General features: G+C 38.1%; 3 protein-coding genes and 1 long non-coding RNA gene across 15 annotated transcripts; 3 read left to right on the forward strand and 1 right to left on the reverse strand.

Annotated features, from left to right (window-relative positions):
- Positions 1-7,003: 7,003 nt before the first annotated feature.
- Positions 7,004-156,632, reverse strand: CCDC102B (coiled-coil domain containing 102B). 2 transcript variants are annotated; one of them, XR_004970028.1, is made up of 9 exons: positions 156,429-156,632; positions 122,677-123,298; positions 118,901-119,118; positions 112,835-112,943; positions 91,541-91,750; positions 49,187-49,357; positions 24,492-24,595; positions 9,442-9,575; positions 7,004-7,443 (listed from the first exon to the last, which is right to left on the reverse strand). XR_004970028.1 is itself a non-coding variant. In XM_036322914.1 (8 exons), exons 1-8 carry the CDS (start codon positions 156,497-156,499, stop codon positions 7,440-7,442), a joined length of 1,509 nt encoding a protein of 502 aa, XP_036178807.1. In that variant the 5' UTR covers positions 156,500-156,631; the 3' UTR covers positions 7,004-7,439. The 2 variants fall into 2 exon arrangements, 1 of the variants encoding a protein (XP_036178807.1); XM_036322914.1 differs by lacking the exon at positions 9,442-9,575 and having other exon boundaries at positions 156,429-156,631.
- Positions 156,633-194,477: 37,845 nt separating this feature from the next.
- On the forward strand, positions 194,478-232,142 carry TMX3 (thioredoxin related transmembrane protein 3). Of its 11 annotated transcripts, XM_036321716.1 has the most exons (18): positions 194,497-194,634; positions 195,048-195,199; positions 195,301-195,566; positions 195,673-195,727; positions 199,287-199,326; positions 200,746-200,869; positions 208,802-208,847; positions 210,193-210,273; positions 214,271-214,370; positions 215,349-215,426; positions 217,852-217,918; positions 219,098-219,196; positions 220,368-220,425; positions 220,616-220,669; positions 221,453-221,509; positions 225,511-225,640; positions 227,163-227,231; positions 228,708-228,968. In XM_036321716.1, exons 3-18 carry the CDS (start codon positions 195,398-195,400, stop codon positions 228,966-228,968), a joined length of 1,488 nt encoding a protein of 495 aa, XP_036177609.1. In that variant the 5' UTR covers positions 194,497-194,634; positions 195,048-195,199; positions 195,301-195,397. The 11 variants fall into 11 exon arrangements, with proteins under 11 accessions (XP_036177615.1, XP_036177616.1, XP_036177609.1 ...); XM_036321719.1 differs by lacking the exon at positions 221,453-221,509 and having other exon boundaries at positions 228,708-232,142; XM_036321718.1 differs by lacking the exon at positions 195,048-195,199 and having other exon boundaries at positions 194,514-194,634.
- A 94-nt stretch (positions 232,143-232,236) lies between these two features.
- On the forward strand, positions 232,237-245,380 carry LOC118662812. The gene is made up of 3 exons (XR_004969891.1): positions 232,237-232,254; positions 239,328-239,399; positions 244,574-245,380. It is a non-coding gene; the product is annotated as an uncharacterized LOC118662812 (long non-coding RNA).
- A 2,345-nt stretch (positions 245,381-247,725) lies between these two features.
- LOC118663404 lies at positions 247,726-250,089 on the forward strand. The gene is made up of 2 exons (XM_036322962.1): positions 247,726-249,350; positions 249,409-250,089. Exons 1-2 carry the CDS (start codon positions 249,082-249,084, stop codon positions 249,842-249,844), a joined length of 705 nt encoding a protein of 234 aa, XP_036178855.1. The 5' UTR covers positions 247,726-249,081; the 3' UTR covers positions 249,845-250,089.
- Positions 250,090-288,358: the final 38,269 nt, after the last annotated feature.

Below are 288,358 nucleotides of genomic sequence, written 5' to 3' on the forward strand. Positions count from 1 at the left end.
TTTATTTTAATCTCTAAGTTAGAATAAATGATTGACCCTAATAAAATTTGAAAGTTCACAAATATTTTTTAAAGAAGAAGATTTTAGGTGTTGACAGAATTTATATATATAAAATTTAGCACCCAGCTTGTGTGGTCCAGTGGTTGAGTATGGGCCCATGAACCAGGAGGTCATGTTTTGATTCCCAGTAGGGGGTGTGTAGGAGGCAGGTGATCGAAGTTTTTCTCTCATTGATGTTTCTAACTATCTATCCTCTCCCTTCCTCTCTCTAAAATCAATAAAAATATATATTTCTAAAATTTAGCTTTATCAATTTGTTTTTTAAAAATCATTTATTCCAGTTGGGAAAATAGACAGTATGTATTTGCAACATTATGAAAAGATAGAAAAAGCACTGGCAGCATTCAAATATTAGGTGATAAACATAAGAAATAGGAATTATACAAGTTTTATTGCATAGGTTCAAAACTTGGATTTCCTATTCATTTTCACCTCCAACATGTCTGCAGCCAAATTATGATTCTGAGCCAAGCAAATACAACAGCAGAAAGGTCATTTTGTAGAAATAATAGTGTTTTAACTTCTTCTCCAGGTGAATTAATGCCATGTTGCTGATGTCTTCCCCATTTAGATAAGAGAAAATAAGGTAAATTGTATTGCAATTTTAATGTTCCCTTTGTCACTCTGAATAAAAGCCATTAATGCAGAGGCTTTTACAAAGTTGCCCTATGTGCACAGGAAATACAGCCAGGTTATTAACCAAATGTAATTGCCTGGTGATAACAGGCCCTTTGAGTCTCTATTTGACACATATTTAACTTCAAAAAAGACTGTCAATTAGGACACCATGTTTAAAGCAAATGGGAAAATTATGTGTGTACAGTTTTAACAAATAAGGTGACACTATTATATACTAGTACATATTCTTTTAGAATACCAAACTCCTATTTTAGTATTGTTTAAAAATGAAAGGACTTAAATACATTTTCATTTGTCCCCTGATGACAAAAGACCAGAGGTACGTTAATGAGCCCAAGCCTCAAATGCTGATACAGGTCCACAGAGTGAGGTTGCCCCAGTCCTCATAAATCTCTCCAATGACTGCAAAACAGTGTGTGTGTGTGTGTGTGTGTGTGTGTGTGTGTGTGCGCGCGCACGCGCGCGTGCACATGTGCTCTCACACACACTAGTGTTCCTAGCAATGAAACATGCTAGTTGCAACATTGAAAGGGGAAGCTATCATTTATTGGCTTCAGAAATTCGATACTTAATTTTGAAGTGCTAAATCCAGAGCATTTTGTGCAGTGAAGTCATCGTATTTGGATTCTAGGTGGGGCTAAGGGTTCAGTCGGAGAGGCAGCATGATTAATTTTGCCCTACCTGGTTTGGTTCAGTGGATAGAGCATCAGCCTGCGGACTGAAGAGTTCGATTCCGGTCGAGGGTACATGCCTGGGTTGCGGGCTTGATCCTCAGTAGGGGGCATGCAGGAGGCAGCCAACTGGTGATTCTATCTCATCATTGATGTTTCTATCTCTCTTTCCCTCTCCCTTCCTCTCTAAAATCAATAAAGATATTAAAAAAAAAAAGAAGAAGAAGAAGAACACGACTTTGACAGAAACCTGAGCCCAGTCTCCTAGCTCTACAGAATGATGTTTTTTAAGATAATAGTTTTGAGGGCTTCCTCTGTGACAGACACCCTTCTGAACACATAATAGAAATTATCTCATGAATTTAGGCAATCATTTCATCTTTCTAAGTATGTGTTCTCTCTTTTATAAATGCATACAAAACAGTACAGTCAGGGGAGAACTTCCGAGTCCTACTCAACATGGTTCTTCCTCTCTGTGGCTCTCTCTCTCGCTCTCTCTCCCTCCCTCCCTCCCTCTCTCTCTCTCTCCATGAAAAAGGAAATGTAACCTGGTCATTATGATGGGCATCTCCATACTCACTAGAGAGGCTATACCTTCAGAGATTAATAGATTATGACTTCTCTCCCATCTGTGCTACGTGTTCCATGTATTATTATTGCTTCTTGTGAGCTGGGCATCATGCTTATCATTGAAAATGTGATAAACAAGATGATGTGGCCTTTGTTCTCATGTGTCTTGGAGTTTCTGTCTCTTTCTTCCTTTTAACAAGGTTAAGTGACTTCTGAATTGTAACTTTGGGACAGATCTGGCACTAATCTTTCTTCTCTCCATCTCATTCAATAACAAAAGCTGAAGGACACTACTTCAAAATTTTTTCTTCTTCATGGGCAGATCATGAAAAACAAATCTGATGATGCTTTTCTTTGGCAGGGTTTAACAAAAATGAAGGAACTTCTTAATAGATGCCGTACACTTGACATTGGTACAGTTTTCTCAAGTCATGAAAATTAAATGGACAACTGTTTCCAAGCACTAATTTGAGATACATTTTATTTCAAAATTATTTTAATTTATGCTTTGGAAATCTAATTTCATATTGGTACAGTCTTTTCATTTCATTCTAAGACAGATAATAGGAGCTGCATTTTTGCAGCTGAACAGCTTTCATTTGAACCAGCAGAAAGGTATCTTCTGGTGATACTTAGAACACCTCGGAAATGTGCAGAATAGCCCCAGATCTGAAAGGAGTTAGTTGCAACTTTTTAATATTTTAGGACTAGGGCAGACCAGACTGGAAACCATTCCAGCTTGCCTTTTTTTTTTTTTTTTTTTTTTTTTTTTTTTTTTTTTTAGGAGGCGACATTCCTTTCCTCTTCATAGAAGCTTCTGAGGGATGCCCAGCCCAAGCTTAAAAGCAGAATGACCTATGACTTCCACTACCTGCCTTCAATTTCTGTCCATCTGAAAGCATGCCCTACTGTTGCCCCAACACCACACTGAAACTGTCTTTTGTCCCTTGTCATGCCTTATGCATTCTCTCCTCATGTCTTTGCTAATGGTCCCATCATTTTCTTTATCCAAAACTTTTTGACATTGAAGTACAAGGCCCAAGCTCACCTCCATGCTATTTTGAACTTCTGGTAACAATAGTCATTCCATGTATTTGACACACAATCATCTATTGCTCTGTGGTGTGTCATTCTCTCTCATGTCAGAGCTGCTGCTCTGTGATTGAAACTTACACATCTGTGTATCTTCTCTCTTATCAAGGAAACTCAAATAAGTGTCTAGAACACAGTGATTCCAGCCAACATATTTCTAGGTCTTTTTGATAGGCTGACTTCATTATTTATGCCATACACAAGAGAGTCGGGCACAAGCTCTCACAGTAAACAGGGACAGGGTCTATGCATATCTGTTAATTATACACTTAGATAATACATTTCTTTCAATATTAACAACTAGAGACCCAGTGCATGAATTTGTGCACAGGTGGGTGCACTGGCTGGCAATTGGGGCTGATTATGGCCGATGGGAGCCAGCCAGGAAGGCACTGTGGGAGGTTGGCTGTCTGGGGAGGGACCACGGGAGGTTGGCCAGCCAGGGATGGACCACAGGAGGGCTCCAGGGCATGTCCTGCCTGTCTCGCCCAGTCCTGATCGGCTGGATCCCAGAAGCAAGATAACCTACCAGTCGGAGCATCTGCCCCATGGTGGTCATTGCACATCATAGCGACTGGTTGAACGGTTGACTGAACAGTGGACTGGTCAGACACTTAGCATAATATATATATATATATATATATATATATATATATATATATATATATATATATATGTAGAGCTAATATTTATTGAAAAGAAATAATGGGCCAAACTAGTCTACATGTTTAGGGTGAGAAATCAGAAGCTTAATAAAGTTTTAGGTTATTTCTCCAAGTCCCATAAGTAAAGGAAGAGTCAGGATTCAAATCCAGGTCAGACTTACTCCAACATATTTGCTTCTTCTTAAAAATTGTTATCTAGGGAATAAATGTGTTGATTGTTAGAGCATAGGGCACCAAGTTTCCTACTGTTACTTCAACCCACTAAATCTGTTTACTGAAAATTATGATATTGTATGAGATTAAAAAGAAAGCACCTGATACAGCATCTAAAATTCAAGATACGTTTTACAGTCTTTGCTTTTATTGACTTGGTGGTAACATTAAAACTGTTATTAACCTAATTCTGTAGATGAAGGAATGTAGGATCAAATAGTTAAAGAATGTCCCTACTGTGATTTCTCAGTGTGAGAGCCTCCTACGAATCTGTACACTCTTCCCAACAAATCGATGTACTTCCTCTCTCTCCAATGCCTTGTACCAACCTTGCTTACCTAGCAACTGTCTCCCCATCTCCAAATCCCCCAACGACTAACAAGACATCATTTTCATTTGTGGTTTTTCCTGACTACTTCCTCTGAAACACACACATTTTATTTATTTTGTGTTGTCAGCATATAATAATTCCATAACATAATAATCTCTTTGGGTTAAAAATTATCCTGTAATGTCAAAAGTGTTTGTTTATTAAAGTTCACATTTCTCTCTTCTTATTTATATTCATTTTTGTGGCAAAATATCTCAGCTTTAAAATTTTGATTAAGACTATCCCTTTAAACATTACTAACATTTTATTCAGGGATATATTCCCTTCTTGAGAAATAGTAAAAATTGGCATAATACCAAGTTGGCTGATTCAGCAAGAATGCACCTGGCAAACAAATGATTTTGTTTTCTACATACTTTTAGGTAGTCTGCTGTGGGAAGCTATAACAGGTCACACAGTGACTGGAGACAAACCTCATGCAAATTTGATTTTAATTTCTTACTGTTTTATATCACCAATATTGATTCTTTCATAGATATAGAAGCCTTACATGTATTTTGGTAATATATGCCATGTAATACTTCTATTTTACTTTACTTACCTCCCTGTGAAAGTTCCTCCATTTGAAGAATTAAAAATTAAACCTGTGCCAGTTTGTTTAGTGATTAGAGCATCAGCCCTAGCACCAAAGGGTTAAGGGTTTGATTCCAGTCAAGGGCATGTACCTGGGTTGCAGTCTCAATCCCTGGCCTGATGGGGGTAAGTGTGGGAGGCAACCAATCTATGTGTCTTTCTCACATGGATGTTTCTCTTTTCCCCTCTCTACCCCTCCCCCAGCTCCCTTCCACTCTATCTAAAAGCAATGGAAAATATCATGGGGTCTGAATTAAAAAAAAATTAAACCTGCTTATATATAAGTCAATATGTTGGCCAGATCATTATAGTTAGTTGTTTTTTTAAAAAAATAGAAACACTGTTTTATAAATATAGACTTGAACTCAGTAAGAGACCATGAATGCTTTAAAGTATAGTTATATAGGTATATTCTAAAAGCCAAGACCTTAAAAACTACCATAACTCCATAAAATGTTTCAAATATTTTTCCCAGCTTTTGGCTGAGATATGAGCGGTATTTGTCCTCAAAATAATTAATACGGAGTAGTAAACTAAATATATTGGATTTCTTCAGTGTCCTAGCAATTATACCAAATTTTGTATATTTTCAACATATTTTACTGTCAAAATAATTTGATGTAGTGGATATGATATCCATGTTATAGAAGCAGAAGTTAAGGTTAACTGTTCAAAATCACACATCTTGTAAGAAATAAACCATGACATTGGGCTCCCAAATCTATACCGCCTTTATGTCCTGTTTACTAGAGAAAATGTGGTACAGTTATGAGACTATTAGAATAACCTTTATTTTTAATTTTTAAAAAATTTATACTTAGTTTTTATTCAATGTGTGTGAGGGTATTGATAACATTAACAGGGGTTTCATGTTGGTATTGAAAATAGCAAGTCACTGATTACCATAGAAAAGAGAGGATTTATATTAGCTAAATGTAAATAGAATATAATTTTGAATTTTTTGCTAAGTTCTATTAAAACCCCATTTACTTAATGTAACTTCCTTTGTTAAAACCCTAAGCTTTTAAACAGATGTCCTATAAAATGGTAAGGAATATAAAATTTTTAAAATACAAACCACCAAAGATAAACAGGGTATATAGGATGATAAAATACACTTGTTAAAATTACTAGTTGTAAAAATGAAGTCTATGTTGTTTATATTGTAATAGTAAAAAATCAGAAGCTAGAAAAATCATTATGAAATATCAGTGTTGACAGACTATGTGAATTTTGTAGATTTAAATATAAAATGTAAATTTTGTAGGTTTAATAGTGAAACATAAACCAAGTCCTAGGTAAGAACCCAAGTCTACTTCTAATTGAGAATAAGTTCTATGACAAGATGTTTGCAATAATTATAAAATATTCTAATTCAAAAGTAGATTTATTTAATTCAGTGTTTACAATGTCATAGGGGCACCTCTCGTGAAAATAAAATTGAGTATCAGACTTCCCCTATTCTCCTTCAAATATGGCAACATCTTTGTATGCGGGCCCAGAGCTGTAGTGTAACTGAGTGGATGTAAATGAGCTATAGGATACAGAAGACATGGGCTTGAGTCAGACCACAATGGTGTACCCATCTGTAACTGGATAAGTTTCAAAATAGGTGTGGACCTTTGTCTATCTTCATGATATCAATGGCAGCCTCATCCATGACTCCCACCAAGTATGGTACACGGCACACAGAAAGAAATAAGGGTGGATTTTTTTTTTTTAATTTATTGGAAAGTGGTATTGTTATGTGATCAGGCCACCTGACTATACAGGTTTATCATACCTATGGCCAGTGTGAAAAGTATATAGAGGGCTAAACATGGTCTCCAGGCAAACTCTTAATAAGAAGCTGTGTTCCTAAGCCTTGCCATATAAACAAAATTTTGTGTGTCTTTCTAGTAGAATATTAAAAGCCTACAGTGAGTTTTATGTTTATATTTGACGTACATAACTGAAGACAATTTCCAGAAACATCTCTGGGCCAACTCAACTCAGCATCACATGATCCAGTGGGAACACAGTGACCTGGAAACTGAATCTCCATTGTATAATTATATATGTCTACACACACACACACACAGAGAGACAAACACATTCTGCTTTCAAAGCAATATAAGAATATGCTTAAAATCATTTAAATAGTTTATAAATGTGACATGCCATATGAAATAGGACACTGAGCAGAAAAAGATGATTGAAATAATTGAATGTGATAGAATCATGGTACTTTACAAAAAATAGGATAGAAAATGCGATCCAATAGTAACAATAAAGTTAATTTTTGAGACACGAATATAAATCATGAGACATACAGATAGGAAAAACTCAATATGTAATTAACCATAACTTCACCAAAATGCTTAGGCTATCTGGAAAGAGGAAAATCTTTGCATAGAAGAATGACATTATTTGACAATCAGGATCTACAAATGGTAAGGCTGGGAAGGTTGCTATTCCATAGGGCAGACAACAACAGCCAGGGTGGCAATCACAAAATGAACAGTATGTAAGCCTTTGTATTTCATTTCTAAACTTCACAGGATGACAGTCTCATTGCCTTAGTCATCATCTAAAATAAGAGAAAGAAAAATGATCATTAGTGCACTTACATAGCCAAGATATTAGTAGTAACGTAGGCGGAGGTATCATTTCTTCCCTTTATGGCCTTTTGAGTCGAGGTAAAACTGAATTTTGCTGTAGCTTTAGCATATATGTGCTCATGGGAACAACTATTATCCCCATCTAGACAATATTTCCTGACTGGTAATCTTGCACAGATAACCTAAGGGATATTGCTGAATATATTAATTCATAATCATATAGTTTGTAGATAAATCTCACTTTGGATTTTTTCTCTCTCTAAAATCACCTGTCAGAACAAAATATGATCTTCCCAGTACATACAAGCAGGCTAATGGAACTGATTTTTCTATCCTAAATACACGGAGTACAACTAGGAGGCCTTGGGCGGGGGCCCTGGCCGGCTGCAGTGGGCTCAGCCGGAATGGTGGAAGAATGCTATGTGTGTGGTCATTGGTGTCAGAACCTACAAAGCTTGGCTCCCACTTTGGACATCTCTGTGTGGGCATCTCAATGATAGTTATATTTAACTTAGATTACATTGCGCAGACTTTCAGATATCTCTCTGTTTAAAACTTGTGCTGCAAGGTAAGAGAGCAGAACAAGGAAGGCCCAGATTTAGGGAGGACCCTGCTGTGACCTCCGTGTGTTCCTAAAAACTCACATGAGAATCCTGGGCCCAATGTGATAGTGTTAGAAGGTGTGACCTTTGGGAGGTGATTAGGTCCTACGGGTGGAACCCCCATGATTAAGATTAGTGCCCTTATAAGAGACCCTACAGAGTTCCCTAGTCCCTTCCACCATGAAAGGACACAAAGAGAAGTCTGCCTTTGAAAGAGGGCCTCACCTGGTCATGCTGGCACCCTGACCTCAGACATCCAGCAACCAGAACTGTGACAAATAAATGGTTTTTGTTGTTGTTTATAAGCTACCCAGTCTGTGGTAATAGAAGTGGGCCTGACTGTATTTTCAAGAATGAAAGACGAAGGAAAATGAAAAGGGGTATAATTCCTGCCTGCTGCTACCCTTCCTGCTGCAGAATAAAAACAAGCAAAATCAAGGAAAAGGAAAAATGATGCATTTTTAATGATACTGTTTTATCATTTTCACCTTTTTCTTTACTAATCTTTAAAGACAAATCTATTCATATTGCCACTAGATTTTTTAACACTCCAAGTAAACAGCACGTTTTGATATAAGAAATGGTAAAATGTTTTAAGTTTTTCTGATGTTAAGGTTATATATTTTAGACCAAGAAAATAAAACTGGAAAAGGGCTCAGTAGTAACACAAGTGATTCTGGAAGGCTGAGTTCATAAACATTAACAATGAGATCCTATGTTCTAATAGGACATCCACGAGCTTGTTTCCTCTGGTTTGAACTGGAAGATTTCTCTAGTGTTCTTTCTCTCTCTCTCTCTCTCTCTCTCTCTCTCTCTCTCTCTCTCTCTCTCTCTCTCCCTCCCTCCCTCCCTCCCTCCCTCCCTGCCTCCCTCCTTCTCTTTCTCCCTCTCCCTCCCTGAAAACAGCTTCTGTAGGCTCAGTTATGACAAAGTAATTTCCTTACAGATAGGGAGCTTGTCTTCTGAAGAAATGAAAAGACCTGAGCAGATTCCCACCCATAATAAAAAGCTGTCAGAATGTCTAACTGCAATAATGTAGTTAAGGACAGAAATAAAACATCTTTATCTTGTCCAGCATAGTATATAAGTGTCTGGAATATTTTCTTGCTTCATTATTCTGAACATAAACACTATATTTTTCTTTACAGAAGAAGAAGCATGTTAAGTAAAAAAAATCACTTTTCAAAAAAAAATTTTGTGATGAACATTTTACTAGTCCTGGAATGAATGTTTTGCTTCTCTTGAATTATGTAACTGCTTTCAGGGGATTTGAAAAATAATTATTTCAGTAAAAGGGCATAGAGCTCCTGCACTTGCATAATTTCCCATAAGCAAAATTAAATCAGAATTATAGAAGTATATCACCACAAGTCCAGGTGGCTCTGAGGCGATGCCTGGAAGAAATCAGGAAGCAGTGAGTCAACAAGAATCAGGTGAGCCTCCAGCTCTATGTGTCCTCAGCAATCTCCCTTCAATGATCACTTGGAGTAGGACATAAACTGCAAATGGCATGGACAAGATTTAACAATGAAAAGCAGTGAAATGTTTTGGCAATAACAGAAGCGCAAAGTAAGGAAACAGAGGGGAAGAAATACACTATATTAAATTTAAGAGAGGTTGAAAACTATGGATGTAATTGGGGCGTGGCCTTCCATTAAGCTAAGGGATTCATGGAGGAAAACAAGATTGGCAGTGAGACAAGGGTGATCTGAGTGAGTGGTCTGCATTTATCAAATTATTTGCATATGAAAACTTCCCCATTTCCAAACCAAGATCCTGGGAAGGGATTTTTTGAAGCTTTTTGGAGCTCTTGAGATGTCTTGGTTAAACTATAGTTTTTAGCCATGATAGTCTATGTATTATTACCAAAAATGTAAACCATAAAGTAGCCCCAAATAGCCCACTATTGTTTATGCAGCATCCTGACATTTCCTGTGGGTTTTTTTCTTTGTTGAGCATTCAAAATGCAATTTTAATAACATTTCCATCTATTTTTACTCCTCTGCCCACCCCCCGACACACACGGAATCACACCCAAGCATCATGAACATGTTTGTCTGTCTAATCTGTTTCCAGCAGAATACAGCATCTGCAACAGAATAGGTGCCAATTACAAATTTGTTTATTTCATGAATGCCATATGATAGAAGTAGGTTAATGCCTTAATAGCAGTGGAAATAAAGGTATCTTTTTATGAGACTACTAGAGGCCTGATGCACGAAATTCATGCACGAGTAGGTTTTTGCAGCTGCAGCAGCTGCCTCGATCCCTTCCTCACAGCTGGGGGAGCTGCCTCGATCCCATGGCTGCAGCCCCGGCTTTGTCCAGAAGGTTATCTGGAAGGACGTCCAGAGGGCCGTTCAGTCTATTTGCATAGTATGCTTTTATTATAATAGATTGATAAAATAGGACACAAATTATTAGCTTCCTCACCTTTCAACTCAGAGTTTCTATTTTATTAGGCGTGTCTCTTAAATTATCAATATTTTCATTTTCTTCAGATAGATACCCAGAAGTAGAATTGTTGGGTCATTTGGTGGTTTCATTTTTAATTTTTTGAGGAATCTCCATACTGTTTACCACAATGACTGTACCAATTAGCAATCCCACAGATAGTGCACAAGGGTTCCCGTTTTCTCCAAATCCTTGCCAACACTTGTTATCATTTTGATAACTTTTTTTTCTTATTAGATGTCAGTGTAATGTCTAAAACACCATTATATCACATTTGGTTTATATTTTTTATTTAGCCAGAATATTGAAAGGATCAGATATGTAATTACAGCACCAAACATTCCATTTTTCTAGATTAATGATGCTCTATATAGGCAGCAGTTTGGAAAATGTAATTTATTGTGCTGAAACAATAATTCATTTAATGGTATGAGTGACCCATAAAATCTAATGCAATTTTAGAAGTGTCTAATATAGTCCCAAAGAATAGCTAAGAGAAAGTGGGTCACTGTGTAAGCAAACATCTACATCCCTAAGAAGAGTGGTGATAATGTTTCAGAAATAGAGACCAAAGAACCACAACAGAATAATGCAACTTTGCAGATTGTTTCATGCATATAAAAGAAAGCACCTGTCTATAAGTGGTGATGCATTTTATTTGAAAAACTGTATACTAGCTCTTTAAAAGTGTTCATGATTACAGTGGGGAGTAGGAGAACATTTCACTTACACATTTCTTAAATGGTTTCAAACATATTTTCTCTTTTGATTACATTATAGTTCTGTGATATAAAATATAGATATGACTCTAAGCCACACACACATACAGCTAACCTGGGTAACTGGATTTTCCATGTTACATATGAATCTTCTCATTCAAAACAGTTACTGCATTTACTCTAATGCATATATACTATATATATATATATATATATATATATATATATATATATACCCAAAGATTTAATTTTTGCTAAGATTAGCTAAAATAGGAGACTTCATATAAATTTGTTTTTTTAATGTGTATTATTTTCACTTGGCTGAAATAAAAATTTCTTATTTGCAGTATATTCAAATATGGGTCATTACCTGTGCACAGGAATAATGAAATCAATCCAATATACAGGGTGGGGCAAAAGTAGGTTTACAGTTGTCTGTATGGAAAATAATATAATAATTAGTAAATAATACAAGAATAAACTCTGTTTTGTGTACTCACAGCTATAAACCTACTTTTGCCCCACCCTGTATAGCTTAAAGAATTCCAGTGATGATACAGCATTTCCAAATGAAATGCCATTCTTTAACATTCAATGAAATGAAGAATAGTTTTCATTTTCAATTGTGACTTTGAGTGGTTTCATTTCAGAAGATATCACAAAAGGAAAGAAGATGTATGTGTAATTGTTTTAGAATTATTTTGGACTAATGAGAGAACTGTTGCTATAAGATTATAAGTAAAACAATTCAATGTAAGAAATAGATTTTTCCATAATAGGAAGTGTCTGAAAATAATAGAATTCCATATGGTATAGTGAACTCCCTAACAGGAATGATTTAAGTGCAGGTAAGGCTATCAGAGGGATTTTACAAGGACGTGATGAGGAGATTGTTAATCTTTATGGCTTCTTCCAGTACTAGTTCTCTAAGATTCTGAAAATTTTGATTCTCTATGAAGCCTTCAAATGCTGATTTTTAAAAATTCCTTTATTCATAAATTTAATAAATATTTGTTTAGGCCCTATTACATTACCACAGACCATGTAGAAGGCATAGAAAAATAAATAAAACAAATATACAAAGACATGATTGCTGTCCTCAAGAGGCTTACATGTGGTAGAAATTTGGATGTTAGACAAAAGCATGTGCCTATATGCATGCAGAAGGTCATATTTCAGTATATGACATGAATAAAAAGATCAGGTACTGTGAGATTTAGGGTGAAGTTCTATGGTATCTGGGAATGCCCACTAAGGAAGTAACATGCAAGCTGTCACCTAAAATAAGAGAAGTCAGGGGGGAAGGATGAGCATGATGTCATGGCCATAAAGATGAATGGTGCCAAAGTAGCGCTATGGGTAGAGCTTTGCAGTTTCAGGAAATTAAAAGCAAATATCAATGCTGCTGAAGCATAAAGAAGGAACAGAGAAGAGCATAGAAACTCATTTAGTAGGCTTACATCATCCCAAATTTTATAGGTCATTGTAAGTAGTCAAATATTTATTATAAAGTTAATGAGAAGCTATTAAAAAGTTTTCACCTGGAGAGTGACATAATATAAATTGTGTTTCTACAACACCTCTTTCACGTAGGCCATGCCCTGGAAGTAACTGGAGATAGGAGTTAAGTAAGAATCCCAGGGGAGAGATAATGGTAATCTAGACCAGAATAGTAGCAGGAAAGAAGGTATAAAGTTAAGAGGATATTAAATTTTCTGATTCATTAGGGAATGGCTGAAATAGAATGTCAAAAATGTAATAGTTTCTCAAATAGACAAGATAGCTAGGTAGAGGACTTATCCAACTGCTTTAAAAATTATCAAAATGGAGTGGAATGTATAAAAACACAGTTGAAAGCACTGGACTATGCTATGAATTTTAAGAGAAGAAAAAGCACATGAACTGAGACCACACTAACCCTGGAGGAATTGTTCAAAATGCTGCAGAGAGAAATAGAGCCAGACAGGCAGCACTGGTCTTTCTGCATGAGAAACAGGGCAATGAAAAGGCAAGATCAGAAATGCAAGTTGTATCGGAAAGAAAACCAGTCATAGCTGAGTACATGACTCAAGTCTGCCTTACTATATAGTCATAGTAATCTAAACCCTCGATATTGAAATAAACAAATTTTTAGTGAAACTGTATTGAGAGGAGGGTGTGATATTCAGGGAAGAAAATGTACATGCCTGGTGAAGAAGAAAAAGTGAATTACCAGCAAATTATCTTCTATAGCAGGAAATCAATAAATAATGTAAACAGTGGAGGTGAAAACCATATCAGTTAGAGCTTGGATGAAAAGAAGCAAGTAATATGCCAATAGTAGGCAATGCTGTTTATGTCAACAAACCTTCTAGGAATAGTTGATTCTATAAAATATGTGCTTATATAGCTTTGATTAAAAATTGGGAAATAAATTTGATAATATTCTTTGTACAGAGAAGAATTTTCAGGAGATACTATTTCACAAATGCCTCTAATGATTGAAAATCCACGGAATGATGGAGGTTTTTAAGAGGGATGCACCAATAATATTAATCCACAAAAGATGGCATATTTCCTTGCAAATCAGAAATTTTAAGGTATTTCTAAACTGGATGATTCATAGTATAACTTACTGAATTTGCTTAAATTTGAATCACTCAAATTTAAATGCAAATTTGGCATTTAAAATTTGTAAACAATGTAAAGTGCTATTAACATGCATAAATTGCTTTTCCACACAATATGTTTCTCTTATTCAGAAAATAGACATTCCAGAAAGTCACTAGTAATGACAAAACAGAACACTGTTATGAGTGATATTTTCCCATATGAGTAATCTGAGAATTGATTTACATACTCAAATTTTAGAGGGTGGGCACTAAAGACAAAGCATAGGAGAACAATGGTGGATATTTTTAACTTGTGACTTGATGTAGAAAATGACCATTTTAAGTGGTCCAAACAAAGCCAAAATTATATATATACTAGAGGCCCGGTGCACAAAAATTTGTGCACTCGTGGGGGTGGGGGGTCCCTCAGCCAGGCCAGGGCCCTCTCACAGTCTGGGACCCCTCAGGGGATGACCACCTGCTGGCTTAGGCCCGCTCCCCAGGGGATTGGGCCTAAGATGGCAATCAGACATCCCTCTGGCAGCCTGGCAGCCCTAAGGGGATGTTCACTTGCCAGCGGGGAGCAGGCCTAAACTGCAGTTGGACATCCTTAGCGCTGCTGAGGAGGCAGGAGAGGCTCCTACCACCACCACTGTACTGGCAGCCATCTGCCTGGCTTGTAGCTGAACAGAGCTCCTCCCACGTGAGAGCGCCCTGAGCATCAGAGGGCAGCTCCTGCATTGAGCGTCTGCCCCCTGGTGGTCAGTGTGTGTCATAGTGACCAGTCATTCCCAGTCCTTCTGCTGTTAGGGTCAGTTTTCATATTACCCTTTTACTATATAGGATAGAGGCCTGGTGCACGGGTGGGGGCCAGCTGGTTTGTCTTGAAGGGTGTCCCGGATCAGGGTGGGGGTCCCGCTTGGGTGCCTGGCCAGCCTGGATGAGGGGATGATGGCTGTTTGCAGCTGGTCACACCCTCTTCAGGGTGAGGGTCCCCACTGGGGTGCCTGGCCAGTCTGGGTGAAGGGCTGAGGGCTGTTTTCAGGCTGGTGGGTGACTAAAGCTCCCAGCCTCTCCTTTTTTTCATTTTTTTTTATTCTGGGATTTATTTACTTTCTATGGCTGTCACTGGAGATGAGAGCCGGCTTTAGCTCTGAGGCCGGCTCCAGCTTGAGTCCTCGGCTGCTGAAAGCAGGTATCTGGAGCTTGTTTAGCTTCTATAATTGCAACATTGTTTCTTAGACTGCAGCTCAGAGGCTGGCAGCGGCTGGCGGGGAACCTTGGCTTCCTCCATCACTGGAGCAAGCAAGCTTCCTGTTTGCTTCAGCTGCCTGGCTGCTGGCCACCATCTTGGTTGGCAGTTAATTTGCATATCGCCCTGATTAGCCAATGGGAAGGGTGTCAGGGTTATGGTCAATTTGCATCTTCCTCTTTTATTAGTGTAGATATATGCCTATGTGACCATGTGACCAGTAGCTATGATGCACAATGACCACCAGGAAGCAGACACTCAACACAGGAGCTGCTGAGCTGTGGTGACTTGGCAGCTGCGGTTCTCAGCTGACACACCCACAACCAGAGAGGAGGGAGCCTGATTCCAGGTGCATCACCCGCGATCCGCCCTCTTGCAATCTGGGATTGCTCCGAGGATGTCAGAAAGCTGGTTTCAGCCCGATCCCCAGAGGCCAGGCCAAGTGACCCCACTGGTGCATGAATCCATGCACTGGGCCTCTAGTAATAATAATAAAGGAACATATATGATGACAGAAGGAGACTAGACTTTGGGTAGTGAGTATACAGTGCAGTATACAGATGGTTCAATATTTGTATATATTGCATAGTGATAACCACAATCTAGTTCACATCTGTCATCATACACAGTTATAAAAATTTATTTTTTTCTTGTGATGAGAACTTTTAAGATTTTTCTCTGTTAGCAACTTTCAGGTATACAACATAGCATTATTAACTATAGTACCATGCTGTACATCACATCCCCAGGACTTATTCCCTTTATAAGTGGAAGTTGGTAATTTTTGATCCCCTTCACCCATTTCATCCACCCTCAACTAACCATCCCCCTCCTCTGGCAACCATGAGCTTGTCTTTTTTTTTTAAAGTCCACATGTAAGTGACATCATATGATATTGGTCTTCTCTGACTTATTCCACATAGCAAAATTCCCTTAAAGTTCATCCATGTCATTACAGAAGGCAAGATTTTATTTTTTTGTGGCTAAATATTTATATTTATCCCATCATCCATCAATATGCATTTAGGTTTTCCCTGTCTTGGCCATCATCAATAATGCTGCCGTGAACATGGGGTGGCAGATATCTTTTCAAATTAGTGTTTTGTTCCTTTGGATAAATACCCAGAAATAAAATTGCTGGATCATATGGTAGTTCTACTGTACTTTAAATTTTTGAGGATTTTTGGTACTCTTTTTCCATAGTGGCTGCACCAATTTACATTCTCACCAATAGTGTGTAAGGGTTCCCCTTTTTTCCACATTCTCACCGAAATTTATTTATTGTCCTCTTGATAATTACCATTCTAAGTAGTGTGAGGTGATAGCTCATTCTGGTTTTGATTTGCATTTTTCCTGAAGATTAGTTATGTTCAGCATCTTTTCATGTGTCTGTTGGCCATCTGTATGTCTTCTTTGGAAAATTGTCTATTCAGATCTTCTGCCCATTTTTAAGTTGGATTATTTAGAATATTTTTGCTATTGAGTTATAGATTCACTTTACATATTTTGGATATTAAAGCCTTATTATATATAAGACTTTCAAATATTTTTCTATTTAGTAGTAGGTTGGCTTTTCTTTTGTTGATGATACTTTTCGCTGTGCAGAAAATTTTTAGTTTGATGTATCCACGCTTCTTTATTTTTGCTATTGTTGCCTTTGCTTTAGAAATCAGATCCTAAATATCATCAAGACCAATGTTTAGGAGTTACTACCTATATTTTCTCCTAGTTTTATGGTTTTAGGAATTATATTCCAACCTTTCAGTCATTTTGAGTTCATTTTAGTGGTCTCTTTTCATTCTTTTGCAGGTCCAGTTTTCCCAACACTATTTATTGAAGAGACATTTTTTCTCATTGCACATTTTTAGTTCCTTTGTTTTAAATTAATTGAACATATATGTGTGGGTTTATTTCTGTTCCATTGATCTGTGTGTCTTTTTTTTTTTTTTTGCCAATACCATACTGTTTTAATTACAATAGCTTTGTAATATAGTTTAAAATCGGGGAGTATGTAATTGCAGATTTGTTGGCTATTCAGAGCCGTCTATGATTACTTAAAATTTTAGGGTTTGTTTTTTCTATTTATGTGAAAAATGCTACTAGAATTTTGACATAAGTTGCATTGAATCTGTAGCTTGCTTCGGGTTATGTGGATATTTTAACAATTATTTTGTCTAATTCATTCACATAGAATATCTTTCCATTTATTTGCTTATCTCATTTTTTATATTTATTGCATATTGATAATATGTTGGACTAAATATACTTTATTATTACAGTTATTTTCATCAATTTATTTTTTTACATGGCTAATATCTGGCTCACATTATATTTCTGTTACCTAGTCATGTTTGAGAATTTAATTTTCAATACTGGAGACTGAGTAGAAGAGAGAGTGGGTCAGCTCATTTTTAGAGAACACTTAATATTCTTAGTGATGCAAATCTGATTATGTAATTGTCTGTAGAAGCCACAAGGAAAGTTATAGGAACAAGCAATTATTTTGCCCACTAAACATATTTTCTGTATTTTTAATAGAATTTATTACAGTGTTTTATTAATCATTCTATATTGGCAATGACTGTCTTATATTCCAAGTGACATTTAAATGACCTAAAACTACTGCAGCACAATTTTAGACCATAAAGAAACATGTTAGCAGTGACCTATCTTTGCATAACTTTATAAATTTGTGGCTAGGTGAGACAAAGTACTGAACTTGGATTACAAAATAGTATAGAAATTGTGGTATAAAGCATACCACTATCGGGCCAAGCAGAAAGCCTTTTTAACACCTAGGTCTAAAGTCGATTATCTTTGCTATATATCCTGAAGTAGTTCATATTCTTTTTCTTCCTTGCCAAGAGTTCCTGTTGGAACAAGAAGGGAGAATTTGGCAGGAAATGATAGAGAGCAAAGGTGGAAAGAGGAAACCATTCATTTAGTGATTTAAGCTGCCAACCAAATGCACACTCCTCTGAAATAAAGGATGAAGAGAAATTAAAGTAGGACAAAATAGGGACATACTAATATGTGGACCAGAACTAGAGAGAAGGAAAACCAAAGACCAGATCATGCTTGAGGTGGGCAGACAGTTCCTGACGCCTCCTGACATAAATGCTATGCTCTCTCCCAACCAAAAAATTACAGCGTATGATTTTCCACTGCTGCTGAAACGTTTTAAGATTTTTCAATGTATAATAGGTATTTTAATAGGAAGGTGTCAGAGCATTTCAAATGTGACTAACTGCCAAATTGCTATGGTTCTCATTGCTTGAAATCAACAGCTGGAACAAATTTTATTCTTATTCCTAGTCCCTATGACTCACCATCTAAATTGTCAAGGTAACTCATTTCTGTTGTAAGTTTGAGCTAGTCGTGTTTGCTCTATTCCATTAGGACCACAAGTTATGAATTCTACAACAGTTTTAGAAAATTAATTTATTAAATGAAGGTAATTTAACCTGAATATATGTCTCTTCATATAAGAAAATTTAAATAAATAAAACAGTTAATGGAAGAAAATGAACAGCAAGGATATTTGATTACAGAAAAATATGATAAAAGGAAAGGAAGTCAGAATAAACATTCCAAGAAAACTTAAATTTTGAAATTGAATGCGTGTTCAATTCCGTTAGGCATCTCCCACAAGGTACAACATGAAATGGCCTTTATGATGGAGGCATGAGGCATTATAGAAGAGATCAAAGAAAGCCCATAAAATAGATTTTTAAAGTCTTGAATCAGAGTACTAGTAGAAATTAAAATTTAACAAACTTGAAAAGCTCTTTCATAATTCAAAGGGGGAAAATACTAAATGTTTAAAATGCTTGGAGAGAATATAAGGCACTGGGGGTGAAGGGGGTGGAATGAGATTTTGCTTGTGGTGATGGGTGCATGACGCAGTGTGCAGATGATGCTTTCAACTGTACACGGGTTTCATTATGGCTTTGCAAAACAGTGTCGCCCCAATACACTCAATAAAAAATTTTTATGGTAAAAAAATACTAATTTGAGTCTAATTCTCACTATATAAATTAATAAATATGAGCTGGGATTATGACCCTCACTAGAAGTTTAAATGTACTCAAGGAACTACCCTCCGCCCTCAATGGTGTCATCCATTTAGGAATTCAATAATATGAAAACTGGAGTGTGGGTTGACCATTTATGACGGTCAAAAATGATTAATCACTGATTGAAATATAAAGCATTGACAATTATCAACAAAGTCAAGATAAAACAAAATTTACTTAAAATTACACATTTTTATCTCCAACTTTTTACTTGTGTATTTCTAGAAGGGCAAGAAGAACAAAGGCAAATATAAAGATGAACAATTCTTCATCTGTGGGATGTTTAAAATGTAATTGTATTCCTAACCTTAATTACAGAGATGCCATTAAGAAATTCAACAATTTAAAAATAACTGAAATGACTCTTAGTAGAAACAAAATCAGTCTTAAGCTCCCAAAGCGAGTTGTAGAGGAGAAACTGGAAGCAGTAAGCCCTGCACAGTGTAAGCCTTAGAGAAGAACAAAGAACAGACAACATCAAACATATGCAGGCAAGGAAGAATAGAAAGCTTACTAATTTTTTATTTATGACACTTTTTTAAATATTTTAAACCCTTTTCTCAAAGACAAAACTCTCAGATTGACTCAAAGTAACACCCATTTATACTCTGTATAAAAGAGGCCCAGGAGTGAATCTGGAAATATGGAAGAGGGCAATTTGAGCACAGACCCTCTGCTGCCCCTGGCCCCTACCCTACTTTTGCTCTCCTCCTCCTCAAGCCCCATCTCTGTAATAATTAATATAGCATTGTGGGCACACATGGGCGACTCCAAGAGGGCTTCTCATATTTTAATTTCTATCAGAATCATTGGAGTGATAACCAGGGAGTGACCACATGTTGATGGACGGGGCAGATTTTATGGGAAAAGATGTAGTCCTGCTTTGTGGGGGATGTTGGTTCCCCTAACAGGTCCTAGCTCAACCACCTGTGAATGCCTTACGGAAACGGTGTGTGCCTCACACATTTTATTCCAAAAATGCCCTACTGATCCTGAGCATCTGGTGAATTTAAGGGCGTGGTGTTGGTCGGTTGCCTGGATCAAAGTCTCCATGGTGGGGAGAGAGGTAGAACTTGAGTAGATAGGGACCGAGAGCAGAGAGCTTTCTCCCTGCCACTCACCAGTATAAGAAGTTTCCAGTATCTGCTACACAATACACGGTTGCAGCAGCAACTGTTGTGTATTCCACAACCATCTGGTTTTCTACAGCTGAGGGACTCTAATATCTTCCAATGAATAGCTACTAAGGGAACAAAAAAAAAAATCCAAAATGACATTGCACACTCCTACTTAGATCAGTAGACCGAATAATCCTATGAGGATGAAATCAGAATATGAAAAGTACATTTTGTAACTTAAAAAAAAGTGGCATCATATAATTTTAAATTCAATTGATGGGCTCTCTGCTTCAAAATAAGAAAAAATAGCCTACCCCAGGACAAGGATACTGCCAACCACTAGAAAATAAATGGCTAAATTGCAATATCATATATTTGAAACATGTAGGTGCAACAGAACTAGATGGACTAAAACTGCAGAGATGAGAGAACCATTTGGATGTGAGCTGATGGCCACCAGTCATTTTCTATGATTTTCCTGGAGAAGATGCCAGTTCTATGATGGCTTGACTCAGGCACAGACCACTGTTTGGGTGGGGCTGGGAGAGGAAATAAGCTCTACTTCAGGGACCACAGGGAACTGGAATGACAAATTCAAGACCTGAAGGCCAGCTTTCCCAAAACACTGCTGAATCCTGAGGCTGCTTGGGAGCCAAAGCTTCTGAGAAGAAAATAGTTTCCCACAATCCCAGTAGAAATCATGGCCTAGAAATGAAGCAAGAGATGACAGTCTCAGAGGAAGCTGAAGTTCACCCGATAGCATTTATCCATCCTGTGTGAAGCCAGAGAATGAGAATAGTAAAGGTTGAAACCAACAAGCAAGAACATTGTAATTGGGAAGAAACAAGAAAAACATCAGAATAAAAATAAATATTTACTCAATAGCTGCAGAGCTCTAAAAATATGGCACCTCTAAAACACAAAGATGATTTTAAATAAAACAAGAAAAAGCTTAAATTAAAACTGAAGGACTAAAATTTTTTTACTATGAATAATGTTATTTTATTAAATTTTGAGTGACATATCAGGTATTTAAGCACAAAATATAAAGGCAAGGAATTTAGGAATGTTGGAAAATGGAAATTCCAAGATGACAGGGCTATGCCTAAGTAGGAATTCACTCCCAATTAGTTTATCACATACCATTGTTCATGTGGAATCAATTTACCGAGTAATAAAAGTAGTATGAAGGAAATGATGGGCACAGAGACAAATACAGAAGTAAATAAAAATAGGCAATGATTTAGAAATGGGTCTGTTAACAGATGAAAATGTATTAAAATAAAAAATAATCATTCTCAAGCTTTCCACCCCATCTGGTGTGATGTGCCCATCCACAGTGAGGAGAGCTGTGCACCAACCAAGGCAAGAATGCTTTGGAGATTATTTTGTTTCCCATTTCAATCCCATTTCTGTTCCTAGAAATAAGCCAGGGCCAGGCCAGGGCACTGAAGGAAGGCCTTTGCACTTTGGAGTGAAATGTGCACAATGCATATGTTAGCTCTGCACTCATCTTCAAAGTCTGTGTAACAGTTCCTCTTGAGATGTGGAGACAAGACCATATTTGCAACAGCCTGATTTAAAATCCACCATCTAACAGCTCCTTTCTTGAATATATTTTTTTAACCTCTGTAAAAGTCATGTCATAAGATAGGTATTAAAAACATAAGAATAACCAAAGGCAAACTATTTCCTGTGTATATTGCTTCACATTTTACATAAAATATTCAATTTCCCTATTGCAATATTTTTTTTAGATTCAATATAAACTATAAGTTCCCTGATGATCAGTGATGTTGAGCATCTTTTCATATGTCTATTGGTTATTTGTGCATCTATTTTTGGAGAATGTCTGTTCAGGTCCTCTGCCCAATTTTTAACTAGATTGTTTGTCTTTGTGGTATTAAGTTGTATGATTTCCTTGTATATTTTGAATATTAACACCTTTTCAGATGTATTACTGGCAACTATCTTCTTCCAGTCAGTAGTTTGTCTTTTCCTTTTGTTGGTTTCCTTCACTGTGTGAAAACTTTTTAGTGATGTTGTTCCTTTTATTTTTTCTTTTGTTTCCCTTGCCTATGGAGACATATCCAAAAATATTTCTATAAGTGATGTCAAAGAGCCTATGTCTTCTTCTAGGAGTTTTATGGTTTTGGACTTTTCATTTTAGTCCAATCAATTTTGAGTTTATGCTTGTACATGATGTAAGAAACTGGTACTTTTCATTTTTTTTTCTATGTATCTGCCCAGTTTTCTCAACACCATTTATTAAAGAGACTGTCTTTATCCCATTGTATATTCTTGTCTCCTCTGTCATAGTTTAATTGACCATACAAATGAGGGTTTACTAGTGGACTCTCTATTCTGTTCCCTTGATTTATGTCTGCTTTTATGCTAGTACCATGCTGTTTTGATTACTATAGCCTTGCAGTATAGTTTTCTATCAGGTAGTGTGATAACTCCAACTTTGTTCCTCTTTTCTCAAAGTTGCTTTGACTATTCAGGGTCTTTTGTGGGTCCCCTTTATGTCTAGAGATGGGCAAGTCAGGTATTGAAGGCTAGATATAGTGAGAGACTTGTTTTTCACCTGTATTTGGTATCTTGGGAGGAAGATGCATTTCACTGCCCACACCAACGTGTGGCATAGCCACCGAAAAGCAAAGAAGCATGATCAGGTAGAGGAATGTGCATTTAGCTTCTCAAAGCTGATCTCAGTTCTTATTTGTGGCTGAGAGGAGGGCCCCTCCCAGGGTCCACACTGAAGGTTCTAGATGGGTGTATCCCTCAGTCAGTTGCTTTGTAGGGGATGGGATGGGAGACAACTGAGGCTCCACTGGAAACAGTCTAGATGGAGCCAGTTCAGCAAAAGAAATATTAAGCAATAATAAGCGAGCTCACATTTCATCATCGGAACATAGACTAGGCATTACCATACAGACTAGCAAATACATTCAGCAGTGCACACTCAGAGACGAGTGAAAGGCCAGCAGCTGGTCTATTTGCCCCCAGTCTTCTGATTCCTATTCTTCAGACCTTCCTCCAAGTCATAGAAAGAAACAGGGGCAATAGGAAAGGCTCAGTGAATGATAAGCCTTTTAGAAAGAGACAAGTTTATTTCTCATATAAAGTAAGCTTTATTCATTAATCAATTAGTAGGTTTTTATTTCTTCCACTAATTAATGGGGAGGGGGGTGTTGAGGAAGACCAGGTATATTTTTAACTGAATTAAATTTTACAAGTTGGCTCCATTTGCAGATAGCTAGATGTAAGTTTATATAGTGCCTTTCTAATGTAAGTTTCTTTATCTTAAAATCTAAATTTAAATAAGAAGCAGTATCCCACACTATATCCAAAGATCTTTAAGAACTATTCCTCTAAGTACAATTTTATAGTTGACTTTGTTCGTTTAACTCAGAGGGAAATCACAGCTTTATTTCAGCCTGATTTATACCAAGATACTACTGTCCAATGCTGTGGGCTTTTCTGTGGTTTTGCTGCAAATGTCTACCCAGAAAAGTCAAAAGCCCTCTTCGTTGCCTAGACTGCTTGTGGCTTTATCTAAGCTTCAATCACAGGCAATCTCTTACTTTCCTGAGAATATTTGTATAAATTTGAGTGCAAATCTTGCCTTGTCCTTTCAGTTTCCTTATAATACAAATTATATTGTTTGACACAGCTGCCCACGTTTGCTTTGTATCAAGAATTATACCACATTCATTGTTACCTCTCTAGGGTGAAAACATTTCTCAATGTCACCTCAATCACTCAGATAAAACACACATTTACACAAATCTATCAGTTACTCAAACCATTACTTTCACTTAATACACTGATTCTTTTATCAACTACCCAGCAAACTGTATGGCTTACAAGTTAATTTTTCTTGCAGATATTATAATTCTGTTTTCTGTGAAATGTATTCTGGAAGCTCCTACTGCCTTTCAGAAAGTCTATAACTTTTAGAACTGGAGTTGTTTTTGATTATTCAAATTGTCTTTACTATAATATTCGACATCTATTACAAAAAATAGTAAGAGCTAGATGTCTGTTGATTCAGGTATTGATTGTAAACTTCTTTCATTAATATTTCTTGTTAATGAAAATAGTGTTATTGATATTTAAGAGGAGGATTTTAAAAAAAGATACCAAGAGTTTCTTTTCTAAGGTCCCAAACTTGAATTGAACACATTTTGTGAAATAATTACCTGTTCTGTAAGTGCCTGAGTTCAGTTTCCAAGTTTTCATTGACTTCTTTCTGTTCATCCAGAGATTTCTGGAGCTTATGGATCTGATTCAGGACGTCATCAAGCTGAAAGCAAAGTAGAAAATGCTTGACTTAAAATGATAGAACTTGTTTTTAAAAGGATTTCTCAATTTTTTGCATGTTACAGTATCATGCATAAGTTTCTTTTGTACGTATACATGAATAGATGAAAATATGCATTTACTTTTCAAAAACATAATTAATGCATATATTCAATAATAAAATAAACATCTACACAGACTCTAGAATATTTGACATCTTTTCTATCCAGGCACTGCCTCCCCCGCACCCCATTGCTCCTCTACCTGAGTCACTGTCTCAAAACTTGTGATTACTGTCATGATTTTGAGAACATACCGTATTAATATACATATGTATTTATGTGTGTATTGATATATATTTAAGCATAGCATATGTGTGTTTATCCATCTGTATATACTAGGTATACCAGTTAATAATGTGGATTTTTTTCAATAGATGGAGTTACACATATGTTGATATATATGTGATTTGATATGTATGCTATTTTGTTGTGTTAACAACAAACTTCAAAACTTCATATGTCAAATTTGCTGAAGGTGTTAACATCATAGATATTTTTATGCTTACACATGTCGAGTTCTGTGCCAAAAAAGCATTTGTGGAAAGTTTTAATTCATTACTTTATTTTGAAGAAAAAGTTATTGTATACTTCAGGAAGCTTATGGTGAACATGCTCCATCTCAAGATACTTGTGAACGCTGGTTTAAGCGCTTTAAAAAAGATGATTTCGATGTGGAAGAGAAGGAACGTCCAAAAAAGTTTGAAGACCAACAATTACAAGCATTATTGGATAAAGTTGCGTGTCAAACTCAAAAACAACTTGCAGAAAGATTAAATGTTGCTCAGAAAACAATGTCTGATTGTTTAGAAGCAAAGGGAAAGATTTTAAAGGAAGGAAAATGGGTGCCACACCAACTGAACGGAAGACAAATGGAAAACCAAAAAGTTATCAGTAAAATGTTGCTTCAACAGCATGAAAGAAAGTCTGTTTTCCATCAAATTGTGACTGGCGATGAAAAGTGGATTTATTTTGAGAATCCCAAATGCACAAAATTATGGGTTGATCCAGGTCAACCATCAACATCGATTGCAAGGCCAAATCTCTTCGGAAAGAAGACAATGCTCTGCATTTGATGGGATCAGGAAGGTGTGGTGTATTATGAGTTTCTAAAAGGAGGTGAAACCATTAATACTGATCGCTACCAAAAACAAATAATCAATTTGAACCACTCTTTGATTGTGAAATGACCAAAATGTGCCAGAAGACATGGCAAAGTAACTTTGCTTCATGATAACGCACCATCTGGGACGGTATCCACAGATTACCTGAAAGATGGGAAAATGTGTAGCTGGCGATGGACATTACTTTGAATAAAGCACTTTTGATGTTTCTCTTGAAATTATTGTGTTTTCTTTGATTACAAAATCCTCCATTATTAACCAATACACCTAGTATATTCCAAGTGTGTTGGTATGTGTATATATGTATAGTACTAGAGGCTTGATGCACAAAATTTGTGCAAGAGTAGGCCTTCTTTCAACCGGCTGCCAGTACTGGCTTTCCTCTAGCACCTGGGACCTGGGCTTCCCTGGCTTCATCTGGAAGGACGTCTGGTCTAATTAGCTTATTACAATTTTATTATTATGGTCTAGAGGCCCGGTGCATGAAATTAATGCATGGGGGATTCCCCTCAGCCTGGCCTGCACCCTCTCCAATCCAGGACCCCTCAGGGGATGTCTGACTCCCGGGATCAGGCATAAACCAGCAGTTGGACATCCCTCTCACAATCTGGGACTGCTGGCTCCTAACCACTAGCCTGCATGCCTGCCTGCCTGATCACCCCTAACCACTCTGCCTGATGGCCTGATGCCCCTAACTGCCTCTGCCTGTCTGCCTGATCACCCCTAACTGCTCCCCTACCAGCCTGATCACCCTCTAACCACCTCTGCCTTGGCCCCCGCCGTGACTTTGTCCGGAAGGATGTCCAGAAGATGTCCGGTCTAATTAGCATATCACCCTTTTATTAGTATAGAAGATAGTATATTGGGGCAAATATATATTTTTAAATGTATTGTTTTTTATGTTTTTTTACTTAAACATAAAAAAATGGGTATTGTGTGTATCATACTATATGTAATCTTCTGACACTTGCTATTTAAATTTGATTGCTAAGACATCTATATTGGCATCTCAATGTAGTTTGTTGTCTGTTATCCTAATAAAGATGGAATATGCAAACTGACCATCACTTTGCAACAAAGATGGCGGCGCCCACAGCCAATAAGGAGGGAACATGCAAATTGATGCGACAAAGATGGCAGCAGCTGGGCCAGGACACTTGTGTTGTCGACATGGGGATGACGCAGGCATTCCTCCCTGGCCACTCCAGGCCTCTGGGCATTACGGGAAGGCGGAAGGCGGCTACTGGTTGGAACGAAGGTGGAAACAGGGCTCCAGGCTGAAGCAATGGGGAGTGAAGGCGGAAAGGTGGTTCTGGCTGGAGCAAAGGCAGTGCCAGCAGCCAGGGGAAGGAAGGCCTATTTTTGCACGAATCTTCATGCATCAGGCCTCTACTGCATTATAATATTGCATGAATAAGCCAGGATATCATGCCACCCTCCTGTCCATGAGTATTAGATTGTTTGCAGCATTATGCTGCTCTGAACATTCTTGCATATGTATCCTGATGCAAAATATTCTCTTGAGATACACCTAGGAGGACAATTGCCAGGTTATCCTTTGTTGATGTTTAATTTTACAAGATAATGCCCAAAATTCTCCACTAATTTGCCTCCCAAAGACAGTTAGAAGGGATCTGTTTGAGCACAGCTTTGCCAACACTCAATGTTGTGAGATATTAAAACTCTGGCCAATCCCTAATTAATAATGGTTTTTGATACCTCTACATTTTAATTGCCTAGTGTTTTTCTTTTGTGCCTATTTAGGTCTTCTGCTCATTCTTCTAGGAGCTTTCCTTTTAAAAAAAAATTTTGTCCACATTAATGTTACAATCTTGACACTAACCTTTGGTCAATTATGTGTTCCAAATATCTTCACCAAGTATATATGAAATTCATAACTTATTTTTATACTTATTTAAGAGCTCTTTGAATGCTTATTTTATTAAGTAAATTTATCAATATTTTATCTTATAGTTGGGATGTATTTAATAATGTTAAAAATACTTCCCTAATCAAAGTTCAGAGAAATAATCTGTATTTTCAACTAAAATTTAATAGTTTTCCACTTGTCACTTAAGTCCTGAATCAAGCTGCAGTTAATTTTTATATACAAGGTAAATGTCAATTTTATTTTTTCTATATAGACACACATCTTAATAGGGACATATATTGAATAAGTTATTCCCCTATTGATCTGACATATCAATCTGTCATATTAAAATTTTATATAGTCCATGTATAAAGTTTCTTCTATAAAGTCTGCTTATATGTTCTACTGTGGGGATTAATATTTGATCTTTCACACTGAATTCCTAGAGCCTTCATTGTAAATCCTGATTTAACACAGGCCAAGCTCCCTTTCCCCAGCAGCTCTTTTCCTTGATTCTTCATAATTTTAAAAATAGCTTAGTAAATCCCATGAACAACCCTATTTGTATTTAGCTTGCAGTTTCATTCTGTAACTTAAGTACATTTGATACCATTTTGAATTTTTTTTTTTGTCTATGAACATGGTACATTTTACATTTTGTAAGTCATTCCTGAAGTCTCTCAATGAAGTATAATTTATTAGACGTTTCACACTCCATTTTATTTGATTTACTTCAAAGACTTTTATATTTCTTCTTAAGTGGGTTTTTCCAGTAGATATTTATTTGGCATGACAGTGTAAGTTCCAAGGACTGCTCCTATATGATCTAATTATGAATAATAGTGTCTTTTACACTTTTTCTTCAATTTATAAGGTTTCAGCTTCAATTCTATCATTATGGATTTTAATATATGAACACTATATGGGATATATAATGACTATTTGGAAAGCTTCATCACGGACAAGTACTATTACATATTTAAGGAATATTTTGGTTGAACTATATGAAATACATTATAGTTTGAATAGAGTATAATACTTAAAATAAGTAGATGTTATTTTATTATAGTCAAAAGTAGAGTAGAGTTGTACATATCACAAGTCTTAATTAACATTCATGGCCTTTTATTCATCATGTATTGAAATATCTGAAAAAAATATCATAAAAAATTATCAGACACATATAAGCTCTTCCTGTACAATTATTTTTAGTATGATCATGACAAAGTCGAATTGACCTGAATGCTTACTACAAGTATTATTTAATTATAGTCCATCACTCTGATGGAACATTCTGCAGACATTAAAATGTTACTTAAGAAAAATGCTTAGAACATTGTGAGTAGTGCATAACATCTCTTATGCAAAATTATTTTAAAAAATAATACCGAAATACTGGTGGAAATTTCTAGCTGTTGATTTTTCTAAATCTGTGACATGACTTTGTAAAGTTTATAGTAAGAAATAAATATACTTTTAAACTAATTTTAAGCACGGTTTAGGAGCAATAAAAAGTGTCCAAGGTACAAATAATGCTTCTGGTGCTGCTCAGGACTTTTGCATTTCCCCAGGGTCCTAAGTGATACTGATGCAGCCAGTCCTTGTAACACTCTGAGTGGAAAACACAGGTACCCTGGCCAGAAGGATGGAGCTTTCCTTAAGTACCCCAGTATACTGGCTGCTTACATTTATCAATTCATCCAACTAAATTTTAGTGGTCATTTTCTGTCTCTAGCTCTCACCAGATATCTAAGTGATTAATTTTCTTTTACGTCATTCATGTACTTAAATCTGAGGCCAAGCACCATATTTAATAATGTAAATGGCACCCAAAGCAAGAATGCTGATATGTTTTCTTTCTAAGGGTTACATGACTTATATATGAATTGTCTTGGTCTTTTGCCACTGGAATGAAAGCTCATGCTTAAGGGATTTACATTTAATTCATGTATAGATTTCACATGCTTGCAATACTGTTTGCATGTTTGTTTTTTTAAATAAGTGGATGCCAGGTAGGCTAAAGTAACAAATGTCCTTCCACTTCTGTTAACAGTTTTTGCCAAGAAAGTAGGGTGTAATTTTTAAAGATCTATATCAGTAGTATCCTAAAACATTTTTATGTCAGGTAAATCCAGTCAATATTTACTATAAGTACAAATAATTGCTTTATTCCTATTACTACTCTGGTAAGGCCCCAGGCAGTCTGGCAAAAATGTGAGTAGATTCCCAAAAATCTATGATTCAAAAAAATATATATTGCCATATCTATAATCTGATCAATCTGGCAGTATAACAAGGTCCACGCTATAGTTGTAAGCCTTGGTGATATAGAGGCAATGACTTCAGCTAAAAAGACTGCAGCTGCAATTCCTGGAAAATATTAATTTCTATCATTGAAACAATAAGGAAAATAATGCCCTGGCAGAGTAGCTCAGTTGGTTAGAGTGTCACCTGATATGCCAAGGTTGCAGGTTTGACTCACAGTCAGGGCACAAACAAGAAGCAACCAATGAATGCATAATAAGTGGAACAAAAAATTGATGTATTTCTCTCTCTCCATTTCCCTCTCTCTAAAATTATAAACATTTTCAAAACAGAAGAAAAAATAAGGAAAACAAGACTAGAAAAGCCTGTCAGACATTGCAAATAGCAGCACATAAATCCCAAGTGATTTGTATTACAAATCTGTATCGAAATCTAACTGGAAACCGTTGATAATCAGTTTTGACACATCTTTCCATTAGCAGATGAACAGGACCGATTTCTGTCCCAGAAACTGAAGTGACACGTTGAGCATCAGGTGTTCTGGCAAGTTCTTCTGGCCAATCTGCTCTGATTCTGCTCCAGGGCATCCACCCTCGGTGTCTTTCTAATCTGTCCAGCTTGGGATGTGATTAAGCTAATGAGGAATGATGGCACAAATTCAGGTAAGTTTCCTGTTCACAAATTCTCTCAACCCGATTCACGCGACACAGAGCCTTTGAAAGAAATGAGTGCATATGACAGCTGGCCAACTTCAAATAATTAAGACTAGCTTTTGGAAAATACTTATAATTGGAACTGAAATATTCTAAACAATTATATCAAAGATTACACCAAAAAGTACTCTTTCCCTGGAAAAAAAAATTCAGCAAAGTTAACAGACACATTTTGCTAAAAATTCTTGGTGATGGAAAGTGGTTGCCTTTTGAAATTTTGCTAAGTATATAGTTTGTGGTACATGATCCTATTATTTTCCAATGTAATAATTATATATTTATAATATCTTATTTACTACTTACATAGAAATTATTGGATGATTTAAATTCAGTGACTCCAAGTAATTATGACTAAGGTAGTACAAATTAAAATGTGATCTTAACAGAATATAAATGTTCTGTGGTCTTGTAGTTGTGATTTACCAGAATTATTTTTTATTAGTGTCTATACTGGCCTCTTTTATACATATGTCATTGGCTTGCACGCTTTTGTTAAACTAGCTATTAAATTTCTATCCGATACTTTCTTTTTTATTAAATGTATTGGGGTAACATTGGTTAATAGGATAATATAGGTTTCAGATGTAGATTTCTATGATACGAGATCTGTATATTGCACTGTGTGCCCACCACTGAAACTCAAGTACTTATATTTAAAGTAAGTAGTTTTACTGGACAATTAAGAAATGTCAAAGAAGCTAGCAATGGATACATGAATTACTGAAATAATTTGTTGACCTTTGAAATGTATAAACTAACTTTTCTACTGAGCTAACTTAGCAAAGTAATTGTAGACAGAGGGTTAATGAAAATAATGAGTATATGTCACCTGGACAACTCAATCAGCACATTAAACTCTTAACAGCAAAAGGTATGTTTGATTATAAGTGAATTGGTTTGGCTGGGTAATTCTATAAAGAATGATACAGGTTCAGATTTCAGAGGTTCACATTTTTGGAAACCTGGAGACAGTTTGCTCTAAATTTCATTCCCAATGATCTCAAGCAATAATTCCCCCAAAGATTTTATTGTCATCTTTATAACCAGAAACCAGAATAGTTTTTCCAATGGCTGTGCTTTAGGTTTAGTGTTGTTTTCTCTTTGGGAACACATGTTGGTAAGTCTGTGGTAGAGCTCAACATTCTTTTTTTTTGAATCCTCATCTGAGAACATTTTGCCATTGATTTTTAGAGAGAGAGGGAGAGACAGAGAAAAATAATGATGTGAGAGAAACACATTGGTTGGTTGCCTCCCGCATGCACCCCAACCTGGGCCCAGGAGGAGCCTGCAACCCAGGTACATGCCCTTAACCCTTCGGTCCACAGGCCAATGACTCTATCTAATGAGCCAAACTGGCAAAAAAAAGTATGAAAACATTATAAAACATATATTGAGAGAACTGACACTTCCTAATTTCAATGCTTACTAAAAACAGTAATCAGGACAATGTTTTACTGGCAGAAGAACAGATATTTAGGCCAATGGAATAAAATTGTATCCAGGGTCCAGGAAGAAATTATTACATTTATGGTCAACTGGATTGTGATATGGATGCCAATAATTCCAATGGGAAAAGGATAACCTTTTTTCACAAATAATCTTGGGGCAACTAGATATCCACAAGCCATGATTGAAGTGGAATGCTTACCTCACAACTCATTAATAAAAATCAACTCAAAATGGATAAAAAATTGATACATAAGAGCTAAAACTATAAAACTCTTAGAGGAAAATACAGGAGTAAATCTTTCTGATTTTGAAATAAGCAATGTTTTGACAAACAAGCAACAGAAGAAATAAACAAATTAGACTTCCTCTAAGTCATTTTTAAAGTTTTATGCTCCAAATACATACAACTGTCAAGAAGCTGAAAGGACAGTCTACATAATGAGAAAAATATTTGCAAATCATGTATCTGAAAGGGGATTTCTATGCAGAATATACAAAGGACAACTCAAAAAATACCTCAATTAAAAATAGGCAAAGGATCTGAATATATATTTCTGCCAAGAATGTATAAAAATGGCCAATTAGTACATGAAAACAAGACCAACACTTTAAGTCATTAGGGAAATTCAAGTTAAAACTGCAATGAGATACCACTTCACCTCCATAAGGATGATATAATTAAAAAAGATGGACTCTAACAAGTATTGGTGAAAATGTGGAGAAACTAGAACCTCCAAACATTGCTTGTGAGATTATAAAATGCTGCCACCACTTTAGAAAATAGTTTGGTGGCCCTTATATACATCTACACAAAAAATTCATATATGAATGTTCATCAGTATTATTTGTAATTGCCAAAAAAAAAAAAATGAAATACCCCAAATACAGCCAGCTGAAGAAAAAATGTGGTATAGCCGTTCAATGGTATGTTAATTGACCATAAAAAGAATGAAGTGTTGATTCATGCTACAATAGTGGATAACTCTTAAACCTGATACTAAGTGAAAGTAACCATCATAAAGGGCCATAGATTCTATGATTCCATTTCTGTGAAATGTCCAAAATAAGTAGCTCCATAGAGACAGGAAGTAGATTAATGCTTGTCAAATGCCGAGGGTAAATGGAGGATGGGGCATGACTGCAAACCTATAATAATAAAAGCATAATATGCAAATCAACTGAACAGCTGAACAGTGGAATGACCGTCCAGATGACCTTCCAGACGAAGCAGGGGCTGTGAGGGCCTACTCTTGCATGAATTTCGTGCATCAGGTCTCTAGTAGGTATGTAATTTCTTTTGGGGATTATGAAAATGTTTTAAAATTAGATTTTAGTAATTATTGCACAGCTCTATGATTTTATTTTAAAAACACAGAATTAAATTTAATACTTTGAATGGGTGAAATTTATTATATGTGAATGAGATCTCAAAAAAGCTGTTCAAGTAAATAAAGTATGGCAGGCATTTCAGTTGCTATAATATTTATATTATTAAGCCAAATCAAAATGAATTCTTTTGTAGATACTGTAGAATTAAGTCAGGTGAATATTCCAGTGATTCCAAGGTTCTTAGTGTTATCTTAAATAATTGCACTACTTGAATCTAGAATATTTCATTGTTTTATCTCTATATAGTATGTTTTATCTCTATATAATAAACTTGTACATATTCTTTAAGAATTTGATAGATAAATGGACAATGATACCTTAGTACATCTATTAACCAAGATAATCTTATATGATTTTTATATAAAAAGCATTCTATTAAACAGTTTATTCCAGTTCAAGAGCTGCTTTTCTTTTCAAGAACTCAAATTAGCATCATGACCAGTGGAAGTTAAGCACTTGACATCCTACAATGCTGGAGACTCTTAGTTTGTGCCTTGAGGGACCAATACTGAGAATTTGTTCAGGGTACCATAGCAACTGCAGAATCAGAGCAATGATATCATGTAGCAAATTTGTAGCTGAGAGAACACTCAAGGGTTCCATTGGATCATGTGGGGCAGCAATATTACAGATGTTGATGGTGTGTCATCTTGATAAGGAACACTTAATTGGTGTTAATTTTACCTAAAGTAAAGACAACAATAGGACATCTCCTTATATCAAGATGTGTGACCAAAAGGTAAGGATATTTAATTTGTAGCCAATATCTCCCAAGGGTTTTGATGTGAGTCTTTGTTAAAACTGACTTCAAGTTTCATTGACCTGAGTAATATGCTAAAGTAAACATTTGCACAGAGGAAAACAATAGCTTGTCTCACATCAAAGGAAGACAAAGCACTATCAAATATTAATTTTCATGACAACACTTGTATTTGATCATCATATGATATATGTATTTCCCACTCTCTTCTGTGAGAAACTGGAGCACTAATAAAGACGCAAGAACAAACAATCCTTCCTCCTCTATTTTATTTTGCTCGGTTAGCACACAACAGATGTCTGCTTTCAGAAGGAAGCTTTGGGAGAGCACTGGGCTCTGTGCCTCCTTGCCTTTGGATATTGGAATGAATTCCAGCATCATGAAACTCAATGAAAGAAATGAAATTGTCATTTGTGTCCCAAATTTCAATCTGTTATCACATGTCATGAACCACAAGGCTTATTCTCCAACTATTGTTGAATGCAGGTATAAAAATCCAGTTACTACTCATTGTTTTAACCAAAAAAAAAAAGAAAGAAATTATAGAAAAACCAGCAAAGATGAAAATAGATTAAAATTTTAACATTCTCTTAAAGGAATTTAAGCATTAGGAACAGGAGAAGTCAGTACAAAACTACTCTATTTTATTGATGATAACATGATTTGGAAACTCCTCAATGCTCTGTATTCTAACCATTTAGCACAGTTATCAAGACAGGGCCTGTCACACCCTAGTCCATCTACAGAGGTGACAATCTAGTGAGTCATAAATATGCTTTCACAAAACATGGAAGCAGAAATGGCATTTTTATTAAGAGCCACATGACTAATATCCAAAAAAGGGAACAAATTGAATAATTAAAAAACAATAAATATTCTCGGTTAATTGATTACAATTGAGGCTCAAGGTGTTATTAGGTATCCCAAAGAAGAAATTTTTTTCTTTCAAAATAAAGTAGAAAAGAAACAGAAAAGGTTATTTTATAAAGCAGCAGAATACAAGAAGCAGTACAATAAGAAATACAAATTATGTAAAAGGAAAACTGGTCATTTTGACTGACTTATAAGTTAAAGAACCAATGCTTAATTTTTTCACAGAGGAAAGGGAGGATATTATAGTTGAACTAGGGGCCCAGTGCACGAATTTGTGCACCTTGAAAGGAACTGTGGACTGCGAGGCTGCAGTAGGCACAGAGGTGGGTCTCGGCCCATCCTTTTCACCCCCGCCTAGTCCCTCCTGCCATGGCCCCCAGTCCCCTGTCAGCCAGCAGCCCTGCTCCCACCGCCGCCGTTACTCACATCCACTTACAGCGCAGAGTGATTGGGTCCAGCACCATCAGCAGGTGCAAGTGGCAGCTGCTGCCCCGATTGCACCTCAGGAGCAGGGGGAAGTGGAGAAGCCCTCAGGGGCAATCAGGGCTAGCAGCCACTGCTTGCACCAGCTGATGGTGCTGGGCTGGGCAGCAGGTACAAGCGGCAGGCGGGACCGTGGCATATGGGAGCAAAGAATTTTTAGTAACCACCAGAGGCTCGCCCTGATGACAGAGACTGGTGCCCCACCTTGGTCTGGCACCCCAGCTCACCTGCTCCACCATCCCGCTGTGGCCAACACCCACAATATTCTGCACACATCATAGCAACCAGCTGTTCAGTTGTTCTGCCGTTTGGTCTATTTGCATATTAGCCTTTTATTATATAGGATATTCTTTTTATTTTTTTAGTTTAGAAGAGAACCCCTAAAAAGGACAATAAGAGGAACAGTATATGATATAAAGAAGAAATGTTTTGCTCTACAATACAAATATTTATCTGGGTTTAAATTTGCCTAGTGACAAAACATATGCAGGGACATTACTTATCTGGTACTTTCTCTTTCCTGAATAAAGATTTTTGGTTCATAGGCACCTAAAAGCATTTTTATGGGTCTCTTTCCTGAGATAGAATATAAGACAAAACAAACTAAATACTTCTTTTAATGAAGAAGGTTCAAATAGGAAATCTTATAATAAAATATCTACTCTTCCATTTAAAGAAAAGATACACACTGATTAGTGTATGGACTTTTGCCTGCATAACCTATAGATGGTTTTTGGCCACATTCTTATGGAAGATCCAAACAAAGAGAAAGAATTCTGAAAGTACAATGTTTCTAAAAATAGGTCCTTCATTATTTGTTGAATTATATTTAAGCTTCTGAGTTCCAAACTTCCTGCATTATCTACTGTAATATTTGTAGTATTTCGTAGCTGGTCCAATTAGCCATATGTTTCCAGATCTCTCTCCACCAAGAAACTTTAATTTCCTCTCAATAATTTTGATTACTGTTATCAGAAATAACCAACATGCACAGCAGTAGCTGAATTGCTTAATATGAAAAAAAAGGGGTTAACTGGTACATTAGACAAGTGTTTAAAATATAGTGAAAATATTTAAATTTTATTTTACATTATTTCCTACTAAAAAAATAACTTTATAATCACCTTAGGGTTCTCCCTATTATCAAGTTAAGCTAGTTTAAATAACAGGAATAGTAAATGGAAATGTAGTCATGATTTACAAGATTTATGCAGTACTGAAATATAAAGAAAACATCTCTCCCAGTAAAGAGTAAGTAGACTAATGCTGGCACACTTTCAGTTTAATTTAATGCCAACACAGCACTTCCAGTCATAGTGTTCATGATATTACAAAGGCCAAAGGGGACTCATTAGTGCTGATGGCATAAAGACAGATAACCGATATTTAAAGCACATTCCTTAAAACAGAAATCCAATTCTTGCTCTGCATGTGTAAAAACTGATGAAAAGGTAGTAAGCATTGTTTCAGTAGAGCAAGATTCAGATTCCAAAATTTAACACTGTCTTCGCACCCTTCTTTGAACCTAACTGCGGCCTACTATCTGAGTCACTGGAACCAACTGAACATTTCATCTGCCATTTATTTTGCATATTAATACAAAGTCAATGCAGTGAAAATGGCCCAAAAATATTTAAGTTATTATGAAAGTAATTTAGATCTCACAGGCCTCCAGAAGGGTTCTCTGGGACCTTCAGTGTTGAGAACAGCTGATTTAAAGAATGTTTTCCCAACAGAGTACATTCCATGCTGGATGAGCTCCTAACATGATTGGTTTACTTTGACTGAAAGTTTCTAGAAACAGTACAACATGTCTGACCCATACCTCCTTGCATATAAGTTACATTTAAATGGGAAGCACATCATCCAATCAGTAGAGCATAAGGCCTATAATTCAGATGGCTACATAATATATGCTTCCAAAGATCCCAGCTTGGAATGTTGCTATCCAGTTCATGTCAGACTAACTGTAAATAGTTTTAGAGATTTCTTTCACTAATACAGCACAAAGCACTATTAGATAAGTGAATGAATGAAAGCAAACGTGCCTTAAACGCATATGAATGAATAAAGTGGGAAGTGGGTTGGAAAAATTCATGAATGCTACTGGCAGTCCAACAGGATAATAACTTTTAAAACAATACTCCAGTTTTGGTCTCCATACCTAGGCCAGGGAGTGAATACTTTCCATGCAGATTGGCCAGCATAAGACTTTCTACATGGGTAAGATAATGATTATGCAGCTCCTTGAAGTTCTTATTTTTCTTAATTTGGGTAATAAATTCTATTAACATCTTAAAATATTTTATATTGAGATAACCATGGATATTTTATATAATACAAAGGAAATTCTCATTAAAAAAAACTGTACACATCAAAGAAATGTTGCATTGTTAAAAGATACTTGTTCACTCTCTGATATTCAGGGAATTTTATGAAGAATTGCTATCACGAACGGCCACCTGTTATTCAACTTTCATCAGATAACCGTACTAACCATATACCTAAACTTAGGAATGCAATTATAGTTCCCCTTTGGAATATTTTTTAAGTTGAGGTTTTTTTCAAAGAAGACTGTACTCTTCTAACAGACAATATGCTATAAAGCAACGGTTCTCAACCTGTGGGTGGCAACCCCTTTGGGGCTCGAACGACCCTTTCACAGGGGTCGCCTAAATACATCCTGCATATCAGATATTTACATTACGATTCATAACAGTAGCAAAATTATAGTTATGAAGTAGCAACGAAAATAATTTTATGGTTGGGGGTCACCACAACATGAGGAACTGTATTAAAGGGGCGCAGCATTAGGAAGGTTGAGAACCACTGCAAAGCATTTAATTTTGTATACTTATAAGGTACTTAAAAGTAAATGCATCTTGGTAGTATAGGCACTAAAATTAAATACTATAACAGATTTTTAATTGACTACAAATTTAATGGACTGGTAGCACATAGAAAGTTAAGGGATTTTTAACAGACTATTTTCTATAGCAGTTTAGGTTTACATAAATATTGAAGGGAAAGGAAAGAGTTCTCATATACTCCAAGTGTCCCTAGGCTCCCCTATTATTAACAGCCTGCATTAGTGTGGAACAGACAAAAGATAATGCCTTGAGCAAGACTGAAAATCATGAGAGTTGGAAATAAGTGGTCATATTTGTGACATGTTAGGAATATGGAAGTCAATGAATGTATGTGAGGATTGATTTTATATGGAGGGAGACAGGGAGGAGTAAAAAAATGACTCAGCTATTTTGCCTGTGCAAGAGAATACACTAGAGGAGCAGGATTAAAGATCTGAATTTGAGAGTTATCAGCTTACAGATGGCATCTAAAGCCATGAGGTTGAAAATATCACCTTTGGGATGAGTGTGTAGCTAGGCACAGATAACTGAAGGGGTAACCCTAGAAACTCGCACATGTAGAATTGGAGACATGAAGAAAAATCAACAAGATTGAGATCAAGAGTATAGAAGAAGGTGAAACCTAAGAAATGCTGATTTTTCTAAAAGCCTGTTAAGTAAATTACTTTAAGATGGAACTTACTGGCTGTGTCAAATTGTTATGATATATTGAGAAAGATGAAGACTGAGAATAGACCACTGGTTTTAAAACTATGGAGAACTTTGATGATGCTGACAATATTTCTCTTGGGATAGAGGTAGTGGTCAGAATATCATTGGTGTGGTTAGAATGAAGGTTGTAAAGATAACAAATACAACTCTTTCAAGGTGTTATAAAAAAGGGGGAATAAAATTTTGTAGTAGCAGCAATGGAATACATGATTAAAGAAAGTTGCTTTATTTTAAGCATTATGTATAAAATATTTTAATATACATGTATGTGTGTATACATATATACAGGTTTTCCCCACTATCCAAAAGTAGAGCGTTCCTATGAAATCTTTCATAATCCAAAACAGCATGAAGCAGTATATTCCCTGCTTCCCCAAAGTTCCTGTTACACCACTCCACTTTTAGGGAAGAACCTACATTAGTATTGCAAGGGCTTTGTTTTCCCAAGGAAATTCTCCCACTAAAGACCTACCTTAGTACCTGGTTTCGCTAACAGAAATCCAAAGAGGATTTTCACTTTTACAAAGAAAGCTGAAAGCCAGGAGAGGAAAAACTAGCAAAAGATTATGGTCTAAACCAGGGGTCCTCAAACTTTTTAAACAGGGGGCCAGTTCACTGTCCCTCAGACCGTTGGAGGGCTAGACTATAGTTTAAAAAAAAACTATGAACAAATTCCTATGCACACTGCACATATCTTATTTTGAAGTAAAAAAACAAAACGGGAACAAATACAAGATTTGTATTTGCATGTGGCCCGCGGGCCGTAGTTTGAGGACCCCTGGTCTAAACCTTTCCATAGATCTTCAAACTTCTTGATTTCCCTCAGTTCCTCTCTCAAGCTGCATATTCCAAGGACACACAAGTCTGAGCTAAGAAGATGGATTTGCTGTGCTACCAAGTCCTGAAGCAGAACAGACATACTGGACAGTGGAGTGGGTTGGTGAAGTGGAGAGAGCAAGACCATGATAAATGCCTGCAGGAAAGGATAACCTTCAAATCATGCACGGAAAGTGGAATGGCATTATTAGAATGACTTAGATCAGAAATATACAAAAATTGGGATCCTGGACTCCTGTTCATGTTGTGTGCCTATGGTGTCTTCATGGTAGAGGCAGCTGTATGGAATTCTGTCACTGTTAGAGGTGCAGACAGAAGGGGTGTCAGACAATAAATAATTAAAACAAACACATGACTTCAAATACCCTTAAGCAATGGGAGGAAAAGAAACAGGGAAAATTGTGTCTGGGAACCCTATGAATACCACCATCTTAACATATACTTACATTTAAATACACACATTTATGTTTGACTATCCCCTGCTACACTAAAAACTTCTTCTTATGAAGAACCCAAGTATATTTTGACACCTAACACAGAAGTTAGGAAGCAATAAATATTAGATGAACTGGGCTGCTTTCTACAGTTCCATTCAGATCTTGGGTCTGTGGCCTGTGCCTGTGTCCCCATGTGAACTGGCAGCTGGCCTCTTTCTTTGTTATTTCTTTTTAATCTTACCTGAAACACTTACCACATTTTTTTCATAGATAAATGTGAATTTCAGTCTATCGCTATTCTCACAATCTTAAAATTAGCACAGTGTAAATTAAGATTTTGCCAAAATATATTTAGGTCTAAGAAAGGATTTCTGTGTCCTTCCAAAGAAAGAGTTGTTTAATTATCCAAATTAACAGCTGGTTTTTAATGTTCTCTGGGCTTAAACAAAGTGTTTCTCCCATTTATCAGACTTTGAAAAGATTCACCTTTTTGACACCAGAAGGCATTCAAAGGTGAGGCCAGAATGAGCTAAGCTGTAATAATAAAATGATAATTGCTAAGTGTGAAGTCACATTGACAATGCATTTAGCAAAACACTAAAAGTTTGGATGTGAACTTATAATGCCCAACAGTATCTTTTTAAAAAATATATTTTTGTTGACTTCAGAGAGGAAGGGTGAGGGAGAGAGAGATAGAAACATCAATGATGAGAGAGAACCATTGATCAGCTGCCTCCTGCACACCCCTACTGGGGCTCAAGCCCACAACCCGGGCATGTACCCTTGACTGGAATCCAACCTGAGACCCTTTAGTACTCAGGCCAACGCTCTATCCACTGAGCCAAACCAGCTAGGGCTCAATAGTATCTTATTCTTTAGCTCTGCTTACCAGTAAGTGGTTTTTCATCTCTTGAATTTTTAGAAGACTTATTATGTTAATTTTGTGTATTATAATTCTAACAGGTACCAACTACAATTCCAACAGCTTTCCATTTTATTTATGCTCCACTGGTAATATCTGTCATCACAAATATATGTGTTCAGTGGGGACCAAAGTTGTGAATTGGACTTAATGGTGGCTGCCGCCTTTTCTCATGAGACCAGTGGTTCTGATATTTGATTAGACATTAGAATCATTTGAGAAGCTTATAAAAAATACACATGCTCAGCCTCACTTATAACAATTGACTCAGATTCTGGAGGTGAGATTTGAATACAAATATTTTTTTAAATCTTCCAAAGCATTTATTTCTATGGTGCAGCCAGGTTAGAAAATCATTGCATTAGACTTAAACCCTAGTATAACTAGGACTCTATTTTATCTATCTTTTATAATCTTATATAGAGAGTTTTACTGAGCACCTAGATCAATAAATGTTACTTTGAGGAAGAAATCCATGAATTGCTTAAAGCCTGAACATCATCTTACAGGTAGGTGAGTCTTCTTGCCATAGAACTTTTATTTTGCAATTACTATATGCCAACTCTCCACCGCTATAGCATGGTTTGTGAATTAGGGACATCTCCAGGCTAGCCACTCTTTACCCATGTCTTACATTTATTGTAACACGAAAATCCACTATTTTGAAAATTCTTTCATTTATGGAAGCTATTACTAAAAAACTGAGAAAAGTCAAGATTGAGTATTGAATTACACTAAGGGGAAGGAGTTCAGCAAAAGGAATAATCTGAAATTCCAAACAAATCCAACTAGCAACTCAAGTGATTTTATAAACTAGTGGCCTGGTGCATAAATTCGTGCACATTGAAAGGAAATTAATTAGAAGAAATATTTTAATATCGCTATTCGCCCTTTCTCTATAATAGAAGTGTCAACCAAATTCATGATGAACAATGACAGATCGAAACACACGCATGCAATTGGTGCTAGTGAGAGCTTTATATGTATTGCGCATGCAACGTAGACTTTTATAGATATAGAATAAACTTGCTTAATTAGACCTGCTTTCTGATTTAGCTAAACTTTCTCCAGCTCAGTGAAGCACCCTAACTTCTCTTTCAGGTAATTGTCAGCAGTAAATATCAACACAAAGCAGATTATTACTATTGTAACTCGTGCAGGGAGAACAAAGGGTAAAATATTTAACTGCAGCCGTGTTTGACTATATTCTGCATAGTGAGAAAACCTGAAGTCATTTTCAAGGTCCACCATTTCTTACTTCTTTTCAATTGGGTCAAGTTCCTAAGCTTTCTAAATCTCCGTTTTCCGGCTAATGAAAATAGGATTTCACCGAGTCTCTTATCTACCTACTCAGGACTTTTGTATCAAATGAGATGAGGCATGGGAAAATGCTTCACAGATATTTGGTTACAGAGTGAAATGTTTGCACCTGGCTATAAAGCAAGTTGTGTTCCTGGGCTGAAGAAACTGCAAGGAGGCTAGTCACTAGGCAGAAGAAGCCAGGCATTGCTACGTGATGTCATTACCCACCGCCCACAGCCACTGTTTCCGGGCTGGGCTGTGGAACGCATTGTGTGCCATGGGGTCCCAGCAGCATCAGCTGCGATTTGGTGGGGTGTTGCTCTGTGGTAGTGGTGGGGCTTGTGTCCCACTTGGGGGAAGCCAAGTGTTGCTTTGTCAGCACCAGGTCCATGCTGCTGTTTCTCTGTAAATGGCCAGTGTGTGTCATGGCAGCTCCTGTATTGAGCATCTGCCCCCTGGTGGTCAGTGCACATCATAGCAACTGGTCAGATGGGTGGAGGGACACTAACATCTTAGCCTTTTATATATATATATATAGACTAGAGGCCCGGTGCACAAAAATTTCTGCACTCGGGGGGGAGGGGGGTCCCTCAGCCCGGCCTGTGCCCTCTCGCAGTCTGGGACCCCTTGGGAGATAACGCCCTGCTGGCTTAGGCCTGCTCCTGGGTGGTAGAGGGCAGGCCTAATCCCTAGGTGCAGCCCCTGGTCGGGCTCAGAGCAGGGCCTATTGGGGAATTGGGGCGCCGCCCCCTGTCATGCACAGAGCAGGGCAAATTGGGAGGTTGCGATGCCACCCTCAGTCACGCTCAGGGTAGGGCTGATTGGGGGGTTGGGGCACCATCCCCTGTCACACTCAAGGCAGGGTCGATGGGGAGGTTGCGGCACAACCCCCTGTCACGCACAGAGCAGGGCCAATCAGGGGGTTGGGGCACTGCCCCCTGTCACTCACAGAGCCCATCAGGGGGGTTGGGGCTCTGTACCCTGTCACACACAGAGCAGGGTCAATCAGGGGGTTGGGGAGCTCCCCCCTGTCACGCACAGAGCAGGGCCCATCAGGGGGTTGGGGAGCTCCCCCCTGTCATGCACAGAGCAGGGCCCATCAGGGGTTTGGGGAGCTCCCACCTGTCACGCACAGAGCAGGGTGGATCAGGGGGTTGGGGTGCCACCCTCTATCACCCACAGAGCAGGGCCGATCAGGGGGTTGGGGCGCCGCCACTGTCACACTCAGGGCAGGGCCAATGGGGGGGTTATGGCTCTACCCCGTCACACACACAGCAGGGCCCGTGGGGGGAGGAGGGGGTTGGGGCGCCGCACCCTGTCACACACAGAGCCGCAGGGCGATCAGGAGGTTGGGGAGCTCCCCCCTATCAGGCACAGAGCAGGGCCGATCATGGGGTTGGGGCACCTTCCCCTGTCAGGAACAGGGCAGGACTGATAGGGAGGTTGTGGCCCTGCCCCCTGTCACACACAGAGCCGCAGGGCGATCAGGGGGTTTGGGTGCTGCCCCCTGTCATGCTGATCCCGGCGCCGGGAGGCCTCGCGGCTCTGCTGATTCCAGTGCTGGGAGGCATATTACCCTTTTACTATATAGAATAGAAGCCTGGTGCATGGGTGGGGGCTGGCTGGTTTTCCCTGAAGGGTGTCCCGGATCAGGGTGGGGGTCCCCACTGGGGTGCCTGGCCAGCCTGGATGAGGGGATGATGGCTGTTTGCAGCTGGTCACACACCCTTCAGGGTGAGGGTCTCCACTGGGGTGCCTGGCCAGTCTGGGTGAGGGGCTGAGGGCTGTTTTCAGGCTGGGACTGAAGCTCCCAACTGCTCCTTTTTTTGTTTTTTCTTTTTTTCTTTTTTTTTTATTCTGAGCCAGCTTTAGCTCTGAGGCTCCAGCTCTTAGGCCTCCGCTCCTGAAAGCAGGTATCTGGTTTGTTTAGGTTCTACAATCGAAACTCTGTATCAACTCCAGGTCTGAGATCCCGGCTAGCTGAAAGCTGGTTTCTGGGGTTTTGTTTAGCTTCTATTTTTGTAACTATGTTTCAAACTGCCAGCTCAGAGGCCTGCAGCGGCAGGCGGGGAACGTTGGAGTCCTCCGTCACTGAAGCAAGCAAGACTCATGTTAGTTTCAAGCTGCCTGGCTGCCGGCCGCCATCTTGGCTGGCAGTTAATTTGCATATCGCCCTGATTAGCCAATGGGAAGGGTAGTGGTCGTACGCCAATTACCAAGTTTCTCTTTTATTAGATAGGATAACTTAATATTTAACATGCTTTTGCATTAGTTAAGATGAGGTTAAGGTTTGACATTTGATGGCATCAACATTTATACAATCTGACCTATCAATGAGGAGCATAGAAATTTGGTAATACTGCCTATATAAAGAATCATATTATATTCATATTTTTTAACCAAAGAATTCCACATACTAAACTTTTTTTTCCAATGGTGAAAAATGGTCTATAAATAAAAGTAATCACATAGAATTATGTTGGGAAAAGAAAATCCAAATGGCTTTAAATCAGGGAAGATTAATTGGTTAAATAAACTTATATCCAAGGAAATATTATACAAGCCCTCAAAAAACCAACTATGAAACTACAAAGCAACATGAAAACTAGCTATGGTAATTTACAAAGTAGAGTATATTTTTTGTAAATGATGACTGCAATTATGCATAAAATTGTCTAGGTATTTGAAATCAGTATACTGAAATAATATACTATGGTGGAGTAATTGTTAACTTTTCCCTTTATTTTTCCTTCTTATGTGATGTGATATTGTTTACAAAATTTAAAAGATTCTTCAGCAAACCTCATCTTGTTTTGTCTTTTAGCCTTCCTGATATTAATTTTATAGTGCAGAACACCATGTGTCTTAGTAATTGTTTATATTATATTCCTTGCTTCTTATGTGCTAGGGAAATACATTTGTGAGTTTAGGTTGCATTTGTCCTGTCTGTAACAGCTTTGCTTATTGCATTATTATATCATTCATTATACTGTTTTCTCTACCATATTTATTGAAGTAGTCAGTTATTTTGGTATTTTAATGTGGATATGTATGTAATAGGTGCTGCATTATGGTAATTAAGTTCCAGTTAAATTTTGTCATTATATAATGTAATATACAATCTCAGAAAGACTTCAAAGAAATGATTACAAAAGAATGTTTAGCTTCTAACAAATATATATCAAATTAAATTTTTAAAAACAATTTGCTTAAAGAAAAGCAAGTCATCTAAAAGAGAAATTTTTCTAATTTGCTTTTTTAAACAAGACCCTGGGTTTTCTCTTATGGCCCCAAAATATCTTTTCTTTCTGCAGTAGAGAATATCTCTTTTTTATTTATTTAAAATCTGTTGACTTGAGGGAGTTAGAAACTTTGTATTTTCAGTTTAAATTAATTTTAACTAATTGCAATGTGAAGAATTTGCTAGTATGAAATTAAAAGGCTCAGCAGAATTTTCCTGGCTTCTCAACAATAAGTCAAATTGGGAAAATACTGGCTGCTATCTAATGCAAAATCTTATTTCCATGAAGAATATTTCATTCTGCCCGACCAGTATGGCTCAGTGGTTGAGTGTCAACCCATGAACCAAAGAGGTCTCTGGATTCCTGGTCAGGGCACATGCCCAGGTTGTGGGCTTGATCCCCAGTAGGGGGTGTGCTGGGAACAGCCAATCGATGTTTCTCTCCCTCTTCCTTTCTCTTTCCCTAAAAACAATAAGAACCTTTAAAAAAAAAATTTCGTTCCCAGTCACCCAAAATAGTGATGACCTTTATCAGAGAAAAACTGGAGATCTGACAACTACAATAAAATAATCCAGATTACAAAACCCATACTAGTTAAGAGTGCTTTGGGCCAGTCCTTTCTGGTGACCAACTGATTGAATATAAAGAACACTGAAATGTTCTGTATGTTGAATGTGTATTTCTACACATCTACTTCTAGGCATCAAATATGAAATCTATCTAAATAATTATCTATATGGAACTATGTTTCTAAAAGGTTCTACTAAATAGCAGCACAAATTTCATTTGTCAAATCAGAGGACCATGCCCACTGTTCTAGTTTGGGACTATATTCTTCCCACAGAAAAGGGCTGCAAGTATCAAAACACACACATGCACACTCACTCAATATAATGTAATATATGCTCTTAGTCACAAACTATTTGACTTCCTCCCTACCTATTAAACAGTTTTTACCCTTTCCACAAGAAAAATTACCCAAGCATCTTCCAATCTCAGCACTGGTCTGAAAGTCAAATATCTAATGATAATATCTATATCAGATCTCAAAATGTATTCTTTTGCTCCAGAAATCTATATACTCAAAAGACAAGTAATGCACTCCCCCCCCCCGCCCAACACACACACAAACACACCGAATATACTATAGTAAAACAAGGCAAGGAAAATTGCAATAAACACACCTATGTAGAAGAGAGAAATGATCAGAATAAAAATGGCATTTTGTTACAGAACTAGAAAAAATAATCCCAAAACTTGTATGGAAGCACAAAAAACCCAAGTAGCCGCAGCAATTTTGAAAGAGAAGAACAAAGTTGGAGGTATCACACTACCTGATATCAAACTATATTACGAGGCCATAGGAATCCAAACATAATGGCACTGGTATAAAAACAGACATACAGATCAATGCAACAGAATAGAGAGCCCAAAAATAAACCCACCCCTATATGGTCAATTAGTCTATGACAAAGGAAGCAAGAATATACAATAGGGTAAAGACAGTCTCTTCAATAAATGGTGCTGGGAAAACAGGACAGATACCACAGCTATTTTTAAAAATTACATGATTAGACTGCTGACTCAGCCCTTTGGGAACTAATGCTTCATAGCCCTTGAACCCTACAGAATTTTATCATTTCCTTGCCAATGGCTCAGTCCCAAGCAATTTTTAAAGACTATATTGGCAAACACAGAGAATTAGTTATCACCATGTCCAACAAATACTTGCATATTAAAACCATTCTCAGGAATAAATAGCCATGACAACATAAAAACCTAGAACCATTCTCTTGAGCCTTCCTACCATCTTCCTATTCTGACTTACTGGTCTACAGTCCCACCCAGTGTACATGCACACAATTAAAAAGTACATATACACCTTCATAAAAAGAACCACGTTAAGGATCAAATGCCCACCCAAAAGTAGGGGCCAGGAAGAGCAGGGAACAACGTAGGAACCTCGCTAGGCAAATCTTTCTGCTTTTATATAATCTTACTAGGGAAGAAAATGTAGTTTGCTTGACTGGAATACTTTTGGTTAAAAATTAACCCTCCAAATGTAAAATGTGTTCTGTTATTTAATTACCCCTTGGAATAGTAATTCAGTTTAATTTTTTAAAGTTCCAACTGTTTGGCATTGTCTTGAAATAGTCTTTCTAACCAGGGAACTAATGGCTTTGTTTGTTTTGCCTCAGGAGCAGGTGCAGGAACAAGAATACCACCTGAAGTAACTGCTGCCATGCGGTGACGGTCTCACAATCACACTGACAGATGGGACTGTGTTTTGTTCAAAACAAATATTTCTTTGCTGTTTGTAATTGTAGCTGAAATCACCTACCTGTTGCAGGCGTGCTTTAAGGACATCACACTGAGGCCTCTTAAATATTCCATAAGCCATTAACGAGTTGACCTTACACAACACTACAAGAGGGCTTCGTTCTTTTAAACACCAGAGAGCACTGGAGAGAATATATATCCTAATATGTGACATAACATATAATCATTACAAATATAACATTTCTCTGATATATAGGCTGAAAGCTTAAAACACCAAGCCTCAGGGATACTGTGCCCATATATAAACACACACACACACACACACACACACACACACACACACACACACGTGTGCACGCGTACCCATGCTGAAGCATATTTGAATTGTTGAAATCAAAACCAAATGAAGACCAACCATTTTGGTTCCCCGAGCAGACGGAACTAGTGTAGTCATACAGACACAGTCTAATTTAGCTTATTTTTCAAGACCAACATAACCTTGGTCATTTCTTGCTTACACCTCTGGACATCCTAGGCAGAACTTGAACTGTTTCCCAAGGTCAATAGGAGGTAACCACTGAAAATTCCCACACTGTAACCAATCACTGAAGAACAAATAGTCCCTGCTCTGGGCTCTATCAGCAGCTTGATAACAATACATCCCTGTTTGGGTTTGAATGCTCCCAGTTTGCTAACTTTTTGGTGTGTACACAATAAACTTGAACAATTCCTACCACAGTGATTCACTGCTTTTACTTGGGCTATTTATAAAGCTTTGAGAAAAGCTCTAGTGCATGCATAAAAATACACTTTTAGCAACACAAAGATGAGCACATTATCTAGATAATATTTTTTTCCTTGCAGTTACATTTTTAAATTGATTTTGGTGTTTAAAATGTAAATTTTTTAGCCCAATTAAAGCCCTCTGTTAGTAGAGGAGAAAAATGCTTTCTATATACTATGAAGAGCTACTTTGACGCTATCTAGTGTATGTTGATGTAGAAGGTACCTTATTTTCTTTTTGGTTGAGTCTCTGTTTTAGTTCTTCCACTCCAAATTGCAGTTTCTTTACCTCAGCCGCACTCTGATCGGCTCGGTGGTTGGCAAGAGTCAGCTCTGCTGTTTTTGCCTGGTGTTGGCTGCTGAGTCTATAGTAGGCGTGTTGAAGGTCCAGCAGCTCCTATCAAGAGAAAGCAGGGATCCCATTGTTTATAATTCACTCCCATAAAGTCAGAAGAATAGTAACTTCTTTGGACAAAGGAGAAAAGCATTTCAGGAAGAATTCAGATGAGGCATATCTTCATCTGTAACTCTATATTTCTGCAATGAAATGTGATGATTAGCATAACCATAAGCGGAAAATGTATTTGCAGGTGGCTGAAGTGGCTAAGAGAATGCAGCTCTTTTTTAAAACTATTTTAATATATTTTTAATTGATTTTTAGAGAGAGAGGAAGAAAAAGATAGAAACACGGATGCGAATTGATCGATTGCCTCCTGCACACCCCCTACTGGGGATGGAGCCCACAACCCAGGCATGTGCCTGACCGGGAATTCAACCAGAGATCTCTTGGTGCATGGAGTCCACGCTCAATCATTGAGCCAATGGTTGGGTGAGAACGCAGCTCTTCATGTTCTTGAGTCAATGACTGGTTTCCCAGGTTATGCAAATTTAGGTTTTATGTATGATTTCCAAAGGAAGAAATCACATCTCTATAAGGGCAGAATAAAATATAATAAAAATAACTGCAAGAAGAGTTGTTCATCTGCTAAGTCAGCATATGTACTCAAAATTAGCAGACTATCTGCTTTTAATTAGTTCCCTAAGAAATAGGATTTGTGCTGCTGCTGTCACTCTATTCCAGGCACCATTCTGAAATGACCTGAGTGTGTCTCAGAGACCTAAGCAAGAGGTTGTCCTGTGAAAACCAGTGAATTTATCAGGAAGTGGTTGGGTCTTCAACCTGTCTTGTTATATTCAACACCCCACAAGATATTAATCAACAGGTTACATTAATTGCCCTCAGATTACTAATGTTGCCTCTCATTTTTAAAAATTTCTATGCAAATTAACTGTACTATCATTGTAGAAAATATCTTTATTAAAACTATAAAAAATAACCTCTAGTTCCTCATAGCATTATAAAACTTAAAGAAAATCCAAGGTTATTTCTTTAATTTCCTAAAAAATGCAAATCAAACCACAAGGAGATATCACCTCACAACTGTTAGAATGACTATTATGGAAAAGACCAGAAATAACAAGCATTGGCAAGGGTGTGGAGAAAAGAGAACCCTTGTGCAATGTTGGTGGGAATGTAATTGGTGCAGCCACTGTGGAAGACAGTGTGGATGTTCCTCAAAAAATTAAAATATAACAACCTTATGACCCAGCAATCCCACTTCCGGAAATGTATCATAAGGAAATGAAAACACTATCTCAAAAATATATTCTGCACCCCAAGTCACTCCAGCATTATTTACAATAACCAAGGCATGGAAATAACCCGAGTCTGGATGGTGAATAAAGAAAATTTGGTACACATAATGGAATATTATTTAGCCATAAAAAAGGAAATCCTCTGATTTGCAACAACATGGGTGGATTTTGATAGCTTTGTACTAAGTGAGATTAAGTGACAAAGAGGAAGATGAATACTGTCTGATCTCATATGTGGAATCTAAAAATAAAAACACCTTATAAATACAAAGAACAGATTAGTGGTTGTGGTGGGGCAAAGTGAAGTAAAATGGGTGAACATGGTCAAAGGTACAACTTCCAGTTATAAGTCCTGAGGCTATAAAGTACAGCATGATGACTAAAATTAATAAATCTCTACTGTATATTGAAAGTTGCCAAGACAGTAGATCTTAAAATGTTTCATCAAAAGAAAATAAAATTTTAACCATATGGTGATGGATGTTAATTAGAATTATTGTAGTGATCATCTTGAAATATATATAAACTAGAGGCCTGGTGCATGAGATTCATGCACGTGGGGTGGGGGGGCGGTCTCTCAGCCCGGCCCACACCCTCTCACAGTCCATAGCCCTCAGGGGATGTCTGACTGATGGCTTAGGCTCGCTCCCCGGGGAAAGGGCCTAAGCTGTCAGTCTCAGTCGGACATCCTTAGCACTGCTTCAGAGGCTGGAGAGGCTTCTGGCTGAGTGGCAATCCCCATGTGGGAACGTACTGACCACCAGGGGGCAGCTCCTGCATTGAGTGTCTGCCCTTTGGTGGTCAATGCGAATCACAGCAACCAGTGATTCCGCCGTTCAGTCAATTTGCATATATCCTTTTATTATGTAGGATATTGAATCATTATGTTGTACACTTTAATGTTATATGTCAACTATATCGCAATTTTAAATAAGACTAAGCATAGAAGATTGACTGATGGGTCAACAGTGAAATGAAATTAGACCAGTTAGAAGACTATTGGAATGAGTCAGGTCAAACACAAGGATCTAAGAAACTAGCAGCAGGGATGAGGAGAGAGATAGTCAAAGATCTGAGGGGATAAAAACCCACAGAATTGCCTCATTCATAGGATGAGAATGGTGAGAAAAACATTGTAGTTAAGAGTAATTCCTTTCTTTCTGCTTCAGCTCTGATGGGGTGGTGGTGCCCTTCACCAAATGAGGACATACAGAAAGAAGAGCAGGTTGGAAGAGAGGAGCTACATCTCAATTTTGTAAAAGTTGAGATGTATATACCTGGGACACCAGGGACATGTCCAGTAAGGAGCTGAATATACTAGTCTATACTGGGGGTGGGAGGTGGAGGGCAGTAGGGGGGTAAGAAAGATGTAAGGACTCAGTTTAGAAGTGAAGTTTGTAGTTTGCAGTGTGAAAGTGGGTAAAATTCCACTGAGAAGTAAAAAACAATTGAAGTCATAATCCCAAGATTAACAAACCTTAAAGGAATTGGAAGAGAGAAAAGAATCCAAAGAAGAGATAAACCAAATAACTTATATGCATAGCCCATGGACATGGACAATAGGGTGATAAAGACTTGGGGGGTGGGTAGAGCCTGGAAGAAGGGGGATAAAGGGGGAGAAGTGGGAAACATCTATAATACTATCAACAATAAATATATATATATATATATATATATATATATATATATATATAAGATAAAGGGAGGGCTGTTCCAGAGACAAGAAAAAAATCAGGAGTATTAGAATGAAATATAACAAGAAATTCAAGAAAATGGAAGATCAGAAATTCAAGAAAGAGGAAACTATTGATAGTATGGAATGTTTAAGGGAATAAAAAGAATAAAAATATATCTATTAAATTTAATCCTTAAATCATCATTGTCTTCAGCAATACATTCCAGTGGTTGAGCAGTTTCTGTAGCAAGCTTATTTCAATATATTTTAATAGTAGAAAACAACAAACAGTGATGTGAAATGTTTGTGCTTTATTTTAGTGGAGAAAAAAAATCTGAATTAAAGCATAAAAGATATACACTCCTTCAAATTATTTGTCAGTGTGTAAGTCTCTGTAAATCTAAAGATCTAAAGCTATACAGCTGGACAGTAAATATACTTCACAAGCCTCATAAGTGTACGTGGATATTAATAGTGGGGCTTTGCCAAAACCGGTTTGGCTCAGTGGATAGAGCGTCGGCTTGCGGACTGAGGGGTCCCGGGTTCGATTCCAGTCAAGGGCATGTACATGGGTTGCGGGCACATCCCCAGTGGGAGATGTGCAGGAGGCAGTTGATCGATGTTTCTCTCTCATCGATGTTTCTGGCTCTCTATCTCTCTCCCTCTCTGTAAAAAAATAATAAAATATATTTAAAAAAATAGTGGGGCTTCATATAACAATAATCATATGCAATGTGTTTGAATACAGATATTTTTGATAGGATAATATTCGTTTCTCAAATAGATTGACTCCCTAGTGATGTAAAGGATTGGAGACAGGCTTTCAATTTCACATGTGGCTTATGAATTCATGCATTAGTTTGTGCTCTTGTATGTAAGGATATCGCTTTCCATCTAGAATTAATTTTGTAGCTGATATATCAAGTACTGAGGCTTAAATGATTTTGATTTTGGCAAGCTGACAGAACTAAAACACCATTTTCTTATAACTGAAAGTGACATGAGAGGCTGTTAAAAATAAATCAAGTTTATATGCATCTATTTGAAAAAAAACAAAATGGCATACAGAGAATTTTAAAGTATGTTATTTCTATAAATTCAGTTTTTTTCCAATTATAATTCAGGTACTAGTTTAAATATGATTCCGAGATGCTTTCTTGATTGCTCAAATGTAAACAATGATTCACAGTGTTATTTTAAAATTACCTTTCATATGATCTGTTCATTTCTACCTACATATACATTTATTTAAGACTAGAGGCCCAGCACGTGATTGAAATCGCGCGAGGAGGCACCCTGCCTCTCACTGTGCGAGGAGGCACCCCGAAGGGGGCCGGGACCCGTGCCTGACTCCCAGCGTCCCCCTGCTCCCTCTGCCTGTGTCTGCTCTGGCCGCCCAAGCCATCACACCAGCTCAGGCAGGCCCCCCTGCCTCTGTCTCGTCTCTGCTCCTGGCCTCACCTGCGCATGCAACCTCCTCCTGTCTGGTCATGACCCATTGTGGAGTCCTGGCCTAATTTGCATATTGCCTCTTTAAAATATAAATTCTTTTTTCTTACTACTCATTTAATATTGTGTACGCATATAAACACACACACACACACACACACACACACTCAGTAGAAGCAATTTAGAATCATGTGGAAGTGTGTAAATTAACCTAATTAGTTGTCAGGCCGATAGGAAATTAGAGGTCTAATTGTAGAGTTTTGAAAATACTATACAGACTTTAGAGATAGCCAATACTTTTACTAGCAGAAAAGATATGACTTCAATTTAATCACAAAAAAGGCTATCTACGTATCTCTCTTTCTCTCTCTCTCTCTCATATATATAAAATGTTTTAGTTAAAAGCACCAAATATATCAAACAATTTTTCTAAGGATGGTTACCTTTCTAATTTGCTAATTGCTAATACATCATTTAATATTATTTTCTAAAACATTTTTAGGATTTTAAATTAAATTCTTAAATTTTTATTCTCCTATCAATTCTCAATTATATTATCGAATTACCTAAAAAGGCATTTTGAAATCCATGAATGTCCACAATTACCTGAAATAATTATTCTTCTCCAGTGTTCAAAATATAAATAACAATTTAAATATATTATGGGGATAGAAACTAAATTAGTTTTTTAAATAATAAAAAAATCAAGTTGTGTAAAATATGTCTTTTGTGCACACATCATTTCTTTCAATCATTATAAATTATTGAATTTAGAATATAAATTATGAGATCATAATAATATTCATTTATTGTTATATATAATTGCTATTTAATTTTGTCATGTTCTGAAGTTAATCTGATCTAAAATAATATCTTTGGGGAAAAATATGTTGAGACAAATGTGGCAGGGAATATTACTTTCTTAGACTTTTTTATGGACAGGCTTTCATTAGAAAGTGAAAGGAAGATAACATCAAACATACAATGACATGAAGTTGACATGTCAGAGGGATAAAGGTATTACAGGCATGTGGGAGAGCTTTTTAAAAAGTAAAAAAATAAAGCATTAGGTATTGAGAAAAAGGATGGGGGGGGGGACAAAGTGATGTTGGCAGACTGGGTGAAGGTCTTAAAATTCTGGTATAAAGAGATTGAAATCTAATTTTTGTTTTAGGTCTTACAATAAATACAGCTCTAATCTCACAATTCACATTTTGTCATTTCACCCCAGGAGAAATCTTGGCATCCATGTTAGTAAAGATTTTTTTCTACTATAATAAATGTAATAAATAATAGCACCTATTTCAAAAGCCTGTAGTGCACAGTCAACTATGTACCATGTGTATATTATATGTATATAACATATACATATGTACTTACCAGTTTTATACATAGCTAATTATTACTGTTACTAGAGGCCTGGTGCACGAATTTGTGTACAATTGGGGTCCAGCTGGCCCACCCCAATGGGGGCCCATCAGGCCGGGCAGGTGGGGAAGGGGCATGGGCAGATGGCTGGCTGGCCCTGCCCCTGATTGGGGTGTTGGAGGCTGATCAGGGGATAGGGCCGGCCAGGGGGAGGGGCTGTGGGTGGTTGGCCAGCCAGCCCCACCCCCGATTGGGGTGTTGGGGGCCAATCAGGGGCCGGGCCAGCTGTGTGGGGGGCCGATCTGGGCCCAGATCAGGCTGGTTGGCTGCTGCAGTGCACGTCATAGCCACCAGTCATTCTGGTCATTCCACTGTTTCAGTCACTGGGCTTTTATATAGAGAGATTACCACAAGAATAAACTATCCTCGCTGTGCTCTAATTAATGCCTGCACACAGCCAATGATTGGCAGAACTAAAAAAGGACCATATATAGTAAACAGTCAATATTGTTAAGTTCTGTATTGATTAAATAGAAGTTCATTCCATGTATGACAAGTTCCAGAGGGCATGTACCATATCAATAGGGAAACAATACATACTCTTTGTCTCCAATCTTTAAAAAGTTTACTAAAGTGGTTTTTAAAACACACTCTAATATACCACAAGATGCTGGTGGTGTGAACCAAACAGTCACAGTTCCTACCCTCAGAGATGTAGTTTTAGATGTAAGCAACTGAACAAATAAATAAAAAAGAGTTTAGTGAGTACAAGGATATTGTAATAGGAGCACATTTGAAGGTAACATAAAGCAAACATGAAAGATTTGAGAAGACTTAGAAAGTCACTATCGTAAAACTTACCCAACAACTCTACATCAAAAAACAACAAAAACCCTCAAACAAAAACCTCTTTTGATTCTATGCTCAATTCAAGATATAGCCCATACATCTATTCCCCTTCATAGTGAAACTTTCTAAAAGAATTTTCTATAGTTGTTTTACCCAGTTCTCCATTGCACAATTACTTTTTGACTCTATTACTTATTCAAATGATTCCAGAAAAACTGTTCTTGTCAGGTTGCTAATGGTTTCCAGACAGCCAAACATATTGCTCACCTACCATGTCTAAGTTTAACTCTAAATCTAAACAATGTTCTCTATTTAATGAGGAATATATATATATATATATATATATATATATATATATATATATAACATATATAATATATATATATCATTGAATACTGAGGTATAGACTTACATAACCAACTATCTACTTGATATCTACATTTGATGCCTAATGGACATTTTAAGTGTAACAAGATTTACTGTATTAATAATTCCAATGATATAGGAAACTTAACCACCATCCTTTTTGCTACACACAGAAATGTCATTACAACCTGAGAAAGTAAGGAATAGGACAAACAAATAAGCCCTAATATTTAGGGGTTATGTTTTAATGTTCATGTTAGGTCAGGAGATATGATATTAAGCCCAAGTGAAAAAGCAAGCTACTTCTACCCAACAGAGTATAAACAAATTACTCTCATTAAAAAAAAAAAATCAAAAGTCAAAAAGACTTGAGCAAGCACTGATACAGAGCAGCTAAAGTAATCACCAAGTGAAACCTTTGTAATACATTAAACAAACAAATTCAAAATGATTCAAGAGCCCAGGGCACATGGGCCCATAGAAAAATCAATCTGAGGAGAAAACTAGCTCAAAAAAAAAGTTTCAAATCTAAGAAGTAATGATTCAATGTGAGGAGTAAACAAACACAATAGGGAAATTAGCACCTCAAGAATTTGAACCACAGCAATCTGAAAATGATGTAAAATTATCAAATATCATTAAAAGATTAAAGGAATATAAATTATAATAAAAATAAACTGTGAGAAGAGAATATTTGAAGAAGAACCAAGTAGAACTTTTTGAAAAGCCAAATAAAGTGCTAGAAATGAAAAAGTCAATGGATTAAGTAAAAGTTTAGATGCTATGGAGGAGGAAACTAATTAAACAACAGGTCAGAATTAGATTGTACAGAATACAGCAAAGAATTGTGAAAAAAAAGATGTAGCTATGATAAAGAGTTAAAAGATAGGCACTCCAGTCTAGACTTGCATATCCAACTGTCTACTTGATATACACACTAGAATAATATTTTACAAGCCCACAATGAGCAGCCCTAAACTATAGCCATCACTTTTATTCCTTTGGCCATATCTTAAGAGTATGGTTATAGATATACTATATCTAGCATATATATGTGTGTGCATACACACACACACAAGATTTGAATGGCAAAATTGTAAAGTTTGATCTGCTATAAAATATGTGTGGGGTTGGAGGTGTGGCATATAGTCCTCAGAAAAGAACCAATAAAAAGGGTACACATTCTTTTTTAAGTACAATATATTTTAGATAATTGAATATATACAAAATTGTTGATATACATACTCACAAAAAATGTCTCAACACATTCCAACAAACTTTCAAAACAACAAATATCTGAATTATAGGTGACATTTTGCAGTCACAAGGCAATCAAAGTAGAAATCAATTTTTCAAAAAGCTTTAAAAATTCTTGAAAATTAATGTGAATTAGAGAATCAGAATGAAAATTACAAGTAAAGGTTCCACATATACACTGTGCAAGATTCAGCTAGATAAATGTTCAGAGGCCAATTTATAGTATTAGATATATTTAGCATATATAAGGAAGACTGAAAATAAATAAGGTAAACTACACATCATGAAACTTGGGACAGTGAAACAGTAGATTTTAAAAGACTGGAAGTACAAAAATGATGAATAATAAAATAATGGAGAAAAAATGTTCCTTTAAAAAATAACAAAGGAGGGTAAAACAGAAGATTGAGTTGAAAAATGACAGGAGGAAAAAGTAATATCAGGAATGGATACAGTAGAGTAGATATTTATAAATGGTTTGAGAACACTATGAAGCACAGTATACCAACATACACTAAGACAAAGGAATTGGAGAAACTTTTAGAAAATATACTTTATCAAAAACTGAAATGAGAAAAATTAGAATGAATGGTCATTTAAAAGTTGAACAAAAAGGCTCAGAAAACATTTGAGGTAGGTTTTACCAAACCTTGGAATAGCTAATCTTGCTCCTGTATAAAGTATTTCAGAGACTCCCCAACTATCACAGTTCCATTTAAAATAGAATAAGCTGTGTGAGTGTCCACTGCGGGAACAGAAATTGGCATGACTCAGGAGGGCAGTTTGGCAAAGTCCGTCAAATTTGTCCATCAAAGCAGCAGTTCCCAGGCCCAAGTGAAAGGGAATGGAAGAAGCAGGGCTTCTGGGTTAATCTAAAAGGTAACTCTGACCTTCTCCCCGAACTCCCTGACCTCGCTGTCAATACCTTTCTTACTAGAATAGGCATAAGGATAGTGGCTGATAATCATTCATTAATTGTGTGAAAGAAACAATGAATGAGCATAATGGAAGTATTTGGGGCTCTATTCTGTATAATAGGAGACAAATGAGAGGTCCAAACTCCTTTCCTAAGAAATTGTATGGATCATATAGATGTTGACACATGGTGATGGCTTGTTATTTCTATTTAGTCAGAAAACCAAATCAAGGGGAAAGTTAAAAGAAAAAAAAGGATCAAAATATCTTAACTGGCAAAATTAAGGCCTTTAAATCAGTGTTCAAATGTACCTGGAAACATTGAAGAAAAAAAATGTAAGACACTAAGCAGTAAGATTCTATTTATTTTTACATCCTATTTGTATATGTTTATATATATGTACATCCTGAGAGTATCTCATAGGTATCCCATGCACAGACATAAATTAACCCTTATGGCACTGGCTAAATAAAAATAATTTGTCTTTAGACTCATTTTCTTTTCATAGCAGGCACAAATCACCGATTAAATCTATGAATAATAACGTTCTACCACAATGATCAATACATTTCATCTGTTATAATACATATCCTGACTCTGTGTGATACCTAAAGAGTTCTAAAGAATTGCAAACATGGCTATTAACCCTACAGCTAAACCATAACTATAAGTTACAAATATAATTTAGTATTCATACAATATTCTGTGTCTCCAGAGAACATACAAATAGTAAGTTAAACATTTAATGGTTAGTCACCAAAATTGTAGATGGAATCACAAGTTCTTTTCTATTTCACAGGCACCCCTGGGGACCAGAGAGTGACGGCTGACTCATTCTCAGTGGGGGATGCATTACTCCTACGCAGTTTTCCTTAGAGCCCTGCGCACTTAGCTAAGTAATGCTTTATAACAAAAGTTTCCAGCCTTCCTTCTGCCCACACTCAGGGCCCTGTAATTGTACAAAGCTACAAATGTTCAGAGAAAATGCTTTTTGGTTGAAATTGCTTAATTTCATTTGATAAATTAGATCTTTCAAAGTCCTTCATGCAGCCTTTCTGTGTGAAAGTGGTTTTGCATAGAGCAAACTCTTGGGATAAATAAGGCTATTGCTTTTGCTCATAATTCAAACAAGTAAATAATTAAAATGAAATGAACAGACTTGTGTACTGAGTTTACAGACCCAATATCCTAACAGTTCCTACTTCCATTTACATAAGAGAAAGAGCAGAAGGCCCAATAAAGAAGAGAATAAGGAAGTGGTCAGAAATCATAACAATATTGATAAAGAAATGGTAAAAATGATGCTCACATACACTGCTGGGGGAAAATTTAAATTTTCATGACTGTTCAAGGGAGAGAATAATTTACCCAAATATCTCAGCAGTTCTTAAAATCTATCTTATATTTCCCAACAAAAAAAAAATTATTCCAGGAAAATACCAAGACATATATGAAAGTATATTTATGTTCAAAAGTATTCATTCTGTATTACTTCTAATAACAATGATAAATATTGAAAATAATCTTATATGGAGGCCCTTATTGAATACATTATAATTAGTCCTTACAGTGCAATCTTATAAGCCTTTAAATCATATGGGAATAATTTTTTATGACACAAAATAAGGAGGCTCATATAATGTGGAAGAAAAATCACACTGCATAATTTGATGTACAAAATGATTCCAGTTATGTATGTATACATCACAGAACACATGGTAATAATACATACAGGAAATAACGGGGTTTTTTTTGGTCTGGTTTTATGTAAGGCATCACCACTGAGAACAAAGGATTTTTAGGCTCTCTCATCCTAAAACAAACAGATAAAATGTTGACGAGGAAGAAAAATGAAAGGGTGGGAGGCAGAGAAATCTGGTCCTGCAGTAGTTAGGTGTGTGATAGGGGAATCACACCTTGACAAGGAAGCCTTGGACAGGCCTGATAGTTGAGCCCTTGGGGAGTTTTCCTTTCCTGAGAAACAGAGGAAGTTACTTGCCCCACATGGAGCTAAATCAAGGGTGCTTCGTAGAGCATCCATCACACATGTCACCTGGAGGTGGAGAGAGAGATTGATGCATCACTCGCACCAGCAAAAGTAGAAGCATCCTGTTGCCACAGAGCAGGGGATGATGATTCACTGGCAATGACGGGGCTTTCTGTAAAAGTGGAATAAGCAGGATAACTGGGGTGACTGAGTTGTAAGTGGGCCCTGCAGAGAGGAGCCGAACTTCTCCATTAATAAAATACCCCATCCTGAAGGACCCATTGGATGGCGGGGAGACAATATCAAGAGAGGAGCCCTCTATGGAAGGGCTGGGGAAGAACTCACGGAGGACAGGTTAGAGGCAGATAAATGGCACCTGAGCATCCAATGACCAGGAGCACCCATGACCTGCACAATACCAGTGCCTCAGGCTGTTCCGCTCTTTCCCCTTCCAGCCATCTACTCCAGCCCTGGAGAAGTAAGAGGCAGCCTAGAAAGTGGGGAGATGGAGTTGAGTTCAAGGTGGGAAAGTGAAGAAACAGACACTGGCATTCCCAATGCAGGCTCCCCACCCTGAGGCCAAAGTACCAAGGCTCTGAGCTCTGAACCAAATGAGACTGAAACTCCCTACTGATGGGCTCCATTTCCTAACCACTAACCGCACAGACCTTTCATTACCGTAAGATAGGAATGCAAATGAGCTCAGCCATTCCTAGATTTTAGCTTTGAATGAAGGACAAAACTTATCCATGGATGTCAGTACAGCAGGTCCTCGGGTTAGGTCGGAGATCCGTTCCTACGGCGACGTAATGCGTTTTCGCTGTAAGTTGGAATCCACCTCCATAAGCACCTACGTCACTCACATGGAGCACATACAGAGCAGTAATGAAGTGAAACTAAAAAAAAATTAAAAGATAACAATTCCTGACCTTTACTTGTGGTAAATAATAAAAAACATAAAGCACATATGTACATACGTCGATATGATGGAACTTTTTTTTTATAAATACTGTAAATGGGACATGGCGACATAACCATGAAACGACGTACTTTGAGTCCGACGTAACCCAAGGACTGTCTGTATTTCAAAGAGGGTTGGCAATTGCAAATGATTCATAAATATAGAGAAGTATCAAAACTGAAAAGTGTAGGTTGCCTATGACACATAGGTGCTCATTAGTGAATTGTTAAATAATACTTTTAGAGGAATGGAATAAGACAGAATATGGATTTCCAAGAATTAAATAGTGCCAAAGTAGGAAAAGAGAATACAGATCATAAGAGTCACAGATGGGCATGAGAGGAAGTGACAAACAACAGCCTGACCAAGGAGAGAGAGGTGATTAAAATGGCTTTATGTTCAGGTTATATGGCATATCTTAAATACACAGCCTCTTAAAATACTTTATCAATTCAGATATACTGTCAATAGACTCAACATTTATAATTTGTATACTGAGCTTTGAAGAAACATATTTATTCCATAATTTTAATGGAATTCTGGCCATAATTTCTTAAAATAATGCAGTAGTCTCACTGATTTAGTTTTTGGTGAAAAAATATTTAAACCCAAGCAAAAGGGAGACACCTTACTTTTCACATTAAGTATGTGGTTTCTAGATGCTTATAGACCAGTGGTTCTCAACCCTCCTAATGCCGCAACCCTTTAATACAGTTCCTCATGTTGTGGTGACCCCCAATTTCATTGTTATAAATTGAACATAATTAAAGCATAGTGATTAATCACAAAAACAATATGTAATTATATATGTTTTCCAATGGTCTTAGGCGACCCTGTGAAAGGGTCATTCGACCCTCAAAGGGGTCGCGACCCACAGGTTGAGAACAGCTGTTATAGACTATACCCCACAGTGAAAAATACTTGACAGACACACACACACACACACTCCAGAAAGAGATTATACTTATCATGATACCTAACTTACTATCTACATCTATGCCAGTGGTTCTCAACCTTGGCTGCACATTAGAATCACCTGGGAATCTTTTTAAAATCCTGATTTCTGGGCCTCATTCTCCGGAAATTCTGTTTCTTTCTTATGGGGTGGGGCCACAACATTTGTAACAAAGAAACAGAATTTCCGGAGGATAAGGCCCAGAAACCAGGATTTTAAAAAGATTCCCAGGTGATTCTAATGTGCAGCCAAGGTTGAGAACCACTGATCTATGCCTTATGTAACATCATTTTTAAACAAGTGAAATTATTGTGATTATTTCAGTCTGCATGAGCCAAAGTGTTACCCACTAAGTGCCTCATACAGTCTAATATAATGGCAAGAAAAAATTTCTTCCAGTGTGGAAACTGCATATTTTCACCAAAAGCACAAATGCACTGACAGATGTAAGAAGAGGATGATGATAAATGCAATTCTGTTAAACTGGGAGGCAATCTCCTTCCTTTCCATGGAGATATTTCTTGAAATTGCTATAAAATCAATATCATTGGAATGTATTTCATTATTTTGGAGTTATTCTCCAGAATAATTTTTTCATTACTTAAAAACATACAGCTGTAATCATTCCCCAGTCAGTAATTGCACAATATCAGCCTCATACCATCTAAAATTCAGGTGGATAATTATATAACATTTTATTAAATTTATGGGCAACCTAAATAAATTTACTTCAGTGGAAATGCTTCCTCTGGGTTTATTCATCCACAATAAATGTTAACTTCTGGTAAACACTTTGTAATGTGCATTTTGGTTAGTACCACCATAAATAAAATTATTTTTTAGAATTTTTACTTCAAAGTAGACTTGCAGAGGAAAAGCTGAAAAAATCGAATTTATCTATTACTTAAGAGAAAGCCACTTCAGCAAATATATCACAAATAATTTCTTAAATTTTAGATGAGAAATGGTAACTATGAAATAAACACAGAACAAGAAAATTACTAGGTCCACCACAAAATAAAGACACATGACCATCTCTTTCCCTCCATTTCCTTATTCTTAAAAATGATGGGTTAATTAGAAGCTCCTTAAGATTGTTATAAGGTACCCTAATGGGTTTGGCTCAGTGGATAGAGAATCGGCCTGCGGACTCAAGGGTCCCAGGTTCGATTCCGGTCAAGGGCATGTACCTTGGTTGCAGGCACATCCCCAGTAGGGAGTGTGCAGAAGGCAGCTGATCGATGTTTCTTTCATTGATGTTTCTAACTCTATCCCTCTCCCTTCCTCTCTGTAAAAAAAAAAAAAAATCAATAAAATATATTTTTTAATAAAAGATTGTTATAAGGCATGGGCAGCCTTTCTATTTGAGGCCCTATAAACAAGTTACTGGGGATACTGCAAATAATACATTTTGGATTCTAGTCAAAGGCTATAACTTTAAACCTTTTTACTTACTTTGATTATTCTCTCTATGACTTAGTAGGTAATTAACTAGATCGGACAACTGTTTTAGGAACCATTCAGGCTCCTCCCTCTCTAGGGCAATGCAAAAAGAGATTTCCCCAAGTTCATGGAGAAATAAATGCTTTATTCCACATAAAAATATCACACCCATACTCAATACTTGTCTCAAATTGATTTGAAAATTAATGTTAAGGCATTTTCAGACTATAGTTACATCAGACTGCAATTTTGTCCTGACATGTCCATTATATATCCAATAGAGGCCCAGTACACAAAAATTCGTGCACTCAGGATGGGGAGGTCCCTCAGCCTAGCTTGCACCCTCTCACAGTCTGGGACCCCTTGGGGAATGTCCACCTGCCAGCTTAGGCCCACTCCCCAGGGGATCAGCCTGTGAGCCCTCGGGGGATGTCCGACTAACAGCTTAGGCCCACTACCTGCAGGGAAAGGGCCTAAGCCTTTAGTCGGACATCCTTAGTGCTGCCACAGAGGCAAGAGAGGCTCCCGCCACTATTGCTGTGCTGGCCAGACATGAGCCAGCTTCTGGCTGAGTGGTACCCCTTGTGAAAGCGCACTGACCACCAAGGGGAAGCTCCTGCATTGAGCGTCTGCCCCCTGGTGGTCTTTGTGCATCATAGCGACTGGTCATTCCTGGTCATTCCACTGTTAGGGTCAATTTGCATATTACCCTTTTATTATATAGGATTCTCCATTCCCATAAAAATACTGTATCTTGTACATTGTAAGACAGTCACTGGTCCATGCAGCTTCCATTGGGAATTATTATTGTAATAATATACAGAAACACAATTACTGAAGCATAATTCCAATCCCAGAATATCACAATTTTCATGAAAATGGTGTATGATTACGCAGTACAATCTGAAATGGAAATCTTTATTCTCACAGTTCAATTAATCTTGAGAAACCATGTTGAAATATAATTTAACAACTATTTTACTTTCAGAGCTCCTAGGTTGAGCTAAACAACAGCTCATCAAATCAGAACCAGGACACCCAAAATGTAATTTTTCCATGCTTCAAACAATCAGAAATATCTGGTTTTTATCAATTATATGAACAATAGATAAATTCTCCTAAAGAACTTAGCTATACACAATCTGTAATTTATAGATTGAGATAACAGAAAGTTATTTTAAATTACATTAAAATGAAGATGTAAGATCAGTTTATGTTTATATATATATTTGTGCGTGTGTGTGTGTGTGTGTGTGTGTGTAAATCAAGTATAAGGCTGTAGATGCAGTTATGAACATGGATATGTGTTGCTAAGTAGAACATAAGGCTCCATGCCACAGGTCCTTGAGTATGTGCATAAGAACATGAGACACACTGTGAGCCTAAAGAACGGGATTATCAATGGTTTTGTCCAAATGGTAGAGCTGCAGGTGAGCTTTAGTCCTATTTCAATATATTCTGATTTTTCTTTTGCTATGATTTTGGAAAATTAAAAATAAGAAAGCTATAGAAAAGCTAAAAGGGCTTAGCAGCAAAGGATATTTAAACACAGCTAAGCCACTAAACCAAAAATTCAAAGAAATGTATTGGAAAAGTACAAAATAGGAAAATGAATATGCATAATGTATGTTAGAGAAGCTGAAAAAAAAAGGGATCATTGTAGAGAAGTCTGTCTTTCAAAATGTGTGCAAGGTCAATTGTTCTGATGTACTAGATCACAAATCATAGTGGTATCAGCAGCAACAAGCCACAATTACATCAACATTTAAAAGCGCAATTCTTAAAGGATCCGATCATAGAAACAAAATGTGTGGGTTATGCTCTCCTGGGAATAAGCAAGGACAAATTGCTTTACTAGTGTTCTACAAGAGATTTTCCACAACCTTTGTGAGGGGTACCTCGAGGTTACATTGCCACAGCATGCTTCAGTAAGCAACACCATTAAAAACAGTTTCCATCCATCTTCTACTGAAAATCAACAAACTATAAAGTACTCTGCTGACCAGCAAAACAAAGTCAGGTGAGATAAACTAGGCAGCTGACTTTTCCATGAGTATTAGTTAATGGGGAGAATTTAAATTGTCTATAAGAAATTATTTGTTCTACATCACAGATGTGGGCAGATAAATGAAGATCACTTTTAAAATTTTTGCTTTGCTCATGATAAGCTTTGTGACTCTGGACAATTTTCTAACCTTGCTAGTATTCACATTTTCCATCTGTGATATGTGATACTAATCCTGATCTCTTGGTTATGTTTAATATCAGATGGATAGGTCAATGGCAGGTGCTCAGTACACTGTTGGATGAAAGACAACTTTCATTGCTGTGCACAATTCAAAACATCTATCTGTTTTGTTCATGTGGTGTTTTTTTTAATGAATCCATATCATGGTTTTACAAAAAAGAAAAAAAAAATTTCCCCCAAATTGTAATTGAGACTAACCATACAGTAAGCAGGAAAATGTGCTCTGACAGTATAGAAATAGTCTAGAGCCAGGGAAAATGCCAAATTAGGCATTCAATAACAGTTTGAGACAGGACAACAAAATTATTTGCACAAAGAGACAGATAATATCTGCCCACCAATACAACATTTAAGATAGTCAATTAAAATCAACTTGATAATATATATTTTGATTCTATTAGAAACTTTGTATATCAATAAGTACGGACCCTTAACGTTGAAATACTAGTGACTTTGTATTATTTGGTACAAAAAAAAAAAAGCTGTCCCCATAAAAATCAAGATATTTCCAATGGAAATTGAAATTACTTTCTGGCTTTTAAATTTTATGTCTACTGAATCATTTCATGCCTACATAGTTCACTCCATTATGACTGTGTCGTTATTTTAACAAATAGTAAGAAACCTTTTTCAGACTGAGCTGGCAAGTTTAGGGGTCTGTTTTATGGCAAGAGGCATGATTAATGGCATTATCCTTGCCTTAAGTAGCCCACACACCATTGGGAGAGAAGAAAATTTACAAATGTTTAATGTCCAATATAGTTAAAATCAAGACACATTACACAAAGGAAACATAAAATTTGTCCTTCCATGAATCATTCTATTGGGTATAAAACTGTTGTGTTTGTTATACTGGATTCTGAAGAAGTTGGACAGTTCATACTTTTCACTTACCTTATAATATTATACATTGTATTTTAATGTGGGGTTTTTTGCATATAATCCATGATTTCTCAGAAATAGTCATGCTTTTTACTGAGTAGTCAACAAGTATGTCAATATTAAGCATCTAAATTAAAACTAACTGAAATATCAAATAGGTTTCTCTTCACTGTGAAGCACTATAATTACCAAGGAGTTTTGCCAACTCATGAATCAGTACAAGAAACAAAAAGGGAAGAAGGAGAGAAAGAGATGAGAGAGAGAGAGAGAGAGAGAGAGAGAGAGAGAGAGAGAGAGAGAGAGAGAGAGAGAGAGAAACAGTATAAGCAGGAAGGAACTGGCAACATTGGAGTTAACAGACATTTTAAAATTTTGTTTTCTCAAACCTTGATCATTATACAGAAATATGTTTGGAAACAATGAATTTAGATTAAGCTTTCACCACGTACTCTAACTCTTGGTCCTATCTTTGATAAATAAGATAAGTTATAATTTAATTAATAAACTAAATATGCTTATGATTTGTTGAATAAATTTTTAATTATCTGACTAAAAATAAAAATGATGTTCTAAATATCTGAGCTCTATGTCTCTGAATTGTATTGTTTCTATTAAAAATACATAGATTACATATGTAAATACAATCAATATTAAGTGGGAGGTACTAGTGTTATGATTTGATGCAGAAGAGTACAGCAGCTATTTCCTACCACTAAGTTTCAGACTTTATTTGTTAAATATAATATGATTATAATACTCTGGTCAGAAGGGTTGGCTTTCTAAGTGGTTGATCTAACCTGGATAAATCTTCAATCCCTTGAAAATAAGGTTCAGTCGGGGAAAATATACTGACCTCTAGGGTGAATTTACTTCCACTGAACTCAGTCACCTGCGCTTTCTAATGTCTAAAGCACTTGTAAAGGCAAAGCAATTCCACAATTTAAAATATAATATAATCAAGTTGCATCTGTACTTTGGTTTCAGCCCTCTAGTTTTCTGTAATATGCCATACAGATAGATATATTTATCATAGTAAAGGTCAAAGCATATCCTGCTTTATATACTGGCTTACTTACAAAGCTGTTTTTCAAATGCCTAAATGAAAGCATTTAAGCTTTCTTCAAGTCTATAAAAACAAATAAAATTCTTATGTAATGAGAAATGTGATTACTCCTACAGATAATTTATTAGCTTGTACATCACAAACTTCTTTTTTGAAATTTTCTAGAGCAAAATTTGATGTATATAAGCAAAGAGTTAGTAAGTATTGCATGTATTAGACTGTGAAATAATGTTAGCTTACATAAGATAACTTTCTCTATTTGAAGTAAAATTCATTAATGTAATAAATAAATAGCCCAAGCATAAACAGTCATTGGTGGTGGATACTTTTGGCTGTTGAGGAAAAAAGAAAAAAGATAAGCAAACAAGTACAAAAAGTATGTTTTTGCTTTACCTGCAATACATTTAAAAATTCAATCATTTAATACATACAGTTTCAAGTGACTAATCTAATAAAAGAGAAACATGAAAATTGACCATACCTCTGCTATACCCACAAGCCACGCCCACAAGCCACACCCACCAGCCAATCAGGAGCAAATATGCAAATTAATCCAACTAAGATTTCAGCAGCCAGGCAGCTGGAGTGAGCAGGAGGCTTGGATTGCCCCTGGCAATGGAGGAAGCCAAGCTTCCAGCCTGCCCTTCTGGCCCTGAGCTCCACTCAAGGCTACAAAGTTTCAATTATAGAAGATAAATAAATCCCAGATACCTGCCTCCAGCCCGCGGCCGTAGCCAGCCTGAAAACGGCCATCAGCCCCTCACCCAGGTTGATCACACCCCCATGGGATGAGGGTCCCCGCTGGGGGTCTTAGCCAGCCTGCAAACAGCCATCAGCCCCTCACCCAGGCTAGCCAGGCACCCCAATGGGGAGCCCTACCTTGAAGGGGGTGTGGCCAGTCTGAAAACGGCCCTCAGCCCCTCACCCAGACTGGCCAGGCACCCCAGCGGGACCCCCATTCTGATCCAAGACAACCTTCATGGCAAACCAGCTGGCCCCCACCCGTGCACCAGGCCTCTATCCTATATAATAAAAGGGTAGTATGCAAATTGACCCTAACAGCAGAACGACTGGGAATGACTGGTCACTATGACACACACTGACCACCAGGGGGCTGACGCTCAATGCAGGAGCTGCCCACTAGTTGTCAGGAAGCTCTCTCATGGGAGGAGCTCTGCTCAGCCACAAGCCAGGCTGATGGCTTCCAGCACAGCGGTGATGGTGGGAGCCTCTCACACCTCCTCAGCAGCGCTAAGGATGTCCGACTGCAGCTTAGGCCTGCTCCCCACTGGCAAGTGGACATCCCCCGAGGGCTCCTAGGCTGCCAGAGGGATGTCTGATTGCCAGCTTAGATCTGATCCCCTGGGGAGCGGGCCTAAGCCAGCAGGTGGATATTCCCCGAGGGGTCCCAGACTGCGAGAGGGCACAGGCCGGGCTGAGGGGACCCCCCCCCCCCCGAGTGCACAAATTTTTGTGCACCAGGCCTCTAGTAATAATAATAATAATAATTATTATTATTATTATAAAAAGCAGGACACCAGTGGTCTCATTTCTGCAATGAATTCACACACAAAAAAAGGGCAATATTTTGCTTCTGAGTTGGAGATAGTTGAACATCTGCCTGAAGTTAGTGTAACATGATAATAAAAATAAAGAATGTATTACTTTACATAGTGGTCAATATATTAAGTCCCATACAAACTTAATTACTTTTAAACCCCATTTTGAAGGCAGTCAGGATAAACATTAACAAATAAATATGCTTAAAAATAATCTTTAAATCCCCCAAACCAAATTCAAATACAAAGGAGGAATGTGACGATGTGAGAGGGTAACTACATGGCTAGGGTTTCGAGTCCACGGCTGCTCTGCTCTGTCCCTAGATGCTCATTCAGCCTTTTCTTCTTGTGGGCTAACTTTCAGTGATTCAAGGAATTTACTATAAAATATCAGATCTTAATTCCCAGTTTAGCCAACCTGTTCTCCCATTGTTGAGGTCACATAAGCCCTTCTTTCACACGTGATCCGACCTCAATTTTCAGATTAGCGCTTCCCTTAAACAGAAAGGATGAAGGTCCTTTGGCTAAGTTATCAAGGACATAGCAGCAAGTGGACACTGTTTATCTGACACTGACTACGGGTCCCAGTGTCTGAACTTGGAATCCAACCTCCATAAAGTATGTTAAACTTGACATCCTGAACAATCCATCTGTTGTCTTCTAGATCCTCCAATCCACCTTTTTGTGGCCTGTTCCAATCCCTCCATTTCTTCTGTGCAAAGGCTAGACTTCTGCCCCTTAATCCAGGCTGCTGACTCTGGCTTTGCCAACCAGCTCTTCTTTGGATAACCATGTGTTCTGAACCCCTGGTCTTAGAAAAGTCTTCTCTCCCAGAGCTAGCCCTTCTTTTGGATGTCCCACTGCTCCAATCTTCCAACTATCTTGATTCATGTCCTGGATTAGATAGCTTCCTTCCTGGGCCCAGAGCTGGGGATTCTGTGCCCACATTTCCTGGACTGCCATTGCACACAAACAAGCCTTTATCCTTGGTTCCTTATTCACCCATTGTGGGCCTTGGTTTAGGTCCGATGTTCCAAGCTTAGCAGCCAGGCTCAGTCACATAGGCTTCCAGTGTATTATTTCATTTAATCCTCTTGCCCTCAAGCAGTACTCTCAGTGTTATTTCCTCCAAATTGTAGAGAATGGAAGGAAAGCTAAGTAAAATGATTAAGGCCCAACTTGAGTTTTAGCGCTCTACTGAAAAGTGTTCCTTCCCTTCTTGCCATACACCAACCCAACACATGCTAACATTCATACCCTTTTATTATTATTATTATTATTATTATTATTATTATTTTATATATAATTTTATTGATTTCATTTAGGAAGGAAGAGGAAGAGAGAGAGAGATAGAAACATCAACAATGAGAGAAATTGATAGGCCGCCTCTCACATGCCCCACACTGGGGATTGAGCCCACAACCTGGGCATGTGCCCTTGACCAGAATCAAACTGGGGACCTTCCAGTCCGCAGGCCAATGCTCTATCCACCGAGCCAAACCAGCCAGAACTACATTCACACCCTTTTATACACAGATTGAGACAGATACTCTTCCTTTGGGAACAGAAATTTCCTTTACATCATCATTATCTCTTTCCTTATTTATTTTTCTGAATAGAATGTGAAAAGATCTGGAGTAGAGACCGTGTTAGATTAATTTTTATGTCATCATTGCCTAACACATAGTACACATTAAATAAATGTTTAGTAGCTTAAATTGGTGACTGTACCATGGCCTGGAATGGTGGAGATGGGATCTAAACCAAACTATATTTGATTTCAAAGTTAGAGATTATTATTTTTTTTAACCCAACAAGATACTATTATCCTAGAAAAAAAAGAATTTTAAATTAATAATAAAATCAATAAGTTTCTTTAGTTTCATTTATTCCTTTTTCAGTACGTAGGTGGGTTATTCTGGTGTTTTGATCTAGTCTGTATATAATGAGCTGACTCAAGTCATTTGAGAAAAATGTGAGGTATAAATGCAAAAAATAAAACACCACAACCCAAACATTTGAATATTTCTTCCTTCTTTTTCTACATATCACAATAATATGAGGAAAGTTTAAATTAAAAAAAAAAACAACTAAAATGAAACATTGTTTTTAAACTGGAAATAGAATATAATTATTTCATAATATTTTCTATAAAATAATAGCATAGTCTATAACCAGATACTTCAGGAGGAAAGAGTATATATAATCTTTAATTATTATTTTTGGATTTAAAAGTCTTTTTTTAGTAGGCCTTTGTTAGTATATGCATTAAGACATAAATATGATATAGTATAGCATATATATGTGTGTGTGTATAAATATATATATATATATATATATATATATATATATATATATCCTATCTAATAAAGAGGGACTATGCTAATTGTCCCTCACACTGTCGCAAAGATGGCAGTGCCCACAGCCAATAAGGACAGAATATGCTAATCGACTGCCCAACCATCAAAGATGGCGGAACCCACATCCAATAAGGAGGGAATATGCTAATTGACTGCCACGCCCTCAAATATGGCAGCACCCAGTCTCCTCAGCCCCCCAGCCACTCAGGGCTGGCCTGAGGCACAGGCAAGCCTCTGATGGCAGCTGCCCAGCCACCCAGGGCTGGCCCGAGGCACAGGCAAGCCTCGGATGTCGGCTGCCCAGCTGCCCAGGGCCAGCCCAAGGCTCAGGTAACCAGGGCCAGCCGAGGTTTGCGCTGCCAGCAGTGGCAGCAGTAGAGGTGTGATGGGGCATCACCTCCCGCCCCTGAGGACTCCCGGACTGTGAAAGGTAGCAGGCTGAGCTGAGGACTGCCCCCCTTCCAGTGCATGAATTTTCATGCACCAGGCCTCTAAAATATATATATGTGCTTTGGGCAGTGAAAGTTATAAGTGATTGGATTCTGAATCTATTTTTGAAGGTAAAGTTAACAAGATATGGTAATAGATTACTTGTGGGATGCAAGAGGAAGCAAGGAGTCAAGAATGACTCCAAGGCCCAGCCAGCATGGCTCAGTGGTTGAGCATCAGCCTATGAACCAGACAGTTGCCGCTCAATTCCCAGTCAGGGCACATGCCTGGGTTGCAGGCTCAATCCCCAGTGTGTGGTGTGCAGGAGGCAGCCAATCAATGATTCTCTCTCATCATTGATATTTCTATCTCTCTTTCACTCTCCCTTCCTCTCTGAAATAAAAATATATTTAAAAAAAAAAAAAAAGAATGACTCCAAGGACAAGAGGAGATGTGGAATTGTCAACTGAAATGGTGAATATATATATATATATATATATATATATATATATATATATATATATATATATATATAGTATTTTTTCCCCATTGAATTGTACCTCGATCTTAAAGTAGTATATCACAAAAGGGGGCACTAGATAAATATTGGTTGAATGAATAAACAAAAAAAAAGAGACATTTAAACCTTTACACAAAGAACACTGTTATATCATCAAATATATTTGATAAAAAAAAGAAAGAAAAAGCATTGCCCATGTTCCTATTAATTACCACTTGACTTCTAGTTACTAATATTTTAAATTATTTCCTTCTAGTTCAGACCTAGAATAAGCTTTTCCCCTCAATTAAATGCCTACATCAAATTTACATCTATTTTCTTAGAATTTGAGAATATTGAGAGTCTTCAGAAACTATCATAAATAAAATTCTTGGTGTCTGTTATTACAGTTGGAATATAGTTTCCTGCTTTAAAGTAATTATATCCATGCTATAATAGATTCTTTTTTATAATTTTTTAAAAATGTATTTTTATTGATTTGAGAGAGGAAGGGAGAGGAGAGATAGAAACATCAATGATGAGAATCATTGATCGGCTGCCTCCTACCAGGGATCAAGCCCACAACCAGGGAATGTGCCCTGATTGAGAATTCAACCATGACCTCCTGATTCATAGGTTGATGCTCAACCACTGAACAACACTGGCTGGGAGATTCCTTTTTTTTTAATCCTCATCCAAAGATATGCTTATTGATTTTAAAGAGAGGAGAAGAGAGAGAAGGAAAGAGAGAAACATTGATGTGTGAGAGAACATTGATTGCCTTTCATAGGTGCCCTGGCTGGGGGCAAACCCACAATCTTTCAGTATAGGGCACAACGCTCTAATCAACTGAGCCACACTTGCCAGTGCTACAATAGATTCTCTTTAAAAAACAAATTTCAAATGAAATTATTAAAGATTTGAATTCTTAATTAAGATATATATATCCTCTCAGCTCACTATAGAAATCAAGAAAGCTGAATTTAGGAGACATTTTTCTAATGATAAAAAAAACAAAACAAAAAGGCCTCTTTAGCCAAAGCCGGTTTGGCTCAGCGGATAGAGCATCGCCCTGCGGACTGAAAGGTCCCAGGTTCGATTCCAGTCAAGGGCATGTACCTGGGTTGCAGGCACTTCCCCAGTGGGGGATGTGCAGGAGGCAGCTGATCGATGTTTCTCTCTCTTCGATGTTTCTAACTCTCTATCTCTCTCCCTTCCTCTCTGTAAAAAATCAATAAAATATATTTTTTTAAAAAAAGGCCTCTTTAATAAACTTTGCCAATAACTATCTTAGTAGGTAAGTCATCTTAATTTAAAATTCACAACTGAAAGCACCTCCCAAATTATTTCCCACTACTCTAAAACATTTAGTTAAATTACTTCTCTATTCTAAGGATAAAGGCTATACAGTGTTTGGTTATCCGCCGATGAAGAATGTGGGCACAGCAGAAATCAGTTGTTTCAGTGACCTGATTCTTCATTAGTAATAATTAACCATAGGTGAAAGGACATTAGTGACATGCAGAAAAAATTACTGCATCCCTTGAAAAGTAGCCTAATTCTAGTTATTATAATACATAAACAACTCTGGATGTCAAATATTTCTTTAGAACACACTGGTAGTAGGTAGGAATCACATTCTTATGGATTTTGTTTGCTTAACTTATTTCTGCTTTTACTACTTAGTTAATTATTTTAAGTACAAAATTAAAGGGTTATAACAGTTTCAGCTAATGACAATTATCCTAAATCCTTGTACGTTATCATATGGTAGGAATCACAACACATGAACTTCTGCTACAATTTGACTGATAAGATTGAAATAAAGCCTGACACTGTATAATATAGCAAGTTTTCACACTGATACTCAGTTCCACTAATTCATCACAGAATTTTCTTGAACCATCTAAGGAAATTAGAGCTTTACAAGTAACAATGATATACCTACTCATCAAGTACTGTGCCCAGACTTCTTCAAATTCGTGAATGACTGGCCCCCAAATCAAGGTCCTGTTGATGTGGTTACAGGCCCCCTTAATATTACCTACTTTCCCAAGAAAGTCAAATGTTACCTATTAAAATGTTGTTAAAATATCTGAAAATATTTATGGAGAAAATGAAAATTATGCATTATTATGTTTAAAATTAAAAATATTTAGTCTCCAAAAACTTTGGAAAATATATAAATGAGAGGTAAAAATAAATTTACCTCCTTAAAATTCAACTTCAAATTGTGAAGAAGTCAGCAAGAAGAAACAGTAGAGGAAATCATAATTACTCAACATACATTAGGCAGAAACACAAAATACAAAAATGACTGTGCACTATATTTTCAGTCGAAAATACTGAAATGAATACCCAGTGCAATAAATAAAACTCAGTGTCTGTTCTTGGGGTGCCTGGTGGACATTAAATTTATTTGTGTTGCCATCCAAGAGCAGAAAGGAGATTTAGAAAGAGAGGAACCTGCCCTAACTGGTTTGGTTCAGTGGATGGAGCGTCGGCCTGCGGACTGAAAGGTCCCAGGTTTGATTCTGGTCAAGGGCCTGTACTTTGGTTGTGGGCATTTCCCCAGTGGGAGATGTGCAGGAGGCAGCTGATCGATGTTTCTCTCTCATCGATGTTTCTAACTCTCCATCCCTCTCCCTTCCTCTCAGTAAAAAATCAATAAAATATATTTTTTAAAAAAAGAAAGAAAGAGAGGAACCTTTCTGTATCAGATGTCAATAAGGTGAGGGATCATAAGGTTCACCAAAGAAAGGCCCTCCATTCTGTTAGGACAGTGGTCAGCAAACTGCGGCCCCTTGAGTGTCGCTCTTCCACAAAATACCACGTGCAAGCGTGCACGTACAGTGCAATTGAAACTTCGTGGTCACACTGAAGGGGCCAAAGAGCCACATGTGGCTCGCGAGCCGCGGTTTGCCGACCACGGACTTAGGAGAACCACAAAAATACAGAAGCTTATTAAAATGAAATAAACTTAGACTCCTTCAAATTCACATTTGCATTAATTAGTTTTTAAATGTCAAATAAATGTAACATTTTATGTAATTATATAATGCAAAATAACAATTATTTTTAAATTTTAAATTAAATTGTATGATATAAACACAATGAATGCTGCCTGAATGCAAATTACCTCCTGATATATTTAATTGGGTAATATAAATTCATATTACCTTCAAAAATTAAATTTCTCTGTTGTTTTTCTCCCATCATTCTAATTTTTCATAGGCAACTCAAGACTCAGTTGAAATTCTATCAATAATGATGACGTCTTTTTTTAATTGGAAGAAAGAGGTGGCAGATCTCCCAATTCATCAGTTATGTCTTTGTGAATGTGAAAAATGTATTCAGCTAAATAGCATGTGTCACATAGGAACCAAACTTATTAAATAAAAGCAATTTTTATTGCCAAGTATACAAAAATTATGTCAGATTAAAATAAGCATAAGACAATTCTCTAACCAAGGATTTGTATTATGACTAAGAAAACTGATACTCCCCAAAACAAATTGTAAAGGCGACTTTAAATGAACTACTGAAATGTAAATAACTAAACTTACTGACCCTGCCTCTAAATGAGAGAGGCATAAAGAACAAGCAGAATAATTGAAGGGTTCTCTAGCAGTTGAAATGAAATAAACTTTTCAAATAAATCACTTGTTCATTTGAAAGAAATGTGTATGTCCATGTGTATACAATTGCCATGGTGATCTTGTGTTTTCTATAGATTTCTTGACATTGCATCTTCTTAGTATTTACTTTACAATTAGGCTTTACTAATATAATATCATTAAATTTAACCAAGAAGCCATTGTGGGGTATAGTAAATTAAGGTGACCATCCAAAAGGCTGATGGTCAAAGGAAATCCCTGTCAGTGCTAAAGTTTTGAACACTTCCATTTACACAATTTGCCGGTTACAGCAGATAGCTCACATGATGCCTTCATATAGATTTAAAAGGTCATTCCCCAGAACATACAGAGCAGAAGACAGAGCCCATGACAGGAACACAGCACATCCTTATTTCAGCCCTGGTCCAGGTGGCCTTCTGCAGAACCCAATCTCATGACAACCTGCAATGGACTCGACTGCCTGTCACTCATCCATCACTGTTCTACAACACTGAAATTCACTGATTCTTCTCCTTGTGATATTTGCTATTAATGATGTATTGTATATTAAACTAGTAGGGGAGTTAAGTCAGCGAGATTTGCTGAGAACACCTGTAATAAAGAATAGTCGATAAAAATACGTTTATTCATTCTGCATGCTTATGTATCATATGATTGCTAGTCAAGGTGTCTTGGTCCTTTAGAAATTGTTTTGCCCTATGTTTGCTTATAGACCTTTCCAGCAAGGTCTGTAATTATTGAAATTTATTCCTATGAAACTTTTGATGTTACAGGAATAATGAAAGAACAACAAAGGGAAAATATAAACCAAACACACACAAAAACTAATGTCTTGTATACCAGCTATTACTGCTTACATCTGTAGGGTTGTGTGATAATTATGGTAATACATTTTATCATAAAATATTGAAGATAGGGTAGATTTGGTGATTTTATATATATAATACATGCGCACATGCACACACACAATTTGTTCATTTTTAGTAGCCAAATTATGTTCCAAATATTCATCTCTACTTGGTCTAAAAAAGATAGGACCCAAGAAAATTTTATCAAGTTATCAGAAACCCATTCTCTCAAATATTAAGAGACTCTAGAGATGGTTGATGTTTGAAAATTTAAAACCAAATTAAGTCAATGAAATGGACCCATTAACTTCCAGAAATATTTAAGCAAGACGGAAAGAAGAATTAAGTGATTAAGTGGTGAAACCAGCTTAAATCCTGCACTGTGTTTAATGCTGACCAGGCTCAGGTGTCCTGGTGTTTGTGCCTTGCTGAGGGGGAACCAAAGCTTCGCGGAGTCCACCAGCAGGGTCTTCCATAAAAGCCACTTTCTATCTTCAGTGAAACCAATGCCAAGGCAGCCTGTTGGAAAGCTCAGCAGAAGGGTAAAGTTGTTCCATTTCAGGTAGAAAACGCTTTCTGCAGCCTTTCCATCTATCTGGTCAAAACCAAAGTTTTTCATTTTATGAGACACTGAAGGGTGAAATCAAGGCTTCACCTGCTTTGACACCCAGCTGGATGGAATTTCAGAGAGAAAATTTCCCTGTTAGCCACATTTTCAGCTCAAATTTGTAAAGCTTCTGTTCCAATAAAAAAAAAAATAAAATGACATTGAGTTCTTAATGTCCTTTTAATGTTATTTATAAGTGTGAAAAAATATTTTTATAACTACTAATCTTTAGTGTGATGATTTAAACTATATTGATTAACATCCTAACCAACTTACTGAGCACAAATTCCTCCCTTTCCAGATGATCTTTATCACACCTGCTCGGCCTTCATCAGGACCTCCAGCCCTTCACCCTATAATTGCCCCACCATTTCTTACTATTGAGTTTAGATACCAAGATTCACCACTTCAAGCACTTCTTTGCCCTATAATAATCCACTGTTCCCCTCTATCCAAACTCCACATGCCCAGGAAAATATGAGTTTTACTCTTGGCAAAGACTTCTGCCTTCTTACACATCTGGTCTTCGCCCAACTTAGTGCAACAGGAGAGGTAACTCTACTGCAGCCAATGCATCAACCCAGAAAACTTGGATTATTGCTTCTCTCTTTTCTGCTCTATAGTTTCAAATTCTACCCACCTACTCAACAGCATTAAAAGAGTTCATGTCTCTAATAATAAAATTACACCACTATCCAATATAACTATTATTTTATAAAATTTCACAGTCAAATATCTTAACATAGTAATCTATGTTAGTTTCTCCTGTTTCTTCACCTTCTGCTTCAATCTATTCCCGTTCCACTCCAATCTGGCTTCTGCCCCTGGCACCTCTCTGAAAATCTCTTACCAAAGACAATCAGCAATGACCATGTCATTAACTGTTAAAACAGAGATGTGGCCCTAGCCGGTTTGGCTCAGTGGATAGAGTGTCAGCCTGTGAACTGAAGGGTCCTGGGTTCAATTGTGGTCAAGGGTACATGCCCAGGTTGCGGCTTAATCCCCAGTAGGGGGCATGCAGGAGGCAGCCAATCAATGAAACTCTCTCATCATTGATGTTTCTATCTCCCTCTCCCTCTCCCTTCCTCTGTGAAATCAATAAAAAATACAAATAAAAATAAAAAACAAAGATGTGAAAAGGCAGTGCCACAAAGATATTCATTACATAATGAGATTTAATGTCATTATGGGAATATTTTCATACTACATTCTGGATTCATGGATTTTAATGTATGTGAAATAACACTCAGACATTTACTATCTTTAACTCAATTGAACAATTATGTCTATTGTACTTGTTCTAAAAACAAAATTATATTCAATTTGGCTCCTATCTCTTTCAAAATTATACTATTTTTTAATTTACATTATTAGATACCAAGAGCAAATAAAAAATAGAAAGTTTAAAATCTGCTTTGCCCCAATGCATGTTTTATAAATGATTATAGGTATTTAATCTCAAAATCTCAGTTAGCATTGCCAGTCTAAAGAAATAAAAGATATTTTAAAAAGCAGAAGCACACAACACTTTAAGTGTGGAACCATATTTGTTTAAACAAGTTAAAAATTTTAATATATTTTCTTAGTTACTTTACAGCTTAGATTTTGAAATTATTCCAGCCCTTACATGTCTAAAAGTAATCTGTATTGTTATACAGCTATTGTTATAACATTCTATATTTAAGAAAAGTTAATGAAATACTCCTGTACTGCCTTTCTCACCAAATGTTAGCCGAAAACATCATATATCCACCTTGGAGTTCTTTCTTTTCATCCTGATTTTTCATCTAACTTTTACAACAGTTTGGCAATATATTTTTCCTGTCAAAGAAAGGCTAAAATTGATATATTAAGGTAATATCAATCGCAATATTTCTATCTTGAAGATCTGTTTAAAAAAAGCAAAGTGTTAATAAGAGGTTGGAGTTTTATGAATCCAGTCTTTAAAAAAAATGCCTCTTGGCTTTTGTATAGATAATACACTACCCCAAACAAGTGAATTATTAGAGCTGACAGTTGTCCACTGGAATAATGCTCCCCAATTTAACAGTTCACCAGCTGGCTTCGAGATAGGGGCATGAAAATTGGTAGGTATGTTTATGGGCCAGTGCGATATTTTCCAGACATATACTGGCTCAGAATATCTTCTTTCCACTTTTTTCTCCATCACTATTTATTCCCTCTATGCCCTCCCCCAGCTCTCCCACCCCTCCTCCCACCCAACAATCACCACAGTGTTGTCCATGTCCATGAATTCTCTTTTTTTTTTCTTTTTGGTGCAATCCTGTATCTATGGGTCTGTTTCTGTTTGTGTGTTTTTAAGTGGAAACATGCTGTTAACATTAAGAAAAGGAGAGAGGCTTGTGGTCAGAGTAGAGACAGAGATGAGAACATGGCTTACCTGGTGCTCCCTCTCCCTTTGGACATGCGACGAGGACAGCCAGGTAACTCAAATGAGGAAAAGCACCCACAGAAACTTACCTGAGAAGAGGTTTGGAGAGAGGGGAGAGGAGAGAGGAGAGTCGAGACTTGCTTGATCCATGCCTTTCAAGTCCCATGTGCAAGTCCTTCCAATGTTACTGCTTACAGGTGTTCTGATGGGTGTGGCATTGTAATTGTTAAAATAAAAAATAAATGGAGACTAGCCTCAAAGATTCACTGAGCAGACAAAACCAATTTAGTCCTACAAACAAAGCTTAATTTAGTTTCGTTTGCAAGACTCCTTTGACCTGGCTCATTTCTTGCTTATGCTTCTGGAAGTCACATGCGGAACTTGAACTGTTCCCCAAAAGTGATGTGAGGCGACCACTAACCAATTCCCTATCATTTATGATTATAATATGTCCAGTGACTGCCTCCTCACTCTATAAACTACTACAGTGGGGCCTTGACTTACGAGTGTCCCAACTAATGAGTTTTTTGAGATACCAGCTGTCTCTCTGCCGATTTTTTGCATTGAGTTGATAGAGTAATTTGAGTTAACAAGCTCCTTAATGAGCTCCTTAACGAGCTTGGTCTTGGAACGAATTAAACTCATAAGTCAAGGCCCCACTGTATATAGCAATATATACCAGAGCCTCATTCCATTGGTCTGAGTGTTCCTGGCTCATGAACTGTCTTTTTGGTTTGGGCACAATAAACTTTTCCTAATTCCTATTTTGGTAATTCATGGGTTTTACTCCTGATACATCTGAACTTTTCATATAATCTATAGTTACATCTTCTCAGATTAGCTAAGCACTGAGCAGAGGGGCAGGGTCTTATTTAGAAGTCATTCATTGTATCATCACTTAGGGAAGACACTTTTGAAGTAGAGATTGAAGAAACAAGTAAAATGAGCTCAGCTTGGGGAAACCTTGGATCTTTGGGCCATTGTGATAGAAAAAGACCATGAAAAGACACCCAGGATTTAGGAAGGAGAGGGGTGTCCCCTGGATGCCTGCAAGGTTGGGCCTCCCCTTTTGGGTTTGTTGCTGTACTGTACCCTGGCTGCTCATTAGAACCACTTGGGCATGAGGGTGGGGAGAGTGGGCCGCATACACCGCCCCAGGCCTGAGTATTTCTTATTTGTTTTGTTAATCCTCACCTGAGGATATTTTTTCATTGATTTTTCCACTCACCTGAGGAGAGTGGAAGAGAGAGGGAAAGACAGAAAAAAATATCGATGTGAGAGAAACACATCAATTGGTTGCCTCCTGCACGAGCCCCAGCCAGAGCCAGGGCCAGGGAGGAGCAGCAACCAAGGTACGTGCCCTTGACCACAATCTAACCTAGGACCTTTTGGTCCCCCCCGACGCTCTATCTATTGAGACAAACTGGTTAGGGCCTGAGTATTTCTTTATAATCTCTCCAAGTGATTCTAATCTGAAGCTAGAGCTGAGAACCAATGAGGCATAACATAGTTCTCTCAGAGACGCTGTGGCCATATACCAGTGACGGCGAACATCTGACACGCGTGTCAGAGGTGACACGCGAACTCATTTTTTTGGTTGATTTTTGTTAAATGGCATTTAAATATATAAAATAAATATCAAAAATATAAGTCTTTGTTTTACTATGGTTGCAAATATCAAAAAATTTCTATATGTGACACAGCACCAGAGTTAAGTTAGGGTTTTTCAAAATGCTGACACACCATGCTCAAAAGGTTCGCCATCACTGCTATATACCCATAACGTGGAAAGACTTAATGCAGTGGTTCTAAACCTTGGCTGTACATTAGAATCACCTGGGAATCTTTTTAAAATCCAGATTTCTGGGCCTCATTCCGGATTTTAAAAAGATTCCCAGGTGATTCTAATGTGCAGCCAAGGTTGAGAACCACTGACTTAATGGGATGTTTATCCACAGCAGAATAATAGAACTGTTATTTGGGAACATTTGTTTTTCCTGATTTTTCCATGCTTCCCTCTCCAGTGCCTTAGCATAGTGTAGAGTTGCCTAAAATGTGGCCTCCAGACCATCAGCATCAGCATCACCTGGGAACTTGTTAGAAATGCAAATACCAGGTTCTACCACAAACCTGCTGAGTCAGCAAATCTCGGGTGGGGACTAGTAACCTGTGCTTTAACAAGGTCTCTGGTTGCTCTGAGAACTCACTGAAACTCAAAATTGTTGATACAACTCAGTTAAGATAATAGTGTATTTTTTCAGTGCTTGACCAAGCCTCAGATTGAGGACTAGCATGGGCCAGCGTGTAGAGGGCACTGGGACTCAAAGCAAGCGAATAGTGAGGGGTGGGTAGCTAGTCAGTGGATCCACCTGCTTCCTCTCACATGGACATTTTATTTCCAATTTGAATAGCTGTGAGTCCAGCCTACTTGGATGTTGCACTTTGATTGATAGCTCCTACCACCTCTGGGTGTATAAGGGAAGAGCGAAATAGAAATAGAGCTGGTAAGTATTAGAAGGAAGGAGGGAGAACAGGGGCAGAATCAGAGACTGTGCCAGAGGTTAGGACTGCTTTTGGTAAAACAGACAGTTCAGTAATTTCACTCCTAAGAGAATTCCTTGGTAATCACACACCATACACTTGGCGAAGGCAGCGCTGGGACAGATGGTGGGTGTGCTGCTGATGGACCATATCCCTTGTCATAGTTAGTAAATTAACAGCATCCCCCCCAGGATCCAGATGTTCATTACCATGAACTCCACTGCAAATGCAGGCAATCCCATCCGGGACACCATGTACTCTGTGTTGCTGGCTACTCATGTGCAACATTATTTTCCAGGCGATATAAAGACATCCAGCTTAATTTAATTGAAACCTAGGGCGAGTCTAACTCTTTACTTCTGGTTCACAGGAAGGTAAGTGATTCAAATCATGCTTGTCTTTGCTTCTCAGTGCAAACCTGCTCCTTTACTTCTGGACCGTGTTACCAAACCTCACAAGATTTCAGGTTTATCAGCTATAAAATGAGAATTATCAAAATACTACCCGTAGACTTTATATGATGTCATGTTTGTTCCATTCCGAGCACAAGCCGTGGTATGTACTATGTGCTTAGTTAACGGCATCTGTTTTCTGTATACTATTGTTTTAGCATCATTCACACTTGGCATCATGTGTATGGTATTTTGTCACAGAGATATAAAATGTACATTTACTGTGCATTCAGACATAAATAAGATATCTGGCAAGATTATCTTGAGAGTCAAATTACCTAGTTTTTTATTAAAACAAAACAGAATGAGGGACAAAAACATAGTGTGTGGTTTGGGGTTTTATTTGTTTTTATTTTTTTAATTTAATAGAGATTTTCCATTTTCCTTTTTTTGGATCAGAAGGCAATATGACATAGGGATTGAACATGTATAGTGAATCCCCATAAACCCCAGTATAATCACAACTGGAACAAAATGAATACTTTTTCTAGACACTGAAATAATGCTTCTAAGTTTCCATTTTTTATAATTAATTACTGAAATATACCTGGTAGAGTTTATGAGAAAGCCAATGTTTTTTAACTCAGCACAGGTAAAAACAGATAAGATAGCTACATTTATCTCTCCCAGGTTTTTCCCTAGAGAAGCCTGGATTTCTATTAATAAGAATGTGGTCAATATAACAAAACTTTCAATGCCTCTTCTCCTGTGTATTTCTTCCAAATATTTATATACATACTGAATGAACAAATTTCATACCACTTTAAATATATTAAGTGTTGGAAACTAATACTTGAAGAAACTATTTAATATTATGACATTTATTATATATATATATATATATATATATATATATATGAATGAGTTTCTGCAAATAGAGATAAAGCTATAAAATACGTAAAACACATCTACATCTAACCCAGATTTGGGGGGAAAAATACTCATAATCCACATGTACGGTTCACCACACCTGGGCATATAGAACATACTTGATATCTGAAAGCTAAATGCCACTTGCCTATCTTAATAATGATTAACAGACTTAGATATCAATTCCATTTTTTTCTTGAAATAGAGTTTCTTTTTTATTTACTTAAACTATATTTTCCTTTAAAACTACATTTTGTAAAGAATATAGTTGCTATTAATATCACAACTGTTTTGATTTATTAAAAAATAAGTTGTTATTTATTGGAATTTATTGGAAACCCTATTCAAATGTTCTTAAATGAAGAAGAAAATTCCTACACACAAATAATTGAAAATTTAGGGATGCAGTTGACCCTAGAGGAAAATCAACGCCATGTTAAGTAGAAGCCAGGTGAATAAGTGTTAGAGACTCTCAAATGTCAACCATCCATTAGGTTTTATAAGTCAAAATGTGTGTTGAATCATCAAAGTATTTAATTTTATAAGTTTTGTCATGATAAAAATAGTTTTAGGTGTAGATCTTACATCTTCTGATCTCAGATGACCAGATCTTTATTCTGATAAAAATTAGGAACTTCCTAATTGTCTTTATCATCTTGGATTTATCAAGATTTGGCCTACCACATTGTTATAGATATCTTGTGTATATGTAGCTCCACATATCTGTGTGTGTAAAAAGAGGGGAAAATGTAAATATGTGTATATTAGTGCATATGTATTTCTATAGTGTGCACATGGCAAATAAAGTGATTGAACTTAATCTTACAGAAATGGTGTCACTCTATCCATTTCCTACTTGAAGGTGAGATTTATTTTCAGGTTGTATCACAATAAATATAGCTGTGTTTTGTGGTGAGATGAACACTGACTATAGTGTAGAACAAGCATGTCAAACTCATGACTGGCGAGCCATATGCCTTGTTTATGTTTGGAATAAAAAGAGATAGATATGCAGAGAAAAATGTAGCCATCCTTAGGCAAATGAGGAATCAACAAGTATTTTGCAGAGGATGCTAACAGAAAACTTCCAAAATAATAATTTGACACAGGCTTGATAATTAAAGAGACTAAGTCATATAATTAGCATACACCAAGAATAATATAAATTGATGGATAAAGCCCCTGAAACAACACAGAAAGATACTCTTCTCTCAGTTCAAATAAATTTGGACAGAGAGGAACAACAATATCTAAGGATAAAACAACTGGAAAAGGTCATAAGATGATTGTCAGAGTAGCCAGAAGCATAGCTGCTCTGAATCCGCATATTCTTCTGAATTCTGCTCAACTACACCCAGTGTCAGGGCAGGTTCCTTCTGGAACTCTGGTTGCTACACTAACTGTTGGGTCCAATCCCATCTGCCAGGGGCTGGACCTTCTTGGACACCGGGTCTTAGATGGAGAAGCCATGAGAAGTTGTGGGTGTATAAGAATGAGTCTTTATTGTAGGATCCAGTGGCCCTGTAGCCATTGCTAACAAGAAGCCATCAACAAAACAGTTCTTCACAACAGTTGCATACAGGCAGCCAAATACAAGCTGGTTAACAAATACATCTTTCTCACAAAGCAGTAGCAGCCTCTGTACCTACAGATATTTTCTGAGCAGCTGCGTGCTGCCTCTTGACCCACCGCCTCACATAGCAGCAGCACCTGAGCTCACTAACCTCAGCAGCTTCTCCTGTCTTTCCCAGCCTCTAGCATACTAGCTTCACATAGTACCACATCTGAGCTCTCTACAAGCTCTTAGCCTTACATCATAGCAGTACCAGCTCTCAGCTTCATCTGATCTCTCTACCCTTAGTTAAATACTTTAATGCTATTTAGACAAAAGAGGTGTCTTGCCAATAGTTACATCAATCATTTTGGCTACAGAAAGGCACGGGTGCACAGTGTACTGTGAGATTGTTGTCCTTGCACCTGTATATGGTATCTTAGCTTTGGACATTCTGATTAAGCTTCCCATGCTCAGAGTGGCCTTGGCCATCCAATGTACTATCAACAAGGCCTTCCATACTATGAGTTGCCTTTATTATCCAGGGACCCTGGCATGGTTCCCATAATGACATTTCCCTTAGCTACACCACCTAGGTATAAACACCAGATCCTTAGAGAGGAGTAGTTAGTAGGTTAACTTGGGAGATCCATGCCTCTTTTTCTCTGCTTTCACTACCATTTCCACAGCATGTGAACTTTTGCTGAGCATGTCTCCTCCCTATTCTCACCAGCAGTCGTCAAACCCTTCCTTAGAATTATATCACCAACCAGGCACTTGAGAGCCAGCAGACACAAATTGTGGCATCTCAGAACCTCAGCTTTCTTCTGAGTATCTGTATCCCAGAGCCACTAATCTTCACCCACCCCTGAGACACTTAAATTACCTCAAACAAAAGAAAATTCATGGTTTTTGAGAAACTTGCTTTCCGGAAAGAGATACAAACTTCATGAGAAGCAACAAGCCCTTGCCCTCACTTGCTGTGGAATGCTTTTAGATTACTCTTTCCAGATAATTATATCTATTCATATTTCTGATTTCAATATGAATTTTCATTTCTCAAGAAAAAGCAATGACATGAGTCTACTAATTTTCAACATTTAACAGAGCTTCCATCATAGATTGTCGATAATTTGATTTGACTGCAGGCTTTACAATGACAGCTATTACACTGTGTGTCTTGTCACCTAATATCCCCCATATACACAGTGTGTATCTGAAATATACAGTCGATCGGTGCCGGGAGCCGGTCCATGCTTGCTGTTTCAAGGGACCTGGCATATATGGCATACTGTTCTTAATATGTTTGCTCACCTTCTTGGCACTATGTGTTTTAACCAAGGTCTCTGAGAAAGGGTGTTTCCCCAGGTAGGGATTTTCCCCTGAAGTTAGGGAGGGAATAAAACCTCTTAACTAAGAGCAAGGCGGGTAATTAATCACTTTAACTATGAACAATCATGCTTAAGCTACATAATCTTTACTCCCTGGAATGGAGATAAGAAACGCCCTAACCTTTGTAATAGAGATTGATAGGATTGAATCAACTGGTATAAATACAGATATAACAAGACAGCAAGACACAGAACTTAGGACACAGAACTTAGAACACAGAACTTAGAAGACAGAACTTAGAAGACAGAACCTACACAGAACAAAGAAGACAGAACCAAGAAGACAGAACCTACACAGAACTTAGAAGACAGAACCTACACAGAACTTGTAAGACAGAAGAACTTCACTGGAGAGAACATGGCAAAAGATCCTGGACTGAACCTGACTACAGAAATTGGCAAGAGAACCTGACTAGAACCTGGTGACTGAACCTGGCTGGAGAACCTGGACAGAACCTGGCTGGAGAACCTAGCGAGGGAACCTGGCTACAGAACGTGGTTGGAGAACCTGGAGAACCTAGCAAGAGAACATGGACACAGACCCTGGCAGGAGATCCTAAGCAGAACCTCTCTGGAGATCGAGACCAGAACTTGGCTGGAGATCCTGGCTAGGCTGCTGATCAACTGAACACTGTCTCCGTGTCCTTCCTTCTTCGCCGACTCGGACTACGCCTTTGGGAACCCCTGGACCTGCTGGGGTTGGACCCCAGCAGATAGGCTATCAACATTTATTCCATATTTCTTCTAGTTTCCCCTCTTGGAAGGATAAGCATCTTCATTTTCCTTAATCTCCAGATCTTCCAAATAAGGTTGAGATACTGAAAACAAGATGCACTCAGGCAAGGCCTGGGTTTGGAGTTGGTTTCAGTGGGAAGAGAGGCAATAAAGAGTTATGGAGTCAGCAGGCCCTGTCCTATGGGGGACTTTCTGTTGCCCAGCTTGTAGCTAAGGTAGAGTGGTCATGGAGGCAGTGGATGGAACAGGAGCAAGAGATCCCCATAGCTTCCTGATACCTGCCCACAGAGAACCCATTCTTCAGTTAGTCCATGGTAGCCCACCGGCAGTCACTCTTGTACAGCCTACGTACAGTCTTCTCCCTCAAACCTTTCTGTTATTTATCTATTTTCTAATACCTATAACCAAACTCTGATGGACCCAGTATTCAGAAAATATTTGTTGAATAAATCAATAGACAAATGAAAGGGTAGATACCACCTGACTTTAAATAATTTTTCTTAAGCCTGTAATAGATGAGATAACTTGCACCTCTTATAAAATTATATCCTAATAGTCTTTTTTTGTTCTTCGTAAATTATATGTTGCAAGCATACATTAAGTAAGTGATGAGATAGACTGCAGCATTTGAAAACTTGTATTGCCTACACTACAGAAAAAACTCATAGTACTTTCACTTCATATTGAAAATAATGCTTCATTCATACTTCCTCTACAACTATTAAAGCTAAAAAACAGACTGAAACAGTTTTTTCATTAAATGTATTATGAACTAATAAACAACAAGTGAATAGGACAAATTTAATAAGAAGTATGAATAAGGCATTCTTCATATAGTACTAGTTAGAAATTCAATATAATGTCGTTGCCTGACAGTAAAGCAAATTCATTAAGAACTGACTTTGGTGGCCTTTCCACTTTCAGATTAATTCATCATCTTCCCAAGATGTATCAGTTACCATTCTGGCACAATAACTTTCTGAAAATGACCCAGTATGTGACCTGAATGAATGGATTCAGTTGCCAGAATGATTTAAGAAAACAAGTTTCCAGAGCATTTCATGAGAGACACGTTGACTAGTTCACAGGGCTTTACCCCATAGAATACCGACACATTTTCCAATAACTTTTCACTTGGAAAAGGGAATCTTTGTCTTTCAATTCACAGTTTGATTTAAAATTGAAAGGCATTTTCTTTAAAATGTATTCCCTATTACACAAAAGCCAAAAAAAAAAAAAGCAACAATATGTGAAAGTCTTCCCCTCCTGTATAAGGATTTATAAAACTTCCACTGAACAATGAGATTCTCAAAATTCAAGAAATTAACAAAGTGTGTTGATATGGGGATTTCTATGATTTGTATATTTCTATGTAGATTTGTGTCTGCCACAATTACTTGTCAAATGTGATTAGATGTAAATATTAAGTGGTAAGATACCTTACGTCTCTTAGAGACTAATGATAAGTGGTGCTTATGGTGGTGTCTCGTACATGTCAGCACCTATTTCCACTGTCTTAATCATAATAAACAGTACTTATATGCATACAGAAATATAGTAGTTCTGTGTATATATGTTACTCCTATTCAATAGTATTTCATGTACATAGAGATGAGTTTTTATTGAAATAATATTGGAATTACAATATGGCTTTGTTATAACATCTCCACTATTCTCTGGACTGGCATCTTCTCTATGCAGCTTTGATACATTTGTAATTATTCATAATTATTTTTGTTCAAGGAATGAGTCTGAATTCTTAATGAAGAGGGTAAAAATCACTAATACCCCCTCTCTGCCATCAAAAAGACATACACTTAAGGAATAATCTGCATTTGATGAGCACACCCCTGGTCCTGTCAGACCTTTCAGAATCTTCCATGTTCAAGTTCTGTCTAGTTCTAGGCTGAAGAACTAGATGGGTCCCAGGTCTGAACTCAGTTGACCCTCTGGATGGAATAGGCCAATTGGCATGTAAGCCAGCTTCAGACAGGTCCCTAATGGGCATACATTATTGTTATAACATTTTGATATAATAAGAAAGGCATCAAAATGAAATAGAATAAATCACTTCATTGGTGTTTCCACTCCACTTTATACTTAGCAATCACAATGTACTATTGATATTATTTACAAGTATATCTTCTTGTACAGATATTTACAATATAACTTCCTGTACACATGTTGGGCAGAGAGAATGGTTTGCTAGCCTTCCCATCACCAGCATCTAGAGCCGTGACTGACACAGAGTATCCTATATATAAAAGGGTAATATGCAAATTGTCCCTTCGACCAGGAGTTTGACCAGGGTTCGACCAGGGGTTGGGGCTGGCCCACCAACCTCCCGTGTCTCCCCCTCCCCACCCCACCCAGCCCAGCCCAATCAGCCTGATTGGGGCAAGCCAGTCGAACCCCACACATGCATGAATTCATGCACCCAGCCTCTAGTAATATAAATAAATGCTTGTTCTGTTCAAGTGAGTCAAAGGGAAACAATTATTTTGGTGATTAAAACTTGTTCCATAACTGAAATAACTCTGTGCTTCCACAAGTAGAAATCTGCAAAAATGTATCTATATATTATCTCAGATATATGAATATATATATATATATATATATATATATATATATATATATATATATATGCCAGAATCAAACACAACACTATGAATGGTTTATGAATCCACATAAGAGAAAATTAGGATCACTTACTATAACATTTAACTTTAGATATTTGCATTGCCAAGTCATGAAACACTAATGCAATTTAATTTGCATTTGTAATAAATTCCTAGAATAACAAAGAATAAGGAAAAGTGATAGGAAATGTAGCTTTTCGAGCTCATATGAGTATGAAAAACTTATATAACTCAAAAGCATGAACTTATCAGATATGTTTTTAACTTGCTATTAAAGGCATTGAGTAAAAAAATATAATTGTGCATTAAGATGCTATAGATGCTTTAAGAGAAGAAATAGAAACACTGTATGTGTTTTGCAGCAAATTGACACTAAAACACATAATCTGCAACTGCAAGAGAATATTTTTTAAAAATTTAAAAACTACTGTTTCCTGAAGTCAAATTTTGGATTTAATCTAGTTTTAACATTTATGTCATAACCTATAAAAACAATTTGCACCATGACATTTAATTGACACAAAAATAATTTCCTCAGGCTAACTAAAAAGGAAGCAGAGAAGAGTGAGCTTTAACTAAATCTAAATATTTACTCAGACACAGTACTTAACCATAGTTACTGAGGAATGCTTATTGCATAGTTACTCAAACTCATGGAGAAATATGCTTATTGAAAATACGATCAATTGTTTAGCAAACACTGACAAGAAGCTATAATAGGAAACCAAATTTGCAAAGATCCATCCCTGCTTTCACTTTTTTGTTTCTTACAGAAAAGCCTGAAACTCAGATTTGTCATATTCTGACATTCTCATAGGAAATTTGTCACAAGCATGAACAACATTATTTTAAATCACAATAAGAAAAAGAGCAAGCCATCAGATTGCACAAAAGGAAATATTCCGATTGGAGGTGTGTAAAAATTAAGGTGGCTTCCACCTAGACCTCAGAGGCACACACAGTGAGAACACCCGTCTCCCAGGAACACCGTACCTTGTTTGTCTCCTGCAGTTCAATTTGTGATGTCTTGAAATCAGGATCTTGGGAGTTTGCACTTAATCTATCTTTCCTCTTGAGGAGTTCATCCATTTCTTTCACCTGGACCTTTAGCCTTCTATTTTCTCTATCCAGTCCTTGTTTTTCAGTTTCAAATATTTCCCTCTGGCCCCATTCCACTGTATTTTCCACCTGCAATCTTTCTAGCTGAACACAGAAAAAAAAACAAAAACAAAGAAGTGGCATGTAGCATATGTAGTTGCTCAAGGGCCAGCAAACAGTCTCCACCAAGAAAGGTTCATGGATATGTCATTTCCATCATTTTTTGAAAGAAAATTTTATTTGTCTAAAAAGTTGAGAACAACACAAATGTCATGAGACCTGTCCATGCCCTAGATAAGAATATCTTTCCTCTTGGTTCCTTTGACTATCTCTGTACCCACAAGCCATATTTGTCAAATAAACATGGTAAGTCAAAAACTGATGATATTTTGCCAATGGTCTCCACTCAAGTGATGAACAGGTATCAGTTGAGAAGACACACATCATTTCTTGGGAAATTCTATTGGATGGATATAGTTCATGTAATCATTCACTCATTCATTCATTTATTTACTATACCTTTCCATTTTCAGGCACTGCGCTAGTCACTTCAATTAAAGACAAAAGAATGCAATAAAATTTATAGATGCTGTAACTCAAGTAGTATAAAATATAGTCAACTTCACATGAGTCAATGGCCAATTTGATTTCAGGGAGTAGATGTTGGCAAACCATGGCCAGAGAGTCAAATCTGGCCCATGGTGTCCTTTTTTAATAGTTGAAAAAAATCAAAAGAACAATATACATTAACATTATATAAAATTCAAATTTCAGTGACTTCTGTGTTTCCCAACTTGAGGGAGACACTCTACAAAGATAGGACATTGTCTCTGATTTGTGGCCGACACATTAGAACAATGGCCAATGTATGAGACATGAGCAGGAACCACTGGATGAAAGTCGGCTTGGTTCTTCTCATCACTTCTTCCAGTGTCTCACTGAAATTCGCAATGCCTGCAGAATTTTATTTACACTCTGGCTGAGACAGTTTAAACATCCAGGTAAAACATGCTTTTCCACTGTGCGCTATAAATATCTTATGATTCCAAGATGTTTGAATGTTTTTAGTCAGCCGGTAAGGTTAAACTTTTATGATACCTGACAAATGTATTGTTTTGAGTTTTGACAGCAACATCAGAGGTGCGCTTAGGTGCAGCTTTATATCTGTGGCTTACATCTTCTCTTCTGGAAGAAGAAGAATATTTCTCTGGTGTGCAGCAGCTGAAAGGATCGATTACTCAAATATCTCAGTGAGTCAAAGTCCAGCATGAACATTTGTCCAAATACAAAAACAAATGTCAATGCTTACGAATCGATTGCGTGAGAATCTTCAATTCACCTGACCTTTTCACTGAAAAATTATTAGACATTTATGGTAGAGGAAAGAAATTCTCAAAAGATTTGATAAAGGTCAAGTACAGTCTTGAGCATTATTTGAAACTGGTGTTTCCAATAATTATTTATGACCAGACTTCAAAAACACTTACAAGGAAAATTTTAAGTGGCTCTGGTCTAGAACCAGGCACATTTCCTTTGAGTTTCTTATAAATAACTCGTGTTTACATCAGTTCTCCACCTCATACCGCCCCAAAATAAACCAGAAGGACCTCCTTTCCTCTCTCTTCAGGGGTGGTCAAAATTAAGGAGGCTTTTCAAATGGCAATTGTTTCTACTAACCTTGGGTTATATACAGGACAGAGATTAAATAAACCTTAGTGGAGGCCAGGATTTGACTCAGAAGAAGATAGAAAGTAGAACAAGAATGGGAAATTTTAAGACCCAGAGGCATGAAGAAAAATACCAACCAGTGTTCAGGATTGTAGCATAACCTTACAAAAGTCACTGGTACCAGACAAACAAACAAGGCTTTAAACCTGAGAGGAAAAAGGCTAGCTTCTGTCAGGAGATTATTAAGGAGAATAAAACCAGTTCAGAGACTTGCTTAGAAAGGTCACTAAGTCACAGCAAGGAAATACATTGGCTACTCTGATGCCTATCAATTTCCATTTTATTTCTCTGTCTACAGGTCATGAATTGACAATGTCTGAGCGATAATAATTGTATTGTTTACCAGGTGTACCAGTTAATAATGGGGATTTTTTTATGAAAGAAAACATGATAATTTCAAGAGAAACATCAGAAGTGCTTTATTCAAAGTAATGTCCATTACCAGCTACACATTTCCGCCATCTTTTAGGTAATTTGTGGGTACCATCCCAATAGAACTTTTCTTGTTTTGAGGCAAACCATTCTTCGTATGTTTTGAAATGCTGCTCAGAAAGTGTATGTGCCATCTATTGGAACAAGTGGTAATCTGAAGGAGCAAGGTCTGGTGAATAAGGCGATGGGTTAATACTTCCTAGGCAAGATCTTTTAACGTGTCTTTAACTGGTTTTGAAGTGTGTGATGGTGCATCATCATGAAGCAAAATTACTTTGCCGTGTCTTCTGGCCCATTCTGGTCATTTTACAATCAAAGCGTGGTTCAAGTTGACCTGGATGTTCTTTGTCTTTCACATCGAAATCATCACTTTTAAAGCGTTTAAACCAGCGTTCCCAAGTATCTTGAGATGGAGCATGTTCACCATAAGCTTCCCGAAGTATACGATAACTTTCAGCAGCACTTTTCTTCAAAATAAAGTAATGAATTAAAACTTCCCACAAATGCTCTTTTTTGGCACGAAATTTGACATTTTTAAGCATAAAATTATCTATGATGTTAACACCTTCAGAAAACTTGACATATGAAGTTTTGAAGCTTGTTGTCATTATAACAAAATAGCATACATATCAAATTGCATATATATCAACATATGTGTAACTCCATCTACTGAAAAAAACCCGCATTATTAACCAGTATACCTGGTATTTACATTCTTACCTTAGAGGCTCCGTTTCAAATTTCCTGCTCCTGTAATGCAAATGATCATGGCCTTTTTAAGGATGTTTGATGATTTTTAAATTGTTGGAATGATATTCATGGTTAAAATATCTTTTCATGTATTGAAAAAATGAAGCACTCCTATCATCATGTAGGGTATCATTATTTAGCCGCATCATGTAGCTTTTTGCTTGATTTTTATATTTTTTGCTTAGTATTCTAGCATAGGGAATTGTGTTCCCAAAACTATGCAAAATAATTAAGTTCAAAACAATAGAAAATCAAATATTTAAAAGAGCTACTTGATTTTTGATGGTGGAAGGCCACATCACAAAGTGATCACGGTGTGAGTTTTCATTCTAACACTGCCATCTACTAGTTCTGTAGCCTTCAGCATGTTCCTTAAACTTTCTGAGACTGCTTACTCATCTGGAAAATAAGTATAACAATGTTTCCCTTCTAGACTTCATGTGCTGATTAACTGAAATCAATTACATTAAGGGCTTGTAAGGCACATAGAACCTACAAAGTTGCTGGAAGTGTTCATACTACAGGTATAAACATTAGCTGTAAATACTGACTGATGCTCAGTCTGAAAGAAAACAGGGACAATATTTTAATGGATATATTACACACTATTTGTTAATATTTAAGTCAAGGATGTATACTTTAAATGACTTTTCTTTTTCATTTCTCTTTTGGCCTGTTTTCTTCCTTCTATCCTTGCTCACCTCCAAATGACATCCTCCACGTTTTATAAGATATACATTCATGGGTTGATAAAGTAATTTGGAAGAATAGTTGTCTCGATTTATCACTTATTTATTTCTTCAGTAAAGCGATTACTGCTGTGGTGGTCAGAGAAAGCCTAAAGTCAAATACTCAAATGTGAACAAAGAGAATTTTCCTAAGGTACTTGAATCCTTGCTAAGTCACAGAAAAATAACCTCAGGCTATAAGACTGATAATTCCAGAACAACTGTTTTGTACTTGAATCGGTCAATACTGAAAAATAAAAATGACCCTAGTTGATTTGGCTCAGTAGGTAAGAGTGTCGACCTACGGTCTGAAGGGTCCCGGGTTTGATTCCGATCAGGGCACGTATCTGGGTTGTGGACTCGATCCCCAGTAGGTGGTGTGCAGGAGGCAACCAATTAATGATTCTCTCTCATCATTGATGTTTCTATCTGTCTCTCCCTTCCTCTCTGAAATCAATACAAATATATCTTTTTAAATAAAATAAAAATGAATATGGTCCATCACTGCTAAAAATACTTTTCCTATAGCTACCTGTGATTACCAGGATTAAACATAGATATGAGCACATTTTTACTAATTCATAAATTTACAGAACTTATCTAATTAAAAGAATTTCCATTGCTTAAATAGTTAAAATACAGATGAATTTTTAATAATATTCCAAAGAAACATCTTACTCTGTTAAAGAAACAACTGAATTCAACGTGAAATTCAAAGGGTACTAAATTTCTCCAATTAACAACTCCTGAAAGAATCACTGTATGAAAACTGGGTTTATCTTATAAGTATTAGCTTGGAACATATAAAATATCCTATATAATAAAGAAGTATTATGCAAATGGACGTTACATAACGACTGACCATGTAACGACTAGATCACGGATCAGCAGGAGGGTGGGGCATCAAACTACAAGCAGGCAGTGGAGAGCTACAAGAGGGGGCAAGGCAGCAAGCTAGGGGGGATATAGGGGGAAGGGGGCCGGGGGAGCTACAGTAGGGCGGGGCAGCAGGTAGAGAACTACAGGAGGGTGGCAGCGAGCTACTGGCACACGGATTTGTGTGCAGGTCAACTATTAATCAAATAAAGAACACTCCAAATCATATTCCAAATGAATATAAACAGTTGTCCCTCTTCACATTTTAGTTTTACTTTTTCTCAAAACCTCATAGAAGATTGAAATAGAAGGCCCTTTTCTATTTGACATGTACTTTATCTTTCCCCTTTTCCATTCAATCAAGTATCATTTATTGGCCACCTACTATGAGCCTGGCACTATTGCAGACTGAGCCTAAGAACTGTACCGTCTAAATGGACAGGTTTCTTCTTTACCATTGCTGTCAGGTTATCAACATGATTAACCTGGGATTTTGGCCTAAGAATAGAGATATGATTGCTCTCTGTTCATAAGAAAACATGTTTTGCAAGGGAAATATTTTGAGGATGATAATAGGAAATTTCTAAAACAAATGCCTCTAAGGTAAAACAGCATATTTCTCTTTATTATAAATTTTAATCCTCATTGAATGCTACTAGACTGGAATAGTTTTAGTAGTTTTTAATTGGAAGCATTGAGAGTGATAGTTGAGATGATGTGACATGTAAATAGCACATTAATATGAATTTGCTAAATTCACTTGTTGACCTGTGAAAAGCAGTAAACAGAATCGTGAAGAAATTGGACAGACCTTATGGGCCAAAGGGCCAGAAAAAGTCCCAGATACACGAGTGTGTGCCCTGAACAGGGTAAATCCCAAAGGGCATCACAGTGGAGGCCTAAGGTAGCCTGAAGGCATCGAGGAAACGTGTTTCCGATTTTTACTTCTGGATAAACAGAGTTTTTAGGATTAGCATAGTCTAATCTTTAATTAAATATTGCCTGAAGCTGCACATAATTACTGTAGGATAAAACTAAGAAAAATCACATTGGAATATATTTTATTAGAGCTAAAGTATATTATTTAATTTCAACAAAAAAAATTGTGCCGGCACTGGTAATAAGGAAAGATCTTACATTTCTCCAAATCCTCATAAATTTAAAAGTCTTTCTTTGTTTTCTGACTCAGTCCTTCTCTATTAAACATGAGATAGTAGCCTGCACTCCTGTCAAAAACCACAGTATTCATTTAAGGAAAATAATATTTGAAAATGTTTATCTCTTGCTTCACGCATGTATAAAAGAGCTCAGTGTTAATATTTTCCTTGTGGCAAAAAGAAAATTCCACCTATTATTTTTTTCAAAGTGAGGTTTTCATAAAAAATCTGCATAAATTTATGTTCTTTATTTGAGTAATGATAGGACTAACTGATAGAATGAGAGATGCTAAAAACCCTATTCAAAAACCTACATAAATTGAAAGAAACCACTCATAATTTCCACTTATATGAAATGTCCTGAATAGGCAAATCTATAGTAAACAATTACCTAAAGCTGTGGGGGTGGGAGGGACAGGAGAAGTGACTGCTAATGGATACAGGGTTTTTCTTTTGGGAGTGATGAAATATTCTAAAATTGATATTAGTGATGATTGCACAACTGTGAGTATATTAAAAACCGCTGAATTGTATTATTTAAATGGGTTAATTGCACAGTATGTGAAATAAATCTCATTAAAGGTGTTAAATATATGTAAAAGAGCAAAGACTATTCTAATCAAAAGAATTACAGCAATTATGCCTTCTAATTTAATTTTAAATCTCAAAGAACTTCTGTTAGGAGCATTCTTAACCAATCTAAAGCCCAATTGAGGTTTTGCCTTTCATTTGTGTCACTGGTACCCCTATTTCAGTAAAAACCCAAAAGCCTAGTCACTCACTTCTCTCTGCATTTTGTCACTTAACAGTGAGACTGTGATTCAAAGTAAACTTGAGAATTTCACAGCTCCCCAACTCTATGTTAATATTAAAATGATAGATAAACCTATGATTTGTTTAATTACATGCATATGATGCTGTTTACTTTTTATGTAAACAAGTTATTCTTGGAAACACTCCGTCTTACATAATTGTCAGATTTGGTGACTTGGAGTTTGTGACTGCATCCCAGCTCTCCCCTAGCATATGGCGTTTTTGAAATCTTTGGAGACTGGAGCCTGAGTTGTGCAAATCTTTTCCACAACCAAAGAGCTGACAAAACCACTTTTCTTCTTTGGAACTTTTTGTGCCTTTTTGTGTAAATAATGTGATATCTTAGATTCAGCAAAAGCCATGGGGGGGGAGGGGCGGGGGGGAGGTGGTAGGGAGGGGAGAACAATAGAAAATAGGCCAAAGTCTAATCTTCCAGCAACTTTTCTTCCCTTGCCCTAAGACATTCATTATCCACCTTCATTAAGTCCATGCTCAAGTACCTATTGACCCCTCTTCACTAAGTCATACCCTGGAGCATTGGAGGAGCCCCCAAAGGGTCTCTGACCTCAAGGGCATTACTCCCTGGGGAGGAGATAAAAAGCAAACAATTCCTCCTAATAAGTGAGTGATGTTGTAACAGTGTGTACCTTTCAGGGCTATGCAGAACAGCGCCACCTGGCGGAATTTCGGAGGTCGAGCGAAGGGAAGGCAGAGGACTATGAGTAAATTCAGGGTTTTACAGAGCCTGAATTATCTACAATTTGGGGACAGAGCAAATTAAGAATGAAAATATTTATGGAAAATGAGAAAACAACAATTCACAAATATTATAAAGCTGTCAAATACCATAAAATATCACAAATCCTAAAAATAATATGTAAATTAATAGCAATAACTACTTAATAACTAAAAATTAGATTTTCCCCAGATTTTGGACTAGTATGACTGATTTTATAATATTTTTATAGATAGGGTTTAGTCTTCCAGAATAGTTTGTCTTTTTCTTTGAATGAAATTGAGATAAATAAACCCACAGCATAACACACAGGCATTTTGCTGTTTGGAATATTCACTTTTTGAAGTTTGTAATCCACAAATATAGATTTTCTAAAAATTTATCTTTCATGTGACTTTATTTAAAAGTATGGTACATTATCAAATATATTTCTGAGAGGAAAGAACTTTGACGAGGTATACATAATAAACAAATCTATAAAAATATTTCACTGTATACTAACTGCATGTATACTTGGCAAGACCCCAAATTTTCCCACAGCTACTCTGTGTCCAACAGAAAAGAGGACCAGGGTGTTGGAGAGAATATCAGAAAGGAAAGAGACAGAGGTTTAAACAAGTGTGTCTCAGTTATTTTACTTTTGCAAATGACACCAAAACATACGGTCATATTTACATCTTGCTAGGACTGCTGCCCAGGTAGGAAGGGGCCCATGTGTGACAGGGGACTGGACCTTAAATTTCTTCAGCTTCCCAGATCACCTCTGCATAGGAGGAATCGTGATTATTCTCCTCTGTAACTGGACGTGGTTTACTTCCAAAAACTAAATCACCTAATATCAAGTACCTTTATTTTAGCACAATCTTTTTTCTACAATGCATAAGAAAATTATTTTTAACTCATTCTCCTAATCAATATGAAAAGCAAGTCAAATAAAGTATGTATTTCATGTCATAACTGATGTTACTAACTATGAGTACACATAGCTATTTTGGTACCAATAATACAACCAACGAAGAAAAAAAATTTGTTGAGTAGAAAAAAGCCAGGACTTGCAGTGAGGAGATCTAGATCAGATCATAGATAGATAGATAGATAGATAGATAGATAGATAGATAGACAGATAGATATTCATCATAAGGAAATGCCTCATGTGATTACAGAGGCTAACCATTCCCAAGATCTGCAGTCTATAAGCTGGAAACCCACGAGAGCCAGTGATATAAGTTCTAATCCACGTCAAAAGGCCTGAGAACTAGAAGAGTTTCTGGTATAGTTCCAGTCTGAGTCCAACAGGCTTAAGACCCAGAAAGAGCTGACGTTTCAATTCAAGTCCAAAGGAAGGAAAAATCTGGTGTCCTAGCTCAAAGGCAGTCATGCAGAAGGAATTTCCTCTTACTTGTGCAACGGTCAGGCACTTTGTTCTATTCAGGTCTTCAACTGGTTAGATGAGACCCACCCACCCTAGAAAGGGCAATCTGCTTTACTCAGGCTACCGATTCAAATAATAGTCTCATCCAAAAACATTCTCACAGCACCCAGAATAACTTTTGACTAAGTATATGCACACTCCTTGGGTGGCCCAGTCAAGTTGACACATAAAATTACATGGGGATCCCCATGGTCCCTCTTCCCCTCCCCCAGCTCTGTGATCTGGTGCTTCAGAGCAGCAGATCTCATTCAGGATGCACATCAGAATAATGAGCCTCTAAAAACCCAGTTCTAGGAGAAGCACTCCCAGTCGATTAAGTCAAAATCTACAAAGAGAAACCTGGACATATGTGTTTGTTTGTTTGTTAATTTCACATAAATCTAGTGAATTATGCTAATTCTGTACAGCTGCATTAAACAATTATTTTCTATTTTTTTATAATACTTGGATTACCCATGTGAGAACCCTCATCAGATTCCATCAGCACCTCATTTTGTACACATCAGATGTTTTAAAGTGAATATGGAATTATATCTTCTATTGATTTTGATCATAATGACTTCAGAACTATATTACAAAGGGAAATAGCCTCCAGTGACAATTATACATTCTAAAATGCATTTCAAAGGATACTCACTGTTCTAGTATGTCATCTGTGCCTCTTTAATCCTCCCATATGATCCTTATGAAAATACCAGCTAAATAAGCCTTCTGTCTTTATTTGTTAACACTCACAAAGACTACTGATAGTAATTAGGAAGCATCACAGGCCTGGAGAACTGTCGCCCATGCTCTGAGTCTCCACCACCTCCACAGCCCCTTCTCATGAGAGGAGCTAAACTGAGTCCCTCCCACATAAGTTCCCATGCGTTGAGCTGCTCTCCTGGACACAAAGCTGAGCACGCCTCATTCAAACACTGCTGTCTACAGGGTAGTCAGTGGCCTATGAAATAATCTAAGGCAGAAACTCAATTCAGCAGGGGTAATAATGAAGAGACCGAAAACCACACAAAGACCTTCTAACAGATGTTTGTCAGCCATAACTGACAAAACTTAGGAGCAACCAAAAAATCCTTCAGTAGGTGAAAGGATAAGTATATAGTGGTCCATCCATACAACGGAATGGTATTTAGCACTAAAAAGAATGAGGCTGTCCAGCCATAAGAAGACATGGAGGAAAATCAAATGTACATTACTAAGTGAAAGAAGCCAATATTAAAAGGTTACATATGACGTGATTCCAACTATACAAGATTCTGGAAAAGCAAGTCCATGGAGACAATAAAAAGATCGGTGGTTGCCAGAGGGTAGCGCTCAAGGAAGGATGAACAGGCAGAGGACAGAGGATTTTTAGGACAGTAAAAATGCTATGTATATTTCCATAATAATGGACACATGTCATTATACTTTTGTCTAAAGATTAGACTCTAAACCCATAGAAAGTACACCAAGAGTGAACCCTAAAGTAAATGATGGACTTTGGGTGATTAGGATGTGTCAATGTATGTTCATCCTTGGTTAAAAAAAAAAAAAAGTACCATTCTGGTGAGTGAGGTTGATAATGAGCGAGACATGAGGCATTGGTATAAAGGCACGATATATATGGAGAACTGTTTATAGAGGTTCCCCAAGAATAAACATAGAAGTGCCATGTGATCCAGCAATCCCACTTCAGGTATATATCCAAAATAACTCAAATCAGCATCTTTAAGTCATGTCTGCATCCTCACGTTCATGCAGCATTATTCACAATAGCCAAGATTTGGACACAAGCCAAATGTCCATTGACAAATGAATGGGTACGAAAAATGTGAAATAACCATTTAGCTTAAAAGGAAGGAAATCCTGCCATTTGCAATATGGATGAATTTAGGGGACATTATGCAAGTGAAATAAGTCCATCACAGAAATACAAATACTGTAAGATTTCCACTTATATGAAATACCTAAAATAGTCAAATTCATTGAAGCAGAGAATAAAATGATGTTTGAAGGGGCTGGTGGAAGAGAAATAGGCAATTGATTTTAAATGTGTCACATCTCTGTTATGCAAAATGAATAAGTTCTGGAAATCTATTATACAACATAGTATGTATAGTTAACAATATGGTATTGTGCACCATAAAAGATGTTAAAAGAATAGACCTCATGGTAAATGTCTTACCACAACACGCACACACACACACAAACACACACACATGCATGCATGCATGCACACACGAACACAAGAATACAAGGAAATTTTTGGAGGTGATGTATATGTTTAGTACCTTGGTTGTGGTGATGGTATCATAGATGTATGTCTATATACAAAGGCATCAACATGTATACTTTAAGTGTGTGCAATTTTTTGCATATAAATTATACCTCAATAAAGCTAAAAATTCATTAGAAATATATAGAACTCCCCCCAAAATATGCCAGCTCCAAACCCCAAAATTTATAAACTCTTAACCCTAGAGTCTTTATCTTTAAATTTATATTTTTTAAAAAAATAAAGGGGATGTTTATAGAGTAAAAGATGATATGTAATACATACTAAAAATGGATAATTTTAAATTTATCACTACAGAATTTTTATATCATAGATAATTTTTAAATGGTATACTATACATTCCTGCTTTAAATCTGATTTCTTCATGCAGGAGTATATAATCAACTAGAGGCCTGGTGCACAAAATATGTGCACTGGGGGGTGTCCCTCAGCCCAGCCTGCACCCTCTTCAATCTGGGACCCCTTGGGGGATGTCCAACTGCCGGTACAGGGATTGGGCCTAAACCGACAGTCAGACATCCCTCTCACAATCCGGGACTGCTGGCTCCCAACTGCTCGCCTGCCTGCCTGCCTGATTGCCCCTAACTACTTCTGCCTGCCAGCCTGATCACACCCTAACCACTCCCCTGCCAGCCCAATCGATGACTAACTGCTCCCCTGCTGGCCTGATTGCCCCCAACTGCCTTCCCCTGCTGGCCTAATCTCCCACAACTGCCCTCCCCTGCTGGCCATCTTGTGGTGGCCATCTTATGATGACATGGGGGTGGCCATCTTGTGACTACATGGGGGCAGCCATCGTTGTACGAGGGCATGACAGTCACTTTGCATATTACCTCTTTATTATATAGGATACTTATGGTGTCAGTCTGTGGCAGCATTGAGATGGCTATTCTCTTAAGGAAAAGTAAAGAAAAGAAAAAGAGTAAAAGGCCTTTCCCAATCATCTTTTCAACACAAAAACTGAACCTGCAGGGAAAAAAACAGAAAACAAAAAAACTAATGCTATTTATGAAAAGAAGGATTCTTATCTCCAAAATGGTCTTAACCGAGTATCTCTGTGGAAGGATTTCTTATAGAACAAAATAGAGTCTTTGTATTATGAGACATGCATTACTAGAAAATGTCCTGTCAACTATATAATAAAACCCGTATATTCAAATAGACCAAACGGCGGACTGAACAACCAGTCACTATGATGTGCACTGACCAACAGGGGGTGTGCACAGAACATGGCAGGCATTGGCAGCAGGCAGCAGAGCACAGAACATGGTGGGCATGGCTGTGGCGGGAGGGTGGAACAGGTGAGCAGGGCACCAGACCAAGGCGAGGTGCCAGTTGTTGTCATCAGGCGAACCTCTGGTGGTTACTGAAAATTCTTTGCTCCCACGCACCACGGTCCTGCTGGGTGCTCACACCCGCTGCCAGCATTAGAGCCGCAGTTCACACCTGCTGCCAGCACCAAGCGCTGGCCCTGATTGCTCAGCACCATCAGCGGGTGCAAGAGGCAGCTACTGGCCCCGATCACCCCTCAGGGTTTCTCCACCTCCCCCTGCTCCTGAGGGGTTATTGGGGCCAGCAGCTGCCACTTGCACCCACTCCTGGCAACAGCCCTGCTCACACCTGCTGCCAGCGCCAGCCCCGCTCACACCTGCAGCTGGTGCTGGAGCCACCACTCACACCTGCTGCTGGAGCCAGTCCCAATCACTTCGCACCGGCAGTGCGTGGCAGTGGCAGTGGTGGGAGTGGGGCTGCTGGCAGACAGGGGATCTGGATCTGGACAGTGGCAGGAGGGGCCGGGCAGAGGTGTGGAGGATGGGCTAAGGCCCGCCCCTGTGCCCACGAAGGCCCACGGCCCACAGTTTCTTTCAAGGTGCATGAATTCATGCACTGGGCCCCTAGTATAAAATAAAGATGCTTCATACACCAAATGCTCCCCACTATGTGGAACCATGGCCACTGCAAAACTCATTTTGTGACCTCATCATTAATTTCTTCTTAACCTGCTTTTTCATTATTCTCACATTATGAATTTGTATAGATTAATTAAACATCAGCTGAATTCTTTGTGTTATGCTTTAAACTCTATAATAGTAATGCTTAACTTAGATATTAAAACATCTGATTTCAACCTACCTTTTTCTTTATCATTTTATCCTTCAACAAGTAAAGTGGATTCTGAATAGCCTAATTTTCTTTCATAATTCTTATAATAGCCTTAGAGTTAAGTAAGTCATCTCAGCTCTGAAGGTTACCTTGGCAATGTCTATAAATTATCCACTATTAGTTCAATTAATTCTGACTTCTGTAATTTAGTGCTTGTATTATTCTTAATTATGTTTGTTTAGAAAGGTCTCGAAGGCACTTCTATCAGCAAAGTGGTGTCCATGTTTCACTGTTGTTATACATTTACAGAATTCTAATGTGGTGTTTCATCAGCCTCACTCTCTGGCCTGATAAGCTAATTTAGGTTTTGCAAAGGACAAGATTACAGATTTTCATGATGTATAGGATGTTGGGGTGAAGGTTCACTCCAGTGCCCTGGAAAATCTAAAATCCTGAGGGATGCAAAGCTAATAAATGACAAGTCTAGGATTCCCACTGCTCTCCTCATACGATAGCCATGGCCCCCATTCAAAAATATAAGCACATAGAGCTAGAGACAGAAGTCCTGGTTACCACCAGTTATAACCACATTTGCTCAGCACTGGGTGGAGAGAGGGTAATGAATCAGATGTGAGCTCTATTTTCATGAAGCTGACGTTCACTGGAAAAGGCATACAGTAAACATTCACGTTTGATGATGTTTTTAAAAATCTCGCCCATTTCTTTGAGGAAAATAGTAAGGGAAGAATTTTTTGGACTCTTTCTAAAGGAACATGTAAACTGTGGTGGACAGCACCATGTGACTGGCTAGATCTGCCATGGGCAAACTACGGCCCGCGGGCCGGATCCGGCCCGTTTGAAATGAATAAAACTAAAAAAAAATAGACCGTACCCTTTTATGTAATGATGTTTACTTTGAATTTATATTAGTTCACACAAACACTCCATCCATGCTTTTTTTTGTTCTGGCCCTCCGGTCCAGTTTAAGAACCCATTGTGGCCCTTGAGTCAAAAAGTTTGCCCACCCCTGGGCTAGATGGTGAGAGAACTGTGTGGACTTTCTAGACAAAAAACAGGGTGGACCTGGGGTATTAGTCAGGAATCTCCTGTCTCCTGAAAAACAGAATCAATAAGAAATATATATATATATATATATATATATATATATATATATATATATATATATACATACATACACACACACACACACATACTAGAGTCCCAGTGCACGGATTCATGCACTGGTGGGGTCCCTCAGCCTGGTCTGCGCCCTCTCACAATCCAGGACCCCTCGGGGGATGTCAGATTGCTGGTTTCAGCCTGATCCCCACAGGCCCCATCCAGACAAGAGAGAGCCCAATCCTGTGCGTTGAGCGTCTGTTCCCTGGTGGTCAGTGCACATAATAGTGACCAGTCAACCAGTTGTTCGGTTGCTTAGGCTTTTATATAAATATAGGTATGTATATGTATATCCTATATAATAAAAGCCTAATATACTAAGTGTCCAGTCGTCCAGTTGGCCGTTCAACCAATCAAAGCGTAATATGCTAATGACATGCTAAGATTGCTCAACCGCTCACTATGATGTGCACTGACCACCAGGGGGCAGACAGTCAACTGGTTGACCAGTCGCTATGACGTGCACTGACCACCATGGGACAGACACTCCGACCAGTAGGTTAGCTTGCCCTAGAGCCCTCCCACGGTCCCTCCCCAGCTGGCCAATCTCCTGTGTCCCTCCCAAGCCCCAGTCGTGCACCAGGGGGGTACTTTGGCCTGGCCTGCACCCTTTCACAATCCAGGACCCCTCAGGGGATGTCGGAGAGCCGGTTTTGGCCCGATCCCACAGGCCAGGCCAAGAGGCCCCGCTGGTGCACAAATTCGTGCACTAGGCCTATAGTGTGTGTGTGTATATATATATATATATATATATATATATATATATATATATATATATTCCCAAAAATGTATACACACTTTAACAGCTGATAACTCAGTTTTCACTCCTTTTCAGGTTTAACTGACTTGAAATAATGTGTGAAGCCAGACTAAGCTTTGAATGGAGAAAATGTATCCTGAAGTGCCACTGGATTTTTTTATGGGGATACATAAAATTTAAAGTTTACAGTGCAAAACCAGCAATAGTCAATGAATTGAGGGTGTACAAATACTGAACAAAATGATTCTTTTTTTAGTCCTTGCATTTATTTATTCGTTTATTTAATTTATTTTTTAAATCTTTATTGTTGAAAGTATTACATGGGTCTTGATGTTTGCAATTCCATTGCTTCGCATTATCAGCAGTGCCTGGACCAGAATGGTCATCAGTTTGAAAACACATTGACAAAATAGTTATTCATTTCTGTAGGTTCTTTTACATTTTAAAAATGGACTATATGTTAATAAACACTGACTTTATACTCTTTCAAAGTGTGTACACATTTTGGGGGGAACGCCCTGTACATATGAAGAGAGAGACTGAGGTTTATTATAAGTACTGGCTCCTGCAGTTACAAAGCCCAGAAGTTGCAGGTTCTGTCGATCTGTGGTCTGCAAATTGGAGAACAAGGAAAGCTGGTACTATATTAAGTAAGAGTCTGAAGGGCTGAGAGCCAGGGGGAGGAAGAGGGGAAGAGGAAGGAAAGGGGACAGGAGGAGGAGCAAGAGAGGAATCATGTACCTTCCAGGACCTCCTCCTGTCCTCCCTCATGTCATATGCATAATAGCTCCCATATGGCATCATTTTTTTTCAAAGCGAAGGTATCCATGTAGAGTTTTAGCTACATCTAATTCCTAATGCTAACCTCCTTATTTCCCCCAAATCAGAAAGATGCATGAGGTATTTAAGGCTTCAATGTCAGCTGTTAGTACCATAATAAGTATTTACTAAAAAAAATTTTATAAAAGCATGGTGTAAGTTATGAACTACTAGAAACAATGTATTATCACAAACAGAAGACTTCTCAATGAAATCCTTAAAAAGAAAGCAGGTAAAAGAATAACATTTTCAAAGAAGATTAATAAGTTACATTTCATTTCAGCTTGACGCCAGTTATTAAATGTTAGCAGTGTTCTCTGCATGTGGTAACAGACATATCTTCCATTATGGAAAGAATCAGTCATTTATCGTCAAAGCTAGGTATAAAAATTATTTGTATCATTATCACTTACATTTGATTTTCTAGATGATGAGATTTCACAAAAATGATCATTTCAGCACACTTGGAACTTATCATCTAATCCCAAACCAATATTTACAGACTTGCAAAGGAAAAGCAAAATAAGTATTAAAGTCAGCATGGGAATATCATTTTCAATGTAATCATCTCTGCTACTCATTGTCTGAGTTGCACTTTAAATACTTATTAGATTTTACAATTAAGTTCCTATATTTACTCTTCTCTACATGTCAGTGATTTAAGAATGACTTCCCTCTGAAGCATACCAGTCTTTCAAATACATTTTTAAAAATCTTGGTCTATTAAACACATCGGTTTCCAACTCTTAAAAATTAATCTTTCCATCAGCAGTTCCTAGCCAGGCATGCTGTTGCTTCTAATAGTTTCAGCATCTAAAAAAGAATTACACTGTATTCAAATGTTTTTGTACAGTAGATGAAGAGCTACAGTGAAAGCATAGGATATTTTCAAAATTTTTGAGAAATGAAGTTAAGTAAGGAGAATTCATATTAAGTATGATACAAAGGATGTATCATGACACAATTTTTAATGATAAGTCAACTGTACAAGAACTTTGAATACTTCACAATTATAGTTACTTTAAAATGCCATTTCTAAATGTACCATAAAAATCTTGTTCTGTTATCATCTATTATAAAACAACTAGAGGCCCAGTGCACAAAATTCATGCCAGGGACTCGGCTCTCACAGCCCTGGCTTCATCTGGAAGGTGGTCCGGAAGGACATCTGGAAGGTCATTCAGCTGCCCAGTCTAATTAGCATATTATACTTTTATTACTATAGATTAAACAAAAGTATATATGAACAATAATGACTAAATGTTTTTATTTATTCCGATTTTAAAGTTTTTAAAAAAGGTATAATATTTTACAAAAATAATTTAAATATATGAGCAGACCACATCTCTTTACAAAGGCCCTAAAAATAGAACAAATTCCTTTTTAGGAAGTGGAAAGAGATAGTTTTAAAAATAATACCCAGGGAGAAACCAAGATGGCGGCACAGGTAAACACTGGAAATTGCTGCCTCGCACAACCACTTCAAAAATACAACTAAAAGACAAAACAGACATCTTTCAGAACCACAGGAAGGCTGGCTGAGTGGAAATTCTACAACTAGAAGGAAAGAGAAAAACACACTGAGACTCAGAGGAGGTGCGGAAGTAAAGTGCAGAGGTACAGAGGTGCATGTGGAAAGGGCTGGCAACTGAGGACACGGTTGTCTTTTTCAATCCAGAGGGAGTCTCAAGCTCCCAACTGCTCTGAACTCCAGTTCCTGGCGAGTCTCTGGGGACCCAGACTCACACAGGGAGAAACTGGACTGTCAGAACTCGAGGGTGGCTTTCTCTCAGAGGTGCTTGCAGTGATTACTGGAACACTGAGACATGGGGCCTCTTAGGGCAGGACTGAGGAGAAACCATAGCTGCTTGCTCCACCCTGTTGATCCCCTGAGACCCTGCCCCACACAAGCTGTGTGCAGAGGCTTTTGCATATGAAAGGCCTGGCCCTTTGCAATCTGAAAATTACCTAACAAACTGCAGCTGGGTCAGAGAGACCCAGAACTTCCAAAAGAAGGCCCAAGGCCCCACAGCAGCTTGCATTGCTTCACAGCTGGGCCTCATCCGGGCACCTCCAAACAAAGAAGAGGAATCTGCAGATCTCTCCATAGCTCTTGCTGGGTAGCCTCAGGCAGAGGCTAAATTAGCACCTCCTTAGAGATCCAAGAGCCAGGGTACCCAGTGGTCAGAGTGGGACCATCCAGATTACAACTCCTCAGATCCATAAGGGACACACTCAGGGGGCAGACTCAGTGAGCACCAAAGCCCCACTGAAGCAAATCTTGTCCCAGAAAGGGTGTCTGCAGCACAGAAGTTCTCCCACTGCAGACACAACTGATTCTCACAGCCAATTGGCTTGGAGGTCAATTCCTCCCAGTGACACCTACAACAATCAAGGCTTAACTACAACAAAAATGTGCACAAAGCCCACAAAGGGGTGCACCAAGAGTGTCCACCTCAGGTAATTGGGGAGGCTGAGCCACTGGGCCCTATAGGACACCTACCATACAAGGCCACTCTATCAACACAGAGAAACAGCCAAAATGCAGAGACAAAGAAACAGGTCACAAATGGCAGAAATGGAGGAAAGCAAACTACTGGATATAGAGTTCAAAACCACAGTTATAAGGTTTTTCAAGAATCTTCTAGAAACCGCTGATAAATTTAGTGAGACCCTCAAGAAATCTAGTGAGAGCCTTGAGGTTATGAAAAAGGACCAACTAGAAATTAAGCATACACTGACTAAAATAAACAATACTATACAGAGTTCCAACAGCAGACTAGAGGATCGCAAGAATCAAGTCAAAGATTTGAAATACGAAGAAGCAAAAAACACCCAACCAGAAAAACAAAAAGAAAAAAAGAATCCAAAAATATGAAGATAGTGTAAGGAGCCTCTGGGACAACTTCAAGCATACCAACATTCTAATTATGGGGATGCCAGAAGAAGAGAGAGAGAAAGATATTGAAAGCCTATTTGAAGAAATAATGACAGAAAACTTCCCCTACCTGGTGAAAGAAATAGACTTACAAGTCCAGGAAGTGCAGAGAACCCCAAACAAAAGGAATCCAAAGAGGACCACACCAAGACACATCATAATTAAAATCCCAAGAGCAAAAGACAAAGAGAGAATCTTAAAAGCAGCAAGAGAAAAACAGTCAGTTACCTAAAAGGGAGTACCCATACGACTGTCAGCTGATTTCTCAACAGAAACTATGCAGGCCAGAAAGAAGTGGCAAGAAATATTCAAAGTGATGAATAGCAAGAACCTACAACCAAGATTACTTTACCCAGCAAAGCTATCATTCAGAACTGAAGGTCAGATAAAGAGCTTCACAGGTAAGAAAAAGCTAAAGGAGTTCATTACCACCAAACCAGTATTATATGAAATGCTGAAAGGTATCCTTTAAGAAGAGGAAGAAGAAGAAAAAGGTAAAGATACAAATTATGAACAACAAATACACATCTATCAACAAGTGAATCTAAAAATCAAATGAATAAATAATCTGATGAACAGAATAAACTGGTGAATATAATAGAATCAGGAGCATAGAAAGGGAGTGGACTGACTATTCTGGGGGGGGGCGGAAAGGGGTGTGGGAAGAGACTGGACAAAAATCGTACACCTACGGATGAGGACAGTGGGGGGGAGGGGGTAAGGGCAGAGGGTGGGGTGGGAACCGGGTGGAGGGGAGCTATGGGGGGGGGGGGGAGAGGAACAACTGTAATAATCTGAACAATAAAGATTTAATTTTAAAAAAAATAATACCCACATAAATAATTCAAACAATTTTTTCTTTATGTCTGTTTAAATTAACTTTTTATCATCTACAATAAAAACATTTTTCATTCATTGTCACATTCATTCATTGCTCAGATTCATAGTTAATCTGTCTAAAACATGCACCCAAATGTTTAAATAGTTGAACAAAGTCTCCAAGGCAATTTTGAGGGTGTTTTTATTGTTTTCTGTTACAACAACCCTGTCTCATTTTACCTGGTAAAAAGATCACGTATGTATTAATTTGGGCATCAAAATATAAACCCCATTTACCTGTAAAATGCTACATTGGTTTTATTTTTTTCTCATCTATGAAGTTTTGTTAAACAATTCAAATATACACTTTCCCACTTGATGCCAGAAATATCATCTTTAATTAGAAAAAAAGTTAAGCATTTAAAAACATACATATCACTTTGTAAGCCAACTCAAATCCATGACTTTTTTCCAAAACAGTTGCTATATAAATGTTGTTACTTGTTTAAAAAGAAGTAGTTAGGAGACTAACATTATCAAGTCTGCACTTCCCACTAGTGGCAACATACAGTAAATGCATGTTTCTTTTAAAATTAAAGACAAGTCTATCTTAAATATTAGCTTTCTCAATTAAATTTAGAGCCCATTATATTATAGAACAAATACACATCCGCTCCAAGAATAACATGATTTTTGTGGGCAAACTATTTCTCCTGGATAAAACTAATTTACTGTCAATGTTCACACCCAGAGACATCATGATTAGTTAGCTACCTGTGTGTCCATATATAAATGCATGTGTGTGTGTGTGTGTGTGTGTGTGTGTGTGTGTGTGTGTGTATCCAAAGTTTAAGCTAAAAACAAAGCTACTCTGGCGATCTAACATACATCCATCAGGGAGAAATAATCTAAAAACAGCTGGTTAGCTTTAATTATTTAATTTACACCTCATTGAGAAATGTTCTCAAATTAACTTTCTGTAGTTCTCACTGAAATTATTTTCCCTTATACTAGTAGATGATTTTCAAGCAGGCAACATTTGTTAAGAATATTAGGAAAAGTTCTCCCTCCTTTCTAATCTCTGGTTCTCAGGGTGACAGAGCTGACTTACTACTGAACCTCTGCCCCAAGGTTACCGTGCCTTCTGGCCATCAGGTTGCCTGCGTCTTACAAGAAGTAAGGCTTATTCTGCGACCTAAGGTTCCTGAACATCCCATGGTGTGGATTTGCGAACTTATGTTAATGACTCTAAACTTTACCACTTGCTGGAAACAGACCTGAAACAACATTCATGGGGAATTTCATAAAAAGGAATATTGCTTTTTTAACAACGAATGAAGAGTGCTTTTAATTAAGGCACAATTACATCACTGAATTAGATGCTCTTCAAACAGCTGTCAGCAGACATGTGGTTTATATGTGAGTGTGTGTGTGTGTGTGTGTGTTATTTAGAACAAGATTTCTTATGACCTGAGTTTGACCAGTCCACCAGTGATGTGTGAGTTCCAACATTCCTCTTATAGAGGAAATTCCACTTTTAACCTTTTTTCCTTTGTTTGTAGAGGCTTCTGGCCCCCTCGGTTACACATGGACCAGAGAGAACCCTCAGTTTCATTTCTTCCTTTACACCCTAAGTCTCCATACCTCTTTCCTATTTTTGGATGTCGATTCCTTCAGTTCTTCATACTTCTGTTTCCACAAAGACACAGCTGACTCCAGTCGTTCTACTTCTTTTTCCAGGGATGAGCGCCTTCTAAATAATTAAAAGCAAAACAGGCTCACAATTTAAAAATAATTTTAGTAATGCATTCAAAATTAGATGTGCTCTTTTTCTAATGTTTTTATATTTACCTTATATATGATCATAGTAATTACAGGAAACCGTTTTAAATTTATGAAAAAATTATAAATATTGAATAAACTCTAATTTATTATTCTGTCAATTAGCTTTACAGTTGGTTAGATATATTTCATATAGCTTTGCCAATATTGAAATAATTGACTTTCTGTCTGCTTTCTCCTGTATTTTAATTTATTGGAGCAACAAGAATATAACATGGGAATGTTTTTTTCCTACAGAATTTAAAAATGTATAAAGAAATAAGTATATATAAAACATTAACAATTTTTATTAAAGGATATTAATTGTATTTGTGTATTTATGAATACATTAATAAACTTTCTCCTTAAAAATAATTTTCAGAATTATTTTACTCATAAATAGAATAAGTAAAAACTGGTCTTGATAATTGGAGAAAAATCTAGATTTTTAAATTTACAAGTTCAAGATCATACAGTAATATAGACAGAAAACTTCTCTGTAAAATTAAACTTTTCATACATAATCTTAATTACACAAATGTGTCTACATAAGTAGAAAAAAGATTAACTAATTTGTTAATTTTTTAACATACATATTTGGAAAACTTGCTTTATTATATAATGGACTTTCAGCTTTAATGGAAAGCCACTGGCCTGAATTAGTTTGTATGGAAGTTTTACTGTACTTAAATATAGTGTATTTATTCCTCAGTGTATGTAAAAAAAATAACTAATAATTGTTTGTTTACATGAAAATTTTGTATTTTTATTGTGTAAAAGGTAAAATTTAGTCAAAGATATGACAGGACAGGTAATTCATAAAAATGAATGGCAATGTGATACTTGAATATTTTTAGGATAGCCTCATCAAAAGGTTTGTGACTATTTCTGCAAGCAAGCATTAAGGACATTGCATACTTAACTTTATATAGCAGAGGGTGCTCTTTAAATTCATTTTCTGGCCTAATCAATGTACTCTACATTTTATAAAGATTTTCATAATTGATTACTCACATAGTTAAGTTTAAGCTATCATACTACTTGAACTATAAGAAGGAAAAGAAAAAAATGTAATTTTACACTAAAAATACTGCATATTTTATGCACAAATTCTTCAAAAATATTAAATTAAGATGAACTCAGCAAAAATATAGCATTTAATATGATGATATATACTTTTAAAAATAAGATTGCTAAAATGTATATAATTTCCAGAATACAAAAGATTAAAGGTAAACCAAAATAATATTTATGGAAAACTATTACATTTCTATGCAACCTTTTGGTACTCTGTAAACTATCATGATCCCATAATAATTGGGCATAACATTCAAACATCTAAATGGAAAGATTAAATAAAATACTTTTCAGAGATGAAAATTCCTGAAACATTAATATCTTGAAGTAAATATTAATCATTTATAAACTGTGTGATAATTTATTGTAAAATATCAAATCAGTATTTTCTTAAAGGCCTATTAATGTCAAATGTTTGTACCAGACAAAAATGATTAACTTTCAATGACATTTAGATATCCACTTTTCTATTAGTCCAAAATTTAAGCTAAGTATTAAACAATGAATAATAAAAAATTGTATACATATACTTTCATTTCCTGATTGCATTCCCAACTATTTATAGTTATACCTTTCAGTATATTTCATTGTCAGCACCTTTCAGCAAATAGACAAAGCCATATATAGTTCATTTAATTAGAAAATAGATATTTGCAGAAACCAGTTTGGCTCAGTGGATAGAGCGTCGGCCTGCGGACTGAAAGGTCCTAGGTTCGATTCCTGTCAAGGGCATGTACCTGGGTTGCGGGCACATCCCTAGTAGGAGATGTGCAGGAGGCGGCTGATCGATGTTTCTCTCTCATCGATGTTTCTAACTCTCTATCTCTCTCCCTTCCTCTCTGTAAAAAATCAATAAAAATATATATATATATATGTATATAAAAAAACGAAAATAGATATTTAAAAAATATCGTAAAGCTCTCGGAGACATCGGGAGGACCAGAGGCCGAAGCTGGAGGTGATGCCTCCAGGTACAAAATCCACTCTCATGCCACCGAACTGGTCCTGGGAAAACCCCATGCCTGTCACCTTCCCTGCCTCTTGCCAGTACTCTTTCCTGGTATCAATTAAGTGTGTCTGATGAGCATATATATTCATACTACAAGCCTGGTGCACAAAAATTTGTGCACTGGTGGGGGGGGGGGGCGTCCCTCAGCCCAGCCTGCACTCTTCCGCAGTCCAGGAGCCCTCGGGGGATGTCCGGCTGACAGCAGGCGCAGGCCTAAGCCATCAGTTGGACATACTTAGCACTGCTGCAGAGGCAGAAGAGGTTCCCGCCACCACCGCTGCACTTGCCAGCTCTAAGCCGGCTCAGGGCTTCTGGATGAGTGGCGCTCCCCCTGTGGGAGCACACTGACCACCAGGGGGAAGCTCCTGCATTGAGCATCTGCCCCCTGGTGGTCAGTGAGCATCATAGTGACTGGTCGTTCTGCCGTTCAGTCGATTTGCATATTAGCCTTGTATTATATAGGATTAGCCAATTTAAGCAGGAAAAGAATATTAATAGTTCAAAGAATCTCTAAGAGAGTCAGAGAAGGAAATGGGGATCCCATGAAGTGAGAAATAACAAACAGCTGTTGAAATCTTCTCATCCATACCCACCAAGGCCCCCAGTAAAGTACAGAGAGCACAGCATGACCTCAGTACCAACCGCTGGGCACACAGGATGGTGTCAACAGAGACCAGAGGCCACTACTCCTTGGGAAATAAGATGTAGCCACCACCACTGCCTTCCCCCTCACCAGGAGGGAATCGGGTGCTTTCTTCCTTGGAGCATCAGCTTTTGCTAAGAAGACAGGCAGCTACCTTTGAAACCTGCTCCCAGGTCAAATGTCTGCACCCTAATTGGAAGACAGACCGAGATAGAAACTTTCTAGCCTTTTTTGTAGACTATTCAGAAAAATGGACTCTGTCTCATTAGGTGGACAACCACCTAAGCACAAAATAGATCCTGGGAAATGACAAATGGCAAAAGTACACAAAAATCAACTCAAATGAATTAAAGACTTAGATATAAGACCTAAAGCTATAAAATTCCTGGTAGAAAATACAGGGAAAAGCTCCTGGAATTGGTCTTGGCAATGATTTTCTTAATTCAACACCAAAAGCACAGGCTTTTGGCAAATCTCAGATACTGGATAATTGCACAGAAAACTGAACAGTACTATGAGTACAATAATGTGATGAAATTGAGCGTGTTCAAGGAGGAGTTCCTCATCAGTGATAACGGTGGGAATGATTTCCACAATCCTCCCACTGATGCCTGTGCTCCCGTCTGGAGAATTTTCCCACCAGCTGGGAACACAGAAAAAACCATGTTCACATCTTCTCAACGCCAGCCACCCACTTGCTGATATTCCAAGGGGAGGAATTTAAAAGACTAGACAGATTTATAGCAGCAGTATATGCTATATCCTTGGGAAACATTCTCCTGACAGAGAAAAGTCTTTGCAATGGCCTCCTGTGGATTGCAAGCTAATGATGATTCATAGACACAACACCCATGGGAGGGTACCATAAAGAGGAGAGTGAGAAGACAAACTGGATAGTAAGGGCCCCTTCCCCCTTATTCTTTGGCCTGTGTAGGGTTTTTATATTGGAGTTGCTGAAAACTGGAGAATTTACTTTTATGGAGATAGTTCATTTATTCCAAGGAAGTCAAATATATATGTTCATGTACACGTGTGTGAGTGAGAGAGGAAAGATACACATGGGTATCATCAAAGCTGCATCTTAGGAAGTTTACCTCGAGGAAACACAGTTTCATGCTCCCATTATGGCAGTGAAGTGCCATTGTGTGTGGGTTTGAGAGAAGTCTATAACCGCTAGAAAGTTAAATCCTTCAAGAAATAAAACACAGAGTTTAGAACTTGATGGAGACCTACAGTCTAAAAATTACTTCAATTTTATTTACTTTTCTACTCAAGTTGATTGCCTCTATTAGAAATGTACAGTTAACTGTAGAATAATAAATACTTATTCTATAAACATGCTTGTATTATCACAATCTATTCATGTAATGAAGTAGAGACCAAAAATCTAAAGAAGTTAGTGGTATATATAAATATTAGAGGGACTAATAAGAAACTTATCATATATAGAAAAGAAATGACAGATAAAGTACTGTACAGTATTTGTGAAAGGTTTGTAAGTATATTTATCACTATTTCAATTCATTTAAACCATGGAAACTGAAACCATCATATAATAATTATATTCATATATATTTGTATATATATATATATATATATATATATATATATATATACACATATATATATTTCCCAGCTTTTTAAAATTTTGCTTATTAAGAGTTATAACAAAAAAAGAGTTATAACTAAAGAGATGGGAAAATGTTTTTAAATTTGGGAACCACATCTTAACATGCATCAAATACTCTATAAATATTCCCTTCAAACATGAACAATATAAGCATATGGAGTAATTCATAATAGTGGTCAGTTTCCCAGACTTTATTTGTGTTTGATCCGTAAGAATTCAGTGAGTAAGGCAAATGGCAAATTGCATTTTCCAAAGATGGCGGCCACCATGGTAGAATCCTACATGCTCTTGTCATAACTGGACTTATGCCCTCCTCCCATTGAGGGAACTCCTCTTCCTTGAACTTGTCAGCCTGTGAGACTGTCTCCACCAGTAAGTATGATGAAGTGATGTTAAGTGACTTTTGAGGCAAGGTCATTAAAACACTATATAGTTCTCACTGAACCTCTAAGACAGCGGTTCTCTATCTGTGGGTCACGACCCCTCTGGCGGTCGAACGACCCTTTCACAGGGGTCGCCTAAGACCATCCTGCATATCAGATATTTACATTACGATTCATAACAGTAGCAACATTACAATTATGAAGTAGCAAAGAAAATAATTTTATGGTTGGGTCACAACATGAGGAACTGTATTTAAAGGGCCAGAAGGTTGAGAACCAGAAGATGTTCACTTGCAACCTAGCCCTATGCAGTGAAGAAGCCAAGAAGCCATATGGATAAGACAGGCCACATGCAGGTATTCCCACGAGGCCCAAGGTGAGAACTAAGATCAGCCACATTTCAGAGTGAGTGAGGCTTCAGATGGCTTGAGCCCCCAGCTCTTGAGCTCTCCCATCTGATGCCACACAGGAAAGTGTGCTCCGGATCCATGAATAGACACATGGTGATTGTTGTTTCAATAACTGTTGTTTGAGAAGTTCTGTTACTAAAGAATAGAAAACTGGAATATAAGCATCATTATGCATAGTTTTACCAAGGACAAAATAGTATCTACTGGCTAAGTAAATATAAAAGAACAAAATATATCAGAACTAAGATGAATACCCAGATCATTGAATCTCAATTCTAGTGCTCTTTCCTCTATACCAAAAATGGTCTACGAGTAAGGCATCTTATTCTGTGATTAATAGCTCACAAAATCATAATTTGTGTTTTATTAATATAAGAGACAAATTGACTCAGTGTATTAATATACTGGCTATTTATTAATATGGTTATTTTAACCATATTAATGTATATGGTTAAAATACATTAATAATTCAAATATTAATAAGGTAAATCTACCAGAGCTGATGAGTACAAGGTTATGATGAAAGAATAAAAACTAATAAATTATAAATTACTCTTCAAAATTTTAAAAAATGAATGTAGCATAGAAAACTCATCTTTTAAGTATTAGAACATAATGACTGATCATGGGTAAAAGGCATTATCAAATGGCCAGCTTGCTGGACTTAATTTTAAGAAATTTGAAAAACAGACTTGGTTAAGGGAGATGATGATTGCACTGATCATTGTCGTACTTACTCCCTTTCTTTCCTAAGGATTTTTTGGAGCTCATCCAAATGCTCCTGCAAAGTGGAAATTTCAGGCACTCCATACTCCAAAGGCAGGTGTCCCGCTGGCTGTCGTAGCCCAGGTCTCATTGCACCGTTTCCGGAACCACTGTTCTCGAATAAATCAGAGCAGTCTAGATGGAGTTTCTCCTCATTTAATCTTAATGGGTCGAAAATCAAACTTTCTTCCTAAAAGGAAAAAACATAAAACAGTTATTACTGTTGAATTTTTAAATCTCTCAGTAGGCAAATCATGCAGAATATTTCCATACTTTTGGAAGGAAATAAATGTTATAATTCACGATCAAACTCATATTTTCACTTTTTAAAATTGGATTTGTTGGGGTAACATTGGTTTGCAAAACCATACTGGTTCCAAGTGTACAATTCAACAAAACATCTGCACACTACATCATGTGCCCATCGCCCAAAGCAAAGTTTCTTTCCATCCCCTTCCCCTCCCCCTTTGCCCACCCTCGTTTACCCCTCACCCCCTTTCCTTCTGGCTGTCACCACACTATTCTCTGAGTCTATGTGTTATGTATATTTTCATTTTTCAATCATTCTCTAATAGTGTTATATGGCCAAGCATTAACTTGCATTCTTCAAGCATCTTTCTTTCTTTCTATGTTCTACCTTATTATAATCAAATACATTTCTCAAAAAGTCTGCTTTAACTTTTAGTTTGAGTTTTCTTTTTCTAATCAAAGCTAAAAATAGCCAAGCATGAACTTGAACAGCTGTAAAGAGTTATTTAATGAGTTTATGAATTTCTTTTTAAAGTTTATTTTGTCACAAGGCACTTGAGAGCTTCAAAGGAAAGCCAGCTGATTACTTTTTAACATCTTTTCAGGGCAGAGGAGAAAGAATTTTCAGGAAATTCTTGAATCTTTTAATAGGCTTGTTTATTGAACTATTATTTAGGTCACCAGTTAAAGCTCAAATAGAGTTTAATGGGACATTTTAATATACATAAGCATCATTTATCAGAGCAGTACACTACCTCAAAATATTACATCATAATTCCAAAACTTGGCCAAACTCATGCTATAGATATCTGTCTATAATTTAAATTTGCCCTGATTTGTGGGTTTAAAATGAGATAAAGAAAAGTTCAAATAAAATCTTAATTAATAGACAAGTTCAAATAAAATATTAATGACACTTAATTTTTAGTATTTATGTATTTACTTATTTTAAAAACATTTTTATTAATTTCAGAGATGAAGGGAGAGAGAATCATTGATCGGCTGCCTTCTGCACACCCCACTCTAGGAATTGAGCCCGCAACCTGGGCTTGTGTCCTGACCGGGAATCGAACCATGACCTTCTGGTTCATAGGTTGATGTTCAACCACTGAGTCTCACCAGCCAGTACTTATTTTAGTATTTATTTTTAAATGTTAGGTTACTAGCATGACTCATCTCTTCATTCTCTCAAAATTAATGGTTATTATGTCTCATTTTGAAAAACAATAAAGTAAGACGTGTTGTTCTCCTTGGAAAATACCATGGTAAGACAATCCATTCATATGTAAGTATCTTTAGAGTTAGCAGGAAAACTGATCGAAATAAAAACAGCTAATTAAAACTTCAACTTATTTCACTACCATCACAAAGAATTTTAACTATCCTTTTCCCTAAATAAATAAACTTTTAATAAAGGTCTACTATGTATGATGTTCTTGATACTAATGATACAAAAATATTCCAAATGAAGTCCCAAGATATTGAACATTTCTCAGTAAAACATATGTGAAGAGAATCTTTCACATTCTCAAATGTGGTGTCTATTACTTGTAATAATAAATATTTGTACATTCAGAACAACTTAAGTGAGCTATATTCCCTAGTCTCTATTACTATATTCAAATAAATACATTAATAGAGTTGAATTTTGAGAATATATAACATTTTTCCAAAGATATACACAACAGGACTAATAGCTTAGATTATCGAGTTTAAAAAATTTATATTTAAAACAAATCTGGAAGACTGAATAAGCATAAATAATTATAATTTTTTAACTTTTTTCATTTACAATAAAATTTATATTTACCATAATTTACATACATCATGGAAAGGATTACAATTTTAGATGGAATTATAGAAGAGCAATTTTATGATTTTAGAAATGGAATTACATAGAAAAATATAATACTAGTGGCCCGGTGCATGAAATTTGTGCATGAGTGGGGGGATGTCCCTCAGCCCAGCTTGCACCCTCTCCAATCTGGGACCCCTTGGGGGATGTCCGACTGCCGGTTTAGGCCCGATCCCAGGGATCGGGCCTAAACCGGCAGTCGGACATCCCTCTCGCAAACCGGGACCGCCGGCTCCTAACCACTCACCTGCCTGCCTGCCTGATCATCCCTGACCACTCTGCCTGTCAGCCTGCTCACCCCCAAATGCCCCTGCTTGCTGACCTGATTGCCCCCATCTGCCCCCCATCATCCTGCTTGCCCCCAACTGCCCCCAGCTGGCCTGATTGTCTCCAACTGCACCCCCCTGCTGGCCTGCTCACCTCCAACTGCCCCCCTTCCAACTTGATTGCCTCCAACTACCTCCCCCCCACCCCATCACCCCCCCACCCCCGCTAGCCTGCTCGCCCCCAACTGCCCTCCCCTTCTGGCCTGATCACCCCTAACCACCTCTGCCTCTGCTCTGCCACCATGGCTTTGTCTGGGTGGCAACCACGGAGCCAGGTGGGGTGACCAAGGAAGATAAGCCTCCCAGCCGCTCCGGCCAGCTCCATGACTCAGGCCAGCGCTGCTATATTTGTTGCATCAATTTGCATATTCCCTTCTTATTGGCTGTAGGCATATTACTCTTTTATTAGATAGGATAAACTGATTCTATGAAAAGAGACAACATGAATTCCTAAAGTTTCCTGAAATATGTTCCATGGGTTGCTAATAGTAATTACCAGTTTTAACAAAATGTGGGGGAGGAGTGGTTCATAGATAAATATGGATATGAACTGCTAGATTTTAAAAAAAGGTTTTAAAAACTATGTTTCAAGCAGAATTTTTAAGAACTTCAAGAGTGTAAGTATACCAAGAAATTCCAAGAATGGGTATGAGGCATTCCCTAAAGGTATTGGCCTATGGTACCCATTTTACAGGAATTAATTGTGAGGGCAGAATTCCAAACCTTGGGAAAGTTCAAACTACTGTATGAATAATTTATAATATTACTGACATAGCAAGGATAAATGGAGGGAAGTCTCTCTAAACATTTCCTTTTCACATAAAAAAAAAAAAGCTGAATACATTTTTGCTAAATACATTTTGTATGATCACTATTATAGTCTGAATGTATCCCCTCAAATTCGTATGCTGAAGTCCTAACCCCTAGTACCTGAGAATGTGATTGTATTTGGGGCCAGAGTCTTTAAAGAGGTGATTATTTTAAAAGGAGGTGATTAGGATGGACCTAATGATGGCACTCCTATAGAAAGAGGAACCTTGGACACAGACACGTACAGAGAAAAGATGATGTAAAGGCACAGGGAGAAGAAGGTCATCTATAAGCCAAGGAGAGAGGCATCACAAGAAACCAACTCAGATCTCAGACTTCTAGCCTCTAGAACTTTCTGTCACTGAAGTCACCCAGTGTGCAGCACTGAGTTATGGAAAACAAATATAGTTCCCCCCCCCCCGGATCTGTGATTTCCCCTTCCTCCCATCACTGTCTAAGGCATTCTAATATGTCCGTAGACTCTGGATTACTGTCTTTATTTGCTTACCATAGTATTTCTGTTCTCCTTTGTGGGAAATTCTCTTTTCACCAGACACTCTCTGATAGACTCACACATTTGCGAGCCAGTTTGAAATTGATCCCTTTGTACATAGGACACATCTGTGAAACTAGGACGCGTCTGGTTCAGGGCAACTCTAGCTTCCAAGGTCTCCTTTTGATGTGGTGGACTTTGCTTCTTTTTCAGTGCACTCAATTCTTTCACTGTCATCTCTAATTTCATTCTGAGTTGTCTTCCTTCCTCCCTGGCACTGTTCCTTTCAGCTCGAACTTTACTCCACTTTTCCCTCCAGTTGGCTGTGCAGTCTGACCACCACCGCATGGTCTTCTCCATCTGAGCAGCTCTGGCCTTGACTTCTTCAAGTTCCCGCAGGCGCAGCTCTTCACAAATATCCCATTCATTGGTGTTGCACGCGTGAGCACAGAAGCTGTGGGCAGCATGAGACTGTAGCCCATTAAGTGGCCAACAGGAATTAAAGGTATCCCTAGGGACCGAGGCAGGTGCTCCCATGTCGGGAGGTGGTTTAACTGCTGACTGCTGCATCCCGAAGATTTGTGTTTCCTCAATTAACCGATAAATGGATTCTAAATTCATATTTATCTTTTCAGACCTACGAAAAGACAAACAAAAAACCCACATAATTAACTTTTGAAATTCCCTTGCAGTTATAAAAGCAAAACTTACATTTAAAATTTTTGGAAAAAAATAATGCATCTTTTCAATATTGAATATTTTCTTTTAAGCATAACTAAAATATAGAGAAACTTATGCATTTGTAATTACCCTGAAAGAAACAGGAGTTGCTTCTATTGAATTTTACCAAACAAATACAAATAAAAATATGAAGATACAATTGTGGACAGCATATGACATGAGTAATTCATTTTAACAAATCTAATGCTATGCATGTAATATTTAGTGTAACACATATTGTCCATTTACTATTAGATGGTCCCCTTTCCCCTGCTAATAACTAAAGCACAATTTGTTTGGGTGAAATACAGACTTTATTGATCTCTGGCAGGCTAAGCCCCTGTCCCAGTCCCAAAGGCTAAATTGTGATTGGTCTAAACTTCCCTGATGACCTCATTTCATTGGCCATTCATTGGTCTCAAGTAAGCATATAGCCTGGTTCTACTGGTGAGATGTGAGGGAAAGTCTGCTGGAGAAATTCCCTGCCTACAAACATTTGAAAACATCAGAATAAGAAACCCTTTTCCTCTGTTCTCTTCCTTCCTAAACAAAGACATGATTCTGGATAAGGTGAATGTACAGTTACCCTTTAACATTGAAAATGGTGGAACAGAAGAATAGTTTATTGACCGAGCTCTGCATTAATGCCCTGGTTTCCTTGCTCTGTGAGAAAGATTACCTATATTTACTAAAACTTTGATCATTGAGTTTCCTGTTACTTGCAGTCAAAAGAATATCTACTACATGAATTAATTCTTGCTATGGTTAATATATTATGATAGCTTCTAAAAATAGGATATTTAGAATAACAAATGGTCTTTGTCTTTATATTCCAGAGAATTAGATAAGCACATATAATAAAAATAGATAATTAACAGTATAAAAATATATTTATTCAATCTTTTTAACACATCTTATGGGTCAGGTCGGTGTTAGCTTCCTAAGCTATGGAACAGGGTGCTCTCAGAGCACAGCCAAAGAAGAGAAAACTATCTTCTAAAACTGAAGTCTTCTTAGCAGAGATAAACTAAACAGAGTTTTAGCACTTTCAAAGCTTTCTCACAAAATTAAAAACAGCTTTCTATATAAACTGGCAAAAAGCAAATTAATTTGTAAATTCAAATACTTCTTATCAATTATGCAGATCCATTACTTATTCAATATAGCAATATTGCTATACTGAGGATATAGCAGTTCGAATATTTTAAAATAAATGCTTAAAATATGCAGGTTAATCTACAAGTTAGTAAAGCTGTGTGTTTATATAAGATTGCCTATTTTTATTATCAAAGAAGATTTGCTGGTGCATATAATTTACGTACAAGAAATTAATTTCTCTCAGTTTTCCATTTGCTTTTACACTGACTGGCCAGATTATTATGACCATCTGATGTTTGTAGGCAAATTAGCTATAATTTCGTGCTGAAGTTGCTAGAGGGCCAGACCATTATAAACAGAAAAGCAGGTTGTTGACCACAACAGTAGAAGGGATATTTTTCTGAAGATATGGGTAAACAACGTGATTTAACAACCTTTGAACATGGGATATGTGTGTGTGTGTGTGTGTGTGTGTGTGTATACATATATATATACTATCTAATAATAGACAAACATGGTAATTAACCGTACCTCCGACACACTTCCCCGTGGCTAATCAGGGCGATATGCAAATTAACTGCCAACCAAGATGGCGGCTGGCAGCCAGGCAGCTGAAGCAAACAGGAGGCTTGCTTGCTCCAGTGATGGAGGAAGCCAAGGTTCCCCGCCTGCCACTGCTGGCCTCTGAGCTGCACTCTAAGAAACAATGTTGCAATTATAGAAGCTAAACAAACTCCAGAAACCTGCTTTCAGCCAGCCGGCCTTTGAGCTGGAGCCGCAACAGTGTTTCAATTATAGAAGCCAAACAAACCCAGATACCTGCTTTCAGCAGCCGAGGTCTCAGAGCTGGAGCCAAGCCTCAGAGCTAAAGCTGGCTCTCAGTTCCAGTGACATCCATAGAAGGTAAATAAATCCCAGAATTAAAAAAAAGAAGAAGAAAAGGAGAGGTTGGGAGCTTCAGTCACCCGCCAGCCTGAAAATGGCCCTCAGCCCCTCACCCAGACTGGCCAGGCACCCCAGTGGGGACCCCCACCCTGATCCGGGACACACTTCAGGGCAAACCAGCTGGCCCCCTCCCATGCACCAGGCCTCTATCCTATATAGTAAAAGGGTAATATGCAAACTGACCTTAACAGCAGAAGGACTGGGAATGACTGGTCACTATGACACACACTGACCACCAGGGGGCAGACGCTCAATGCAGGAGCTGCCTTCTGGTAGTCAGTGTGCTCTCACATGGGAGGAGCTCTGCTCAGCCACAAGCCAGGCTGATGGCTGCCAGTACAGTGGTGGTGGTGGGAGCCTCTCCTGCCTCCTCAGCAGTGCTAAGGATGTCTGACTGAAGCTTAGGTCTGCTCCCTGCTGGCAAGTGGACATCCCCCGAGGGCTGCCAGGCTGCCAGAGGGATGTCTGCTTGCCATCTTAGGCCCAATCCCCTGGGGAGCGGGCCTAAGCCAGCAGGTGGTCATCCCCTGAGGGGTCCCAGACTGCGAGAGGGCATAGGCCGGGCTGAGGCACCCCTCCTCCCCCCTGAGTGCACAAATTTTTGTGCACCGGGCCTCTAGTATATATTAATAAAAGAGAAACATGCAAATTAACCAACACTCCACCATTCCGCTACACCCACAAGCCACCCCACCAGCCAATCAGGAGCAAGTATGCAAATTAATCCAACTAAGATGGTGGCGGCCACAGAGCTGGAGTGAGCAGGAGACTTGGGTTGTCCCCGGTGATGGAGGAAGCCAAGCTTCCTGCCTGCCCTGGCCAGGCCTGTGTCTGCTCAAGGCGACAAAGTTTCAATTATAGAAGATAAATAAATCCCAGATACCTGCTTCCAGCCCACCCTGGCCTCCACTCAAGGAGGTGCTGAAAAAGAAAAAAGAAAAAAAGGAGAGGCTGGAGCTTAGGTCGCCGGGGGGGCATGCCTGAAAATGGCCCTCAGCCCCTCACCCAGGCTGGCCAGGCACCCCAGTGGGGACCCCCATCCTGAAGGGGGACTTCCCCTAGGACTCCCGGGTTGCCAGACTGCCAGCTTAGGCCTGATCCCCTGGGGAGTGAGCCTAAGCCAGCAGGTGGACATCTCCAAGGGGTCCCAGACAGCAAGAGGGCACAGGCCGGGCTGAGGGACCACCCCCCCCCCCCGCCCCAAGTGCACACATTTTTGTGCACCGGGCCTCTAGTATATATGTATATACTGAGTGGTCAGATTATTATGACCACCTGATGTTTGTAGGCAAATTAGCCATACATTGCATTGTATGGGATATGGAAGCTGAAGGCCTGTTCGAACACCTTTGCTGTCTGCAGTTACCAAGATAAAACGTCTCCAATTCGCACAGGAACACAAGGATTGGACAGTTGAGCATTGGAAAAAAGTCATGTGGTCTGATGAATCACGTTTCCAGTTGCATCATGCAGATGGCAGAGTGAGAATTTGGCGGAAACAGCATGAAAGCATGCACCCCACACGCATGAGTACAACCCTTCAAGCTGGTGGGGGCAGTGTTATCATTTGGGGCATGTTTTCCTGGCATGATTTGAGCCCTTTAATTCATATGGAACAATGTCTGAATAGCACAACATACCTAGGTATCATTGCTGATCAACTTCATCCTATCATGTTGATGGTGTATCCCAATGGAGATGGCTTCTTCCAAAAAGACAATGTGCCATGCCATGGTGCTTGTACTGTGCAGGAGTGGTTTCAAGAACATGAGGGAGACTTTACCTTGCTTAGGTGGCCCCCCCAATCACCAGAGCATTTGTGGGACGAAGTTAAAAGAGCCATCAGGCAGCTGGTTCCACAACCATCAAATCTCACAGAACTGGACAGTGCTATTCATAAGGCATGGTGTCACCTTTCAACATCTTGTGGAGTCAATGCCAAGAAGAATCGCCGCAGTATTGAAGTCAAAAGGTGGCCCAGCGAAGTAGTGATTGGTGGTCATAATAATCTGGCCACTCGCATTCAAATATATCCCACGTTCAAAGGCTGTTAAACCACATTGTTTACCCATATCTTCATAAAAAAATCACTTCTACTGTCGTGGTAAACAACCTGCTTCCCTATTTATAATGGTCTGGCCCTCTAGCAACTTCAGCGCAAAATTATAGCTAATTTGCCTACAAATGTCAGGTGGTCATAATAATCTGGTCACTCAGTGTATATAGCTACTAGTGGCTGGTGCATGAAATTTGTACCTGGTGGGGGTGTCCCTCAGCCTGGCCTGCACGCTCTCTAAACTGGGACCCCTCAAGGGATGTCCGACTACTGGTCGGACATCCTTCTCGCAATCCGGAACTGCGGGCTTCTAACCACTCACCTGCTTGCCTTCCTGATTGCCTCTAACCACTCTGCCTGCCGGCCTGCTCACCCCCAACTGCCCCCCTGCTGGCCTGCTCACCCCCAACTGCCCCCTCTGCTGGCCTACTCAACCCCCAACTGCCCCCCCCAGCCTGCTCGCCCCCAACTGCCCTCCACTCCTGGCCTGGTCACCTCTAACCACCTCTGCCTAGGGCCTGCCACCATGGTGTTGTCCGGAAGGAGATCCTAAGGTCTGGACTAATTAGCATATTACCCTTTTATTAGTATAGATAGATCATAAACTGTCTCTTTCTGGAACATTCATTTAATCAACTGTGGGGATTCATTATATAAACAAAATAAAAAAGTCTCTATTTACTAAAATAATGAGTATATAATATTAAATGTATATATCACTTTCAGTTGTAGAAAAACAAATACATTTTAACAAGTGTTCTGTAGAGGTATCAAACCAATTCACTTACTATAATACTTATTACAATAGTATGGATTCATGGTTGCAATTATTTTTGTTAGGAATAGTAGATGTCCAAGCTTATTTTAATTAATGCTGATTTGAAGCAATTGTTCCCTTCATTTACTATAATTCAGAGGGCATTGAGCATATAACTGACCAAATTTCTTTGACAATTAGTAAACCAAGACCAATCCTATATAATAAAAACCTAATATACTAAATGTCCAGTCGTCCAGTCATCTGTTCAACCAATCAAAGCGTGATATGCTAAGGCCACTCAACCTCTCCCTATGACATGCACTGACCACCAGGGGGCAGATGCTCCAACTGGTAGGTTAGCTTGCTGCTGGGGTTCGGGCGATTGGGACTGAGCAAAATGGGCCAGACATGCCCTGGAGCCCTCCTGTGGTCCCTCCCTGGCTGGCCAACCTCCCGTGTCCCTCCCCAGCCCCAATCATGCACTAGTTGGGTCCCTCTGCCTGGCCTGCACCCTCTCGTAATCCAGGACCTCTCAGGGGATGTCAGAGAGCCTGATACAGCAGGCCAGGTGGAGGGAACCCACTGGTGCACAAATTCGTGCACTGAGCCTCTAGTCCTATACAATAAAAACTTAAAATGCAAATAGACTGAATGGCAGAATGACCGGTTGCTATGATGACCACTGACCACCAGGGGAAAGACGCTCAACACAGGAGCTGCTCCCAGCCCCCAGGCTCCGACTGGCAGCCACAGCAGGGGGGGGCAGGGCCAGCAAGTGGGTGGTGCCAGGCCAGTCAAGGCAGGTGCCTGCAGAGCCCCCCAAATCACACCACCAGTCACCCCCCACAGATCAGCCCTGATCACCAGCCAGGCCTAGGGACCCTACCCTTGCACGAATTTTGAGCACCAGGCCTCTAGTATTAAAATAAAAGAGAACAAAAGAAAATTTTAATTAAAAGTACACCAAATAATTTATATAATATATATTCACATATATATTCTTATATACATAAGGAATTATTCCTTTTAGTTGAAATTCTAAAATGAAGACAGCAAATTGATTTTAGCATATTAAAATTAAACTTAACCTTGCCATTTTTCAAAATAAATCAGTACCTTGAAATTGTAATGTCTTTAAAAATGTCTCATTAACTTTTCCTTCACTCATATTTTTGAAGACTCTATAATTGGATTCTGGTACATTGAGATCTTGCCTACCAATTAACTATGTATTTTTCACATCTGACTATAAATAAGACTGAAGTGGGTTTAATCATTCAGTCCTTGAACTTAAATAGTATTTCCTGCTCTAAAGCATTTCTTAAGCAAGCATAAATGGAGATATTTAATCATCCTATGTCTTTATTAAATCATTTGTTTTTCCTACACATATGTGTGCACACTCATGTTTTATTTCAGATGACTATAAAAATATTTGTAAGTGGTTGTAGCACAATGCTTTTGATGTATGAAAAAATACTTAAAAAAATAAAAAATACTTTAATGCTATTCACCTTTTGGTCTTTTATTCTGATTTTTGCATCGTTTTCACCATAAAAAGTGTGGGCATAAGAAAACTCTAGGAGGTGATGGGTATGTTTATTACCTTGATTAGGGCTCTGTTTTCCTGGTGCATGTACATGTCCAAACTCATCAAATTGTATACATTAAATATGTTCAGTATTTTGTATCAATTACACCTTAATAAAGCTATTAAAAGTGTTCATACAATCAGGCTTCCATGATTACTACCACAGATATTTGAATGCAGTACAGAACCAAATAAATAAAAGTTGATGGGCATATGATGTATAGATAATATTACTAAACATATTATTTCTCACTAAAGAGGATTTTAATACATAGGAAACTGGGCTCCAGGCTCTATTGGTTAAAGTTCTGACTCTGTCACTTCCTAAATAGATGTCCTTGGACAAACTCATAAACTGCCTCATACGCTCATTTGTAAAAGGAGACAGATATGTCATACATCTCACTCAGTTCTTGTGACTGTTAGATGGGAAAACGCCTCCAGGTTGACTGACCAAAGCTGTCTCTCAGGCAAGGGGACAGTTTTCCTCAGTGCTACATAAGTTACTAATATGTCACCTTGGAATTGCATTAGTTAATTTTTTCAGGTTTTTTTTTTTCTCTTTTGAAAGGGTAATGGTGTACTTAGAAAAAGATTGCAATAGATAAATTAATTTTACAAAAAGTTCTGAATTTCATTTAATAAAGTTATAGTCTGAATTTTATATTATATTAATATTATTCAGTTAAATACTCAATACTATTATTTCCATCCAAGAGATGAGAACCTAGGACTTAGGGTCTTAATGTAAGCAGCCTAAGTCATACACTTACAACCAGTAAGTCAACCCAGTTTGGGGATATATAACAACTAGAGGCCGACGCATGACATTTGTGCACTGGGCGGGGGGGAGGCATTCCCTCAGCCTGGCCTGCACGCTCTCACAGTCTGAGAGCCCTCAGGGGATGTCCAACTGATGGCGGGGAGCAGGCCTAAGCTGTCAGTCAGACATCTTTAGCACTGCCACAGAGGAGGGAGAGGCTCCCGCCACCACTGCTGTGCTCACCAGCGTGAGCCCTGCTTCTGGCTGAGCAGTGCTCTCCGGGTGCTCAGTGAGCATCATAGCGACTGGTCATTCTGCCGTTCGGTCTATTTGCATATTAGCCTTTTATTATATAGGGTTAGTTTCAGATGTGCAGCATAGTGGTTACACAATCATATACTTTACAAAGTAGTCCCCACAATATTTCAAATACCCACCTGGCCTGGTACATAGTTATTACAATATCATTGACTATATTCCCTCTGCTGTACTTTATATTTTTGTGTCTACTCTGTAACTACCAAGTTGTACTTCTTAATCCCTTCACCTTTTTCACCCAGTCCCAAGCCTTTTCCCTCTGTCAACTGTCAGCCTGTTTTCTGTATCTATGAGTCTGTTTCTATTTTATTTACTTATTTATTTTGTTTTTTCGATTCCACATAGAAGTGAAATCATACACTATTTGTCTTTCTCTGTCTGACTTATTTCACTTGGCATAATACCCTCTAGGTCTATCCATGTTGTCGCAAATGGCAAGATTTCCTTCTCTTTTATGGCTGAGCTGACATGGTGGTTTGAGCGAATTCAGTTCTCATCATAGATTATGGAACTGCTGATCTGGGGCTTGTCCATCCCTCCACCCTTCTCTGTCATTCTGCTTCTGTGTCCCATGCTTCAGCCACCCCATCTCTGTTCCTTAGACAAAGCTCACCTCAACAATATCCATTGTGCCATCTGACTGCTTTACAGGAGCACTGTGCCTTTCCTCCACTCGCCCGCTTTTCCCTGGCTTCTCATCCTTCGGCAGCAACTAGCTGACCTACGCCTGACTCTCCTCCATCCCCTTAGAGGCTCTGCATCTCGGCAGAAAGTCTACCTTTGGCCTCCTCTGTGAAAGTGAAGGGAACAGACATGGCTTCTGCCATCCTGGTCCCTTGCCAATAATCAACAGCAATACATCAAATAATCGTGCATTTCCACGCCTTTGAAAGAAATTAACAGTGTACTGTGGTTCAACACATACCTACATAGTTAGTTAGAGAAGTCTCACTGAAGTGACATCTTATGCATTATCTGAAGAGTGAAGCAGACCATAAATAAAAGCATTTTTGGCAAAAGTTACACTATGGAAGAAGAATAAAATAGGGTCCAAGGGATTTTTTATTGTTTATACTTATTTCTTTCCATTAACCTATAGGAAATGAATTCTAAATTAAACTCTTTTTAGATTTTTTTTTTTCTCCAAAGAAGCTTAGGTCCTCTACTACATACACAATAATGTTAATAAAAGCCATAAGCAAAGAGAAAAATAGATTCAAAACATAATGCTAAGGAACAGTTGTTACTGTAGCTATGACACCATATACTCTGATAAAAAGAGAAAAGGGGGATCTGTTTTCCATGTTCAGGAAAGTAAAATATCATATTATATTTTAAAATGTGGCCTGTCAAGCATGCACAAAGGATTAGTATAAAAACTTACGCATTTTTCCCTGTCCCTGTGGCTCAGTTGGTTCAGCACTGTCCCATGCAGCAGGAGGTTGCCAATTCAATTCCTGGTCAGGGGACATGCCCAGGTTGCCATCTTGATCCCCAGTAGGGGGCAAGCAGGAGGCAGCTCATAGATGTTTCTCTCTCTTCCATGTTTCCAGCTCTCTCTCCCTCTCCCTTCCTCTCTCTGAAATCAATAAAAACATATTTTTTTAAAAATTTAAAGTATGCATTTGTATGGGTCTAAAGCAGGAAAAATAATGTATTTTTAAGAACGCTTTGCAAGAAACCTAAATAGTAAATGTTGAAAATGCAGTTGTGGCAGTGATAAATGAAATAGTAGCAGTGATTAAGTAAAACAATGACATTGAATGGTTATATGACATCATTTTAATATAGTTCCAGTTTTGCCCATGGTTAAGTATTACATTTAAGAACCCATACACTGTGGTGAATTATACAAATGGTTATAGTCTGTTTGCTGTGAATGTGAGGTTTTAGAATCCTATAGAGGCAGGAAATACTGGCACAAAGAGGGCAAGTGAATAATATAAAATAAATTTGTACATGTTACCAATTATTTAAAGCTTAGCTATTTATTTCCCCAAAGCATTGTAGTATAAGACAAGCATAAATGTAAACATTTAAAAACAAGTATATTCATGTTTGCCAAGAGCCATTAATAAGTTATAAATTGCATTGTCTGATCATTAGAAATTATCTTTATTTTAAAGAATCTGCATATAATTCAGATGATAAGCCATGCCTCTTTCTGACTCTTCATTGCTTCCTAACTCTTTACCCTATTATCATTACCTAATATCGTTTAAGCCATGTAGCACTGTTTTAAATCAATGTGGTGGTTTTATTTTAGTCTAGGTTTCCACTAAAACATTATTTAAGAAAGACAATATTTTTCTTAGACAATGTTCAATGATAAAAATTAACTTCATTTCTTTCAAAATAAACTATTTCAGAATAATGGCTCCAAATCATGTCTTGATGTTATTGCTGCCATTCTCAGACAACAGCAATGTTTTCTGTGCTTTTAAGTGGAAAAAAAACAAAAATATCTTATAAGTCAGAGGTAGAAAGTGATCAGTCATACTCCTTTGGACTATGAATAAAAGAATAAGGAGGGATTCAAAATCCACAGTCCATTTTATAAAGTGCCAATGTATAATTTGTAATGAGTCTTGGAAAAATAACATTTCTCTTTTCTGGCAGGCTGATCATCTCAAAGCTTTTGTAGTGTTTTGCCTGCCAAATACAAATTTGGGTTCAGATAAACTAGAATTTCTTGGAGGATATAGCATAATTTAACTACTCTTGTGTAGTTCTTAGAAATGCAAATCAGGTTCAAGAAAATTATCTTTAAAAATATTCCTCAAATGTGTCGCCAGTGAACAAATAGTAAGGCATAAGGATGCTTTATCTAAGGTCTGAGTTCACAGCTTTAGTATATTTCTTCAAACATTCCATATGCAATTTATGCTACTTATTGCCTATCTGGAATCATGACACTTGTTGAATTCCTCAGCATTTCTTAATATTTGTGTTTATTTCAAGGTTTCAGTAAACAAAACCACAAACTACCCCAATTTTTTTGCAATCTAATCCAACTTAATAATGCCAAATAAATAAGCCAAAAACATTCATTGAGACCTTAAGCTAAAAATGATAGTAGTATTAGCTATAGTGGGGCTATAGCGTCCAGTCAAATCTCACTTTCATACTAAATAATCCTGCTACTATTTCCAGGTGGCTGACAGTCAAGAGTGTACTTTCTTTTGAAAGAACACTGCAAAAATAAACCTGATCATATCAAAGATCTTGCTCTACTGCTTTCCAAAATTGGCCAAGAATCTGGAATTCACTTGGCCCTGTATATATCATATTGTATAATTTCATAGAGGTTAAGTAATATGGAGTACAATGTAACTTTACCCATAGATAATAGTTAAAAGGAATTAAAATAAAACCCAGAAGAGCACATGCCTAACAACTCAAAATTATAATTATTATTAGTAAGAACAAATTACATATGAAAGAATCCCTACCCCAGTTCCACTATCAAGCAGGTGATATTAAGAGAGAGGGGTTATGCTTTTCACTTTTTATTTGAAAGCTACTTATTTGTTAGAATTATAGATTTTCTTTCATACCAAATTCATCAACATTCCAATACTTACATTTATTTCAGAATTTCCGGAAACAAAAACCACAGACTATCCCAATTGTCCTATGCATTTCCTCAACAAAATTCCTAGGCCATGCATCCCATTCACACATGCTCTTAAAAGAATGTGAGTCGAAGTCAAAAATTCTTCACAGATCTGGTTATCCTTTGTATTAAACAAGAGAAAGTCTTTGTATGTCAGAATGATTTAGTAATATTTCCTCACACCCATTTGATGGAATGTGCATGGCTGTTCTCTGTTAGCTGATTGGAAAGTTTTCACAGGCTTAATAAGGAAGTTTGGAGAATACAGCCCAAATGACTGTCATAGTTACTTCTGAAAAGTAGCTATAAAATTTTTTAATAAAAAATGTATTCTTTAAGTCTGTTTCATCTTCCAATATTATGTCCTTTACATTAAAAATCCAAATTGGCTAAAATGCATCCACATCAAAAAGCTAAGAGCAGCGATGTTACAGTGAATTCAGACTTTTGTGAGCTACACCTATGCATAATGCTTACAGAAATTCTATTAGGTAGGTATGGGTGCCTGGACCAATGTCAGAAAACCTGATAAGTGACAAAAACAGGGCTTAATTCAGATCTTTCATCTCAAAGTTCAGAGCTATTATCACTATGCCAAATTGTTTCTTTCTCCAATGTTTAGGAGAAATGCCAGTGTCCTGACCCAAACGGCACAACAAAGTATATGGTCTCATTGCCCTTTAATTTAGGGAGGTTGAGGCCTGCGGGGAAGAATTTCGTTTCAACCCATAACACCATCCAGAAAACTACAGAAAATAGCAGCTGATACCAACTTTTTGTGTCTCTTGTAAAAGAAAAATCCAAAGTCCAGGAACACTGGACAAAGATGGTAGGGACCACCAACATGCCATGCCCTGTTCTCACGTTTTTGGCCTCAGAACAAGAAAGTTGAAATACAACTTTCTTCATGAACATTACATTAAATTGCTTATTCAAAAGAGGGAAATTAAGAATTAGGTCTCAGTACTCTTTTTTTTAATTGTTTTATTGCTTAAAGTATTACAAAGGGTATTACATATGTGTCCTTTTTTTCCCCCGCCCTTGACAATCCCCTGGCCTCCCCTACTCCCCAGTGTCTTATGTCCATTGGTTATGCTTATATGCATGCATACAAGTCCTTCGGTTGATCTCTTACCCCCCTCCCTCCTTCCCCCCAACCCTCCCGCCCCCCAACCCTCCCTGGCCTTCCCGCTGCAGTTTGACAATCAGTTTGAGGCAGCTCTGCCTCTGTATCTATTATTGTTCATAAGTTTATAATGGTCTTTATTATTCACGAATGAGTGAGATCATGTGGTATTTTTCCTTCATTGACTGGCTTATTTCACTTAGCATAATGCTCTCCAGTTCCATCCATGCCATTGCAAATGGTAAGAGTTCCTTCTTTTTTACAGCAACATAGTATTCCAATGTGTAGATGTACCACAGTTTTCTAGTATTCCTAGAAGTGGGATCACAGGGTAAATGGGAGTTCCATGTTTAGTTTTTTGAGGAAACTCCATACTGTCTTCCATAGTGGCTATACCAGTCTGCATTCCCACCAGCAGTGCACGAGTGTTCCTTTTTCTCCACATCCTCTCCAGCACTTGTCATTTGTTGATGATAGCCAGTCTGACAGGTGTGAGATGGTACCTCATTGTTGTTTTGATTTGCATCTCTCGGATGATTAGTGACTTTGAGCATGTTTTCATAAGTCTCTTGGCTTTCTGAATGTCCTCTTTTGAGAGGTGTCTATTTAGATCCTTTGCTCATTTTTTTATTGGATTGTTTATCTTCTTTTTGTTAAGTTGTATGAGTTTCCTATAAATTTTGGAGATTAGGCCCTTATCAGATATGACGTTGGCAAATATGTTTTCCCACGCAGTGGGAAGCAAGAACATACAATGGAGCCAAGATAGTCTCTTCAATAAATGGTGTTGGGAAAATTGGACAGATATATGCAAGAAAATGAAACTAGACCACCAACTTACACCATACACAAGAATAAACTCAAAATGGATAAAGGACTTAAATGTACGACGGGAAACCATAAAAATTCTAGAAGAATCCAAAGGCAACAAACTCTCAGACATATGCCGAAGCAATTTCTTCACTGATACAGCTCCTAGGGCACTTGAAACTAAAGAGAAAATGAACAAATGGGACTACATCAAAATAAAAAGCTTCTGCACAGCAAAAGAAACCATCAACAAAACAACAAGGTCTCAGTACTCTTAAAGTGCCTTCCCAAGCCACCTCAACATATAAATACCACACAGGTATTTGTATGTATATACACATATATGTATGTGTATGAAGTGTGTATGTATACATATACACATAGTACACACATGCTTTTTAGCCTGGTTGTATATCACTTTAGTATTATTATTTAGAAGACTAAGCTAGCTAAACATTTGTGTATATATAGAAATGTTGGCAGTACTCAAAGAAAATAATTCCTCCATGTCAAATCACTTTTCTGTTTGATCCATTTTCACAAAGATGGAGCAAACAAAGATGTAAGGGGAGTCATAGTTACTTTCAACATACTTGGGATATGAATTTCTATGTGTCATTATTGTTTCCAAGGTTCATGTCACATACTTAAGATGTCTTTTTCAGACTCAAAAAATATAAAGTGTCTGCATACGATAATCGAGTTCTCAATAAATAATCATTGCATTGCAGACCATAAATTAATAATCACTAACATACAATATTGCATATTTATATCCAAGTTGTACATGCTTGCTAAACATGGTTTATGCTATGATAGATAAGAAGGGGGCCTAGAAATGAAAAGACTAGGCATTTAGAAATTGTTTGACAGATCTCATGAAGTAAATGAAAATGTATGGTTGAAATAGTTCATTGAACAGTGACTCTCATAAAATAGTAAATGGTAAAAGAAGGATATTTTATAGAATTACTAAGAATACTAACAATTTTCCAAAGTATAGTACAATTTAATAATAAGAAAATTTGTTGACTCTGAGTTAACACTAATCAGAATTATTTTCACTGACCTTCAATGCCACGGAGTAATCTTCAACTCTGTATTTATGGCATTTAGATTCAAAATAAGAAAACTTATTGGTATTTTTCAGAATCCACACATTATTGATGTATGTTGGATTCCAAACTGAAATTTTTGGTTTGTGACTTAGTCTAATCTCGCCAAAAGATCCCTGAAAGAAGCAGCTCAAGAGAGTTCTTACACATCAAATATAAAAAAGAGAAGGGGAAATCAGCCTAACATATTAAATTGTAAACATATGGATGGAATTTCCTTTAAATTATTCTTGAGTCTAAAGCTTAAGGGTAAAGAATTTAACCAAACACATTTGCAGTTTCCATAACACAAAACATTTGACAGGGAATTCAACCACCCCAAAGACAAATGAGATTTCCACTCTAATACCGGGTAAGCTGAACCTTCTCCTACTATTTTGAAATATCTGTACCCAACATTTAAAATGTCAATCTTTACAATGTAACTTTGTAATAAATAATAATGAGTCTATATATTAGATAGTAGAGAGGTTTTTATTTGTTTTTAAATTCTGGAGCCCCAAACACCTGATAAATAGGAAGAAAGAAAACACTCATTTTCCTACAGTATGATTTGTCACTAAAAACTTCAAATCATTTCATGGATTATTAGAACAGTCAAGTTAGTAAGTGTTTTGGATATAAAGTTAATATACACAGTCAGGTATACTTCTGTATTCTAGAAACAAATACTTATCAGTTATCAAATTTTAAAACCAATATTATATAGCATCATAACTATATTATGATAGCACCAAATACATCCAAATGGTTAGGGATTTTTAGAATATGGATAAACTTATGTTGTATAAACTACAATGTTAGTGAGAGAAACAAATAACAACTAAATTAATGTAGCAATATATCATGTTTATATACTGGAGACCTCAAAATTATAAAGATGAAAAGTTCACCCAACTCAACCTGTAATTGCAGTCAAAACCTAGGAAGGTTTATTTTGTGGAAATTGACAGGTTGATTCTAGCCTTCATTTGAAAATGCCAAGATTCAAAAATAAACAACAAAATGCTAAAGAAGAACAATGTTAGAGGAATTACAGAACCTGCTATAAAACTATAATAATTAAAACCATGAAGTACTGGCATAAGGAGAGACCATAGACTAATGGAAGAAAATTGAGTCCAAACACAGACCCACACCTCTGTGCTCCCTGATTATGACAGGTCAGTATGGAGAATTATTTTTCCCTTTTTCAACAAAGATGCTGGCTCAACCATATATCCACAAGGAATTATTGCTGCATCACACCATCTAAAAAGCTCACTTCCAGACAGGGTGTGAGACAAAACAATGGAGCTCCTAGAAATTAACTAAGAGAAATCTCTCATTACCTTGCATTTAGAAAATATTTCCAAACAGAATAGCGAGCATTATTCATAACTAATCATCATTTGTTCCCTTTCCAGAAGCCATGGGCAAGGGACCCCATCACTTAGATAATCAGAAAGCAGCCAGTTTTCTAGGTGCAGTCCTTACAAACAGTGCATCCCCCCAGATCAAGCAAAAGATCAGGTGTGATAAAGAGAATATTATCACAATATAGCGATGTGTGCTCTAATGGAAGTACAGAATGCAGGGGTCAGAGAGGTTGGGGGAAAGCCCCTCTGCTTGGGGGCTGAGAACAAAGTATTAACATGTGACTAAGAACTTTTCAACCACTCAAGGGGGAGAATAACGTGGACTATAGTCATACATCCTCAATACAGCTCATAGTTCTCAGCAAATTGCAGTTCAATCAACTCTGCTTGAAAGGAGGACTGTCCGGTGAAAAGACAGCCCCTCGTCTGAACTCCGGGTTTCCCAGTTACTTATAGTGAAACAGTGTGGTCTAGTATGTAGATTTTAAGTGGGCATGAAATACAAAAATGTCCAGTAAATTTACTGTGTTTAATTCCAATAAAATTTGATTATATATATATTAAATTTTAGCTTCCTCTTTATCCTCTAATCATGTCTCTTTAATGTAGGGAAATGTATGGTATATATCATAATTTACTATTGTTGATTGCTACTTTAGTTGCCCAACTACCCAGATTCAATTTTTCAGATATTTCCTTATGAAATTAGTGCTCAAGAAAACAATTATGCTCACATTATCAGAATTTCATGACCAACTATGCCTCTCTTAATGGAAATGAAGTCTCAACAAACAAATGATATGTAAAGCCCTTAACAAGTCTTTTGAAAAGTAATCAATTGTCTTGTTTGTTTCTACACACACACACACACACACACACACACACACACATGCATATGCACACATGACCATTTGCTTGAAAGCATGCAGTTATCTTTCTTGTATTTATAAAAATGTTTAATTTAATGACATAACCAAAAAATCTCTGAACATGCTTCAAAATAATGAGCATTGGCAAAACAAAGATAATTGGACATGAGGGGAAAAACAAACCCAACCATTTCCTTCATCTCCTTTCAACATTTTCCCATTTTCAAAAAAAAAAATTGGGACACATAAGAACAGAATCAAGATAATTAGTTTGTTATTCAAATGCTAAAATTAAAATGGAAAATGTGAAAAAGAAAGTAAGTAATATTTTGGAAGAGAACTAAATTCAAATGTTGAGTTCCGCTTGTTCATTATGCTTATGAAAGCCAGATCTGCTTTTAAATTTCAAACAATCTTTGGCAGCATGAAAGATCTGACCTCAGAGTCCCACGTCTCCCACTGAGTTCTGTTGCATAAAATCCAGAAAACAAACCTATATTAAAATGTCCTTTATGCTTTCAGATTATTTGTACCATTACAAGTCAAAAGAATTCTTAGACAAATATAATCATGTCAATAAAGCATTTCATAAAAGTAATAATAAACTGAAATAAAAAATAGAAAAACAATGTAATGTTTTATAACAGCAGATATCACCTACCAGTAAAATAAATGGAAAATAACATTATTTTTCCTAAGCAGCAAAGGAGTAAGTGCTCTGATTACCTTGGACTGTTCTGGCTTGAATACAACTCACAGCTTTTTTCTCTCTCAAAATATAAAACAACAGAGCAGGCAACACATCTTGTTAATCATACTAGAAGTTAATTCGAATGCAAAAACATTTTCTTTCTCATTTTGTTATACATTAATGTCAGACAAACTAATTTTATTTTCTATTTACTGCTGCTTTTAGCCATTATTACTGATCTTAAAAAGTTGCAATTTTTTTTGTTAATCCGAAAAGTGAAAAGAAAAGAGGAAAAGGGTATAGTGAAAGGGATTTGATTTACCTTCCAAGGTGTGAGACCTTAGAGAAGTTAACTTTTCCCAGACTCAGTTTTAACAATAAACCCAGAGTGATAACACCTACCTCAGAAGTTAGCTTTAAGAATGCAATGCCATTATATTATATTATACTATATTATGTTTATTATATTATATTATATTATATTATATTATATTATATTATATTATATTACATTACATTATATTATATATACTGAGTGGCCAGATTATTATGACCACCGATGTTTGTAGGCAAATTAGCTATAATTTTGCGCTGAAGTTGCTAGAGGGCCAGACCACTATAAATAGGGAAGCAGGTTGTTTACCACGACAGTAGAAGTGATTTTTTTCTGAAGATATGGGTAAACAATGTGATTTAACAGGCTTTGAACATGGGATATATATGTAGAGATAGATAGATAGATGATAGATAGATAGATAGATAGATAGATAGATAGATAGATAGATATAGATATAGATACAGATATAGATATCCAGGCACAATATAGACATTCAATAAATGGTAGCTACTATTTTATGATTCTTTTTACTACATGAAATTTCCTTTCTGTACATCAGGAATTTGTAGCTGAAATTAAAATACACATTATGAAAAAAATACACATTATGAAACCAATGTGCACACATTTCTAATTACTAGCACCAAATCTTCAGCGAAGGTAGAGGATGTTATCCTAAGAATCAGCTTATAGAACAATTCATTCTATTTTCTATCCCTCCATTGGACAGTGAAATATCTGCTCAAATAAATTCAAGGGAAAGTGAGACTTATAAAATTTAGAAAGCAAAGCACTCAAATATAAAACAAAGAACAAGAGATAGGAATATAAACAATCCAACTTCCAAATTATCTGAAGCTATGGGAAAATGAAATGACAGATTGAAGTAAACAACTCAAACTGATTTTCCTTGGTTCTTGTCCAAAGAGGATACACACTTCAGAGACCATATCAGCAGAAGTTGACTCACTCAATTCTGCTCCAGTCTTGTCATCAACTCTGAGCTTACACTTATAGTAAGCTACACAGTCTAGATAAAAAGACATGTATCTTATACCTATAAAATATGTTGATGCAGAAACTATTTTTTTTACAGTTTTCTGGAATTCTTATTTATTTTTTTCAGAGTCCAGTGGATTTCATTTTGGGTGCAGAGACTAGTTGAAACCAAAATGGAGTTCAATTTGCTTGCTTGCTTGTGTGTGTGTGTGTGTGTGTGTGTGTGTGTGTGTGTGTGTGTGTGTACGCATGTGTAATGGGAATGGAGGGTGAATGAGCTTGAGAAATGATTTATCTACGCTCTTCTTCCTGATCAGTTTGTTCCTCCTTCATCTGTGGCTCCATGCTTTGGTTAACTACTTTATTCTGGATTTATGACACAACATGATAGTTGTAATATATTTGTTTCTACCACCAGTCTATGAGCTCGGGGGCAGAAGTTGCATCTTATTTATCCTTGTCCTCACAGTGACTAGAATGTAGAAGACACTCAATTAAGGAATCTAGAGGGAACTAAAGTTACCATTCAATTAAAAGAGAGTTGACAACTGCCAAAATGCATATGCATGCAATCATGTTTATATGTGTCCATTGGGCCATAACAAATTAATGTTATTAATTTGGACTCCTCAGGCTCGCTGGAAATGAAAACTATCTTTGTGTATGTGTGTGCATTTATGTGGTAATGGAAAGCATGAATTTTGCTGCTGCTGGGAGTTTAGGGAGAGCTCTTCATATTTCTCATCCTATAGGACATTAACTCTGGCTTCCCTGCACTTTTTGCCTATTATTAAAAATCAACACCATTCTTTCAGCTTGGGTAAGCAAAATTAAGACTTCCCTTACTAATCATCCTCCATCAGCCCCTACATCCAATCATTTATCAAGTCCTGCTCATTTTACTCTCTGAGTTTTTATCTGAGTTCACTTTTCTCCATCTCAGCTGCCTTAGTCCAAGTAGGGTCAGCTCGCTCTTAGATTACTGAAATAGATTTCCAACTGGTCTCCCTTCTGATACCGTTTAGCTCTCAACAGCTGGAGATATATATTTTTATATTTTCAATTTTATTATATTTCCTAAAAACCGTTCAATTGCTTTCCCATTCTTAGGATTAAGTTCAAAGTCCTTATTATATCTCCCATAGTCTTACCCGCTGGCCTCCTCTCCTTTCCTTCCCTTTCCATTTCAGCATCTCCAAGTTTCCTTTACTTGGACACCTAAATATCTCATTTCTCATTCTAGCTGAGATTTTAGTCTTGAATTACCAAAATAATTCAACTTCCTTTGGGTTAGAATACTCCTACATGTTAACTCTTCAGAAGAAATACTTCTTCAATGAAAAACTATAGAAGTACCAGCTTGAATTAACATACTTATGTTTCATATTTTAAAAATTAAAAATTCCTGAATATTCACTAGTCAATTTCTTTATTCTCTTGATTTAGTCAAAACATCAACCTACTCAATTAATACTCAACATCTGAAATACATAACTTATGTTCTAAAGATACTTAATGCCAACATATAGAGAGCCTAACAATTCAAACACATTATTATGTTCTTTAAAATACTTTTCTATTATTTAAATTAAACCATCACATGAAAACTGTTTTCTATTGCTTTATAACTTCCATAATCCAGTGACCACAAAGAACCACAATTTCTAAATGATTATAAACCTCAAAGGATCTGAAAAAATTTCTGCTGAAATAAATGTTTTGGTTAACATTTAAATTTTTATCATGAAATACATTTTTTAAACTTAACACTTTTCCTAGGGTTGAACAAAGACCATTTAACATACTGCTGTCATATGGATTTTTAAATAAAATTATTAAAATAGATTTTCCCATTAAAGTACTGAAAATAGGAGAAGCTGATTTTCCTTCCTGTAAATCCAACCATGACCTACAGCTTTTACAATCCCCTTATTTTCAGTAGTAGAGAATTTAACAACAACAGCAAAAAAGATTAAGCAATGATCATATAATGATGAAGAGCTAACACTATAAGTATAGTTATGCTTAGACCTCAGGGAAGTTTGACCTCATCAACATCAGTAGGAGAACCTTACATTTATTTTCAATATGGATAATTTAAATGGTACCCACATTTGGTGACTGAATCATTTTTCTATTTGGGTGAACATGCTCAGTGAATTAATCCAAACTCAGTTTAGTATGCATCTCCTCCAGTTCCACCATTGACTTCCTAACTCAGCTTGCTTCCAACCTATGACAGTGGCATTGCTGTCTGTATGCTTATGAAACCCCAAGGCCATCATCACCTGTCATCTCTGCCATCTCACCACGCATCAGCCTTCCTTTCAATCACTTAATCACCTTGGCTATCCCTTGCAAAACTCTCTCTCTCTTAAAACCTCCCACCTGCCTAAATCACTCCCTTTCTTAAAGTTTGCTTTGTATCTACACAACAAGGACACTGTTTTCTTAAAAGTTTCCACAGAAGCTCTCCGTGGCTTTATATTCAGTCTTCCTAATTAAGAAAATTCTTCAAAATAATGTCTCTCTAAAAGAAATCACTAAATTTACAAATACCCAGAATATCTTGCCCTCAGGAAGCATTCAAAAGTAATACAAACTAAGACACACTATCAATAGAGATTTTGTTTTCTATATTAAGGCAGTTCAGGGGAATTTTTCCTAATAACATTGTAAGAGTGCAAAACAAATTACTTTGGTTATTTTTGTTGTTGCATTTTCATTTCAATCAGATAGAAGTCATATGTGTGATGCATACCTACATCTGAACAGGGCTTAATCACCTGCTGAGTATGTTTATGCAGATTTTCCATTTATGAAAGTTCTCCAATAAGGTTTACAAATAACTTCCTTGGTTAAGAAAACACAGAGATATCCTATATAATAAAAGGCTAATATGAAAACAGACCAAACGGCAGAACAAATGGAACAATCAAACAACTGGTTGCTATCATGTGCGCTGACCACCAGGGGGTGTGCACAGAACATGGCAGGCATCGGCCAGGACAGGAGCAAGTGAGCGGGAGCACCAGGCTAAGGCAGGGCACCGGTCGCTGTCATTGGGGCGAACCTCTGGTGGTTACTGAAAATGCTTTGCTCTCGTGAGCCACAGTCCCGCCCAGCACTCACACCTGCTGCTGGAGCCAGCCCCACTCACACCCACTGCCAGCACCCGACACCGGCCCCAATTGCTCAGCACCATCAGCAGGTACAAGTGGCAGCTACTGGCCCCGATCACCCCTCAGGGCTCTACACCTGTCCCTGATCCTGAGGGGAGATCAGGGCAGCAGCTGCCGCTCAGATCCACTGACTGCACTGGCCCCACTCGCACCTGCAGCCAGTGCCAGAGCCACCCCTTGCACCCACTGCCAGTGCCCGGCACCGGTCCCAATTACTCAGTGCCATCAGCGGGTGCAAGTGGCAGCTGCCGGCCCTGATCACCTCTGAGGGCTTCTCTACCTCTCCCTGCTCCTGAGGGGTGTTTGGGACAGAAGCCACCACTCACACCCACTGACTGCACCGGCCCCGCTTGCACCCACTGCTGGCACTGGTCCCAATCGCTCTGTGTCATCAGCGGGTACAAGTGGGGCCAGCACCATCAGCTGTGGGAGCAGCGGTGGCAGGAGTGGGGCTGCCAGCAGACAGGGGACAGGGGCTGCAGTGGGAGGGGCCAGGCGGGGGCACAGACGATGGGCCGAGACCCACCCCATACCTACTGCAGCCTCACAGCCCATAGTTCCTTTCAAGGTGCACGAATTTGTGCACTGGGCCCCTAGTAGATAATAATCAAAGTCATCTGAAAATCACTGCTCACTATCTCTTTCCAAATTTTTGGTCATATTAGATTTTTTCTTTGTTCTTTTTTTTAAACCAGTGTCCCCTGTACACAATGCACTCCATTAAAAGATGAACATTCTCATGCATTTCTCCTGTACGTCTAAAATTGACTGAATAATTATTATATTAACTAGAATACACATAATCAAAAACAAGTAGTGGTACACATATAGTGTTAAAAGATAAACTGAAGCATATTAAAATTTTTAAGAGTTTATTTGAGCAAAAATTGATTCAAATCTGTTGTGCCAAACCAGAAGTGGTTAAGAGTACTCCATCCACAGGGTCTCAAGAAAGACTTCCATAGAGAAAAGGTGGAAGCAAAGCAAGGAAATTAGTGATTGGCTGTAGCTAAAAGCCTACTTGGCTGTTTGTAGTTGCTTATCCTTAGGTTTCAGATTTCATAACCTTGAGCCATTTACAGGTTTAGATTTTGGGTTGTTTAGATAGGCTGCAAACATTAGAGCCACCTCCGTCTAATGACTGCCTTGTTTAATTAATTTAAAAATAGTAATTTAGCCCTAGCTGGTTTGGCTCATTGGATAGAGCGTCGACCTGCGGACTGAAGGGCCTCAGGTTCAATTCCAGCCAAGGGCACATGCCTGGGTTGCAGGCTCGATCCCCAGTGGGGGGCGTGCAGGAGGCAGCCGATCAATGATTCTCTCCCATCATTGATGTTTCTATCTCTCTATCCCTCTCCCTTCCTCTCTAAAGTCAATAAAAATATATTTTAAAAAAATAAAAATAGTAATTTAAACACTTTTAAAGTACCATATATATTTCCATTTGTCTTTACTTCTATTTTCATTCAGTTTAAAATCATTGCAACAAGTCATGTAAAATAAAGACAAAGTGGAAGACACACAAACCAGCAAATGCATGTAAAACAATATATTTCATTTTATTAAAAATATATACATGCATATACACCGAAGTCTGCTAATTTCCTCATGTCGCTAAAGTAGAATAAGGATAAACATTCCCTAACTTTTGAACCTGGCATATTTATAAACAAATATTTACTGGATTTCTTCTATGTGCCAGAAACCCTATTGCCTGGGTTGGAGGCACATCCGTGAATAAACAGATTTACAGTATAGATCTGTCCTCATGGAGCTTATACAGTGATTACAAGTTCATTCTAATGCAGAAATTCAAATGAATACTTAATTATTTTTCTCCAAAGATTCACTTGTAGCAATTACCTAGATGTCTTCTCATTGTTAAATGGAACAAAAATGTTGTTATGAAAGAATGAAAACAATTTATTTTGAACATGTTGGAAGAACTGGAAATAACAGAATTGCAAAAACCACAACACAAACAAATGAACCCAATATTTGGAGTTTGATCACGTATTTCTGATGAATCTCCCAAATATAAATATTTACACATGTTCAACTCTTCATCCTTTATTTAAAAACTCTAGGCTGAGAGTGAACTGAACTTTCTAAAAGTTCTCAAAAATATTTTAAACAGGAAACCAGCTGCCTCCACCCAGCCATGGCAACATGTTCAAAGCACAATACTGCAGGAGTTCACTGAAGTCCTTGAATACTCCAGATGACTGCAGGTCAGATTTAGTCCTTGAATCATGTGCCTTTAAAAATGTAATTGCAGAGGAAGTTGAGAAAATAAAATTATTAGTGAATATGGACCTACCCAAGTTTCATAATTATGTTTTTTCTTAAAATACGGGATTAATTTACTTTGAAATCACAAGGCCACCAACTTCTGAATAAGAACAGCATAACTTTTCAAAAAGTAATAGACTAAATATAAAAGGAGTATGTAAAATTGATTTTGTATATAATTAAAAGTATACTCATTTATAGTACTGTATTTATTTAAAATGCTATAAGGATATTAAATCATTTGTTTCTCTTGCTACAGAACATTTTAATATTCAGGAAAAACATAATAAAATAATGTAGAAACAGCAAAAGAGAAACAATGGAATTGTTAAAAAATGAACATTCTTAGCCCTAGCCTGTTTGGCTCAGTGGATAGAGCGTCTGTCTGCATACTAAAGGGTCCCAGGTACGATTCTGGCCAAGGGCATGTGCCTGGGTTGCAAGCTCGACCCTCCTCAGTAGAGGGCGTGCAGGAGGCAGCCAATCAATGATTCTCATCATTGATGTTTCTATCTCTCTATCCCTCTCCCTTCTGCTCTGAAATCAATAAAAATACAAAAAAAATGAACATTCTTAGACTCTGTAACATAAGGAGAAATATCAACCTATACATACATATCACCAAAAATTATCAGAACAGGAGCTGATAAATAATATGTTGATATTTTAGACAAAATGATGACTTCTTATCTCTGTCACTGGCCTATTAAATTTATAGCCTTGTTATATTTCTATGGACTCTTCTAAGTTTAAAATAATATCAATATATACTTCATTCTAATTATTGTAACCTGAATGCACAATGAAACAAGCAATCAGTTTTCAGACATATTATTTGGAGAAAAATAACTTCCCCCTGAAAAACAAATATGGTGGCTGTGCAATACTTAAGCTACTTCACATAATAATGAGATCCACAATCTTGATTTTACCTGGAAAATTCCATTTATAAGGTTTTGGGTCTTAAGAAATAAGACATGAAATCTTTTAAAATATACATGTTAGATTTGATTTGACAGCCAGTTACTATACATGCTAGTGAGACTTTTTCCCTGTCCCTACTTTCTCATGTTAGACAAAATGTATTAGTAATTTGTTTAGACACAGAGTCTCCCAACTTCTCCAATCATCTTTTTAAGTGTTGGTATCTCTGGGTGTTGTCCTTTGGCATCAGAGAAAATAACACTAAAGTGAAAAGCAATTTAAAGCAGAGATCTTAACACAATTGCTAATTGATCTGTAATCAGTTTTCATCTGTTTGTTTTACTTGTAAGGTATAGTGTTGTATTTCCTTAGTAGAAACAAGTAAAGGAATTGGATTAAAAATGTCAAAATATCAGGAAGTGAATAGCTAGTGTTTATATTTCTCAAAAGATCTGGCTTTCCAGTCCCTAAAAATAGAAAATGTAAGACTTGCAAGGAAAACTACAGAGTCTTCAATTCATACATTTCAGAAAATTTGGTTTTGTTTTGTTTCTTTACTCTCCCAACTGTATAAATATTTTCTTTTAAAAACTCTTTCCTAAGTAATCCCTATACTAAATCACAATTTTAAATCTTCCTTCAAAACTCTACTTTTACTTCTTCTTTCTCTACACTCTCCTATATCTGTATCTTTCATTTAATTTATTAAAAATCAAACAAACTAGGAAATGTGTGGATTCCTAGAATTGGGTTTCATCATTGCCGGTTTGACACCAATTAGACTTTCTTACACTACATCCAGGAGAGCGCATCCTGGTACCAGTTACTTCCACAAGACATTCTATTTTTCATATTTCTCGGTAGCAATATAACATAATTATATCCTTATAACAACATCAGAATGGTGTAGTGGGACCCAGACAGCTCTGAGTCAGAATCAGAAAACCTGGGTAAATCTGTTCCTTGTGAAGTCACTCAGACACATGCCTTCATTTACTATAAGGAGATAAGCAAGCCTTGAAGATCATCTATCGTTGCTATGAGAATACTTCATAATTGTTTACATTCTGGAGTGTTATAGTCTATGCTATACAATATGCTAGTCACTGGCCAGATGGAGTTATTGAGCTCTTGAAATGAGAGTAGTCTGAAATGAGGTGTACTATAAATGTAAATTAGGCAAAGTAAGGAAAAGGAAAATGTAAATTGCTCATTGATAATTTCATATTGGTGGCATATTGGAATGGTAAAGTTTTTTATAAATTGGGTTAAGTAAAATATATTATTAAAATTAATTTCACATCTATTTTTAAACATTTTAATGTAGCACTAAATTATGAATGTTACTTGAATGATATTTCTATTGAACAACTCTACTCTAAAATATCCAAAATATTTTGTTTTCTTCTAATCTATGTTTTGATTTTTTTTTCATTAATCCTCACATGAGGATATTTTTCCATAGATTTTTAGGAAAAGTGGAAGAGAGAGGGAAAGACAGAAGGCCCAGGCCAGGGAGGAGCCTGCAACCAAGGTACATGCACTTGAGGGGAATCGAACTGGGGACCCTTTAGTCCACAGTCCAATGCTCTATCCACTGAGCCAAATCAGCTCGGGCTATGTTTTGATTTTTAAAATTATGTTCAGTGTTTTGGGGCAATAGTTCTGTTTCTACAGAAGCTTCCTATCTATACTTCTAATTGAGATGATTACTAACAACATTATTTGCAAACATCTGCTTGAAAAATGCATTCTATTGATAGTGGAAATATACACCAAATATACACTCCCATTCAGATATAACTGAGAAAGACATGTTCATTACCTGCCACATGGCCATGTAATGCAGAAGAGGTGGTGAGGCAGCAGTCACACCAAAATATATGGACGTGACTGTCCCCTCTCTCCTACTGAATCATGTATAGCTCTCTCCTACACCATTCCCATCTGCAAACGGGCATGCTGCATGTAACACCTTCAACCTCAAAATATCATCTTAATCCCCACCTGGGGCCACCCCATTTCTCTGGCATTTTTTATAATAAATATCTTTAAGAGTCACTTTCCCCCATCCCGTTCTCTCTTGAACTACATCTATCAATATTGAGGCCTACAAAAACAATCGAGGACTTCTACATTGCTATATTTAATGTCTTTCTTGACCAATCAGTAGCATTTTCCATAATTGGCTATTCCTCCTTCTAAAAGCAATAATTTATTTGGCTTCTGAGAGACCCCTCTCTCTCGGTAGCATTCACTGCTTAAGAAATAAGCCTGCAAGAAACAGAGACTTGGAAGTATTCTTTTTCTCCAAAAGGGCAAGTATGACAATTTTACTAAGTAAGTCAGGTTCCTCTAAAGAAGGTGACTTTTGCCGAAACCGGTTTGGCTCAGTGGATAGAGCGTAGGCTTGCGGACTGAAAGGTCCCAGGTTCGATTCCAGTCAAGGGCATGTACCTGGGTTGCGGGCACATCCCCAGTAGGAGATGTGCAGGAGGCAGCTGATCGATGTCTCTCTCATCAATGTTTCTAGCTCTCTATCTCTCTCCCTTCCTCTCTGTAAAAAATCAATAAAATATATTTAAAAAAAAAAAGAAGGTGACTTTTAAAAATCATATGGTGATAAACTTTTAAGATTACCCTAGAAAAAATTTTCAGTGAGGTAAACTGCCATTTTGATTGTGATCAGGAACTTGATTCTTTCATACATCTAAATCACACACACACACACACACACACACACACACACACACACACACACGGTGAATAGCTCTATCTACAAAAGACAAATATTTACACTTACTTGGCCACAAATGTTTTGAAACAGTGTGGAAAATGGATGAGGATTAGAGAGAAAAAACATGTGTATCCATTACACAAGAGAATCAGAGGTTTTAAGAGACTGAAAAGTTAGGAAGGGGAGTTGGTCTCTGTATTACTTATACCTCTGATACTATTGCTGATAAACATCTAGGTTTCTGAAATATGCCATTTTTGTTAACTTATACAGAGAACACCCTACTCCATAATACAACTTAGAGCAGTGGTTCTCAACCTTGGCTGCACATTAGAATCACCTGGGAATCTTTTTAAAATCCTGATTTCTGGGCCTCATCCTTCGGAAATTCTGTTTCTTTGTTATGGGGTGAGGCCACAACATTAGTAACAAAGAAACAGAATTTCCAGAGGATGAGGCCCAGAAATCAGGATTTTAAAAAGATTCCCAGGTGATTCTAATGTGCAGCCAAGGTTGAGAACCACTGGTCTAGAAGCAGAAATTTGCTGTTGGCTAGGGTTAGGCCCTGGCTTTCTGTGAGAAGCCTGCTTTAATTCTATAAATACTTAAATTTCTCCCATCAATCTGCACCATTAGATCAAATTTATTTTAGTCCCACATCAAAAGCATAGAAGACAACTCTGGCCCATGGGGCTCAGTTGGTTGGGCATCATCCTATGCAACTAAAAGTTGTCAGTTCGATTCCCAGTCAGGGCACAAGCCTAGGTTGTGGGCTCAATCCCCAGTAGGGAGCATGCGGGAGGCAGCCAATCAATATTTTGCTCTCACATTGATGTTTCTCTCTCTCTAAACATCAATTTAAAAAAAGTTTAGAAGATAGGATGTACATTCATAAAGCACCAACATCTTTAGAATACATTTGTAACATGCTGGAATTGCCACAGCCAATGTTTTCAACACATACAATCATAAATTTTATAAGTTAAACTGTCATTAACAAAAGAATAGAGAAACTGGGGGAGCATCAGAAATATGATGAGAGAGACCCTAAGGAGCTTATTTTGGGCCCAATTCAGTCTCACCATTGACTATGACCACAAAGAAAGTTCAAGAAGCATATACGAACACTTAGAAAATCCTTGTGATTACTCTACCTCCTAATTAGGAAGAGCTTACAGATAGAATCTTCCAGAACATCAAACTCCATTTTTGTCTGACACTTTCATATGTCCCTCTCCTCTCCTTTCACACCAAGTATTATTCCACCAAACAATTATAATTCTCACTCTTCATTTATGAGTTATATTTTCATCTCATCCAGAAGCTGAGGAAAAAGAAGACAGGAATCCATGAATAAATGCTGAATAATAAATCCATTAAATCTCTTGAGACCATCATAAATTCAACTTTTAACATATGCCTTCATAATCCTAAATTCACTGAAGAAGGAAATGAAAGATTGTAGGGAAACTCCTCAAAATTATTTCTACATAAAAACAGTCTAAATTTGTCTCAGGCTCTTTTTCATTGAAATATTTCCACTTTACCTTACCTGACATTTTTAAGGGTTACTGCAGCCTAAAAACATGCTCACTGGCCAGTGACTAATGGACTCACTTCTATTTTTTTTAAGTTTTAATTTTACAAATTAAAAGCAAACATTACAATAAAATACCATTTATTCTGCAATGGTCATATGTTTGATTTTTTAAAAAAGATTTTAAAATTGATTTTAGGGGAGAGGATGGGACAGGAAGAAAGAGAAACATCAATGTGAGAATGAGACATAGACTGACTGCCTCCTGTTCTCCCCAAACCAGTGACCGAGTCCTCAGCCAAGGGATGTGCCCTGACCAGGAATCAAACCAGCAATGTTTCAGTACATGGGATGACACCCAACCAATTGAGCCACACTGGCCAGGGCTGGTCATATGTTTTGTACTGAGTACTAAGGATATCTCTTATTCCAGCTACCCCCAAAAAAATACTTCTCTCAGAAGTTTAATATCAAATATCTTCATATCTTTGCTACACATAACAGAAATTCTTAGCAAATATCATTAAATATAAACCACTCATATACTTTTTAAATATATAAAATATTAATAATCCTTAATCTGCAGAGCTATGACTTCAACAGAATGACCTTAAACACAACCCATCTTCTCTTTGATGGGCTGACTTCCTCCACTAAAACATCCAATTTTCCTTTTTACAAGGTCTCACACTCACAATCAATCACAACTGAGCACCTATAATTGGCCAGGAAACTGAGGACAGGCACTGGTACACAAAAGGCCCTCTATGAAATACAATCTTAGAATCTAGACCTGTTTAATTAAAATAAAATGACATGAGGTCAGTGATCAAAGTATTTAAAATGAGAAATGTCCTTAGTGATTTAGTCCTGATGATTTTCAGAAGATGAATCTTTACATTTTCACTATCCTCATCCGTTTGGGTGCATGGCAAAAAGACATGACGCCAGTAAAACTTAGATGATGGCAAGCTTCCAAAAGAGTAGACAGCACATTTCTACAATGTCAGTGTAGACATCATTTTATATATCCTATAAATGCCCAATACTTATATAGTCACAAAAATAAATTATTATAACATGAGGTGGTTTAATTGAAAACACTGGGGAAAAAAAGAATAAAAAAGGAAATGAATGCTATTCCAGATACTAGTTCTATTCTATTTAGAAAAAAAGTAAATTAATATGTTTAAGTTTTGGATATCTGAGGGAAAAGTGTTAATAAATAGGTGCTATTCTTTTTACTATGGATATACCATACTATCTATTAATAACATAGATCTTATATATACTCTTCACCCATTGAAATAAAATCTGAGATACGTTTATAATAATGGAGCCTTCCCATAATTTTAAGAAGGGGTGGCCACTAAGCGTTTATTCATATTACACATCAGAAAGAAACAAAGGAAACCAAAGTGTTCCCAGGGTCATTTTCAGTCACCTCGTGCATTTCATTTGTGAAAAACTAATAGTTGATGAAAATCGGTGATGATATTTCCTCTGAGAAATCTCAAGATATCCTTTGAATGCAACATTCAAGACAATAAAGAAAGCGTAAGAGCTGATTATGGGATCAGCCAATTTTACACGTAAAAACTGCTTATTTTCAGTATCAGTTTCTTTTTTTCTTCTCCCAAAGGAGAGTGGACCACCTGAGAGAATTGTGATTAGGTGGATTTGCAGATGTTGGGGTTGATCTTTGGCCTGTGTTTCAACCCCCTCCACCCTGCACTTTCTTACTCTGACTCCCATTCCAAACCATCCCGATTAACTTCTGCCAGACTAACATTCCTAAAACACCAGTGCAGCATAATAGAAATAGCTCTGGAGCCAGAAAGACATTGTTTGGAATCCTGGTTCCAGCACTTACTCTATCTGTGGCTTTAAATAAATCATCTAACATTTCTGAACCTCAGACTCCTTTATGAAAAGGAAGATAATATGTAAAATGAAGATCATTTTACTGCACAGTTTTCAAAATTGCAGATATGTATGTAAATTATCTTGTATATATATTAAACATCACTCTGTGTTGGCAAGTGGTAATGAAGAAGAAGATAATGATGATGATAGTGAAGGAGGAGGAGGAGAAAAGGGGAACAAAGACTCCATCTCTTCAGAAATTTGCAATTGCCCCACTGTATAAAGGGCAAAACTACTCTGCATTTTTAGATGCTCCACAGCTCTGCCCACTCTGCCATCTATTGAGCACGAAGTCTGCTACTCACAAAGGTGTACTTTTTCGTGCTCCAGTGAGGTGGATGACCCACCCCTTCCTTGCTTTATATTAATTCATGCCTCAAACCCTTTTCTCCAAGCACTTTTACAAAACAAAAGAGTCTTTTTCTTTTCAGTAATTACCCAAGTCCCACTGACTTCTCATGACTCAGAACAGAAAGCTGGACTTTTCGTTAAGGTTTCTCTAAAATCTTGCTGTAGAGGGAATTTTGGAAGGTTGTGGCATCCTGGCAGACTTCAATTGACCTTGTAATACCAGCATAAGAGATAGGAAACTTCTCCAACTAGAAGTGGCCTGAGGTCATTTTCAACTTTAAAGAATTATCATCATCACATTTGTGGCTCTAATAATTAGATAAAACCCTCATAAATGTCAAGGTCACGCCCATTATGAGGCACCAAGGAGCTGTGTTCCAGTGACCAAGCAGTTACTGAATCTAATGAAAACAAAGGAAGAATGGAAAATACAGACCATTCCATGATCTGTTATTTCACAAGAAAATTATTTGTTGACATTTTGAAAAGGAAAATAATTTACATAAAGCATTTTACACATGGTTCAAATAGATGCACAGATACTTTAAATCATATTTCAAAATCACAAAAATCATACACATATTAGCATAACTAGCCTTTAATCAAATGCTTTTGTAAAAGTATTGATAAAAGTCAGAATTCAAAAATATTTCATGTATATGTGAGGATATTTGACAATAAAATGATTAACAGCAAAACATTTAATCAAAGTTATAACAATACCCCATCCCACAAAAATATTAGCAAAAGTGTATTTACATGATTTTAGAAAATAGAAAAACTGGTGTTGATGTAAATAAGACTATCAAGAGAGATATCATGTGTATTTCAATGCCATGTGTTACATGCTTCTAATTACATGTTTAAGAATATATCCCTTCTATTTCTATGTAATAGACTTACTGACTCTACAGTCATTTCATAATTTATTTTTGCAAGAAACACCAGCAAATACTTCCCAATGGTTTCCAGAGATCTTTCCCCTTCAGTTCTATAATTGTTTTCTGTATAGTTAAATATCCCTTTCCTTTATAGAATGTATAGGGTTTCATTCTTTTATTCTATGTTCCTATTTCCTCCACACTACCCAGGTAACTTACATAAAGAAATCAATATTAGTGCTAAGTTTGAATTATTTTCTATTATCAATGACAGGAGCTCAGCAGGAGGACTAGCAAAATTAAAATAACTCTAAGTGCATGAAGCATAAATTATGAAGGTTTACATAACAAATGTATTTTTCCCCTCTAAGAATATAGATTATTTCAAACACATTGACTAACTCATATCCACTGGGAACTACAAAACAGGGTTTTAATATCAATATGTCCTATTACGGTCTAAATTTAGAGTTTAAACTCTTACCTGAGTTTTGTTTAGTATACAGTTATTTTTTAGACAGGAAATGTACGATAAGATGTCGGGGTACATAATACCAACGGTGGGAAAATGGAAGAGGGAGGAAAGAAATCAAGTCCACTTTAAGCAGAAACTCCAAGTCCCTCTGTTTCCCAGACCTACAGTAGTTTTATTCTGCATCTTACAAGCAACTGTCCTTCCCTTTGCTCCGAGAACAACACATGCTCTGCCCCAGCAGGAAAATATAAAAATTAAATAGAAAACCACAAGGTTATTAAGCATCTTACCCTCTGGGCTTGCTGGGCTGCTTTAGCGGCTCAGTGTTACAGACACGTGTAAACAACAGAATTTCCTGCATCCCTTTCTCATCTGTATGGCTCTGGGGTCCTGGCCAACAGGATTACTTCCAGCCTTAAGGCCACTCCACACTAACTCGAAAAAGATTCCCATTGGTTGTGAAGTTTTATCAAAACCAATACCACAACACCCTCTGTGGATCACAGTGAGCTAACCAAAATGAAATCATTTCAGTGTTCCCTGACTGAGGATGGTTTTCCAACGCCTTGCATACAGCCCATTTCAAACTATGTACTGTGAGTGCAGAAGGGAGAAAACACCCACTCCTTCATCTGTAAGTTTGCTTACTGTCTAAAACAATACTCATAACTTGTAAAGTAATAGAAAAAAATAAAATTAACTGACCAAAGAAGGTGTCTGTCTGCTAAGATTACAGAAAGAAAAGGAAGTGTCATTGGTCGGATCTGCTTTTTATTAGATTGTGCCCCTCCAAAAAAGAAAACAAATATGTCATGAAATATTTGAGGATACAAATCATGATGCAAAAACTGTCTGTCAAAAGCTGTGATTTCAGTCATGCTGGCAGGACTGTGAGCGGCAGTCTCCGGGACCCCCGACAAGAGCTCTCTCTGCCCCTTTCCCTGGGGAAGAAAGACTGAGAGACTTCCCTGCCAGGAAGTGTTCTGATAGATAGAGTGATGGGTGGCAACAGAAAAAGAAGCTTCTCTGGGTGAAACTAACAGCACAGAATGTCCAAAGAAAAAGAGGGGGCAGAGTGAACACAATCACTATACTCCTTCTAAATAAGGAGCATGAAAGCAGTATTTGAAAGTTAGGGAGTTGCTGTCTTTAAATTATTTTCTTCTTCTTCCCTTCTTAATTTGGAGGATTATTCTCAGCTGAATCAGATGTTTGCCATCTCTTTCTACTTAACACCATCCTTTCCTCCTTTCTTCCTGACGCAGCAGAGAGGGGGACCATTCTGTACAAAGTGAAATAAGCTGCTAAGATTGCCTTCCCCCATCTTCTCAGGGAATAGGCTTAGCCACCATCCTCTCTCCCCTTTCGTTGAACTTGCCCTTTTGTCTGGATGTTCCCAGGATATTTGAAACACATAAAGTCTTGGGTAAATTTCACGTATGCCACTGAACTTCACTTTTATTTCAGTGATTTTTCCTTGTTGGTCCCATGCTCCTTTCCTTCATGGTCAAATGATTGAAAGAGGTCTCTGTAGCCAAGAGCCCCATTTAATCTGCCACCTACTCCCTTTAATGCACCAAAGTGACTGTCTCTAAAAATAAATGCCTTTTACTTTTCAAGTCTACAAGCTCTTCTCTCAGTCCTCATGCTAATTATTACCAACCCAAAGACCCTCTTCTCCTCTCTTAGCACACTTTTCTGGTCTACCTCTTTGTCACGCAAGCCTCTTCTCCCTCACCTTGGTGTGGTCTCTTTTCCCTCCAATCCCTCCATGACATTGGGTATGTTCTCGTGTAAATCTGTTATCTCTCTGGATAATGTCACCCATTCTCGTGGTTTCAATTATCATCTGTCTTTTCAAAGGACTCCCATTATCTAAATTTGGATCCAGTCCTCTTCTGAGTCTCCAACACTTATTCACATCAGCACGCTAGAAAATACCACACACATGTCATCAACATATTTGAAGCTGAAATCATCATCTCTCCGTGGATTTGCTCTGTTGTTTATCTCAATAATGCCAACCAGTCTTATGGTTTACTAAAAAAATCCTGGAAGTCATCTTGACTCCTTTTCTAGTCTATATCCAATCCAGCATCACTTCCTTGTGATTTGATTTTAATAATATACCTATATACCTAGTCCTCTCCCTCTCAACTGCCACTTTCCTGGTTCAGGCCATGGTCATACTCAAGATCCCTGCAGTGTCCACCTAAATTACCTACTTGCCTCCAAACTGTTTCCTTTGTATCTTTAGCAAGAGTTACAGCAGTCTATTTCCAGTACTCGTGCTACTTGAAATCTCTGAAGATTTTTAACCCTCTTAGCAAATTCTTCTTCACAATGAATTTGCCAGAAAGCAACTTTTCTAGGTTATTTTTTCTGTCTTGTTGACCATGCTATGTCCACATTCCTTCCTTTATTATTTTCCTCTCTTTTCAAGGTATAATATCTCCAAGGGACTCCCGCTGGTCCTATCCTCTGTCAGGGTGATCAGATCTGTTCTTGTGCCTTCTTGCTTGACCACATCAATATTACTGCCAAGTTTATGAGTTACTGATCAGTAAAATGTTGCTATGTATGGAGACCTGTCTCATCTGAAGCCTCGTCAAATGAAGGCTCTCTTTTCCCACACAACCCCACTATCTCAGGGTCAGAAAGTGGAGTAGGTGTCTTGCTGTTCCTATTGCTGAGTCTGGCTCTCAAATGCTTTGTTGATGGTGTGGGACCTACCAGTATCATGGGAACAGAGCTATCCAGTGTCTCCATCTTAGTTCAAAGAGTAAATTGCCCCCATGGCTTCTCTCTGTGTGTCAGTCTGTGTATGTGTGTCTCTCTCACACACACCATGCATACATACACACGCAAGTATACATCTTCATCATCTTAACACTACATATTTCATAACAAGTAATGGGAGCATGAGGAAAAGAGGAGAAACTCAGCCTTGGAGTTTTCATAATTTGTTGGCAAGTTGACATCTTAAGGATCTTAGCACCCATCAGTGAGGGCTGATGTGTGTGTGTATGTGTGTGTGTATTGCAATTTCATTCTATAAATTAAGTCTTCCCTGTAAATTCTACTATTTGCTTACCTGGTATCATTTTTCACCACCTTCCCAAAGAAAAAAAAATTATTTTGGGGGAGGTGGATAACAAGATAGTCAGTTAAAAAAAGCTTATGCTACCAAGATTTCCATTCACTACCTGACACACTTTAGCAGGTAATACATGAGAGGAAGCCTGATGAGCAGTTTTGGGAAGTGTTGTCTTCCTGATATGCCACTACATTTCACTTCTTCTTATTCCTTCCGTGAACAAAGACAGGAACTGGAGATGGAGAAGAATTCCTTACCTAATCTTGAGGTCACAATTCAGATGGAAGCCATGCTGAGAAGGGCAGGAGGAGCCGGGACCATGACTGGCCTCGTGTGGGCTTTTGGTGATGTGAGGAAAAGAGAACTTGACCAGGTTAAACCACCGTCACTGGATTTCTCCTGTGGCCTTGTTTATTAGATTGGGAATGACAGGCCAATAGAGAGCTGTAACAGTATCTAGCTGCAGAAACAATGGGGAATAAATGTTAATCAGAACTGATTTCACCCCAGATTCTTATCACCTAACTTGGGAGTCCAGACAAAACCATGAAACTGAAAACTCCCACAGCAACCTTTCCCAATGTTACAGCTACTTCTCACCACCTCTGTGAGGCTTTTCCTCACCCCCACAAATAGTTCATGTACAGCAAAGAGCTGGATTTGTATGCCTATTTACAAGTCTGCTTTCTCAATGAACTGTGAATTTCTTAAGGAGATAATATTGTATTTGAATCTGCTGCAAATAAATAAATGCATAAGTGAATGAGATATAAATGGATGTTCCATGAAAACATTAAAGGAAACAAAAATAATGAATATATCTCAGAATTGGACAAGTTGTAGAGAAAATAAATTAGAAATATGTACCATTATAACATTGATTAAATGTATGGTAATTTTTTCATTTCTCCTAATTTTACTTTTATAAATTGAAACAACAGCATCAGGAATATATATATATATATCTCAGTGACCAAGTAAGAATAATAGAAATACTGACAAAGTAAGACAAGCTGAAAATATTTTCTGTGGACCTAATAACTATTTGAATCAGTTGTATTGTTAAATATCAACTGCAACAATTTTAATGGCTTTAAAAGTATTTATAGAATTATCCTAAAGCAACACATGACTATCTCAGTAACTGAAAGTTTCTTGCAAGGAAGCCAGTGTGGGTGTGACGCAAAGGCACGAGGTCGTTTTAAACCGCAGATTAGAAATGTGTGTGCACAAAGCCGCACGGTGCGCTGTGATCTCATAAATACGCGCTTCGTTAATCAAGAGAGGCCAGCTGGGAAGCCACATGTTTTACTGAGCTAACTGATGCCTACTCACATACATCGGTCACATCCATCAGAGCCTCAAGATCTGAGTCTTATCACAGCATTGTAGGAAACATGTTCTTCCTTCTCACTTTTGTAAATAGGAATTATTTCATAGTCCAGAATGTCTTTACAAACACAAGGTATATTTTCTGTAAAAATGTGTAAGTTTTAACACAATTCCAATTTTTTTTTTATATTTGTTTTCAATTGAGGGAAAAGTTAAGAAAAACTGTGAGGCCCAGCTGGTGTGGCTCAGTGGTTGAGCACTGACCCATGAACCAGAAGATCACAGTTTGATTCCCAGTCATGGAATATGGCCGGATTGCGGGCTCGATCCCCACTGTGGGGCATGCAGGAGGAAGCCAGTCAATGATTCTCTCTCATAATTGATGTTTCTACCTCTCTCTCTCTCTCTCTCTCTCTCCCTTCCTCTCTGAAATCAATCAAAATATATTTTTTAAAAACTGTGAGAAAAATAAATCTGATTTACAATATAACACACTTAAAAGAGAAGCAATCCTGATCTCCGACAGAGCTGGGTTTGAGTGTCAGCTGTGAGAGCTCAGTTATATCTATGAGCCTCCATTCTGTCCTCTGTAAAATGGATGTATAACCTATAGAGAGGTTCTAAGGGTTAAGATACAATGGGTATAAAGCACTTAAAACAGTCCCTAACACTAAATAAATCAAAGTCATCCTGAGTAGTAATTGCTTTAAAAAATAGATGTTGACCTAACGACAATAGTTTTAAAACAAATTTTATATTCTAAATAAGAGTATTAAGCAGGTGTAGGCATGGCCCAGTTTGATGACTAACTTGTTTTGCTATTTCCCTGAGTGGTCACCTTGTAGTTGTGGTCTCATTCTGTGCCCAATGCTTCGCCCTGACAAAAGCCACTAGACATGTTTCTTATTCTTTAATAAGTATGTGATAAATTCAACTTTGCAAGATTTTGTGAAATTATTATTAATTTATCTTTGTAAGACTTTGAATGTTTCAGGAGCTTTCCTTAGGAATACCTACTTATGAGAAAATGGCCCAGAGACAAACATTACCTTTTAATTTTTATTTATTTATTTATTTATTTGAGAGAGGGGAGAGAGAGAGAGAGAGAGAGAGAGAGAGAGAGATCAAATTGTTGTCCCACTGATGCATGCATTCATTGATTGCTTCTTGTACTAATATGTGCCCTGACCAGAGACGGTACCCAAAACCTTGGTATATAGGGACTATGCTCTAACCAACTGAACTATCCAGCCAGTACCAAACATTACCTTTTTAAACAATAAGATATATTTAATATAACTAAGATTAAAGATTCAGGCATTGGTGTTTTTTTAATCAAGCTCATAGCAGAATAAATGACTAATTGTTCTTTCCTTGCTTAATAACAGTGTGATGTATTTCATGTTTTGGAAGGATTTCCCAAACTCATCATTGCTGACAATTGGACCAAATAACTTGTTATGTGAGACTGTCTTGTGCATTATAGGGTGTTTAGCAGCCTCCCTGGCCTCTCCCCACTGGTTACCAGTTGCTCACCCACGTTGTGTCAATCAGAAATATGTCCAGACATTGCCAGATGTCCGCTGAGAGGCACAATTGCTATCAGTTGAGATCCATTGTTTAAAGTAACGGAGTAGTGGAAAGATGAGACTGAGACAGGCTTAGCTCTGCTAGTAACCTTCATTAGCTTGGTTATCCAGCTGTGGTCTTGGAAAAAGTGACTCTATTATTCCAACCGTATTTCCCCATACACTGTATATATAGTCAGGAAATAAGACTAGATACTCTCGAAAGCTTAGTTTATTAAAACATTAAGCGCCTTAATCTATCTATCCCTCAAACACACACACCACCACCACCACCACCACCCTACTCACACCTTTCAAACATAGTCACTCATGTAGTTTGTATGCATTAAGTAATCAAATAAATAGGGAGCAAAAACAAAAATGTTACCAAAACCATTCTAATGCAGGTAACCTCTTCCCAATTCAGCTTTACAGTGTTATAATTAATTTTTTGTAGTAACTTCAACTCCAGGATTACCACATACACAGAAACAAAACAGCTTCTCCTTGATAAGTCTAAATTGATAACATCAAGCATTGTTTTGTGTGTGTTTTTCTCACAACTCAACATTCACTACATTGATGAAAAGTACCTTTTCTACTCAGGATTTATATTAAATTACAATTTAATTTGTTGACCAAACTGAGGAAAAACAGTCCATATAGAGAAAAATTAATTTTACTAAGATAATTTGGAAAATGTATCTCATTTTTTATTCCTTAAACTAAAAGTGCTAGGCAGCCTTGCTAAATAATCTCACCCAAGACAAGAACTAGTCCTCCTCAATGCATTTTTTTTTTTATTCATGTGAGTAAGTATTCTTGGCAGCAATATAAAGTACTATTTGCTAAGGCTTACAAATAAATGTTTTCCACATAAAATGAGTTTCACCATTTTGAAATTTGTTATTTTTGCTAATCTATCCTTTGGAATTCTTGTTAAAAAAATTATTTATACCTCTGTGAAAGAAAAAGATACAATTTCCTTATTGTAAGGGGCTGCTATATTTGGGTAATAAATCCCAGCTATGAACAAAATGAAATAAGAATTATCAAAACAGCAATGCTTTATAGCAAATCTACTGTTTTAAAGAAAACCAGAATCAAGCTCTAGGAGTTCAGGCTGTGTTCTTGACCCCAACCTGTTGCTTAGGTTAGACCAGGTACTTAACTTTACTGAAGGAAATTTTTGGAAGTAAACATGTGCACATACAGAAAGTTATTATTTTTCTCATAAGGATCGGATCTCTAGAAACGGTAAAACATAACCTTTAATAAAAACACTATCAAGTCTATCATAATGATGAATCATGAATTCTTAAAGGATTGCATTCTATCAGCTTTTAAATTGTTTTTGCAACATGAATTATTATCACAGTATTAACCAGACTTGAAATCTCTTAATATTTAAAATTCATAGTAAATTTGAGGTAAACCAATGATGTTTGATATTTTTTTAAAATCCTATGAGACAGTAAAAAAAACAAACAATGATGATGTTGATAAATTCAAATCTCTTTTATTTCAAACTACTGGAAATTAGAGTTAAAATTGCGTCTCTGAACTGTGGAAGGACAAGTTTGAGCATCACCAAGAGTATCCTACTCCAGTGCAAAAGCAAAAGACATTTAAAAATCCATTTAATTTAAATAAAAATGATATAAGTAGTACCATTGCTAATTGAGTAAAGATCCTAATGTCTTTATTATATAGGGGTGGGCAAAAAAAGGTTTATAGTTATGAGTAAGCAAAACACAGAGTTTATTCTTGTATTGTTATTTATTATCTAGAGGCCTGGTGCATGAAATTTGTGCAAGAGTAGGCCTTCCTTCCCCATGCTGCTGGCACCGGCTTCCCTCTGGCACAGGGGACCCGGGCTTCCCTCCAGCCGCCAGCAGGCACCCAGGACCCGGGCTTCCCTCGCAGCCCCTGCTTCGTCTGCAAGGACGTCCGGTCTAATTAGCATATTATGCTTTTATTGTTATAGATTATTGTATTATTTATTTGTATTACAGCTGTAAACCTACTTTTGCCACACCTATATATGGCCCATTATCTAGGCATAATTTCTATTGATTTCAACAAAATATGGAAAAAGAGAAACAAAGGAATCAAGGTTCATATTTTTTAAAATAAACATTGTTGAAAGGTGATTTTATTTTGGATATCCTATACAATGAGGTCATAAAGATGAATATGTTGATCTTTAAAATGAATTTTAAAATATCCTTAATCAATAAAAATAGAAACTTTGTTGATGAGCCAAGCAAAAATTTACAATTTCATCTAAATGCTAGAAATAGGAAATTAAAGATATCCTAAAATTAGGCCTACAAATATTAGTAAACATCATTCCAAAAGAATTCAATGATGATAATGTGTTTGGCTAGTACAAGAATAGAACTATAATGTTTTCTTCAAACAGAAGTTGCATACTTATTGGTTCAAATATTCACCTTTCTGGTTAAATGATAGAAATGAACAAAAAATAGCTACACTAAAGGCAGCTTCTGTAGCTACGATCTTCTTTATCTGTTGATTTCTAGAAACTCTCGAAAACACCCAGTGACTATTACCCTATTTATAATATCTCTGAGATCTTAAAAATTGAAAATAATGTATATTATCACTTTAATTAAAATAACCTACAAGGGTTTGGCAATGCATGTTATTATTAAAACTTTTGAAGTACTCACAGCCCAATACTTTGGTCTTCTATTTATTTTCAAATCATTACACATACCAAGATCAGATAATGTTCTTGGCAATTTGAAAAAAATAACAAAATAATAATTATATTTTAAATTTTGACAGCATATAGTCAGAATTGTCTTAAAATATTTTTCACACGGGCTTTCAAAATGTTTTTTTTTTTAAGTAACAGAGTGCTTTCTTTTAAGAATTTATAAATATACATATGTATTTATGTTTACACAGAAGTCACGTACATCAGAAGTGGAACTTCTCCCAATAATACTTGGAGGATGATTGGAAACCTGCCACTTGGCAACTCTCCTCACATCTAATTTCCTCCAACAATGGCCCTTGGAGGTCATCCACTGACTCCCCAGCCTCTAAGGAACACTTGGAAACCAGCTAATATCATAAAACTGTTATTTTACAGATCAAGAATCTTTACTTCAGTGAGAAAAAAATCATATGTCCACATTTTTCTGTTTACTCACTCATTCATCTTTATTAATTTTCTAATAATTTAAATAATTTTTGTTTCAAATATTTATTACATAAGTAGTAGGCGTTTATTTTAAAGTGACTAGCACCAAATGGTGGCAGCCACTACTCAATTAAAAATACAAGATTGTCAGAGGTAAAAGAGGAGTCTTCTTGGCAATAAGAGTCATAAATTTAGCATGTATCAATATATTAATTAAGAAAGTTTGTTTGCTGGACAATAAAGATTTTGGACCCAGTATCCAGTAACTCTTGTCATTAATTAAAAGAAATATGCTAGAACATTTAGGCATATGAGGAGGGAAAATTTCAACATCCCAAGGTACATCAAACTATCATAAAGTTGTTTTAGATCATAGATGCAAAAACCTTGAGTGATGTCTCTTATTTCCTTGCCAGAAAATGCTACCTCATTTATTAAACTTACTGGCTTAATTAATATCCTCATGTAATCCATACACATATACATATATATTTTACTAAATATAATATACATTCAACATATTTTATGTTTGGTATACTAAAATCAATGGATAAACTATAATATTTAAGTGACAACTATGAGTGATATTGGTTATATTATCAATACATATTAAAATTATAGAATAAAGTATACTATTTGTAAGTGACAACTATTGGAATGGTTTGATGGAGAGAACAAGATAGAGGTTAAACTTCTTTGAGTGTATCTTGCCTAGTAGATTTGACTTTGTGACCATGTAAAATTAAATAAAAGCAATCAACCTCTAAAATTCCAAAATAAAATAAAACCAATGAGATTATATGTATATCCAGTTAGCAGCATAACCACACAGTGAATAACAATTCCGAACTATTTGAATCATAACCTGACCAAAAAACTGCAAAACTTTAAGACTATTTTCTTTTTTTTTTTTTTTAATATATTTTATTGATTTTTCACAGAGAGGAAGGGAGAGAGATAGAGAGCCAGAAACATCGATGAGAGAGAAACATCCATCAGCTGCCTCCTGCACATCTCCCACTGGGGACGCGCCCGCAACCCAGGCACACACCCCCGACCGGAATCGAACCCGGGACCCTTGAGTCCGCAGGCCGACGCTCTATCCACTGAGCCAAACCGGTTTCGGCAAGACTATTTTCAATAATCATTTTCTTGGTGGTAGTGTTGGTAATGTTATTCTTGTACTGTTGCGTGTATATCGTGGTTAAAGCAAATGAGATATGTGATCTGTGACATGTTAATATTACCATCGACAGTCTTCAAGAACCGGGATTTGTAACATGAAAGAAAAGACATACAGATGGAAGATGTTAGTAGAAATTGTGGTCCTGATTGTTAATGGAAACATCCATGAGAATTCATTCTATACTTTTACATAAATAGGTAATTATTATATAAAAGTATTTATAAAACGATATAGTTTATAAAAGATATATATCCTGGCTTTGCTAAATAAAAGGGCCTAAGAATAATGGTAACCATGTTAGCAAAGATCCTCCTTAAAAAAACACCAAATAAATGGTCTTAAAATACAATTTTCTTTTCAAAGAAACCAGAATTAAAAAGGAGCAATTTAAGCATGAATAAAAATAATAACTTCAATGTTGCCTATTGGAGGACGCTTGAACCACTTGCCTAATTTTAAATTTTATTGTGTTTTGTTTCCTTTTTAAAACAGATTTCTTAAACTAATAATATTATGGTCACTTTTATTGACCCTTTAACAAATAATAACTACCATCTGAAGAAAAGGCATACATTCTTCCAAATGTGAGTTTTTTTCTCTTAAGTACAAGCAAAATTTCACTCATGAGCAAAATTCATGGCTGAAATGATAAATATAGTATTTGACCAGAATAATTATGGTTTATTATTATTATCCAAAGAAAAAAATGGGTGTTTGAAGAGAATATTTAAGTCAAAGCTAAGAATGTGCTAATGTGAAAATCAATTATGCCATCTCTGTTTTTCCACTCAAATATTTTAATCCCAGTCACCATCAAATATGTTTACTTTTCAGACAGCTATCTTTAAAATGAAAGAATGTTTTTATATCTCTCAAAATCTTCATCCTTAATGACAGCCAATAAATATGCTTTTTTATAAGTTTGAAGAATAGAGTTCTTGTAATGAAAACTGTATTCAATTTTAAGACATAAAATTATTTTAAGCAAAGCTGCTGAAAAAAAAAAGTCAACTTGGCATTGACTACTAAGATAAATTTATCCTAGGATGCTACGTAGGGTTTTCTATCATTTAAATTCTTAGAAATCCCAGCAGATACGTTTTATACATAAAAAACTTGATGGAAGAAATTAAGATCTAGTAGATTAACTTTAAAAACATTTATTTGGGGTAAATTTTATCTGCTCTTTACCACATATGAAGTAAACTAACTTCTTGGATACCGCAGGATGTATTAAATTAACCTCCGCTTTCTCCCTGGCTCCTGCCCAGTGTCACTAGTACTTCTCTCTGCCTCATTCTAATAACTTCAGAGTGCAAATCATTCACAGCTGTAGGCATCCTCTAACACTGAACACAATGACCAGGTTTACAATGTAAGAGAGAAACTCAGTCTGATTCCATCATCTTGGCATTTTTTTCTAGTTATGAAGAGATTACATCCAAGAATGAAAATATACTACAGTACTTTGGAAGAAGTTCTTACAGCTAATGATACATTTTTGAGTGCATGTTGATATTGATTGGATCCTTTTCTTTATAATTTTTCTTTTAGATTCCACCTTTCATAGTCCATGCCCTAGGAATCAAAACTGTAACATATATTTGCCTGTCTTTCCCTTAACAGAAAGCTTTAACTCCCTTTTCCCAGGCTCAGCCTAGCTTTCTCTCTCTCTCTCTCTCTCTCTCTCTCTCTCTCTCTCTCTCTCTCTCTCTCTCTCTCACTCTCTCTCTCTCTCTCTCTCTCTCTCTCTCTCTCTCTCTCTCTCTCTTTATCTCCTTCATTTTCTTTCTTCCAGAAAGTTTTCTGTTAAGCTATAGAACTCTCTGGAATGTGTACTCGCTAGCTCTCCCGAATAAACTGTTAAACCTGTTCTTTTCATTAGGCTGTTTAGAATGATCAAGACAAACCTGGCTATACTCCATTGTTAACATTACTTCTTTCCTTGGACTAGACAAATTATTTCTAAATCTCAATTTCCAAATAAACATAAAATCAATATTTTGATTTTAAATTATCTATCAAGAGATAGTATATCTTAATGAATAATAACCAACGTATTAAACAGTTCAGCTTCATTTTACAAAATTAAAAACAAATTTTCCAGTCATGGAGCTGTCCAGATTTTGCCCACGCCTGTGAAATACAAAGCAAATGGAAAGTTGGCCATAAGGAGTGTAGAGAGAGCCAAGCCAGACAGTTTGGGTCAAAAAGCAAAATTTTTACCCAGTGCTTAAATATTAGAAGTTATTCACAGCTGCAGATCATTTGTACTCTACGAGTTCTAAGAATATGGTGCTGAGTTTAGCTTTGGCCTAATTATCTGGTTTGGCTGCTGCTGCTGAGCAGCGTTTTAGGCTTATTTCCAACTTTCCATTTCACCTTGTACTGGCAACAAAAAAGGTTTCAGTAAATAAATCCATTTGAGTGGATAAATCTTCATTCTGTTGAATGGGACTAGGTTGTGTACAGGCTCTGGCGGGCTGTGACTTTGATCGTCCAGCCAAGGCATTTGCATTGGGGGTCGAGAACTCTTGGATCCTTGGCTGATATCATGGGGGAAGAATTTGATTCTGCTCCTCATTACATTTGATTGTGTACCTTGTTACATTAATCTCTAACCTTGGACATGTGCGGAACTGAGACAATAAAAATCCCAACAACCACATGGTAAAACAATTATTCTAAAGTGTTTCAAAACAGGAGGGACCTATTTACCTTAAGAGACCCTGACCAGACATTTAAGAACTAAGCATCTTGAGAATTCTTAGTTCCAAATATGTTCTGTGTTTATATTTCATAGTAACAACTCATATGTGCAGAAATGTAAATTTCCCTCTTTTCTAATGAAGAAACTCAACTTCCAGGTGACCTCAATTTTGACTCCTACTTCCATTGATGGCAGAAAGCTCTATTTTTCCCTAAATCAAGGTAACTCAGTCACTTCCAGGTTGAAAACTGAGATTGATAGATATCCAAATGTATTCATGGCCACATGTTTGCATGGCTCCAAAGTACTTGCTTGCAGGTACCACCCCTCCTCATTCCGTATAGCAAGGGGTCCCATCACCCTGTTTTACAAGCTCACCCATATGATACAAGCATTAAAAAAATGTTATGGAGATTTCTCCAAACCTCCCTCTCCTTTCCTTTTTATAGGACTTAGCTAAGCTGCAGGAAGCAAGGGGTCGGGAAGCTGTGTAATTGTCATTCATCCTGAGCCGGAGATGTGAGCACCTGATTTCTGGTCCATCTTCAATCATTGCTGTCTGTGTGTGACATAAGACATCCTGGTGATTTTAGGTGTTCAGAAGGTATATCTTCCATGGGTGTCACTAGTCCCTTATGGCTGCTCATCTTGACTTATCACACATTCTACATTTTCTCATTCTGATACAGGTCCCTTCTAATGACTCCCTTTCCCTTTTGCAGGCTTGGGAACTCTGGGTTGCTATGGTTACAGCACCCTGGAGTATATCAAAGTCTAAAACACTACCTTCAGGCCCATTTGCCTAAACACCATCCCTTTGGCCATTGATTATTTAAACAGATTTTCTGTCAATCTCCCAAGTCTATCACCTCCCCACTCAGAGGCTTTCTTAATCTACAGCACTAATACCAATCTAGGTTACCTCGGAATCACCTCTTCTAGCCTACAGACTAAAACTTTTTCTCCTTTCATGGTAAAGCAATAAGTACTTTACAATTTCAAATAATACTCCATAATATTCATTGGCCAGAGCACTACATGTCATTCCATGGGGGTGACCTTTGTCCCATCCTGGAGACCTTAATGTGGTGTGACTTCTTCCACACCAGCTCAAGGCTCCCAGAAAAGTGTCCTGGTAGGTTTTTAATAGTAATATATTTATCAATATACTAGAGGCCCAGTGCATGAAAATTCATGCACTGAACGGGGTGGTGGTGGTGGGGGGTTCCCCTCAGCACAGCCTGCACCGTCTCCAGCCTGCCTCAGGAGTGGGAGGCAACCCAGAGATCAGGGGAAGGTGACGCCCCATCACACCTCTGCTGCTGCCACTGCCAGCAGCGCAAGCCTTGGCCGGCCCTGGTTACCTGAGCCTTGGGTAGCTGGGCAGCCACCATCCGAGAGTTGCCTGAACCTCAGTCCAGCCCTGGGCAGCTGGGGGCCTGAGGGGACTGGGGGACTTTGGAGGCAGGGCTGAGGGGACTGGGCACCGCCATCTTGTGGCTGTGGTTGCCGCCATCTTTGAGTGCGTGACAGTCAATTAGCATATTCCCTCCTTATTGGCTGAGGGCACCACCATCTTTGAGGGCGAGGAAGTCAGTTAGCATATTCCCTCCTTATTAGCTGTGGGCGCTGCCATTTTGTGATGGTGTGAGGGTCAATTAGCATATTCCCTCTTTATTAAATAGGATTTTTTTTCTGCTTGGAGATTTTTTATGTCTTGTTTAAGAAATCTTACCCTGCCATGGCAAGATATTAACTAAACATTTTTTCAGTTTAGCTTTTTATATGCCTATCTGTCATCTATGCAGAATATTTTTAAGATGTGAAGTAGGAAGCCAGTTTCAATTTTTCCCATAGGGATATTACCCCCTACAAATTCATTTACATACTACTCAGTAATCTAGTTACAACGTAAGCCTTAACAGGTGGTTTTCTTGCTGAAAAATCTTGAATGGTTCCTCATTATTTATCAAATACAGTCCAAGTTCATTGGTGTTTCATGTAAAGTTGATTATAGTGACAGCTTCCCCCATATTCTTCCACTTCCTTATGCTCTAGATATGCTAAATTACTTAATTTCCCAAATATGACATATTGTTTTCTTTTTTAAATATATTTTATTGATTTATTTTTTACAGAGAGGAAGGGAGAGAGATAGAGAGTTAGAAACATTGATTAGCAGCCTCCTGCACACCTCCTACTGGGGATGTGCCAGCAACCAAAATACATGCCCTTGACCGGATTCGAACCAGGGACCTTCAGTCCGCAGGCCAATGCTCTATCCACTGAGCCAAACAGGTTAGGGCAACATATTCTTTTCTTAATAATTTACCTTTAACTTATAATAGTAACCAAGTAATGATATCAATTCTCTGCAGCTAAAGAGAAAAAGTAAGCAGCTAATTTAAGGGCTAATATTTGTAGGACTGAAGTATAAAATCAAAACCTCAGAAGAAGGAGAATTTCAGAAGTAAAATTTTTGCCTGTAGAGATAAAAGTTTCAAGATAGCATTTTTCTTCAGAGCTAAGAGAATAGTGGGCTCTCACCAGTTCTAAAGCACACATCACAGATGCTCAGAAACCCTGAGACTAGGAGCTGTGTTTTCCTAGGCACAGTCTCAGTGTGGTTTAGATTAGGAAAGAAGCATACCACCTTTCAGAGAAAAAGTTAATAAATCTTTCAATGGCCCTTTAAAATTTCTTTTTTTTAGAGTAGTATTCCCAACTGAAAACATTTAAAGTGTGTTTTTAGTAATCTCCAAATGTTTTATCACCTCTTCAGGCGATGAACTGCATTCAGAATTAAAGTGAGGGTAACCCTAAGGATCCCGAAATTATACAAAGTTTGATCCTTTCAAAAGAAGCTCTGAATGTGGTAGGACTATGTTGCATGGCTGGTTTCCAAGCATTCATCTGGAGTCTATTTCTAAGGATTAGGACAAGATGTCATACATTATATGTAATATTTTTAATTTGCTATAAGTTGGTAAAAGCATTAAAGATCTAGTCTCTCCTATGTTAGATAATTCACATGACTTTAAATAACTTGATTGAGTGAATGATAGAAATACAGAGGGATTGTTTTGTCATTTTAAGGAAGCCCAATAAATGGTACCCTTCATCCCTACTAGAGTTCAGAACATAATAAAAATTAGGTTATGAATAAGGCCATTAGAGAGAAAACACCATCTTTGTTTTTCATAAAAGTTGAAGGAGGTAGCATGCAGGAGAAGGTGAAATAAGCTGTAATCCTGGTCATAGAAGAGGTTACAACACCACATGTTTTCCGTACAAGAGCTGGGCTCCTTAAGGATATGATGTGGTCAAAGGAACATAGAATGTATGCTGCCTGTGGCCAGGCTGGGTCCCAAGAAGGGAAGCAGAAGATCCAAACTGAAACAAGCACAACCCGTTCCTTCTCGAATTTACAAGTCCATCACTCCCACTCCCTCCTCTTATGGAGTGACTGAGAAGGTAGAGAGACCAGGAGCACTGAAGGATCGCCCCTCCTCCTGACTCCAAAAGTGGGGAAGGAGAGGCCTTCCAAACATTGCTCAGCTTTTCACTCTTAGCTTACTGGACCCACTCCCTGGTCCACAGGGTTATGGTTAGTCTTCCAGAGGAATGGAAACAAATGTTGATAAGGATGTCCTGCTTCAGCCTTAATTGAATTGCATACCCAATGCCACTACTGCTCCCTTGGATAGACTTCTGAGTCCAGGCACTAATTACAGTTGTATCACTAATCACTCAAACCCCATTGGTACACAACTATGACTTTTTAATGCTCACAGAATGACAAAGTGTCTCTGCTCCACCTTCTTCATGGCCTTGACAAGGGCAAGTTGACAGCTGGGGGTAACTGGATAGGTGGGGAGTTATCTGGAGGCATCTCCACACATGTCTGGTGAATGACACAAAGTGCTAAACCTGTTGCCTGGGACTCAGCTGGTGCCATTGGCCAGAGCACTACATGTCATTCCATGGGGCCTGACCATTGTTCCAGCCTGGAGACCTTAACGTGGTGGGACTTCTTCCACAGAAGCTCAAGGCTCCCAGACAAGTGTCCTAAGAGAGCCAGGTGAAGCCATATGGTTTGTCCTGATCTAGTCCAGGAATTTAGGCACTTCACTTCTGCTGCATTCGATTCTCTACAAGCAAGTCATCAAAAAGGTCCACATTCAAGAGGAGGGGACTTAAACCCTCAATTCTCATAAGAAAAATATAAAAATATTCCCAATAATATTGTAAAACCTCCACAGTCCAATTGTTATCAGTGTTGATTTTTGTCTCATAAGGATCTGAAATTAGTCTGAAGAATATATGAACTTCAAGACAAGTCTGCCACCAAAACTGAAAATTACCTTTGTTCTATCTCCTATCCATAGTGTGTCCAGGTAATTCAACAGAGCATATCAGAGGCACTTCAATGAGATTAAATGACAACAATAAGGTCTCCAATAATAAAATTCCAACAACACAGAAAGGTCCCTTATGTTAAATATAGTTTCTCATTAATAAAATTTCCAGTTAAAAATCAAATACCTGCCCAGCTGGCTTGGTTCAGTGGTTGACTGTTGACCTATGATCCAGGAGATTACAGTTCATTCCTGGTTAGGGCACGTGCCCGGGTTATGGACTTGATCTCCAGTAGGGGGCATGCAGAAAGCAGCCAATCAATGATTCCCATCATTGATGTTTCTATCTCTCTCACTTTCCTTTCCTCTCTGAAATCAATAAAAATATATTTTTTAAAAATCAAATACAATCACTGAAAATTTTCAACTTCAAAGCCTTCAAAATCCAAAGGAATTAAATTCCAAATTAAAATTTTCTTGCTCCTGTAAGTTACAAGTTCAAAAAAAATTAATTCCTCCCCAATTTCTTTTCCTGCTTAAAAAAAAAAAAAAGATTCTTAGTAACTGGATAGACCTGAGTTTGTTTGTTTGTTTTCAGCAGCTACAGGTTAGAAAACTGCTTTCTGAAATGATGAATGTTCTTCGGGCTTCAAAAGTTGTGTTTATCCAATCTCAAGTCTTCCATCAGCCTCTGCAAAGATCTCAGAAGTCCAGATATCTGAAAGGACACAGCTCCATGGAGCTTACTCATGCAAGGCTCTAATTAAAGGCAAAGGATATGACCCATTAGAAAAAGAATGGAGTCAAGGCAAGTGCCGGGGTCCTGCCCCAGCAGGTCCAGGGGTTCCCAAAGGTGTAGACGGAGTCGGCGAAGAAGGAAGGACATGGAGACAGTGTTCAGTTGATCAGCAGCCTATCCAGGATCTCTAGCCAGGATCTCCAGCCAAGTTCTGGTCTGGATCTCCAGTGAAGTTCTGGTTTGGATCTCCAGCCAGGTTCTGTGTCCATGTTCTCTTGCTAGGTTCTCCAGGCTCTCCAGCCAGGTTCTGTCCAGGTTCTCCAACCAGGTTCGGTCACCAGGTTCTAGTCAGGTTCTCTTGCCAATTTCTATAGTCAGGTTCAGTCCAGGATCTTTTGCCATGTTCTCCCCAGCAAAGTTCTTCTGTCTCTAGAGAACGTTCTGTGTAGGTTCTGTGCCTCCTGGTTCTGTCTTCTGAGTTCTGTGTTGTTACATCTGTATTTATACCAGTTGATTCCAATCCTATCAATCTCTATTACAAAGGTTAGGGCGTTTCTTATCGCCATTCCAGGGAGTAAAGATTATGTAGCTTAAGCATGATTGTTCGTAGTTAAAGTGATTAATTACCCGCCTGGCACTTAGTTAAGAGGTTTTATCCCCTCCCTAACTTCAGGGGAAAATCCCTACCTGGGGAAACAACCTTTCTGAGAGACCTTGGTTAAAACACATAGTGCCAAGAAGGTGAGCAAACATATTAAGAACAGCATGCCATATATGCCAGGTCCCTTGAAACAGCAAGCATGGACCGGCTCCCGGCAAGCAAGCCCTAGGCTTTGGGAGACATCCAGGTGCTAACCCCCGGGGACTTTTTGTACGTACACTGATGTGCTGTCTCGATTAAACCACCAAGATGTGTGCCATGAATCTAGGGTACCCGGGAGCTCCAGGCAGAAGTGCCAAGAGAGGTTTTTAATGCACCTCTGACCACATGCTCAGGCCAGGATGTCTAACTCATTATGCCAGTTGAAAATCTTAAGAAAATAAACTAGTCCCAAGGTTCAGAATTTACACAGCACATTATAAATGTCATTACCCTTTTCCTGGTCAGGAGTCAAAACCAGATCTCCAGGCATCCACGGAAATAAAGATAGAGCTATTTTACAAACCAGCATGTAAATTCCCTTATCCTACAGAGTTTATCTTGTAAATACCAGTAGGTCTTCAGGTTACGTCGGAGATCCGTTCCTACGGCGCAACGTACCGCGATTTTCGCTGTAAGTAGGAACCCACCTACATAAGCACCTACGTCACTCACATGGAGCACACACACAGCAGTAATGAAGTGAAACAGTAAAAATAATTTAAAAGAAAGATAACAATTCCTGACCTTTACTTGTGGTAAATAAATAATAAAAAACATAAAGCACATATGTCGAAATGACAGAATTTTTTTAAATAAATAAATAGGAGATGGTGACGTAACCACGAAACAACATACGTCAAGTCCAAAGTAACCTGAGGACTGTCTGTAGTTCAAAGATGATCGCTGCAATGTCCTCATACCCAGCAAATTCAGAAAATAAAGCAATCTGCAACTGCTGAAGCAGGTAAGCAGGCAAAATTTTGTACCTGTTACCTAATAGTAGTGATTCCAAGGAGCATGGCAGATGCTCAGTGGTAGAGGGAAGGGGGTAGATGGAGAAAATTACTGCTTTCGGCTCCATCAGAACATCTAGCTGCCTTTAAAGGTGGTCCATGACCAATCAGCTTAAACTTACATTACGGAGACGTGAGCCATCAGGAAGTTAATTCTGGTGTGTGTCCATCTTATAGCCAGGCACATACCACTTCCGCCAGAGAGAGGTATATGGAATTGAACTGTCTATTGTGGGTTGAATTGTGTCTCCAGAAAGATATACTGAAGTCTTAACCCCTGGTTTCTATGAATGTGACCTTCGTTGGAAATAGAGTCTTTGCAGAAGTACTTGAGATGCGAGTTAAGGTGAGGTTGGTTGGACTGGAGTAGAGTGAGCCTTTAATCCAACATGACTGGTGACCTCATAAGAAGGGGACAATGCCATTTGAAGACAGAGGCAGAGCCCTGAGTGCCACGCCTACAAACCAAGGAATGCCGAGGACTGCCAGCCACCACCATGTGCTGGGGAAGAAGCATAAAAAGAGTTTTTCCCTCAGCACTTCCAGAAGGAACCAACTTGGCAGAGTCATCTTGATATTGCAATTCCAGCCTCCGGAACTGGGAGAAAATAGATGGCTATCATTTTAAGACCAGTTCATGGTCAGTTGTTAGAGCAGCCCTAGATAATGGATACAGGCATACCTCGTTTCATTGCACTTCGCTTTATAGAGCTTCACAGATAGCGCATTTTTTACAAACCAAGGCCAGATCATGACGCGCTGGATTGCAGTGGTCTGGGGCTGAACCGCAGCATCTCTGAGGTCTGCCTGTACCCAGCCTGATTCTGTTATTTATGTTTGACTGCTGACAGGTTTTAAGCCTCACCCCTGCCTCTTCTGCTCCTGCCCCACATCTGGGAAAGCAGATAAGAATGCCCAGGGCTCCTTCCTTTGGCTCCAGCGGAACTTGAAACCACCTGCAGGAGCCCTTGCTCTGGCCACACTAACCACAGCCAGCCCTCCACCAGTCTCCTTTCCCTGCTCTCTGAGGCCATTTTTGGATTTGCTGTGAGTCACCCTGCCTCACCAGAAATCCTCATCACGTGGGTAATAAACATTTTCCTAACTTCGCTGTGTGTCTATGGTGTCATCACTCCTGAGGTCTGGACCACATTTTGGAGAGGTGTCCTTTCCCTTTCCTCAGGGTGGCCAAACAGATCTGCCTGATGGCCACGTTGGAGCACATGCATTATTGGCGATCCTATCACTCAGTCTTATCTGCAGCACAATTCTATCCCATTCACCACATTCAAAACCTCCTCATTTCTATTTCCCGCCGTCCCAGGTGGCACTGAAAGTTGTGTTTAGTGGCAGAGGCATCGGGTTTGGCTATGAAGAAGAATTCAATCCCCGGATCAGTTGCCCCTGCTGAGGAAAGGGGCATGTCACTGGTTCAGCCCATGAATGTTGGCAAAGGCTAGCTGGACCCCGTGGGTACAAGTTACAGCACTGGGACCAGCCCCACAGCAGGGCATCCTCTGGAATCATGGAACCAGCTAGAGTCCTGGAGAATCAGAGCCCACATTGAAACTCTTAATGTGAGAAGACAGTGGATGTGAGCAGTGCGGGCGCTGCAGGGAATGTGTTATTGGGGGCCCACATCCTCTTCCTTGCACAGATGACACCTTCTCCTAAGAATCGTCCTCAGCCAAACAGGAGCCATGCACCTTCCAGGTTACTCCTCCCCACTGTCTGAGGGCAGATTATGGCCAATAACCAACTGAAAAGGGGGGGAAGGGGGGGAGCGTGCAAACGTTTACTCTTTTGCCTGGAGCTAGAGCCAATTTTTGTGTGCAAATGATGCTCTAGAGCTGGGCTGGTGAATGCGGCAGCCACAAGCCGCATGTGGTTATTGAACACTTGAAATGAGATAGGCTGTTTACATACTGCATTTCAAAGATTTAGTATGGAAAAAAACACACATAAGCTATCTCATCGATATGTATTACATTGATATATGCTGAAATGACAATATTTTGTTGTGTTGGTTTAAGTAAAATGTGTGTAAAGCGTCTGTTTTTTACCTTTGAAAATGTGGCTACTAGACAGTTTTAAATTGCATATATGGCAGGCCTATACTGAGTGTATTCTTTCTGGGCAATATTGCTCTAGAGCAGTGGTTCTCAACCTTCTGGCCCTTTAAATACAGTTCCTCCTGTTGTGACCCAACCATAAAGTTATTTTCGTTGCTACTTCATAACTGTAATGTTGCTACTGTTACGAATCGTAATGTAAATATCTGTTATGCAGGATGGTCTTAGGCGACCCCTGTGAAAGGGTCGTTCAACCGCCAAAGGGGTCGCGACCCACAGGTTGAGAACCTCTGCTCTAGAGCTTCCTGTGGGATCAGTCTGAATCTCATCTCCAGAAAAGACCACCTTCCTGCTGAGCTGGCTTCCCCTGCCCTGCCCTGTTTCTCCAACACTCTTCTCCAGAGAACACTCCTCGCTAAATCGCCAAAACAGAATCCCACCTTGGGCTCTGCTAGGAACCAAACCTCAAAGAGTTGATGTTTTCTATAAATTAGGTCTTCAGTGCTTTATAAGTAACTAGATGTGATATAGGTCATCACATTAAAACTATGTGAAAAAAGCATAGTGCATATATAATAACTAGAACTATGGCATCAAGAAATGATTGCATTAGAATGACATGCTTATGTCAAGTGATACGGTGGAGGGACGAAATAAATAATGATTTTGATCAGAATGCTCGAAAAACACAATCTAAATCGTACAGGTTGTATAATACTAGCTCGTACTTGGTTGATGTTAACTCACTCCCGTTGGGAAGAGAGCTTCGTGTTTTATAGATGCCATTCCTGGGCTCAATATTTATGATTATCATCATTGCTTTTGATGAGCAAATGAAAATCGACACTTTATTTAAAATGTAGGAATCCATAGGATGTGATCAGGATTCAAATTTTAAATGACCTTAACCTTCAGATCTTCTAAAAAATGACATAATGACATCCCCTGGGAGTTTTGTACTTTTGATCAGTGTTTGTCCTAAGATATTCTTCAGAACTATTACTCCAAATATGTATTTTGAAAACAGGTGTTTTTAAAATTTTGAAAATTTTTGTCTATTTTAACTCTATTACTCAGTGATAAATTATTGTTTTTGGCATAAAAGGGCATCGTATTTGGCATAAAAGAGTGCTAGAAAAAGTGTATCTGGTTACTGAAGAGTTGACCTCATGAGAAAAGTGATTAAGCAAGTTATGTTGCTAACAAGCTGGCCTGCATAACCTCACATCACCACATGATGTCGCTCTAATGCAAGGTTCTAAGGATGGAGGCCAATCACAAGAAATTGTCAAATGAAATACAGTCAATAATATTGTGATAATTTTGCATGGTGACAGATGATTACTAAATTTAGTGTGGTGATCACATCATAAGGGACCTAAATGTTGAATCACTATATTGTACACCTGAAACTAATATAGCAGTGATGGCGAACCTTTTGAGCTCGGCGTGTCAGCATTTTGAAAAACCCTAACTTAACTCTGGTGCCGTGTCACATATAGAAATTTTTTGATATTTGCAACCATAGTAAAACAAAGATTTATATTTTTGATATTTATTTTATATATTTAAATGCCATTTAACAAAGAAAAATCAACCAAAAAAATGAGTTCGTGTGTCACCTCTGACACATGTGTCATAGATTCGCCATCACTGTAATATAGTATTGTATGCCAAGTATACATAAAGAAATACACAAATGAGAGGTAAATACAAGAAATACTTTGAAGATTAAAATGTTCAGTTCAAACTACTGTGAGCAACACATATCTTACAATATTAGGTGTTTCTAATTGGTGGGTTTATGTTAAATCTTGTCTCACTTATCTAAAAAAAAGGGGGGGTTTCTTGTTGCAAAGCTCTGTACATACACAACAATCTGCAGTTTGTTCAGGACACCTGAGAAGTGTGAGTAGTTTAGGAAACCAGGGGTCTGTGTGCACTCCAGTTTCCTTACCATATCTACCTTCATGCCAAACAGGATACATAAAAAATTATACTTGGAAATCATGTAGTGAAATTTTAGAACATCAAAGATATAGATTATTAAATTTATAGATTATGATATACTCTCACTATATAATACATAATATATGGAGAAATTGTATATTGTTCATCTCTTATAATTTCCCCATATAACATAGAGCTATATTATATTGCCAATTTATTATAATCTATATATATACAACATATATATGTTATTAATCTATAACATAGATTATAAATTTATAAAGCTTACAATAAGAATAGGTCACCTGCAAAGAAACAAGAATCAGAAGGATACAGATATTACAACAAAAATGGACACAAGAAAACAAACAGTGGCATGTTTTAAGTATTTAAGAAAAGAATTTCAGATATAAAGTCATATACCCAAGCAAATTTCCTTTTAAATCTGTTGTTATAATAAAACTATATTGTTATAATAAAATAAAAATATATGTCTACAATATACAGCTTCAGAAATGTTTCTAAACAAAGAATTCCTTTATAAACATTCATGAAGGAAATACTGACAAGTTGCTGGGAGAGACATGTCATCATGAAAGTGTCATGTGGTCTAAAACACCAAATCTCAAAGATATTCAAAAGAAATAATATCCATAATCAATTCTAGAAAATACCAGCAGGTCGGGGAGGAAGAAGACAGAGGAACTACTTGTCCTTTTCACACACTCTGTCTCCGTCCTGCCAAGATAGAAAATGTCTAAAGAACGATAATTAGAATGATCACAAGTTTTTTTCAGGACACACACTTAATCAGGTGACCTCTAGCTTGAAGAACATATCTGAACAGTGACATTTATTAAAGCCTGAGAAGAAATGAAGGGGGGGGGGGGCTCATTTTCAGATGACTGAGTTAGGAGGCATTCCTTACTCTTAAAATTGTGACTTATAAAACCCTTGGCATTCATGGATTCCCAATCATGGTTTAAATATATGTGATGCATAATATCTATCAGAAACCAGTTTGATCTCTTGCTATTGTCATCTGGTGGCATTCAAGACACACTGCATGACACTGACTTTAAATGCAATTTGGACTTTGAAGATAATACATACATCGGTGTCTGATGTTTTTGTTCATCTCTACTCGGGTGCAGAAGCCCTGTGTAATAAATGCACTTAGAGACACTTCTCTGGCATTTGCCTTTTCAGGGCTGGGTACCTCTTGTCATCCTGGGCCTCTTAATGAGCCCTGGAACCTGGGGCGGCTCACTATTCTCCTCTGCTTCTCCCAGAGGACAGGTGTCCTTTTGCTGCTATAGCAACCACTGTGAAATGCTTTCTGTCTGACTTTTTAAGCTTCTTTGTAATATGGGGATTTTTGCAAAGATATTCTAGAAGCTTTCAGCTCTTTCAAAATCTTGTTCAAAGAGCTGGGCTCAGTGCATAATAAAGCTTTATTATAAATAAAGTGTGGGCTTTGTTATTTCCCCATCTGCATGTGTATCTGTGACCTCTGCTGGGAAAGGCAGGCAGTACTTGGGTCAAATTCTGGAGCTGCTCAGGCCTACTTCTTTGGTGCTGAAACACAGGGTACCAGCAGATGTCGCCATTCTCTTTACTAACAGAAATTCAAACCTACCGCTCCTTTCAGGCACAGAATCTATCTTCACTCTTAGGAAAAGAGCATCACCAAATGGAAGGAGCAAACCCATGCAATTAAGTGTCAAGTTCCTTTCCAATAAATGAACGTAGAGAGGAGGTTAGTTAGAAGGCCTCTTAGGTATCTTCTCATTATAGGGAAGTTATTGCTAGGTTATTTCTTAAATCTGTTTACTCATCCGCAGAGGTTACCAAGTCCTAAAAGTTGAAGTTGGTGTGAATGCTTTAGATAGTAACATATGGGATGTGCTTTGGGTGTGGTATGCCTTTGACAAATGCAAATTTACCTTTGCTTCAGGAATGTAAGCATTTATTTGTCAGAGCCCAATTATGAACAACTCGGCCCCAGGTAGTCAGTAGTTTGAACAAGATAGTCAACAAAAGGACATATCCTAAATATTTTATTATAAAAGTCTTACGACGCCAATGAAAGCTATATTTTCAGTGACTCCTTCAAACATCTTGAAGTTTCCTAACCTAGGACTCGGAGTCCAGCATCCCTTCCCCTGGTCAGCCTCACAATGTCTACTCTTCCCTGTCTGCTCTGCTGTTAACCACGCAGGAACTGTCATTCTCAAAGGAGCTTAACCAGGTCTGTAATTGTAATGTATTAAGGAACCAATACCTGACGTGCACTCCTCCCCTCTCCTTTATTTATGTTTTTCATGCGTTTCTTAATAAGCAACACATTTTAAATTCTGAGTCTGTGGTCTTATTTTCCAGGACAAAGACAGAAACACGTGGGAGCTCGGTCAAGGGTGTCTCACTTTCAGACCCACCTCATTTTCACCCCTTTGCAGTCTGGAGCTGACCTGCCAGGCTTTGGCTCCATTTCTGAGCTGTTTTAGTTCAGAAAGACTTTTGAATTCACACAAGGATCATAAACTAAGTCTGTTTGGCCTCTCTATCACCTTTTCCCCAGCTCATATATTTCTACACAGTTCTCCTAAATTGGACATCTTCCTTGCGCCTAGCTGGATCACTCTATGGTAGGTTCTCAGCCCAAGGATGGGGAAGGGCTCCTGCCCTTGTTCCACTCACATTTAACTGTCATGGCCCCTGGTCTGTAAACTTATCACTGGAATGACTCAAAACTACAATTTTCCATTGAAGTGAGTCAGAACAGGCCTCCCCAGGATCTGCTACTTTGTAGATTACTTGAGCTAAAGGCAACTGAGACTCAAGAGGAACTTTTACCTCTCCCTTGAAGAATTTAAATTGGGGGCCTTCCTCATAACAGGAGTTATTACCAGAAATAGCTTTTTATGGCCTATCTGTATTACAGGACGAACATCTAACTACTGAACATCTGCTCTTCTTACCGTCCTGCAAATGGCCTTTCTCCCCCTCCACAGGCCCAAGGCACCCGACCTCATCCTGAGCTCCAAATGCCTTACTGGTATATACATTTTCCCTTTCTGCCTCTGAACCTACCATGTATGTGGGACTCCCATATGTATTTATTAACTAAGTTTTATTATTTTTCTCTTGTTAACTTATCTCATGTTGCTTTAATTATCGTCCGGCCAGAAGAACCTAGATGGGAAGAGGAAAATTTCTTCCTCCCCAAAACTCTCCATAGTTCTGTGAGTCATGATATCCTGAAACATTTCAGTGAAAACTGAAAAACTTCAGCCCTGGATAGATGAAGCCATGGCTCATCCGTGCTCAGGTCAGAGTTACAAAAGAAAGATAACCAGGAGACGTTCCTCAGAAAAGCCCTCAAGAAATGCCAAACCACCACTTAGGGGAATAAGACCTCAAGGTCTGATGACTATTTCATGAGCCCTTTGTGGGGCCCTAGGAACACTAGAAACATTAAAATGCACAGGGCTCTCACGTAAAAGCCTGGACTCCAACAAACTCCAGCCCTCATGGAAGAGGTTCACGATTCCTCCTCTGAAGCAGAATTTTTCTGAAATTAACTCTTCCACTCCCTGAACTTTAACATTTGAATACTTGAACATATATCCAAATGGAAAAAGTTCCTCAGAACAACCTTAGAATATTAAAGTCAGAGGACTGGAAAATTATTTTTATTTGAAGGAAAAAAAATAGAAAATATTTAGAAGATTCTAAAACTTAAATCTGGAAAACTGTAAATTATTCTCCTTTGATATAAGATGCAATCACAGTTTTATAAGAAAAAAAATATTTACTTCAAAAAGAGCTTGGACTACACTGAATCATATAACGTTCACTAAAGGGGAAATGGTGTGCAGAGATTTCAGTCTTAGGGACAATGGTCAGTTTGAACGGCTTCCCTCCAGATGAATTTGACAAATGATGTACACCTGAATTAACATTAATGCGTAGATTACATAACAAGTATGTATTTACAGAGACATGCTATTATTAATAAAATTAATTGTTTTTCCTTTTGCCCACTGAAATGGCTAGAGACCTGGCATCCCAGATGGGGCCAGACTGATAATGAAGAGGTAAAGACACAGGTACCAAATTTGAAAGGTTGGATTGTGACAATATGAGCATCAAAAATGAGATAATGAGCCTTAGCTGGGTTGGATCAATGGATAGAGCATCAGCCTGCAGACCTAAGGGTCCTGGGTTCGATTCTAATCAGGGGCACATGCCCAGGTTGTGGGTTCAATCCCCAGTGGGGGAGCATGCAGGAGGCAGCCAATCAATGATTCTCTCATCATTGATGTTTTTATCTCTCCTTCTCCCTTCCTCTCTGAAATCAATAAAAATATATTTTTAAAAAATGAAATAATGACTATGGTTCACTAAAATACATTAAATCTTCTAAAATCCTAAGTCTGTGATACACAAAAAGATACGTGTTTCTTCATGGTCACAGACAAGAATCTAAGGTTCTTCATATTCCATTATATTTTACTGGTCTAACTCTCTAGAAGTGAATAACCTCATTAACAGGAATATTGTTTGACTCCCATAATTGGGTTAGCATCTTTCATCCCCAGGGAGACTTAGAAGTAAATATAGATATTTTTATAAAAAAGAAAATAGAGCATTACATTTATATACATTTATCTATGTAATAGGTAAGAGGATCTGACCTGTTTTAATGATAGCCTTGAATCTCACCTAAATACTTAATCAAGGAATTTATTTTTATGAAATCTTACATTTTATATTTAGTATTAAAACACCAAAGTATAACAGGTACTCTTATATTACTCTTCTAAAGATTTTGCTTATTCATTTATCTTCTTTCTCCCTGGAATTAATTTTTGTCAATGGTGTAAGATTTGGATCCAAATCAATTGCATTGTGTTTACGGATATTGTCTCAGTGCAATAAGTTTTTTTGTTTTTTTAATATACATATATTTCAGAGAGAGGAAAGGAAAGAGAGGGAGAGAGGGAGAGAAACATCAATGATGAAAGAAAATCATTGATCGGCTGCCTCCTGCACACTTCTTACTGGGGATCAAGCCAGCAACCTGGGAATGTGCCCTGAGAGGGAACTGAACCCTGACCTCCTGGTTCAAGGGATGATGCTCAACCACTGAGCCATACTGCCCGGGTACAGTAAGGTTTTTTAAATGTATGTGTTCTCTTTATTGCTATTTTAAAGAAATACAATTAATTTTTGCATAATGACCTTAAACCTACCTATTTTGGTAAAACTTTATTAGTGTTAATAATTTGCATTATTTTTTTTTAAATTTTCAACATAGTCTTATCTGTAATCAATTATAGTTTCCTTTTCTTCCCATCCTTACACTATCCTTTTTGCTTCTTTGTTTTACTACACAAGCCAGAACATTCAATGCAATATTTAATAGGTGTGGTAATAATAAACGTCTTATCTACTTCCTGATATAAAAGAAAATTATCTTATTTTGTTTTACCTTAACAACAATGTTTGATATGTTATTTGTCCTTATTCGGTCTCCAGGTTTTTCCCAACCCTTTGAGCATGATAGCACCCATAGATGATGATAATTTTTAGGGTGCATTGATGTAAATGCGTGATGTTGCTCAAAGACTCCACCTCCAAATATCATCACATTGGGACGTAGGTCTTCAACATATGAATTTGAGGGGACACTATCCAGGCTATAACTGCAACATATAGACCAAACGGGACAGCTTGGGGAGCAGCCTCTGCAGTTCCAAGAAGGCTTATTGTATAGGCTTCTGGTCAAACATGACTCTGTCCAGCTTATTTAAATGGATTGGGCCAATAGTATCCTTAAACAAGGGGTATGATTTCTCCAAAAGCCAAATAGGCCTATTAATCAGTAGGTCTCTTGTCAATCTGTGGGAGCAAGAACATTTTATTCTTAATCGTCTGCAGTGTATGGAGACCTCCGGCCCATGTAATCCTCCCAAATTTCATAGTCTATGCGAGGTCCTAGATTTTTTTCAGGGTTCATTACCCATCCTCGATTAGTCACATGATTTATGATCATAGTAAATGTTGCTTAGAGCTTGATTCTCAGTTGCAGATAAATCATAATATCTTCGTGATAGTGCACTAGAACGCTGTATAGTTGTATTACACTAGACCTGCCTTAGTAAATTGTGACAATACACAGGGGAGTTCAAATATCCTGGAGGCAAATGTATATTGGCAACCCTTCCACATGAATGCACATTGTTGTTGACTCTCCCTAGCAACTAATATTGAGAAAAATGCATCAGCTAGGTCAACTGCAGAAAACCGGTCACCTTTAGCTTGTTGAAATAATCTGTGTAGCAGTTGAATAGTCTGGACAGGCATTAGGGTTGCTGCTTAATGGAGTCGCCTACAGTCCATGGTCAGCCTGCATGATCGATCCATCAGCCTTCCTCACTGGCAACAACAGGCTATTGCAGAGTGCATAGGCACTAACACTCCTGCATCTAACATGCCCTTAATTAGTGCTGTAAATTTTACTGCCCTAGGCATATGATAGTATTTCATATTAACTACTTCAGTAGGCTCTGGTAACCCCAACAACCCCCATCATTCATATCCAACTAGTACTGGACTTAGGGCAGATTTACAAGTTATTTTTCTCATTTTACTCAGTAGAGGAAGCAATTTTTAGCCAGTCATTATATCCATACAAATTATACATTCAGGTAAAGGAGACATTCCCTCCGTATACTTTTTTAAGTTATATATTTCCACTTTTAAGGAGACTTCGATTTCTCTTTTCTTTTTTTTTAATCCTCACCCAAGGTTATTTTTCCATTGATTTTTAGACAGAGAGGAAGCGAGAGGGAAAGACAGAAATATCGGTGTGAAAGAAACACATTAATTGGTTGCCTCCTGCACCAACCCTGACCAGGGCCCGGGCCTGGGAGGAGCCTGCAACTGAGGTACATGCCCTTGACCCAGATCGAACCCCGGGACCCTTTGTTCGGCAGGCTGACGCTCTATCCACTCAGCCAAACCAGCTAGGGCGAGACTTCGATTTTTATTCCTTCTACAGCAGCACCTCCTGATTCCCCTAATTAGTTCTGTCACCCCTAAGGGGGTCCTGAGTGGGCCTAGGCAGTGCTCCTGTGTGGGCTGACTTAAAATCAGCAGGCATTTCATCCCCACATTTGTAAGAGGCCTTGGTTCTCCCACAGGGATTTGTTCAGGAGACTCTGTCCCTCATGCATTGCTCTTCTGCCATTCCACAACTGGGTCCTGAATTCTTGCCCTTTTCTTGTTTTGATTTCCTTTCTTTTGTAAAACTCTAACCTTTGTATTATCTTAAAGTCTCACAGGAGGAAGCTGGGATAAAAGATCCCAAACTGCCTCCTTTATGTCCTTTGAGATCCTAAGAGTAAAATCACATATGGTGTCCAGGGTCGTGGGGCTGTTCTTATCATAACCTGGGTGAGGGGCACTCCACTGGGAGCCTGTTTCACTGTCGTATAGCTAGTCCAGTACTGACTATAGCAGCAGCATTTCTGCAGCCTCAGTAGACACTGACAATGTAAATCACAAGGGAGGGGCAGAGCCATTACCCTACTCTAATAAGAATGTCCCCTTAGTCCACTCCAGTCAGCAAGGACTTCTCCTTGAACTGTCTCCACAAAGACAGCAGCCAAAAGGGCATCCAGATGCGTGCAAACATCACCCTTCACAGTGTTCCAAACCAGGGATGCTGCTACTTGATCCAAATTCTCAGGAGCCATTTCCACAAGGTCACCACAAAATGCTGCATTTGCCTCTGCTTTGGCACTGAACAGCCCCCTACTGACTCCTGCCCTCAACCAGTGACTTGTCCCACTTGGATTATCATCTTAGCTCCAATGGGTCTCAGCTGACCCATCAGGTGTTATGGTGCCCAGTTTCCTCTGGTGGGGGCTGTGCTTGCCAATCAGAGAGGATGAAGTTTAACTGAGGAGACTCTGAACTTTCACTGCTGCTAACACGGAAAGTAGCAACTAGAAACTGATTGAGCCAACTTGCCATCAGTTTGCACTTGTCTTCCAGTTTTGCTAGCTCCTGGCAATCAGGTTGTCATTTGTATATTGCAATGGAAAGTCTTATCAGTAACTGATTTCAACACCTGTGCTACTTCAAGTCAAGTATACCTTGGCAATCACCTCTGCATTGATAGTTCATTTTCATTCCCTGTATCAGAATCATCCTTTCCCTTTCTAAATAATGCCCGTCATGTTTTTATAAAAGCATGAGTCAGAAGTCTTCTAAGCAATCTCACCTGTAATGCCAACTGTGCTAAAACAAGATTGAATCGTTAAGAAATCTAATAGCAATACAAATCTATAATTTGTTAGCTAGAGAAAAAGGAAACCATCTAACAACAGTACTGAATTAGAATTTGGATCTGTCAAAGGCTGTCTTGCAGCATGGGGCTGCGGAGGCCTGGTACAGGCTCCTACCTTCACATACTATATAGGTTATGGCTGTAATCACTATCTCTTTTGTAGCAGGGACCACCTGTATGTGCATAGGTCACCTTGGAACTATGGAGTCCAGGAATCTCACTGGGTTTTTCATATTTTGCTGGTCACATAGACATAGTCCTGCTACAAAATCAGCCTCAACAGAAGAGCTCTCTGGAGGTCCCACCAGATGTAATTCATCAATCTCACTCTTACCAATAAACAATGCTGAGGAGCTGATAAAAAAAAAAAACACAAAAAAAAAAACAAAAAACCTAAAACTCCTCAGACCCACCATTACCAAGGCAACATTATTAACTAGCATGTTTCAGATACTGGGACCAGAGCTTAGTGAAAAGCTGGAACTTGAGCAAAACAGCTCAGGGTAATTCCAGGACTGCTGGAAATGAACCTTTCAACACACCGTGACAAACTGTCTTACTCTTCCTAGCTTACTATTTTGATTGGGAATTAATATGTATCAAATTCTTTTACCACATTTATTTAAATTATTACATATTTTTCATCTCTTATCAGTTAACTATGGAAAATTTAAGACAATTTTTCTCCCTAATGTTAAAGCATGTTTGCATTTCGGGGGGTGGGGGGAGAGGATGAAACAACAACAAAGACCAACTTTATCTTTTTTGTACATTGTTCTATCTGGTTTGATCATATTTCATTTGTAATTTTTTCCACTTTTGTTCATGATTGAATTGACCTGTATAATTGCATTCTCACACATGCCTCTTCTGGTCTTGTTACTAAGTTTATAGTACAAATTGAACAAATTGGAGAGTGTTCCCTATTTTTGTATTCACTAGAAGAGCTTTGTTACAGATTTTTAGTTCGTAAGAGTTGGATAGCACATGTTCTTTAGGAGACAATTTCAAACTTCTGATCCAATTTCTTTAATGGCTATCCAAATATTTCAGTCTTTCAAGCACTTAGATCAGGGGTGGGGAATGTCCAGACCACGGACCATGAAATCATTTGGTCTGGCCCTACCAAGGCATTAGGGGTGAGTTAATTAAATGTTTGACCAAATATAGCAGGCTAATTTTTAAGTTGATAATTTTGTATCGCCCATGAATGATGTTATAAATATCCAAATGACCCTTGGCAGAAAAAAGGTTCCCCACCCCTGTCATAGATCAATCTTGGAAAGTTATATTTTAGAACTCTTTGATTTTGTTACTTTTTCATATATGCTGTGATAATGTTATTTATCTTAACTTCTGTTGTCTATATTTATGTCCTTCTTTTGGTCCCAATGTTATCAATGCAGTTAATATACTGAATAAGCAATAATGTCAACATAAAATATAACTGCTTGTCCTTCCAACATTCATTAAACATTTTTCAGAGTGGGACTTTTCCCCGTGACCCTGTATGAAAATTCTAACAAGCCTACTTGAATAACAGATAGTTCTAACTAAGTTGGAGTTGAAAACACATCTAGCCCTAGCTGGTCTGGCTCAGTGGATAAAGCCTCGGCCTACCGACTGAAGGATCCAGGTTCGATTCTGGTCAAGGGCACATGCTTGATCCCCAGTAGGGGGTATGCAGGAGGCAGTTCATCAATGATTCTCTCTCATCATTGATGTTTCTATCTCTCTTTCTCTCCCTCCCCCTTCCTCTATAAAATCCATAAAAATATATTTTAAAAAGAAAATAGAAAGCATATCTAATAATTGGCATAACCATTCCCATTACTGACCAAAATTCTAACTAGATTTACCATAGAAATGTTTTCCCCTTCCCCTCCTAGGGTCTGTTTCAGGTTAGAAAACTTGCAGTGGAATAGGGGGTCTTGATTTAACTTCTATCTTTGCCTTCCCCAGACAGCTAATTGGAACTTTACCCTTCAAGGGCTGGCATGCAGAGGGGGAGAATTGAGTATGCGCAGGAGCTGTCTTACTTAAACTGTCCCAACATGAAATTGGCTCCCACTTCTCTGAGTGTGAAGGATGACTCACTCAGCCTGCCTCTTCAAAGGTGTCCTGATGTCTGGACTTTTGTGATGTTTTTCTCACTTCCTCATCCTCTCTCACATGCTCTCAATTTCTGAATTGATTGTAACAAAAATTTATCCATATTATTGGTTGGATCAAAAGACATACTTCCGGGACTTCTTTGAATCTCTCCCTTGAATCTTGTTTCTCTCTCTCTCACTCTCACTCTGAGTTAATGTATGTAAAGCATTTAGAGAATTGCCTGAATATACATATACCATGTAAGTGAAAATTCCTATAACACACTAGGAAGTGAACTGCACTGGGTCCATTTTTTTTCAAAGCTATGTTCTCAGTGCAGAGAGCAGTTCCTGGCACAATAAAATAATGCCCCTGTTTCTTTCATGTTTTCCCTTTTTTCTGCTATTTCTCTTTTTAAGGAGAAAGTTTAGTTCACTGATATTTTATTTTATTCTAAAATTTAAAAAAGCATTTGTGTCTATAAATTTCTCTGAGTGCTGCAAATTTCTCTCATACAGATTTTGCTGCATCCTACAATTTTAATAGACGCAATTTATTTCATTCCATATATATATTTTAGTTTCAATTATTATTATTTTTACAAAGATACTATTTATAACAGTGTTTTTAAATTTCGCAATTATGGGCATAGCTTTATCTTTTGTTATAGATAACTTATTTATGTTGTGGTCAGATAGCATGCTGATAATACCACATTTTTTTCAAACTGTTGAGACTTATAATTATGTTATGTGAGTTACAGTATGCATTTCCTGCTTGCTGAATGCAGAGTTCTATAAATGTCCACTTTGTTTTCAAAGATTTGGTCTCATTTGACAGCCCCAACAACTTCAGCTGCAATGCTTGGTGGTAAAACTTTGGAATTTAGACTTAAATTCCCTAGAGTGGGTGGAGCAGCATCTACTACAAAGTCAACGACTACCATGACCACCACCAGGACCACCTCCAACACCAACCAGCACCACAACCACCAGCACCACCACAATCACTATTGGTTTTACTTTCAATCGAAAACCAGTGATATCAACTGGGATTCATTAACCACTTCCAGTCAGTTTTGCTTCTACACCTTTTACTTCGACTGTTAATTTGATCATAACTCCCGTGATGACATATGGTCAGCTGGCCGGTCTGATCAATAAATGGAACCTTGAGTTAGAGGATCAAGAGGTCATCACCAGGTCACCCAGGCCAATGCTTGGCACTCTGCATTGATTGACAATAGTTAGAAGATGACTATTTTACATGGAAAAGTGGAAAAAGTGAAACTGGATCAGAAAAGACTGGAAAAAGAATTGGATTTGGTCCTGCTGCAGTAGAAGGAACTAGAAAATCTCTTGATCTCTTTAGAGGAGTCTGGGAAGGACAATGGATCCGTTTATGCAAGTTATGTAGATGAGGAGTGTGAGAGGATTTACAAAGTAGCAGAAAACATAGGTGCTCAGCTGAAACAAATGGCCCAGGATCTGCAGGACAGTACTGAGCACCTAAGTATATCTGAAAGACCTGACACTATTGACCTGTCCCAGCAGATCTGCAGAATTCTGAATGCTCATATGGGCTCTCTACAGTGGATCAGCCAGAATTCACGCTGCTGCAAAGGAATGTGGAAGCACAGGTTTTCCAAGATTAATCTTCACCAGCAGCCACAATGCAATGTCAGGATCGCTTTCTATTGAATGACCATATCTTCAGCACGTTATACATTATCTACAAAATATTGGTGACATTCAATAGAGCAGAAGTTAACAACTGGTATATAACTTTTGGTTGCAATGAAGTGTGTGTTTTTTTGTTTTGTTTTTTCATTTAAACATCGTGCTGTTGCCCTAGCTGGTTTGGCTCAGTGGATAGAGCATCGGCCTGTGGACTGAAGGGTCCCGTGTTAGATTCTGGTCAAGGGCACATGCCCCGGTTGCGGGCTCGATCCCCAGTAGAGGGAGTGCAGGAGGCAACCAATCAATGGTTCTCTCTCATCACTGATGTTTCTATCTCTCTCTTCCTCTCCCTGCCTCTCCCTTCCTCTCTGAAATCAATAAAAATATATATATTTTTTAAAAAATATCGTGCTGTTGAGAATTATACTGTAGCCTAGCTTTTAGTATTAGCAAATCAAAGCGATATTAGCCCTTTTGTCTAGACAGCAGCCTATCAGATGTTGACTGTTTTGTAATTTGTATCTTACTCTCCTAGATTCCATATCCTACCATCAGCACACATCCTTCTCACTCCAACCAGGTCATAAATGCTTGCCAAAAAATAAATGCCAGCTAGTCTTTGAGGGGTGCCTGTTACATAGCAGAAGTAGATCAGTCAAGTCTCTCTCCTCAAGGGAACTTACTGTCTAGCTTGAGATATAATGAATGGCTATCTGTATAAAAGCAATATAGATAATACAGAATTACAGAAAATGTTTTACAGAGATTCACAGACAGGAGGAAAAGTTAGGGTGGGTTTGGGACTTGGATTAGGTTATTTTTGAAAGGGTAAGTTTCAGGCAATTTGTTTGTTATATACAGTTACCTTGGTGTTTTTACTTGGTGTTAGCATATGATTTATAGTTATTTGTTTTTGTGTATTTGTTTTGCAAAAGAAGCCTTGTTCTTACCTTGAGAACAATTTGATCTCTTGTGTTTCATGTTTCACCGAAGACACAAATAAAAGTGATATTCTAAAATACAACAACAACAACAAAAAACAACAACAACAAAGACCCAAAACAAAAGAACACCAGCTCTGGAGTCTGGGACTTTGTTTCAAATAACAACTTCATTCTTTTTAGTTATTAAGGAAATTATCTCCTCTGAGTCCCTGGATCCTCATCCATAATATATTCTACTTTGAGAACTTTGATTACATATTTATGCATGTTAAGCTATTAAACTAAACGCTCACTTAAAAATATTTTTGATGCCGAAACCAGTTTGGCTCAGTGGATAGAGCGTTGGCCTGCGGACTGAAAGGTCCCAGGTTCGATTCCGGTCAAGGGCATGGACCTGGGTTGCGGGCACATCCCCAGTAGGAGATGTGCAGGAGGCAGCTGATTGATGTTTCTCTCTCATCAATGTTTCTAACTCTCTATCTCTCTCCCTTCCTCTCTGTAAAAAATCTGAACGTCTGCATTGGATACTATGCTATATGCATAAAAGGGAGGAAACCTAGGGCTTACTCTCAATCAGATTATAATTTAGCCTTCTAATCATGGGGGATAGCAATGTTTATGAGATTTCTGCCTGTTGGAATTTTGAACTTAAGGTGAATCGGCTGACATTGCAATCCATATCTGTTCTCAAAACACACATTCAATAACTGACTATCTAAATCCTGAAATTTTATGTCCTACAAAAATTTCATTTGAATTAGATGTGATGACTGCTGCTGAAACCATCCTAAAAAACTTTGTCGCTTTTAGAAATCATTTTTGTTGTGTAGAAAGACAGCAATAAATGTTTTATAGCAAGTACTTTATCTCTAAAAGAAAACAGAGGAACAAATCATCAAAAAATATATCCTATGATCAACTTCATTTTACCAGGTTTCAAGATTTAAAAAATTTTGAAGGTATTCCTTTAGTTGGCAAACATGAGCTTTCTATTCTAAGACAGATATCCTATTTTGCAAACAGGTTCAAAGACTGTTGAAATAGTACATGGAGGGTCCCGTAGCAAAAGAACCTTTCTAACCATTGCTAGCTACCGCACCTCTGCAGGAATCTCATCCTTCACTGCACTTGAGCAGCGAGGGAAAAACCTGGCAGAATCCAACCTCAGGCTGAGCTGTCGGAATCTACCTCCTTCTTCAAGTTCAGCCGGAACTGAACTTCCCTGAAACGCACCCAAGCAGCACTGGCCGCTTCGCCCGCCCGCGTCAGCGACCTCACTCGCGGTTCCCACGCTCCCCGAGGCCACTGAGAACGCCAACCTTCGTGGACGCGACTGCGCCTGCGCCCCAGTTCTGCGCGTGCGCTCTGGTTCCGCGCATGCTCAGAGGCGGAGGCCGGCGGGTCCTGGGAGCTGCCCCGCCCCTGCCCTCGGCGCCCAGCTTCCCTTCCGCGCCCCGGTTCCCCTTCCGGGAGCGCAGGCGGCCGCCGCTACTGCTTTCCCTCGGCCTGCAGCTCTCCTGCTGCGACCATGGCAGCTCGGACACCCGGGGCTGCCTTGCGGCTCTGCGCCACTGGTACAGGCCTGGCTGGGGGTGGTGCGGGTGGGCGCGGGGACCCTCCCCGGATGGGGTCGGGCCTGGACCGGCCTCGGGGTCCCTCGCCGTGATTCCTTCCTCCCACGCGGGCTGCCCGAGACCAGTGTCACGCGCGGGAAGGATGAGTTTTCCTCCGTTCGGTTCTGATTCTCAGGGTGGCAGGAAGTTTCCGGAGCGCTGGCTCCACTTACAGGCGTGAAGGATGCTACCTTCCGAAGGTGCAGCCACTCAGGGCTTGGGCTTTAGGTTCCGAGTCTTTGGGAAGAAGGGGCGAAGGATGGGGTGTCCCAGGGCAGAACAGACTCAGGTGCCCAGTGGAAAGTGCCCCGAATGTGGGTGGGCCTTTGCTCAGCCCCCGCGCCCCTGTTTCTCTCTGGGCTGTTTTCACTCAGTAACCAGGATGTGCCAGATCCTCTTCCGGAATACTATTGGTGGTGGAGCTCAAGACCTATGAAATTGGGAATAAAAACTAACCGTTTGGAAGAGATTAACCAAAGAACGTAGATGCATATATGCAAAACTCATGGACACAGGCAGTAGTGCGGTGAAGACCTGGGGCGGGGAAGAGGGTGGGGAAGCGGGGGTTACTGGAAGGAAAACGAGACACCTGTAATGCTTTCAACAATATAATTTTTTTTTTAAAAGCTAAAGTATGTAGAATGGTATTTGGAGTTTATGCCGAGGAGATCATTGGTATTAGAGAAAAAGGAAAAGCAACAATTTCTATCCCTATTCCAAAAAGATGGCATGTGACAAGGAAAAATGGGATGAAAGTGGAAGTATATTTAAAAAGAACCTCTGTGATTTACTAGCCTTTCACAGTACGGTTGCATGCAGAATGTTTATTAAACATTTGAACTCTTTATGCTTTTTCATCACTTGTGCCCTGGGATGGTTCAATGAATTTTTTGGTAGGTTGATAAAAATCAAAAACATTTTTTTTAGATGACTGAGCTTATAGTACAAGCCAAATGATACACCAGCATTTATTATATATGTTTTCCCTTTTTCTTTCAGTTTTTTTACTTGAGATGGCTTTCTGTAAAGGATTCGTAGAAGATTTAGATGAATCGTGAGTATATATATTTTTAAGTAGTATCTTCTTCCAACTCTGAATATTTGTATGAATCTAGTCTTTTAATAATAGAGCCAGTAATAACTAGTGCTTACTATATATAGCACTAATTTTGTTCAAAGAGTTTTACTAAGTTGTAAGATTTTAAAAAGTGCCAAACTCATCTGTGTTCTATTTTATCATTTCACCTGTATTTGCTATGTTTTTCTGCTTTAATCAGTAAGTGGCTCCTGGAATTTGGGACCATGCTGTGTTTTTGTGTGTATGTGTGTGTGTTTGTTTTTACAGTACCACACCATTAATCACAAGGCCTTGCTTATAGTAGGTGAAGAGTCGAGTCGTGCTCCAGACCAAAACCCAATGTGTGATCTTTCAGACAATTGTAAAGCTTTACCTGGCAGGCCTCCAAGGGGAAACTACCCTCCCCACACTAAACTCGCTGTACAACCGGTGCCCCGCAGTCTCCGGAGGGAGTTGTAGCCATAGACTCAGGCCTCTAGGGCCAGCGTGCTAGCTAGGCTAAGTGTCTGCATTCCTAGCCCACTTGCCTTTAGGCAGGAGGCAGGGGGCTCACCTGAGGCATTTCCTGTGCACCTTGCAGAGACCTCCTTACAGAGGGGCGTGACCGAGGCACTTTGCTCCACCTGGACTCAGCGCTTTTCACCTGTCCCTTTTCCCTGGCCGTCCCTCTGCCCAGGGGTCCATAAAGAGGCAGAGGCAGAAGAAGCCTTTGGTTCACTGCTCCTCTGTAAGTGCTGACCCTTGCCTGGCACGGTTCCACTTGGGAAAATGGAACACTGAGGAGCTGGTGCCTTTTTTGTGTGCCCCTTGGCTTGCATCATAGCAGTAAACGAAGAAAGCCTCCATTGTTACTTTCAGTTTGACTTGTCCTACTTACCACCTCCACATGACAACATTGCTGTAGCAGCAGGGTGGTCAGTTGAGCACATGCCGTTCTGACAAGCAAAAGCCTCAGGGTCCTATGGGGCCCTTTACCAGCCATGCCAGTGAGTACTGGGGAGTACTAGCAGATTGTTTACAGAAACTGTTTGATCCTGGGAGAACCATTGTCAACAGGGAGGTAATGTTCTTAAATGTTAAAGGTTAAAGTCAGTGGTATGGAGGCAGGCTAAATAGCCATCTTAGACAGTGAGAAAGAATAACTGAATTTATTTAAGGAAAAGGGGATGGGTGATGGGGATATCCAAAGGGATGGGCTACACAGCACTGAGCCAAAGCGTATTGGGTCATGATGGCAACAAAAAATGTATTTAGGACAGTAAAACGAAGAAGGGCATAGAAGAAGCAACAGGAGAGCCTAGGCTGGGCTGCTTTGTCTCACTGGGAAGTTAGAGAAAAGGGAGCCTTGGGGACAGGTTCAGGGGTGGAGCCTGGGACAAGCTGCTGCTGCTCATTGCTCCCCTGGTTGCAAGTCTCATAGGGTCCCTTAGAGGTTGGGGGATACATCCCTGTGGAGGAATGGAAAGGGGTTGCTCTTTGCTGAGAGAGTGCGCACTGGGTCCTTTGCCTTGAGCATATTTCTCTCTCTTGCAGGTGGAAATAGAGGTTTCAGGGTAGAGTCTTAATAGAATACTCATCAGTTTTCCAGGTGTGCTCTTTAAGCATGGTGTTCACCAATTGGCTAGTGCCAGGGCAGGGGGTCATTAGTCAATATAGTTAGTCCTGAGGCAGCCAAGGCAACACTTTTCTGGTTTTGCTGCTTTTCTGGGCCTGAAGCTGAAATACAACTGAGGCCTAGATGTTCTCTTTAGAGAGAAAAGGGCCAAGGGTGGTCTAAACAGCCTGACCAGCGATATGAAAGATCCAGGATCCAAACTGCATTACCAGTGATATTCTAGGGGAGGATATGTTGCCCCGGGGGCAAGCTTCTTGTTTTCTCAGGTTTGCCCCTTGGTAGGCATCTGAAGCTTTCTGCCCTGGTGAGTTTCTGTACCTGGCCCATCGTCCTTGCTCTGGGGGTCAGACAGTAACTATAGACCTCTTCCTTTAGAATGGCCTGACAGCCATGACTTTAGCCAGGAGGAGGAAGGGAAGATGAACAGGCATAGGTACCCCAAACCCTCACCTTCTTTAGATGGATGTTCTGTTGACTGACAGGTATGGCCCACCATCATGAGGGGTGCAGTGTGTGCTACCTGCTGTGAATGTCCTGACCCACTGATGCCAGGGTTTGACAAGAAGGACAGGTTTTTCGTGCTAGTTTAGTGTCGTCTCACACCAGCCCAGTCCAAGATGGTGTCTGAATTTCTGTCCTCTGGTGGACCCAGCAGGCAATTAGTTGCACCCCTGCTTGCTCTGGGGTAACAATTCATTTCCATGTTTAGCTGACAAGCCTGGTATGCTCCTCGATTCCATTTTCCTTTGTCAGCATAGAGACCCGTGAAAATACAGTAGTGCTTATTTGCTGGGGCTGGAGTGAGGAACGGGAGGTGGGAGAGCAGTGGTCAGATCATCTTACAGTCCTAGCCCTTATGAGTAGCCTTACAAATTCAAAGTACTCCACCATGCTTGGTGAAGGTTGAATGGTGTCCACACCTAATTCTATTCCAGTAAGTTAACCCAAAGGAGCCATCATTGACCCAGGCCCAGGGGCGATCCAGGAGGACTCTGTCTCTGGTTCCCCATTGGACTAGAGGAGGCTCCTTGGATGTTATTCCTGAGAGGTGGAGAGCCACTTGGGAGACCTTTTCATGGAGTTTTAAGACTCCGGCTGGGCTCCTGTGCCTTTGCCACTACACCATAGAGTCCAGGGTCTCCCTCATTAGCAGCATGATTGGAATTTCTGCTCATGAGCCTACTACTGCACTTGGCTGCCAAGGCCCAGCAACAGGCCAATAACTGCCTCTCAAAGGGTTGTATCTTTCAGTCAACTTGGGGAGGATATAGATCCTTGGAATCCAGGAGAAGAGAGCCCTGGTGGCCTGCTGGAGGGCTGCCAGGGTGTCTTGCTAGTTGGGGCCCCACTCAAAGGCAGTGGCCTTTCTGATAACCTGGTAGATGGGTGCCATCCAGATCCCCACATGGGTTCTATGACAGCATCAGTAGCTGATTGGGCCCATCAATTCCTAGACCTCTTTTCTATTTAGGGGTTGGAAAGGGCAAGAAGGAGAGCAGCTATTCTCACAAAACCACGTTGTTTGCTCAGTGTAAAACCACCGAGTCATCATTATCAGAAGCTGAAATTCAAGTTCCCAGATGCCAACTAAGGGCAACCCAAGGCAGGCAAGCTTTCCAAGGATAGCAGCCTCAGGCCTGCTGCATTAACTAACTACAGGTGTGAATGGAGCAGAAGGCATAGGTGCTGAGCATGTGTCTGTGTTTCTACCAACTGCCACTTCATTACTTCAGTTCTCTACTTTTATTATGATGTTTAATGGGTAAGATTTAGAGATCATTGAGTAAAATTTGCATGTAAAAATTTATTAAAAGAATTTTGTTGCATGCCCCTATATTTATCAACTAATTATCCCCACCTGTTATTCAGTGGTAAAGTAGAAACATACAAAGACTTGTTTCCTTGTTTTTTGTTTTGTAGGTTTAAGGACAATCGAAAAGATGACATTTGGCTTGTAGATGTGAGTATGTAAAATTTTTGTACTAATTAACCACCCCTACAATTTTAAACATTATTTTCTACTAGAGGCCCAGTGCACAGATTTGTGCACCAGTGGGGTCCCTCAGCCTGGCCTGCACCCTCACAATCCGGGACCCCTCGGGGAGATGTCAGAGAACCGGTTTCGGCCCCATCCCCGCAGGCCAGGCTGAGGGTCCTCTAGTATGCATATAAGATCTTTTGTTAATCTCTTCCTGCCCTCCCTCACCCCACTTTTCTCTGAGATTCATCAGTCTGTTCTATGTTTCCATGCCTGTGGTTTCCACTCCTGTGTTGAGCGTCTGCCCTCTGGTGGTCAGTGCACATCATAGCTACTGGCCAGTTAGCCAGTCACTTAGGCTTTTATATATATAGATGAACCTCAGAGCCTTAAAGTTCCTGGCAAGGAACTTGACTTTGATGAAGTTCTGATGAGGTTGGTTTGTGGATTGTGTCTGAGGGAGATTATCGTATGATTTTTATTTCAAAATTCACTCTCGCTTTGTCATGTTACCCAAGAGACTGTGTATATTAATCACTTGGCAGTCAAAATCATCTTTCATCTTAATAGTAACAAAGTCAAATTTTTCTCATTTTCAAGTGTGGATTATATTCACACTTTACGGTGTTTGGAGTTCATTTTCACCTGCCGCAGTAAAAGGAGAGTGGCAGCGGAAGAGACAGACTCACGGTAGCAGCGTGAACACTTAGTGAAGCCAGGCTGTGGGCACAAGGCTCACTGTGTATTTCTCCCTCTCTCTCGTGCCTGTGTTTGAACATTGCCAAAGTACAGTGTTCACAGATAGATAAGTCCTATTTCATGAAAGTACAGCAAGCATTGTGTTACACCATTTAACCTAACACCAGTTACCACCTCAGCCTGCTGGTGATTCTGAAGAAGGAAGAACTGTGGTTTTAGTTTAACCAGCCTTATTTGTCCCTCTGCCAAACCAGTCATCTTAATGGTTTCTCCCATTTTATCAATGGTTACTCTTAAACTAGTAAAGGCAGCTGCTGTGTTGGAATTTTTGTAGTAGAAATAGATTCAAATTTATCATTAACACCTAAGGGGTGTGCACATGATGTGTATTGTATTTGATGGTCTCATTTTATACATAACATGGACACATCACTTGCAAACAAAGATGCTTTTATTGTAAATCATGTATCTATTTAAAATACATATCAGTAATCATTTAAAGTTACCTTAAAATAGTGTCAGTATTGAGGGGTATGCTTTATGTATATGTTTTATGTTAACCAATTGAAAGTAATATTTAGTCTTTGTTTTGTCTAGAACATTATTATTAGATCATTTTGTCAAAGAGATTCTTTAAAATGAAGACTGATATCCACAGTAGCACAGTATTTTAGTGATTGTTTTTGTTTGTTTCTTAACAAGTTTTATGCACCATGGTGTGGTCATTGTAAAAAACTGGAGCCGATTTGGAATGAAGTTGGTCTTGAAATGAAAAGCATTGGTTCGCCAGTTAAAGTTGGAAAGATGGATGCTACTTCCTATTCTAGTAAGCATTTACTCAGTTTACTTTTTAACTGTTAGCCTAATGAAACTGTATAAATTGCAAAGCTGTATTCAAGGTAGGAGGAAGAAATACATGTTTTTTTGCCCATGTGAAATTAAAGTTATCTTAAATTAAGACTGTGCTTTTTGAGTTAAATGAATTAACCATTGGGTGTGTAATATGAAATATGTTAACTGAAAGCCTATTGGAGATGTGTAAGCTCTTGTTTCTATTTTGAGCCCACTTGAGATAATTTGTGACTTGCAGCAACAATAAAAATTTGAGCACTGACCTATTGATATTGCTGTGTGAATTAAGAATGAGAGTTTGTTGTTTGAGTAGTGTGAGACGGCATGGCTGAGGGGTAAATGGGAATATGAAGGACGAGTTGAGTTAGGATAAATGCAGGTGAGGGTCAGGAAAGTATTCACTTTAGAGAGAGTACTAGAGCAAAATCATAGAGTTGGAAATGAGTTTACTGAGTGCGTACCAGAGAATAGACTGTCGTTGGCAGACTATGGCCCATGGCCGAAATCTGGCCACTACAGTATCTGGTTTTGTAAATGGAGCTCTACTGGAACACAGCACACTGGTTTGTATACCATTTTCCGTGGTTGTCTTCATGTTCCATTGGCACAGTGGGTGATTGTAACAGAGACTGTATCCCCCACAGAGCCCAAACATTTATTTTATGACCCTATACAGAAAACGTTTACCAGTGCCTGTCTTAAAGGATTTGGGAAAAGACAAAATTAAGTTTAGAGAAGTATGAGACATCATAGAAATTTGGAAAGAGCATGGCTTCAGAGAACAGATTCTGGCTCTGCTGTGTATATGCTTTATTTAGATATGCTCTTGCTGTACAGCACCAGGAAAGTGCCTTAGCACCTCTAACTTCGGTTTCCACACAGGTAAATTTTTATTGTAAGGCCTCTTAATGATTATTTTGAGATTTCAATAATGTAGTACATATAAAGTTCCTTGTTCTATTCAGTAAATGTAGGTTCCTTTTTCCTTTAATTAGTGAAGAAAGAGGAAGTATGTAATGAGTAATTCATTTTAGAAAATCAGGGTTATACTCTGGATACAATTTTGGAACAAGAAAGACTTATGTTTTCATCCCAACTCTTCCATGTCCTGCTTTTTTGGCTTTGGGGAAGTACTTAATCTCTTCATTTCAGTTTTCTTGTCTGTAAATGGAAGAGTAATAATCCTCTAGGTTATGATTGTACTGATATTTCATATTCAAACCCCTTACCACAATTACTACTACATACAAGGTGCTAAGAGGTAATCCCAGATTTTAAGGGGCCCTCATGTGGGACAAAGTGTTTTACGTTTTATTGCTTGTCAGTTAAGAGGCAATACACGTTTTTGAGAAGGCCAATGGCTTGCTACATGTAGTAAGGAAAGAAGAGTAGAGATAAGAAAATCATCTAAGTCGACTTGTGTGCATCTTGGTGTAGAATGCTGGGAGCCTTGACTTGGGTGGTTGGCAGTAGAGTAAAGAGGAAACAGTAATTTTTAGAGACATTTTCAAGGGTGAAAATACAGATGTGATAGATTAGCTCTGTGGTAGAAAGAAAAACAGTTAAAAATAATAGTATAGAATTCTTAGCATAGTTACTGAACTGGTTATGTGGAAAATAATACTAAATTGAAATTTGTATGCATTTTCATGTTAGCAGCTATTTTGAATTTGGTATTTTGCTTTATTTATGTTATGGAATAGGTCATTAGAGTACATGTGCGATGTTTGAGCTGGAATTATTGAGTCACACAAATGAATTGTTGAAACTTTGAGAGAAGAGATCAGTGGTAGAAGTTACTGTAGAGACACTAATTTGCTTGAATTGGTATTTCTTGAAATAAGCTTTTAAAAAAGTTTAAGAAGTTACTCCTTTCAACTGTTGCTCATGAAAGTAATATTGTTCCTACACTTTTATGTTGATTAGACATGCATGTAAAGATATATTCTTTATATGGTCATTCATTCATGGTCACTCAGTCAATATTTGGTTTGTCAAGCCTGTACTGGTCTGTAGAAATTAAACAAGAACCAAAGCAAATCCTTCTTGTCCTGGAAATACTTACAGTTAAACGGAGGGCGAGAGATGAAAAACCAACAAGTGCAGTAAAGTCATAAACATGCCACATTCTGTGATCCTTTGAATCATTCAATGGAGTAATTAAGTAATGTGTAAAGGAATATGGGAGTATAAAGATAATGAGAAAAATAAATCAGTAAACATCTTAATGGAGAACTACTCATGTGATGCTGCAGTGGTAACAGTTTACATTATGTCAGAAACTCATATCTAATTCTTTAGCTTATTACTCAGTGTTTATTAAGTGCTCTGTGTGCACTATTAAGTGGCATGAGAATCAGAGAAAAAATAGTGAATACTTTTTCCTGAGTAGCTTAGAGAAGAAAGTATTTTAATTGCTGGAACTAAGAGCAATTTTCTTATAGGTCTTAAGACTTCATATATAGTTTGTAGCTTTTTAAATACTTTATGATGGGACTTTTTTTTCAATTCATTTTCATAAATCATTAAAAGGTTTAAATTTTGCCTCTGATCTTATGATAGTTAGGTTTTATTTGTTCACTTAACATTGTGTAATATGTTATGCTGAATTAAGAGGAGGAAAAATCTCGCCAGAGGTTACATTGTGTGAAATGTAGACATTTAATACATTATCTGAAGCAAACCTCTAGCTTTAAGAAAAGGAACCAGGAACTGGTGTGTGCTGAGGACTGCCCTCTGCCAGGCACTGTGGTAGATGCTTCATTCATTTTCTGTCCTTTACTCCTTGGATATTGAATAATAAACCTTCACTCCTCTCCCAACCAGCATACAACCTGTGAGGCTTGCTTGTAGATTCTGTGACTGCTTGACTCATACAAAAATAGCTTATTTAAAAGTCATTCTTTTGTTCCAGTGCTGTAGAGTAAGCATCCATTCAACAGGTATTTAATGAGTGCTTACCATATTTCAGGATATGACAGACATGTTCTAGGCATTGGTGATACATGAGTGAGCAAAGCAGACAAAAGTCTCTACTCATGGAACTTACATTCTTAGTGGGAGAGACAAACAGTGACCAGTAAACTTAAGTATATTGAATGGGACTATTTAGTGTTTGATGTCAGTGATGGATGCATTTTTCATTTTATTATAGAATCATGGAGATGTTTTATGCACTATGAAGTAAGAGAAATTTATCTTCTTAGTATCTAAGCAAAAGTTGATAAATATTCAATAACTATTATCTAGAGATTACAAATAGATCTTTTGCATATAATTCTTAAAGTTTCCTTAAATACTTCAGGGCAACTCCAGTGCAGGCAGTTTAGTAGAACTTAGAATCAAAGAGGTAACGAAATTGAATTTGTTTTCCCAAGCTAGCTGCCAATATGATTCCATGTCTAACTCTAGGATACTAACAGATTGTCTGATTCATGGGTAGCTCTTCCATCCCCCTAGGTCAGTGATGGCGAACCTATGACACACATGTCAGAGGTGACACGCAAACTCATTTTTTTGGTTGATTTTTCTTTGTTAAATGGCGTTTAAATATATAAAATAAATATAAAAAATATACATCTTTGTTTTACTATGGTTGCAAATATCAAAAAATTCCTATATGTGACGCGGCACCAGAGTTAAGTTAGGGTTTTTCAAAATGCTGACACGCCAAGCTCAAAAGGTTCGCCATCACTGCCCTAGGTGGCTTTAGGCAGTCACGGAGCCAGTGTTTCTCAGTGTGTAGTCTGCATACTACCTGCATTAGGGTTACTTGGGTTGCTCATATAAACTCAGATTCCAAAGTTCACACGAGCTCTACCGACTGAAAATCTCTGAGAATGGATCATAAGAGTCTGTATTTTTACATGGACTTCAGGTGATTGTGCTGCATGCTTAAGCTGGAGAATCACAAAGTTAAGGATTTAGATGGATAGTCATTTATAGAACCTTGATTTGAGTGGGATAGGATTATTCAGTGGTCAACTGTAGAATACCTCATAGAGTATTTGTGAGGGTAGCTTATTTCTCAGTCATGCACATACTTGCAGTGAGTGGAAGTAAATGCTATCACACTCAGTCCAGCAAATCTCGGTATAGAATTCTTGAACTAGAGAAATTTGAACTATCATGATTTATTCTGCCCTGTAGTTTTTGTACCAATAATTTTTTGATGTATGGTATCAACTAGTACTATAACCAGATAACATTAAAAATTTGTGTAATGTCCAATGCAAATTCTTATATGTATTTTAGCTTCTCTCTTTGTACATATCCCTTCAATAGTGAGTGCTAAAATTGTGTCTTGTTTGGAATTTTAAAAAGTTATAATGTTAGCTGCAATGATGTATTGATTTTTATTATGAAACCACTGAAATTCTGTTTATTCCTCAACTTAAGTTGAGGAATTGTGACAGTTGTATGATAACGTTCATATTTTACCTATCTCTGAGTTATAAACTTGCAGTGACATTTGGCCAATAACATTTGTATTCTGATTCCTTGTTCACAGATTATATTTGCACTAGTGATATTTGGGGCCAAATAATTCTTTCTTTGGAGGGAGAAGGAGTTCCTATTCATTGTAGGATGTCTAGAAGTAGCACTGTCCCCTTACTCCCAAGTTGTGGCCGCCAAATAAGTCTCCAGACATTGCCCAGTGGCTCCTAGAGGTCAGCCCTCTCCCCCAATTGAGAACCATTGCTATATTTTATTCCCTTTCATGTCAGACACATAGTAACACTAAATTAAGAAAAACAGCATTTTTGAGCTGAAAAGGACTTTAAATTAAGTTCAGCTCTTTACTGCTCCTCCCTCCCATTGTATAGATGAAGTAATGGAAGGTAATTAGCAGTGAAATGACTTTGAGTGATTTCAGTCACTGAATGTAGAGGTAGAATTAGTCCCAGAATCCAAGATCACCATGAATCCACCGCCAAGCTTGTCTGTCCCTTGTCTGTCCCCAAAGAGAAAATAAAAAAATAGCGGTTTCACATTTCCCCTCACTTATGATTATTTAAAATGACAAGTTATTCATGTTACAAATGGATTCTTCAAATTGTAAAGGAATTAATCTTAGATTTCTATACAAACTATTCTCTAATAATGAAACCAACAAAAAATGTAAAAGCCAGTTATAAGTTTTCTACACATGCTAATGCTTATTAATATCATCTGTACATAGAATTATCAGCAGATAATGACTTAAAAGTAAAGTCAGGATCAAGAATAGAAAGGAAATGGATCTAGCATGAGGATCTCTGTGTGCCAGATTCTCTGTTAGAGTCTTTTTTACTTGTGTTCTCATGGTAAAGTCGCACCCATAACCCTACAAGATGAGTGGTATCTTCAGATGGGGAAGCAATCGGAGAACTTAACACATTGCGGATCAGTAGTTTTATTGCTAGTTTTACCCAGTGGCCAGATAAGTTTCTATTGAACGAGTACAAAAAACATTTCACATAAATGTTAAAGGCACGCTTTAAAATTAAATACCCATTGCATTTTGAAGTTATTTATTACATGTTCTTACAGGCTAATATCTTTTTAAAGTATGATACTTTGTAAAACACTGTGTAATATGAAGTGAGAATTTTTGTGATTGTCCGCAGTTTGTTAATAAATTATTCAGAGCTGCGCAGATGATAAATGAAGTTGGAATGCTAACCTGGGTCATTGTATGTCTATAACTCATGCTTTGCTTGTGTGCTTTTATAAATTATACAACCATTTTCCTCAAGGGAAACCTAAGTTTGAAGTTTTAGGAATCACTGTCAATTGAAATTCTATCAGAAATAAAGATATGTTCAAGGAGCAAAGGGACTGCAGAGTGGGTGGTATTATAAATCTCCAGCTTATAGCTAGGAAACACTGAGGTCAGGGAAATGAAGTAATGGGGTTAAATTTCTCTGAAGCCTATTGTGAGAAACAACACCAAGTTACAAAATACCACCACTATATTTTCTCATTTGATTGCATATTTCATTTTTTCAATTTGATTTATATATGAATAAATTTTACACTACATTGTATAAGGAGTTGCTAGTGGGATGTGTCCTCCTCTCCATCAATTATGTTAGTCTTTACCTTTGGCAGTTTTTAATGAGCTCTGGTTGAAGGTGATGAGGGCTTATATATACCTGCCTTAATTTGGAATGAGAAGCATTAAAAACATACTTTACTCACATAATGTCTCCCAAATCATTTCTTTTTAAAATTTATTTAATATATTGATTTGTAGAGGAAGGGAGAGAGAAACATTGATTTGCTATTTCACTTTTTTATGCATTTATTGGTTGATTCTTGTATGTGCCCTGCCTGAATATTGAAGCCGCAACCTTGGCATATTGGGACAACGCCCTAACCAGCTGAGCAACCCAGCCCGGGCCTCTCCAAATCATTTCTTTGTTTTTACTTGGAACAAGGCAATCTCTATAACAGCAGTCTTCAATTAGAATATACTTGACAGAAGTAAGTCCTGAATTAGAGATGGCCCAGATAAATTATTTAATTGGCCTAAGTTCATATGACAGTTCAGAAGCAGGACCTACATCTTCAAAACCTGAATCCTTATTTTTGTTACCTCTTCAGTTGCGTTGCCTCTAATAAAACCCACTTTCTGGTTCCCCCCTCTCCATGTGTAAGAGAGAAGCTTTAGGGTTGACAGAGATTTTGGATGTTATTTTGCCACAAATTTGCTTTGTTGTTATTCATGTATATTGGTAGGAGTGATTTGAAACCAAAGGTTAATAATTATTAAAACGATGACAGGTAAACCAGAACCCACGTGGAGACATAGTTTCCTTATACCCAGCTGTGATAATAAAATATTGTGGGAATAAAAAATATTAACAAATGGAGAGATCAGTAAATGCAGTGTACTTACACTAGTATAGTCCTGCAAATATATTGTATATAGTCTGTTAACTGAAAATTGTTACTTTTTCTGTACTGTTCTAGTTGCCTTGAATCTGTGAAGAATTAGTATTAATTTACTATCATGATTTCTATAATTCTTAAAGCCTTGAGTCTCTATTCTTTGCTTGTACTTGTTACTATTTCTTCTTTCCTTTAAAAAGATGCTACTGTACCAAATGTATCTCATTTGAACTTGAGGATCTATCTATATATATAAAAGCCTAATATGCAAAGTGTCCCCTCGGGAGTTTGACCGGGAGTTCGATCGCTATGATGTGCGCTGACCACCAGAGGGTGGTGCAGAATGAAGGAAGGCCCCAGCCGGCAGCCGCTAGGGACCCTATCCATGCACAAATTTTGTGCACTGGGCCTCTAATTTCAGAATAATCTTTGTGTCTATTGTAATTATTCTAGGTTATTACAAAAGCAGAAACTTCTAAAACCTTTTGGATAAAGTTGATTTTAGATCATATACTGACTATAGAAAATAAATAAATAATTTTGCAGATATGACTGTTTTTAAAGGTAAAATGCAATGCAGTTCTTTTAAGACTCAGAAAACATTAAAGGAAGAGATGGGCCCTCCCACTTGCCCCCCTCCCACTCGCCCCCTTTTTTTTAAAGAAGTAATAGTGCTGGAAAGGAAGTCAAATGAGAAGTGAGACTTTATTTATATGTGTTTATTTATATATTTTAAAACAAAAGACTATCTTTTAAAATAAGTACTTTAGAGTCAAAATTTTAACTATTCTTTTGGCACTTATTATTTTGTCATAGGATTTTGTGTAGGGTGTAGGTTAGATTAAGTAATTGTTTTGTATGAGAACGTCATGTTTTTCTTTTTGTGAGTTTATATTTTCTTTAGAGGTAAAACAGCATATCTATATAAGTCTGTATAAACATATATGTTTTTTAAGTAAAAAGGCTCATTTATGACCTAGTTTCTCATTTTTAAAAAAAATTTAGAATTTTTATTCTTTTTCTTATCAAGGCATTGCTTCAGAGTTTGGAGTTCGAGGTTATCCAACAATTAAGCTGTAAGTTGAGTGTTGTATGTTTATATGTGTATTTTTATTAGTTCACTCTACTTACATTTTATTAGATTAAGTCCTAGTACTCTCCATGGAGGAGTGAAGTTTTGGGTTCAGTAGTTCTTTCCAGGGCCAGGATGTGATCAAAGGAGAGGGACTGCATCTTTATGCTTGTTTTTGTATTTAAGTGAATGTGCTGTTTACTAAAGGCTGATACATTAAACAAGATTTGACTGTGACAGGCCAGTTGTCTTCTATATTTTATGAAGGACAAGGTAACAAGTCTTAGTTATAGAAGGTCTTTTACCCTTGAGCAGCTCCAGAGTGTATTCTGCTTTGTCATGTGATTCCTGTATCCTAACAGATTTTACTTTCTGTAATTATGAAGGATATTTCATTAGAGTGAAAGAAATAAAGAGGATCAAATTTATAGATGTTAATTGTAATCTGTAGTTGTTGATCAAATATAACATATAGTATATATGTTGGAAGAAATGGGGTAAGAATTCTAAAGGGTTTATTTTATAATTATCGTTTTACTGATTTTTCTCAGGCATTTCATCCACTCCTTATTTTGATAATATGGGGAGTTAAATTGTGTTAAAACTTATTTTTATAATGAAGTAAGTTTTTATTTCACTATTTTAAAAATTCAAATTTCAAAATTGAGTAATTTTATTTTTTTATTCTCGGGTTTTGTGTTGACCTCTCACCTTCCCCCACTTTTTAAATGTTTGCTAAGCCTCTTACTTTCTTGTGTTAAGTAAATTATCCTTTCCATTCTTTAATTATAGATGTTCTGTTGTGCTATCACAATTTTTTTTTTTAATTCTTAGTTGGACACATAATTCATTGGCAGGCTTTTAGAAATTATCTAATTTTCAATAAAAGATGTTTTTATGCATTGCTTTACTCTATAATCTTGGAGCACCTTTCAAGTTACTATGATACTGTAGGGCTTAAAATTTGTTTAATCACTACCAAAGTCCTATTAATTCCCTGGCCTTTTGCTTGCCTTTAAAAAGAGAAAACAAAATTATAAAGCTTTGACCAGTGCTTGACCAGGAATGTGTAGATTATTCATTATTTAGAAGACATAGATGCAATGCAACTATCAAATACACAGTAAATTATTTTCATGTAATTTTAACAAAATACAGCCTTTTTCTTTATATTTAGAGTTGCTGGTCCCCTGAAGCCAGTTGTCTACTATATTTTATGTGGTTATGCTATTTCTTCTCCATTTACTATTTTATATACTGTAATTTTATATAATAATATTGATTGATTAGCATTAAATATTAAAATAGTTGAAATAATCCAAGCTTTTTTCTTTTGTTTTCTTTTTAAGATTAAAAGGGGACTTGGCATATAATTATAGAGGACCACGAACTAAAGATGATATTATTGAGTTTGCTCACAGAGTATCTGGGTAAGTTTTTACTAGAAAAGACCTTTAATATATGGTATCAATATTTGAAAATTAAATTATTTTTATAGGTCATTATTGAAGGACTTAACCTGAATAAAATTTGTCTACTTATTTATGAGAGAAGGTAAGGTTACATAGACTATGCAAAGAGATTCTTTAAAAAAAGACAAGGGGAGATACTTATTAATCTCACATTTAAATTTATTTACAATATTGAAGACTTTTTCTCCCAATTTTTAATTGATTTTCAAAATTTGATTACTTCTAATAACTTGGTGAATCTTAATTTTTATTTTATTATACTTTTGCTTTTCTACTACCTGGCTTACATCATTTTATTTTTATTGTTACCTGATTTTAAAGTTTCACAAGAAACCTCACAATATTATTGTTCTGAATAGACTTGGGCTTTTAATCCCTAGGCTGTGATGATGGAAAGTGCTTTGTAGATACAGCTGAAATACTTTCCCTGATCTATCACACACTGCTTTATGCCAACTCTAAAGTATTAGTACACATTTTGCCTAGAATGTGACATAATTGAAACCTATGTGCTTCCATAAGCATTTCCTGTTGGTTTGAAAGCAGTGACTTTATGTTTTAATCTACATTTTGCTCTGGGATATAAAGAAAGTTGTTGTTTATAATTATTAAAATGATTATGTGCAACTTTTTGAAGAGAACATTCATCAAGATCAGGGGTCCTCAAACTTTTTAAACAGGAGGCCAGTTCACTGTCCCTCAGACCGTTGGAGGGCCGGACTATAGTTTAAAAAAAAACTATGAACAAATTCCTATGCACACTGCACATATCTTATTTTGAAGTAAAAAAAAACAAAACGGGAACAAATACAGTATTTGTATTTGCATGTGGCCCGCAGGCTGTAGTTTGAGGACCCCTGATCAAGGTAGTTTAACCTATATTGACTTTAAAAGTATAGGCACTTTCTTATGAGTTTGACAGGATGTATTATATTGATAGCTTTAAAGTAAATTGAAATATTGGGATGGATTTGTTGGGTGGCATGATACTCTCTGTTTTAAATTATTTGAGGAAAGGCAAAGAATTAGGAATGATCTTTATATAGTACTAGAGGCCTGGTACACGAAATTCGTGCACTGGGGGGTGGGGGTTCCCTCAGCCCAGCCTGCCCCTCTCACAGTCCGGGAGCCCTCAGTGGATGTCCTACTGATGGCCCTGTCTGCTGGGGCCTGCCCCCAGCTGCACCACATAGGCTCGAAGCAGTTGCCGTGTGTGTGTGTGTGTGTGTGTGTGTGTGTGTGTGTGTGTATGTGTCTGTGTGTGTGTGTCTCCACTGGGGGTCTGCCCCCAGCCACATTGGAGGCTCAGAGCAGGCACTGTGTGTGTCTGCTGGGGGCCTGCCCCCAGCCACACCATGGAGGCTTAGAGCAGGAGCCCCTCTGTGTTGATCTCTCAGGCTTCTGGACTCCACTGCATGTTGTACTCTCCCTTGAGCTATGGCCAGGATGGGGGTGCTGCTTGCAAGCCGGGCTCTCCTGCTCCCGGATCCCCATGGCGACCAGGGAGCAGGCCCAGCTGGGGGCTGCCCACAGGCCGGGCTTTCCTGCTCCTGGATCAGGCCCAGCTGGGGGCTGCCCTCAGGCTGGGCTTTCCTGCTCCCAGATCAGGTGCAGCTTGGGGCTGCCCGCGGGCCGGACTTTCCTGCTCCCTGATCAGGCGCAGCGGGGGGCTGCCTACAGGCCACACTTTTCTACTTACCGATGGCCGGATCACCACAGCAACCCAGGGCCCAGCGGCACTTTCCTGCTCTCCAATAGTCATAGGGTCCCGGCTGGGGGCGGGGCTTAGCAGTGCAGGGCTTAGGCGGCACGGGGGTCCCGGCTGGGGGCTCAGGTAGCACATAAGGGTCCCGGCTGGGGGTGGGACTTATGCCCCGCTGCCCAGGGCTGCACATGGGGCCCGGATGGCAGCTCACGCTGTCCAGCCCTGCCTGTAGTATAGGATAGAGGCCTGCTGCATGGGTGGGGGCTGGCTGGTTTGCCCTGAAGGGTGTCCCGGATCAGGGTGGGGGGTCCCGCTTGGGTGCCTGGCCAGCCTGGATGACAGGCTGATGGCTTTTTATAGGCTGCCCTCACCCCCTTTAGTGTGGGGTCCCCACTGGGGTGCCTGGCCAGTCAGGATGAGGGGCTGAAGGCCGTTTTCAGGCTGGCGCGTGACTGAAGCTCCCAGCCTCTCCTTTTTTTCTTTTTTTTTTATTCTGGGTTTTATTTACTTTCTATGGCTGTCACTGGAGCTGAGAGCTGGCTTTAGCTCTGAAGCCAGCTCCAGCCTGAGACCTTGGCTGCTGAAAGCAGATATCTGGGCTTTGTTTAGCTTCTATAATTGAAACTCTGTTGCCATCACTGCCGCTCTAAGTTCTGAGCCCGCTGCCGGCTGAAAGCAGCTATCTGGAGCTTGTTTAGCTTCTATAATTGCAACTTTGTTGCATCCGGAGCTCAGAGCTGGGCTGCCACAGGCCGGGAACCTTGGCTTCCTCCATCACTGGAGCAAGCAAGCCTCCTGTTCGCTTCAGCTGCCTGGCTGCCGCCTGCCATCTTGGTTGGCAGTTAATTTGCATATCCTGCTGATTAGCCAATGGGAAGCATTTGGGGGTATGGTCAATTTGCATGTTTCTCTTAGATAGGAGAGTTTGCAAAGCTTATTAATATAATTTTCACTGTATTTTTACATTGATTACACATTTAATTGTCTATTTGTTTTGTGAATAAGTAAATTTTACAATAACTTTATATTATATGAGGAGATTGCTAGTAGGTTGTACTTTATTCCCTCATGATTTACTTAGTCTTTATGCTTTAGCAATATTTAATGTTTGAGTTTAAGCTTAAGAAGGGCTCTCCTGATGTAACCAGGGGTGACTCTGTTGCAAATGAAATTTCAAGAGTCGGTTCTGGAGTTACATCAGTTACCTGTTAATTACTCAAGTAAAAATAGGAGCTAGAGTAGAGTGATGCAATGCAGCTAAAGAATTGTACGTTTTGAAAATGTGTTTGCCTTTGGAAAATGTGTTTTGTTCTTTTTGCAAATTTTGCGAAGTAAAAAATCTGATAACATAGGGCACATTTACAAGAAGACTCTTTTAGTTTTTTAATAATATTTTATACGTGGTATGTTTTGCAATAACCTTTGATGTAATCTCTTAGTCTTGTTGGGTTTGACATATGCTTATATAATAAAATCTTTGCCGGTTTGGCTCAGTGGATGGAGCATCGGCCTGCGGACTGAGAGGTCCCAGGTTCGATCCGGTCAAGGGCATGTACCTTGGTTGCGGGCACATCCCCAGTAGGTGTGCAGGAGGTAGCTGATCAGTGTTTCTCCCCCATCGATGTTTCTAACTCTCTATCCCTCTCTCTTCCTCTCTGTAAAAAATCAATAAAATATAAATAAATAAATAAATAAATAAATAAAATAAAATCTTTGTTCCATTTGGTTTTCTCTTTATGAGTTTCTTATGTACTATTTATGACTACTATTTTCCATTTTATTCTTCCTAAAAAGAATAGCATACTTATGAAAACTTTTAGATTTTAACCTCTGTAGGGCATTTTAAAATGATATAGCAATTAAATGAACAGTGTAAGATATAAATATTCTTAATATAGTATCAGAAACTCCTGGGATAGTGTTTCACATATGCTTGTGTGAATGATCTTTAAGAAAAAAAAAATACTCTTATGTGGATTGTTTGTTGAATATTGGCTAAGATGGTACTCTATTTGAAACTTAATATTTAAACTGGTAGATTAAATTGTGGGTGCTATATTTTTATTATATGGATGTAATAGTGGTCATGGGCTATAGTTTTATTAGATTAATATGGATTGGGTGATACACTTAAAATGCAGTTAATATAGCACTTAAACATTATAAATTTAGATCATATAGGTAGGATTGATTTGTTCTGTCTTTTGTTCAAATGCAAGTTCATTTTTTGTTTTTGTTGTTTTCAAACAGAGCACTAATTCGGCCACTTCCAAGTCAACAAATGTTTGAACATGTGCAGAAAAGACATCGTGTATTTTTTGTTTATGTAGGTGGAGAGTCAACTTTGAAGGTATCAGATGACTTTATTTTTTAATCCAAAAGTTTACCAAAGACTCAAACTTACTTCGCTTTTGTTGGACATACTTTAGCTCAATCTAAGTATTTTTATAATAAAAATATTTTCTTATATATCCTCTATAGTGTTTGCCTTCATGAAGCAAAAGTAAATAAAAAGTGGGCAGATGTTGTCTGCCTTGGAATTTCTTTTGTTATTGACCTGGTTAAAATTTTTAGCATTTTGAACCTTTGAGACTAAAAAGTGCAATTTAAATGTAAATTTTTTAAAGGCAACAGATCATTATCTTAAATTATTTTATATGTGTATATGTGCGTGTATGCACACACACCCTTCCTGTACTCATCAAATTAAATTAATAAACATGAATTGAGCTTATGTTGTACTTAAACTATTTGGAAGACTTTGAAAGCTCTTAATTACAATGGTCTTTCGCCATACAAACAGCTTATTTTATTTGCTTATAGTCTACTAGAGGCCCAGCGCACAAAATTCGTGCACGGGTAGGGTCCCTAGGCCTGGCCTGCAATCAGGGCCAATCTTCCCCAGCTGCTGGCAGCCAACAACTCCCTGCCACTGCCGGTCACCCTCTGTGTGTGGGGTGACCAGCAGGGCAATTGGGGCTCTGCTCTCACCTGCCTTGGCCTTGCGCGTCCGCTGCAACCCACCCCCAGTTCCCCGTTCCCCATCCGGTGATCAGAGCCTGCCAGCCGGGGGTAGGGAGCTGGGGGCAGCTCCTGCATTGAGCGTCCGCCCCCTGGTGGTCAGTGCATGTCATAGGACTGGTTGTTCCACTGTCTGGTCGATTTGCATATTACGCTTTTATCTATAGATCTTTTCACATAAAAGGACTTAAGATAGCAGATTGTGGTATACTAGTGAGTGAATGATACAGCTTGCTCTGATTGTTAATGAAGAATTAATTTGGTCTTAATATTTTAAAGTCACCCTTTTTTGTTTGTATTTTCACAGGAGAAATACATAGATGCTGCTTCAGAATTAATTGTATATACATACTTCTTTTCTGCTTCAGAAGAAGTGGTTCCTGAGGTAATATTTAAAATTAGACTTTAATAACTTAATTTTAATCTTTAACTTATTACTTGATTTTATCTGTGAGATTTATTAACTGTGATTTGTGTGGAAACAGTAAACATGTTCAATTGGTACCAGATTGCTTATTGTTAACAAGCAAATATCACTAGATTGATAGCATTTACAGATTTTATTTACATTAATTTTTTTTCTTTAAAATAATAGCAGCTGTGAGAGGTGATATTCATACCCTTAATTGTTATTCATACCCTTAATTGTTTTGTAAGTAGTGGATTTACTTATGTATATCTGTAGAATAAATGACTACTTCTTAGCCTCTAATCTTGTGCCAAGCACTGTTTAAGTTCTGGATTGATGATGAGCCAATGCCTCAGACCCTGATAAGATGGAGCTCACATTCTCCTGGTGGAGGAAGTGGACTTCATGTTAGCATTGCAGGTGATCTCCTCTGTTGGTCTTCAGACTGAGGTAGTGATCCTTAGTAAACAGATCTATAAATAGGATATCATGATCACTATACTAATAAAAGGGTAATATTCTAATTAGACTGGTCGACTGGACATCTTTCAGACATCTGACTTTCTTCCAGACAAAGCCATGGTGGCAGGGGCCAAGGCAGAGGTGGTTAGGGACGATCAGGCAGGCAGAGGAGCAAGCAGTTAGAGGCGATCAGGCTGCCATGGGGGAGCAAGCAGTTAGGGGCACGATCATGCCGATGCAGGGAGCAAGCAGTTAGGGGGCGATCAGGCCAGCAGGGGAGGGCAGTTAGGGGGTGATCAGACAGGCAGGGGAGCAGTTAGGGTGCAGTCAGGCCGGCAGGCAGAGATGGTTAGGGGCAATCAGGCAGGCAGGCAGAGGTGGTTAGAGGTGATCAGGCAGCCAGGCAGGTGAGCGGTTAGGAGCCAGCAGTCCTGGATTGTGAGAGGGATGTCTGACTGGGATCGGGCCTAAACCGGCAGTTGGACATCCCCTGAGGGGTCCCAGATTGGAGAGGGTGCAGGCCAGGCTGAGGGATACCGTTCCCCCTCCCCCCCCCACCCCCCCACCTGTGCATGACTTTCATGCACCAGGCCTCTAGTAAAAATAAGGGAGCAGTGCATTTATGGGGAGCAGTTAGAGGTGGGATGGCTGCTCTAGATTCCTTGATCAAGAAATATCAATCTGAGAAGAAATAGTTGAACTGGGGACTTAGATAATACGAAGGAGCCATGTAGAGATCTGTGGCCAGAGGAAACCAGAAGCAGGGAACAGATACTACAGGTGCCCACAATGAGAACCCGCCTGGCATATTTGCGAACAGAGTAGTAAGCCAGTGTGGTCTTAATGCAATGAGAAAGGAAATAGCAGGTAGTTGGAGGCCTGTGGAGGCCTTGCAGGTCATGGCCAATCATGTGATCAGTTGAAGTTGGTGAAGGACTTGGTCTTACGTTCATTTTAAGAATATTACTCTATGCCAAGCGCAGAATGAATTGGATAGTGATGATAGTAGGTCCCAAGATCAGTTGAACTCTTGAAGTAATATAGGAAGTTTGGGCTTGGAGGTTAGTTAGTAAGAGAATCAGGGAGAAGTGAAAGAATTGTTGTGCTTGGGAAATAGAATTTTTTGTGCTTGCTGATCTGGAGGGCAAAGGAAGAATTAAGAATGACTTTAGGTTTTTGGTTTGAACAGCTGGGTAGATGGTGGTGTTTTCATGAGCTTTGGGGCTATAGCCGAAGGAAAAGGTTGGGGAATGGGGTGGGGGTGGGGAGGGCATGAACAAGAGTTTTGAATTGTTTATTTTAATTTGATTCAGCATATTAGATATCCAAGTACAAGCATCAAATACACAGTTGGGTTTGGGATCTAGAGTTAAGTCTGTATAAATAAACTCCTTAAACATTGGATGCAAAGTTTTAAGGAAGTAAGAGATCCCAGGACCTAATGACAGCAAAGGAAAATGACATGAAATAGCCAGTGCATAGGAAAACAAGTTGAGTGAGGAAGCCAAGAGAAAAACTGTAACGTTCAGTGTGTAAGATTCCCAGGTAAAGCAATGTAATCATCGCATAGCCCTGGGGTGGTGGGGAGGGACTGGAACCTGCCTGTGCTGACTAATGCCTTAGTTCCTGCTCTTTGGCCACTTCACAGTGCCTCTCATCCTTTACTTCCTACATCTTTAGGTCTGTTGTCCACTCTAAGAGTATTCCATTGTTTCCACTAGAGCAACCAGGGCACTATGCCTGGTGATGGGTATATAAAGAGATCAAACCCAGTCCTTGAATGAACTTGGGATTCACTGTGCCCTTTTTAAATAATTGTAACAATTTGTCATTGTTAGGTGTTTTTTTCTCCTTTCCTGGCATCCTTTAATAATCTTGAAATCATAGCTACAAATTGAAAAATTTTAACTAAGATTGTGTACACATCTGATCTTTGCAGTACGTGACTCTGAAGGAGATGCCCGCCGTGCTTGTTTTCAAAGATGAAACTTACTTTGTTTACGATGGTAAGTTCCAAAGCTTTAGCTTACATAAAACATTTTAACATTAAAATTGTGTCTCTCTTACAGTATTTGGGTGTTGATGAAAGATTTTGTAAATGTATCTCCTTCTTACAGCTCCCATAATCTACCCAGTTAGTTGAATGACTGACTGACACATTTTTCTTACCCTTCAACTTAGTGTTCTTTCCTTCTGGGTTGTGGTATTGAATGTTTCTTTTATTTTTATTTTTTGGTGAGGTCATTTGCCTTTTTCAGAAGTGAACCCTATGCAGTTTCTATACATTTCTTTAAATTTTCAAAATTAATTTTTTAAAAAGATATATTTTAGACCAGGGGTGGGCAAACTTTTTGACTCAATGGGTTCTTAAACTGGACCGGAGGGCCGGAACAAAAGCATGGATGGAGTGTTTGTGTGAACTAATATAAATTCAAAGTAAACATCATTACATAAAAGGGTATGGTTTTTTTTTTTTTTAGTTTTATTCATTTCAAACGGGCCAGATCCAGCCCGTGGGCCATAGTTTGCCCACACCTGTTTTAGACACACAAAAAAATGAAAAAATATAACATCCTCAATAGTGGTGACGTCTGTATGTTCTTGCCTACCACCACCTCTTCCTGCTCGACAGAAGCAGCCACTACTCAGCATTGCTTCCTTGAAGCAAATACTCAGCTTGGTTTTAAAATATTTTTATTATGTTAAATATACACAATAATAAGCAGAATGCTAAATAATAAATCCCTACATACATACCCATCACCCAGATGAAACAGGGACCAAGCTCTTACCCACATTTGCTTCAACAAGTTTTCTCTTCAACAAAAGTTGAAGTGTTTGAAAGCAGAATCCTGGGGGTGTTTAATTATTGTGTGCTTTATTCCGCATCTCTTAAAAATGTGGCCTTTTTTTGGTTTAGGTAACCACATGCTGTTATAGCACTTAACAAAGTTAACAGTCATTTCCAGATGCTGCTCTGAGGTATGCAGCAAACTCACAGTGAAGCATTGCTCTGTGCATCAGACCTTTACTGCATCTGTGTGTTTAGAATACACCTCTATAAATGGAATTTATGAATTGAAGATTATGATCCTGGCATTTTATACATATTGCTGGAGTAGAATATTGTAAACATCATAAAAACATATCTACACTATAATTATCAAATTTCTTTTGTTTTTAAGAGTATGAAGATGGTGACTTGTCATCTTGGATCAACAGGGAGAGGTTTCAGAATTATCTGACTATGGACGGCTTCCTCTTGTATGAACTTGGAGATACAGGTAGAAATATACATATAGCTCTCTCTTACTGCACAGAATTTCTCCTTGATTAATCTGAGAAAATTAATTTTAAGCTCTATTTTAAAATATGTTTTTGTTTATTTATTTTTAGAGAGAGAGGGAGAGAGAGAGATAGAAACATCAAAGAAAGAGAAACAATGATCAGCTGCCTCCTGCCCCCTATGGGGGATTGAGAAATGGTTGATTTAATAGCACATGTATATACCTACTTTGAGCCAGAAACTGTCCCAATATTTTGGTGCATGTAATCTCATTCAACTCTCCCAGTAACTTTGAAATTTATACTAGTTTCTAAAGTAAGGTGAAGTTGCCGAAACCGGTTTGGCTCAGTGGATAGAGCGTCAGCCTGCGGACTGAAGGGTCCCAGGTTCGATTCCGGTCAAGGGCATGTACCTTGGTTGCGGGCACATCCCCAGTTGGAGATGTGCAGGAGGCAGCTGATCGATGTTTCTCTCTCATCGATGTTTCTAACTCTCTATCTCTCTCCCTTCCTCTCTGTAAAAAATCAATAAAATATATTTAAAAAAAATAAATAAATAAAGTAAGGTGAAGTTACTGAGGTAAATCATACAGCTAATAAGTGCTTCACCATTGTTCGCCAAGGCAGAGAACATGATAGACACTGAGCGTCATGCTGCCTTCCTAGAGAATATCAGAGATGAATGGGGTTTATATTCTGTGCAGGATTAAATAACTTTGCTTCAATTTTATTCTGTGTATTATTACTGGAAAGTAGTGACTCGTGGTACCGAAGGGAATAGCAATGTAAAAATTATTCTCCTTATACACCGTTCTTTTAGAGCTACAGTAATTAATAGTAAGTTTTGTTTATCGACTTATTTCTTATGGTTTTTGTTATTGAAAGACTTCTTATTTTAATCATTTTGTGGGTTGTATGAAAAATACAATTTGTGTATGTAAACTGTTAAATATTTACTGTTGTTTAATTATGAGGATGGGAGCTGGGAGGGAACTTAACACTTGGAGTCCACTAACTCACTGATTGACTCTACTGAGTGTAACGTGTGAGATAACTGGAAGTTAATTCTAGAAGCAATGTTTACTAATTCCCCATTCACAGCTGCAATAATAATTGAAAAGTTTGCATAATGAGGGTTATTGAATTTAGATATGTTTTTCTTAATTTCAGGAAAGCTTGTAGCTATTGCAATTATTGATGAGAAAAATACATCAATTGAACATACCAGGTAAAGTGCCTTGAAATCGTTTTAAGCTTTCAGTGTCACCTAACTCAGACTTTACATGGCTTCAGATAAACTTAATATAGAGTATCTTTTCCTGCAGTTTTAGATCAAGTGGCAGATGAGATGTTATAATGGAGTAATTATATATTTCAAGTGAAAAATGAAATATATTCATTTGTTTGTTGTTCTACAGTTTGAAGTCAATTATTCAGGAAGTTGCTAGAGATTACAGAGATCAGTTCCACAGGTAGGTGCTTGTACTCAGGACAACTCCTCTATTTTTGTTTAACTGTGTTTTGTACAATTAACCAAAAAGACTACTCTTTCATACTTACCCAGATGAATCAAGGAGCTGAGTGATTGCATTTCTGTATGAATTGTCTGGACTTGAAGTTTGTTGATATGTCCCCTCAACAAATTTGCAACATACCTGTTTCTTGATAGGATTTGGGATAAGTTTGCAGTAAGAAGATGTACGTAGGCTCATACATTTGAGATAAAGTTAAATGAGCAATCTCGAGTCAGATAGACAAATGATGCTTATAACAGGACCTCAAAGAATAACGGAATATTAAAATAAGTGATATTTTTGCAGTGTGCTAAATCATTCTATTTGTTGCTGGCATGAGATAGTCAATATAAATTTGTTATATTAGTTAGTTGCTATTCCCTTTTATTGCATCTTCTAATGAGGTATCAGTGATATATACTTATAAATGAGCCATCTTTTGAGTAATCCTCTTGTTGGGTGTGTAACTTAAACCTGTTGTATAGTTTGAAAGACTTATATTGCCTTGAATTTAAATATATACAAAGTAGAAATGTCTTAGAATGTGTTTGATTTTACTTATGTGTGTTCATATCTCAGAAGTCTGTAGAATTCACACTCTTCTACATTTATTATATGTAACTTACACGTTAAGCGTTTATTTACATGCTTACCAAGTTCCATTCTTTTTTTGTACTAAATATTGCTTCCTCTCTCTCTCTCTCTGTCTCTCTCTCATTTTTGGTTATTGTTGTTGGTTAGGGATTTTCAGTTTGGACATATGGATGGGAATGACTATATAAATACCTTGCTGATGGAGTAAGTACTAAATGATTTCCCTATCAATTCTGTCTATTTTTAAATTTCTGTTTTTTAGAGACAGACAGAAGATCTAATATAATGCACACAATCTCTCAATAAATACTTTACATTTTTAAGTCTACATTTAAAACTTTTATATTTTTCTATACTAAAAAATGTCTTTCAGTTCAGTGTTAATAATTTATAGTTTTGAAAAGAAGCATCATTCAAAAACATATAAAATTCATATTTTCATTTAATACACACCTTACCTTAAGTTCAATTTCAGTGAACAGTTTAACTTAAGAATTAATTTTTAACATTCAAGAATGAATTACTATCCAAAAGAATTTATTTTAACAGACTAAAATAGTTTTACAGGGAAAATGTGCAAGTTTAAAATAACTTTATCAATTATATTATGATGTAAAAATCTGAAATGTTACTTCATAAAGTTGTTATTAGGAACATTTGCCATACTTATTTTGAATTAATATGTTTCAAATAAGAACCTACTCAATTCAGTGGACATTTAGTGAGTAGTTACAGTATATCATATACTGTGTTTGGCACTACTGATGCAAAAAAAATGAGAAAATTAGTGTCCCTGTCTTCAGATGCTTGTAGAAACCTAAAATGTCTTCAGATGACCTTGTAGAAGTCTTTAAGAAATTGCTTTGCTATACTATCTCCTAAAGGGTGATGCTCTATCATAGAAATGCATTTTGAGTAGGATATTTACTATATATGTAGTAGGGACTTCGATACAACCATTTCTAATAATGGCCTTCGAGGCAAGCCAACACATTGATTCAGTTCAATAGCGTTTGTAAGAGGCCAAAGCAGTTTGGGTCCAATAAATAACTGCTTGCCCAGGATAATATTCAGAATATGTAGAGATGGAGAGACATACTACCTTCATGAGAATTATTTCTAATACAAGTTGTGAGATAGTAGAATTTTTGAGCTATAGTTGTGGTGAAAGAACAACAATAATCTCTACCACCAACCCCTTAGAGTTTGGAGTGGTTGGTTTCTCTCTTATTCATACTATGCTGCTTTTGGTGGTGTTTTTTTTGTTTGTTTGTTTTGTTTTTTAAGGAGAGAAGTTATATAATGGTGGTATATAATATAATATAATTGAAAGTCCATATTGAGCACTTACCTGTGACCAAGGCTGAACTGAGTGGTCAGTCAGTAAGGTATAAATACTGTAATTATCTCCATTTTATATAGGTGAGGAAATTCAAATTTCTTAGAAGAAACTCAAAGGTGTTAAATAATATGCCAAAGGATGCATCAAATAAGTTAGAAATCCAGTTCTCAAATTCACACCCCTCTTGCTCCAAAGCTCTTCACTACTATAACATTAACATTGACACATAAATCAGTGGAGCTTTTAACATACGGCAAATACATATTATATAAAACAAGAGGCCCAGTGCATGAAATTCGTGCACTGGTAGGGTCCCTAGTGGCTGCTGGCCAGGACTTCCCTTCCTTCCCCTGGTTGCCTGCCGCAGCCACCATCACCAGCCTGGGCTTCCCTCCCTTCCCCCGGCTGGCCCCGCCCCCTGGTTGAACTCCAGGAAAAACTCCCGGTTGAGGGGACAATTTGCCTACTACACTTTTATTACATAGCAACATTGATTATATTTTTTTTTCTCAAAATAAATATGATACTATCAAATCTTTGGTCTATTAAATTATTTTGTATTGAGTTTTGTGAGTATATAGTTTAAAGGAAATAAAATGAGATGTTACCTTGCACTATTACTCATATGGAGTTTAATTACACAGTCAGTTAACCATTGCCTAATAACAATGCTGGGAAATAAACCACCTTGAAACCCAATGGCTTACAGTAGGAATCATGTATTCTCTCTCCCTGGTCTGGGCTTGGCTGACTGGCTGGGCACAGACAGATGTGGCTTCAGGTCTGCTCCACATGTCTTTAATGCCCTTGACCTTGGAAGGATATTTCCTTGGGAATACCCTTCTCATTGCAGTCACAAAACACAAGAAAGCAAACCCAGCAATGCAGACACGTGTCCAGCCTCTGCTTTGTCAAGTGTGTTACCTACCTGTTGACCTAGTCATGGCCCTGCCTCAGTGTCAGGGGTCAGATGAGCATGTTTCGCCTTACCTCAGTGGACAAAGGGTGTGGCATAGGGAGGTATAGAGAATTATGAGCAACAAAGTAATCTTCTGGACTTAGTTACTATTTGCAATAATTAGTGGTGTAAATTCATTTTCTCCTTTTGCATAACACTTTTATATAGACATACAGATAACTGTAAGCTAATGTGTAAGTGACATACAAAATTACAAGTCTTTTAATATATATATATATATATATATACTAGAGGCCTAATGCACGAAATTCGTGCAAAGGGTAGGCCTTCCTTCTCCCAGCTGCCCTCTGGGATCCGGAACCCGGGTCTTGGGCTTCTCTCCAGCATCCAGGACCCGGCTTCCCTTGCAGCCCCAGCTTCGTCCAGAAGGTCGTCCATTCTAATTGGCATATTGCACTTATCATTAAAGATAAATATATACATATATATGATATATACATACACACACACACACACACACACACTCACACACTCTAGAGGCCTGGTGCACAAAATTCGTACACTGGAGAGGTGTCCCTCAGCCCAGCCTGCACCCTCTCCAATCTGGGATCCCTCTCACAATTCGGGATTGCTGGCTCCCAACCGCTCTCCTGCCTGCCTGCCTGATCACCCCCTAACCACTCCTTTGCCAACCTGATCGGTGCCTAACTGCTCCCCTGCCAGCCCAATTTCCTCCAATTGCCCTCCCCTGCCAGCCTGGTCCCTCCCCTGCAGGGCTGGTCGCCCCCAATTGCCCTCCCCTGCAGGCCCGGTCACCCCTAACTGCCCTCTCTCCCCTGCAGGCCTGGTCGCCTCCAACTGCCCTCCCCTGCTGGCCTGGTCACCCCCAACTGTTCTCTCCTGCTGGCCTGGTTGCCCCTAACTGCCCTCCCCCGCTGGCCTGATTGCTCACAACTGCCCTCCCCTGCTGGCCATCTTGTGGTGGCCATCTTGTGACCACATGGGGGCGCCATCCCATGCCCACTGCCCAGAGGTCCTCCGCAGCTGGGTGGAATGCTTGCCTTGTCACCGTTATTAAAACTTTTATTAGATATGTCTTATCTAATAAAAGCTTTAATATGCAAATTGACTGTCACTTCATCACAAAGATGGCGGAGTCCATAGCCACAAGATGGTGGCGTCCAGTCCTCTCAGCCCTGCCAGAGTCTCCCAGTCCTGGGGGGTGAGGCCGCTGAGAGCAGACAGCGTGAGCAGCCTGGCTGTGGTGACGAGGCAAGTGTTCCACCCGGCCGCAGAGGGCCTCTGGCCAGGCTGGGCGTGGAACGCTTGCGTTGTTGCAGGCCAGGCTGAGGGGACACCCCCCCCCCCACACCCCAGTGCACAAATTCCATGCACTGGGCCTCTGGTATATATACAGTAGAGAAACATTTAAAGCAAAATTCAAAGTAATCGAGAGTTTGACAGAATCACAATCATGGTGAAACAACTTATTCACTAGGGTTTTCAAAATATAAGGCAGAAAAAATACACTGGACACATACATTATGCATAACAAAACTTACAATATGGATGGATAGCCAAACAAACATAAAATACACTTGGGTTGTATGTGATTAACAGAGATGGTATTTAACTATATCTGTAGCAAGGAGTAATACTACCCAGAAATTGATACTTTGTACATAATTTTTCTCCTTAAGTTTAATTATGAAAACTCAGCTGTTTTATATTATATGTAGCATGTTCTTCATGTAATCTTAATATAGCTAGTTTTCAGAATTGATGCAAAATTTGAAATTTCGTGTAGTCAAAAGGAGGCAAAGCTATTAATACGGCTCCTTCTTTTTGTATTATAGTTACTTATATATAATATAAGCAAATATCAGAATGTTTGTTATCTGTGTGTTTATGTGGATATTGATTTCTTTGTTTTTCTATTTCCAGTGAATTGACTGTCCCAACTGTAGTTGTACTGAATACTTCAAACCAACAATACTTTTTACTAGATAGAGAGATCAAGAATACTGAAGACATGGTCCAGTTTATTAATAGCATTTTGGATGGCACAGTAGAAGTAAGTTGTTCACTTCTGTTTCAAAGGATGATGACAGGAGATGGAGGAGAAAACAGTTCTTCTCTGATTCTGAAAGGGACTGTCAGTGGCAACTGGGGAGAGGGGAGGCCTCCCCTCTATACCCTGCTTCTTTCACATTGTGGCAGATTCTTCGTGTCACGACACTGCTGAGGGGTGGAAATGTCCTATAAGGGTGATTTGGGGGCATTTTTGGTGATTTGGAGGTGCTTCTGGCTTTAGAGTCAGGGTGTAGGGATGCTTTCATGTGCAGTGCACAGAGCTGTGCCAATAGTGAACTGTCCTGGTTCTTAGAACCTTCCTGGAGTCCAGAGGACGATTGGTTAAGTTATTTGGAATGGTTTTCCTAGAAAACCTGTTAATAAGACCAGTTTCTTAAGAGATAAGGAAATATATTGAGAATTAGAGCCACAGTGGAGATTTCCACATCCTATAAAATATTTCTCAGAAATAATGAACGAGAAGTCTTAACTTTTTCGTTTTCTATAAATCTTACTAGAGTGTTTTTTGGACTGTTGCAGCCCATGGTAGAGGGTCATGAAACCACATCAGCAGATTAAATTAGAAAGAAATGAGTCTTCTATGCTTCCATGAAGTTTAGTTATCTTGTTTCAACTTTACACAAACTTTATATGAAAGTTGGCTCACAGAGTAGCAAGTATTTCTGCTTTAGAAATAACAGTAGGGATTTTATATTTCTGAAGGTAACACCTGTTGGAATATAACTCACCTGTGTGTGTAAGAGAGCCCTTCTATTAATGGGTTAGTGAAACCCAACTCAGACTATTAACAAAAAGGTCTCACTGGCTCACCTGGCAGAGAAAGTCAAGGGATGGGGCAGACTTCAGGGGTGACTGGATGCCATGAATGTGATTGATTTCCATCAGGAATTTTTCTGTAAAAGCCTTTTGGCACTCTTTTCTTTATTTTTATTTTTTTAAAATATGTTTTTATTGATATCAGAGAGAGGGAAGGAGAGGGAGAGAGAGATAGAAACATCAATGATAGAGAGAATCATTGATTGGCTGCCTCCTGCACACTCCCTATTGGGGATTGAGCCCATAACCCTGGCATGTGCCCTGACTGGGAATTGAACCTTCACCTGCTGGTTCATGGGTCTACTACGCTCAACCACTGAGCCACACTGGCCAGGTGGCACTCTATTTTTTGAGCTTCATCTTCAGGGAAACTCTGTATACAGTAGCAAAGACCCCGGCAGCATCTAGAGTTGAATAGTGTCAGCTAAATTCAGAAATGGGGCAGGCCTGTCCTCGGGGGGGGTGTGACTAGGGAGGATGGATTCACAGAGTCAGTGTCTACACAGGAAGCAGGGGAAGGTAGGCCAGGGAAGCAGGGCATGCTTACACCTGGCCCTTCAGGTGCTTCATGCTATCCATCCTCAACCCTTGCCCTCAACCCTGGACTGGCATTTGTAAGATTACCTAACAGAAAATTGAAGTAATAGTACTTAATGGTGTAATTGTCTTTTTCTATTAAATTTAAGGCCCAAGGAGGTGATAGCATTTTGCAGAGATTGAAAAGAATGGTATTTGATGCTAAATCTACTGTTGTGGTAAGTTGTGACAGTTTGCTTAATTTTGTTGATAATAGACAGTATATAGGTGTATAAGTTTTTTATGTCTAAGGTAAAATCTGGAATTTGAAAGGATTAGGTAAAAATATTTTCATTTGCTAGGGAAGAACAAGTCTGTGTTTACATTAAGAATTTATGTTCATTGGTGGAAATTGTTTCTCTGGTCTCCATCTCTTTGTGTTTGGTGAGTAACTGCCATTCAGAACCAGTGAGCGTGACAGCAGTGTTTTCCAGTCTTTCCTCCCCGTTTCTGTAAGTTCTTGGATCCGAACCCTTCTTGCTTAGAGCTCTCAGAAATCATCTTACTACCCAGCTTTGGCTCAAGCTTGTGAGTAGAGGCCTTCCTGAATCTGGTGGAGCCTTACGTTTGGCTCTAGTTGCCTGTCTGGATCTACTCCCTGCATGTTTTCATTCATTCTGGCCAATACAGCTGACCTTCTCTTGGTGAGAGATGAGTTCTAATAGTTTTACTCCATGCATTCTTCAGTTTACCAGTAGTGACCTTCTTTACCTCCCTATTGACACCAATGTGGATTGGCCCTCAGCACCTTATGTCCAGCCGCTGCTCTGACGTCCACTTGGTTTTCTCATTTCCTCTTGCCATCTCCAGCCTTTTCTTACACCACTGCACAACTCATAGCACGAGAATAGTCAGTCTTGATCACTTTCCTTCCCCTCTCAGTGATGCACATCCGAGTCCTCTTTGCATCTCCGGTGCTGTCTTCCTGCTCTTTGACTGCTGCGTCAACTTCCCTGCTGTGTCATGCTGGTGCTTACACCTTACCATGCCCAGCCGCATTCTCACTCTTGCTTACATTTCTGCCTCAAAACACCTTAATTTTATGAAGCTTTCTTCTGTTTCCTCAATCCACAGTGCCCTTGCACTCCTCTGAATTTGTCTACATGGTTCTAAAGAGTTAGTCACTCAGAATGTACTGTAGTTGAAAACCTAACCAGGGAAATTGCTTTTACTTTTTTGGGAGCTGAGGAGACAGCAGATAAATTTACAGAAATTACTAAGTGAATGTGGCCTTACTACTAACTAGATAAGTCCGAGTATTAAAAATGTCATGTGAAAGCAATGTGTTACACCGTCTTTATGGTAAATAGCCTTCCCAGTGAGCCGAGTTCTGGAGCCAGGAACACCAGCTGCCAAGCACACAGGAGCCATCACACAGACCTTTGTGGTTCATATGAGAAAAAGAAATGGCATAAGAAACGGCATAAAGCATTTGGTGCATTTTCTACTGCCCGGAGCTGATTACACTCACACACACACGAGATAAAATTTCTATCTTTTACAGTATCTTTAATATGGTAGTTACTGCAGAAACATTGACATTGAGCAGGTTGGACAGCAGCAAGAGAACAAAACCTGTAGTGGTTTTTCATTCATTCGTGCTGTTTATGTATGAATGCACTTGAGGGCACTGAGCTGTAATTCTCTCTCCACAGTCCATATTCAAGAGCTCTCCGATCATGGGCTGCTTCCTCTTCGGCCTGCCTCTGGGTGTCATCAGCATCATGTGCTATGGCATCTACACAGCCGACACAGACGGAGGCTACATAGAAGAGCGGTATGAAGTGTCCAAAAGCGAAACTGAAAGCCAGGAAGCCACGGAGGAGAGCAGAGAACTGCAGGAGCCAAGGAGCGGACAGTCTCTACTGCCTGCCAGGCAGGAGCCCAAGGATGTATTAGAGAAGAAGACAGATTGAGACTCTGCTATGATGTCAAATTACTATTAAAGAGCCTATTTATTGAATTTAGAGGTTTAATCATGGTCTTTACAGAAGAGAACAAGTTATTTGTATTTTGCTAATATCAACTGCATGGATTACAGTAGTCCTTAAAAATGGGGAGATGTTGGGAACAAAGAGAGGAAATATGTATCTAAAAAAATATTCCATGGAAGTTTACCTTGTACATGTTAAAACAGATCAGTTCTTTGTGCAAGTTTCTCTGTCTGAATATTCGGTGACAGAATTAAGATTCCTGGGCTGAATATTTAAGTGCGTCAGTCAGGTAGGAGATAGTGTTTGGTAGAGAAAAATAGGATTCCACCTCCTACCATCATTCTCTTATATTTTGAATACAGTTTATATGGACATAAGTCTTTAAAATGTAGGGACTTTAAGGGGAACCAATAACTTTTTCCATGGATCATACTAAGATTACGAAATTTTAAAAATTTGGTTTTATATGGCATAGCAATTTTATTTTGTTATTTTTAAAGGAGAGAAAAGTTACTTTTTAACTTTATACTTAGTTGTGTTATAAAAATTTCACATTGGCCTAAATAGTGGCAAAAAATAGTCTATGTTTGATATTTGTAACAGAAACAGATTTTCTTGGAGCAGTGATTATTAACCATGCCTGCGAAGCTGTTGGCAGGCATCTCAGCAGTCACTGTGGGAAAGGAAGGTGTCTGTGGCTCCTGCCCTGCATTAGCCAGACAGCCTGCTTTATTTCTCTGTTTTCTATATTGAGATTTCTAAAAATTTCCTTAGATTAAAAGCACCTGCTGCTTTTTAAAAAGTAATATATGTCATATTTTATGTTTATAGCATTGTAACTTTTTGGTAACTTATCTGTGTATGTGTGTGTGTGTGTATACATGTGCGCACACACATATATACATATCATATTTATTGGCATACATCTGTTATGTAATACTATGGGCATGTCTATGTTCATAACGGGTAATGAGTGACATAATCAGCCTGTCAACAAAATCATGCTCAGTGATTTAAGAGGTCGACCAGTTATCTTCTCCATCCTCTCAATTCTGTCAGCCCTCTCAGCCTGTCGTCTTCTCTCTATAATAAGATGTAGGAAATCTCTATCTGACGGAATGCATAAAAATTGGTGTTTTTAAGTAATAGCTTGATATGTTTATTGTAGATTAGTTTATCTTTGAGGTCTTGATTGTAGCTAAGTTTAGAATTTTTATTAGATGGCTTTTTTTCCTTGAGTAATTGGGTTATCCAATATAAAGATTTTTATCAAATGTTTTAAAATGTTCATTCACTTTAAAACTGTAATTTGTGGTCCTGACACTGGAGTTGTGCAGGGTTTTGATCCCCAAGGGCAGTCTTTGGTGATTTCTAATGCCTCACTGATCACAACTAAACTGAAGCTGTGTCTTAAGTACTGAGGAGTTACTAGTAATTGTTTTATTATACCTATGTACTTTATTAATATGTAATAATTACTAATTCTTAATGTTTGGCACCCTGTTAGTATTTTATAGTAAGGAATCACATATGCAGTCCCAAGGAATTTCAGGAAATATTAGAATGAAGTGTTCTTAAATGGAATTTAGAGATAAATGCTATTAATTTGACCAGTAGATTCCTCTCCAAAGAGTAATGAAGGATTCTTTTGGAAGATAAATATTAATGTTCCTAGGGGTCAGGCTTGTTTTGCAACAGTGAAAAGCCAACATAAATACAGATGCCTCACTTGAATCTCAGCCTAGTAAGGAAGTTAGCTATTGCCCAAAAAGCAGGAAATGATAGAATATGTTATTTCTTTTTGCTTTGTGTTTATCACTATCAGATGTCCATCATTTGCACGTTTTTTGTCTTTTCTCAAGTATCAAATGAAAGACCTCAAGGGGAAAAAAAAATTAAAGAAAGAGTAAAGCTCAGTATGTATCAACAAACAAAAGTCCAGCGATTTTTGTCTTTAGTCTCTGTTACCTTTTTCACAACTTTATACTGTTTGTTGTCCCGTATTCTGTTTGTGTTTCAAAGTGTGTCTATTGGGAAAACAAAATATGTAGATTGTTTGTAAGTGAATAATTTGACTTCCTTTTTTGTACTAGTATTTTGCTTTTTACATGTCTCTAGGATATTGTCAACTCTTTGCAAAACAAATTTAAATTTTGCTCACTGGTATGCTTTTCCCTTCAATGTGATGTTAGAGCTTATTAGAAATGCTTTTTTTTTTTTTTCATTTCCAGAAAAGAAAAAAGAAAAAAAAAAAAACACTTCAAAATAAAGGTAGATTTCTTAAGGAATCTTGTAGAACAGATCCTAATTCTATAATGAATCTTCCTATGATTACATAGAAAGAAAGAGTGGGAATTGCTTGCAGTCTGTGGGCCTTGTTACAGTAGTAAAGTTCATTTCTAACTTCCAAAATGCAAAGTTCTAGATGTTTGCTGTTGCTGAATCTGGTGCCCAGACAGTTGTCAAAGATAATTCAGAGAGAGTGCATGTTTTTAATCAAGCCATGCATCCCATGTGCTTGCAATTCTTTTAGTTTTACTGTGTACTTTAATATTTCTCTAATATTGCTGCTTCTGAAACTTCTTTGACATGGATTAGATCTAGAATTTTCATTTTCTTCTTCACACATGCTTCCTGGTATCTGATTTAGTAGTAACATTAGGAGCCAAATGCCTAGAGGTTAAAGAAGGAGTCTGTATGAGTAAACAATTAGCTGTATTGTTTTTGGTTAGTGGATTTTTGTTGTTTCTTGTGATTTGTTTCAGGGGTCTTATTTTGTTGTGGGTTTTTTTTTGTATGTTTTCTTTTGTTTTTATTTTGCAAAAATAATTTCAATATTTTCATAGATTCAATCTGATACGAAGGTATGACAGGGAAAAATCCCTGGGCTGTTCTTATGCAGAAATTGCCCAGTTACACCAATGTGGGATGTTAAGACAGTCAATAAGTGGGGTTAGGTTTGCCATTTTATTTTTATAAATATCTATTTTTCCTGAATGTGTCCGAGTCCAAGAGTGGGCCAACAGTTTTCTACATTGGACTAATCTATAAAGGTTTTTTGAGAGTCTGTATTACTAGCTGAATCCTAATATCCTGCCTTAGGACGCCAATTGTAAACCTTTGTTTTTCTAAAATAAATTAACTGAAAACATGTAATCGCTTATTTTTACTGTTTATTTTTTCTTGTGATATGAATAATTCTCTGTGCAGGCAAAGAAGACACCTAAGACTGATCTTCCACAATGTGTTTTTTCCTTTTAATTGAGTTGTAAGTAATTTGTAATTATAGAGACAATTTTAGAGTTTGAACAGACTTGAGAAAAGTAATATTCTAATATAATCCCTTTATATTATACATGAAGAACCTGAGAGTCATAGGTTTGATAGATTTTATGAAATTTTGAAAACAGATTATTTTTAAATATTAATTACAGTGTTTAAAGTTAGAATAATTGGATTTGAGTCCATGATCAACTGCTCAATTGTGATGTTGAACACCGTGCGGCCACCCCTCATTTATGTTATTATAAAATGAGACTCCAGAGCAGCGGATCTCAACCTTTGGGTCGCAGCCCCTTTGGGGATCGAACGACCCTTTCACAGGGGTCGCCTAAGACCATCAGAAAACACATATATAATTACATATTGTTTTTGTGATTAATCACTACGCTTTAATTATGTTCAATTTGTAACAATGAAATTACATCCTGCATATCAGATATTTACATTACGATTCATAACAGTAGCAAAATTACAGTTACGACGTAGCAACAAAAAAATCTTATGGTTGGGGGTCACCACAACATGAGGAACTGTATTAAAGGGTCGCGGCATGAAGAAGGTTGAGGACCACTGCTCCAGAGCCTCAAGATTTTCTTATAAAATAGCATCACATAGAGGGAATAAATGTTGATGGGAAAAATAAAATAAAAACACCAGATGAGGAGAGTCTATTATGGAAAAATAAGTGTTTACACAAATGTTAATTTTAAAATTCATGTTTCATGTTTTATACCATGGGCTTATCTCTTACTGAAAATTGTTCTGGCACAGGTACAATAGCTTAAAAGTCTTTCCCACACATCTTGAGGACATGTACAGAGTAGCTGGTTAGAACAGGCTACTTCTAATAAGAGTGACAGAGCATGTTCAGCTGGGTATAAATTCAATGCGGGTATGACAGTCCCCTCCCTCCCAAGCAGCTGAGTCGTGTTGCAGGGCTGGGCAGCCCTGGTGTCACACTGCCTGGCTTCCAGGCCCTGCTTCCTCACTCACCTGTGTAAAGTGGGTAACAACCTCTCTGCTCCTAGGCAAATGGTGGCATCTATTTCATTGGATTATGAAAATTAAGTGAATTACATGTAGGGCATATTTTAAGCATGGCTGGCACGTAGCAACAGCCCCACAATTAACTATAACATTTACTTACCCACTTCATGTATTTCTCTTCTCACTTCATTTGAATTTATATAAAAACAAGGGCATTAAGAATGTAAAATCCTAATATGTTTTAATTTGCTTGGCCTCTATAAGTTATAACATTTTGGGTAGAAATGAAAAAAAAATTATTTACTATTGAAATTACACTTAATTACAAAAGACTAAAAGTGAAAAATAACCTGTTCTACACAATTTTCAGTTTCACTTAACTGCTTCATACACCAACTATATAAAAGCTGGATAAAATTTTTTAATTTCATCTGAAAATCTTTTGAATTTTGTGCTTTTAATGGAAATGAATACACTTAAGGGGATATAAGTATCCAGTAGGGTTTAGGTAGATATAAATGTGATTTAGACACAGATTTAGAATACTAGTGGATATTGAATTAAGATAGGAAAATCATTTTTATTTTTCTGCATGTCTTTCTGACAATAGTGATAAGCCCTCAACATTTCTCTAAGCCCTCAATATTTCTCTAATCTCCTATAAACTGAAAAGGTCTTTTGAACAACTGGTGAAAAGTGGCAATTACTGCCCGGCTGATGTGGCTCAGTGGTTGAGGGTTGGATTTACTCAGCATATCCGAAACTGTGACTGTATTGGGGGTGGGTGACAGGCAACACAGGTCAAAGTAAGGGAAAAGTCCACAAAAGGAATCTCCAGATAGAACGGGTCGTCCTTGGGAGGCCCGGAGGTCCCACACTAAAAATATTTAAGCATAAGCCAGCCAGCCAGTTGATACTGTTTCCTTCTTAGACCCAGGTGGTGTGAGGCTATAAATGTAAGGGCTAACGCCATCATCAGTGCCCATGTTAATGCAGTGCCTTCTCTTTCCAACAAAAAATCCAAAAACATTTTGTCCAGCATTTATGAAGTTGGGTGTATGAGGCAGTTAAGTGAAACTGAAAATTGTATAGGAGAAACAGGACATTTTTCACTTAATTTTTTTCACATGAATCCATTCTCTCTGTCTTCATCATTCTGGCCACTTGTTTTAGAGAACTTGGTTGATTTCAATAACCAACCATGTGGGCCGCTTGTTTTCTTCTTTCTATGCTTTAAATTCTTGCTCTTATGTTCTAAATTCACCAATAAAGAGTGAGTCCTCAAAACCCTAGGCCCCTACCCTGGACCCCAATAAATTCAGGCCAGAACCTCGAGTGTTCTCTATCCATGACTTGCTGTGTGCCCCTGGCATGCCTGGTGCTCCAAGGCCTGAAAGTAATAAACTCTTTGTCTCCAAAGTTTCCTAATGGTTATCTTTTGGAAGGTGTCTTGGAATCATGAAATGAACCATCAGGAAGTAGATCTGGGGTAACACTAGTTAGAAAGGGGAGATGTCCGTGGGAAGCTCACCAGACCCAGGGGAATTGCTATTCCCTCTGGCTAGAATCTTGTTCTGGGTCCTCAGGACTCACTTCCTCCTTAGTCTAAGTCCCCTTGCCATTCACCCTTTATTAACCCTCCTATCTAAATTAGACCCGGCCTTCAGCTCTCTAACCCCTTCACTCTGGTGCTTTATTTTTTCAATCATGTGTTTATAACATATAGTAATTGCTTACTGCCTGCTTATTGCTTAAATACACACTAAATGTGTGCGCTGAATGGCCAGAGACTTCCTTTTTCAAGGCTGTAGTCCCAGTTCCTGAAACATCCTTGGCACGAGGTATGCATTCAATAACATTTTGTGAAATAAACGAATGAATAATTGAATATGCTTATATAATGATGTATTTATCATTATCGTGTCAATAGTTAAAGGTTTCTAATTTTTAAAAAAAGCATAGGTTTTATTTTAATTGAAGATTTTAAGTGCATGTTCTAAAAGTTAATTGCTTAATGCTTAAGCAATCAGAAAGATAAGTAACATAAAAGTCATAAGCTTTGGAAATATTTTGTTTTAATATGGAAGTTTTTTTGTTATTTAGCTTAAAATCTAAAATCTTAAAATCTGTGCAGCCATTGAAAATAAGAATAGGTTCGAAGTCAAGGACTATGGAAATTCTAGGTAACCAGATATTCTCCATCCTTGAAATACTATGGACAGATCAGTTGTTAGCTCTTTTGCAAATGTAAGCCTAAACTTGCTAGCCTTTGTGTTAGTGACCACTGCATCTAAAGTCATGGATTCTTAATCAGTGGTGCTTATCAGAATCACAAGAACATGGATCACCTCAGGTGATTTATTAAAATAAAATAACACTTTACCATTCACATCATGGATCGACATGGAGAGCATTATGCTAAGCGAAATAAGCCAGTCAGATACAGGTAACTATCACATAATCTCACTCATTTGTGGAATATAATGAACAACATAAACTAATGAACAAAAATGGATCCAGAGACAGAGAAGCATCAAACAGATCGTCAAACTTCAGAGGGAAGGGGGTGGGGAGGTAAGAGATCAACCAAAGGATTTGAACTAGTATGCATGCATATAACCATAACCAATGGACAGACACTAGGGGAATGAGGGCATGTACTGGGGGGGTGGAGGTGGCCAGGGAGAGGTCAATGGGAGAAAAGGAGACATATGTAAAACTATATGTAATACTTTAAACAATAAGGAATTTAAAAAAAAAATACACATAAACCCTAGAAAGTCCAATTGGTTGGTCTTGGGTGAACTTCTGCTTGAAGCCAGAACAGGGAAAACAACCTTCCCCAGTTGATTTTGATGTGTCCAATCTGTGAAGCAATGGTTTAAATGATTATTGGAAGTAAAAGTTTCAGTGCCTTTGAGAGAAGTCATATTATTCATGATTTCCTAAGGAGCACTCAGAGGTCAAGTATGATACAGGAGCATGATATGCTTCAGTAGCCCCATCCTGACCCCGGAACCCTGGCCAGCTGCAGGAAAGCGGTTTTTATTTTTATAAGCAAAAAAGTACGTGATGTCCTGCTGGGACGATTTACCTCTTTTCATTCTACCATCTTCCCTCTAGAGATGAGCAGTGGCTCAGGGATGAAGCCGGCCTATGCTGTTGAGGACACTCATGATGGGGGAGCCCCAGGGAGGCCAGGACCTCCAAGGTTAAACTTCTGCTTGGTCCTCAAGAGTCTTGTGTAGAAAATGAAATTTAAAATATGCTTTCGTCCTGTTTTGCTTCTTCTACACTGCCTAATGTAAAACAAGGTTTGAGGTGACTATTAAACGTGTCCCAAATAAAAAATGTGTACCAAGATGTATAATGGATGATAAAAAGCCCAGAGATAGCCAAAGCACAGCTCTGTAGGAGGGCATTTCTGCTCAACATCTTATAAGCAGGTACAGTTAATTTCTAGATAATTGGTCTTTCATGATCAAAAGCAGTTTTCCCCCTATGAAACTGCATTGTGTAACTTCAGATGGTAGAATAAGAAAATGAGAGGAGTGAGAGTTCCCAGTCTTCAGTGGAGTGAACCTCATTTGAAAGGGAGAAGGACATCACCAATGCACACAGACACTAAGGGGGTGAGGGCATGTGCTGGGGGGTGGGGATGGCCAGGGGGAGGTCAATGGGGGAAAGGGAGACATATGTAATATTATATGTAATACTTGAAGCAATAAAAATAAATACATTTAAAAAGAAAGGGAAAAGGAATAGCACATGACTTTGGCCCCGATCCTCTGCCTTTAGTCACTTCTAGGTTTAAAAAACACATTATGAAGACTTCTTATTGTATATATTTGAAGTGTCAAGTAGATAAAGCAAATGTGGCTAAATGTTTACAATTGGTGATTCTAAGTAAAGGATGTGGATCTGATGTAACTTTCACCTAGAATCACTAATTGTACTATTCTTGCAACTTTTATGTGGGTTTGGGAAGTTTCTAAATAAATGGTGAGGAAAAATAGAGTAAGCATTATAGTTAATTCTTGTTTCATTGTGATAATCTTGAATATACACCCAGATATTTTTTTAAATATCAAATATAATGTAAATATATATTGTGTCTGGATAAAATTGCTATGACAGCAGTATACATGGATTTTTAGATGTATTATATTTCAAATAACTTAGATAAAAAATGGCTATTACATCCAAGGTTAAACTTCTGCAATAAAAAACTTAATATCAAATATGCACATGAAAGGTTTGGACAAAATTGTTTCATGGGAACTTTAAAAAGGCTCATCTATAATAATAAAAGCATAATATGCTAATTAGACCAGACAGCCCAACGAACTTCTGGACAACGTTCCGGGCGAAGCCGAGACTGCGAGGGCTGAGCCCCTTGCACGAATTTCGTGCATTGGGCCTCTAGTCCTATATAATAAAAGCCTAATATTCTAAGTGTCCAGTCATCCGGTTGTCTGTTCAACCAATCAAAGCGTAATATGCTAGGCTGCTCAACCACTCACTATGACGTGCACTGACCACCAGGGGTCAGAAGCTCTGACTGGTAGGTTAGCTTGCTGCTGGGGTCAAGCTGATGGGGACTGAGCGAGAGGGGTCAGACACGCCCTGGAGCCCTCCCGCGGCCCCTCCCTGCTGGCCAACTTTCCACATCCCTCCCTGGCCCCAATCGTGCACCGGTGGGGTCCCTCAGGTCCCTGGCCTGCACCCTCTCACAATCTGGAACCCCTCAGGGGATGTCAGAGAGCCGGTTTTGGCCCAATCCTGCAGGCCAGGCCAAGGGACCCCATTGGTGCACGAATTCATCTACCAGGCCTCTAGTTAATAATAAATGAACAAATCATGTTCAAAAGCCATGAGTATAGAGAGAAAGTTTTATCCCTTTCATTCAATTTGGTAAATTACAAATATATAAGCAGACACTGATTATAATGATTATAATTTTTTTCAGGAAAGTATTTAAACGCCTGACTACTGTCATGTTAATTATATATACATATATCCTCCTATGTAATAAAAACCTAATATGCTAAGTGTCTGACAGTTCAAATGTTTGACTAGTTGCTATGATGCACACTGACCACCAGGGGGCAGACACTCTGACTGTTAGGTTAGCTTGCTGCTGGGGTCCAGCCAATCAGGACTGGGTAAGATGGGCCGGACACACCCTAGAACCCTTCCACAGTCCCTCTCCGGCCCCAGTTGTGCACTGGTGGGGTCCCTCGGCCTGGCCTGCAGGGATCAGGCTGGAACTGGCTCTCCTACATCCCCCAAGGGGTCCTGGATTGCAAGAGGGCACAGGCCAGGCCGAGGGACCCCACAGGTGCATGAATCCATGCACCGGGTCTGACCTTGGGTATGTGCTTAATTATATTAGTCATCTACTCATATTTTTTCCTGTTCACTCCTCCTAAGACTAATGTTTTAGAGGAACGTGCTTTTGAATAAAATTAAAAGTTGCTAAAAACCATTCCCTACTCTCCTGAACCAGGTGTTATACATGAGAACCCTTAAAATCAGAGTTTAACCTAGTTGATTAACATCTCAAAGCTAGAACATGGTGGTCCCCAAATCACATAGCTTTCCCACAGCTTCCAGTTTGCTCTCGGCATAGAAGGAACTTTTGAGTTGTCCTAAGGCAGACCATTTTCAGATTCCTCTATTGCAGTGGTTCTCAACCTTGGCTGCACATTAGAATCACCTGGGAATCTTTTTAAAATCCTGATTTCTGGGCCTCATCCTCCAGGAATTCTGTTTCTTTGTTATGCGGTGGGGCCACAACATTAGTAACAAAGAAACAGAATTTCCAGAGGATGAGGCCCGGAAATCAGGATTTTTAAAAGATTCCTAGGTGATTCTAATGTGCAGCCAAGGTTGAGAGCCACTGCTCTATTGCCTATCTTGGCTAACTCCTGCTTAGTTTCAGCTTTTCTCAATATATGCAATCTTCTCTTCAACAATTACATCACTGCTTTATCCTAAAACTCTTTCACTCCCATCACTAATGTATGCCTGTTTTGTTTGTTTATTTATTTCTCCAATGTTTTGTTACAGGAAGAAACTCTGAACACAAATGCCTTAATCACTTGTGAAGAGGTAATGAAATGTTAAATGAGATCCATCAAGGTAAATGCATTTGTTAATCCATGTCCTTATCTAATTGAATGAATAAGAGGAAGAACCAATCCATCTATAATCAAATTGTACTGACTCACGTGTATGGCCAGCACTGTACCACATGCTATGCAGAACACAATAAAAATACTGTATACATTCTTGAGCCTCATAGAACTTGCCATCTGCCCTGGCTGGTGTGGATCAGTGGATTGAGCATTGTCTGGTGCACCCAGAGGTGGCTGGTTCAATTCCCAGTCAAGGCATATGCCTGGGCTCCATCCCCAGTAGAGGGCAGGCAGGAGATTACCAATGGATCTTTCTCTCTCTCTCCCTTCCCCTCTCTGAAATCAATAAAAACCTATTGAAAAAAAGAAGAAGCAGCTTGCATAGATTCCAAGTGCAATAGGAGCTTGTGGAAATTTAAAAATTTATACATTATAGCTTTTGATGATTAATTTTTAAAGTTGTTTTAAAATAATTGCGTACTTGAGAAATAGATATAATTATCCAGTTTTGTGAATGAGTCTAGACTATATATAGGAAATAAAGGATGTGCTTGTCCTAGGACTAGTAAAAACTAAGTCTTCTCACTAATTTTTCATTGCACACTCCTGAAGAAATCTGTGGATTACAATAGATGGTATAGGCTCTTGAAGTGAGTATTGTTTATGAAATGGTTGTTAAAATTTAAATGAGCATTGGAAATAGGGAAAGACATGCAAGATCATAGAATAGAATTGAGACAGGTGATGGATCTGTGTGGCAGTACTAAATGAATTAGTGTTCACAGTCTGAAGGGTTTGTGTGGAGAATAATGGTGGATAATACTGTATTATACAAACAGCAGTCGATACTGGCTGTTGATTTGCAGTTTCATGTATAATATGTCATTTACTGCTTCTGAAGCTCTGAGATATATTGATGTATAATCGGCAGATATAAGCAAATGACGGTGAAAAATGCTAAAGGCAACATGATTCATAACTGATATATTTCTGAAAGTGTACTTATTGAAAAATCAGAAAAAATTTAAATGTGCACTCAATATACCCAGGTTTGTATTATTTCTTTAGCTAAAGGTGAAATATGACTATCTCAGGGGACTCAGAGTCCATGATGTGATATAAAAGAAGAAAAAAAGATGTCATGGAATCTGAAAAATCATCAGCGGATCAGTGATTTACTGACAAGTCTGTTTCAGCAGAAAGTTGGCTTTAGAAAGTTGAAGAGCAGTTTCACATGAATCATAAGTATAAATTGTGAAGAAAGTAATGGTGATTTAATTCACATTATACTATTTATTCCAAAGTTTTCCACTTGGTTGAAATATGAATCCTCTGAATAGAACTCTCAAACTAATGTGCAAGGACATCCCACCTGATCCTTTATTTCTCCTACTGAGTGATTTATAGAAGCAACCAGAAGATAATAACGTACCCTTGAAATAGGGCTACTCATCAGAAGTGTGATAGCCAAGAGAATAAGAATTATAAAACACTTGGCAAATCCAAAGTGCTATAGGTATGCTAAATACTGGGGCAAAGCCAGCCAGGTGGGTGGCTGTAATTTGTTAAGCAATTCAGATGATATTTTATTATTTAAAAGGGAACAAAATGGGTGTAAGTAGTTAATTTCTCAGTGAATAAGTGTGTTATTGAGAGCGGATATGGTTGTGTGTGTGTGTGTGTGTGTGTGTGTGTGTGTGTGTATGTTTCTGGCTTTGTCTATGATTGTGCACAGAAAAAAGATAAACAGTTCCAGTTATTTTATTTGAAAACTGTATTATGAATAAAGTGGATAGTTGAATTGAATTCAACTACTCTGCATTCATCACCCATATATATACCAAATGCTATGTCTGGTAACTAGAATACATTAGGGGTCCCTCACAGTCTTGAGCTGGAAGATATATATGGGAAAAGTATTGTGGAATGTAGTTAAGACTGTAAGAAACCCAGGCAACTACCCAGCCTATACCTGTTTTCACCCTCAGGGAGTTGAATAATGCCTTTGGGTGAGTGGTTTGTTGGGGCCCTGGAGCGGTCTCTCTGATCCATCTGTAGTTCAGACTGCTGAAATCGTACCTTAGTGATAATTTTGACAGGTAAGAAAATACCTGTCACAAATCTTAGAATAAATTGTGTGAAGCTTACATTTACAAACCATTGACCCAGCTCCAAGAAAATCTGGAATTATAAATTATTAATGTTCTGGTTGCTTGTGTGACTTACTGTAAAGAGCATCTCAAAACAGCATTTTGTAAAAAGTAGGAAGGGCCCCACTGTTATTGGTATCAGCTCAGAGGATCTTTTTGGGTGACATAACAGTGTTTTTTCCTAATAATACCTCTGCAGGTTCATACACTGACATGTTGCAGAGCTTGTTATCAACCTGGTCATGGAAGTGGGAGGCATAGAATATTCTCAACCTCCTGAAGAGGGAAAGAAAACTCTTCAAGGCAATTCCTTAATTTTTAACCCAAAAAATCCTAATTGCTAATAAATGATAATGTTTATAGCTTGCCATATTTCAAATGTTTCTCTTATAATAAAATAAATTGCTGTTATCTTGTAGTCCAATAAATAAATATATCCACCCTAGCCATTTTGGTTCAGTGGACAGAGCGTCGGCCCTCAACTGAAGGGTCCCAAGTTCCATTCTGGTCAAGGGCATGTACCTCTCTTGCAGGCTCAGTGGGAGGCAACCAATCAATGTGTCTCTCTCACATTGATGTTTCTCTGTCTCTCCCTCTCCCTTCTACTCTCTAAAAATCAATGGGAAAATGTCCTCAGGTGAGGGTTAACAATAAATAAGTAAACAAACAACTTCCTTAATTTTAGTCTTTTGTCAATGAAAATGACCAATATTTGATTACTCTGGTATTGGTCTTAATTCATAAAGAAATTCATTCTAATAACTTTTTTTTCTTAATCTATGCAGTTATTTCAGTCTCATTATTTGCCACTCATTTTGTTCCGACTTGAAATTTTAGGATCAGCTCTTGGCATCTGATTAATTAAAAACCAGACATGCAGCTTAGGTTATTTTCAAAAGGAAAGGAAATGAACTCTATAGTGTGCTAAGAATTTCTTCTCATTGTTTATACTTTTTTTTTTTTAATGGAATCCTGGCAGCAAATAATACCACAATCTGTAAATAATAACCTTTTGGGGATGACTAGAGGGGCAGCAAATTGACAACGGCACTTATAATCAATAGTGTGGGAGTCAGTAATGTTACATGAATTATTTAGTTTTATATTTCTTCGTTAGGGAAAAAAAAAAATCCAGTGTTTGAGCACACAAACGTTCTCATTACATCCTGTCACTCAGCTCTAACCGCACCTTATTGCGTGGTTATTTAGAGAAAGATTTTATCTGGGGACAAAAATACCAATTCTGTGGCTCTCCAATAAAACAAAGCAAAACTCTGAAAGAGCAGGTTTCCAGGGAGAAGTCAACCCCCTTGGCTCTCCGGTGAAGTTTATTATCTCTAAGCCACGCTGAGCAATATTTCTTAAATCAAGTGGCAGCTCTGCACAGATCCTCCTGAAAGAGTGGGCAGAATCAGTGCAATGATATTAACCCAAAGTGTGTTGACCGATGGATGGGTGAGGAGCTCTGTTGAAGATTTTGAATTTATTATGGGTGAGCAAACCCGGGCCTTCCTTCAACTATTCTTTCCTTCCCAGCTCTCCAACAGCTCAGGGCATGGAAAAATTAAAAAAGCAGTTTAAAAAGGCAACTCCTGATCTCACTTACATGTGGAATATGAAAAATCTGAACTTGTGAAAACAGAGAGGAGAATGACAGTTAGCAGGGACTGGGTGGTGGGAGAATTGCGGAGATGGTGTTGAGGAGTACCAATCCTTTAACTAGTAGATAAATCAGTCCTGGAAATTTAATACACAGCATAGTGATTATAGGCAATAATACTGTATTGGCCTTTTCCAACACACCTCCCTCTGACCTACCTTGTAATGACATATTTATTTTGTGATCAAACCAGTAAATAATTCTAAGTTTGTTCCACCTAAAAATTAATATCTGCTATTATATGCAAATTATTAGTTAAAATTCAGGATATTTTTATATTTTAATGTATGATGTCCTCCTGATTTGATGCATACTTGTAAAGGGAATGCAACTCTATTTCAACCCTGTTTCATAATCTGTGTTAGTTGATATGGTAATTTGATACTTTTATATTTATTAGAATAATGATGATTATCATTGGTCTTATTGATATTTACTTGATATTCTCTATATGTTCCATTTTTTTTGTTTCATATTTTTCTTTTTATTTCAGACTTTTGTTCAATTGTTAGAATTTCCTCTTTTGTTTTTTATTCCTCTAATGAGTTTGGAAACAGAACGATATTAAATCAAATATATGGTTATTTTTTAAAAATTGGAGAATCTTTATCTTGAACATTATACCAATATATTTGGAATTTCATATTTTTAGATCAAATGGATAATTTCTGAGAAAATATAAAGTATGAAAAAATAGAATACAATATGTCAAGCATATAGGGCCAAAAATCATAGAAGTTATTTAAGAAGTAGACTAGTTTGATCTATAATTCTGGAAATCGGCTTCATTACCAGTAACTTAAATGGAAAGTTCTTCCAAACTTCCAATTAAAGTTAATTTCCATTTTATTAAGTCTTCTGGATGACAGGAAAAGGTAGACATTTTCTCAGTCTGATATGTGTATCCCTTAGCCCTAAAAAAAACAAAAATAAAATTAATAATAAAGTAAATACAGTCCACACTTAATTGTAAAGAAAGATGTAAATTCACTCATGCATTTAAAGAACTACATAGTGGCAAAATAAAGTTTATCTTAACCCCCTGGAACTGTGTATTTTTAAATGATGAAATTTATAGATGAGCACGGTCTCTAGACCCAAGGCCATAACTCATAGGAATGTAATGAGGTCCAGCAAGTTACCAAGGTGCTAGTCTACAGAAGCAGCGAGCCCACACTAATAGCTTTGCATGTCTGTCTGTTTTTCTTTATTTGGGTTTTCTCTTGTCAGCAAAATGAACTAATTAGGGTATTACTCTAAACCTGGTTTCAAGCCCAAATTTGTTAGAGATTATAGCCTGCAATTTTACTGTTTCCTTTTTCTTTTTGGATCAATTCCGAGTGAACTTTTTCTGTTTATTAACTGTAGGTTTGACTGGAAGCAGAAAAAAAAAAAAAGATCTAAAGAAAAAGACCCATGAATCTTCTTACTATTTTGCCATCAGCAGAAAATGCCATGTCAGGAGGCAAACTTGAAGACTCACATTAAGTGAATGGAGGACACTTACTGAAGTGTATTAATGTAACACCTGTATCTTATCAAAGAACCCAAAGATTAAACCATCTAACTCTTAAAAGTATTAAAAACATGCAAAATAGAGCCAGCAATATAAGGTAGTCCCTTCCAGCTGACTGCATTTTATTTGTGAAGTGTATAAAATGTTTTCACACTCTGAAATCATTTTCAGATATTCAACAATTTCCTGAAATGGTTAGCAGTTCCTTTAAAGAGGTAATCACCAGCCCTTGAGCTATATGACATAAAAATGTGCATATACAAGGACTATTTTCAAAGGGCAGAATACAAATAGATCTGCTTATGCCCCACACATCATCAAACAATTGCTTTTTCCTAATACATGTTCTGCTGGAGAAAGGCACACGATTCTAGTCCATTCCATTATTTAATTCCAGATGACTCACTCCAGTCTCAAAACTTCTGAAATGAATCCTTCATTTAAGGGCAATTACATATATATATTCATTTAACTTTAGTTACCGTGTGTTGAGCATTCTGATTAGAACCAGCATCTTCCTTTTGATGCATGCAGTCACTTTTTTTTTAATATGAAGATAGCAAAAGTCTTTTGAAGTTTCCAGGAAAAATACATCTACATGAACAGAAAAAAATCCATCACTTGATTTTGTTATTAAATGATTTTTCTTTGTGCTTCCACATCTATATCTACCTTTTATAATTGCATGCTTTTCCCATACCTTATTACCCCTACATGAATATGTATGTCTGTCTTTCATGGGGATACTGTCCCAGCTCAGGTTCCAGACATTCATCATGGCTGTTAAGAAATTGCCATTTGGACTAAACTCAGTCCCTGCATTAGTCTGCAAAGGCTGCCATAAGAAAGCAACACTGACGGGTGGCTTAAACAACAGCAATTTATTTTCTCCCAGTTTTGGAGGCTAGAAGTCTGAGATCAAGATGTCTACAGGGTTGGTTCCTTCCAAGGGTCAGGAGGGCGAGTTCTATTCAGGCCTCTCATCTTGTAGAAGGCCATGTTTGCTCTGTTGTCGCCTCATCTTTCTGTCAGTAGTTTTGTTCAGATCTTCCTATGCTTATAAAGACACCAGTCATACTGGATTAGAGCTCACTCGAATGACCTCAACCTAACTTAATTACCTCACCAGAGACCCTATCTCCAAACACTCACATTCTGAGGTGCTGGGGGTTAGCATTTCAGCACATGAATTTCAGGCTAGGCTTTTGTTACAAGGGACTTGGGGGTAATCTCTGAATAGGACATGAAACATTTGACACCACTAAGGAGTTATTTTTCCTTCCTGGTAAAGCACAAAGCTAGTAGGTTATCACTTGCTCTTAAACATGGTTGGTATTGTCTTTATGCACTTCTTAAAACACAGCTGCAGCTTTGCGCAGTGGCAGCATCGTAGCCAATGAGGTTTAAAACACAACTGCAAATGGCCCTGAGACTGAATAAAATTTGTACATTGCTGTTTAAACCCCTCTGTTTAGGAATCAACTTGATTCTGTTTTTGGTTTATACGCCTTTAGCAAGAGATATAATATAAAACTTTCTGCTTTATATTTCCAATGACACAAGAGAAAGTAGTCATGGGATTTTACCCTGGATCCCCAGCTTTTTCCTCCTGAAAAGGAATATAATATGAATAAAGTTTGTCACTTAGCCACACAATAGAGCTAAAGGAAATTGCAATTGGATGCCCTTATCTATCATCAGCCATGAGTTGGGATCCTGGCAACCAAGTTTATTTACTATTGTTACTAGTAATAATAACTCATGTCTTATATTATTTTTGGTGTTTTTTAATTCCTTCCATCATCATTTTTTTCTGATACTTGAATCTATTTTTTCAGTTTTATTGAGGTATAATTGACAAGTACAAGTGTAAGGAATTTCACATGTATGACGTGATGATTTGATCTACATGAACATTGTGATTGGATCACCCCATCCAGTTAATTAACACATCCTTCACCTCACACATTTACCTTTATGTTTTTCGTGACAACACTTACATTCTTCTCTTGTAGCCAATTTTAATTATACAGTGTGGTGCAATGAAGTATTGGCACCATGTTATATGTTAGATCCTCAGACCTTATTCTTAATTGTATAAGCAAAAGTTTGTACTTTTTACCACCCTCTCCCTTTTTCTCCCACCTCCTGTTTCTGGTAACCACTTTTCTCCTTTCTATTTCTATGAGTTTGACTTCGTAAATTTTTTTGAGATTACACATATGAGTTTCAGTGACAATTGTGTAACTATGCTGTGTGAAAACTATAAATCCCTGGATAAGTGCAAATATTGCAACCTACAATGTTATATAAAGTTTCCAAATTATTTTGCCAGTTGTCTTCTATCTTTAAACTTTGCCTATGATGTTTACTGAGATGTGAAGAATTTTTATTTTTGAATTCTGTAACTATATTAGTCTGCCTTTTTAAAATTTTTATTTTATTTGACTTTTTCCATCACCATTTATCCCCTCTCTGCCATCTTCCGCCTCCCCGCACCTTGATCACCACACTGTTGTCTATGTCCATGAGTTCTCATTTTTTTCTTTTTGGCTCAATCCCCACCACCACCAGAGCTGTCTACCTGTTTTCTATGAGTCTGTCTCTATTTTGTTTAATAGTTCAATTTGTTCATTAAATTCCACATATGAGTGAAACCATATGGTACTTGTCTTTCTCTGACTGGCTTATTTCATTTAGCATAATGTTCTCCAGGTCCATCCTTGTTCTTGCAAAGGCATTGGGTAAAAGTACCACAGTTTTTTTATCCATTCTTCTACTGATTGACACTTGGGCTGCTTCCAAATATTGGTTATTGTAAATAATGCTGCAATGAACATAGGTGTACATATATTCCACCAAAAGCAATGAGAAAAAGAAGGGTAGGTAATCCAACTTTCCCCCCCTCATTGCTATTGGTGTTGTAGTATTGTGGTGTGCATTGACTTCCATGTAGAGAAAATGGCTTTTCTGAACATGCATGATGTTGTAATATTTAAAACATAAAACAAAGTTGAAAACAATATGAGTACAGTTTGCAAAAAAAAAGGCAAAAACCCAAAAAGAAAATTACTGACTTTCTAAGGTTACTACGGTATGGCAAAAAAACATATGTGAGTGGACCGTCCTTGAAAGGCTTAAGAAAAAACAGGGAAGTGAAATAACAGCTACCTTCGAGGTACTGTGAAGTTAGCTAACAGCAGAGCATGTTAAAACCATAAATCACTCTGCAAATGCAGTGTTATATAACTCACAGTGACAGATGAAGGTGGTATCTCGAGGTAGAGTCTGCTCATGGTTCTACATGTGCAAATAATGCATTTCCTCCAAATGGAGTGAAAATAGAAATGGAGGTAAATTGCCCTCTTTCAGTGACATGTTTTTTCCATCAATCAAATCTATCACACAGTGGAGTACAGTGAGAGGCCATATGCACATGAGCAAAGGAGTATTTGCTATGAATCCTTTATCTGAATTTTACTTGGAGGGAGAATCTGTTGTATGACTTCATAGTCATGCCATAGCTGTACTCAGCCTGATGACACTCTTTTGTTTCCAGCTTTGGTCTAGATTCTAGAATGAGTTTTGGTCATCCTTAGGAATCAGATCCACTTTCAGAAGATGAGAACGCCCCAATTTTACAAATGCGAAATTGTAGAGAGTTTGGAAAACACACAATTTGTAATACTAGAGTTACACAAGTGACCTTCTTATGTCTATGGCAGACTACTTTGAATTGGACATTTATTTTTATACAAAACTTTATTTATTAAACACTTACTGAGCTTGCTGTGAGTACAAGTCAGCCAAGCATACTGAATGCAAACATTTAATAATTCAGAGTTGCAGCCTTGGTGCAGCTTATGCCAGTGTGTTTGTGAAAATCCTTGTATGTTCAAAAACCTCTTGCTATGTGATAGTCAGGATTCTGGACAGTAAGGCATACACAGACAGATCTGATACTTACTGGCCCTGTTGCTTTTCTAAGCCTTAATTTGAAATCTGTAAAATAAGTTATTTACTCACACATTGGTTTTGAGAGGTACCCGGGTAAAATTAAATTCATCACCCCAATGACAGGTACATAGTAAGCACTCAATCAATAATCACATGAGATTTTTAAAGATTTATTTTTTGTCAGAACATTTTTTAACTGCTCATATTTTTGTGTTTATTTTCCTTCGTTTGGAGGAGCAACAAGATACTTATTTCCATATATAGATGCCATTTCTATATCATCTCCCACAGACTTAAAGATGCATTCCATTTGTTCAATCCATGTTTAATGAGCAACCACTTAATGCAAGAAAACTTTATGTGTTAAAATATTGAAACCTCTCAAGAAACCCGAGAAGTAGGTATGGATGGCTTCATTTCACAAGGGGCGAAACGGAGCCTCAGAGACGTTGATTGGCACAACCTCCTCCGCACAGAGTTGACACTTGAAGAAAAGGTGCCTCTAACGTGGAAGCCCCTGCTCTGCTTAGTACAACACAGTGTCTCCCAGTCTCCCCTTTCATCGGGGAGAGAAGGTAAGGATTACAGCGGCTTCGGCTTCTGTCTCCACGCCCACGTCATTGTGAGCTGGCTGTTCGGCCGTTGGCGCCCCCACGGCTCGGTGACCACGGCGGTGACCACGCGCCCCCACGGCTCGGTGACCACGGCGGTGACCACGGCTCGGAGACATGGCAGCGATGATTGCGCTGTGGCGGAAAGCATGGGACTACGTGAAGACCAAGGAGTTTCGGGATTATGTGACCAGCACACACCTTTGGGGTCCTGTATTCAACTGGGGCCTGCCGCTGGCTGCCTTTAAGGACATGAAGGCGTCCCCGGAGATCATCAGCGGCCGCATGACCACGGCGCTCATCTTCTACTCGCTGGCCTTCATGCGCTTCGCTCACCGCGTGCAGCCTCGCAACCGGCTGCTGATGGCCTGCCACGGCACCAACGTGGTGGCGCAGAGTGTGCAGGGCAGCCGCCTGCTCATCCACCGCTACGGCGGCGTGAAGGCGGCTGCTGACACCGACACTGACACCAACACCGACACCAAAGCCGACACTGACACCACGGAGTGCGAGAGCGAGTACCTCTGCGACCCTGGGGATTGCGGCTTCTTCTAGGTGGCCGCCAGCCCCCACCTGCAGGCCCCGACATGAGATTCACAAAGGCTGAGACGGCCCTATCGAATCTTGGCAGCTTGCCAGCTCCCAACTGTTATTCTTCCGAAAGACGAATAAAAGTTTGGGTTTGACTCTAAGATAGTGCAAATCTCATTTAAACCTGCAGGTTGGTTAATAAAAAATAGAAAGTAGCACAGAAAAAGAAAATAGAGAAAAAGATAAGGATTTGAATATCAATTGTGTAATTGTGGTGTGTGCTTTTTTGTTGTTTGTGGGTTTTTTTTTTTAAGTGTGCCACTGGAACTATAGTTCCAAGCAGGCAAGAACTTTTAGGTGTACTCTATGGCCCCAAATAACTCCTCAATAAACTTTGGTTGGATAAATACCTGGAATATAAGAAGCTATATGTGATCCCCAACTCTGTGCAGTTGATGCCAAAACCTGTACTATATGGAATTAAGAGAAGGTAGGGAGGAGATTAGGAATTAGGTCGGGGGGACATGTTGGTTGGGAGCACTGAGCAGGGAGGAGGATGAGGAGGACTTGGCATGCATGCTCTAGTGAAGGCAAGGAGCTGGCAAGGTAGACCAGGTGGCTTGAACCATCCCTCCACGTGGCCAAGAGAAAACAACATCAAGAGGGATCTGCAGCCCAGTTTCACGGGGCGTGAACAGTGGGTTGACATTATCCTGTAGAAGCTGGAGGGTGGGACTAAGTACAGAGAGAGGAATTTAATGGCCATTCAGAGCTTCTTTCTTTGACCCACTGGGCTTCAATGTTGTGCGTCTCCATAAGCCAGGAATGCTGGCTTTGCATTCTATCAGTACACATGCTGGGTACCATCTAGAGATACAGAGATGTGGAACTATGGAAATGTCTTCAAAGAAACTCACAAGGCAGGGGTTTCCTTACCCCCTGCAGAGACATCTTCTGTCCAAGGGGAAGGATTCCTTGTCATGATTTACGATGCAGTGTTTCTGAGGAAGGACTGACTGAGAGATCAGACTGCCAGAATTCCGTGGGACAATGCCTGCCCAGGGGGCTGTGCTGGGCCCAGGGCTGTTTTCACATTCACAGAGGTGCCGCCCTCTTTGCTTGCACGGGTGTTGTGGCAGTTTCTGCAGGAGCTTTGCAGGGCTCCAGGGCTGGCACTTCTTCTGAGCGGATAAATCAGGAGAGGAAGTGTTATCTTTGTGAGAACGCAGGAGGCGCGGAACACAGGGAGCGAAATCCTGAACACTGATTTGTTTTGATCTGTTTGCAGGCATGTGTCTTAGGGCGTTGAATGCCGCTTGGCTGGGATATTCTGGGCTAACTAGTGGTTACAAAATGGGCTGTGGCATTTACCTACGTTATTTGCATGTCTCTTCTAGCTTAATAAAAATAAAGTCCTTCCTCCACTGATTTTTGTCCTATGCAACCTCTCTCACTCCTGCCTTTTACAGGTGAGTTTATGGAAATGGGACATTTGTTCCCTGGATAATGCACCCTTGCAAAACAGGCCAGTCACCAGTCATGTGGAGCTTCAGTGGAAATAGTCTCCCCAGATATCTCCATTCCTCCTCCCCCTCCTCCTCCTCCTCCTCCTCCTCCTCCTCCTCCTCCTTCTCCTCCTCCTCCTCCTCCGCCTTCTTCCCTCCTCCTCCTCCTCTTCTTCCTTTTTCTCATTTTCTCTCTCTCTCTTCCCCCTCCTCCTCCTCCTCTTCCTCCTTCCTCTCATTCTCTCTCTCTCTCTCTCTCTCTCTCTCTCTCTCTCTCTCTCTCCCCCCCCCCCGCCCCCTCAGAATCCAAAAGTGCAATTTTTAAAAAATATATTTTATTGATTTTTTTACAGAGAGGAAGGGAGAGGGATAGAGAGTTAGAAACATCAATGAGAGAGAAACATCAATCAGCTGCCTCCTGCACAGCCCCTACTGGGGATGGGCCCGCAACCAAGGTACATGCCCTTGACTGGAATCGAACCTGGGACCTTTCAGTCCACAGGCCAACTCTCTATCCACTGAGGCAAACCAGTCACGGCCAAAAGGCAATTTTTGTGCTTATCTTAGTTACCCTCCTTATAGCATTGCCTGATCTTTCTTTTATACTTTTTTTCTCTCACTTCGCTGCCAGGTCTCCCACACCCGTGGCTACTCTTTTCCAGTCTTCGCAGGGGCTTCTTTTCTGCTCACCCTCAAATGTCTCTGTGCCTTTGTTCCCTCTCTGATTCACTCCGCATAGTTACCCAAGTTAATTCCATTTCTTCTCGCTGCTGTTATCTTCCAAATCCCTACTTAGACTTTTATCTCCTAAAGCCCGACAGACAAAGGAACACAGTGTTTCCAAATTTTAGCTCACTTTTTTCTTTTCAATTTAGCTGATATTCTTGTTTCCTGACTCCCAGTGTACTACACAGACCTGAGAATCTTTTTTAACCCTGTCCATTCCTTTATCCACACACCCATTCATTCCCTCAGTATCCTAAAAGGAGCTTATGGAGGGACAACTCCTTTCCAAGGCATTTTTGATACTAAAGCTAGAAGTATCTTCCTTTTCATTATTATCACCCAGCTTTAAACTCTTTGATGCCTTCCCTCTGCTGCAGGATAAATCCCAACTCCTAATTCCTTTCCATGCCTGTTCTCACACGTCGGATCTCACGTTCTGCCTTCTGGCTGCAGTGAATTTACATTAACCTCACTGCACGTTACTGAGCACAGAGCCCTTGGCCTCCATCACAAGCCTTCGGGTGGGCTTTGGTCAGGAGCTTATGGTAGACCCCTGATGTCCTCCTTCCTGAACTCTTGCTGCCGCCCTCTAAGGCCAGGAGGTTGGGGACTGTACCTGGCTCTTGGCTGTGGACCCTGATGGATCTAAGCTATTGTGATTCAGAAAGTGTTTCATTGGTCTGTCATCGAATAAGTTATTTGTGGTGACAGAATGTTTTAAAGATGAAATAGAAAATAGAGTGCGTTACACGTCATTATAAGCAACATTTCTTGAAGCCTTTGTTGAAGCCCACTTAAAAGCAACGTTAATCTCATCCTTCTTGCCAGCAATATTTTCTCTGCTTCCTTGAGACATTGTGTCTGTTGAACAGGCCACCCATACTGGCTGTAGCTTTATTAGCCAGAAGATGAACTGAACATGCAAAGGAGGGCAGAGATGGGAGAATCACAGAAAAAGGGAGACAATTATAGGATTAAAAGCCATGATGCTTGCCATTTCTCTGAATAATGCATTACATGTTCTTGTATTGTAAGTGATGATAAATTAATTTTTTAAAGCTGTGTAATAGTCTATTGTGTGAATGTACCATTATGTGTGTATGTGTGTGTCTGTATTCCTATCTATATAGTTTTTAACTTAACAGTGCATCATCACTATTAAAAATATGGTATTGAACATATTTTTAATATTGATTTTTGCCTGTAAGTATCATGCTAAAGCAGGCATATTTATAATTTTTATTTTTGTGTGTAAAGTGACACAAGTGCATAGACATGAAAATGTAGTTAGATATGTGAAACATTGCAGATGATTAAAATGCTCGAATGACCAATTTTGCCTTTAAAATATCTCCTCCAAAATATGAGGGAAATATAGTTAGAAAAAAAATAGGGCATAAAGTCTTAAAGCAAAGAAAAAAACAAAACCTTTGTCAACTCATCATTACTAGGAGGGCACACCACAAACCCTTCAATTGCATCGTATAAGTATGCAAGAGCTGCGATATATGGGAGTTTTGTTGTAATACGGTTATATGGTGGGATAATCTTTTCTGTCGGTTTATCATGAGAAAGCAATTCTCTGCACACATCTCTTGATGTTTTTGCACTAGCTTCCAACTCTGCTGGGAACTTTTCCTCTCTCTAAGACTGCCACTGAGTTATTAGCTATGGCTGCAGGCCACACACTGAATGAAGTGGTTCTCTGTCAGGGGTTAAGTATCCAAAGTTTTAAAGACAAAGAAGGTTGCAGAACTTTCTTTATGTAAATTACTGTACACTTATAAAGTTTCTTGTCTAAAGAAAATAAGGGATTCGTGAAAATTGGGTGTTTCATAAAGGATATAAAGATTTATATATGAAAAATAGCATACAGTTTATGTAAATAGAGCAATACTATAAAGGAGAAGGATAATAAGATTATATTTTAAACCTTGAGAATGTTCATTAGTATTTGGAATATTAAGTATTTCATTTATGCATAATATTTCCATATTTTTTGTGTTTTTTCATAAAGGTAATGTATACATTTTAAATCAGGGCATTTATTTCTGTGATATAGCACAATACACAATTTAGTAGATTTTTTAGTAGTTAAAAAGAAAGAAAGATGGCATTGAAAACATTTTTAAGGGTTTCTATGGAACCCTTAGAAAGCCTCAAATATTTACAAGAAAATCTTTTCAGTCTATATTTCAACTTCTAGTAAGTGTTCATTTAATGTGAGTTCAGATATTTTCCTCCTTCCTAACAGGTGAGCATCCTTCATCGATGCTTCCTGTAATGACTGCCCAGGGAAAGGCACTGAAAAGCTAGCAGGTAACCACATGGTGAAGGCAGTTCTCAAAGTTGTGACTGTTCAAACTTCCCAAACCAGACACTTTTTCCTAATACATCAGATTCTCTGACCTGCAGTATTAGTCCTTTAAAGTTTTGGCAATAGAAACAGATCTTGCTCTGAAATACAGAAAACTCTTTCCATGGTTGGTTGCCTTATGGAGAGCACCCTTGTTAAAAGTCAAATTAACTCAGCCTGTGTGGCTCAGTAGTTGAGCATGGACTCAGGAACCAAGAGGTCACAGATTGGATGCTTAGTCAGGGCACATGCCTGGGTTTCAGGCTCAGTCACCAGTAGGGGGTGTGCAGGAGGCAGCCGATTAATGATGTTTCTCTCTCACTGATGTTTCTACCTCTTTATCCCTCTCCCCCTCTTTTTTAAAATCAATAAAGGAAAAAATTTTTTAAAAAGTAAAATTACATATGTGCACATATATATACATATATACACATACACATATATATAATATATATAATATTATCCAGTATGACATTGGTTAAACTTACAGATTTTTCTCTCTGTATAATTATGTTTCATTTTAAAAGACCATTGCTAATTTCAGCTGGTCATAAATATTTTGGGTTAATTCCAAGTTAAATGAGCCATTGGAGTATGAATAATATATAGATCTTATTCTTTTCCCTGCACTAATGAATACATTTTTTAAATAAATAATCATCCTTTCCCATATTCCTGTTTGACAAAGTGTCTGAGAAGGTAATTTAACAGGAGATAGACACTGTACAATTTTTATTCAATTTCATTTCCTTGTGGTAAAAATATTTGGAAATTTAGTTATGGATTTTTTGAATTTCCTTCATAATAGGAAAGAATGAATGCATTATAGAATGACTGTGCTCTTGTATTAGTGAAATAGGTGGACCCTATTGTATGGTCCTCTTGGAATGGTAAGAGGTCTCAGGAGACTACCCTAATACAACTAAGGCACTTGTTTGCAGGACTGGGCTTTTACAGGTTGCCTGGGGCAACCGTCATCCTCAATTCATTTAAAATCCACCTGTGCAGAGCACCATGGCATGTGTTGTTTAAATAGGTCACACTCTAATGATATAGTGTGTATTGTGTCAATACCTGTTCACCTATTACTACAAAGTATTTTCTTGGTTTCCCTCCCAGACTATAAACTCCTCCTCAATTCTACTTGGTTATACTCTTCTTCAACTTCCCAAGTCCCTAAGAGAACATTGGAGATTCATTAAGATTTGCTTAAACAAATGAATGAGGGAATTGAATTTTCATGAGAACTTAATTTTACAAGAGTCATTCATCTCATCGATAGTTTTCAATCTCTATGCCACCTTGTCTTTCTTTTTTCCACATTAAGTAGAAGCATCTTAAAGCAGAGACTTCTATTGTTCCCAAATATCTGGTCTCCACTTTTTTTATTTTTCTAAGATCTCCAATGTGTGGTTGGGTTGATGAGGGATCATGAGAGAGACTACTTTTCCCAGGCTCCTTTGCAACTTGGTGTGACCATGATACTAAATTGTGCATGTGAGATGATGTGATTTGTGCCATTTCAATCCATGCCCTTAGGCGCAGCGGTTCTCAACCTGTAGGTCGCGACCCCTTTGGCGGTCGAACAACCCTTTCACAGGGGTCGCCTAAGACCATCCTGCATATCAGATATTTACATTACAATTCATAACAGTAGCAACATTACAGTTATGAAGTAGCAACAAAAATAATTTTATGGTTGGGTCACAACATGAGGAACCGTATTTAAAGGGCCAGAAGGTTGAGAACCACTGCCTTAGAGTATCTGTTATGGCAGCCTAAGCTACAACCTAACTACTACTAATATACATAACATGTAGCATATTATAAACAAACACTAAACACCAGCCTAGGGTGTTAGATGCTACACACACTATCTTTAAGCCTCAGAATATCATAAAGATTGATATCATCATTATTCCCATATTTTCAAACACTAAAAGAACTCATAGGTATTGAATATTTGCCCAAGATCACCTATAGTATAAGCATATCCTAATATGGTATGAGCTGACCATAAATGTGTGGACTTATTCCTGGGTTCTATATTCTGTTTCATTGGTCTATATGTCTGTTTTTATGCTATTACCATACTGTTTGATTACTGTAGCTTTATAATATACTTTGAAATCATGAACTATGATGCTGCCAGGCTTGTTCTCCTTCAACAAAATTGCTTTGGCTGTTCAGGGTCTCTTGTGGTTTCACATGGATTTTAGGACAGTTTTTTCTATTTATATAAAAAATACCATTGGATTTTGATAGAACTGCATTGAATCTGTAGATACTTTGGGTAGTGTGGACATTTTAATAATATTCATTCTTCCAGTCCATGAACACAGGACAGTTTTCCATTTATGTGCATGTTCTTTACTTTCAGCAATGTTTACTAGTTTTCAGCATGCGGATCTTTCATGCCCTTGGTTAAATTTATTCTTAAGTGTTTTATTTTTCGATGCCATTATAGAGGTGGTTGCTTTCTTAACTTCTTTTTTTTTTTTGATAGTTTGTTGATAGTGTCTAGAAAAGCACTTATTTTTATCTGTTGACTTTATATCCTGCAACTTTATTGAAATCGCTGATTAGTTCTAACAGATGAGTGCTGAAAACATCACTCTTCTCAGCCTACCCCAATATAATTTTATATCTGTTCTTGTAAGTTAAATTGTGAATAAGGGTACTCTGGCCTGCAGCTCAGTTGGTTAGAGTGTCATCCTGATATGCCAAGATTTGGGGTTCAATCCCTGGGCAGGACACATACAAGAATCAAACACTGAATGCATCAATAAGTGGAACAACAACTTGATGTCTCTCTCTCTCTCAAATCAATAAATACAAATAAAAATAATTGTGAATAAGATGCTTTTATGATTCTGCATCTAATTCATTGATGCTATGAATACATGATTGGTGCCACTGGGTAATTACTTGCAGGGGCAGACAATGACTCCATATTGAGGTGGATAATGCTAATAGTTTATATATAATTTGGCAGTTTACTCTGTACAAATTAAGTTTTTTAGAAAGATTGAATTTCATTTGAATAGGAAAGTGTGATACATCCCTCTAAATTTGTTAGAATAACTCTTAGATATAGTATCTTCTCAACAGTTTAGTTTTCTTTTATGTCATGAAAGAGCAGATGCATTCACATTTTAATGTTTTAATTTATGAATATCTGTGATTATAAACAGGGCTCTAACATATATTGCAGCTAGTGGATGTACAATTATCCTCAGAGTTGAGCTAATTGATGATTAAAGCACCATTAAATTCAACTGAAAATGCTTAAGAGGGGCTTTTAAAATATATATATATATCTTAAACTGGCATAAGCAACTAATAATCCTCCTTTTTTATTTGAAGGTACAAAGACACAAATAAAGTACTACACGATTCTCATTAATTAGTACAATATACAATAAAAATTCGAACAAAGTTTCTGCAATGTGTTCTTTTTAAAAATTTTATGGTTTATATTAAATATAAAGTGTTTCTAGTCCAATTGGGGGGGGGGGCACTCTCTGATAATAAATGGTCACCATGACATTAGCTCCACCTTAGATTTAGGATTATAACATACTAAACGGGGAAGTGAAAAAACTCAGAGCTACACATTGTCATTGAAAATATTTTGCTTCTTGCGGTGTATTGTTTCAGAATTGACAGCAATAACATTATTTGGGGAAAATACTATCTTGAAATAAATTGTAGAGTGTGAATTAAACTCCCCCAAGCAATTCCAAGATGTTGATTCTCATTCTTCTTTAAGTACAACTCTTGGTTTTCTGCAAGTTAATATTTAAATCTTCACCTCTCTATGTTTAATCAATGCTCCATTTTTAATATTTTAACATGACATTGAAATAAAGTTAAAAGCTCTAGAGGTCTTTTGTAATCAAGTGCCTTTAGTTCCAGGAGCAACAGTTATTTTATCTAATGATATGCAAGTCCCTGTAGCAACAAAATATTGTGAGAATTCTATTAATTTCCCAAGGAAATTTGTTTTTGTTCTATAGAGTTTTATTAATAGCCAGGCTGGTGAGAGTGGGACTTCCCTCTCTGGGCTCCCAGAGAAAGGAGACCTGCTTGACGGTGACAGACAGTCACTATTGTCTGTCCTCAGCATAGTGTCCTCTCTACTTCCAAAGTTTTAGAGAGTGAGATGGACTCAATTTAGCTTCATGAATTTAATTTATACGAAATGTTACAATTGTCAGAGCTCCATGTGACCATCCAGAGTTTTCTGATGGAGACATTTATGGCAGCAATTGTAGCAGAGCTTGGTTTCTACTGTCATTCAGGTGGTCAGAATAAAATAATTAATTAAAGGAAGGACGGAAAGGTTGGGAAGGCACATGGAGGAGTTTAACAGATGTGGTTCTTGCATGTAAGTAGGAAAGTATGGGATGTTGCTAAGTAGTGAGCTGAGAGATCAGACTATGGAGTGGAGGTTGGAAGGAGGAGGGATGGGCATTGACAGGTTTCTCACAGATCAATGCTGTAGCTAATTGCATCTCAACTTTTACCATTAAATTTAGTGCAATGCACTTTAATTGGTAGGCAAACCCCTCAGTCCATTTTTTAAAGTGTTGATTTTTAACTATGTTAAATGTCTAATCTACAAAATTCTTATTATCTTAAAATAGCCCATGTGTGCAGGACAAGCTTAAGAATTTTTTATTTTAGGGGGGGAAAAAGAAGAAAAATCCTCAGAGGTTACAGAGATTACAAACCAGTCTTTTAAAAATATAAAATTAATTTCATAATTTGATGGACCAAAGTCATACTACACATTATTTAAAAGCAAATGAAATTCAATGTGATATGTTAGGTTTTAAGTAACATGCAGTCTGACCCCTGACCTCATCAGAGCCCCACCCGGACTGGTTCTAAGTTGCACCCAGTTTGACCTGCAACTGGATCTATTTCAAAGTTGGACTCAGCTGACTCCAGACCCGGTCAGGTTTTTAAGTCGGACCTGATTCAGCTGGGGCAGTTTTCGGACTCTGGCTGTGAAGGAAAGGCTCCAAGAACTCTGAACGCCCTTAACACAGAATCTGTGGAGCTGAGACCTGCATCCTGGGAGGACTTACCTACCTCCATCTGACCTCCATCTCCATGGGCCAAGCTGCGGAGCTGAGGCCTGCATCCTGGGAGGACTTACCTACCTCCATCTGACCTCCATCTCCATGGGCCAAGCTGCGGAGCTGAGACCTGCATCCTGGGAGGACTTACCTACCTCCATCTCCACGGGCCAAGCTGTGGAGCTGAGACCTGCATCCTGGGAGGACTTACCTACCTCCATCTCCACGGGCCAAGCTGTGGAGCTGAGACCTGCATCCTGGGAGGACTTACCTACCTCTATCTCCACAGGCCAGAGAGCAGCGCCGCGGGGGCTGCCAGGTACCTCCCTCCTGAAGCTGTTGCGGGGCGGGGGGAGGGGGCTCCTTCAGTTCCCTCTTCTGACACTAGCACTGCGTAAAGGTAAACTGAGGCATGTTACAAACTGTTAAGAGTTTATTTGCACAAAAATGGATTCCAGCCAGGCAACCCCACCCAAAGGGGTTAGGAGGGTTGGCTGACGGGTGCTGGGGAGGAGCAGACCTTTCCAGAGAAAAGGTGGGAAGCAAATTATTGATTGGCTGTAGCTTCCAGTCTAGTTGGTTGTTTGTGGTCGGTGGTCCTTCGTGTTTTGATTTTGTAACCTTGAGGCATTTGTAGGCATAGACTGCAGGTAGCTCACATGAGCCCTGGGCAGCATCAGAGCCACATAAGTCTAATGTTCTCCTCAATTAATTGATTTAACAGACCCCAGCTTTATGGCTCCAAGGCTAATACAGTTCTGGTCTTGTCTCTAAGAAAAATGATGCACATTAAAAAACAACAACAGCATAAGGGCATATGTAATAGGGTTTCTGAAGTTTAAGCTCATTGACTTTATGACCAATGGATTTCTGAAGCAAAATATGACTTACCCTGATGAACACAGTCTCTTGGCGAGTGGCTCAGCCCTATGCGAGTTGGCATTTCATAGCTGCAAGTCAGATCACCATTTGTTAGGGGCTCCTTCCCGTGCAAAGACTGGCTGTCTTGTTTGTACACTGGGACTCCAAGCAAGGAGACCTGGGAAGTGAGGATGATAGATTGATTGGTAGTGACTCAGGGACTTCACTGGATTGTCACCTCCCTACTCTTCTGTTGTCTCTTAAAGTCTTTTCTACATTTTATAATCCTACTAGAGACCCAGTGCATGAAATTCATGCAGGGGGTGGGGTGTCCCTCAGCCTGGTCTGTGCCCTCTTGCAATCTGGGACCCCTCGGGTAGGGTCCCTAGGCCTGGTAGGCAATCAGGGCCTATTGAAGCTTTCCTTCCCCGACTGCCAGCAGCTGGCCCCGCCCCTGCTAATGCCACTGCTTGCCATCTGTGTGGCAACAGGTGTGGGGTGCGATCACTTGGGTGGCCTGGGCCTCCTTCTGCAGGGTGATTGCTGGCTGGCCCCACACTCCTGCCAGTGTCACTGTCTGGTGGTCTGGGCCTCCCTCTGCGGGGGGATCATGGGGCAATGGTGGGGCCCCCCTACCATTTGCATCGCAAGGCTGGCCTGGCGCCAGTGCATGTCATAGCGTGGTCATCCGATGGTCTTTCTGCTGTTCGGTCATTTGGTCGATTTGCATATTACGCTTTTATTATTATAGATAATCAAAGGCATCCAATTGTGGTGATGTCACAGTGTATAGATTTCACAGAAACTCTTCTTATAACCACTTTATATGCAGATACTTTTAATTTAAAAGGGTTATATTCTTCTCTTTTGCATAAAAAAGGAAAAAGTGTGATTCTGTTGAGATTAGAGTTCAGAAGAGCAAGCATATTAGGGCTCATTGAAACAAATCTTGTTATTGATGTTGACTTCCTGCTGATCTGCTTCTTGCTTTGATGGTGTGAAATCATTTCATTTTGATGTTTTCTGTCTTTTATTTGGGGCAGATTTGGCAGTCAGTATATAAGTAGATGCTTTTTATATGCAAATATGCATGTGATTACTACATCAAGCTATTATGTTTATTTTGGAAATAAAGGTAAAAATTAAAAGGTTGGGTATTTCAATCTCTCTCCCTCCCCCCCTCTCTTTGTCTCTGACTAAATGATTTTTTTAAATATAATGATCCCAATTAATAAGAATCTTTCTGTCTTCGATCAGTCCAGCTCACACTCCTTTATTGCGATTCTATGTTATAAGTAATAAAAATGAAAGGGTCACTTACTATGCAATTATGTACCTAAACACACACACACACACACACACATATGCATATTATACTGTTGGTCCACACAAAAGACAAAATTATTCTGTGATATTTTGTGTACCACAATTATAATCAGGGCTTAGATTAGATAAAAAGTTAAAGAAGAAAGAGTTAAAGTGAAACAAGTTTTTTAAGGGGCTTGATTGATCTTTTTTTCCTTTTCTTTTTTCTTTCTTTTTTTTTTTTTTTTACTTATTTTTCTTTTTTCTCCACTGGAAAAATGGAATTTTCATGTGGTATTGTCATTTCAAACTGTGATGTGACTTCTTTTTTCTGTTTCATTGTTCCCATTACCCCTGTCCCCTCATAAACAATTATTACACAGTGTTCTGTACCTTTCTATTTTCATGTGTCCTTGAAAACTACAGTGCATTCTGTGTGTATGTTTTTAAAATGTGTTTTATTTGTAAAATTTACAATGATATAAAAATGTTGAAAGGTGAGTAAAATGAAAAATTTCAAATCACAATCCTTAGCATGTTGCCTCTTTTCTCTCTGTCATTCTCTCAGTCTCTCTCTTATTACCTTGGGAGTTGCAAAACTATTATTTTCCAGCTATTACAGTCACCTGTAAAGAAGAGGGTTCCCTCTTTCTACACTCTTCTTTTTGATCCGTTTATTTTTAAATTTTATTTCAATATGTCAAAACCCCCTGCTATCATTTTTCTTCTTGGTGTTCAGATTGACCCACATTTGGAATGTGAGACCCTGCCGGTGGCTCCTCTGAGCCTTCAGTGTGACCCTATCATTTCTAAGTGCTTTCTGGTTCAACAGGTTTTGTATTTTCATTTATTCATCTTGTGCTTTCTCTGCACCAGAAATAGAATTACTCCAAGGAGCCCTGGTTTCTTTTGGTGAGAAGTGGATAGAGGCACCAAGATCTGGGTTGCTCAGGGCTACTGGGATCTTATTGATCCTTGGGTCTTTCTGTGGGCAGAACTAAAATATACACATTTTAGAAAGTGAGAGTTTATACTAATACCTGTAATTAAAATTCAGTACTGAGTTCTTTCTTACCAGCTTCCCTTCTTCCCCAATGAAAACCCCCTCACCCAACAATAATATATTATTCATTTTTTCAATAGCACAATACATAAATATCATTTAAAAATCACAACCACAATATCACTAATGAGACACCTACTAAGTTCAATATTTCTTTGCAATTTGAGTTGTCCCATCCAATTAATTAAAACATATATGTGTATATGTATGTATATATATATATATATATATATATATATATATATATATGCTTTGAGTTTATCAGATACATATTAAAGTTTTCCTCATGTACATGTTACTATGCATATATATCTAATTAAAATATATTATTGTGTATAGACCTCATTTTGTTTCTTACTTTTTTCAATCAGGATTACAGTAAAATCATTTGAACATCTAGCCATATTGCTGGGTTCATCTAGTCCAGTGGTTCTCAACCTTCCTAATGCTGCGACCCTTTAATACAGTTCCTCATATTGTGGTGACCCCCAACCATAAAATTATTTTCGTTGCTACTTCATAACTGTAATTTTGCTACTGTTATGAATCTTAATGTAAATATCTGATATGCTATATGTGTTTTCCGATGGTCGCGACCCACAGGTTGAGAACCGCTGAAGTCCATTGCTCCTAATTCTCATGGAATTCCAAATAGTGTGTCCACCCCTTTGACTCATCTCTTTCCCCCAGAGATGGATAAGAGGGTTGCCTCAGACCCTTGCGAAAGTGCTCACAAAGCTGCCATTACCACCCCATAGTGTCTCTTATGGAATTCTCTGAGGATTTCTCGGGAATACATACTAAGGAATAGGTTTGATAAATTATTACATACAAATATACTTACTTCTTTGATCATCAGGTTATTCTTTGGAATTGATGTTCTGATTAAACCCCCACCAGAAGTACTTGAGAATACCTTTATCCACATTGCCACCATTAATTGATAGTATCCTTTTTCCTTTACTTTGCTAATGTGAGGGTAATAAAGTAGTACCTTTTTGTTTAAGTGGCTTATTTCTAGATACTAGTGAGTTTTTAAAATCTCTTCCTAGGCTTGTTAGCAATTTGCATTTTCCCCTCTGTGAACTGCCCGTTCTTACTTATTGGACATATTTCTGTTGAGTTTTCTGTCTTGTTTGGATGGGAAAGGACCTTTCTAGAGTTAAGTTTTCATGAGTGGTGATTTTATGTTATTGTTTCAAATAATTCCTTTGCTCTATGTTCCAGGGATTCATCTTTTCCCCATCACTTTAATATCATCGAAGCCTAGATTCTAAAATATCCCAGTCACTTTTGATTATGTAATCAAGTGTAGTTTAAAATTTCACTCTCATATTCTCTTCAAAATTTCTTCTCTCTGTTCTTCTAGGGTAGGGTTAAGTTTGAACACTTTTGTTAGAGATTGAGGGGTGTGTGTGTGTGTGTGTGTGTGAGGGAGAGAGAGAGAGAGAGAGAGAGAGAGAGAGAGAGAGAGAGAGAGAGAGAGAAATGAAAAAGCATGTGCTTTTCCAAGTGAGAGTGTAAAAGTTTCTTCCTTGCTGAAACCGGTTTGGCTCAGTGGATAGAGCGTCGGCCTGCGGACTGAAAGGTCCCAGGTTCGATTCCGGTCAAGGACATGTACCTGGGTTGCGGGCACATCCCCAGTGGGGGATGTGCAGGAGGCAGCTGATCGATGTTTCTGACTCTCTGTCTCTCTCCCTTCCTCTCTGTAAAAAATCAATAAAATATATTTTTTTAAAAAAGGTTTCTTCCATTACCATATGGCAAATGGAATAAAAGATGGAATATTCAAATTCAGGACACTGAAGGGTTGAGTAAATAGAAAAATCCCTGATGAAGGTACATAATTAAAACAGCAGTCAACGCTTAGCACCTCCTGTTAGGAAGAAGAAACATCTAATGTAGATTATGCTTATGGTAACTTTTGAAGATGTGAAGAAGCAGAATTTTAAAACTAATAAATAATTATGGACTTACGCTATGTGACAGGCACTCTTCTATGTGTTTTACTTAACTTTGCCCTCATAAAACACCTTTAGTGTAGAACTGTAGATACTCATTTCCTGTTATTATTTCAGATTAGGAACTGAGATACAGTAATATTACTCGTATGTAACCTGTTAAATAGTGGAGAAAGGGGGATTCAAATGCCATCCCTCTAACTCCTGAGTGTACCCTCTTAATCACTATGGAGTACTGTCCTTGATTATTCTGAAAAGTCAGTTAAATAAGGGTGTGCCATGTGGAAGGACATGGGGGAAATGTTATAGGACACCAGAGATGGGACAAAGCAATGAGAAGGTGTTAGAACACTTTTTATATGGCTTTGTAGATAGTGCCAAGGAAGTGAGTAACCAGTCACCCGTAAAGGTGGCTAACTTGATAATGCATCCTTCTGGTGGTACTTCTTGCTTTCCAGCTCCCGATTGCTCATGCATTAGCCTTTGTCATGGGCCCTAAGGGACAGTAGGAACAAGGCAGTGGTAATGGGTCTATCGCAGGAAGCTAGCTGTGAAGGTGGGGGGAGGGGTTTGTGTGCAACTAATAGGTGGGTTGTTTTTTTTTAATCATAGAAAATTTAGACTACTGATTCTTAACCCTGGCTGCATTAATAAAATTATCTGGAGAGTGTTGTTTGTTTTTAAAAAAACAACTTCATTTTTTAGGGCAGTTTTAGGTTAACAGCAAAATTGAGAAAAAAAGCACAGAGATTTCCCATTTATCATCCCTGTGCCCCACACACATAGGCTCCCCATTATGAACATCCCCCACCGGAGTGCCTGAGTGGTATGTTAGTTACAACCGATGAACCTACATTGACACATCATAACCCATAGTTTACATTAAAGTTCACTCTTAGTGTTGTACATTTCACACGTTTGAATGAATACACTATAAGGACATGTATGCATCACTGCCCCAGAGTGTTTTCACTGCCCCAACCATCCTGTGTGTTCTACCCACTCAGGTTTATACTTCCCGTCCACTCCCACCATCCCAAACCCTGGCAACCACTAAGCTTTTTACTGTCTTTGGAGAGAATTTTAAATATAATTGTATCTGTAGAGATCTTGTTAACATGTAGTTCCTGATTCTTTAGATTTGGGGTGGAAGCTGACAAGACCTAGGAGATAAATGAAATAATGAATTGTAAGGACCTATTAATAGTTACAACCCAAACAATTGAAAGTTGCTTAGGCTGTGCACATATTTTTTTTAATGTTTTAGGTAAAATGAAATAACTTCTACTGTACCTACTAGATAATGTTGCAAAACAGTTTGGAATTAGGACAGATAATGCAGCGAAAAGAAGGAACTGCAACCAAGAACAGGAAGGAGTGAGAGGGCTGTCAGTTATAACACAATCTGGATGTGAGAAGACAACCTAAAGTTTTGCAAATAAACCAGATTTCTCACTACATGTGGGATGGCCAGCATTCCAAGGCTAGATGCAGAATCCCATAGGAGGGAATGCTCACAGGTGGAAGTAAATTGAAAACAGTTATTTAAAAAATATATATTTTTATTGATTTCAGAAAGGAAGGAAGAGGGAGAGATAGAAACATTAATGATGAGAATCATATTGGATATTTAGTTCTCTTAATTTAGTTTGAATTTCCCCAGATTTGAATTTAAGCAACATTCTAATCCTTGCACTGACAGAGTAATTCTCTACTCTCATGAAAATTCAGATCTGATGATATTTAAAAATGGGAATATTTTTAATTTACAATTTGAAAGATATGGCCCTGGAACGAGCAAAACCATGAAAAAATATTGAAAAAATATTTGGACTTTAACAAATAAAAAAAGTCTGTAGTTCAAATCCCACTGGTGACATTATCCAACTGAGTAACCTTTGATAATTCGCTTCTCTTTTTTTTATTTTATTAATTTATAATAATGGGATTTTATTCCTCTCTGGAGTCCCTTTTTCTGACTGAAGGAGTCAGATTTAATCTTTTCCTCCTTTGTGTATTTCTCTGCTGCTTATTGACTTTTATAATGAGACATCTCTCTTTGCCATGGGACAATGCTTATGTGCCTTGTGTACCATGGAATGTTGAGGTCCCTCCAGAAGCCACACCCACTCTTGGGAACCAGCAGAGCCTGGCACACATTAGATGTACAGGAAATGCTGGTGGAAGTAACCTGAACAGGAAGGTTCTTTTAGGTCCAACACTTAATGATATTGTGACTGACAAGACAGTGGCCTTTCCCAGTCTTCCCTAGAGGCTGAGCTCCTTTGGTTGCTTATGAATGTTGTATGTTCCTCCTGACCCTTTTTTGTTTTAATTATCTTTTCACACAGGTGGAACAGTCAGAATATAATTAACTAGTTGCTTTTTATATGTAAATATCAGAGTAATTACAATACCAGACCTCACTAGGTATCAAAAGGGATGACTGTTTTCTAAAGGAAGATTTTAAGATTAGATAAAATTACCATGACTTCCAGATTTCTTTTATTCTTTCCTGTAGACAATCCTATCTCTCCTTTCTTTTCCTTTTGAATGGACATTCTATTTAATAAGAAAACTCTTTCCAGTCCCCTGACCCTCAACATATTCCCTTCCTGTGCTATCCGTGGGGCCATCTGCCAACCTTGATGAAAATGCTAATGGTTCTTCCTCAGGGCCTGCCAAGTGATTCTTTGTTCCCCTGGGATCTCAAACTCAAAACGGCATTCTGATGCAAAATAATAGCAGGAGAAAGTTCAAGAATAAAGAAGAGCAGCACATTTTATCAGTAGCTGTCCATTCTGTAACCGGAATCAGCTTCTCAGCATACTAGCACTGATTTCCTTTAGTGAACAGAATCATGGAGATAGCCTTGGCTTTCTGCCAAGCACTCAGCTCTATTCTGCATATGCAATAGGTGTTAATTCATTTAATCTTCCAAACAAACTTATCTCTGAAAATATTGTCATTATCTACAATTTACATGAAGGCAGGGTGAGGGTTAGCAATTTGGCCAAGGTAATGTCCCTAACAAGGAGCCTATCCAAGGTTCAAATCCTGTCTAAGTAGTGATAAACAATTTATATAACCTCTGCAACGCATAAGAAATCCTGTTTCACCGTATCCCTCCTGTTGCAAGCCTCTCTTTCAATCAGTGGCTCTTTCTTTTTAGGCTGAAAGGAACTTCTCTCTAGAACATTGTCAGTGTTGTGGCAGAGCGAAGGGGACATTACTGTTGGCTTCTAAAGCTTCTGCTCAGAAGTGACACACATCACTCTGATCCACATTTAATTTTCCAAAGTAAGTCTCATTGAAGTATGGTACCTATTTGCTTTGTTTAACAGTGGACAGGTTATTTTGATTTTCTGAATTGTATAAATCATCCCATTCGATTGAATGCCTTATCGATTGAATGACTATCCCATTGATTGTTGTCATACTGGTCTTAGAGAGCACATTCTACTGTACCTGGAAACAGGACAGCACAATTACCCTAAATTGTTTTAGTGGCCACAGGTGGTGCGTTCCAGCTGACTCAGTGGTCCCGAGACCAGGACAGCACAATTACTCTAAATTGTCCTGACAACTCAGTGGTCGGAGACCCGAGGGCTCTAGATAATGTGTTTGGGTCTCAGTGATCCGGAGACCCAAAACTGTAATTTAGATAACATGCCTAAGTTTAACCCAGGTTACCCAAGGGCTCTAGATAATGTATTTCTGTCAATTCAGTGACCCCGAGACCCAAAACTGTAATTAACATGCTTAATTCTGCTTCTGTAATCTGCTTTTTTTGCGAGCCAGGTGCCACATTCCAAACCCTGGGATGTAATCAATACCTTTGTGATTTTTGCCTATATAAGTCTGGTTTTGCCACCATCTTATTGCTATGAGATTTGGGAATGGACCCTCATAGTCCCGGATTGCAATAAATGTGACTCTTTAATTCGACTTCTTGAGGCGTCCTTCTGTGATTCGCGGGGTACGTTACAACAACATGACTACTCCTGAAGTCAACCAGTTCATCATACATGATTTTCCCTCCCGGGTTGGGCACACTTCCCATACCAAGCTGACATCAGGGAATGACTCTTGTAAGCCACACACAATTCCAAGTCACACACCAAGCCTGACATCAGGAGGGCTGATGGTCTGATAGTGCAGTTTCAGTTAGAAAGCCTGGAGTTTAAGACCCAAGAAAAACCAGTGCTTTAGTTTGTGTCTGAAGACAGAACAAACAAAACAAACAAAACCCTCCACAATATCTACATATTTTTAAATCCTCACCTGAGGATATTTTTTCCATTGATTTTTAGAGAGAGTGAAAGGGGGGGGGGAGAGAGAGAGAGAGAGAGAGAGAGAGAGAGAGAGAGAGAGAAGAGAAGAGAAGAGAAGAGAAGAGAAGAGAGAGAAGAGAAGAGAAGAGAAGAGAAGAGAAGAGAAGAGAAGAGAGGAGAGAGAAACATTAATGTATGAGAGACATGATTGGTTGCCTCCCACAGGTACCTTGATGGGGATCCACCCTACAACCAAGGTACATGTCCTTGACAGGGAATCTAACCTGCAACCCTTTGGTCTGTGGACTGACACTATAACCACTGAGTCAAATCAGCTAGGGCAAAAACATTATTTTTTATTTCATCTTTATTGCAGAAGAAAGGTTAATAGATTTTTGACTGTTAGATTGACAGATAACCCTTCTTTAATTTTTGGCACAATTCACCTCTTACATTGATTACAGGGTTCTTTGAATTCATGGTTTTTCTTCATTGCTGTAGAGAGCTCAGAAATAGTGTAAAGAAGTGTCAGGGAAGACTGTTGTGGGAAGGGAGGTGACACACACAATGACAGTGGTTCTGATCGATTGAGAGCAGGCCACTTTGATCGCATCTGTGCTGACGCTACTCCAGGGATGTGCTTGAATGAAATGTCCCACATGCAGGACTGATGGAGTTAAAAGACATACTTACTATAAAAATCCTACTTGCAAGCATCTTCCGCCCAGGGCAGGGCTGGTAAATGTTTTAACACCACCAGAAGGAAAACACTCTGATGTGTAGGTTTGATGATTTCTGTGGTGTAAATACTGTCACAATGGCCAATTTCAACTACAAATGGTTTAAGAACCAGCTTGCAAAATTCCTGAGAATTTTACAATTGGCTCTCATGATCCAGTACAGGACAACCCCAGAACTCCACTGAAAAATTTCCTTGTGTAAGTGTAAGATAGCAGCAAAAAATAAAGAGAGTCGGTGTTCTGTGATCCACTCAGCTGGCAATCAATTTAAAATAGGGGCCAAATTTTACACCCAGAAAATGGTGTCCCCACAAAAAGACAAAGATGAAAAACAAAACCAACAACTATAATACAAATCTCCTTTGATCCCCTTCTGTGCTCTGTCTTATTGCTTTTACTGGGATTTATAGAGAGGGCATGAGTGTTTGTTGAGTAGTATTCTTTTTTTTTTTTTTTTACTATCTAAGGAAAAATTCTGTTTGCTTGAAAAGGGCTAAATCAATAGACATCAAGAGGTTAAGTATCATTGCTTTTAAACTCCTTAACTTTAATGGCTCATAGACTGACAAAAAGATGATTCTGCCAATAACTAATCTGAAAAAAATGAACATATTAAAACAGAAGAGGATTATATGACATTGAATTATGGCAATTAAACTGATTTTCTTTTACTTCAGAGAATACAGAAAACTCACTTCCTATTACGATGATATTTTATCTTGTTTAATTTCTTCCAGCTATAATAATGGAATAGTTCTATCTTTTTTTATTTAACAATATTTTTATTGATAAATACAATATTTTAGTAGCATTAATTAAAATGTTAAGAAAATGATTTAGTCATAATTTTATCATTGTAATTAGATATTACATTTCTCTTTCTTGTTCTTCTAAGTGCATGCTTTTTTTATTGCTATACTTGTCATTAACATAGATTATTACACATTTTCATATTGTTAGTCTTCATAATATTATCACGGTTTTTAGCTATATGTAGGTGTTATAAATTTTAAAATAGTTTATTTGGATTTTCCAAATGGAATTAGACTATAGTTGTCATCATATAATGAAGTCATCCAAGGGCATCTCTTATCAATGCTTAGGTAATAAAATAGATGGTATTATTAAATATAAGGTACATTTTTAGAATCATATTTCTCTGTACATAAGATTACTAAATGTTTTTTTCAAGAAGCATTATCTCTTACATAAGGTTTTTCCCCCAAAGCATAGTTCTTCTATTATCCATAAAAACCTATAATCTCACTTAAAATAGTAAAATAAAATGTTGAATTAAAATAATACCTAGATATAATGTTTTAGAAGTGTGACTCAACATTCTTCCATTTTAAATAACTAATAATGATAGTAATGTTTACAAAAACTTGGATTTATTATCACTTGACCTTTAACTATAACAAAAATTATATGAGGTAAATAAAAGTATTACCCCCAATTTACAGATGACAGATAGGAGTCACAGAGCAGTTAAATAATATGCCTAATGTAACAGGTAGCAGCTGACAAAAGGTAGGATTGCAGCTAACTTCTCTCTTATCAATTTATGTTTAACTCTAGCTGCATACGGAAACAAACAAATTCACTACTAGACTTTCGCATGTATTTTGAAAAGCTTTAAGTCAAATATCATGAACATGGATAATGCCTACTGAGGGAGATGTTTTTCTTTTTAAAATGTTGGCTTGATGGGTTTAGGGTTGTTTTTCCTTTATATTTGGGGATATTTTGAAATTCCTAGCTGTGTTATCATAGGCCTCTATCCTACTATAATGCAAGCAAAACACTGCTGTGGATGAGTATATGACAGTGTCAGCTGGTGTCCCAGGGGACCACATCTTGAGTGTGTTAACAGAGATCTTTCTGATTGAGGAATTCTAGTTTTGCCTAGTAAGCATATTGCCTGTAAATAGTTGACTAGATTTTTCTTCTTCCAAACAGTTCTCATGTCATCCATATAAAGTAAGGGTGGGGAACATCCGGACCATGAAATCATTTGGTCTGGCCCTGTAAGGCATTGGGGGCGAGTTAATTAAATGTTTGACCAAATACAGCAGGCTAATTTTTAAATTGATACTTTTGTATGGCCCTTGAATGATGTTAGAAATATCCAATGGCCCTTGGCAGAAAAAAGGTTCCCCATCCCTGAATAAAAGATATAATGAGTCAGTCTGGAAGAATTGAGTTTGGGGAAACATTGATTTATTCAAAATTGACACTGGAGAATGGCCTAATTGTTGTTTATCATGTATTCTTTCTCATTTGTAAATTTTATGAAAAACGGTGAATTTCCTTAAAAATAAAGCTTTTTTTTTTTTTTTTTTTTTAACAACTTATAGGGACTTAGATTAGTTTTCACGTGGAAACTTTGGCCCATAGTCGATTTATAACTAAATCTTTGTTAATTGGGTTTATGCCAATACCAATAAAAATGTAATCTCTTATTACTGTTGATCATTGATTACTCAATTTTCTCATGTTAACCTTCACCTGGAAAATTGTAAATAATTCAGAGCCAAAATCCTTCTCATTTCTAACTTCTACTAGGCCACTGACTAATGTGTGTCATTTCCTAACATAATAGGGACCTAGCTTTGTGTTAACATGTACTCCATTAATATTTCAACTTTAATATTTAAAGAAAAACCCTCATGGTAATATGGACATGTTGGCCCATAGCTCTATCTGTTAAGAGACATCATGACTGGAATAAAAGAGATATGGGTCAAGAGTGTGTGAATTAAACAGCGGGTTATTAGATAACTACATCAGCAGACACTAAGAAAGGTAAAAAACTGAAAAACTGTTTCATAACTTAACAATGAGCTTGCAGGTGAATCTCTAATTCAATCAACATTATGTTTATCTTTTGTTGTGGAGAATAAAGTTTTTGTATTAATCTAATATTTAAACCAAAAATAACCCTTCTTGTAACATGATATTTCCTAATAGAAAATGACTACAAAGCCAGTGATTATTGTGTGGTTCCTGTTGAGATATTTATGTCAGTACTCTCCAGAAAGTATAGGGAATATATTTAGTTCTTTACATAATATTCCATTCCACATATATGCAGAAATGTCATTCTTTGTTGTTCAAAAGTTAAACAGGAGGCGCATTTTATTGTGTTTTCCACAAGACACAGTTAAGTTAGTTTCCTGAGACATCTTAAAGTTTAACAGGTATAAACTAATTGTAGTGGTTTAATAATAATGCAACAATATAAAATATTATCAGAGATAATAAAAGTTGCATATAAATCTGAAAAGGGAAAAATTTCTTTCTGCAACTTTAGAAGGAAGAAAAAGAAAAGAAACAAATTTAAAAATAAATCAAGCATAGGGGAACAACCAGGTAGATTCATCCTTTACAAGAATTTTGTAATATAATATTATTCTCAAAGTATTTCATTTTTATGTTTTGAAAAATGTATGTTGATTAAACTACTTTATTATTTACTGAGTCCCTAGGGTATCAAAGGTGGGAGAATAATGCATAGACCACTTGGATATGAACAGTTGCATGAATACCTGATGTTGTGTTTACAGCTGAGCTATTTGCTTATGTGTCTGAATCCTCCCCGACTTTTTTTTCTCCCACCACATAAAGAAAATGGTTTATTTAGCTTAATATGTTAAAAGTCTTTGCTAACACATAGCAGTTACTTGGTAAATACTATGATGATGAATGTTCATATCAAGAAAAACTTCTTGAAACATTACAGTATTAGAAAAAATAGAAGAGATAATTAAAACATTTTATGAAATGTGAGCAAGTTTTCATAAATCAGTAATTTTTTAAAATTAAATCTTTATTGTTCAGATTATTACAGTTGTTCCTCTTTTTTCCCCCAATAGCTCCCCTCCACCCGGTTCCCACCCCACCCTCTGCCCTTACCACCCCCGTACCCACTGTCTTCATCCATAGGTGTACGATTTTTGCCCAGCCTCTTCCCACACCCCCCACACCCCTTTACACCCCCCTTGATTCCCTTTCTATGCCCCTGACTCTATTATATTCACCAGTTTATTCTGTTCCATCAGATTATTTATTCACTCGATTTTTAGATTCACTTGTTGATAGATGTGTATTTGTTGTTCATTATTTGTATCTTTACCTTTCTCTTCTTCCTCTTCTTAAAGGATACCTTTCAGCATTTCATATAATCCTGGTTTGGTGGTGATGAACTCCTTTAGCTTTTTCTTATCTGTGAAGCTCTTTATCTGACCTTCAATTCTGAATGATAGCTTTGCTGGGTAAAGTAATCTTGGTTGTAGGTTCTTGCTATTCATCACTTTGAATATTTCTTGCCACTCCCTTCTGGCCTGCATAGTTTCTGTTGAGAAATCAGCTGACAGTCGTATGGGTACTCCCTTGTAGGTAACTGACTGTTTTTCTCTTGCTGCTTTTAAGATTCTCTCTTGTCTTTTGCTCTTGGCATTTTAATTATGATGTGTCTTGGTGTGGTCCTTTTTGGATTCCTTTTGTTTGGAGTTCTCTGCTCTTCCTGGACTTGTAAGTCTATTTCTTTCACCAGGTAGGGGAAGTTTTCTGTCATTATTTCTTCAAATAGGCTTTCAATATCTTGCTCTCTCTCTTCTTCTGGCACCCCCATAATTCGAATGTTGGTACGCTTTGTCCCAGAGGCTCCTTACACTATCTTCATATTTTTGGATTCCTTTTTCTTTTTGTTTTTCCAGTTGGGTGTTTTTTGCTTCTTCATATTTCAAATCTTTGACTGACTTGATTCTTGCAATCCTCTAGTATGCTGTTGGAACTCTGTATAATAACCTCCATTTCAGTCAGTGTATGCTTAATTTCTAGTTGGTCCTTTTTCATAACCTCGAGGGTCTCACTAGATTTCTTGAGGGTCTCACTAAATTATCGGCAGTTTCTAGAAAATTCTTGAAAAACCTTATAACCGTGGTTTTGAACTCTATATCCAGTAGTTTGCTTTCCTCCATTTCTGTCATTTGTGACCTGTTTCTTTGTCTCTGCATTTTTTATGCTTCCCTGTGTTGATAGAGTGGCTTTGTGTGCTAGGTGTTCTATAGGGCCCAGTGGCTCAGCCTCCCCAATTACCTGAGGTGGACACTCTTGGTGCACCCCTTTGTGGGCTTTGTGCACAGTCTTGTTGTAGTTAAGCCTTGATTGTTGTAGGTATCACTGGGAGGAATTGACCTCCAGGCCAATTGGCTGTGAGAATCAGCTGTGTCTGAAGTGGGAAAACTTCTGTGCTGGAGACACCCTTCTGGGGCAAGACTTGCTTCAGTGGGGCTTTAGTGCTCACTGAGTCTGCCCCCTGCGTGTGTCCCTTTTGGATCTGAGGAGTTGTAATCGGAATGGTCCCACTCTGACCACTTGGTACACTGGCTCTTGGATCTCTAAGGAGGTGCTAATTTAGCCTCTGCTTGAGGCTACCCAGCAGGAACTATGGAGAGATCTGCAGATTCCTCTTCTTTGTTTGGGGTTTGGAGGTGCCCAGATGAGGCCCAGCTGTGAAGCAATGCAAGCTGCTGTGGAGCCTTGGGTCTTCTTTTGGAAGTTCTGTGTCTCTCTGTCCCAGCTGCAGTTTGTTAGGTAATTTTCAGATTGCAAAGGGCCAGGCCTTTCATATGCAAAAGCCTCTATGCACAGCTTGTGTGGGGCGGGGTCTCAGGGGATCAACCGGGTGGAGCAAGCAGCTATGGCTGCTCCTCAGTCCTACTCTAAGGGGCCCCGCATCTCAGTGTCCCGGTAATCGCTGCAAGCACCTGTGAGAGAAAGCCACCCTCGAGTTCCGACTGATGCCAGACAGTCCAGTTTCTCCCCGTATGAGTCTGGGTCCCCAGAGACTCGCCCGGAACTGGAGTTCAGAGCAGTTGGGAGCTTGAGACTCCCTCCCGATTGAAAAAGACAACTGTGTCCTCAGTTGCCAGCCCTTTTCACGTGCACCTCTGTACATCTGCACTTTACTTCCGCACCTCCTCTGAGTCTCAGTGTGCTTTTCTCTTTCCTTCTAGTTGTAGAATTTCCATTCAGCCAGCCTTCCTGTGGTTCTGGATGATGTCCGTTTTGTCTTTTAGTTGTATTTTTGAAGTGGTTGTGTGAGGCAGCAATTTCTGGTGTTTACCTATGCCGCCATCTTGGTTCCTCAGAAATCAGTAATTTTGATGTTATACAACTTTCCAAGAGACAGTTGTCACTTAGACATAAATTTCTTTAAAATCCTTTAGAATTCCTTTAGAATCTAACCTCTTCTTGGATAGAGATGAACTCAAAATCTTTGGAAAACTAAGCTATTTATCAGAGTGTTAGGTGCTAATGATTTTCTACTTACCAGAACTGCTGATTGTATATAAGTAGTTTAATAATATTTTTTTACCATATTACTTGTTAAAGTTCATAACTGTGTGAGGGTTATCCTACATGTTTATTGTATTTATTGTAAACAAACTCCCTCAAATTCTATTTGAAATAAGGTGGGATAATTTATAACAAATAAATCAGTATTTGTGATAAAATGAATTGAAATTTTTAAATAATCTACCTTTGTCATCAGTTTAGTAGCAATTAATGTTATATTATTTTAAATACTAAAATTTCAAGACTCTTCTATATTTGGGAGAGAATTAGTGCCCCAACGCATCAGAATTATCATAATATGTATTGGTCTGTGGCAAAGACAGCCAGAGATATCAGCTTCTTGTTTCATATATTGCAATGTGATTTCAGTGGTACTTAGAGAAGGGGTAGGATACAGACCTCATTTCCTGTGTCTACAGGAAATGTAATTCTTCTGCTTTGGAATGGGATGAATAGGGTAAGTTATGTCCAATGGAATAGTTTCAACAAGGAAAAACTGCAACTTGTTCTTAAAATTCTAGATATCAAAGACTATTGAGAGAAGGAAAACTTCCCTGGAGGTTCCAGCTGAGAATTTTTTTTAATTCTCCTTCAAACCTAGGACCACACATTATTTCTTTACCTGTATTTATTTAGCACTTTAATGCAAAGCCATTTCCCTGGAATGAAATCCTTTGATTTTCAATGAAAGAAATACTTTTAACTCTCTTTTCCTTGAGCTCCCAAATGGAAACTGAACCCACCGCCAGTTAATCTCTTTCACCCATTAATAATCCATGTACCTTTTTTTCTTCGTCCTACAGAATCAACTAACTGTCTGCTTTGTTGAACTTAAAGCCAGAATTTCAAATATCTAGTTTCAAAAAAAGTAATGTATTTTGTACTAAATAAGCCCAATTGGGACAAGATATTCAGTTTCAATGCAGTTCAACAAGGCTCCTGTCAAAATGTTATGCTGTATCATAGCAACTCCAAGTAACCCATACACTGGTGTCTACAAGCCAGCCTAGCATAACTTTTTTTTACAACAAAAAGCTCTCCTTTTCTCACTTAATACTAAAGACTTGTTACTGTGCCTAAGTCAAATTGTGTGGTAGTTAATTTTCATTATTAATCATTTTCTCAAGAACTATGCATCAGTTTCCTCATCTATAAAATAAATGGGTTACTTATATCAATAGGTCTTTAAGTTTTTCTACAGATATAGTCTACAATTATTCTATTCTATGTACTGTGTTGGGATAATACAAGATCCCTCTTAGGAAATGTAAAAAAACACACACATGATTTAAGATATTTAAAAATATACGTGTTTAGAAATAAAATCAGTGAAAAATGTTAGAGAAAATAAAGTTTGTGCCTGCCAGGTGTGGCTCAGTGGTTGAGCACCAACCCATGACCAAGAGGTCAGGGTTTGATTCCTGGTCAGGGTACCTGCCTGATTGCAGCTCAATCCCTAGTAGGGGGCATGCAGGAGATAGTCTATGGATGTTTCTCTCTCATTGAAGTTTCTATCTCTCTGTCTCTCTCCCTTCCTCTCTCTCTAAAATAACCAATTAAAATATTTTTTAAATAGAAAATAAAGTGTGTATATGGGAGGAGTATAGGGCAGAGGAGAGTTATGCTGGGCTGGCTGTATTAGATAATTCCACTTCTCCCTCCTACTCCTGTACTGCTCATTGCTAAATCCCCTCAAAATTAACAAAAACACCACCACCTTCATGGAAGACTGCACTGTTCAGCTGTGAATATCTGAGATGTTGAGAACCCTCCATATCAGAGGACGAGCAACCTTCCTTTTCTAGCTTTGTCTTCTGTACTCTGACAGGACCTGGCAGCATCCTATAATAATTATACACTAAACACATCTCATCTCACTTCATACTGGTGTGAAATTTGCACTCTGTCCCAACCTTCCTGATTTCTAATCCTCACTCGGGGTCTTGCTGAAATGCTATCTTATTCCTGAAGCCCAGCTTGATTGATTTCTTTCTCAAGTATATTACATATAGCTTTATGTTTTTACTAGAGCCCGGTGCACGAATTTGTGCACCAGTGGTATCCCTCACCTTGGCCTGTGGGATCGGGCTGAAACCGGCTCTCTAACATCCCCCAAGGGATCCCAGATTGAAAGAGAGAGCAGGCCAGGATGAGGGACCCCGCCAGTGCACAATTGGGGCCGGGGAGGGACATGGGAAATTGGCCAGCTGGGGAGGGAACATAGGAGGGCTCCAGGGTGTGTCTGGCCTGTCTTGCTCAGTCCCAATCTGCTGGACCCCAGCAGCAAGCTAACCTACCAGTCAGAGCACCTGCCCCCTGGTGGTCAGTGAATGTCATAGTGACTGGTCGACCGGTTGACTATCTGCCCCCTGGTGGTCATAGCGAGTGGTTGACCAGCCTTAGCATATCATTTTCTTTTTCTTTTTTTTTTTATGTATATATTTCAAGTTTTTATTCAGAGGTACAAAGACAATGAAGTTTTGACTATAACTGATCTGTTCTTTTTTTTTTATTATTGCTTAAAGTATTACAAAGGGTATTACATATGTGTTCATTTTATCCCCCCACCCTAGACAGTCCCCTAGCCTCCCCTATCCCCCAGTGTCTTATGTCCATTGGTTATGCTTACATGCATGCATACAAGTCCTTTAGTTGATTTCTTACCCCCATACCTCCTGCCCCCCAACCCTCCCTGGCCTTCCCGCTGCAGTTTGACAATCTGTTTGAGGCAGCTCTGCCTCTGTATCTATTATTGTTCAAAAGTTTATAATGGTCTCTATTATCCATGAATGAGTGAGATCATGTGGTATTTTTCCTTCATTGACTGGCTTATTTCACTTAGCATAATGCTCTCCAGTTCCATCCATGCCGTTGAAAATGGTAAGAGTTCCTTCCTTTTTAGAGCAGCATAGTATTCCATCGTGTAGATGTACCACAGTTTTCTAATCCATTCATCTACTGATGGGCACTTAGGCTGTTTCCAGATCTTAGCTATGGTGAATTGTGCTGCTATGAACATAGGGGTGCATATATCCTTTCTGATTGGTGTTTCTGGTTTCTTGGGATATATTCCTAGAAGTGGGATCACAGGGTCAAATGGGAGTTCCATTTTCAGTTTTTTAAGGAAACTCCATACTGTCTTCCATAGTGGCTGCACCAGTCTGCATTCCCACCAGCAGTGCACAAGTGTTCTTTTTTATCCACATCCTCTCCAGCACTTGTCGTTTGTTGATTTGTTGATGATAGCCAGTCTGACAGGTGTGAGATGGTACCTCATTGTTGTTTTGATTTGCATCTCTCGGATGATTAGTGACTTTGAGCATGTTTTCATATGTCTCTTGGCTTTCTGAATGTCCTCTTTTGAAAGGTGTCTATTAAGGTCCTTTGCCCATTTTTTGATTGGATTGTTTCTCTTCCTTTTGTTAAGTTGTATGAGTTCCCTATAAATTTTGGAGATTAGGCCCTTATCAGATATGACATTGGCAAATATGTTTTCCCACACAGTGGGTTTTCTTGTTGTTTTGTTGATGGTTTCTTTTGCTGTGCAGAGGCTTTTTATTTTGGTGTAGTCCCATTTGTTCATTTTCTCTTTAGTTTCAAGTGCCCTAGGAGCTGTATCAGTGAAGAAATTGCTTCGGCATATGTCTGAGATTTTGTTGCCTTTGTATTCTTCTAGAATTTTTATGGTTTCCTGTCGTACATTTAAGTCCTTTATCCATTTTGAGTTTATTTTTGTGTATGGTGTAAATTGGTGGTCTAGTTTCATTTTCTTGCATATATCTGTCCAATTTTCCCAACACCATTTATTGAAGAGACTATCCTGGCTCCATTGTATGTTCTTGCCTCCTTTGTCAAATATTAATTGAGCATATTGGTTCGGGCCGATTTCTGGGCTCTCTATTCTATTCCATTGATCTATATGCCTATTCTTGTGCCAGTACCAGGCAGTTTTGAGAACAGTGGCTTTGTAATACAACTTGATATCTGGTATTGAGATCCCACCTACTTTGTTCTTTTTCAGGATTGCTGCAGCTATTCAGGGTCTTTTTTTATTCCAGATGAATTTTTGGAGAGTTCGTTCTAGATCTCTGAAGTATGCCGTTGGTATTTTAATGGGAAGTGCGTTGAATTTATAGATTGCTTTGGGTAGTATGGACATTTTAATGATGTTGATTCTACCAATCCATGAGCACGGTATGTTCTTCCATCTGTTTATGTCTTCCTCTATATCTTTTTTCAACGTCCTGTAGTTTTCTGAGTAGAGGTCTTTTACCTCTTTAGTTAAGTTTATTCCTAGATAGCTTAATTTTTTTGGTGCAATGGTAAACGGGATTGTTTTTATAATCTCTCTTTCTGAAAGTTCACTATTGGTGTATAGAAATGCCTCGGATTTCTTGGGGTTAATTTTGTATCCTGCTACATTGCCAAATTCATGTATTAAGTCTAGTAGCTTTTTGATGGAGTCTCTAGGATTTTGTATGTATAATATCATGTCGTCTGCAAATAAGGACAGTTTTACTTCCTCTTTTCCAATTTGGATGCCTTTTATTTCTTCTTCTTGCCAAATTGCAATGGCTAACACTTCCAGTACTATGTTGAACAGGAGTGGTGAGAGGGGGCATCCCTGTCTTGTTCCTGTTCTTCGGGGAAATGGTGTTAGTTTTTGTCCATTGAGTATGATGTTGGCTGTGGGCATGTCATATATGGCTTTTATTATGTTGAGGTATGCTCCTTCTACTCCCACCTTGCTGAGAGTTTTTATCAAAAATGGGTGTTGAATTTTGTCAAATGCTTTTTCTGCATCAATTGATATGACCATGTGGTTTTTTTCTTTCAATTTGTTTATGTGATGTATCACGTTTATTGATTTGCGGACATTGTACCATCCTTGCATCCCTGGGATAAATCCTACTTGGTCATGGTGTATGATCTTTCTGATGTACTGCTGGATCCGATTTGCTAAGATTTTGTTGAGGATTTTGGCATCTATGTTCATGAGTGATATTGGCCTGTAATTCTCTTTCATTGTGTTGTCTTTACCTGGTTTTGGTATTAGGGTGATGCTGGCTTCATAGAATGAGCTTGGAAGTGTTCCTTCCTCTTGAATTTTTTGTAGTAGTCTGAGGAGGATAGGTTTTAGTTCTTCCTTGAATGTTTGGTAAAACTCCCCTGGAGTTTGGTCCTGGGCTTTTGTTTGATGGAAGCTTTTTGATGACTGCTTCAATTTCTTCCATAGTTATTGGCCTGTTGAGATTTTTAGATTCTTCCTGATTGAGTTTTGGAATGTTGTATTTTTCTAGGAATTTGTCCATTTCCTCCATGTTGTCTAGTTTGTTGGAGTAGAGCTGTCCATAGTATTTTTTAACAATCATTTGTATTTCTGTGGGGTCTGTTGTTATTTCGCCTCTATCATTTCTGATTTTGCTTATTTGGGTCCTCTCTCTTTGCTTCTTGGTGAGTCTGGCTAGAGGTTTGTCAATCTTGTTTATCCTTTCAAAGAACCAGCTCTAGGTTTCATTGATTTTCTGTATTGTTTTTTTGGTCTCTATGTCATTTATTTCTGCTCTAATCTTTATTATCTCCTTCCTTCTGCTCACTCTGGGGTTTTCTTGTTGCTCTCTTTCTAATTATTTGAGTTGTAGAGTTAGATGATTTACTACCATTTTTTCTTGATTTTTGAGATAGGCCCGTAGAGCTATAAACTTCCCTCTCAGGACTGCTTTCATTGTGTCCCATAGGTTTTGGATTGTTGTGTTTTCATTGTCATTAGTTTCCAGGATGTTTTTAATTTCTTCTTTGATCTCATTGGTAACCCAATCAATATTTAATAGCATGCTATTCAGCTTCCAGGTGTTTGAGTATTTTGGGTTTTTTTTATCTTAGTTTATTTCTAATATTATACCATCGTGGTCTGTGAAGATGCTTTTTATGATTTCAATCTTCTTGAATTTGGGGATACTTTGCTTGTGACCCAATATATGGTCTATTTTTGAATATGTCTTATGAGCATTTGAATAGAATGTATATTCCGTGGCATTGTGGTGAAGTGTTCTGAAGATGTCTATTAAGTCCATCTGATCTAGTGAGTCATTTAGGATTGCTGTATCTTTGCTGATTGTTTGTCTAGAGGACTTATCCAGTGCTGTCAGTGGTGTATTAAAGTCCCCTACTATGATTATATTGTTGTCGATCTCTCCTTTGATATCTTCCAGGAGTTTTTTTATGAATTTGGGTGCTCCTGCATTGGGTGCATATATGTTTACCAGGGTTATATCTTCTTGTTGTATTGATCCCTTTAGTATTATGAAGTGGCCTTCCTTATCTCTTGTTATGGCCTTCACTTTGAGGTCTATTTTGTCCGATATAAGTATTGCTACCCCAGCTTTCTTTTCCTTTCCATTTGCCTGAAAGATATTTTTCCATCCTTTCACTTTCAGTCTGTGTGAGTCCCTTCTAATGAGGTGGGTTTCTTGTAGACAGCAGATGTATGGGTCATGTTTTCTTATCCATTCAGCCACTCGATGTCTTTTGGTTGGAGCATTTAGTCCGTTTACGTTTAAAGTTATTATTGAAAGGTACTTGTTTGTAGCCATTTCTTTTTGTGTGTGGCTGTTTTCTTTCTGAGCTTTTTATTTCTTCTTTTTATACCAGTCCCTTTAGCATTCCTTGCATTGCTGGCTTGGTGGTGATAAACTCCCTTAGCCTTTTTTTGTCTGTGAAGCTTCTTATTTCCCCTTCAAGTTTGTATGATAGCCTTGCTGGATAGAGTATTCTTGGATTCAGTCCTTTGCTTTGCATCACTTTGTAAATTTCCGTCCATTCTTTTCTGCCCTAATGTGTTTCTGTTGAGAAATCATTTGACAATCTAATGGGAGATCCCTTGTATGTAACTTTCCGTCTCTCTCTTGCAGCCTGTAAGATTCTCTCTTTGTCCTGAACATTTGCCATGGTAATTATGATGTGTCTTGGTGTGGGTCTTTTCGGGTTCACCTTGTTTGGGACTCTTTGGGCTTGTGTGACTTTTTTCTTCCCCACGTCAGGGAAGTTTTCTGATATTATTTCTTTGAATAGGTTTTCTAATCCTTGTTCATCCTTCTCTTGTTCTGGCACCCCTATTATTCGTATGTTGTTTTGTTTCATGTTGTCCCAAAGCTCCCTTAGGCTCTCCTCCTGTATTTTAATTTTTTTCTCCAATTGCAGTACATTTTGGGTGTGTTTTGCTTCCTTGTCTTCTAATTCACTAATTTGGTCCTCCGCTTCTCCTAGTCTACTGTTGATACTTTCAGTGGAGTTTTTCATTGCAGCTATATCACTCTTCATTTCTTCTTGGGTCTTACTTAAGTTGTTGATTTTTTCATCTGTTTCTTCTAGCTTCTTCCATATGTTATCGATTTTTTTCATCTGTTTCTTCTTGCTTCTTGCAGAGGTTGTCTATTTTTTCCTCCATCCGGTTTATGCACTCTAGGACCCTTATTCTGAATTTTTTTTCTGTCATGTTGCATGCCTTGTATTACTTAGCTGCTTTTCTGGAGAGTCCTCCTTCTCTTTCCTTTGGGGGTTTCTTTGTCTACCCATGTTTGATCTCACTGACATATCTAGACGTTGAGTCGTTCAGTGGTTGCTCCCTTGGTGGCAGTGACTCCTTGGTCTGTGGTTGCTCTTCGGGCGGTTGCGGTAGCAGCTGCTCTTCAGTTGGCAGCAGCTCCTCTGGTGGGTGCTGTTCACAGCTGTGGTGGCTCTTCTGGCTGGTGGGGCGAGGTTTCACGTACAGCTGCTGTTCCTCAGCAGAGGGTGTGGTGCTCAGGAGGTTGCTGTTGCTTGGATCTGCTGCGTTGATTTAAAGGCACAAAATACAACACAACAAGGCACCACGTACCAGGCACTATACACAAATATATTCACGATATTAATAACCCCAAATAAAGGTGACCACCCGAATTAAGAGAATTAGGGGATAAGGAAGAAGGAAGAGAAAAAGATAAAAGAGAAAAAAGAAAAGAAAAGTAGGGACCAAAAAAAGGAGTGCAAAAATGAAATTGGGAAAAAGGAGGGGGGAAAATAAAAGCGAGAAAAGAAAAGAAAGAAAAAAAAAGAGCGAAAAGAGAGAATGAAGTGGAAGAGGGGAAGAAACTTTTTATATGAGGAGAATACTCCTATAGAACAGCCACTAATCCCAACAAATTCCAGCAACAGCTCCTTGGATATGAATGCAAACTAGAAACAACCAATAATATAATGATGAAAATAGAATGGAGAACACTAATCCCAAAATAAAATAAAGAGAAAATAAAATGGCACTTTAAAAAATGGTAAAATGGTAGCAGTAATAATACTGGTTAAAAATAAGAAGGTAGTAATTAAAATAGTAGAATCAGGTGATGGAAAAAGAAGAAAAAAAAAGAAGAAGAAATAAAAAGAAAAAAAAATGGTTTCTTCGTTAAAAGGTGAAAAAAGAAAAAAAAATTGCAGTAGTGAAGGTCCTTCGGTTCTTCTATTCTTCAGTGTGGCTCCCCTTAGACCTGCCAGGTATTCAGGAGAGTGTTGAGTTTCCCTGCGATACACTGTTCCTCTGTGTTGTAAACCACAGTCCTTATTTTAAAGCAGGCCTCATTTGTTTCCCAGACTGCCTTATTTTGTGTTTAGCAAAGAGTCAGTTTGTGGGTTAGCCTCTGGGTGGCAGTGTTCTGGGGTTGGCCTCTGAGGCTATAGGGCCTCTCTGTCCAGTGGAAGTTCTCTGCCCAGAGCTGGCTGCGTAATAGTTATTTACTGGCGCTGTGTTGTTGCTGGGATTCTCATTTTCATATTACACTTTGATTGACTGAACGGCAGACCTGTCAAATGAACACTTAGCATATTAGGCTTTTATTATATAGGGGTCTTTTTAAAATTAAAATTTTTATTTCATAGGAAAACAGAAAAACTGAATCTCATTCATTTTTGTGTTTTCTCTCTTCTCTTGCCTCATTTCCTATAACAACGCTCGTAACAGGCAAATTTAAAATTTGTACAGATTCATCTCCTCTCTAATAACTTTTTCCCCTGCATTTTATTGGTATGAGAGAGATCACTGTAGGGCAGATAGCATCCAATAAACAGTGATGAAGTGAATGGCTTACAGTTTTAACATGTTCTAGTATTAACCATATTTTCTCTAGGTAGAATGTATCTTTTCCAGTTAACATTATATCTTCTAGACATTTTTCTATAAACAATGAGTTTTACTTTTTTCTTTCCAGATTCTATAGTATTGCTTACAGCATATAATTTAAATATTCTGCTATTTATAGCTGTGACTTTGAAAATTTCTTTATAATATACAACGTTTTTATAGAAAAGATTACCAAAAGTGGATGTAGTGAATCAAAGGTGAGGCATATTTTTTATTGACATATTTTGTCAAATTATTCAATGAGAATTCTTAGTAATGATGAATATTCCCATTTCCCCTCACTTTTGCCAACACCAATTACAATCAGCTTTTTCCAATCTAATGGACAAGATCCAGTTTTTCTTTGTTCCTTCAGTATGCTCTTATCTTATTATTCATGATAATATTTGTCTTTTGTTGATTTTTAAGGTTATTCATCAATCAATATCAGTTTTTGTGGGATATGTGTTGCAAATATTTCTCCCCATTTTTTTCTCTTTTAACTTTCTTTGCAATGTCTTTTGTAGCATGGAAGCTTAATATCTATTCAAATTTGTCAATATTTTGTTTATGGATTTTGCCATTAATATTCCATAAATTAAGAGATTAGACTAGTATTATTTTACGTTTTCCTATAGTTATTTTAGAGCATAAACATATTTAGCTCACTAATAAGCCTAGAATTCACTTTTGCATATGGTGTGACTTAACAATCTAATATATATCTACACTAATAAAAGAGAAACATGGTAATTGGCGTACATCCGCTACCCTTTTCATTGGCTAATCAGCGAGATATGCAAATTAACTGTCAGCCAAGATGGCGGCCAGCAGCCAGGCAGCTTGAAACTAACATGAGGCTTGCTTGCCTCAGTGACGGAGGATCGTTGGAGGAAACCAACGTTCCCCACCTGCGGCTGCAGGCCTCTGAGCGGGCAGTTTAAGAAACATTGTAACACATACCGCCGGACTTCAGCCAGCAGATTCGCAACATTGTAAGCAAAGGCCAGAAACCTATTTTCAGCCGTGCGGAGGCCTAAGAGCTGGAGCCAAGCCTCAAGGTGAAGCTGGCCCAGAATAAAAAAAGAAAAAAGAAAAAAAGGAGCGGTTGGGAACTTCAGTCACTCCCAGCCTGAAAACAGCCCTCAGCCCCTCACCCAGGCTGGCCAGGCACCCCAGTGGGGACCCTCACCCTGATCCAGGACACCCTACAGGGCAAACCAGCCAGCCCCACCCATGCACCAGGCCTCTACCCTATATAGTAAAAGGGTAATATGCCTCCCGGCACCGGGATCAGTGTGACGGGGCAACGCCCAAACCCCCTGACCGCCCTGTGGCTCTGTGTGTGACAGGGGGTGGGGCCACAACCTCCCTATCCATCCTGCTCTGAGCCTGATAGGGGGAGCTCCCCAACCCCCACCCCCCCATGGGCCCTGCTCTGTGTGTGATGGGGTAGAGCCATAACCTCCGCATCGGCCCTGCCCTAAGTGTGACAGTGGCGGCGCCCCAACCCCCTGATCGGCCCTGCTCTGTGGGTGATAGAGGGCGGGCGGTGCCCCAACCCCCTGATGGGCCCTGCTCTGTGTGTGATGGGGGCAGCGCCCCAACCCCCTGATTGGCCCTGCTCTGTGCGTGACAGGGGGTGGTGCCACAACCTCCCCATCGACCCTGCCTTAAGTGTGACAGGGGACGGTGCCCCAATCCCCCAATTGGCCCTACCCTGAGCGTGACTGAGGGTGGCATCGCAACCTCCCAATCTGCCCTGCTCTGTGCATGACGGGGCGGCGCCCCAACTCCCCAATCGGCCCTGCTCTGTGCCCGACCAGGGGCTGCACCTAGGGATTGGGCCTGCCCTCTGCCACCCGGGAGCAGGCCTAAGCCAGCAGGTCGTTATCTCCCGAGGGGTCCCAGACTGCGAGAGGGCACAAGCCGGGCTGAGGGAACCCCCTCCCCGCAGAGTGCACAAATTTTTGTGCACCGGGCCTCTAGTACTATATAATAAAAGGCTAACATGCAAATTGTCACCTCAGGAGTTCAACCTGGAGACCGGGAGTTCGATTGCTCGCTATGATGTGCGCTGACCACCAGGGGGCGGCACAGAACATGGCAACCAGCAGCAGCTGCAGGCGCTGAGCGAGCGAGGGGAGGAGGAAGTAGAGAGGCAAGGAACCTGATTGGTTCTGATTGCTGGCCAGGCCTAGGGTCTCTAGTACATGTATAAAATCTCCAACTTTCCAATCCCATTATTGATGTCCAGTTATTTGAATTTCATTTACAATAAAATTCCATATATCTTGGGTCTGTTCCTGTACTTTCAATTCTGTGACATTGATATATTTGTCTATTCTTATACCAATTTCACACTTTAACTTTTTAAAAATACCTTTTGGGCATATTTTAGCAAATGGTAGAGCTAATCATTTCTCAGAGTTCTTATAAAATACAATTGGTAGTTCCTAAATTTTTCAAGTGAAATTTAGGATCATCTTGTCAAATTCTGTTTTAAAAATTCCTTGGAGGTTTACATTGAATGAATAAAATCAGAGAAGGCTGAAATATTCATTAGGTTGAGTCTTTTCATCCCAAACATATCTTTTTCTTGTATTCAGTACTTTTATGTTTTCTAATGAAGTTTTATAATTTTCCTCATCAAAGTCTTGGACATTTCTAGTTTTATTCATTCATCTGTACAATTTAATTTATTTACTATTGTAAATTAAGGGTTCCCTTTTTATCATTTTTTTAAATTAAACATTAGTATTTTGTGGAATAATTATTTATTTTTGCTTGTTGATTTTGTATCTAATCATATTAATGAGTGCTTTTATTTGTTATGACTACCTGAGTTGATTCTCTTAGATTATCAGGTGGACAGTTAAATTTTTTTACTAATAATGCCACGTGGAGTATTTTTTCCAACAATTTAAATTTTATTATCATACATATTTTTATTGCATTTGCTGGAGTTTTAGGGAAATGCAAGATAATGATGGGAATAATGTGTGTTTTTAATTTTTTCCTTAACTTTAATGAAATTCTTCTAATTTCCCTCAGTAGTTATATTGCTTATAATTGGGTTTTGCAATATAACCTTTATCAAATTAAATAAATATATATTTTTTAGTTGTGCATGTTGAATTTTACCAAAT

The sequence above is a fragment of the Myotis myotis genome, unplaced genomic scaffold (assembly GCF_014108235.1).
Source record: "Myotis myotis isolate mMyoMyo1 unplaced genomic scaffold, mMyoMyo1.p scaffold_m19_p_9, whole genome shotgun sequence".
Classification (NCBI taxonomy): domain Eukaryota; kingdom Metazoa; phylum Chordata; class Mammalia; order Chiroptera; family Vespertilionidae; genus Myotis; species Myotis myotis.

Bases quoted from the DNA above. Each gene is read 5' to 3' on its own strand.
- CCDC102B (XM_036322914.1), bottom strand. From the start codon at position 156,499: ATGCAGGAAATTCTGTTGTTTACACGTGTCTGTAACACTGAGCCGCTA. The intron at 119,119-122,676 runs GTAAGCAAATAA...TTTTCCTTTTAG, and splicing joins AGGAGAACAGAAATACTATG to GAAGAAAGTTTGATTTTCGA. The intron at 112,944-118,900 runs GTAAGTACGACA...TTAATTATTTAG, and splicing joins ATCCTTAGGAAAGAAAGGGA to AAGGCGCTCATCCCTGGAAA.
- TMX3 (XM_036321716.1), top strand. From the start codon at position 195,398: ATGGCATGTGACAAGGAAAAATGGGATGAAAGTGGAAGTATATTTAAA. The intron at 195,567-195,672 runs GTAGGTTGATAA...TTTTTCTTTCAG, and splicing joins ATGGTTCAATGAATTTTTTG to TTTTTTTACTTGAGATGGCT. The intron at 219,197-220,367 runs GTAGAAATATAC...TCTTAATTTCAG, and splicing joins GTATGAACTTGGAGATACAG to GAAAGCTTGTAGCTATTGCA.
- LOC118663404 (XM_036322962.1), top strand. From the start codon at position 249,082: ATGGATGGCTTCATTTCACAAGGGGCGAAACGGAGCCTCAGAGACGTT. The intron at 249,351-249,408 runs GGTGACCACGCG...GCTCGGAGACAT, and splicing joins CACGGCTCGGTGACCACGGC to GGCAGCGATGATTGCGCTGT.